This window comes from Xiphophorus maculatus, chromosome 6 (assembly GCF_002775205.1).
Source record: "Xiphophorus maculatus strain JP 163 A chromosome 6, X_maculatus-5.0-male, whole genome shotgun sequence".
Classification (NCBI taxonomy): Eukaryota; Metazoa; Chordata; class Actinopteri; order Cyprinodontiformes; family Poeciliidae; genus Xiphophorus; species Xiphophorus maculatus.
This window is the reverse complement of record NC_036448.1, coordinates 891,258-1,179,615: the sequence shown is the minus strand read 5'-3', so window position 1 is coordinate 1,179,615 and position 288,358 is coordinate 891,258. Positions and strand designations below refer to the sequence as shown.

The following is a 288,358-nucleotide window of genomic DNA, read 5'->3' as shown; positions in this document are numbered from 1 at the left end:
AGACTGAACAGTGTTCAGCATTTGAAGCTTCCATAACTGTCTGGTTCAAAGCCAACCAGGTGTCAAAACCTAAATACTTTATTAGTGCATCAAATGAGAATCAGAAATAATAGCTTTACTTTCTGGACCTCAGATTAATCCCAGCCTGTTCAGACATAATCCTGACATCAACATCTTCTGGTTGATGTTTATCTGAGTAATTTTGTTGCAACTTCATCCTCTTGATCAGAATTTGAACTAAAAATGTAACAAGAAAGACTGTTAATTCAAAAGTAAACTTCACTAACAACACACCATCACTCAGATGATTTGGTCCTGAAAGGTATAAAGCAGCTCTGACTTTAGTCATGATGTCACCCAGCCAACAACTCATCCATCAGCCTTCGGTGAGTGTCATTGTCTCATTTTCCTCTGAGATCAAAGTGTCTCCAGTATTTGTGGAAAGGTCTCCTGTTGGGTGGGAAGCAATCTGTTTCAAGAGGTTCTCAGATTGAAACAGTTCCTGGGTCCAAGCCTGACAGACTTCTTCTATTCCCAAACCCTCTCCTCCATACTCTGGAGGGAGAACATCTGGTGAGAAGAGGTCACTTAAAGTACGGTGAAAGTCTGTACCATGCATATGAACCTATGGCAGAAAAAATACCATAAACCTTAGAGTACATCCACAGTGGATATTTGTGTGTAAACCAGTAAGTAATAAAATGGTTATTGTCATCTCTGTGCTGTAGCAGATCATTGTGTGGAAGCGGGCAATGATGATGACTCTCACCCTCTGCTTGATCTTATCTGGTAGAAAGGGACGGATCATAGTGAAGACTGGACGGAAGAATATCGGCTCATTAACCAAATGAATTCCTCTCACTTTTAGTGGAAAAGAGTCCTGAACAAAGGATTATACAATCACATTATTTGGTGCTGGACACAATAACATACAAACAGTAGTTAGAGTTGAGTCTTGCGTGTCATTTTCATCCCATGCCATCTTCATACCGAAAGCACAGAGGATATCTTTCTGGCGAGGGAAGGGTTAATCTGCAGGGCATGGCCCAAACTCCACCCCTTCAGGTCAAATATCACCTTTAAACCTCGCCTCTGTGTCTCTGTCTCCCTGGAGATGATTTCTGATGTCATCAGGCTGACCCTGAACACCTGGAAGGCTGACCAATCTTTTGGGTTCCATTGCCCTGCAGAAATACATGTAGCATTAGGCTTTTGGATAAATGTAACTGCAAATAAGTGAGAGACAGAGTGCACCCTGGGCCAGTCCCCATTTCATCAAGACAACACAAAGGCCAAGACCATGCACACATACATGCACACTCTACTAATAGCATTAGTAGCACACTCTACTCTACTAATAGCATTGTAGAGCAGACAAAAACCTATCATACCTTATTATGAAATGTGAAAGGGAGAAACTCAGAGAACACATCTGACCTCCACACTGAATGGCCCAGATGAGATTTGAGTAACATCTGCTTCATTGTGCAGAATGAAACAAACATTGCTTAACTGGTCCAATGTCAACAAATAGTGTCTCCTCTAAAGCTTGACACAAACACTATTTGCTTTCTATTCTCTCCTGTATCAGGTTGGACCCCATATGTTGGATCAGAGTTTACATCCCAGAGCAGGAGACCTGAGGGGCCATAGAATAACCTCAACATGGCAAAAACAGCCTGTGGACAAAAGTTATCTTTGTCCACATCAAAGATGACATTTACATTACATGACAATAATGATGTCATGACATCATTACTGTCTTGCCAGTGTTAACTCCTGCATTACTGTCATGATGCCATGACAGTAATGCAGGAGTTAACACTGGCAAGATTTTTTGAGAATGTGTTGCAGCACATACACAGGCGTTTAGATTCAGATGATTTTCAGATATGCTCTGCTGGGGGTGCAGTTGCCACTAAATATATTATTTAATAACTTGAACTTTATGCATTTCAGCTAATCCCAGAGGATAATTAAATGTTGTTATAGTTCATTATTCAAGTGTCTTCAAGGACTTGCTGATGCTGATGCATCTCCAGTAGCAGTCTGCTTTACAATGAGTCAGGAGATAACAGTCTGATGAAGAGGATGCTCAGGGTTCTGCATGTTATGAAGAAGCTTCCTTTGTCCAGTCATCTTCAGAGGTTCCCCAGAACAGAACCCGCCTGTTTATGTCTCTCACTCTGATGACGCTATCCCAACAGATGATACGGAATCTGTTGGGATGCCGTATCATCCCAACATCAGCTACAGATGATTTGCAGCATCTTGCTGCAAACACTGAAGGATCTAAACTTGATTGTAAAATGGATGGCAAGCAAGGGTTTTAATTTCATGGGGAGGAACTAGATTCTTCAAGTTAAAAAAGTTTCAATGTCAAATTTATTTCTAAAGCACATTTAAAAGCTACAAAGTGCTTCACAAAGGGTTAAAGCAACATTAAAAACAATAATGAAATCAAAAAATAGGATAAACTTAACAACAGGACAGTGCAACCAAACAGGTCTGATTGAACTCAAACTGAAACCAAAGAAATGAGTTTGCAGGAGAGATTTTTAAAAAAACTGTACAGACTCTGCAGCACAAATATAAAGGAGTTTGTTCCAGAGTCGTGTTTCTGCAATGGCAAAGCCTCGATCTCTACTGGGTTTTAATCTGGTCATCAGCTGCACTAAGAGCATGACGGAGACTTTTTGGATTGTAAAAGTTAAGGAGAACAGTTAGATAATTAGATGCCAAACTTTTATGAGTAAGTAACAATAACATCAATACAAAAATGAATAGGCAGCAAATGTAAATCCTTTAAACTGGAGTGAGAAGGTCATGCCTTCTGGTACAGCGTTTTGGACTAACTCCAAGTGATGGATTGATGATTGATTGATTGATCGATTCCACAATATAAATCCTTGCAATAATCTAATCTGCAGGTAATAAATGCAAGAACAATAGTTGTCAGGCTTTTAGGAAGAATGTAGGATTTGGCAATTTGGTATAACTGATAAAACTAAGTCTTGACTACAGTGGACATTTGTTTCTCAAGTTTAACAGAACTGTCTAAAAACACTCGGAGATTCCTGCATTTCTTGTGCCTGTAGAGGCTTCGTGTGTCACAAACACACAGTTATACACACCAATCCTGTAGATGAGCACCCTGCTGCCAGCGTGGTCCCGCTGTGGGAGAACAGCATGGTATGATGTCTTGAGGAGACCAAAGACAGATGAAGGAGACAAGCATGTGCTGATCTCAGGACTCTCCCTCCTCCAGTGCAGGTAGTTCAGCAAGAGCTGGAAACACATGTGGAAGAACTCTTACAGCTTGCTCTTCTATACATGAGCTTTGCATTTGAGTAGACCAGGGGAGTCAAACTCCAGTCCTCAAGGGACCCTAACCCTGTCCTGCAACTTTTAGATGTGTCTCTGCTGCACCACCTGAACACAATAATTAGGTCATTAAGGCTCTGGAGAACTGATCTACACAAGGAGGAGGTAATGAAGCCATTTCATTCCAGTGTTTTGTAGCTGTGGCTCATCTAACACCTGCTGGACAGTGGCCCTCGAGGACTGGAGTTTGACACCTGTGGACTAGACAATCGAATTGATACACCGTAGACCCCCGCATATTCAATATTCACAGAAAGTTCTGTGGAATGTAAGATGCAAGTTATTTAACCGAAATCAGATTTTTATTCTTTGTAGAGCATATCCAAAATACTTGAAAGAAAGCAGTTGGAAAAGCTGAAATACTTTCATGCATTGATGGCTCACACATATTGGCTGGTGTCTGCTTATTGAGAACAAAACAGTTAGTGAGCACCATTGATTTTAATTGGCACAGATTTACTGAATCCACATTAGTGGATGTAAGGCATATAGTAGATGTTAGCTTCTGTGTAGAACTAAGAATTTCCACTGAGCACTTTAATGAATATTAACCAAAAATACGAATATATTTCTTTGGAACTTAATGGGAAAGACCAACACAATATGGTAAACAATTGTGGAGTAAAGTATACATATATACATGTATAGGGTGACCATATTTTAATTTGGGAAAACCAGGACAACGTTGTGGCGGGGGTGGGGGGGGGGTATATAAGCGGGGAAACTCCATACATTTGCGCTTTTTCTTGTTGGTGGCGTACTGAGAGTAACGCTATCCATCTTCTGATGAAGAACAGGGCTGCCCGCACTGACGCAGCTCACGGATTAGGTGACACGCAGCGCCGTGCGCAGGGCCCTAGTGCCTGTAAATTTAATGGTCCAATGAAGGAAATTTAAAAAAACAGGACATTTCCTCACTTTCTAAAAAAAACCCGGGACGCCCGGGACAGGACGTGAAATACGGACATGTCCCGGGAAATACGGACGTTTGGTCACCCTATACATGTATAAAGTCAAAGTTTAGCAGCTGTTTCTGTGGTAAGCTTATTTGCTGGTGTCCCAACTGCAGAGCTTTGCCCTGGTTGGCTGGGCTCACACTGCTTTCACTTGGTCTTGTTTGTCAGACATAAGTATTTTCCACTCATTCACATTGCAGGACAGTTTGTTTCTAAATCACTCAGAAATTGGTGCTCAAATAAGAACTATTAAATTCTCTAGATTTTAGAGCAAGAGTTAAACTAAAATGAGATTTCTTAATGTCCCGTCTTTTAGGGAATGTTGCTCAATCAACAGTAGTCAACAATGCTGTTTGTTTTGCCTTATGTGTGTTTACATGATCATATATATTGTTTGTAGCAACTCAACCTTTTTGCAAAGTATTAAACCAAATAATATTACTGAATACTTGAGATTATTTAGCACTGTTGTGTTGTTTAAGAACCAGCAACTTTGGCTGCAAGTCAATGGGTGAGTCAGGAAAAGTGGATTTTTTGCAGCAGACATGCTTCATTGGTTTACAGTTGTTCTCTGTTTTGAGGGAAAGTGAATATGTCTCAATATTGTCATCTGAAGTGCCTCAAAGTATGCTACCTCCTGTGAGCTTTATGTTGTCAAAAAGTGAGATTTGAAAATATGTGCTTCTTGTGCCTGAATTATTTATTGTTTAAATATTTATTTCTAGAATTTTTTTTTATTGAAAGTACCAAAGTTTGAATATTACTTTCTGTTTTGTTCACATAACTTTGACAAATTAAATCAGACGTTATGATTAGTTAACATGTATTTGAACATCTTTGTACCAAATATTTTTTTTATTCTTACTTGAGTCATTTTTAGAATGACAAATTCTAAAATATATTAAAGTAAAGCAGCTCTTATTGAGCACAAGTGCTGGTTACTCTGCTTACCTCTGCTCAAATCTGATACAGATGATCATCCAAGATACTAAATTTTCCAGAGAATGGTGGAAAAATCAAGATTTGCCACATGATTAAGAGCAATTTACCAATGCATGAATTTACTTTACACAGGTCAGGTACCATCCAGCTGTAGCAACTATAGGAACTACTGTATGACGCCAAATCCAGACATCGAGAGACATTTTTGTGTAGATGTATTTCCTGCACTGTGAAGAATATGGCTCTTCACTCTTTACATTTGAATATTGCCTCTTTTCATTGAGTTATTTCTCTCAGTAGATAGAGTTTAACTTTTAGCTGGACAATCATCCAGTTAGATTTTTGTAGTTCATCATTTTTTGGTGCTGTGAGGAGTAAAACTAGAGTTTAAAATACTTAACACATTATTTGCTAATTTTCTATTATAATATTGACTGAATAACTACAAAAAACACACAATTAAAACAAATGAAAATCATGAAAATAAAAACCTTATTCATCCAACTTCTTATTTAACCCTGCTTTTAACCAGATTCTTTTAATATACTTATATCTTAGAAGTTTTTAATTATGTGAATAATTCCTTTAATATTGTTATAATGTTTATGCTCTTTCTTTCTGAAACAATTCCTAATGTTCATGCATAGATGAGGCTATGTGATTACATTTAGCTAATGTAGGCAATTTATCCCTGGATCATAGTTAACTATAAATGAATGCAGCCTCAGCTGCTCTGAATGAATGAATGAATGAATGAATGAATGAATGAATGAATGAAACAAGATATAGGATATTTACAATTTATAAAACATGAATATCATAAAGTAAATAATAGTTTTGCTGTGGTAACAGGACTTAATAATGAGCCTCCAAATTAAATTCTACTCTGTGGTCCATGATATGATGGATGTTAAAGTCTGTATTGAATCTGTGAAGGCCTGTTGAGGACGTCAGGAAATCATTTTACAGGCTTTGTGACAACAGATGCCATCTGGAAGATATCCTAAATAAAATGTTTTTGTTTTAATACTATAGTAGGTCCATTGTCTGAGCTCTATTTTGTCTGTTTTGGTTTCAAATCTTCAAACCTTTGGCACGTAATGTATAAAACAAACAAAAAAAAACCCTTATTTTCTTTTCGACACAGAAAATTGAAAGTCTCTGTACTCGGTTGAAACTTTGTTGGTAAAAGCACAAGCCTTCCGGCTGGCTGGTCTCCCAGCCACTAACTGCTGAGTGTTTTCCAGCTGGGAAAGCGCAGGTTCTGTACCTTCAGAGAGAGCGTCAGGTCGAAGTCTCTGGCGCGGAGAAATCTGATGAGGAAGCCGTCGGAGAACGTTCCCACAGCGGGCAGATCGTAGGCCTGCAGGGCTGCCCGCCTCAGGCTCACCACATGCGGCCTCAGCTGCTCTGAGTCGTCAGGGAGCTCCGTGATCTGAGAACCGTTCATATCGCACTCAGGTCGGCTTTCTGCTGCTGGTCTCCTCCGGACGCTGCTAGCAACCGGACAGGAGGGGCCGGTCCGGCTTCCAGAGGGGAGGGATTGTGAGTCGGAATGCACTTGCAGTTTACTGTACAGTGGGGTGAAAGTGGGCTGTTTCGTCACCTCTGTTAGCACTTTGAATGTGTACATATCAATCAACTCATTGGGTTTGTCGCAATTTGTCCCGAAGTAAACGGCAAAGTAATCCTCAAAGTTGCGGACTGGCTATTGATTTGCTGATTGATTGCTATTGAATGCGCTGCAGTCATAGAGATTGTTAAAAGTTGTGCGTGGGGGATATGCACAATTGATGAATGCTTTCAGCCGCCCATAAACAGCTAAATAGTGATCGACAGTATTAAAACACAATGTTCGTATGAAGGTTTGTCATCATTACATCATAGGCTTAATGATTAAATCACAGATCAAGGCGTCAAGCTGGGTCCAAAACAGTAAATACTGTATGTGTTGTTTCTACACTGTGAAACCCAATGGTGCTTTTTACTAAAAACAAGATATTATTTGTAGTCATTTAAGCTAAATAAGTAGGTAATAGTAAGAGTAACTTTTATAAATTGAGTAGATCCAAAACTATCAGTTTGAGTTTCTAACTCATTTACAATAAGTACACACATGCTTATCATTTATTTTCAGTATTGTTGCTTTCTTTGAAATGTTTAAGTTGTGATCATCGACATGAATACGGTTGTGATCACTGACTCAGACCAAAGAAATAAAAGCCCTAGTCTTTCTGACGTCATCACTGAGCTTTGCACACGATGCTGAGATGTCGGCCATTAGAGGAAAGTTTCAACAAAGAATTTTAGCAACTCCAATGTGAAAATACATGGAAAGTGTTTTTCTGTTAAATGTTTATATAGAACTTGAAGAATTTATTTAACTATTTCTCTAATATGCAGAAAAATAGGCCATGCTAGCACATGGGTCTTGCTAGCCCAGCTGCCTCCTATATTGCTTAGGTTTAGTGGTTGAGGGCTTATTTGGGAAAATAGATAAGTTATAATTTTAAAGCTATGTAGCACACAACGTTATGGTAAAATAGACCATGACTAGTTAAAATGATAGTTAAAATGATGAATTAGTTAATCATTTTAACTAGTTTTTCTAGTCCAATCCAAATGTATACATGTATAAACAGCATGTGTGAAATTAGATGTTTTAAATTGGAACCTCTTGCATCTCCAGTCCACTGCAGCACCGACTCTGCAGTAAATATGCACCTTTTACAGTTAATGAGCATGTTTACTCTGCCTCCACATGGTGGCGCAGTGCATAGCACCTCTTTAATAGCTATGAACAAAATTAGAATGGAGCAAAACTTCTCTGCTCTCACACTTAGTCTATGCTTGGACTCTCTGCTCACTTTTGGAGACGCCTTTTCCATTCTGACTGGTAATTTCTCTGGATTACCAGAGATACCATACATACTGGGTTACAAGCAAGCAAGCGAGCCTGTCTGTCTGTCTGTGTCATAATTTGAGGCTAATCTTTTGACCCACATGCAGAATACACTTCAGGATACAGAGAATGTCAGTTAAATAAAGTTTATTGTAAAAAGAGTTTGAATGTATCTTCTTTGCCCGGGGTATGGGACAGCTGGAGATCTGGATTCTGAGGATGGGGTAGATGAGAGGTGAGTAAGTAGTACTGAAGGTGAAAAAGAGAATAATAGGAGACCTTACTAGTGAAATGGAACTGATCCACCAGGGGGAGGTATTCTGCTGGTGCTGGAACTTGGTTTCTAGGGTGAGTGCCGGGTCCAGGTGGGGTTGGAACTGAAGCCAGGAGATCCAGAGAGAATGGGCGGCGATGAGGGTTTGTTAGTTGTACTTCATTGGAGGGCGGACAGGTTGTAGCACAGACTTGAACAGCCAGAAGAACCAGTCGTAGGGATTTATGAACCAGGGGTTTCTTTATGAAGAATCTTGGAGGTGAAACGATAAAACTCATAAGGCACAAAGGTAACAGCCGCTGAGAACCTACAAGGAAAACACAAGGGAGGCTTGAGTAAAACACTTAGAAAACTCAGCGAGAGCACACACTGAGGGGCACAGAGTACCATGAACGGCAACACTCAGGCATCAAAGGACTGGTGACAGGCTTCTCTTAAACACTGGCTGATGACAGATAGGCTGCAGGTGTGATGGCTGAACACCTGAGACCGCCCTCTGGACAACACAGCTTCCTGGCTCCATCTAGTGGATAACTAGAGACAAGAAAAGCAGCCCCACAGAAACCAAAACTCCAGCTTCCCAACAGTCTGTCTGTCTGTCTGTCTGTATATATGTATGTATGATTGTATGATTCAATACATTTTTTAGATTTTTTGAAAGATTTTAGAGGTGACAAAGTGATTTTGGTGACATTTTGTGACCAAAAATGTCACCAAATTCGTGAGCATAATATCGTGTATCCTATTGTATGTATGAGATTAGTGTATCTCTACAGCCCTAATTAGAATTTTGCGGACAAGTAAAATAATAATAATACCAATGCATCACCTGTGATTTCTATGGCTCATAATGACAACTAAAATAATTTGCTTTAAAACTATTGTAATTATTCTGAATTATTCTTTTATACTAAATAAAAGGAGTTAACAAACAAATGTATTTATATTTGCTTTGGGTTCCTTAGACTCCAATCACGTAATAAAATAAACTAAAATAGTTTTAGTTACAAAACTTAAATCAATTTGTGCAATCAGTTTCCCCAAATAACTTGAGTTAACTTGTCTGGTTTTACAGTGTAGTTCTATAAATACTTCATTTGGGCCAGATGTGGCACATATATAGAATTCTTATTTCAGTTTTGGCAGATTTGATCCAGACACAGACGGCATCGGAGCCAAAGCTGGCTAAAATCAGCTTTGGCATAACAGTCTTTTGTCACCCAAAGACTGTTATGCCTTGGTGGATGGGAGCAATACATCCACCAACCCCTAGCCCCTCATGTTCCAGCGCTTATACTTATAGCTTAAATCATTTCAATTCAGTATTTATAGCACCAATTCATAACAAATGTCTGTAAGTGTGGCAAGCTCTCACTAGTCTGCAGTTTGACTCTTGGTGCTAAACTTTCTCAGATACTGAACTGAAATAAAATCTTTTTTCAAATGTGTAAAATGTCAGAGAAAAATATATAACAAAAATGAAAGAATAGAAACAATAGCCAAACATAAAAAACAAAGATATCCAGGTCGAAAAGGAGTAGGAAGAACCCAGCACCTACTAAATCCTACCCTCATTAGTGTCACAGAGTATACAATGAGCATTTCAGTCCAGAATGTAGAATCCAAGGACGCCCCACATGCTAAATATTTACACATTTAATTTTTCACATAGCACCATTTTTACACTTTCAAAATTATATCTGTATAAGACAATGTTGCTTCAGCAGCTCAAGTCTTCAGTTCTCATACTCAAACTCAGTCTGATAAATGAACAGGAACAACAAAATGACTGCAGACTTCAGGTTCCATTACTTTGTATCATCACTCTTCTGGTGCATCATGCCTACTGCAGTCTGTACATCAATCCACATTTTGAAATAACTTCCTTTGTAAGTGCGGAAACCTCTCACTAATCTAGCCCCTTAAGGCTCTTTCGTACGCGACACATTTCTTCTAAAAAATGAGGTTTTGAATCCGACGGTCATCTTTAAGTCTTTACTGGACTTAACAAAAGGAAATAAAAATAACAAACAGATTTAAAACAACAAGAAAATGACGGTCAAAAGACTGTGTTACTCTCAAGGTGCCAGACTTCTACAATGAGCAAGTACTTTCATCTTTCATAACCAATCAACCTATAACCAATCAAAAGGCACCACGTAATAAGCTGAAACACAATACCGTACAATTACAAATGCTTATCTTTTTCAAATAACAGTAACAAATGAAACTCACGTAAACACAAAGTAACATTTTGTATTTTTGAGAAAAATGCATATATGGCTCCTACATCCTTAATTTGTACATTTTTTATCAACATCCTCCTCTAGAGGCAAAACATTATGACCACTCATATCTGAAGTGAATGACCCTGGTTATCCCTCCATCATGTCAACTGTTATCGGGGGACAGTGGGGTATGTAGGCAGAACTTATTGGCAGAACTTATTGTGAGCATCTAATTGCTTCTGAGATAAATAATTTAACAACAGAAAAACTCACATATGAACATACAAATTCCACTTTCATAATGTTCAGTTTTATTCTTCCTCCTCCTGATCCATAAACCTGAAAAAGTTGAGTTTGGATTCATCACTCCACAGACAAAAATCAAAAATCTCTGGCTTTTTTCTATGGCTGTGAGGAAATTTGAGTTCTTGTTATTTGGGTTAGTAGTGGTGAACATGTTAGAGTGAGAGTATGGAGCCCACAGCTTTCCTGTCAAACCTCAGATGTTCTTTCTTCCACCTCAGTCATGGATTCTTCTGCTTCCACAAGTTTGTCTTCAACCAAATCAGGAGATGCTGCAGCTCCCTTTGACTCCACCTCCCACTTTTCTGTATCTAGAAGTGAAGAGGCAGCTGGGTTAGGAGGTAGGGATGGATGGATGGAGGGTAGGATGGATGGATGAATCAATGGATGGATGGATGGATCAATGGATGGATGGATGGTTGGATGGATGGATCAATGGATGGATGGATGAATGAATGGAAGGATCAATGGATGGATGGATAGTTGGATGGATGGATGGATGGATGGAGGGTAGGTTGGATGGATCAATGGATGGATGGATGAATGAATGGAAGGATCAATGGATGGATGGATGGATAGTTGGATGGATGGAGGGTAGGATGGATGGATGAATCAATGGATGGATGGATGGATCAATGGATGGTTGGATGGATGGATCAATGGATGGATGGATGGATGAATGGAAGGATCAATGGATGGATGGTTGGATGGATGGATGGATGGATGGATGGATGGAGGGTAGGATGGATGGATGAATCAATGGATGGATGGATGGATGAATGAATGGAAGGATCAATGGATGGATGGATAGTTGGTTGGATGGATGGATGGATGGATGGATGGATGGATGGATGGAGGGTAGGATGGATGGATGAATCAATGGATGGATGGATGGATCAATGGATGGATGGATGGATCAATGGATGGATGGATGGATGGTTGGATGGATGGATGAATCAATGGATGGATGGATGGATCAATGGATGGATGGAGGGTAGGATGGATGGATGAATCAATGGATGGATGGATGGATCAATGGATGGATGGATGGATCAATGGATGGTTGGATGGATGGATCAATGGATGGATGGATGAATGAATGGAAGGATCAATGGATGGATGGTTGGATGGATGGATGGATGGATGGAGGGTAGGATGGATGGATGAATCAATGGATGGATGGATGGATCAATGGATGGATGGATGGATGGTTGGAGGGATGGATGGATGGATGGTTGGATGGATGGAGGGATGGATGGATGGATGGTTGGTAGGTTGGATGGATGGATGGATGGATGGATGGATGGATGGATGGATGGTAGGTTGGATGGATGGATGGATGGATGGATGGTAGGTTGGATGGATGGATGGATGGATGGTTGGTAGGTTGGATGGATGGATGGATGGATGGATGGATGGATGGATGGATGGATGGATGGATGGATGGTCTATTTTACCACTCATAAAAAAAAGAACAAAAAATAAAATGTCACAAATACACTAATAAAGCAAATGAGTTACAACTTCACTTATTTTGCCTTTGGGATTAATTAAGTATTTTTAATTTAAATTTGAAATATCCTCTTTAGAGAGTGATTTTTTCCCAGACACATGTAGGCAACCCTTATTTCTGTCTGATTATTTGAAATGCCAAAGACTGGACATGTAAAGAAAGGAAAGGAAAGAAAAAAGAGGGCTTCAGTTTCCTTTGAAATAAAATGTTCAGACTTCACACATTCATTTTTTGTATTTTAGGGATGGCTGGGCCCAGGGACAAACATCAGTCCATAAAGAAGCACCGCTGACAGAAGCAAAAGGCGTAGACTCTTCTGAACCTTAGTTCAAGTTCTGATCCCTAGATGTTGCTCGTGTACTTTGGTACTTTGGGCCCCCATTCACGACCAGTTCAGCTTACTCTGACATCGCCCCCTTATTCACGCTCTAACTGCCTTTCTCTTCTCTTCTCATGCCCGGAGGTCATGGATTCTTTTTCCTTCATCTTACCGCTTCAGTGCTCTACATTCCTGGGCTTGTGTAGCTTGGTGTGTCTTGCTTTTGTAATAATATAGAATTAATTCCTCTACTCTAATATGATTAAGAATACCTACAGCAAACCGTTTTCTTCATGGGCATATTTATTTAAACAGCATAAGCTGCACACATTTTAAAAAGATTTAATTGATTATTGATTTTCTAATGCCAGTCTCACTATGTGTTGTGACTCATAGATATATTGTAATATATTCTTCATAAACTTAACCTGGTTTTAATTAAGCTCAGTATCCCAAAGAGACTTTGATATTGTGAGGCCGTTGTTATAACTCGTTCATCATTGTTTTTATCTTCAACATATTTTTGCTGTCTAAGCAAATTCAGATGAAAGAGGAAACCAGGGATCAGGAATTAGAAAATCTAAAGACATCGTCTTCATGGTGGAAGGATTTTTATTTTTTTACACTGAGCAGCTGGCCACATTTCTATCAACAGTAAAAACTGGTGTGTTTCCAACACTAACTGCTTAATAAACATGATTTCATTTAAAAATAATTGGACAGAATTTATTCCCCTTGTTAATCTACCATTTGTCTCTCATACATTTTATTCATTGTTAGCTTTCAGTGTCCAGGGTGAATTCTGCCTCTCATCTGATGACTGCTGGAGATGGGCTTTTAAGGTAGCTTTTAAGGTAGCTTTTAAGGTAGTTTTTCTCCCTTAATGGTGACACACAGTCACACAGTCAACACCAAACCTTCACCAGTAGTCAGAGCAGAGCAGACTTATTCCACTCCGTGTCCACAATGCAAATAAATCACACATTTCTAAATCTGAGTAACAATATCGATCACTTTAGCCTGAACAAATTACACTTTACAATCTGAATATTCTTTAGTATTTGTAATCCAAACTAACAAACAAACCACAGTACAGAATCTGAACATTAGCTATACAAAATTCATCAAAAAAAAAAGAAAAAGAGAAGCATAGAAATTATAGATAGGCATTATTCATTCAAAGCCCAGGCAATCCTTTTAAGTTAGCCTTTTGGGATCATTCAGTCTAATAAAAATTGTTTTGATGAGTTGTTTGAAAAAATCCATCCAACATGTTTATACCTTCCCGCCTCTCATCCTTTGTCAGCTGAAGATACGCACCAGCACCACCAATGGGATAAGGGTGTAAGAAAATGGATGGATGGATGTTTATACCTATTCCAAACAAAAACCAAAGGACTCCTGGACTGAAGCACATTTGTTAACATTAAAATTTAAAATAGTAGTAGAGTGAAAATGAAAATAGTATTTAACACTAAAAGAAAAAGTTATGAACACAGGTGGAAACGATTGCAGAAGTGAAGAGCAGCAGCCCAGTTTTCTTCTGTTCATCATGTAAGTGCAGAAAGGATACTCTCACAACCTTGGTTGTAATAATTGCTTTTGTGAGCTACTCTTAGCTTTCTCAAACCAGTCATTTCCAGTTAACAGAGAGTGAACATTGGCATCTTTTGTATTAGGGCCCTGCCCACATGGAGAGAAACCTGGTAAATTTTTGTAAAGACCAAAAATATTCGTCCACACGACAGAATGAAACATCACTAAAAATGCTAAAGAAGGTATGCCAAGCCACAGAATGATGCAAGAAAACACTGCAAACAACACAGAACAGCATCATGTTTGTTATTTGTGAGAGTGAGGTGCATGCAGGTTATAGAGAGAGATGGAGCTACAATGTCATCATGGACACACTGAAACATGAAACTCAGATTTTAAAATATATCCACTCTGGGATCTGGTTTCTGGAATAGTTTGTGGTCTCCCAAGATATCAAAACCACAGAAAAATCTTTGCAAAGATCCCTAAAATCTTCTCAGCGTGAACGGGGCTGAAATATGAAAAATACTGGACCAAGAAACAACAATGGTAAAGCCATGCCTTACTATACACGTCATTTTTTGTTACAAACGTGAACATGTATTAATATGACTGCAGTATGATCTGTTTGGTGCTTCCTAGCATATACAGATAGTCTCAGTCAATCCCTATAAGAGCTCCCTCTACAGGCTGTTCTTGGAATTCAAGGAATTAAACATCTGTTCATTGTATAAAAATTCAAAATTCAAATCTAGGAGACAAATCAAATGTAAAATGTGTCACAGTCACTGAATTCTAAGTAGAATCCCAAAACAATACCAAGCTCCACCAACATATATACGGGTTCCATCCATCCATCCATCCATCCATCTTCTTCCGCTTATCCGAGGTCGGGTCGCGGGGGTAGCAGCTTCAGAAGGGAGGCCCAGACTTCCCTCTCCCCAGCCACTTCTTCTAGCTCCTCCGGGGGAATCCCGAGGCGTTCCCAGGCCAGCCGAGAGACATAGTCCCTCCAGCGTGTCCTGGGTCTTCCCCGGGGCCTCCTCCTGGTGGGACGTGCCCGGAACACCTCACCAGGGAGGCGTCCAGGAGGCATCCTGACCAGATGCCCGAGCCACCTCAACTGGCTCCTCTCGATGTGAAGGAGCAGCGGCTCTACTCTGAGTCCCTCCCGGATGACTGAGCTTCTCACCCTATCTCTAAGGGAGAGCCCAGCCACCCTACGGAGAAAACCCATTTCGGCCGCTTGTATCCGCGATCTCGTTCTTTCGGTCATGACCCAAAGCTCATGACCATAGATGAGGGTGGGAACGTAGATCGACCGGTAAATCGAGAGCTTCGCTTTTTGGCTCAGCTCTCTCTTCACCACGACGGACCGGTACAGCGCCCGCTTGACAGCAGACGCTGCGCCAATCCGCCTGTCGATCTCCCGCTCCCTTCTTCCCCCATTCGTGAACAAGATCCCGAGATACTTAAACTCCTCCACTTGGGGCAGGACACCCCCCCTTATATACGGGTTGTACTTACATATATATTATAAGACATAAAACATAATTAGGGCCAAAAAGTGTCAAATAATAATAATTTTAAAAAGAATTAATGCATTTTTACTGAAAAAAGGTCAAAAGGGGAAAGAAAAGTGGCTGAGATGATTCATGGAGTAAGGCAATTCCTAGGCTGTTGTGAGGATAGAAACTGACAAAAGCAGACCCAATAGCAAACAGAGCTGAGTCAAGAGAGAGAAGGAGGGAGAGACTGTAAGATAACAAGCAAGCTCTCCCAGAGTAGCTCAGCCTCACGGAAGGACACAGCGGTGGCTGGAAAGCAGTGGTCCAGGACAGAATAATGCAAACTGACCACATGCTGCAAGCGACGTCTGAAGAGGACATGAAAAGGAAGGATGCCAAAAAAGCTAATTGCTTTTTGAACAGGAAATAACACAAGAATGGAGACCTACATCATTTTCAAAAGAATAATCTAATAATTAACTCTTCCAGCAAAGAAATCCAGCAATCATTACCAGCAAAGAAAAAAAATAAGAGAAAAAGGGGAGCAAAATCCTCAACATAATAACCAAACTGAGAAGGAAAACATTGAGCAACAAAACAGTAAGTAAGAAGAAAGCAAACTGGAGTATTTCACAAACGCTCTGCTCAGCTCAGGAAGAAAGATGTCCAAGTCTTCTTCCCGAGTTGATCGGCATGGATCAGCTGGTTGGAAGAGCCCTAGCTTGAGAAAGGAAGTGCATGGCAATCGTTCATGCATGTTAAGAATTGGAGAGAGACTGATGAGGGCTGGTAGTGAAGGGAACCTGCTCGACAAACCCATCAAAACACACAGCCAAATTTTCTCAGATGGGTCACAGCAAGGATCAAAAGGGCATGCACAACTGCCAGGCCTGCAGGACAAACCCAAGAGCACAGGAACTAACTTCAGCAAAGGTACATTCACTTTCTTTACATCCTAACTTAAACACAGCTGGTCTAACAGGGAGCAGAGAAACAACACGGTTCAAGGTGAAAAATGGTCAGTTGCCAATGTCTTGAGGAGACTGAATATCTCTTATTACAGGGAAGATAATGAGCATAAAACATGTTTTCTCATTAAACATGTCTACATTTAGAGGCTTATGATATAAAGCAAACTGATTTTGATGCCTATGTAATGTTAAGATAATCACATTTACTATGGCAACTAGCAGGCATGTTCGAGGCTAGAGGGGAGGGGCTTGAGCCCCTTCCCCTTTTATCCTTGTTTCTTTTTTTTGTGCTTTTTTTAATTTGGGGTGTCAGGAGGCCTGCTTGTGCCCCTCAACAGTAGTGTTTAGCTAAAAATGACAATTTAGCAAAAATAAATTAGTCTGACTGCCCTTGGTCTAAAAATGATTGTCAGTGCCTCTGACTCCATGTTGTAAAGACTTCAAATAACAACAACAATGATAATAAAATAATAGCAACAAATCACTCAAAGTAAGCATAGTGGGTACAAGCGCTACTGATCAGGACTTTATTTAAACCAGCCACTGTGGATCGAGAAACAGCGGTGAGTGTCGTCAGCATCAGGTCTGCAATGGGGGGTTTATTGACAATATTGCCGGCATTTATTTATTTATTTTTTTGGTGGGTCCACTAACTAAAACCTGTCATTTATTCCCAATTTATTTTGCTAAGTCTCATATGTTCAAAATAAGTGAATTTAGAGTTTTAAAAGAGTTTAAAAAGAAATGGAACGTCGCTCTTTCTAAGCTGGGTATTTGCCTATTGTATTTTTATTTTTTGGGTTATTTGAAGGTTAAAGAGAAAGCAAAAGGATAATACCTGTTTATTATTTCTGATTATTCAGCTTGTTGCTGACAATATTTGGGATGGTATATTCCGTAATTTCATATGTGGTCTACTTCAATTTTAAAGTTTGGTAAATAAATACTTCATAAAGTCTCATTATTGGTGGGTCTGATATTGCTAAGTTAACAAATGGTGGTTCATGGGAAATAAAATGAAACCAGGTTCTTTGGGTGCATTGGTAAATAAATAGAACCCAGAACTCTAAATTTAGCCTTAGATACTAAAAGTGCTACAATATTTCATAACCAGCAACCTTCTCTCCTATTGTCTGTGTAGAAACTACAGTCTCAGATCAATACACTGCTCCAGAGCAATCAGCTTGCCAAGATGGTAACAGCCATAATTGTCGAACTGTAATGGTGACATGGGTGATGGGAGTCATCCCTCCACCAGTCCATTAAAGTCCATCACATTTCTCTGTTTATAGACAAAACAAGCTGTGAAAACAGGAGTGGGAGTGAGAGAGTTAAGAACATCCTCATCCTGCATTATAATCCAAGTCAAAATTACATAAACCTGTTGTCAGAAAGGTGTTCAACAATAGACTAGGCTGACATACTGTCAGCCACTAATGTAATAAATATCTTACTTTATTTTGTTTGTGAGTCTCACAAGATGCCTGATTATAGTGATTTTTTTACTGGAATGTTTGACAGAAGACATGAGCCCAAAAGATCTGAGGAGTGCAAGAAAATCATTGTCCATGCATAGAAATTGTCCATGGGGGAGCTTTTCCAGTTGGAATGGGTGTCAGGCAATATTGCCACCAGAGGGCAGTTCTGAGTTAGTCTCCAAATTGTGAGGAAACTGTCAAACAGCAGCAAAAATGGTCAGAATGGAAACAGTCTTGATAATGTACATTCTCTCAAAGAGACAAAAAAAGGTAGGTGATATGTGAAGATATTAAAACGGACAGAAATCTCCATCCATATGTGTCTGCATATATAACATTCCATAAATGAGCCTTAAGGGAGAATAGGACTGAGAGGAAGAAATAAAAGGTTCCTCATGGTGAGCCGGTCTCAGGCAGGCTTGCCAGATCATTATACACATCATGGTTGACATGCTGCACTGGCTTCCTCAGTTTAATGAATTGTTCATTTGATAAAACAAAGTAAAGAAAAAAAAAAGACATTCTAAATTTCAAACTTGATGCTATGTTATAAATTCCTTTCTGAAAAAGAAAAATAGAACAAAAGCTACAATAATAGGACCATGAAATTCTGTATGGTCCATACCAAACATTCTTGCTTTTTCAACAAACACACAGTGTGTTAGACAACAATACCATCTCAGACATCCATAATTCTGGGGAGTATTTTTTATACCATGGAAGGCAAAGATTAAGACTAACATTTTTCTGTTTGACAAAGCTTGTAGTTATAAGTAGGTTGTTCCTTTCCACTGTCACCACATGCTTTCTCAGAAAGGCCTGTTTGCTTGCAAAGTACCTTAAGATTACATTTACTGTATAGATGTAATCTTTACAGTAGATGTAAAGGTTACCTTCACTGTAAAGTGGTGTGTGCGTGGTGTGTGTGTGTATAGATGGACTGAATTGAACAGACATGAATTAAAATAGTAACTAGGTGAATGAAATGTTTTTTTTTTTTTTTTACCAAATGTTGTTCTTTCCATGTTTCTTGTGATTTATAGATGATCCAAAGACATTTCTTAGAAATTCTAAAGGTTACCACATTGAATCTATTAGTTGTCATTACAAAGCCAAAAAATGAGTGTTTGTACAAAAACAACCCCACATTCCAACTCACATGTCATATTTTATTAATATGACAAATTAATAAAAATGTCATATTAATAAACATAATAAATATTTATATTTATTGTGTGCTGATTCCATTACCATTGTACTATATAACAAAATAGTGTTGCAACACAAGATGTGAGAAAGATACATTTATCATTAGAAGTAATTTATTTTATATATTACATCTTGTTTTGATTTCCCTCTTCTCTCTTTTTGGCTTCCAATGATGTGATTAAGGAGACAGGACTGATCTAGTTCACTGGAGGCCTGGAGGTAAATCTTTGTTATTCACTATGCTGAGCAACACTGTGAGAATATTTAGATACAATTGAGACACTTGGGCAGCTATTCAGTCAACTGATTAACAGTGTTGCTTAAACTTGTATATGCTAGTGAGATAAATGTGGTTTTTATCTTTGCTATTTCTTGAGACAGAAAATTGCTTTAGTGTTAAAATAAATGATTAAAAAAAGACTTGAAAATGGCAACATTTTATTTGATGTTTTGCACAGTTTACATATGAAGTGTTGAGAAACCCCAACCATGTATTGCTGCATTTAGCAACCAGTGAGCATTTTTGTTTTTTAGAATAAACTGAAGTACAGAAATCTGTGAATAGCTTAACAAGACAAAACAGCTGCAACAAATATCAGATGAAATATGATTCAAAACTGTATACATACAGCTATAGTTTTAAAAAACAAACATATTATGCATGTTACAAAACATTTCTAACAATAAGATGCGGTTCCCAGAAGACGATCAATGTGGTTTAGGAATATTCATAGTTAAGCTAAAGTTTTAGGTTAAATTCAGATGTAAGCTTTGTAGACACAAGGATTTGAAGATTGAATGAGTAGTTTTGAGAATTTCAATTCTGTTGCACCAAATACACCAAAGCGACTGAGAGAAACTGAATGGGTGTAACCTGATCGATAAAGTGTTATCAGTGATGTCAGTAAGAACCTGGACTGTTACTGATGTCAGACCACTTTTTTCAGTAGCAAGTAATCTAACGCATTGCTATTTCATATCCAGTAGTCAGACTACAGTTACTTATGAAAATCATTTTGTGTTACTGTGCGTTACTATTTTCTTTTGGAATTTAATTTTATTTCCTCTACAAGTCTTGTCGAATGACCGCTGTTTCTATGCAACAGTATCAGCAGCGACAGAAACATAAACAATGGAGGGAAGAGGGAGATGCGCATTTTGTTGCTGGAAAAACAGGAACTATTTTGAGTTTCTGTCGCCAAGTCTGATTATTATAAGCGGCTGTGGACTTTTTTTTTTTTTAAAGTCGCTAGCAAATTTAATGAGTCACGGGTTGCACTTTTTGGGCTCGTTTTTGAAACATGAACTTGCTCATTTGGGCTTGGAAATAAACAGACATAAACCCCAGAATGTGTCTGACATCCAGTTAGTTTTAGTCAGGCTCTCCATGTCCATCATTTCCCGGATGATCCGTCCCGCTGTGTCTTTGTTAATGTCAAGTTAATATATTACCTGTCAGTTACACCGAGCTATCCAGAACATTGGAAACATCAAGACTAATATGAACAGCGCAATAAACGTGAAAACAGCCACAAATGAACAAGTCTGTAAAGTTGTGCAACTAAAATGCAGGGCCGTAATGCACAACCTGGAGGCTTCCTTCTTAGAGTTTTCCAGACAATAGTGGACCACACAAAAACATGCACAAATTGCTAATGTGTTTTTTTTGTACTGTTGTAACCATTAAAAAATCTCCCCTTCAGTTCAACTTTATAAGTGGAGACACATTGTTGATGTTACCATTATAAAAAAAGCTTACAATTAAGTACTGGCAAAGATCAATGTAATTTTCACAACGTTGTTGTTAGCAGCTGCTGAACGTAACTAAAAAAGTTACTTTTAATGTAACTTAGTTACTTTCCAAATCAAGTAGTCAGTAATCTAACTGAGTTACTCTTTCAAGGAGTAATCAGTAATCTGATTAAAGTTACTTATTCAAAGTAACTATGCCATCACTGGTTGTAATGCACTTTATCATGAGTTTTAGCTGTCCCTATGAAGATCACCTAAAACATAATTTTTAATTTAGCCTTTTTAATGCACTAGAGCTATCTAGCTACTTCTGCAAATGTATGTCAGGAGGTCCACTATGCTGCTTAGACTCAAAATGATGCAAGATGAACAACACACAGAAAGGTCCCAAATAGAACAAGTTACAAAAAAGTTATGAAACAAAAGACTCTTAATTATTCCGCTCCAATTAATATCAAATAATATTAGTCAGCATGTATTATGTATAATAAAAATGTGTACATTTTTGAGTGTGTGTTGTTTCAAGTAGTGAAATGAAATGCCAACCTGCCCTATTACCAGCATCAGTAACAGCAGAAGTGCCTCTAAGCTGTTGTAAGAATAATCAGTGACATTTAAACAGTGCTTTAAGGAAGATTTGGTTGTACAGCAGAGAAGCAGCAAAAACTATGAGGATTTATTTGAAATTATATATAAATGTACCATAAACATACATAATGTTTGTTATGTATGTTTATGGTACATGCATACATAGTTAAATGACTTTTCAGAGAAGTCATCTAACTGACATGCAGAATTACACAATGATCAAAGATGAAAGTAATAAGTTTATTAACAACATGTACAAGGGTGATTCAGGAGATGTTGAATGGGAACTGGATTGGCAGCTTCTGGAATGGAGACAGGGTTAGATATCAGAAGTTCACAGGCAAGTTTTACTTGAATATTTTTGAATGATCGGTCTTAAATTTTGCTGAAGAAGGAGCCTTGGGAGGAGACAACAGGTTCTGCTGACAGATTGGTTTGACTGTTTGATGAGGTGAGACCAGCATGGGACTGTGGTGGTAATACAGGAATCAGCCAATCAGCAGAATGCAGTGCACATATTTAATAAATCTGTACACATATTAAACTATTTACTTCATTAACCCATTAATTCAAACGAGTTTCTAAGAAGCTCAATAAGAAATTCAAGCCTTCAGATTTTGTACTGGCAAAGATGGGTATAGAAGGCTCACTGCTGTCAAAACAACATGCTTCAGGGTTGTGTATGTAACCCTATTGTATATCTGTTACTGTGTTAGCAACCATCCTGATGACACCATCAACAAGTTTGCTGATGGCAACACCACGGTTGGGTTCATCTCTGGTGGTAATGAGACAACACACAGGGAAGAGTTCACCAAGCTGAAGGTGTGGTGTACTGATAACATCTTGGTCATTATTGCCTCTGAGACCAAAGAAGTGGTCGTTGACTTCAGGAGGAGGAATCTGATCTGCAGCCCTTCACCAGCCTGGTGAATGTGTTGGGAGGGTGACCACCTTTAAGTTCTTGGGTGTGCACATAGTTGCAGACCTGCTGTTGGCTGTAACACCACAGCAACACCTTCTGATGTTTCTCAGAAAACCCAACCTGAGCCAAGAACTGCTGACCATCTTCTACCACTGTCATGTTCCATGTTTTTCTGTGTGTTTATTTTGAGTTTCCTGTGTCTCTGAGTCTCTGTGTTGTCCTGTCTCCCTTTGATTACTCCCAGGTGTTTCTCGTTCCCTAATTACCTCCTGTGTATTTAGTCTCACCTGTGTCTTTTTGTCTTGTCGGGTCCTCGTCGTGTCGTGTTTGTCGAGTCTGCCTTTGTCACCCATTGTGAGCATCTGCCCTGCGCTCCTTTGTGCTGCCTGGTTTTTGGACTTTTATTTTCATTAAAAACTATCTAATTCATCTCGACCTGGGTCTGTTGCCTCTGCCTCACCACCGCACCTCATGACAACCACTGCTCCACTGAGTGTGCTGACTTACTGGATAGCTGTGTGGTTCATGAGCTGCACCACGGTGCACAAAAAGGCACTTCAGTGAGTTATCAATTCCACCCAGAAAACCATTGGTCACCCTTCTACCTTCCTGCATGACTTTTTCAGAACTTGCTGTCCAAAGAGGACACAGAGCCTGAAGGTTGAGCTCTTGCCCTCACATCACACTTTATTTTATTCTGTGCATGTTATATGTCAAAATATATAACAGGTACTACTTCACATTGCATGTTGGTACAATGCCATTGAAGACTTATCTTGTATTCCAGCTTTCAGTGGCAGATTCTGTTATGGGTGATGATAGGTATTTTCTCAACCTATATAAAAAGAACCACAGACAACATTACTTAGTTTTCAACCAAATTCGTGCAAAAATTGAGAAGGCACAGAGGATCAGCTCCTACAAGCTGATCTGCTTGCGTTCTGCCATTCTGAACATTCAGAACTTGTCTTTTTATTAGCAGGGAAAGCGAGTGAATGGAAAGTTGGAGAGTGATCTTAACAAAATGGGGTGGGGGGTACCCTGATAACAAGGAAGGGAAACAGAAACTAAATTCTACACACAATTAGAGACAACTAAGGAGTATCTCAGGAAGTTCTCCTAAAGAAGCACTTGGTATATTGCATGTGCTTTTTATTCGGAATGAATTCCCATTTTAAAGGCCTGGAGATTCTTTCATTTACCAATTTTTGCACAGAGTGTGTGTGGAAAATAGACTTACTCCACAATGTCCCCAAAAACTGAAGACCTTCCAACTTTTTAAGGATGACGCACAAATAGTTTTGCAGTGTGCTTAACGGAGCTGGAGTGTGTTGCTGGGCAGAGCCATGCAGAGACCTTTGGAGGGGCGGGGGCTCAAAGTTAAAAAAGGAGCACATTGAAGAAGATCTTAAAATGCAGTATAACATAGCATCAACCCATATTAATTAAGAATCTAATATTTAATAAGATCATACTCTATGCCACATGATGGCAATGCCCCACATTGCCATCATGTGGGGCAATGCAAAGCAAATAAAGTCTATTTTTTCACCAAAAGGTATAAAGTTGCTGTTTCTGCTGGCAGAGGTGAAGGGCTGTGTTGAGCTGAGACTGCAGCTGTTTGGGACCCATGGAAGGCAGTAAAGGGACTGCTGTTGTGTGGGCAGAAACACAGATGCTGCTGCAAATGAGTCTCCATCTGTGTACAAGTCCTTAGATTCCTGTCCATTTATTTCTTTCATCAGCTTGTTTTTACTTCTGCTTTTATCTCAGCTTTATTTTAAGCAGATCTTGAAGTAGAAAACCAAAAACAGAACAAAAAGGTTAAAAAAAATAAATGTAGTTGGCTAAATCACATTTGACGTCAATCAAACAGTGAATATCAGTGTGAATTAACAGCCCAGTCTAAATTACCTTTGTAGAACAAACTGGTTCTTACTGGTTGTTTAACTTAGGTAATCTATATAATTTCCTAAACAAAGTTTCAAAAAGAGTTAGACCTGGGGTAATTATAATTTTAATGTATAACTTTATAAAATTCCAACATTTTCTAGATCCACCACTTTTTCTCTATGCCTTTTACTGGTAGTAGAATTTTAAGTTTTATTCACAGTCATTTTAAATGGAAGTAAACCAAAACAAAAACCTAGATTAGAAAAATCATTAGAATCCCGCGTCTCGGACCCACCTGGGTGTCATTTTACTGTTTCATGAACCTTATGTTTCTCTCCACTAATCCAGCACTCTGAGGGTCAGCACAATGATGCTTTAAATCAGTACTATGTTTTTTTACAAGTTGGTTAACAAATGTACCCCATTATCACTATAAATTTGTTCAGGTATTCCATATCTGGGAGTTATCTCTTTGCAAAGTGCTTTAGCCACAGAGCATCTTTTAGTGGAGAACAACTATCCATTTAGAGTAAGCATCTATTATGACCAGACAATATTTTTCCCTTCACTTTGATTTAGTTCTATGAAATCCATATGAATCACTTGAAAAGAATTTTTAGGTTCTGGAAACTTTCTTCTTCTTGGCCTTATGTTTCCCTGTTTCCCTGTGGGTTATGTTTAGCTCAGATCAGACATGTTCTTAAAAAAAAATTATTTAAGAAATATAAGTTTCAGTGATCTAATTAAGTAATATAAAAGGTAAATCCATAACGTATGATCCCCCCTGATGATGCATTACATGCTAATGTATCACAATTTCTACTACTTTAACCCTTTCATGCATGAATTATGATCCTTTGCGTCAGAATTTTTTTTCCATTTAAAATTTTTTTTTTCTTAAGGCATAAAAAAAGGTAGGAAAATTTTTTTGTAAAAAAAAAAATATATATATATATATATTTTTTTTATGTCCAAATACAAAGTTGTTATTTAAAAATACATCAGTAGTATTGTTCCTTAGGGGTTATCTGATGTCACAATATTTTTTTACTTGCAAGAGTCGTCTACAGTAGAAGGAGGGACCGGGTCGGTTCTCATGCTTTTTTGTCTGTCGGCCATATTGTATTTAACAAAAATAATTTCTTGCATTTGCAGCTGATGGCCAGTAGTTGATGGTATATTTTATGATGCATTAGTGTCCACTTCAGTGGTCTGTGTGCATTTATAACGTAAAAATCCACAGGAAGCACAAGAAAATGGCTTTTAGATAGCTGTCCACTGTAGTGACCACTATGCATGAAAGGGTTAAATAGAGATTTCAATGAAACAGGTTTATTATTTTACCTGAAAAATTCTACCAGTATTCAATGCTGCCCTTTTAGTTATCCACAATCATTTTTCTACTTTAGGACTTCACTATTGCATATTTCTAGGTATCTTTTGTGCCTATTAGTTTGTTCCTCTATATCTAACACTTTTATTTCTGCTTCTGCTCTTTGTTATTTACCTAGATTAAAAGGTTCTAAACTTTAGTCTAGAAAATATTTCTTTAATTTATTTTCTCAATTTAGTTACATCTACTAATGCAGCTTAAAATATCAAAATTTCACTTAACTTTGCATTTCAGATCAACTGTCAATGTAATATTTGGATCAGTTGGATCAGTTACTCAGTACTTAAGTACAGTTTGTTTGTTGTTTTTTTCTCTTTTTTTTATTCTTTTTTTATAATCACTTACTCATTCACACCATGTTAAGCGACACAGACAAAACACAAAACAATTAGTCAGAATTGTAGTCAGTCAAAATTTCACCAGTCACAAATTTTCAGTCTGTCCTCATCATATTTCTTTACTCAAATTGTTGATCAAATTTTATTGAAGTTTCAAGAATTTTCCAACAACATTTTTAATGTTTTAATATTTAACTTCAGTCTTCATGATCCTGTTTTAAATAACATATGCATATTTAAAAGAGATATCTCAAACTTATGTTAGGATCTAGCAACAACTGATAATTTCCTGTTGTCTGGTACCAGTTTTTGAACTAGCGCTTGTTTCTAATTTACACACCACGTTTTTCCTTTGTTCTACTTTCAACACGCCATCTACACCATTCTTCTTTTTCCATTTAGTCAGGTACTTTAAGTTGCCTGGCTCTACCTGACAGTGTTGTATAGTAACGAAGTAAAAATACTTCACTACTTTACTTAAGTATATTTTGGAGTACTTCATACTTTCCTCGAGTATGAAAATTTTTGATGACTTTCACTTTTACTTCACTATATTTCCGAACTTAATTGCGTACTTTTACTCCGATACATTTTCAATGTGTGGTTTAGTTGCTCGTTACAAAAAAGCGAGAGAGAGAAACGAAGTGTTTTGACCCCACCTACTGATTAGCAAGTAGCAAGCAGGCTACCGAACAAAGTCCGTAGCCTACTTGCCTGGGCTTGTTCATCACCTCCAATAGCATACACCTGTTTCGCTTCTCCCATTAAACACAAAGCAAGTCTCGCAATCAGCAGCAGCCACATGGAGGAGGAGACGGAGACCACAACGACTGCAACTACGTCAGACACGGCTCCAGGGGAACCACCAGCTGGTGATGAGAGCCCATGGCCTTATATAAACACAATACACTCTTTCGTGGGTGTTAAAGATTCGTCGTACCGCATGCAGTGTATGTTATTCCTGCCCGAAGATGTGGAAATTCTATCTTACAAAAACTCCCCGTCCAACTTGAAGAAACACATCGAGGTAACGTCTTATGAAATGGTTATAATCCTCCTGTTTCAGTAACTATAGCTTGGTCACTAGACACTATTGTGAAATCTTGACCATAAATGAACTTTGTTTGGTATTGTTTCAGTTCCACACGTGGCGTATTTAGCTTAGGCTTAATGTTGACTGTAGCAGGCTACCTAGACTCCTCTGGTCAAGGGGGACAGAAGCCATAGCGATAGCAATTTAGACTAAATTTAACGAATATAGGAAAGGCATGCAAGTTCAAAACCAGGTTTATAGATGCCAATAAGCTGCATTTCCCTCCCAATTCTTTTTTTCTTTTGCATAATGACCAGTTGTGTGCACCACCTACTGACTGTAGGATTGACTGATTCACTGATTTGTGAAGTAGAGTAATCGTAACAGATCTTTTTCTTCATGTTGGCCGCAGTTTCTGTACTATTTATTTTTCTCATTTTCAGCACTGACCTTACTTGAAGGGAAAACTTAAGGCTTACAAAAACTTTGTATTTTCTGTCCTGGAGGGTTTACTAAGAAGCTGGTTCAGTTGTAAAGCAGGTTAAGTTAACCTTGTGCTATAGGTAAAGCACCTAATTGTCTTAACTAAATGGTGCCTGCAGGTATATCTATTAGCAGGTTTAATTTTGCCTGCACTTGGTTGGGTACATTATTTTAAGTGTATTTGACAAGTTTACCAAAATATAAAAAATGTCATTCAAACTGCATTTGCTTTGTTTTACTTTTTACTTGTACTTTTCATTACATTACTTGAGTACATCCATTTTTACAGTAATTTCCATACTTAAGTACAAGACGTTTCAGATACTTTAAGACTTTAACTCAAGTAACATTTCAGTCAGTGACTTCGACTTTTACCAAAGTCATATTTTGGAGAGGTACTTATAATTTTACTTGACTCTGAGATTTCAGTACTTTATACAACACTGCTACCTGATACATAAACTTTTCATCCCCTTTAAGACCTCCCTCCTTGCCTTGTGAAGAATCCATTTTTCAGTGTTTTAGCCACGTTCCTTTCACACCTAGGGTGGTCTCTACAGAACGGGAATATGGAGAGCAGGGTGGCGGTCAAGTTGTTATTGTGGTAATTCTCACGTCGACTCAATGGTTAATTGAGTGGAGAATTCTTGCTAGGCATCCACAACAAGCCGTCACTTACTTTCCCACTGCTTTTAAGCTTCACCCTTTTAAATCTTTCCCTTCGTAGCTTTTAATTCTTTCACTTTGTGGCTTTTAATTCTTTCCCTTTTCCTTAAACGGGGGACTCAAACCTCCTGTACCATTCACTTACTTGACTGATTCCTGCTCTGTCCCAGTTTGGATCCCGTCAATCTACCGTTGGCAGAAGGAGGTGACCTAAGATGCTGGCCCAGTGAGGAAATAACTTCCCGGGACTTTCTGCAGGTTCTCAGACTGACTGTTGACAGTTTTCAGCACGTCGTTCTCCTTCTGTCGGTGAACGGGTATGTTGAGATCCTGGACGAGCCCCCAAAATGTTGGGTCTATTTTGGCTCCCAACCTGCAAGGAATCAACCAAGAACTCAACTTGCTTTTCTTCAGAAGAGGGGAGAGAAGCCAGACACGGACGCCGTCAAACAACTGTCTGGGATCAACTCCGCCGGATCTCAATCCTCAACTACCTTTTATTGAAACAGAGTATGACCTAATCACATGAACATTGTAGCTCTAAACAGCTGCAATTTGGCCTAATTGATTACACAGCATTTAAATACAAGCTCTTTTCTTTAAGTCTGAGCGTGACTATTGACATGGCATTGTTTCCTGTGTTTCTCTGCGGATATCATCTCAGCGAGTCACAAGCATCTGGTCGCCACTGTCCCCATTTCCTGGAACAGTTAATAATGCACCACAGAAAGAAAAGGAACCTAGAAAAAAACACAAAAGAATAATATGAAAACATAACCTTTCAGATAAACTCATAATTTAAATGAACTTAGATAATAATTTTTCCAACAGTAGCTGTTAAACAGACCATAGGAGAGAAATTTGCTGGTTATGAAGCATGTTATTAAATAAGCAAATGTTATGCTATTTTACTAAATAAGCCCTACTACTTCTGTTTAATCTCTAGCAACTTGGCCACAGACTGCTTTAAAGATCAAAAAGGCTCAGACGGGTTAACTACATATTTTTTGATGTTAGCACAGATCTAAAATTCTAAGACTGCAGTATCAAGAGAAAGAAAACTCAGTAGCTGCTGGCAGGGCCCTTCCAGACATTCAGGGGCCCTCCAAACATTCAGGGGCCCTCCAGGCATTCACAGGCCCTCCAGGCATTCAGGGAACCTATAAATGGTTGAATTGTAACACAGACCATAGATCTAAACCTGTAGCATTCATTTATTGAAAATTACAGTGCTATTAAATTTTCTTTAATGCATTCAACAAAGAAAAAAATAGTACATTTGGGATTTGTTAGGAAGTTTACTTTGTAAAAGTTTAAAGAGTCATCTTGATAGATTGATTGTTGTGTTACTATGGCTACAATATGGTGTAATCTTTGTATTTCAGCTGGGTTTGTTCACAAATATGTCACAGCAAATAATAACCAATATTCAGTGATTGATTTTAAACTTGGCCAATTAATCTGGGCTCACTATCATAGACTTCACTAAATTAATATTTAAACACGGTTAGAGATGCTGAGGTTCTTAGAAGGATGGGGCCGAGGAGCTAAATCATGATTTTGTGTTAGGCATCATATTACCTTGGGCCGGTTTTCTGAATACCAGTGATACCTCATCAGATTTTCCTACAGTAGCACGTATAGATAGCTAAGTCTGTCAGTGCTACGTATCCAAAACTGCTATCGTCATGTTTACAAACAGAAAACCATAGTGGGTTGTGTTAATGTTAAATATATTGGATAACATTATTTGAGTGACGGTACTGAAGTAAGCTTTGGAGTTATGCTTAGCTTAGCATTTGAACAATTTGTATACATGACGAAACTACAAGAAGATTCCTTCATCTGAATATCCTACCCATTTAAAATGAAAAGCTATAGGTGAATGCACTAATCCTTTTACTAGAATATCCTCAGACAGGGAAAACAGTTTTTTATTAGAATTACGTAAATTAAACACAGACAACAGATCATAGCAACTCTTTTTTGCGCATTAATACGTTGTATGTCTGTTATCAGATGCAGCGCAGCCACAATGTGTCCACCGAACTGCGCAGGTCCCTGAATTGATAGAATATGATTAATATACACTAATATTGCATGATTATACAACTTAAATCCCACATAGTATTAATAGTATTTAGCAAAGTTTAATAATCAAAAAAGAGTAATTAATTAAGAGTAATTAAACTAAAATATTTTAAAATATAGGGACAAAATAGCCCAAAAAACAAAGTATTTTGTCCTGATTAACCTCCAAACAATGTAGTAACGACTTCACAGACAGCAAACTAAAGCCATTTACAAACTGCCTGTCATGTAAACTGAAAACATGAAGTAATACAGCAGCCTAATGAAAGCCATGTATAAAATAAATTAAATAAAGCTTACTGTAATCTTCGATGAAATAAAACACATGAAACAAAACTTCCACAGGTAGAACGTATTTATAAGAAATCTGCTGAGTAAGCAATATGTGACGTAGCATCGATGTACGCATGCACATTACCACAAGGTAGGACGGATTTACGGGTAGCACAGATAAACAGAACACCTGTTCTGCATGAAGAACGAGATGCTGCGCATCTCACAGCTGGAATCTACCTGGAATCCCCCTGTAGCCCCTGTGCCAGTTCTTCTTGCTTTTGGGACATTTTGGTTTATTTAATTGTGGAACCAGGTTTGGCTTTTGCTGCGGTTCAGATTATTGGCACAGTATTTTTGTTGATGTTTATGTGGGATCCAAGTGGTAGATTTGATAAATAAAAACTGCAGGGACTGTGGGCAGGGTTTTAAAAACGAGCCAATAAAAATTAACAATAATTTATTAGAAAAAGATGAGTCACTAAATAAAGAGATGTAGGACAATAATGAGCGGGAGAGTCAATGGATAAGTCTGTATAAGGAAGAATGGACTCTTAACTCGCCCAAAGGCGCCCGTGGTCCTCTCCGGCGCTCAGTCCCTCCCATCACTAGCCGACCGATCCTCCACGGCCACGGGTGAATCTCGGTGGCGATCCGGCCACTCGTGCTCCAACACCCGGTCGTCCGTTCCTCGATGGCGACCAGTTGGATGACTCTCCGTGGCAACCAGTCCTCCAGTCCTCCAGTCCATCAGTCCACCAGTGCACCAGTCCTCCAGTCCACCAGTCCAAAAGTGCACCAGTCCACCAGTCCACCAATGTACCAGTCCTCCAGTCCACCAGTCCACCAGTCCTCCAGTCCACCAGTCCAAAAGTGCACCAGTCCTCCAGTCCACCAGTCCACCAGTCCTCCAGTCCACCAGTCCCGCTGCTCTGCTGCTCCTACATTACAAAAACGAGGCCACATTACCACACCCCCTCACACTTTAACAAGGCCAGTACCGGCTGATATTTACTCTCTATAGCGAGAAGGACATTGTCCTCTCGTAGCACGTGTAGAGCGGCGCAGTACTCGTTCTGGTTCTTCATTAATTACAGGGTAATAGGCCATTAAAGGCAGTTCATGCGTTTCAACCAGAGGTTGTTCTCTCCCACAACTACAAATGGCTCTGGGTCCCACCAACTGTGTAGCTTCCCCTGTCCTTGTGTGTTCCTATCACGGACCCACACGCGTTCCCCAGGGAGAAGTGCACTGGCTTTGGCTTTCTTGTCCTTACACCGTTTTTTATTGTTTGCTGCACTAGTCATCTTATTCCGGGCTACCTCATAAGCATGAGACAATTTCTGATGGTGTTCTAAGACCCATCCCTGGGCGGGGTTGTGTGTCTAACACACCCAAACTCAAATCGACGGGGAGCCTAAGATGACAACCAAACATGAGGTAAGATGGGGCAAAACCAGTAGCACTGTGGATGACATTATTATAAGCATGCAACAACTCTGGTAAATGCTCTGGTCACCTACTCTGTTGGAATAATGTTTGGTTCATCCTTTCTACTCTCCCATTACCTGCTGGGTGATATGGGGTAGTACAACTTTTAGAAATGCCATACAAGCTACGTAGCTCTTTCATAAGTCCTGATTCAAAATTTGGTTCCTGGTCAGAATGAAAATGCGCTGGGCAGCCAAACAGTTAGATGACATGAGACCAAATTGCACGAACAGTAGTTTGAGCAGTTTGATCACGTGTAGGAACAGCCCATGAAAAACCGTTGAACATATGAGTCATTACTAAAATACTTTGATAAGTGTCACTTGGCCAATGCAAGGAGAGAAAGTCAAGAGCTACTACCTCTAAAGGGTCAGACACTGCTATTGACTTAAGAGGTGGTCGTGTCTTTTTGTAGACTACAGACAACACATCCATTCTGGAAACACTGTGCCCCCTTTTCCATGCTTGGCCAGAAGAAATGGTGCGTTAGGTGAGTGAAGGTCTTCTCCACTCTTACGTGGGCTGTAGCTTCTTGACATTTCCTCCATTGACATTTCCTCCAGACCTCCTGACACTTAGAATCTGGGCACACAATCTGGAAATGGGGCTCACATACATAAGAGTCAAACACACATCTGCAGAGGACCCTTTTGTGTATGCAGAGTCTCTTCCAATGTTTAAGCAGCTTTTTGGCCGGTTCACTTAGAACTGCCTGCTCAGTCTTATTTGGGGCTCTCCCCCTTTCCACATACACTCGTACCTGCTGTATGTCTGGATCCGCCCCCTGGAGGGTCTTCCAGTTCTCCCCCTGCTTAAGTGAAACCATGTCTTCTGCATCTGCATCCTTTACAGCTGCTACAGTGCAGTCAATGTTGGTTGTAGCCTTGGGGAATCTGAAAAATACATCTGCATTCACATACTCTTTTCCTGCTCTATACTTCACCTCAAAATCAAATTAGGCCAACTGAGCAACCCACCTTTGTTCTACAGGCCCCAGCTTGGCAGTTTGTAGATGAGCCACTGGATTATTGTCAGTAGACACTGTAAACTTGGCACCAGTTAGATAGTCCTTAAATTTTTCAGTGACTGCCCATTTCAGTGCCAAGAGCTCCAATTTAAATGAGCTGTAGTTTGCATCATTTCACTCTGCAGGATGTAAACTGTGACTGGCATAAGTGATTACCCGCTCTTCTCTTTCTTGGTTTTGTGCCAGTACTGCACCCAATCCATGATTGCTGGCATCAGTGTACAGGCTGAAAGGTTGGGTGTAATCTGCATAGGCCAGTATTGGTGCTTGAGTTAATGCCTCTTTTAGTTTGTCAAATGCAGTTTGACACTTTAATGTCCAGTCAATTAATTTGGTGCCATGCTTCTTATCAGTAGGAATGCCTGTTAACAGAGAATTAAGTGGCGTGCAATTTTTGAAAACCCCCGGATAAGACATCTGTAATAGCCAGCCAGGCCCAGAAACGTCCTCACTTCTTTAACGGACTTTGGGGCAGCTCACTCTGTAACTGCGGCCACCTTCTCTGGAGCAGGCGTAAACTGCAAATCCTTGTGAGTAACAGAGTTCAGTTTTCTATAGCCGACACAGAACCTCCAGCTCCCATCTTTTTTCTTGACCATAAAAATGGGTACAGCCCAGGTGCTTGACGGCATCCGTCTGACCAAAGTCCTCATCATGTTTAGAAAACACTTTCTCCCATTTTTGCAGTAGGATGGTCAGCTTACCGGCTTCGGCAGGTGTTACACCTGGTCGTTCCACTAGCCTCTGTAGGCTGAAGTCTTGGTTCTCCTCTAGGGAATCCACAGCTTCCACCAGCCTGACTTGTACCACGCCACTGTCATCAACAGCCAGGTCAACATCTCGACCCCCGTAGACATCTACATCGTTGACTTGGTAGAGGTGGCCAATCTTTTGGTAGTGCACTAGGGTAACTGGAAAATTATTAACATTTTTCTAATGAACAGGGAATCTACCATTTTTGACGACAGCAAGGGTGCAGCCAACTGAGACAGTGTTGAGCTCCTCCAGGGCTTCCACCAGGTCGCAGTAGTCTCTCCCTGCTGGTCCTGCTCGAGCTCGTCCCCAGATCACCACCTCACTTCTTGCTGGAATTTTGACCCCTCTTCGCTGAGCTGGACAGATGTATCCCATGAAGTCATCTCCGTGGCAACAACGGTCCTCTGGCAAAGGGAAAAAGCCTCCCGCCATGCCCGCTGGGACCTTGGATTTTGGCAGCAAAAGGACAAGGGCTTCCCAGGGTTACGGAAAACCACATCCCAGCAAGGTCTGATTATATTCATGCCAATAATGAAGGGATTTGTGGAGCATTCATCAATCACTACAAAAACACCTTTTTGGTTAATATCAACACCCTCAATCTTAAAGTCCATTAGGGCATAGCCTATGCAGGGGATCTTAAGGCCATTTGCCACCTTAAGCTGGATGTAAGTGGGAACATTATTAACATTGCAGTCAGGAAAGTGTTCGAGGAACAGGCTCTGCTGCATAAGTGTCACTTGTGACCCAGTATCCAAAAGTCCCTCCAAATTAATTCCTCCCACAGACACATATGGGCAATTCCCCACTAAGTTAGTAGAGGCCCTTTGGTCTTTTTGACCTGACCCCACCGCATGGGCCTCAATAGTAGGGTGTGCTAGTTTAAAGCTGGCTGATTTACAGAGGACTCTCTGCAAAATCTGGCTATATGACCCGGTTGTTTGCACACTCTACAAATGGGCCTACCGTCCTCGTCCCATTGGTAGCTGGTGTGACGGTCCTGGTGTTGTTTCCCCTGGAGATGTGGAGGGATGGTCCTGGGGCGTACAGATGTTTATGTGGGACCCGTTGATTTCTGGCCTTTGATTAACTCACGGCCAAGGTCCTTCGTCTGGCCCTTCACTTACTCCATGAGTTCCTTATTCAGCTCCTGTTTCCACATGTCACTCTGTTGGTGAGATCGAACAGCTTTAGGGTCCCTTACCGCAGCACGTCACTTCAGGCCATCTTGGACTATGTTCTTCCAATAGAAGAGCCTCTTGTTGAACAGCACAGGTTGCATCAGGATCCAGGTGCACAACCATCTTTAACAACTGAAGTATGGCACCATCCTCCAGGCCAAGCAGGAATTGGCCCCTAAAGTGGGTATCAGTGGGTGCTTCTGTTGCATCATGTTTCTGTAGTTTTTGGTACAGCTCTCTCAACCGGAGCTCATACACCTGGGCAGACTCGCCTGGTTTCTGCACACAACCAAAGAATTGTGACCATAAAGCAGAGTCAGGAACCTTCTTTGTATACAAGTCATCCAGAACTGAAAATACTTTTGCCACACTATCACGTTCATCATCACAGAGCACATTAATTTGGCGTCTGGGTAAGACAAGGCATCAATCAAGATCTTTACTTTATGTGATCAGGTAAGCCATTTGCTTCTAAAAGACCTTGTATTTGCTCCTTCCATTCATTATATTTGGTGTCATTTTGCCCTTCAAATTTAGGGATCCATGGAGCACCGGGATAAATAGGCATCATAATTTTTAAAAGGATAAACAATAGAAATGTCTGGGGTTTTTTTGGGGGGGGGTTTGCTTCTAAAAATAAATCTATTAAGAAAAGTAAATAACTACAAATACAAAATATAATAACAAGCAAATCCAAAAGAGCAATGTAATGTTTCCTGCTACTGCGAGGACAAATACGAAAAATAAATATCAACAGTTTTTCTAATGTCAACATCAGGCCTTTGTTTTTATTGAAAAAATATTCTTGCCCATAATTTGAGGGTGTGGATCTGCCCCCCTCCTCCTCACCATGGACCAGGTGTCTGGATAACATGGAGGCAGAAACTGAGAGTCATTATTAGACTGAGGGCAGCCAGACTAGTTTATTTTGCTAAATTATTATACTAAATGTTACTCTTCAGACACACAAATTAAAGAAAAATTGAGAAGAAAAAAAGCTCAAAAAGGGCACTAGGGGCATCAAGGATAAAAGGGGCAGAGGCTCAAGCCCCTTCTGCTCCCCCCTCCTCCTCCCTCTGCACGTGGCTGTTGCTGGGGAAAGCAATGTCTGAGTTTCCCTCCTGGACCTGTTACCCATCAACCTGATCTCAGATAAAACAAAATATAATGGATGGATTGGCTTTTATTTACTTGCTAATATCATGCTTGTAGCTGGTATCAAAGTCCAATGCACTTAAAGTGTAGATTATATAGATTTGGGTTTGGTAACTGTACATCCCCCTATCTTTCAGTGCATCCCTATTTTTTCCTTTCATCCTGTTTACTTATTTCTTTCCCTTTTCTCTATTTGACTTAGATTTTGGAACCTTGCCATCCAATCTCTCTCACTCCACAAATTTGACTGCCAGTAGCAGCGGCATAGAACATCTAACAAAGAAGAAGGAACGCACCGACAGCAATCTTTCCACAGTTGATCCAGTTCTATCCTCTTCAAATACTTTACCTAGAAATTTTACACTTGTTGGTGCCACCTGCAAAGATGAGCAGCAGGACAGTCACAAAATACCAAAACTGGATTTGGAAAAGAAAAAGGATGTGTTCCTGGAACACCTCAAACAAAAATATCCTCACCATGCTGCTGTCATCATTGGACATGGAGAGAGTATAAAGGTGAGTCATATACTGTCACATTCATAATCACTGAAGCATTGTCTGCGCTGATGTTAATTTAGTAACTTATGGTGGCTTGCAAAAGTATTCATACCACTTCAACCTCCCCGTATTTTGCCTTATTACAACCATAAATATAAATATATTTCTTTGGAATTTAACGTGTCAGACCAACACAAAATGGTAAACAATTGTGAATTAGAAAAAACATTATACATGATTCAAAAATTTTTTGCATATAAAAAACTGAAAAGTGTGGTGTGTAAAAGTATTCAGCTCTCTGCACCGTATTGACATAGTTTTGCCCATTCTTCTTTGCAAAACAGCTGAAGTTAAGTCAGATTAGATGGAGAACATTTGTGAACAGCAGGTTTCAGATCTTGATTGGGTTGAGGTCTGGACTTTGACTGGGCCATTCTAACACATGAATATGTTTTGCTTGAAACCATTCCATTGTAGCCTGTCTTTATGTTTAGGGTGGTTGTCCTGCTGGGAGGTGAAGCTCTGCCCCAGTCTCATGTCTGTTGCAGACTCCATTGTCCTGTATTTGACTCCATCCATCTTCATATCAACTCTGAGCATCTTCACCGTCCCTGCTGAAGAGAAGCAACCTCAGAGCATGATGCTGCCGCCACCATGTTTGACAGTGGGCACGGTGTGTTCAGAGTGATGCGCAGTGTTAGTTCTCCTAAAAGTGACCTAAAAGTTGAATTTTGTTCTGTCCTGACCAAAGTTTATTCTTCCACGTTTGTTGTGTCCAACATGACTCCTAGAAAACTGCAAATAGGACTTCTTATGGTTTTCTTCTTGCCGCTCTTCCAGAAAGATCACATTTGTGCAGTGGTGACTAATAGTTGTCCTGTGGACAGATTCCTCCTCTGAGCTGTGGATCTCTGCCTTTGGTCCAGAGTCACCATGGGCCTCTTGGCTGCATCTCTGATCAGAGCTCAGCTGGAAGTTTAGGTGGACGGCCTTGTCTTGTTGCCGTTGTTCCACATTCTTTCTATTTCCAGATGATAGAATAGAATAGAATAGAATAGAATTCAACGTTATTGTCATTGTACTGTCACAAGTACAAGCAATGAGATGTAGTTTGCATCTATCCAGAAGTGCTCTACGAGATATAAATATTTATTTACAGATGTATAAGACTATGTATGTATGGACTATAAGGGGTTGTAGCAAGAGATATAGATATTGTGTGTAAATATAAATATAAATATGGGAGCTGTATGCACAGATTATACACATTATACAGAATATACAGATTATACAAGAATGTTAGGGAATGGATTGAATATGTATATAATATGATACAAGATAAATAATAGCAGATAAAATTTACAGGTTGTATGTGTGTGTGAAGAAAACAGTCCGTGATGTGTGTGTGTGTGAGGATAGTCCATGTGTTATTGTTGTATGAGAGGATAGGGGAGTACAGTCCTTATAGTTTATGTTTTATGTCAGGAGGCGTTCAAAAGCGTGACAGCTGTGGGAAACAAGCTGTTCCGGTGCCTGGTGGTTCTGGTCCGTAGGCTTCTGTAACGCCTCCCAGAGGGCAGGAGGGAAAAGAGTGTGTGTGCTGGGTGAGTGGAGTCCTTTGTGATTTTCCTGGCCCTTTTCAAACACCGCTTCCTGTAGATGTCCTTGATGGCAGGGAGCGTTGCCCCGGCGATATACTGGGCAGTTTTCACCACCCTCTGCAGCGCCTGCCGGTCGGAGACAGAGCAGTTCCCGTACCAAGCTGTAATACAGTTGGTGAGGATGCTCTCAATGGACTGAACATAGCTCTGTGAGACGTTCAACAAAGCTTGGGAAATCTTTTTACAGTTTAAGTCTGCTTTTCTCCACAGCTTTCTGCTGTGTTCTTTGATTCTGTTTAGTCATTAGCAGCCATTAGAAAACCTCTGCAGCTAATTACTTGCAATCAGAGAAAAGGGGGTTGAATACTTTTATACACTGCAATTCCAGTTTTTATTTGCAAAACAGTCTTTGAATCATGTTTAATTTTCCTTCTACTTCACAATTATATACTTTGTGTTTCTGTCTCACATACAAATTAAATGAAATAGATTTATGTTTGTGGCTGTAATGTTGCAAAATACAGAAAAATTCAAGGGATCTGAGTAGTTTTGCAAGCTATTGTCTATTATTCAGCAAAGAGTTTTTAACTTATATATATATATATATATATATATATATAAATATATATAAATTATATCAATCAATCAAATTTTATTTGTATAGTACATTTCAGCAGCAAGGCATTTCAAAGTGCTTTACATCATATCAAACACAGAAACACAATGCAACATAGAATCAACAATCAAAACACGACATTAAGTCAAGTTACATCAATAAATTTGTAATTGATTACGTTTCAAATACAATTCTAAACAGGAGGGTTTTTAATCGAGTTTGCATCCATAAAAGGTTTACCTGTTACACATACATATCATTTATATATCATTCATATCATTTATATATCATTCATATCATTTATATATCATATAAATCATTTATATATTATATGTCATATAAAAATATATATTATTAAGAATAATTAAAAGTCTTTTGTTTCATAACTTTTTTGTAACTTGTTCTATTTGGGACCTTTCTGTGTGTTGTTCATCTTGCATCATTTTGAGTCTAAGCAGCATAGTGGACCTCCTGACATACATTTGCAGAAGTAGCTAGATAGCTCTAGTGAATTAAAAAGGCTAAATTAAAAATTATGTTTTTAGGTGATTTTTATAAGGACAGCTAAAACTCATGAGTAAAGTGTCTCTCTCTCTCTGTATATACGTATATACACTGCCTGGCCAAAAAAAAAAGTCGCCACCAAAAAATGGTCACTCTCTAATATTTTGTTGGACCGCCTTTAGCTTTGATTACAGCCCGCATTCGCTGTGGCATTGTTTCAATAAGCTTCTGCAGTGTCACAAGATTTATTTCCATCCAGTGTTGCATTAATCTTTCACCAAGATCTTGTATTGATGATGGGAGAGTCTGACCACTGCGCAAAGCCTTCTCCAGCACATCCCAAAGATTCTCAATGGGGTTAAGGTCTGGACTCTGTGGTGGCCAATCCATGTGTGAACAAGATGTCTCATGCTCCCTGAACCACTCTTTCACAATGTGAGCCCAATGAATCCTGGCATTGTCATCTTGGAATATGCCCGTTCCATTTGGGAAGACAAAATCCATTGATGGAATAACCTGGTCATTCAGTATATTCAGGTAGTCAGCTGACCTCATTCTTTGGGCACACAATGTTGCTGAACCTAGACCTGACCAACTGCAGCAACCCCAGATCATAGCACTGCCCCCACAGGCTTGTACAGTAGGCACTAGGCATGATGGGTGCATCACTTCACCTGCCTCTCTTCTTACCCTGATGCACCCATCACTCTGGAACAGGGTAAATCTGGACTCATCAGACCACATGACCCTCTTCCATTCCTCCAGAGTCCAATCTTTATGCTCCCTAGCAAACTGAAGCCTTGTTTTCTGGTTAGCCTTACTGATTAGAGGTTTTCTTACGGCTACACAGCTGTTCAATCCCAACCCCTTGAGTTCCCTTCGCATTGTGCGTGTGGAAATGCTTTTGCGTTCACAATTAAACATACTCCTGAGTTCTGCTGTTGTTTTTCTTCGATTTGATTTGACCAAACGTTTAAGTAATCGCCGATCACGATCATTCAGGATTTTTTTCCGACCACATTTCTTCCTGGAAGACGATGGTTCCCCACTATCCTTCCAGGTTTTAATGATGTGTTGGACAGTTCTTAACCCAATTCTAGTAGTTTCTGCAATCTCCTTAGATGTTTTCTCTGCTTGATGCATGCCAATGATTTGACCCTTCTTAAACAGACTAACGTCTTTTCCACGACCACAGGATGTGTCTTTTGCCATGGTTGTTTAAGAAATGAGGAGTTACTCATTGCATCAGCTGGGGTTAAATAACTTGTTGCCAGCTGAAAGATAATCGCCTATGCAGTACTTATCCAATAGGAGGCTTGTACCTATTTGCTTAGTTAAATCCAGGTGGCGACTTTTTGTTGGCCAGGCAGTATATATATATATATATATATATATAAATAAAAATAAAAATTCCCTTCTCACCCACCGCGGGTGGTTCTTATCCTCTGAGCTCGGGTCCTCTACCAGAGGCCTGGGAGCTTGAGGGTTCTGCGCAGTATCTTGGCTGTGCCAAGGACTGCACATTTTTGGACTGAGATGTCTGATGTTGTTCCTGGGATCTGTTGTAGCCATTGGTCCAGTTTGGGGGTGACTGCCTCGAGGGCCCCGATGACCACAGGCACCACTGTGGTCTTCACCTTCCAGGCCCTCTCCAGTTCCTCCCTGAGGCCCTGGTATTTCTCTAGTTTCTCGTGCTCCTTTTTCCTGATGTTGCAGTTGCTTGGTATTGCTACATCTACCACAACGGCTTTCCTCTGTTGTTTATCCACTACGACAATGTCTGGTTGGTTCGCCATTACCATTTTGTCTGTCTGGATCTGGAAGTCCCACAGGATCTTAGCTCTGGCATTCTCCGTCACCTTTGGGGGTGTTTCCCACTTTGATCTCGGGGTTTCCAGTCCATATTCTGCACAGATGTTTCTGTACGCTATGCCTGCAACTTGGTTATGTCGTTCCATGTACGCTTTCCCTGCCAGTATCTTGCACCCTGCTGTTATGTGCTGGACTGTCTCAGGGGCCTCCTTGCACAACCTGCACCTTGGGTCTTGTCTGGTGTGGTATATCTGGGCCTCTATTGCTCTGGTGTTTAGGGCCTGTTCCTGGGCGGCCAGGATGAGGGCCTCTGTGCTGTCCTTGAGTCCAGCTTTTTCCAGCCATTGGTAGGATTTACTGATATCAGTCACTTGGGTTATTTGCTGGTGGTACATCCCATGTAGGGGCTTGTCCTCCCATGATGGTATCTCTGGCACCTCAACCGCCGTTCCCTGTTGTCTGAGATATTCACTGAGCACATTGTCTGTTGAGGCTTTGTCCCTGATGTATTTATGGATCTTAGTTGTTTCGTCCTGGACTGTGGTTCTCACACTCACTAGTCCTCTGCCTCCTTCCTTGCGGCTCGTGTACAGTCTCAGGGTGCTGGATTTGGGATGGAACCCTCCATGCATTGTTAGTAGTTTTCTAGTCTTAATATCCGTGGCTTTTATCTCCTCCTTTGGCCAGCTAATTATTCCAGCAGGGTATCTGATTACTGGCAGGGCATAGCTGTTTATCGCACAGATTTTGTTCTTGCCATTGAGCTGGCTTCTCAGGACTTGCCTTATTCGTTGGAGGAAAGTAGTTGTGGCTCCTTTCCTTGTGACCTCATCGAGGTTGCCATTTGCTTGTGGTATACCTAGGTACTTGTAACTGTCCTCTATGTCTCCTTTTGTTCCTTCTGGGAGTGAGACCACTTCTGTGCGGATGACCTTCCCCCTCTTTGTGATCAGCCGACCACACTTCTCTAGTCCGAATGACATCCCAATGTCCGTGCTGTAGATCCTGGTGGTGTGGATCAGTGAGTCGATGTCTTGCTCACTCTTGGCATATAGCTTGATGTCATCCATGTAGAGAAGGTGACTGATGTTGGCCCCATTTTTGAGTCGGTATCCGTAGCCAGTCTTGTTGATAATTTGGCTGAGGGGGTTCAGGCCTATGCAGAACAGTAGCGGGGACAGAGCATCTCCTTGGTATATGCCACATTTGATGGACACTTGTGCAAGTGGTTTGCAGTTGGCTTCAAGGGTGGTTTTCCACAGCCTCATCGAGTTTGCAATGAAGGCTCTCAGAGTCCTGTTGATGTTATACATCTCTAAGCATTCAATGATCCAAGTATGCGGCATTGAGTCATAGGCTTTCTTGTAATCAATCCAATATATATATATATATATATATATATATATATAGAGAGAGAGAGAGAGAGAGAGAGGTTTATATATATGTATATATATGTTATATATATATATATATATATATATATATATATATATATATATATATATATATATATATATATATATATATATATATATATATATATATATATATATATATACCTACACCTGTGCAAGGGCCTCCTTGCACAGGTGTAGGTTGTGCAAGGAGGCCCCTGAGACAGTCCAGCACATAACAGCAGGGTGCAAGATACTGGCAGGGAAAGCGTACATGGAACGACATAACCAAGTTGCAGGCATAGTGTACAGAAACATCTGTGCAGAATATGGACTGGAAACCCCGGGATCAAAGTGGGAAACACCCCCAAAGGTGGCGGAGAACGCCAGAGCTAAGATCCTGTGGGACTTCCAGATCCAGACAGACAAAATGGTAATGGCAAACCAACCAGACATTGTCGTAGTGGATAAACAACAGAGGAAAGCCGTTGTGATAGATGTAGCAATACCAAGCGACTGCAACATCAGGAAAAAGGAGCACGAGAAACTAGAGAAATACCAGGGCCTCAGGGAGGAACTGGAGAGGGCCTGGAAGGTGAAGACCACAGTGGTGCCTGTGGTCATCGGGGCCCTCGGGGCAGTCACCCCCAAACTGGACCAATGGCTACAACAGATCCCAGGAACAACATCAGACATCTCAGTCCAGAAATGTGCAGTCCTTGGCACAGCCAAGATACTGCGCAGAACCCTCAAGCTCCCAGGCCTCTGGTAGAGGACCCGAGCTCAGAGGATAAGAACCACCCGCGGTGGGTGAGAAGGGAATTTTATATATATATATATATATATATATATATATATATATATATATATATATATATATATATATATATATATATATATAGTCTTCTGTGGGAGCCTCTCAGGACTGTATGACTCCAGCTTGCAGTGCCAAGGGGAAAGGTGGACATGTCTTCAGTTTGACTCCATGAGCAGAGGCATTTAAATGCCACTTTTCAACTGTGATTTTTGTGCAGTCTGTGTTGTGATAGTAATGAAAGAGAACTTCAGTGTGCTGACAGAGAACCTCTGATAGGAGATGTCCCAACTTGCTTAATGAGTCATTCTATAAAGTTGACAAGTTGGTCTTTATGTGCCTGTCAGACAGGTACAGCCAGCATTATTAGCTGAGGTGGAGCTGTGTGGAACAGCACTGTGGTGACAGAGAGCGGCTGAGCAGGAGAAACAGAGCTGGTCTCTGTCAGAGCTACACACACAGAACACAAGTTTCCACACGGATCAAGAAAACAGCAAAGATGGAATTTTACCCCTTAAAATGGATTATTAGCTCTTAGAACATGCTGCTGTCCTCCTTCCCAGCAGGTTAGTACCTACATTAGTACCTTAGCAGAGTCAATGAAGATTTAATGTCTGTCTTTTATTATCATCTAAAATCTAAAAAGTAGCAACTGCAGACAGCAGCTGTTGAATGCAAAGAATTAGAAAAGGCGTGCTCTCTCTGTGTGTATGCGCGTTCGTGTGCGGGAGTGTGTGTGTGCGTGTGTGTGTGTGTGTACAAAGGAGGTACAGGATTTCCTTCTATGCAGACCATCACTGTGTTCACCTGCGTGACAACAGACTGTTATGCTTAGGCAAGTGTCATGCTCTCATATAAGATTTTTTCCAACTGAAGTCACTTTGCACTTCGTTCCCCAATACTGGTGTTAAGTTCTACAGTAAACTTCATTTAGAATATATATATTTTGAAAACTTAGCCTTGTATAGTTCACTGGTGTGCTCAGAAAGCCTTCCATACAAACACAGCAACCAATGATTACATGAAACATATGTTAATAGACTGAGATGATTCAGAATGACCTGGCCAACCAGTTCTAATCTGCTGTAGTAGGATGACTGCAACGACATGACAGCAGATCACCTGATCAACCTGCTCATTTCCCCCAGGGCAGTTTAGGTGGAGCAAACAGAACATTGCTCACATTGCATACAACACATGAAGTCACATGAGAAACAATGATACACATTTGTTTTTCCTAAAAAGCCATTTTGCACAACATGATGGTGCATCAACTCAGGTATGCTTTGATGAGGAAACAACATTATAACATGATATAAAACAAAAAATGTAGATTTTACATAATACTACCCCTTTAACATTCAGAAGAAATGTAACTTTATGTCTATGTACACCCAATACTTCTTCAGATGAGATAGAATCGTCTAAATATGCTTAACTTATTTCATAATAGAACTGAATCCTCGGGGGGTGAGGTGTATTGTGATAATACCTCACAGTGACAGCCTAGGAAAGAACTGCCTAAGCAGTTTGTGTCCAGAATATGTGGGGTCTGCAGAGATTTTAGTTTCCCTTTTCCTTACTGGAGGCCTATTCAAGTTCTGGATGGAAGGTCAGCCCTCATGATTCTCTCTGCAGACCTGATCCTTTGTTGCAGTTTGGACCCATCCCGTCCTGTCCTAGGAACAGGAAGTGATCCATAGTTGACAGTGTTGTTGAGAATGGTGAGGGGGAGGACGTTTACCACACCAGCCAACCAGTCAATGTACCTCCTCTGTGCATGCATATTTGTCAGTGTCTTAGATCAGAACAATGACTGCGGGGCTATCTGCAAACGTCAGGAGTTTCACAGTCATTTAAGTTCAGAGAGAAGAGGAGTGGGGAGAGGACACACCTCCCCAGCCTTGCCTGCGGCTGCCAGTCAGTCAGAAGGGTGACACTGCCACTGACAGCTATGAGCTGGTGAGTTGCTGGTGGAGGATGTCTGAGCTCAAAGGATTTCATGGTTTTCCAATGCTCCGTTGTTACACTGATCCAAAGGTCTTACAGGTATGAAAACTTGCAAGCTATGTTTTGTGTTTCCCTTTCATTTCCAGACTGTGGACACATAACATATGTCTGTGGTTATGTTGTGAGGGAAATGACTTTAGAGAAAATGCAAATATACACAAATTAATGACCTTGCCAAAAGCATCGAATTCTCAAAGACCAGCACTGTCAGTGATACGCAGTTATAGGGAAATATTTAAAGGCTCTCAAAAGCAGGTGATGTTTTCATTCCACGACAAGGAACAGGAAATGAACAACCAGTTTCACCAAAAGAAGGCTGGAATGTCACAGAGCATAACATTCCTTTTTTCTTTTAGGGAACAGTGCCGAGTATTGTTGCTAGTTATGCATGTAGTTAACTAATAAATCCTCAAACAATGTTTGAACTTCTGTTGTTGCTGATTTATATTTAAAAGGCAAACTTCATGATTAGGAAACTGAAATCTTTAAATACATCATAAAATGTTCAACCCCTAATATAACTATCAGGGGTCGTTTAGGACAAAAACTATGTTTTGTCTCTCACACACTACTAAAGACTCATACACACACACAAAATACTAAAATTGCGCATATACACAACTAAAATATCACACACACACACACACGCCCACACAAAGCATACAGACATACTATTCTGAATGATAGGTCTAAAATGTATGGGGGCGTGTGTGTGTGTTGGTGAAGTAACACGAGGCTGAATGAATGGGAATGAGGCTTGTATTTGTCTGCGTGAGAGACTCATTTTTTGTATGTGTGAAAGTTGTCACAGAAGAGGCGGGGCATAATTTGGAGCTCAGATCGCGGATGCGTTGATATCATAGTGAAGTTAGCTTCTACTTGAATATTGGTGCTCCACGGTGTAAGCGGCATTTAATTCAAGGTTGATCCGATTTATGAACTCTAAATTCGGCCAGCCGTTCTCCACCTCTCCCTCCTCAAGCGCTCGGAGGTTCACTTACTTAGAGTGAATCAAAAAATGACATCTATTTTTCTCAATCAGGTCAGGTATTTATTCTAATTTGATTGAGCAAAATCTAATCTTCTGCCTAAACTGATTACATTTTTGTGACATTATCAGTCACAAAAACGTTAATATTAATATTTTTCATCCAAAAAAAAGGTCTTAGGACAAAAAAATGTTTTCTAAGAGAGTGTATTAAATAAATGTTACAAACTTGGATTTCTGTAAATTGAATAAAAAACACTAATAAGGGTAAGTGCATGTGAATTGAACATTACTTCTTCATTGTGTAAAATTCTCTGTCTCTTTTCTGTCCTGATGGAATCTCTCCACCTGCTCATCATTCATTGATCCAGATTCTCAGGAAACCGATCCACGTGTGAGAACAAGTCATGCATTTTGATGCTTATGTTGCTCCATAGTTCTGAAAGTTGACCTGATTGAGCAAAACCAATGTGTATTTGGTGTAATTATTGATATGAACTGATATGAAAGGCTTATATTGTGACACATTCTTCAGACTTATAGCCCAAACTGATTTTTCTGTTACTTTTCTCTCAATGCTTTCTGCTTTTTTTTCAATCCAGGCGAGGAACCTCCTATCTTCTAAAAGCCTCAACTGTTCATTTGTGGAGAGTTTGGTGAAAGAACAGGAGCCTTGGGTTTTAGAGACCATGTCTGATGGAGAGCTTCCCTCTACATCAGTCACCTTCACACGAGGCTGTAAAGCCAGAGCAAGTCTACCTGCAGCACGTTCCAGCTGTCAAACAAAAGACAAGCTACCAGGTAGATAGAAACAAACACGCACTCAACTGCACATTAAGGCAACACATATCATTAATGTAGGTGACAGCAGTTGATGTTCCTGAACATGGTGTTCATTTTCTCCCACTGAGCTTGTGCTTCTTCACACTGTCATACAGGATAGAAAACAATGACATTTCAAACTCCTTAAAAGGTTTATGAAATGATTGTACGTTTTCCTTATATAGTACAGAACATCTTCAAGGAAGGAAGAATTGTTTTTATACATTAAAAAGCAGAAAAGAAAGCCTGACATTTTCTGCATTTTGACCTGTTTTCCACCACTGGGGAACCTGATACCTGCTGTGAGCTGCATGGGTCAAGGTTTCTATAACATGTTTTTGCTGAATGTCTCTTCAAGTTGAAAGGACTGCTAAGCTTTGCAAACCTACAACAAGGATTCAGTTGCATATCAATTATGATACAGCCAGATACCACTGATTACAGAATGCCAGTTGATAAAAAGTTGAAGAAAGCAGCAGATTGTATCAAGTCTTTATTCTGATGCATTCACTCATCCTGAGCCAGCATGCTGTGGAGGAATCACTCTCTTAACGGGAAAAAAACAAGTTTAGGATGAGTCAACCTGGCCCAGAATAAGTGACCTAGATAAACCTTTGCCACCATAGAGTAACTTATGTATTACTAAATTAGAAGGAGATGGAGGGAGTGTTTTATCCTGCATTTGATGAAATGTATTTTGAACCTAAAATCACATTTTCAATTTTTTTCTGTTTATTTGTATATAGTTTATTCTTCTCTACACCAGGGTTTACAAGCCAATACTTCTCCTGCTGTGAAGTTCTGTTAAGTTCTGCCTGTGTGTGTCAGGTGTGCTTTTCCTGCAGTATGAGGGGGAGACAAAGCAGGTCATGATTTCAACTGAAGTCAGCAGCCATGACACCGTGCAGGCTCTGTTTGTCACTGCCTTTCCCCATCAGCTCACCATGAAGATGCTGCAGCCTCCAAACATGGCCATCTGCATCAAGGACACCAAGCGTAACATGTACTATGACCTGGAGGACCTCAGGTGAGGGGCTGTTGAAGCAGACCTTTGGTATATCTAAAAAAAATATTGGAAACACACGTCTTACCTGAACTAAGAAAAAAAGACTCAGACTGTTGCTCAGTAATCCAAAGTTCTCTTAACCTGTGGAAATCAAGGTCATTGGGTCTGGAGGAAGAGTGGAGAGGTACGGAGCCCTCTGAGGGACATGAGGAATGTTTTTTCTTTTGCATTCCCTTGCAATATTGTATTGATCTGTTCATGTGACATAACTAAATGCTATAAGCCTTTCTTACGGTGGCCACCATACTTTCTGCCTTAATATAAGGTTTTCGTAAGGTTTTTCCATGTATGTTAATATATTGTTGTGAAATATCTGAAGTTTCATATCTTTTTCTTGAAATATACCACACACCTATGATATAAATGGAAACTTTCCATAAGAAGGAAAGAAATAAAAACTACATCCAAACTATTTGGACTATTTCTGAGTTGTTGATTGTGTCTCTATTGTGTTGGTCTGAATGGTTTAAAGGTTTGTTAAACCATTCATTAAACTATGCAGTTCAATCTCAACCTTACACAAACAGACGTAAACATGCAGTGAATAAATTGATTTTCAATCAGTTTGTTTGGACCAAAGAGTTAAGAATAAACACGTTTTCACTTTAAATGTGTATATATTTGAAATTTTAATTAACATTTGTGACTGTGTACAAAATAGACCAGCAAATATTGCAGTAAGCATATTGCAAGGGAACGCAAAACTTATTGCGAGGGAACGCAAAACTTATTGCGAGGGAACGCAAAAGAAAAAAGTTTCCCCATGTCTCCTACAGAGCTCCATAGAGAGGAACTCCAGAGTGAAGTTTCCAGTCAGTGATGGTTTGTCATCTGCTGGTTCTGGTCCACTGGGTTTTCTGAAGTCCACAGTCGATGTAGAATCTACCAGGACATTCTAGAGCGCTTTATGCTTCCCTCTGAATGCAGATGGTGATTTTATTTTCCAGCAAAACTTGGCACCAGCCCACACTGATAGAGGTACCAGAAGCTGCTTCAGTGATTCTGGTGTTCCTGTTCTTCATTGACCAGCAAACTGGCCTGACCTTTAACCCCACAGACAATCTGTGGGGTGCAAAAAGAGCCATAACCAAGTACTGAGTGCAGAGAAATGAACAGATTTTTCAGCAGCCTGATATTTGTGTTCAAATTACACATTTTTGTTGATCATATGGAAGATTTTAATTTTCTAACAAATGTGAGGTTTCCAATATCTGCAAGCCATATTCATCAACATTACAAGAAATTAAAACTTGAAATATTTAATAATAAGTTTCACTTTTTCAAATGAGTGAAAACACATTAAACTTTTTTTAAATATTCTAATGTTTTGAGGTGCACCTGTACTATGCACTAACACAAATCTACATCTGTCTGTCTGCAAGAAAAAACACCAAATTATTTTGTTCAAAAGTTTTTAAAGTTTTGCATCTATTTACTTCATTCACTTCTGACCCCCCTTGCTCTTGCTTCCAGAGACATAACACCAAATTCCTGTCTGAAAGCGTATCATAAAGACCCTGTCCATGTGTTCTGCCCCTCTACCAGACCTGCCAACTCTGAAGGAATGGTAAGTCAAAGAATAACATTCCTGAAGAAATATAGAAGGAGTCTGCAGCCTGGTGTGTGCTTTTTGGACCAGAGCAAAGGTTCTGCCCAGTGGAATTCTCTGCCTCAATTAATTGTTGTGACTAGCTACAAATATTTATTTTTTATTTCTCCATAGTGTTAACTTTCAACTTCTGTAATCTTTTAGTAGATTTGGTTGATATGGCATAATATCCGATACTTTATTTAATTTCTTTTGTTTGCTGAGGGGGAACGTTGTACATTAATAAATGTTATTTGTGTATCTTCAACAACACAAATGTAAATTCAGCCGTCTTCAGTAAAATGAATAAAATCATTTGATAGCAATGATTTTAGCTGATTAACATTTCAAGGACTTAATTACTTTATGAAGAAGCTCATGATAAAATGACTTCTTACTACACTGTAAAAAGAAATTAGTTCAGCCAACTTAATCGAATTGTTTCAACTGGTAGCAAGCAATTAAATTAAGTTTATCCAGCCTAATTTATTAAGCTTAACCAACTCAAGATATGTCTATCCAACTAAATTTACCAATTTTTCAAGTTTTTGAGTTAATTAACTGATTAGGACATAAAGCAATATTTACCTTTTTCATGGTATCCAAATTTTCTGAGCGATTTTGGATTTCTCTCATTATTATTTCACTTTTCTGAAATGAGTGGCAAAAAATATTGGACTTTTTTTCTGATATTTAATTTCTGTTAGATGTACTTGTTGTACCCTATTTTAATTTTGCTCCTGTCTCACTCAAAGACTGAGAAGCTGAGCAGCTCTTTCCTGAAAAATCTGTTGGGACTTTATTTCACCTCATGTTGCAGAGATATAAGAGGAAAGACGGGTTCAACCAGAGCAAACAGCAAACTGTAGTCCAGTTGCCTGTGTGCCGAGTAGCACCAAATATGTCACCTTGCTATGAGTAATAATTCTTCTCAGGTTTAAAATTACAAGTAATGATTTCTTCCACTCTGAGTGTCAGAACATTCCTCTGTAGATCTGAAATCCCTACAGAATAAGAGACACTTAAAAACAGACATGCCATGCTATTAGCTTCCCATTCAAATTATGTTTTACTTCTCAGTTGCTACACCAGCTTAATTATTATAATGCTATTCTCATGCACACATCTTTCACTGACTTGTGAGGAATGTACAGTAAATTATTTGCCTAGTCGTTGCCTTCCTTTGCAATTCTGCTTGAAAAAAATTCTCGCGTACAGCACAGTCTGGGCTTTCTCCCATCTACTTGGATTCCTTCTACGGGGTCATTTTTCTGCTATAATCCAAGAGCGCAGATTTTCAGTCTGAAAACAGGATTCCATGTCTTTTGTTCTCAAAACTCGTAATGCTTGTACTCAAAACATCTCCTCAGACTTAGTCTCTGCTCGGACTCTCTGTTCTGCTTTCTTCGGTTGCCTGGAGTGAAAAAACATTCTGTGTGACTTATTTGCCTGTATAAGATAAAAGTAGACAAATAGTCAGCAATATCATAGAATCAGTTGATTCTGGCATTAACTATGAAGCTGTTTTAAGTGTTAACTTAAGGGAGACAAACTACCTAAAAATCTTTCCATACATGATCTGAACACACTGATCCTATGTAGTGAGGGGGGTTGGTGGTGCCCATCTCCAGCAGTCATCAGATGAGAGGCAGAGTTCACCCTGGACAGGTCACCAGTCCATCACAGAGCCCTGAAAGCTAACAATGAATAAAATGTATGAGAGACAAATGGTAGATTAACAAGGGGAATAAATTCTGTCCAATTATTTTTAAATGAAATCATGTTTATTAAGATGTACTTATGCAAATGTAAGTATGCTTGAAATTTACTAAAGTATTTTTTTTCACTAGGGAACAGTCTGGTTTTTACCAGGCTAGCAAATTCTTTGTCCTGTTGAAAAGTTTTTCTGGTCCAGGAATGATGTTAGGAAACATGTAGGATAATCCATGAGGTTTACAGTACTTTAATGTACCTCTTTAATGTTATTATTATGTTATTGTATGGTATGTGTGTTTGGTTTCCATCACACCTCCAGCAATTTTTCTATACAGTAAACTAAGCAATTCTGTGATTAGGTGTGAATGTATGAATTATAAATTGTAAAGTGCTTTTTTGAACTTTGATAATATCTGAAAGATTATGTTTCTAATCTAGATTTACTATTTGCAGCCTTTTATCCTTGATCAGATTATAATCGTAAATTGATCCAACAGAACTGTTGCCTGTGTGAGAAGTGCACCAGGTATGCTAGTTAATATTATTTTAAAAATCAAAAAACAAAATATCTGCGACAGACTGGCGACCTGTCCAGGGTGTGCCCCGCCTCTAGCCCGGAATGTCAGCTGGCACCAGAACCCCTCCTGACCCCTCTGAGGGACAAGGGTGTACAGAAAATGGATGGATGGAAAAAACAAAATATATTTATTCAAACGATGTTTTCTAATAGTCCTCAGTAATATCAAATATACTGTATATCTATGCCATTCTCTTAAGGATCATTTTACTTTTTTTCTAATTGAAAATGTGGTGAAAACTGAAAAAAGAGGCACTGGATACCACACTGAAAATATTAAAACCAATTTTTTGATGAAAAAGGAAGCCTAGTAATGTAAACAAGAGTTACAAACAAATTAGGCAATAAAAAACATTTTGAGTACTTTTATTTGTGTTGATTTTAAGCCTGGGATCAAAACCGACCTCAAACACCATGAATAGTATTAGAAAGCTAACACTACAGGAAGGCTAAGCATGTGCTCATCATCCTCAGTTAGAGGCTGACTTGGATTTGTTAGTTAGAGGTGACTGAGGATTTGCATGTGGAGTAAAAGCTAATGAGATTTGTCAAGGGTAATTAAGTTTGGAAGGAAAATTTGTAGTCATAGGGATTATGTCATTAGTGGTGGAACAGTAGCTTGATGGACAGCCTCCTGTCCTGTAGCTGGTCAGGACGTTCCACTGCAGGCTGCCTTTTCACACACCTGAGAGCTTATGAGTCCTGACACTTTGGCTCTGTGTATAGAAATCAATGCACTATGTCATAGTGCTGCACTTCAGTGTTTATAGAAACGCAAGGCATGAACTGCTGTACGTCATTAAAAAGTGAAAACCGAGTGCACTTAATATTAAACACAGATAAGTATGCACTATTTTAATGATTTATAATGATATTTTGTGTCTTATCTTTTAGTTGATTTTGCAGCAGTTTAAGCCTGTTGAGCAACAGATATATACAGTATTTGAACAGTTTTATTTTATGGCTCATATGGGATCAGGCCTGATCTCTAGTTTCCAACTGTAATAATTGAAGCTGTGTGTTGACTCTAGTTCGTTTCTCTTTAGCTCCACAGATAATAACTTCAGTTTTGTTATTATCCGTGCAGAAAGGTGTAACAGTTCTAAGTATCTGCTTGTGCTTAAATGGGCCAACTGTTAACATTGTTAAATAGAGATGGATATCATCCGTATGGTTATAATAACTACATTAAGTTATTATCTGAGCTAGCAGAAACTTGTAGATATTAAGTAAGAGGGCTACTAATCACACGGACTGCTAGAAAGCACATAATTACTTTTTATTAGTATTTTTCACTGTTTTCATGAAAACATGTTGACTCTTGAAGTTTTTACCATATTACCTTCATAGCTTTCCTAAACACACATGGATAAACATAACAAGTGTTTGTGTTTGTCCCTTCATATGGGTACTTCCCTTTCATCTGTGCAATTCTAAAATGTCTTTTGTGACGTACCGAGATTTTAAGTCTTCTGAAGCTCTTTGTTTGGAAAAACAAAAATGAATCTCATTGTTTGCTAATTTGAAACTTTTCTCTCTGTAGAACAGATATTAGTCTCTGGGTGTATAAGGATGTAATAGTGGTTCAGGTCAGGGGTCAGCAACAACTTTTAATGTCAACATACAATTTATATCACTGATTTAAATTCTGCTTATCATTCATTATCTGATTTTTTTTCACCTTGTAATTGGACAGTAACACATAGGAGAATTTGGTTTGCCTTCATATGATTATTACTGCTCTCAGTTCTGAATATTATTATTATTTGCTGATTTATTTTATTGTTTTTCAGCAGATATCTAAGGAGGTGTTGTACGGAAGTCACAGTCCGATCCACAGCAAGCATTCATCCGGCCGCAACACCCTGCACAGTTTGCAGGGATCAATGTCCCCTCCGATGGTCCGCTCCATGCCCTCCTCTCCTTCCAGACTGGCTTATGGTGGAGGTGACTTCCTTGGAAAAAAAGGAATGGCAGACCCAGGCAGTACCACAATACCACATGAATGTCAGCCTGGGCGAGTGCGGTCCCGCACCGTGTTCTCCAGCAGTAGTGCCATACTGGAGAGAAGAGATGTAAAGCCTGGTGAGAAGCTGGTGGTGTTTTTATTTCAGGATTATTGTAATGAGCCACCAGGGTGTGGAAGAGTTCTGAGGCTTGGCAAAAATAATGAACCAGATGCCTGCAACATTCAAGATAAACTAATAAAAGTATTTATTTAAAACTGTAGACAATATACAGTAAACAAACAAAATATACAGTATATGCATTTAATGAATATAATCAAATATGTGCCTTTATGACATAAGATTGTTGAGGATCCAAAATGCAGGAAGTTACTAAAATGATTGAACTGAATCACTGAATGAAGTGATTGAAAAAATATTAATATTTAAGAAGAAGAAATTATGCCATAGAAGTGATATACTGTAGAACATCTAAAGGTAAGAAATAAATAAGAACTTTTGTAAATATTATATGAATAAATAAACTGACCAGCAGCCCAAAACCAGCTAGAAGCCTACAGAGGTGTTACTCCTTCAATCTATTTTGAATAATCTTGGTATGATTTGCATTTGCAGCATCACTTAGCTTCTGTTGTCTTTGACAGTAACGCACTCTCCATCAGGTTTTACTAAAAAATCTGCAATTCAAGTTTGTTGAACCGGAGATCTGGTGTGTGAAACTCAAATTGAACCTTTTCTCTTTTTCAGTTCTTTCAGTCACATGACAATGGTGTAAATTTAAAATCCAAAGTGGTTGTCACATTAAAAGCAAAGCCTTTAAAAACAACAAACTCCACAGTTTAAATCTAAATGAAAGGGTGGGACTACAAAAGCAACAAAATAGGCAAGTACAGGTTAATACTTAATAGAGTAACAAAGGTGGACTAATCAACAGTTGGTTACTCATCTAAACATGGAGACAATGTGTGATAGGGCAGCACTGAACAGAAATAATGGAGACGATTGAGAAAGTCAAGACTCCGCAACAAAATGAAAGAAAATATTGAAAAGCCCAAAGATAACAATGAGCAGAGATTGAAATCAAATCAGGGAATCATTGACTGTCTTGGTTTGTGCCTATTTTCCAGTAACAGCCAAAATGATTTTTTAGACAGAAAAAAAGGTCTGGTGCAGTTTAACTCAGTTTGAAAGTAGAGTTGTAAACCTCTTCGTCATATTTCTAATAGGAAAATATTACCACCTGAAAATTAATCAATGCTTATGAAAATTTTTTCTGTTATTAGAACATTGTGGGGGTTTTTTCTCTATGAATTTAAGTTGTAGCAATTCTAGTGAGAATATGTTGCAAGGATCTTTAGGTAGAAATTTATACCTGCATGATTTCTAAAAGCTGAACTTTGTGCTTGTAATTATTACATAAAGCTCAGATCTGCATTTCTTTCTGCCTTAAAAACGTTTTCATGGGCCTCTGTGTGTTTATGTTTGTGTGTTAGAGGGAGACATGAGTAAAAGCACAGCCTTGGTGCTGCGTGGAGATGGAGGATCACATTACCCTGAGTACTACCGTTCAGCCTCAGTGGAAGTAGGAAGAGGTCACCACAGTGTTTCTTCCTATTGTAGCAGTCCTCCCATGCTCACTGGAGGAAAAGCGGAGGTAGGGGTGCTTGGGATCCCTGGTGGGCTGCAACAGTACCGAGCCTCCATCAAACCCCTGATGGTCCATGGGGAAAGCATTCAAAACCATGGCAACTCTCTTCGCAGGTAAACTGGCTTCCTTAACCATCATTATTTTAAACAGCTACATTGAAGCAGATGCGAAGCACATGCTGACTCTTTTAAAAAGTACATGTGAATACAGCGTCCTGATTAACCCTCCTCTCATCAACTGAATTATATTAGAGGAGTTTTACCAGTTTTCAGTCTCTCAGTAGTAGTATGTTTGGGGCAGGGGGTTAGCGCGCCCCACATTTGGAGGCCTTAGACCTGCGGACGTCGCAGGTTCGACTCCCAGTCCCGACGACCTTTGCTGCATGTCCTCCTTCAAAAATGGTGCCGGCTCAGCTGGCTGCCTGCAGACGCAGCTCCCATCCTGTGTGTGTTAATCTGTGTATAAAAAATTCTTGCTGTAACTGCGAAATAATTTCCCTGCTGGGATGAATAAAGTAATTCTTCTTCTTCTTCAAGGTTAACAATATTTTGCAGACTTCATTTTCAGAAGAACTTCATACATATATAGTGGCTTGCAAAAATATTCATACTTCTTGAACTTTTTCTTATTTTGTCACATTACAACCATAAATATTTCATTGGAATTTTATGTGAGAGACCAACAAAAAGTGGCCTACAATTGTGAAATGGCAAGAAAATTATATTTGACTCAAAACATTTTTTACAAATAAAAACTGAAAAGTGTGTTGTGCAAAAGTATTTACCCCCCTTTTCTCTGAATGCAACCAGTTTCCTTCAGGAGTTTCCTGATGTCTGCTAATGACTGAACAGAGTCCACCTGTGTGTAATCTAATCTCAGTAGAAATCCAGCTGCTCTGTGACGCCTCAGAGGTTCAGAGAATATTGGGGAGCAAACAGGATCACAAAGTCCAAGGAACACAGCAGACAGGTGAGGGAGAAAGCTGTGGAGAAGTTTAAAGCAGACTTAGGCTGTAAAAAGATTTCCTAGGTTGAACAAGGAGAGCTCTGATCAGAGATGCAGCCAAGAGGCCCATGGTGATTCTGGACCAAAGGCAGAGATCCACAGCTCAGAGGAGGAATCTGTCCACAGGACAACTATTAGTCATCACTGCACAAATGTGATCTTTCTGAAAGAGCGGCAAGAAGAAAACCATAAGAAGTCCTGTTATCCATCTAATCTGACTGAACTTGAGCTGTTTTGCAAAGAAGAATGGGCAAAAATTTCTGTCACAGATGAGCAAAGCTGGTAGAGACAAACCCTGAAGACTAGCAGCTGGAATTGCAGCAAAAGGTGGTTCCATAAAGTATTGACTCAGGGGGCTGAATATTTTTACACACCACACTTTTAAGTTTTTATTTGTAAAAAATGTTTTGAGTGTATAAATGGAATTAGAAGTAGAAAAGAGGTTGACAATTGATTACCACTTTGTTTTGGTCTGTTACATTCAATTCTAAAGAAATTTATTTATGTTTGTGGTTGGAAAGTGATAAAATATGGAAAATTCCAAAGGATATGAATACTTTTGCAAGGCACTGTATAACGCATACATTATACACACATGCACACATTCTTTACATTGATGATGCAATGTAGAGAATGAAATTAGCTAAGCAGACATTTTGAAAACCTCTTAATCCAGTGGTCTCTTCATTGTACTTGTACTTCACTGGCAGAGAAGGTTTAACCTTAATTATACCCAGTAAACCTTTGGGACTTTCTAGTTTTCATAGTTAACATTGCTATGAACCTGAAAATGACTTTTATGGGAACATTTCAGATGTAAGAGAAAAGAAACGCATGAAATTAATTAGCTGGATCTGTTAGAATTCCAGCTGGGGACGGTCCACTCTCTGGACATGAGGACAATGTTTGCACTGTGTGTGAATCGATGTAATATTTACTTCTTTGTCTGTTTGTTGTCCTGTTCTATCAGGCAGAAGAACAGGAAGTATGGAGACGGTCAGATTCATCCACTCGGAATCAAAAGTCCTCCGCCGTCCCCTCACAAAGGGAATGAAGTCAGGATGTTTAATGGACAGGTGATTGGAGGTACAAGCCAAGTATCTCCACAGAGTATGTCACCTATTCACCGCTCCCTAGAACGCAACAGTAGTGGGCTCACAGTGGATGTAATAAACAGAAGAGGCTCATCATCCTCTACCTCATCAGTATTTCTTGACAGTCCTCTGGGTCAACCTGAAATTCTTTATCCGGCTCATATTACTGCTTGTAACGTCCAAAGGTGAGCCTGTACCTAATGTTATCATATTCATATACAGAGTCTGAGCTGTCACCTCACTGCATTAGTTTGCATTAGTCTGTATAGATGAAGCCTTTAAGGCATTTTAACTGAGGTTTGAATTCAGGGTTTTCAACCAGCAGCTATCACAGGACATATGCACAAACACTAACGACCCCTCTTTTTTAAACAGTACTATATTTCTTAAAGTTACAATAATGACTTAAATCACTCATGTTACACTCAGTAAAATACCATTGACTACCAACAATTAATTAAACACATCAGATGATTTCCTAAATGGTTGGCAAAACTGAAAGAGGGAAGGCAGGAGTAGACCTGGTGGCTGGAGGCAGTTAAAGCAAGTATTGGTCCCAGGCAGTGAAGAGAAGAAAGAGATCACTGGATCTGCAAAACCAGACAGCTGAAGCCTAAGAGTAAGGGAGGAGTCAAAGGGCATCACTTCGTTGCTCAGTGGGAGCAGAATCCAAAGAGAGGTGTGAACATAGACCATTTTCTTGTGTCCATGTTGAAGGCAGTCCTTCAATAAATGTCCAAGTTTCATATTAAAGCAATCAGTCAGCTACAGGGCAGAGAGACACGTAGCTGTACATTCTTGCTCTCTCAGACACAGTATGTGCAATTTAAATGGATTAATTCATTTTGAGGTAATTTACCACATATAGATATCTTTGAACTGTGAGAGGAGGTCACATTGTCCAGGGAATGAATGAATGAATGAATGAATGAATGAATGAATGAATGAATGAATGAATGAATGAATGAATGAATGAATGAATGAAAATACTTTATTTATCCCAGAGTGAAATTCACATTTCATTACAACCCATCCAAAGAACACACAAACACCTCGAACATGATATGAGTAGACAGGCACCTGAGGCTGCAGCCCTGGAGGACCCCGCCCTTTAATAGATGAAAATGACATCATTAGATAACATGAGAGAAAAAAATCATTTCTCACACTGTGTCCAATCAGACACAGTGTGGGGTTGCAAAAAACCTCTGCACATAAAGCAACTTAGATAACATGAGTGTGGGGAGCCAGGGAAGACAGTGAGTTTAGGGTGTGTGTGTTTAGTTGCAGTGTGTATGTTTGCATGTGTAAAATAAGTCTTTAAGTCAGTCCTTAATCTCCCACTGATGATTGATAAAGCATCATCAGCGGCCTCAGTAGGGAAGGACAAGAGAGAGTTTGTTGTTTACATCACATCCAGGAGGATTTGATTTAGTCACCCTTCCAAGCCCAACTCTGATTCAGATAATAGCAATTGTTTTGGGTCAGGCCAACTCCATGAATTTTCACTTGACTTAGAGTCTTACTGGTGCAACTCAATGGTGAAATTCGAAACACCTGAAATGGTCAGTCTAGCCGAGCCAAGCGAGTAACTTCTCTAATGACGATTCCATCTCACCAGGGAGTTGGATGTGGCCCGTCACTCTCAGCAAGAATCACATCCAGTTTTTGGTTCTGGTCAGCCTCGTAAGGCAGCCTCTCAAAGGCCCGAACAGCTGCTGACATTTTACAAATTTCACAATGTGCCACGTAAACGCCATCTCCAAAACACAGAAATCCAATTATGTACACATCTTCAACATCCTGGACCGATGGGGTGGACAGACACACTGTCTTCCCCCAGGAATCCAGTGTATCCACCAGCATGTGTCCCATCAGGGCAAGAGGACTCTCCTTTGCCCAGTCTTCTTGTCAAGGAAATTTGATTCATTGCATTGAGAGACCAGCTGACCAGATCCATAATTTGCAAATTCAGAAAATATGCAAAGAGAGGCTCAAAAAAGAATAGCCAGACTGGACACAAGAGCAAAGAGTAGGGGCAGATGAGGGAGGATCGGAGAGAAGAAACAAGCATCCACTTTCACCGAGAGCAAGAAGAAAACATTTGAAGGAAGAAAGAAAAACAATGTATATATGAAAATGTTTTTCAAGGAAAGGGACATGTCAAGATTGGAAACAGCAGTCTGTGTGGTTATGGTGCTAAATATTATCTCATGTTGGTATTATATGCTTTCAACATGGTTTGTTTTGTTGAAACAAGAAAATTTCTTGAAAAAAATATCAACACATGGCCATGTACTTAATAAAAACCTTTAAATATGGTGCATCATCGCTGTGTGACAGTGACTCAGCCCTGTCATGTATTAATGCATCTCAATACTGTACCTGGTGCTGCCATTTGTTTTATTCGGTTTTCCTGATGATGTTCCTTTGATCTCAGACTAACAACTTTCTCACCTGAATTTAGCAGCACCATGATTGTAGGATTTTTAATAAACATAAATGCTCCAATGGGTTGGATATGAATTTGTTTTGTTGTTATTTTTACAGTGAGAGAATGAGAGCCATGGAGGAGCAGATAGCCAGTCTAGCAGGACTGGTGCACCACGCCCTGTCCATGAAGTCAGATGTTTTAGGACAAAAGGAGGCTATCAGGTTCGTCTGTCTACAGAAGGTGCAATTTGGCATAATATGACATTTAGTGGTGCAGCAATATTTTACATCAACCTGTTTTTAGATTTACTTCATGTTATCACATTATTCCCTCAATACCTTGAGTGTTGCTTTGATTCTTTCATCCATGTTTGAGAAATTCTTTAAGGCCATGGCCATTCATCTGTGCAAAACACCTGAGTGGATCTAGCGCTGTCTTTGAGACACAGCTCCTCCTCTCAGCTGCAGTTTCCAAGCATAATTTAAGATGTTAAATATGAAAGTCAAATTTCTTGTATGTCATATTTGATATATAGCCTATATATACTGTATGTAGCAATTTTATAACAACTGAAGATAATAGTTACTTGATTTTATTATGAAATGGCACGATGTGCCTGGAAAACACATAATACTGCCCCTTTGAAGTAAAAATACAGTTTTATTTATAAATGTGTATATCATATAGTACTCACTTTGAATAAGCTTCATTGTTTCTGAAAATAGTGTGAATTTGTGTTTTCTAGTCAGAGTCCTGAAGACAAACTCCTCAGCAATCGACTTGGTGAGAAGTTATTTTCAGGTACACCAGCTAACTAAGGAACACTTGTTTTCTTCAGAACATCCTGAAGATGAATAAATCTTCTTTCTTGGCTTCCAGAGGCATTATCTGACTCAAATGCCCCTGCTGCTCTGACTGAAAGCTTCAGCCCCACTCCTCTTGCCCTCGAGGTCTCCCCCTTTGATAGTGGACTGCGACACAACTTGATGTCTGTGAAGAGAAATATTTGTGAGCTGCGGCTGCAACTCAGCCAACTCAAGTGTTTACAGGTACTAAACTAAACATTTCAATACTTTATTGAGAGTTATCACAAGTATTTCTTTAAAATCCCAAGTGCTGTAATTTGTTATCCATTTTTCTTCTCCGAAGAGTTTCTTGCGGCGCTAGTGACTCATATTTTTTGCGACAGTAGGCAGACAGGAAAGAGGGTGAGGAGAGGGGGGGGGGACATGCGACGAAGGTTGGCTGGAGTCGAACCCGCGATGTCCGCGTCAAGGACTAAGGCCTCCAAATGTGGGGCGTGCTAACCACCTGCGCCACCACAGCACGCCCCTTTCTTCAATTTTTTACTTATTCTGTGCGTCACCACTAACATGTAGTGAGCCACCCAAGAGAGTAATGGGTTGCTATAACAGCTATAATTTGGGTTATTTAGCCTAATATAAGAGAAAAAAAATAGATAAAATTTTCAAAGAAAAAAAAAGTAGCTATGAGAAACCTAAAATATGTCTAAATTTACTTGCTATTAGGCTCTTGAATCGTTTATTTTTGGTTTTGTTATTTGTGTTCTTTAGTTTCTTATCTCTGTTAGATCTACCTTGTTTCTCACTAAGTCGCTAAGCTGGCAACATTTCCTTAACCTAATCACAACCACACTTAAACCCTCTGCTCATCTGCACATTTTGGCACACCCTTCAGTATTTCTTGGCCATGCCAACTTTAGTGGAAGAAAGAACATCTCATGTTTGACAGGAAAGCTGTGGGTCAGAGGAAGGTGGGATGTCTACCCTTCTTCTGTATACTCCTCAGTAACTCTCTGTCTCGTTCCTAAAGACTCTTTGTTTCTGGTTTAACAGTTCCTTTAGGTCACTGGTGATCCAGTGACTATTCTGGTGGGGATGGTTCTGATCACACAAAGGTTTATATAGTCAGTCACACACTCAGTCATGGCACTGATGTCATCTCCATGTGGCTGGCAGAGAGTAGTTCAATCAGTTGCTTCAACTGAGGACCTCTTCTGCGTTCTGTGACCATTTCGTAATAGTCATCCTAAAGGGTAACCTCTTCACTAGGAGTTTGTATTCAGAGCTGAGAAAAACAAGATTATGTTCCGATTTCCCCAGAGAAGGTCTTGGTTAGACCTTGGGTAGTCCTTGACATTAACGGAAAACAGATCCAAAATCTTGTTTTTGTGGATGGAGCAGCTGACAAACTGGTGAAACGTTGGCAGTGTAGGAGAGAGTGAGGCAGATATTACCACAAATATGCTCTTTAAATCTCTGTCAGCTCGTAAAGCCTGGCAGCGAGATGTTGGAGTCGGGGATGCAATCCTGCAGCCATGTCTCTGTAAAACACATTATGCTGCATTCCTTATACTCTTACTTAGTCCTTGTCAGGGTTTGAAGTTCATCCATCTTATTAGCTAACAACCTCACATTACCTGTTACGATGGACGGTAGAGATGGTTTGAACTTCCTCCTTCTCTCTCTCCTCTTTGGCATCCACGATGCCTCCTTTTCAACAACACTGGGATTTCTGGCTTCAGCTGTGGTACTATTTCAGCTTTTCAGATGTAGAACAGCTGCTCCCTGTTATAAACCACCCTCTAGCTATGGTTACACATCATAACAAAATGGCAAAAATAAAAATATAGCCAAAAATCAGTCCAACCACACAAAATGCAAAACAAGAAGGAATAGCTGTCCAAATAAGTTATTTTCCTCCAAAAAAAGCAGGAATGAATGTGTGAAAAAAAAATCTCAATGAAAACAGAGAGCTACTCCAACGTGCTGCCACCGTCAGCAGCTCAATTCTAGAATCAGCAATTCTAGACGTAAGCAGCTGATGTCAGGCAACCAAATTTTATGTTCCTTACTTCTACACTGAAGCGCTGAACTGCCAGACAGAGACATTTCCTGTGTCTTCCAGCTATCCAACATGGAGAGTGTGAGTTCAATGCTGCGTATGGCAGGTCCGGAGCTGGTGATGTTGATGTGTGAGAAGCTGGCCCAATTTGAGGATGCAGCATACAGACAGAGAGCTGAGATGGATGAGGACAGGATCCACTACCTCACCTCCGAGGAGAAAATCCTCACACAGCTTAGGTAAGTGTGAATTTTCAAGATTTCTTTAAGTTTAGTTATGTATTTAAACTCTTAAAGCTTCTGCCAGGTATTCCACAGGTGAACATTTTAATAACTACAGAACATTTACACCAGTAATAAAGCCATCCTGCTGGACCAGACCAAAGAAGTCATCAAATTATTGAGTTTCATTTTACTTCAGTTAATATGTTTAGGCTGGAAACCAATTATTTAGACATAAAATAATCAGTCACACACTCAGTCATGGCACTGATGTCATCTCCATATGGCTAATTGGTTTCAAATGCTGAAAATGCAAATGCTGAACAAGCACTTCAGCATTTGCAGCTTGATGCGAAAAGGTGGTTATTTCACCTGGTCACTGCCTTCCTATGCAATTCCACTTGATTCAAATCTCTTCACAGACAGTCCATATGTTTCTAACATTTATTTGATTTCCACCGTTAAATTTTCTACTGGGCCAATTAGTGAACAGAAGAAGTTGTGAATGATGAGGTTGATTTTCTGCAGTGGTTTAGAGTTGCAGTCTGTCTGCAGTTTTGGCAATTGCAGCATATTTGGAAGCATGTTGGTCACACTTCCAAATATGTAATTAATGTTAACAGTCACCTGGCTCAGCACGGTGCGCCTTGATTCACAGCAGAAGATGGTTGTTTACAGCAAAAGCAATTTGTGGTAAGCTTCATAGGGCCAAACTGGGGCCAAACGTTAGTGATGGGGTAAAATTTAAAACTTCAACAGAGGTCACGTTTCTCAGGAAGCCACCGTTTCTCAGTATCTCAGGGCCCAGACCTTGCGCATGAAGCAAAGTGTAGAATAAGACACTGGTTTTTACCAGGCCAGTGGTTACCCTGTCTCTCACTATGGCCACAGCTCTTTTCCTATACTGGCACTGCAGAAGATTTTAACATACCTTCCCTTCTCAAAGTCCTGTATTGTCTATTGTGTTGGAGCTTGAATGTGAAATGGAGAATACACTCTTTATCACAGCTCCATAGAATAATGTTGTTAGAAGGGATTTTGTTTTCATTTTCTCAAAACATTCAATCTCTGCCAAGCCATTTCAGCTTGATGCTTCTCCCTTTCTACAGCATGGTTCTTAATGCAGTGATGGGTATGCTAATGTCATGACTGTCATGAGCCAGTTATCCATCCATCCATCCATTTTCTAACACCTTTATCCCTAGTGGGGTCAGGAGAAGTGCTGGTGCCTATCTCCAGCTAACATTCTGGGCGAGAGGTGGGGTCACCTGGACAGGTTCCCAGTTTGTCACAGTGCAATGAGCCAGTTAGTGCCAGGGAAAATAAATGGCTGCTTAGCAAAAATCAATCAATAGTGTGTTAAGCATTATTGTGCCTAGGCATTTCAGCCTCCTAAGCTGCAATTTGTTTTGAATATTTTAGATCTGTTCTGCAAATAACATATACCAATGCACATTTGCTATCTTCATTTCATAATGGATAGGAAATGTGTAACGAAGAAAATGTCCATATTGCCTTTAGATTACAATGGATTCTTTAACAGACGTTCATTCTTTTAGCAGAGTTTAAGTCTAATTGATTTCAAACAATGCTTCAGTTTCATTTTAAAACTGTAGTTTTCACTGTGTGATACTCAGATACTGTCACAACAGATATTTACTGTGTGGTTACAAGAGCTTCTTCTACTCAAGCATCTATGACAGGTATTGATAAAGCTAGTCTAACCATAAATAGACATTATCTTGGTAACAATTACAAAAGATCTTAATTTAGTCATCAAAATATTGATGATTAATTGAAAATAACAGTGAACACTTATTTTCCAAAGCTTGCTTGGGATTTTAGTCCTAATCCTGTTTTTTCTGTTTTATTACATATTAAATATGTTCTCTCACTTGAGGTTCAGTGAACAGGAAGCAGCAAAACAGACCTATTTTGGGCATGATTTCAGAAGATTCTTTCGGCATTTGCATGCTTGTTTTGATGTCATGCTCAGTGGCGGAACTGCAGCTGAATTAAAATCATTGGTGACATGCAAGAAAGAAAAAAAAACATGAACAGCACAGTCATAACTGTAGGCATACAGAAACTGGGAGGACCCATATTGTTAAAAATAGAGGCGTAGGGTGGGAGGTGATTTGATCCAGTGTGACATGGTCTTCCAGAGATGTCAGAGCTCATTCTGATGTTAGCATGCTACACATTAAGTCCAGACCTCGGATGACTTCACTAGCAGAGGGCTGAGCTTTATTGAGGACCACAAGTGGGAGTCTTTGGATTAGTGTGATACAATCACCTCTCTAGACACTAAATCAGATCCAACATTATTAGGAGAAATACCAATGTGCCAAGCTAACTCTGGCTTCAGTCGTAAACTTTTCTACAGGAAATGATGGCTGAAGAAAATCTCAGTAAATATCAGTGTCAACTTGTCTGCATTAGTTAATAATCTAGTTTATTTACGGCTGAAAGTTGAGGCACTGCAAACCTTTCAGTAGACTTCACATCTCTGTGTGTGTTTTCATGATGCATCATTCTGCACTGTGTGTCCAGCCTACTACACTTTAACATTTCAAGGATCATCAGACTGAATTGGGTTTTATTCAGGTTGTGATGGCAATATGCCGAGTCTGTAGCCATTTATTTTTCAAATGAATGTTATACTAAAGGGGAAGAGCACTTTCTGCTAGTGGTTTAGGTTGCCTCAGACTACTTTATTTGTTCACACTGTAGCATGATATCTCAGTAGCATGATTTTAGTTGGATGTTTCAAGCTCATATTATTATATAGGCAGAAATAAATATTGATTGCTGAAGTATATTCATACATATGTGGCTGAATGTAGAATTAATAAGCCAAGTAGTATTGGTTTTTGTAACCACATACTCAAGCTTTATTTCTTTAAAGCTGCACTATGTAACTTTTTTAAAGAATATATTTTTTACATATTTGTTAAAACTGTCACCATGTTGTGGCAATTTGTTATGAGACAGATAATCTGTGAAAGGATCGATCTCATCCACCTCCTCCATAAGTTATTATTGTCCACTGAAGACAATAATAACTTGTTTTTGTTTTTCCCGACCAAAGACAACCAATGAGAGCCAGGGGGAGGGGCTTAATACTGTCCCTCAACCTCATTTACTTTCTGCTAAAAGTGCTAATGGCTAATGACAACTTACACTGCAGCAAGACCATTTATCTGCTGTTAACGGTGGCTATGCTAACGAGCCTGAGCATTCACAACAAGATGTACTGACAGGAAAAAGCTGTAGTGGGAGCAGAGAGCAAGGCAAGAGGGAGGAGCGCTAAGACCAGGCTCTGAGTGGATGTTTCTAGTTAGAACTCAAAGCACCAGGAGAAAACAGCAGAGTTTGATTTTTAGATAGATATTTTTTAATAAACAAATATAAAGTGTGACCTACATGTTCTTTGGATACGTTCTGATGGCAACCAGAGAACCTTCCTGCCCACAGTACCACCATCCACAATGATTCCTTGAAGATACTTGGATGATATGAATTATGATAACATTTAATTTTCCTTTGAAATGAACAAAGTATTTTTTAATTGAATTAAATAAAACATTGAGCACATTAAATAACTTATGGTTTTCAAAGACTGCTGGATACCCAGGGCCACTTTAATACAATTTCACCACCCAACCTACACAGGTTAAATCCTGCAACTTGTCCTACTTTTGGTCAGATGGTCAGAGGGTCTGAGCTCTCTGCGATTTAGCAATGACTACTAGCTCAAGGTTTAGAGTCTATTGACGTTTAAAATTTGACCAAATTGATAATAATTGCCCATATTTAATACTCATGTTCAAAGCTGTGAAGCTTAACGGTAAATTGCCTGCACTGTTAACAACCATCTTCCACATTAAGAGAGAAGTGCTGATCCAAACGAGGCTGTTAATGTGAAAGGTGTAGTATTATGTTTTCCCAGCAAAAAGTGCCATTTTGTAGCTTAATCACGTAACTATGTTACCTTCAGTTGTTATACAAGGCTACATACTGTATATCAAATATGACTTAAAAGAAATTTGCCTTACTGATTAAAATTGTGCCTCTGTCTCTTTAACAACTCCTGCTCTTTCTGAAACTCCACCTTCAGGAAGTCATCCCAACATGGCTCCTCTATTAACCCTTTAACAAAATTTTTACTGAGAAGAAGCTCCTATAATGAGCTCAACTGATGGGCAGTTCCTATAGGTGTCTGCTAATTGCTGCTGGCTAGTCTGAAGAAGCTGAGTGGGGGAGCTGCACCCAGGCATTTTGGACAGTTAACGGATTTCTCAAACATGCATAAAATACTCAAGGCAACACTCCAAGTATGTTTGTGATGAGGGAATAACATTACAACACAATGTAAAGGAGCAATGGTAAAAAAAAAAAACAAGAGTGACAGAGAAAGCAAGAGTTGAATAATCCTCCAGCTTGAAGTTCATACCAGCTTTCTTGTTGCACCATATAGAATTAAAATGTTTGTCAGAATTTAAGACAAAGTGTTACAGTGATTCCACCTCTATATTAAACCTTCATTAGAAGAACACCAAGAAAAACTGTGGAGGTCCCTAAGGCTTGTCTCTGCTACCATCTGCTGTCCAGAAAAACCCATCATATGCTGATTTCCCCACCTTAGCTGTCTTGTTCCTCCCACAGTGAACTGGAGGACTTTGTGGAGTGCTTGGAAAGCTCCTCTTCTGTCCATGGCCAGCTGTCCTTCACCCTCAGAGATGTGGAGGAGGGAGCAGTCAGCCTGCGAAGGCTTGGAGAGGCTCTGGCTGTCCTCAAAGGTTGATCAGTTCCACCGAACCCACACATCACTTCATTTGGCCAACAACTCAGAGTTTGAGTTTTCCATGTAAATTATGCCACTGCATTGACATATGTCATGTTACTTTTGGTGGTAAAATGGTACACACAGAGACACTTCAATTATTATTGATATAATTCTAAGCTAAAAAATACAGGTACAATATGTTTTGTTTTTCTTCTCTAGTCACATTTGATGTCTCATGAGTGTATGTTTCTGTATGTATGTTTGGTCTCTCTGCCAGGAGAATTCCCAGTGCTGCAGGCAAAAATGCGCTCAGTGCTCAGACTGGAAGTGGAGGCAGTGCGCTTCCTGAAAGAAGAACCTCACATGATGGACTCCATGTTGAAAAGGGTCAAAATGCTGACTGAATCTTTTAGCTCTCTCCGCAGGTATTCAGCAACATTTTCTGTGGTAAAGCTATTCTGTTCTGAAAAAAGTTGACTTTCCCTCTTTTGTCATTTGCTTTAAATAGACTTGTGTCCGATTCAGCACCCTCAGCAAGATCCGTTCAAGTGGAGCCTCTGAAAGTACACGACCAGGAAAAAGCTACGACTCAGAGCACACGCAGTTCACCTAAACCACAGCCTCGGCACTCAGTCAAAGGCCCCCCACCCAGGAGCCAGGCTGAGGCCAGTTCAGGAACCTCAGCATCCCCCAGCAGAATGAAGAGCACAGTCACCTCCAATCAGCACAACAGCTCTCCTCCGACAACCAGTCATGGACTAGATTTGATCAGTGTAGTCAAGGTATCATAGAAAATATGGGCTTCACTACAGATACTGCTGCTGGTCAAACATCCCTACAGTTTATGATCCTTTTAGTTTCCTGTTTAGATTTTGTTATTCTGCAAGTTTTATACCAAGAAGGGGTAGACAATGTTGCCAGAAAATGATACCACAATATACTTTTTTAAAAAGTCAATAACAATATCACACATGATATTCCTCATTTTCTGCTTCTTCTCTTTTGGGGGGATGGGCCGATCTTTTTGGGGGGGAGGGGTTAACTTACCTTTAAAAAATCACTACTTTAAAAATTATTCATATATAAATATATACAAAATCATACAATATGTTTAATACATCAAGGAAATACAAAACAGATCAATAGAAATGTAAACTAATCTGTCTGAAATCAGCTACCAAATGGAAATTAAAATACTTAAATACACAAATGAAACAAACTGTTGCTATTTAACCTAACATTAGTTTTACAAGATGTTAAAAAGTGTTCCCCACTCACAAACATTATGTGCGAAACTAAGAATCTTGTTTTAATACAAAAGGAAATCTTCTGTTTATGTGATGGTGGTGATGGTGCTAGGAGTTTGCCCTGGAACCGGTGGGTTGCTGGTTTGATCCTCGCTCTACCTCCCTCTGTTGTTGGGTTCTTGGACAAGACACTTTGTCCACCAGGTGGTGGTCAGAGAGCCGGTGGAGTCAGTGCATGGCAGCCTTGCCTCTGGCTGCTGTGGCTACTATCCAGTAGCTTACTGCCATCAGCTTGTGAATGGATGATGCATGTCCACAGTGTATCATTTTGCTTTGGAACCTGATAACACACTCACTTCATTTTTCTGTTCATCACCCAGAATTACCCTGTTCTCTCTCATCTACAGAATACACACAGACCAACTCCAGAGGGCAGTGTGTGTGTAGACATCAGGAGCGTAAACCAGTCCAGTACCAGCCACGACCCCCAGCAGGAGAGTAATGATCCCAGTCACAGCCAGTCAGTCCACCTTCAGGAGACACCAAACACTGATACAAAATCTATAGTGGATGTGCCAGAGTACACTGCCTCAGGATCGAAGTCTCCCTCCTCGTCACAGCAGAATACTCCTGTGGAGTTGATACATGGAGGTAGGCCTGTAGAATCAGTGTTAGTACAGTAGAACTGTACTTCATACTGCTCCCCTTCTTATAATGATTTTCTTCTGCTTTTTGGTTGCCTAAATGCTTGTTTTAATTTCAAAGGGATGGCCAGTTCAGGAGGCGGTGAAATGTATACTCAGGACAGGTTAAAGCAGACGGAGTTTTTCCCTCAGTCCATCTAAATAAGAAGGCTTAGAGCCACAAATATTACCTTGAAAAGCACATCTTAGAATTTTTACAGTCAATGCTGCAGGAAATCTGTTGTAATTTTTAAAGAGCAACCTTTTTTTCTCCATATTTTCAGATTTTTACATAAAGAAAAACATAAAACTTTTTCTAAAGGATTATGGCTACATTTTCTTATGTGGGATGTTGACATTTGCACATAGCTTCCCGCTTAACGACACCCAACAAGAGAAATGGATCTAAATAAAAGTGACTGGTAATTTTAGTGTCATTTTGTTGTGAGAATTAAACATAACAATTTCATGAGGAAATTGAAAAATTATCTCAAACCTGCATTTGTTATTATACGTTCTTTTAAAACTTCAGTTTTTTTTGTTTTTTTTATCAGTTTGAGTCAAAGTTATTAAGAGCCACTATGGAAAGTCCAAAGAGCCAGTTGTGGCTCCAGAGCCACAAGTTGCAGATATTTATGTGTATAATGACAAGTTTAAATATTAAAAAGTACCATACAATTTAATATTTATAGCCCAGGCCTATTTGCAGTGTCTGCTGATAGGGTTAGGGATTTAGCTATGTTTATAGCAGAGAGACTAAATTTAGTGATTTCCCCAAGCACATTTACTGTCACAAATTAAAATTAATATTTGTTTCATTTTCCAGAATATCTTTTTAGCTGGAAATATTTTTATAAGTATTAGTCAGCCTTTTAATAAACACTTACTTTATATGTTTGTTAATAACTCTGCAGATATTTCTGAAACCCAGAAGGACACATTTTTAAAGCAAAGTGTTGATGTGGAGTCCAGAGAGAGAAGAAGTTCAAACACAGGTAAAATTGTAAATAGTAAGATATATTTACCTTTTAAATATGTTATCATCTATTACTTAGCTATGTTTAATTTGTTCCATAAAGATGTTTTCATTGTCAATCGCTGTATTGTGCATTATTTGGTAACAAGGAAATAAACCTCATCATACTTACATCAGAGAAAGATGGAAACTGAGAGGTTCATGTGTCCCACCATTGTGCCAAAACTTTATGTTCCAGTAAACACAGGAGGATATGTGGATTTAAAATAGTAACTGTCAAAGCATTCTTAAAAATGAAATGCTTTAACATTTCTATTGCTTTGTAGACATTGCTGATCCACCTCCAGCTGTTTGTCCACAAGCAGAGAGCAGCAGGCGGCCGCAGGCGGAGAAACCCCGCCGCTCCACCGACAAGAGGCAGGCCAGCAAGTTCCCTCCTCCCCCACAGAGGTCAGTGGATTGACATGCATCGGAAGACGATCCTGACAAACAAAGAACTACCAGTCCTTTTTACGCATTTTATTCTGTCTGTTGTGGTTTTGATTTCCAGTGTCTTTTCTTCGTTTAGGTCAGGAGAACCAGTCACCATCACCTCAAGAGAGACTGATGGGATTCAGGTAGGGACAAAAACCAGGAAATGGAAGGTGAATGTTACAGTGAGTTTTATTTATGAAACACAAAACTAACACAGCAAAACAGTACATTAGAAATGATGAAGAAGAAAAGAACAAACAAGATTGGACAGTTTTTCAACAAAACAGTAAATCCACGTTTCTCTGCTCTGCTTGAATGAGTTCAGTGAGTCAAATTCTCTGGGTTTCTATATACAAAACTCTTTCTGTTTAGTTTTTCCTCAAAGATGCAAGATTTTAATATTATCTATAGATAGCATAATGTGGTCATTAACTAATACTACCGTATTTTCCGCACTATAAGGCGCATCTCATTATAAGGCGCACCTTCAATGAATGGCCTATTTTAAAACTTTTTTCATATATAAGGCGCACCGCATTATAAGGCGCATAGAATAGACGCTACAGTAGAGGCTGGGGTTATGTCATGCATCCATTAGATGGAACTGCGCTAAAGGGAATGTCGACAAAATAGTCAGATAGGTCAGTCAAACTTTATTAATAGATTACAAACCAGCGTTCTGAAAACTCCGTTCATTCCCAAAATGAACAGCTGTTGCTTCTTCCACTTCCGCACCATTGATTCGTTCATGTTAAATTCTCTCGCTGCTGCTCAATGGGCTCTTTGTACCTCAGCTTCCGCGTTCAGGGAAAAGCGGCTCAATCTTTTCCGATCTATTGAAAAAGGCTCTTTACACTGGGTGTTTGCAGGGCTTGTCCAAGGTAACAATTAATGATGAACATCGATCTGAAGCCCCGACCAGTGTTGTATAAAGTACTGAAATCTCAGAGTCAAGTAAAAGTACAAGTACCTCTCCAAAATACGACTTTGGTAAAAGTCCAAGTCACTGACTGAAATGTTACTTGAGTTAAAGTCTTAAAGTATCTGAAACTTCTTGTACTTAAGTATGGAAATTACTGTAAAAATGGATGTACTCAAGTAATGTAATGAAAAGTACAAGTAAAAAGTAAAACAAAGCAAATGCAGGTTGAATGACATTTTTTATATTTTGGTAAACTTGTCAAATACACTTAAAATAATGTACCCAACCAAGTGCAGGCAAAATTAAACCTGCTAATAGATATACCTGCAGGCATCATTTAGTTAAGACAATTAGGTGCTTTACCTATAGCACAAGGTTAACTTAACCTGCTTTACAACTGAACCAGCTTCTTAGTAAACCCTCCAGGACAGAAAATACAAAGTTTTTGTAAGCCTTAAGTTTTCCCTCCAAGTAAGGTCAGTGCTGAAAATGAGAAAAATAAATAGTACAGAAAAGGCGGCCAACATGAAGAGAAAGATCTGTTACGATTACTCTACTTCACAAATCAGTGAATCAGTCAATAGGTGGTGCACACAACTGGTCATTATGCAAAAGAAAAAAAACCCCAGAAAATTTGGAGCGGGGCGGGGGGGGGGGGGGGGGGGGGGGGGATGCTGCCCACTGACGCGGCTCAGGGATTACGTCACACGCAGCGCCGTGCGCAGTGCCCTACAATGCACTGTAAGCCGTGTAATGTGTTTTGAGGCAATTGACCAAAATCCCGGACAATTTTTAAATTCCCCCCGGACATCTTTTTAGGTCTGAAAAGTAGGACATGTCCGGGAAAAAGAGGACGTCTGGTCACCCTATCACCAGCTGGTGGTTCCCCTGGAGCCGTGTCCGACGTAGTTGCAGTCGTTGTGGTCTCCGTCTCCTCCTCCATGTGGCTGTTCCTGATTGCGAGACTTGCTTTGTGTTTAATGGGAGAAGCGAAACAGGTGTATCCTATTGGTGGTGATGAACAAGCCCAGGCAAGTAGGCTACGGACTTTGTTCGGTAGCCTACTTGCTACTTGCTAATCATCAAGTAGCAAGGGGTGGGGTCAAAACACTTCGTTTCTCTCTCTCGGTTTTTTGTAACGAGTAACTAAACCACACATTGAAAATGTATCGGAGTAAAAGTACGCAATTAAGTTCGGAAATGTAGTGAAGTAAAAGTGAAAGTCATCAAAAATTTTCATACTCGAGGAAAGTATGAAGTACTCCAAAATATACTTAAGTAAAGTAGTGAAGTATTTTTACTTCGTTACTATACAACACTGGCCCCGACAATAAGCTGGAGAAAGGTTTTAAGATGTTTGCCTCGTTATACACAGATACAAAGGTAAGTTTTACTTTCTTTAAACTTTGTGGCTAACATTAGCTTTAGCTTATGCTAGACATTTTTCTTGTAAAAATGTTCTATTTAAGTATCTAAACATTTTTCATCCATTCATTAACAGACAATGTTTTTACCTTATGTTCAAGTATATTACATGTGTTTATTGTCGTTAGTGTCAGAGACCAAGTAACGGGGATTTTACGGTTCAGGCTTTTTGCTTCTGAAGCCTGAGGAACAACAAGCCCATAGCTTAACAGTAGAGCAGCTCTGGTGTCAGAGTTCTAGTTCAGGTGACTGTTCAGGTTCAAAGTTGTTGCTTTTAGAAAAATATGGCCGTGTTCCTTATGGTGTCCGTGTTACTTTGCTTTATTAGTTTTGCATGCTTCTTGTGAAGCAGGACGGTGTTTACAGCAGTGTGTATCAGTAGCTTGGCTGTCAGGCTCTGGTCTGCTCTCTAGTTCCCATAAACTCTTTCAGGCTGAATGCAGAAGTGATTCCATGGAAATAACACAGGAGGCTCCTTTACCTTCTTCTTTAGGCTGAAGAAGTTGATCCGGAGTGAAGTGAAGGCTGTAAACTTTGCTGTGCGGCGTTAGCTTTAACTGGTAGCGTCAAATATTTACAAGCCACCGTCTTCTTAATTCAGGACCGCTTGGAAATCCATGAAAACTTAAAATCCCATTATATTAGGAAGACAGCAATGTTCATAGTATTGTTTTATTTGCGTCTGAAATAAGACTTTGTCTTTTCTAGCTGTCATGGTAACTGAAAGCGAAAAAAGAGAGCCGCATTTGCGCATGTGGTTGTGACGTCAGCGCTGCAGGTGCAAAGAGCCCATTCCCGTGTTCTACCGTGTGACTGATCGCCTTGAGCTTAAACTCTGCGTCATAAGCGTGTCTCTTAATAGGAGCCATTTTGGGGTCTATACACAAAACCCAGCGTGCACCGCTGGCTGCATCGGTGGCTGCTTTCCCCGTTTCTTCTTCTACGGGGAAAATGAAGTCAGCGGCTGCTTACCGTAGTTGCCAGACCTGTTGTGGCTCAATATTGGTCCACATATAAGGCGCACCGGATTATAAGGCGCACTCTCGGCTTTTGAGAAAATTGAAGGTTTTTAGGTGCGCCTTATAGTGCGGAAAATACGGTACTTACTAGGATACTGTGCAAATACATCAAGACTCAAATGACTCATAACCTTTTTCAAATCACACATAGTATCAAGTATTTTAGCATTGATAACCTACATTAAACCATGTTGTATAGACAAAAATTGTTCACCTTGGACCTTTTTCTGTGTTTTATTCAGAAAATAAAACAAGAATAGCATTTGTGACAAGTTATCAGTCTTATAACCTGTCACAAATGTAAGCAAGAATGTTTGGTGAATTTTTCATGGGTTAGGGTTATGGTTGGTAATAAATTTGATAAAATCCCAAATCATGAATTACTCTTTTTTAAATTCTGCCACAATCTCAAGAAAACTTGAGGCTTTTACCTGTGAAAATTTGGCCAAATCTACTGAAAGTTGCTACATTCTCATTCAGAAGATTAAAAATGGCATCTTTATTGTGGCAGGCAACAAGTTAAATGAATGCTAAAGGTCAGAGCTGATGCTTCATGTGCATCACAAAGTACTTTTATTTAGATTCTGTGATCTTTAATTACAATGTGTACATTTATTTTTAGATCTACTTGGCCAGAGTTGTTTTCAGTGTCTCAGATATTATTTGCTCTGTTTTTACTTATGCATTTGTTGATGCTCAATTCCAAATTTTTCTTGAAATCCTTTTTTTTTTGCATGGTTGTTTGTGCTACTAATTAAATGCAACCACAATCAGACTTCAGTGTGAATGGTTTATCCCCTCAAAGTGACCCGTATGCACAGAAGAAGAAGGTCACAAAGCAGCACTCTGTTTATGGAAGTATTATTCAGCAATGGGGACAAACATGAGTGTCACAAAATCATAACAAGGGGAAGGAAGATAATAAAAAGGAAGCACAACCAGTAGCAGTGGCGTTTAGTGGAGCATTAATTGCAGCTTCTTTAGAGAAGTCTGTTTGGATGTGGAGGTGGACCAGGATGTGGGATTGTGATGTGATGCGCTTTACTAAATAATCATTTATTATAATCAATAATAAATGATTATTGATATTATGTTGAATCTATTTACAGACCAAATGCTTTTTGTTTCAGTTCTTTATTTCAGTTACATTGTGACATTTAGTTAAACATTTCCTCATCCTTCCTTTACAGGGAGAATGTGGGGAAAATGTCATTTTGCTTCTGTTTTAGATTGCTTTAATTTTGTTTGCTAATTGTTTAAGTACTGACCTTTCTGAGCGTCTCCTCAGCAGAGTGGAGCAGCAAAGGCGCTTCTGAAAAACTCCATTACAATTAAGAGGGGTAATGCTCTGGGGAGTTATATTAAGTTACATTTATTCTTTGATTGACCTTAGATTAGTTTAGTTCTAATGATTTGCATGCATGTAAATATATATTGGTGCCATTTATTGTTTTAAGTTTGTGTAAATAATGTTAATTTCTTGTTTTGTTTTTTAACAACCCCTTTACCTGGTATGAGTGTTGGAATTGCCCAAAGTATAATAGCCAGCTTCTTTGTCTCACTTACGGAGTGGATGTCGTTTTCAATGTGACCTGCAGCTCCAAATAAATCTACCTCTGCTGCATTTTGTTGACTTGCCTCCTTTCTAAACGGAGAGCATCCACCGGTCAAAATGACACTGACTCAGACTGCTTTTATAAGTTCAAAACCTTCATAGTTATAAAATTCAGCTATTATTTTCATCCAGATTTACCATGTTTGGCTTCTAATAGAGCAGAATTATGTCTCACATCAATAAGATAAAAGTGGGATAAAATGTGGCAATGGTTATTCAGACTTCAGGTGCTTTGAAAACTGTCAGATTTGGTTCCACATGGAAGTGGCTCCAATCAGATTTTGGGGGGGTGAAAAGATTGGAGTTGGTCCGTTCAGATTGCTGTATGAGCATAGCCAGAAAGGCTTGATAGTCTTTGTGGATCAGACAATAGGGGGCCAGCCAGAGGGGCTGCAACAGGACCAACATTTCTGATAAAGCTTTTATGTAAGTTAATAAAACCCAAGAAGCACTGCAGCTGCTTCCTGTACTGTTCAAAACAACTCAGGCTCAGGATCTTCATTGGACCCACACCAGAAAGCATATCCAAGAAAGGTGGAAGTGGTAAGAAAGTCCCACTTTTCTGCCTTAACCAAAAGGCAGTTCTTCAAGAGCCTCTGGAATTTCTGCAGCAAAACATTTTCTAGTCATTTGCACAGTTTGAGTCCTGCAGGATCTTTGACTTTGCAGTTATGTGTCTAATGTAGGCCTAATGAGGTTTATACTTTTAACATCAAACAACGACTAGCTAAACTGTTAAGGCAATGCTGTTGTTTCCCACATGAGACATGTAAAGATTTTTTTATTTAGTTTATGTGTCAGCATAAATATACGTTTTGATTACATTAGACATTAATGTTTAACTGTCTCATTTGCTTGATATTCAGGAATTCAATGACACGATTCTTCACTTTGTCAAGTCAAATGGGATCTAATTCTAAGGAAAACAGACTCATGTCTTTATAACTTGAGGATGAAAACCAGATTAATGTCACTTTTTCTGATTTTAGGTTTCTAAAGAAATATCAAATAAAATTCATCTGCCAAGTGGAAATGGAAAGACACCTCCACCCGTTACCAAAATGTGCCCCTCTGACATGGCAAAATGTGGACAGAGGTTCACTCCTCAGTTTGAACATCCAAACGTCTCTTCTGTTAAAGCCCAGATTCCAGGTGTGGCGACAGCGCTTCACAGGGCTAAGACGACAACAGGTTTAGCCAAGATGGAGGTTCAGCAAGCGCCCTCATTAAACTGCACCTCGGTGGCAAAGGTGTGGTCAGGGGAGAGGGAGCTGCTTACACTTCCAGCGAAACAGACAGAAGATATTCTTGTTATGAACATGCCTGATCAGTGTGAGGACGAAGCAGTTGGACTTATACTCTCCTCAGCTGTGGCTGAAAAGGTTGTAATTCCTCTAAAAGAACAAAATCAAAGTCCTAAACAGACAAATGGATTTATCAAGAAACCTCTTGATGCGAAGGCGAATGAAATGTTGGTTTCATGTTTACAAAATGAAAATGTTCATGAGGAGCACCGGATCCAGCTGTCGCCAAGATTAGGGCCAAAGCAGCTCTGGAGTTCTGCTTACGAACATGAAAGTTCTCCTTCAGTCCCCAAACCTTTCTCCCGTTTGCCTGACGTCGCCTACAGGCCAAGCAGCATGCAGCAGGAACAAGACGCAGCTTTGCAAGGATCCAGGGATCAACCAGCATGGAGAGAAGGAGGAAGCCTGAGTTTCACAGCGACAGATGACAAAGCAGCTCCTCTTTCTCCACAGTCTCCTGAATGTATTCAAAGAATCCCAGATACACACATTAGTTCACAGTTTGGTAAGGAGGAGCCAGGTAATATGATGGCTTTTGAAGGCTCTTATATGGAATATAGTCACTGTGGTTTTCAAGATAATGATGTATCTGATGAAGACCCTGTGATAGTTTTCATAGAGGACACTGAGCCCTTTTATGTTCCTCTGTCTACCATCTTTGAGTGTGAGGAAGAGGATGAGGAGCTTCTGGCTCCCAACAGGACTCTGGAGGAAGAACCAGATCTGAAATTAAAATCTCATACTGGACCTGATTCTGACATCTTAGGAAATGTGAAGACTTCTCCTCAATCTGCATCATTTTGTGACTCTGTTTCTAAACTCCAAGGCCAGGATCAGACAAATATGAACATGAAAATGTGTTCCAAAAAAAAGTTTAGTATAAAGTTCCCCAAACACAAACTGGCCGCCCTAATGCGAACAGGAACAAACAAAAAAGGGAAAAAGGTTTCTAAAATAGTTGCACGTGACGAAGAGCAGAAAGCAGGAAACAGACCAATCACAGAAAGCAAACAGACCAATGAGGTGAGCATGAGCCAACAATTCCTCCCAGACAACTCCTCTGACAGAGACATCACTGCAGGTATCGGCCTGTCAAAGTCGTACCCTCGGGTGGAGGAGCTCCGCAAGAACACCTTAGATTCAATGAACAGTTTGGAGGAGTCCATCAAGCAGCTGGAACTGGAACTCTGTGTGGAAAGCATAAATCCCTCATCTGATGGAGCTCAACTTAAAGGAAGAGTGAAAGAAAACAACGGCAGATTTCCCTCCAAAAGAGCAGCCAGTCAGATCGTGAAGAGTCAGAGAGTCAGACCACAGCCTCTGCTCAGCTCAACCAGCCAACAGGTCTGACGTTGTTCTGCAGTCACAGTTTCCTTCCTTCAGTGGGTCAGCTGGTGTGGGCTCTTCACTCTTTATTTTCTGGCTTCAACTTTAGTATTGTAAATGTCTGCTAGAGGTTGTTGTTTAGTTTAAATATTTGTTCTCACTCTGAACTTCTTGCCATAGGATCTACAGTTATGTTTTAGTTTGCTCTTTAAAAAGCTAACTTGTTCAGTTCAGATCAAACATCTGGCATGCTGGGTTATGAAGCTACTCTCTTACACATCCTGATTCATTTCAGCAATATAAAAGAATTAATCTGCAAAAAATTTCTTCTGTGTATTGTTTGCACAATATGCATCTTCAAAACTACTCTGGCTATTTACTATTCATCTGATTATGGCTAAAATATGACAAATGTTTCTAAGCCTTACACGATGACATAATTAACCAATTCCTCCAGACACATATTAAACATCGTAGGGAAGTTTGGATCTTACTTTTAGAGCATACACAAACCAAGTCTCTACGTCCAATTTCCTATCATTTCTATTTCATCCTTGTAAATCCGACCACATTGATGTGACTTAATGTGTAGAAAACAGATGTGAGCTTGCTAGAGGTGATTACATGACAGTGACTCCTCAGCTGAGAGGAAGACGTTCTCACATTCAAGCAAAGAAACTTGCAGTTTTGTTTTTGTAGTTTTGTGCTTGTTTATTTTTAAACAAAAAATGTAACTTCTGTAATTACTTTTTACAAGCACAGATTTTTTATACACATGAATAAATTCACAATAAAGTCTCAGTTTACAGGGTGATACAAAGTATTGATAACAAAGCAGTGTGATTTACAAACACATTTATATGCCATGGATTTTTTACACACACCCCCACACACACACGTCTGCATGCATACAAACACAGTGCCATCTACACAAGCACAAAACAGAAATTCTCAGTCATTTTATTTGACAAAGTTACCAAACTCAATTCATAAATGATTTTTAGGGACAAAACACATATTACTGGAAGTTGTGTCCATAAAGTCCCCTCTAACCTTTATGTTTCAGTAATTGGCAGATGGCAGAAGCCTCTAACATTGTATTCTAGTACATGGCTTTGCAACCTGTGGCTAAGAGTAAATGCAGGAAATTATTACATGAAACCTTCATGACAGAAAGACACTAAATGTGTCGGTTATTTAGGTTATTTAGATTTATTTGTCCTGTTACTTGGCTGGAAACTGTGCAAATATCAACATTCCGTGTATGAAAGTGTAGGCATCACTTTATTGAAAAAGTTTTATATTCTTCATATTAATATCTGAAAGTAAGACTGAAATGTTTGCTCTTTAGCTCAAAATCTGTTTTATTTAACTGGACTCAGACCAAAAATTTATTTTTGGATTGTAAATGTTGCAGAACGCTGTTCTAGTAGAAAGTATATGCCAATACTTCATAGTCATTTTCTTACAAGAAGTAAATAACAGATATTTACAGAGTTAACAAACAGGCTGCTTGGATTTATTGAGAAGATGACCAAGTTTGGGAGAGTGGCAGCTGACTAAGATTTGTTTTCCTCTCTGTTTGCTAGAGCTCTAACACATCTACTGAGCGGCCCCACAACAAGCTACAGCACGCCCCCTGTGGGTCACCTGAGGGAAGGGCAGAAGTTCTGCAACAGCCCAACAAAAGCAGGTAAACAAGAAAAGAATCCTCTCAAAACGCTAAAGTAAAAGGAAGCAAACTATCCAAACTTGAAAGTAGCATCTTACAGTTTACTCCTTCAGTTTGGCTGGCAATAAGGAATCCAGCATTTATAGTTTCCTGCTGCTTCCCCTGATCTGGTAAACAATAAGAGGCCCACCCCAGTGCATTGTGGTCCCTTTACTTCTAGAAATGGCAGCCATAGTGCTTTCTGACTCATGTACAAAAGAAAAACAACAAAAACGAAGCAGAAAATTATTATGCATTAATATGCAAATAAATCTAAAAATATATAAATAAATACATAAAATATCTAAATACATAAAATTCAAAAGTAGTAAGATAAGAAAGAACAAATAGCTCAAACACACCCTCAATCCTTTGAAAAAATTCAAGGAGGAAAAAAGCTGCATAAAAGAAGTGTGTTTGAATGTTTTGCTGTTAACAAAGTTTATAATAGAGTCAAGGTAATATAATAAACTATTAAACATTCAATTGGACATCATTTTCCTGTGTGCAGCATTGGGCCCAGCCAAACAGAACAAACCGTACAGAGAGTCAATGTGATCAGTCATGTTCAAGGATTCAGCTTGAACATGAATCCTTAAACTCCTTGATAAAAAAACAAACTTAAATGGCTCTCATACACAGACATTAATATGATTCTGTACAGAAGTTTACGTACAATTATGGACATTAATGTTACATTCATGTTGAGTTTTTTATCGAAGCATTTGAACTGCTCTTTTTACAGAATGGAGAAACTATGAAGTATACAATTGCAATGGTTATTAAAGACTAGAACTGGAACTGCATACTGGAATGTATTGTGGATTTTCTCCACACACTGACAAACATTTGCATACACACTCAAATTATTTGCAACTGTGCAAAATCTAGGTGATTACCTTTATAATTATTTATATTTTCTGAAAGACAGTTATAAGAGAAACACCAGAATATGTTTTATTTGTGGTTTTGGTTATAAGTTTGTTTTTTTGTTTTTTTGCTTTTTATTTATGGTTTTTGGTTGTTTTATTGTCTTCCAGTTCCAACTGGAGTGTTCTGTACAAAATTATAGTTTATTAGTCTTTCCATCTGTTACTGATTGAGCAGATTTGATCTTTTTATATGATTTTTTGCACAGGGGCATCTTGTGAGTTCTTTCATTTTCTGTAGAGAAAGCATTTAGCCACAAGGAAAGTAAATGCTTTGGTTAAAATTCAAAAGCTTTTCAGTTTAAATGATAGTATTCTAACATAAACCTGTTATGATAGAAAATCTAACAGTCTTATCAATGGAAACCCCAGAGCTTTGTGCTGTTTACTATTTTATTTTAGGTAAAAAGATGTTGAATGTGTTGCTGTTTGTAGTTAATGTTTCTGTAAGTACAGTAAGCAGACATTAATAGCTCCAGATCTTTGTAGTATTGTTGAAACCACACATAGATATCAAATATAAGTGAAACATATATATGAAACAACACACAAGCAGTTTTGTTAGCAGGTCCTGCCTCTGCTGGAAGCCTGGCAGGTCTGAGCCCTGAGAGTTGGAGCTGCTGTGTGTGCTGCACAGGGCCGTGGTGGATTTCTAAACATTGTGCTGTTGCTTTATGCAAAGTTCTGGAAAACACCTGTTTACCTTTCACATCCTCACCGCTCAGAAATCCCTCCTATTCTGGTTCTTCTTCACATTTGTTTTTTCCACTTTTTGTAATGGGAATCCCCCCCTTCAGCCTCCTCCTTCTCCTCCACATGTCTCACACTCCTTCCTCTTCCCAGACATTCAGGAAGCTTTCTCTTTTCCTCATCATCTTCCTCATCAGTTTCTCCAGCAAACTTCCCACCTTGCTTCCTTAGATCTTTGTCTCCACAGAGTAATGATAAGCTGTCTGACTCTGCATCATGTCCTTCTAGCAACATGCTGTCTCATCCTCATGCTAACACTAGAAGAGGCCTCTAAGCAGCAAGAGCTATCACTGTCATCTCTACAGCTACCACTGCATTCTACTCATCAGCTCCTCCCTGCCCACCCGCCGCCTTCTTCTCCACCACATGATGAGGATGTTGTTAATGGACTCCTGAACTGACAGTGGGAGTACAGTTCAACCATCTGGACTCCAAGAATAAAACAAAACAACCAATGATCACACCATATTCCTGCAGCAATATTGTGTGTGTGTGTGTGTGTGTGGGGTGGGGGGGGGGCGTGAGAGAGAGTGACTGGACTGCACCTCGCCACTTCAAGCCAAAAATATGTATGCACGTATCTCTTAAAAATAAATGTTAATATTCGCATCCTGTCTTACCTGTGTAAGCTATATTTATTATCAAATATATTTTAGCAAAGTAATTATAGACGGTTGTAAGATAGTACTTATTAATAGATACTGTTGATTATGTACAATTGAATAATTTGCAGGTCATATGTGAAATAAACAGAATCATTGTAGAGTTCTTGCTTACATAGTTTTCTGTCTCTGTTGAGGTTTAGAACAGTTTGAAGTTTTAACTGTTTGACTCAGTAGAACGTGACTTAGAGGCTCCATGTGCAGACAGATGGCCGAAATGTTGAGGACAGATGAGATGAACAGATCATGCAGCTGCAGCAGAGACTGCTGGACGTCTTTGACATAAATATTGATCTAGTAAGTCTTCAGAGTCATGGAGGATGGTGATGCTGTGGGCAGGAAGCATCTCCTGTTGTGGTCAGTATTACAGTGGCTGTGAAGAAGCTTCTGACTGAAGATGCTGTTGGACACTTAGAGTTGTATAGATAGTTTTTTATTTGATGAAGAATCCTTCTTTGCATCACCATCATCAACATCATCATCATTTTGTCAAGTCCAAAGGGACTCTTGTATGAGCAACTTCCGGAGCCAGAAGTTGCTCATCCCTGATCTAACTCAAAATGTTGTAATTCTGCATTCCAAAATATGGGATGCAATTTTCTTTACTGTACCACAATAAGTCTATGGCCAGAATTCATCAGTCATTGCACCCTGGAACTTAAATGTCTTTTCCTTTTTTGTTCTTCTGGAACACCCAAACACATATGCGATACGAATACAATATTAGTATCTCACATTAAGACTAAGCTGCAGAATATTCTACATTTTAAAACCAGAAATATAATTCAGTTTAAGCTGTGAACTGCCAGATGTCCAGATTCAGGATAACATGAGCAATATCAGCTGGCTTAGGCTGACTGTAAAAACTATTTTCTCTACTTTTGGCATACTGAAATATTTTTCATGTGTAATATTAAGTCACAAACTTAATATTTCAATTGAGATATGAAATTCATAACTCAATTTTATGAGCTATGAAATTGAAGATAATTTCAAAGTTAATGGTTTCAGTTGGTTTGAAGAACAGGCACAGAGACAAAGAACATGGAAATACTCTAAATAAGAATCTAAAATGTCAACTAAAGGCATGTTTTTGCATGGAGAACTTGTACGTCATCTTCTTATTAGATCTGACTTGAGGTCAGTCTGTCTTTGTTTTGTAGAAGAGCAATGTCAACTCTTCCTCTGTTCTGTTTCTTATATAAAATATGAACATTTGAAAAACACATTGAGCAGAAAAGCTTGTATTTCCTGTATTTATTTGTGTGTATTGTTCATATAAAAATGTTACTCCTGACTTAGCTGTTTTTTAAGCCTTAAGAGTCTGTCTCTTGCAACTATTAAACGATTTCTTGCGTGGTAATCAAAATCTTCTCCTGTTGTGCTGAGATGTACCAGCAGAGGGCAGTAGAGGCTCGTCTTTCCTGACACAAGCAGACCCTCTATCAGTTTGTTTCTGTTTAAAGTTCTAAAATTCAATCCGGCTAATCTCAAGTACTCACCATAAATCCAACAAACAGGACTGTCAGTGTTTGAAAGTTGATCTGGAAAGACTTGTTGAAATTTAAACAGCCAGAGCTTTGTCTTTATATATATATATATATATATATATATATATATATATATAGACAGTTCTTCAGGCTAAAGCTTAGATCTGAGTTGAAGCTGCTTTGATATAGAAAATAATAATTATGTTTATTCATCATAAAAAGACAAATTACAGTGGAAACAATTTTGAAGACATTTGAAAAATCACAGCATCATATTAATAATGCCCTGCTTATAACCAGGGCTGGACTACGGTTGTATGGGGCCTGGAGCAGAATTAAACCTGGGGCCCCTCTGCCTCTAAGACCATTACCACAAAAGCAGCTTTCATTCCAGACTTGTGGAACCTGATAGAGGAAACCAAGTTCAATTGGTTAAGCTCAAAAGCAATCACTGATAATTGGTTATTATTGCTGACATACGGATCCATTCAATAAATGAGATTATTATTGAAACTGCCATTCATTTTAGGAACTTTATCACAAATTGAAATACATCATATAGATTAATAACACATGAATATTTGAAAACCTTTATTTCTGTTTATTATGATGTTTTTCCACTTACAGCTGATGAAAACTTCATATTTGAATGACTAAATCAGTCCAATAAAGTATGTTTAATGCCTGTTTGTTTGAAGGATATTTTTTCAAAAGGTACTTTTAATCTGACAAACAAAGCTCATTGGGACCTACTGTGTATCCTAATTTATTGAATATGACTATTAGAAGATATAATAATGACGTAATGAGCTCAAATACAAAGAAAAGACTCAACTCATTGGTTCAGATTGTAATATGGTAACATAACAACCAGAAAAAAGATTATTCTTTGCACTTTTACAAAGTAAATTTGCCAGTTGTATCAAATTTCAAACAATTTAATACCTAATGTATCTCTGCTGAAGCCATCAAATCAAATGTAATATGATTTTCATTCTCAAAAAACAAATACATAAAGGTAGACCTGTGGTCTGTGTTAAAATGTAAGTATTTGTGGGCACCTGACTGTGTGGTGGTTAGAGTAGCAGTGGCTTAGTTTGCTTGTTTCTTGGGCTGGCTCTGACTAAAACACACACTGAAAGGCAGAAAAGTTGAGCACTAACAATGGTCGGTAACGTGGGTGACCCAGTCCAGTCCTGGAGAGCCAGAGTCCTGCTCCAACACACCTGGATGATAACCTCAGTGGCCTGGGCTCTCTGAGCAACACACCTGGAGCTCAGCAGGACTTCCTGAAAGAAAAGTTCAGAAGCTTCACTTTCCTTATGATATAATCACTTTATTTTTCTCTTCTTTGTTATCTGGATAGAAACAATATGGTGTACTCCAATCATCCATGTTCCATGAGCGTAATGAGATGGCCCAGCCCTGTAATTGGTAAAATTATTAGTCATTATATCCATCGTATGCTAATTAGCTCATAAGTTAATTTGTTGGGCCAGATGAATCCCCGCACCCACTCTGTGTAATTAGTCTGTAATTCTTCTGCATTTTGTGGAACAGGGGACAGCAGCAGTCCTGAAGAGCAGCGGGAGGGACTGGGGACTAATTAGAAATATCTCACATTAAGCATTTCTATATTAATTACAACATTTTCCCTTCTCTGATATTTTTTTCTTTCTTCTCCTCATAATCAGGCTGCATCAGAGGAGGACAATATAAAACCAACAAGGAGCCTGTCTGCTGTTTAATCACAGACCAGGCTTTTTATTTGCATTTCTAATTGGAATTAATTAGGATTGCCTAAATACTGTACCACTGTGTGTGTATTCATGTGTGTGTGTGTTCACAGGACTGGTAGATATGATTGCTTACAGGGATTTCTTCATTTATCAGAAGATATCATCATCATCAGAAATGCTGAGCTGCTTTCTTTGGAGAGAGAAAAAACACAATACTGTAATGAACCAATGATTCCTTGTTTATTGTAACATTGCTGTTTCTATGCAGTTCCACAGATCTGGACATAGAGGCTCGAGCCTCTTACAAGTCTTTATGTTTTCATTTCTTGTTTCATTAGTTTTTCTGGATTCTTGTTTAACTGCAGTCTGTGAAACCCCTGAAGGTCACAGAGGACACAGTTGTTTTTCTGATTCAGGACGAAGATTGGTTTGTATAAGAACAGGATTCGGTTGGTTGATCCACTGGTGTGGTCAGAACCACCTGGAGCTAAACACTGTGGAGATGAGTGGACCTCCAGGGAACACCCTCCACACCCCTCACCATCCTCAGCTGTGGGTTACTTCTGGTTCCCAGGAACGGCTTTGTCTCAGGACCTGCCTGGTCCTCACTCCTCAGAGGCAACAGAGACTGAACTTCCTGCAGCAACTCCAAAAGTCCAACAAAGGAGCTGCTCAAAATCTTCATGGCTGTTTTTCAGAACAGGACGGGTCCAAACTGCAACAAATGTTCAGGTCTGCAGTGAACATCATTACGGCTGATCTTCCATCCAGGACTGCTGCAGGTTTAGGGTCAGGAAAATTGAAGTCAGCATCTCTGCAGACACACATCCTGGACACAAACTGTTTAGACTTTTACATTCAGATAAGCACAAATGTGCCGTCACAGAGACAAAGTTCACAGGGAAGAAATTCCCCCAGGCTAACAGGTTATAGTTTGCTTTTATAAAAAAAAAAAAAGCATGCATGTAGATATTGTTTCTTGGCCTTTAAAAGTTCAGTTATATTTAATGTCTGTTAAGTTCCTTGCATATGCACACTATCTCAAATAAATCTGATTCTGATACATAGGCATGTTTCTCCATCTAATGATGTGCACCATAAACTGACAATCCATTTTTCCCTCCAGGTTGCAGAGTGAGAAGCCGGTCACACCTACACAGGTCAGTCACACGGCAACAAATAAACCCGACAAGGAGTAGATGAGCAAACTGAGACACATATTTTTGTAGACTCAGCAGTTCATCTACATCTCAAAGCCTGAGTGGCTGAGAAGAGGGAAGTCTGCTACCACCTAACAGAGCATAACTCCCCCATTCAGCTCCTTCAGACTAGCCAGCAGCAATTAGCAAAAGCCTGATGAAACTGTGCATTTTGTGAACTCGTTATAAGCTACTTCTCAGTGCAGCAGTGGTAAAAAAAAAAACTGTTGTTAAAAGGTTAAGTCAGGAGATGTGTTGTGATGATTCACCTCCCATTCGTTAGCCAAGTTATTGAAAAAGCAGTGTTCAAAAAGCTAAATAGCTTCCTAACAATAACCAACCTCTTTGACTCCTTCCAGTCTGGTTTCCAGTCTCACCACAGCACAGAGACCGCCCTCGTAAAAGTGTTCAATGACATCCATATAAATACAGACTGTGGCAGAACCACAGTGCTGGTTCTGTTGGACCTCAGTGTTGACCATGACATATTACTGAATCGACTGGAGAGTTGGGTCAGACTCTCCGGTCCAGTGCTTAACTGGTTTGAGTCTTACATAAAGAACAGGGATTTCTTTGTTTCAACTGGAAACTTCTCATCAAAGAGGTCAGAGGTCACATGTGGGGTACCTCAAGGTTCAAAGGTGGGGTACCCCTTTTATTCAATATTTATATGCTCCCACTAGCTCAGGTTATAACAGGAAATAATATTAGCTACCATAACTATGCAGATGACACACAGCTCTACATTACAATGTGACCAGGTGACCTTTGACCCGATCCAATCACTGAACAGATGCTTAGAACAGATAAATGTGTGGATGTGCCAAAACCTTCTCCAGCTGAACAGAAACAAAACTGAAGTTATTATTTTTGGACCTAAAGAGGAACGATCTAGAGTTATAGATCTAGAGTTATAGATCTAGAGTTATAAATCTAGAGTTATAGATCTAGAGTCAATACAGAGCTTCAGTTATTACAACTAAACACCAGCGATCAGGCCGAAACCTGGGAGTAGTGATGGACTCTGTCCTGAATCTCCAGAGCCACATAAAGACAGTTACAAAGTCGACCTTCTATCACCTGAAGAACATTTCCAGGATTAAAGGACTAATGTCTCAGCCAGATCTAGAGAAACTCATCCATGCCTTCATCTTCAGTCGTATTGATTATTGCAACAGCGTCTTCACAGGTCTGTCAATCAATCCTCCAGCTGCAGCTGATCCAGAACGCTGCTGCTGGTGTTCTCACTAAAACCAGGAAGATAGAGCACATCACCCAGTTCTCCAGTCCCTCCACTGGCTCCCTGTAGCTCAAAGAACAGACTTTAAAATCCTGTTAGTTTATAAATCACTGAACAGCTTAGCACCACAATACATTAAAGATCTGCTGCTGTTGTATCAACCTTCCAGACCTCTCAGGTTCTGGTTCTGCTCTGCATACCCAGAACCAGAACCAAACATGGAGAAGCAGCATTCAGTTTCTATGCAATACAACAACAAACTTCCAGAAAACTGTAGAACAGCTGAAACACTGACTTCCTTTAAATCTAGACTAAAAACCCACCTGTTTAGAGTTGGATTAGAAACATAACCATGAAACATTAATCAATAACCTGATGTGCAAAATATGTCGTTGACTGTGTTCTATGACTTTGTAATTTTGTTTTTATGATGTAAAGCACTTTGAAATGCCTTATTGCTGAAAGGTGCTGTATAAGTCAAATTTGATTGATTGATTCCTGAAGGCAGTTTCAGAAAGGAGTTTATAAAAAAACAGAGGCCCAAGTTCAAATTGCTAAATTAGTCAATTTTCTAGGTCACATTTGATACATAGTTTTTAGAACTGAAGGAAACATACGACTTGGTTGTGCTATAAAATGGCACCATGTGCCTAGAAAACTCCCTTTAAAACCAAAGATAGAAGTGAAGGTTGGCATCAAGTGCATTTGCATGATTTGAAACAAAGTGAGACTCAAAATGAACTAAAAACTATCGTAAGCAACTGGAAGAGATAAAGTCCCAAATGTTCATGTAAATAAATATGAAACAAATGGAGAATATTCAGCTCATGACCTTGGCTCAGTCTGTCTCTCATTCAGTCAGAGGGAGTTTTTGAGGGCAGCGCCGCAGGCGGCTCCACAGTCCCACCCAGGCACCCTCCCCCAGATGACCCCTAGGCTATCTGTCTGACAGCCAACAATTGGAGCTTCACCAGTAACTACCCCAGACCCTCATTAACAGTTAATTAAATCACGTCTATCAGGAATTCCCCGCTCCATTCTGGAATACCTCTAGGAACAAAGTAATAGACTTTGTCCTCAAACATGGAGCTCTCACTGTGGGACCCAACACTAAAACATGTTGGGGTTTATTTACTTTCTTACACTCCAGTGATTACATCTAATAACATGAACACTATCCCAGGATCAAGAAGGCTACAAACAATTTACACAAATATTTTATTTTTCAAAAGCAGTGTGTACAAGCTGAAGCATTTATGTTTAACAAGGAAATAGATTAAAAGCCATAATTTTAACCAATTATTTCACAAAAATACAATTTAGTTTCTTTTAAAAGAAGTAACAAAAGCTAAAAACATGACAGGAGAGCTATGCACAGATGTCCAAGGAGATGTTGTTGAAGATCTTCATCAGGTGAACTTATATGTGTGAATGTTAAGGAAACATGATAGTGATCCCTGAGGTGGATGTAGGGCCAAAAACAACTACATTAAATAAACACATATCATGAAATAAACAGATTCACCATTAAATGTCTCACTAAATAATGGATTTATAGAATAAATTCATTTAAAAGTACACAATATTTCACTCTATATTTATTTTCAAATAAATAAAGGGAAGTATTGGTGCATTTTTTAGGGGGTCGCCAGCCTCTGTTGACTCTGGAGGAATCTCCTGCAGAGAAATGTAGTGACTTATTTTTACTGCCATAATTTTAGTTGACATGTTTTATTTTGAATTATGCACATTTTTGTTATTACGACTCTTATTTTGAAAAGTTAAAGTAGGAAGTCCAATCCAGCATATTGCTAGGGAACCAGAAAAGAAGATGCATGCGATATGAAAGCATAGCTTTAGCAAGTGACTGTAAAAGGGTCATTTAAGTTAAAGAATTTATTTAATAACCTCATTTCTACCTCGAAAGGAAGGGTCAGCCAGCGAGGTATGTTTATATGTAATTATATCATTTTATGTCGTTATCGTACTCATGACACCGTCTCACTTAAGTTTATGTTGTATTTTAGTTCGACGGTGGTGTTGGTGTCAGTGGGTCAAGTGAAATTGTAACAAGAGCAACTTTAAAGATTGACATTAAAGCATTTTCTCAAATGACTGGTCAAACTGGTGTATCCTCACATTATTTTGCATATTTTTTTTAAGTGAACTGTTTACAAAATAAATAATATTTGCAACCAAATTGGTTGCAGTCAAAAAGCTCTGATGTAAGCAGCAGCTGTTACTGGGAAAGGATATGACTCATAATCCAGTTTCTGGGTGAGAACTCCAGTCAAGATGAACTCTGCATTATGGACATCTGGGACAGAAAAGCAGAGGCAACATCAGACATATAGAGCAGGGATTTGGTGTGTGTGTGTGAAAGAGAGAGACCCACCAATGCTTTTCATGAAATATTCTCTGCACAAGTGGAGATCATTATCACAGGAAATTAAAATGATCTCTGGAAGGTTCTGGATGAGAAAGAAAATGCAGGAAAAACTCTTGGTTATGTCATGTTGTTTTTGCTCAGATAGACACAGCAATCTTTCATCCTGACTTCTTTTTAAAGAGGATATTAGGTGTGTGTGATGTGTGTGTGAGGCCACAGCATGTCTGCTGAAGTACCTTGTTCTGCTTGTGCTCCATGACCTTTCTGTAGGAGGGCTGTTTGGCCAGCAGTTTCCCTCCAGCGCTCTCCAGGATGGCCTTCATGGTGCTGAGGCTGGGGCAGATTCCCGGGGTCAGGTAGAAATACTTCCCCTTCAGCACCACAAACACAGAGACACATTGAACGTATATTTACATATTTGTGTAATGTGTGTTATTAAACATATTGTGTATTATTGTGTGCAATAATATACACAATATGTATATTGTGTCTGTGGGTAGTATTGTGGTCTACAATACTACCCAACTACTAATATTGTGGTCTATTAGTACACATTAAGGTGTATCTGGGGTCAAGTGTTCTTCTAGAGGGAATGTTAAATATTAGTGGATGGAACAACATGGACAAATCGTTCCTCTTCATGTCTGAATAACTGGAAGAAATCACAGATTAAACCTGATTAAGGATGAAAGAGCTGCTTTTAAGACGAGCTGAATGTTTTATCCATTGGATGGATAAAACTCTGAGGAGGATTTTGCTCTAAATACGTAGAACAATTGAACCTTAACTACCAAGGCTGTAGTGGTACACAAAAACAGTTTAGTACATTTTCTGCTGCTTCAATCAAGAGAAACAGAAAAACACAATAGGCCAGACAGCCAGTAAATGGTCAACACTGAATTCTAGGATCTCTTTCATTAAGGTTAAATTAGGATGTTTTGATATTTAGACAGTTCAGTGTACCAGATGTTCTTGAATGCATCATAAACTGGGTTTCCATTAGGGCACTAAATGATGGTGATGATGATGAAAAGCCGTCTGCTCTCGGGGACTGGTGCAGCGTTTTGGACTGGTTGAACGCCCCAGGCAGGTGGATTTGGACTTCAGCTGATTTTTCTTTGGTCTCAGTGATTTTTACATTGTTTCTGGTGAGTACTGTCACTAAATGCAGTGTGAGCTACAGTCCTACTGTTGTTAAAAGATGCAAACGCTGACAAAGAGAGAGCAGAGACAGCTGGGAGTCCTCTCTGTCTTGCTGTTCCTTCTTAAAGCTGAACTGATTCTCAATGGCTTTCCTCTCTCCCAGCTAATCTACCTAAATCCATCAGCAGCTCTGAAGAGAGACTGCTCATACTGTCTTGTTTCCTACATGGGGACGGGAGGCGGAGGGTCTACTTAGTTCCAACCTTAAAGAGAGGAGCAGTGTGGGCTCTCTTCAGAGACTCCTCCAGACTGAAGCTGAACAACACCTCTGCCTCTGCATCCCTCAGAGTGTAACTCTGCTCATCTGCAACACACACACCCACACACAGCAGAGATCAGGGAACAGAAGAACAAGCAGAACAACAGAACTGAGCAGCACACCATGGACTCACCCACAAACTTCTGGCTCCTCCAGCTCTCCTCCAGCCACTCTGGTGTGACGATGTGTTTGATCACAGACATGGCAGACAGGAACTTGACGGTGCGGGTCACCTTGCTGGCCAGCAGGTGTGTGGCCTTCTGACTGCTCTCTGCCACCTCCCCACCTAGAGCATGCAGCCGCTGCAGGACAGAGACAGCAGCATGGAGCAGCTGGAGCAGAGGCCAGCAGCTCTGGCTTCCTCAGTGCCAGCTTACATTACCTTGGTGTACTGCTGGACCTGCAGCGGCTCAAAGCCCGTCAACATGACCCGGGGAGTGGACTCTGGAGGAAGCTTCCTGTTGGGTGATTGGATCTCCTCCAGTCTGTTCAAACACACACATACACACACACGCGGAGTGTTTACCCAATGACCCAAGCAGGATGAGAGCAAGGCTGTACATTCAGTGGCAGACAGCAGGCTGCAGCAGACCTGGCCTTCTTGTTTGAAGGTGGGTTGGTAGAATCAGAGATCTTCTGCTTCTGGAGAAGCTGGAGGTTCTGCAACAGAATCAACAATATGAGCCAAAACAGGCAACACGTCCTGCTCCACTCTGCTGCCTGGAGCAATGCTTCCAAATGTTACAGACAGGGTTACAGCTCTCCGTTCGTAAGGAACGATGTTGGACATTTAGCGAGGCAAATTCTTAAAACAGTTTTAATAAAAAAATAAAACATTTTATCATTCACTTTTTAAACGTTGGGATGATTGAAAAAGATTTGATCCTGAATGTTGCTGATTTAGTGATTGTGCTGCCATACAGACAGACAACCAGCATCTGATCTTGATTGGTTCATTGAAACACAGACAAACTGAAAATCACATTATGATCTGAATCACTATTTTCCCCAGTGTTAACATGAAAAGACAGAGAGTGCAGCTGCATTACCAGCAATCATTAACAATGTGACCTGCCAATCCAAATTTTGGCCGATACCAATGTTTTTTGTCAGAAAAATCACTAAATATATTGACAAAGTTGCTACGTTGCCAGTGGGATGTCCAGCACGTGCAGCTGTGACCTGGTGGGCCGATCTGTCAATCAGTTTATCACTGCTGAGCAAAAGGGGACAGTGGCTGATTTTCAGTCCTTTGTGGAGGGAGAGAAGATTGGTGGATAAGATCAGCTTCACATGGAAGAATCAGCCTGATGACGAAAATCAGGGCTTATTTATCAGTGCATCCCTAGAAAAACCTTTATTGGCATTTATGACCCCGGATGCTTCCTGCAGTGGGTTGCCAGGTTTTTACGTGTCCAGTTCAATCCTCTGGGGCTCTTGGCTCCCACTCAGCAATTTGAAGCTTCACATTTTGTAGAAGAGAGTCTGACCCCAAGTGACATAAAAATCCCACCTTAATTGGTCAAATATTGTTTGTATAAATTTGAGGTTTGTCTGTGATAAACCTCAAAATGAGAGATCTCTGTTAGGGAACAAGCACGGCTCCAATGACAGCATCAACCTTTTTCTAAAATGCTAACATTCAAAATGCTAGCTCAGGCTAGCTTGTTTGTGTTGATGGTTAATCTGCAGAGTGTGGAGCTTACTTACCACCAGAGCTTCAGTAGTTACTTTGACTGGAGTTCTCCAAGCAGCTAAAACACAGAGCAAAACCGCAGTCAGCCCTCAGCTGGAGCTTAACTCAAATGCAAAAATACTTGATTAATCCCAAAGGGAAATTAAATGTTGTTGGAACTCATTTTATCCTTTCAGATTAACCCTTCTTCTGTTATCTACAACCTGACAGCTGAAACCAAAAGTGGTGGGGCTGCTGAAGCTGACCTGAAGATGACATGTTGAGATATAAAATCTTGAGTACTGTTGCTTTATTTACCTGTCAATGATCCTCATTTTAGAACTGTGCACACCATCACTAGACAGTGCTAACACCTGCGTGACTGTGTGATGAGTCACATAGTGTTTCGTTTCCATCATGGTGGATTAGGTTGAACACAAGCCTGTCACATTAACAAATTTTGCTGGGCAATCAATTGTCCCAGAAATGATTGTGATACACCAGGGGTGTCAAACTCCAGTCCTCAAGGGACCCTAACCCTGTCCTGCAACTTTAGATGTGTCTCTGCTGCACCACCTGAACACAATAATTAGGTCATTAAGGCTCTGGAGAACTGATCTACACAAGGAGGAGGTAATGAAGCCATTTCATTCCAGCATTTTGTACCTGTGGCTCATCTAACACCTGCAGGACAGTGACCCTCGATGCCTGGACTTTGAGACCCCTGTGATACACCCACCCTCACACACACATCTTGAGAGAATTTAGAGAGTCCAATCATGTTTTTTTTGGACTGTGGGAAGAAGCCGGAGTGCCCAGAGAGAACCCCTGCATTCTGGACTGGGAATCGAACCCAGGACCTTCTTGCTGCAAGGCAACAGTGCTACAAACTGCACCACTGTGCAGCCCTGGAAGACATTTGAAATATCCAAAATACATAAACAAACCACAAAGAAATAAAATGGATTATGAGGTGTCTGTAAACAAATATACCCTTGAAAGTATATTCATCATTGGGCTTATTATTATTATCACCCTCATTTTATTGATTGATTGCTTATTGCAACAGGCCTAGTTGGACATACCAAGCAGGTTCTGGACCAGCTGGGGGTTAGGCATCAGCGGCTCAGGCTGAGTGTACACCGAGTATCTGCTGTGCTGAATCTGCCGCAGTGCTTCAAAGTTGCCCAGCAGGATATCACACAGCCACTGAGCGTTGACACACGGGATCTTCCACTCCTTGGCCTTCTCGTATTTCATCCCACCAGGTCTGAGGAGAGATCAGAACAAAATGTAGCTTTGCTCACACAAGCTAGTCCATCTCACTCCATTATTGTCCAGGGGACAATAATGATCTGTCTTACTCTTTGCAGATGAGGACGGTGTTACCACGACACAGATAGCCTGTGTACCTGGCACCAGCCAGGTAGGCCATCAGCTTCAGGTCATCCCTGTCTGCATCCATGAAGCCCGTCACTGACAGGATCTGAAGGGAGGAGCAGACACTTAGAGAACATAGCCGTGCTGATGAGAGGAGTCTCAGACAAGCAACGTGAACTGACAGCTGGCCCGGTTCGCTGCAGAACCATCAGGGAGCTATGGACTCAGTGAAAACAGAGCAGCAGCTGATTTCTAGCTGGACTTACATGCTGAGAGCACGGCTTGGCACCAGGAGGGAAGGCGAAGGGCAGATGGAGAGTCCGATGAGGAGGAATCATTTTCTTCTTCTTCAGCACAGTGCTGAGCCAGTGAGCCGTCACACAGCGCTTCCCCTCTCGAAGGGCCTTTCAAAGGAAAATGTTTAACATTCTTTTTAGTAGCTGCATTTTCATTAACCAAAAATTGCACAAATGAAAATTCTGAAAATGAATTTGCTTAATAGAAACAGCAATTTCTATAAAACTTGTGCTTTTTGATAAAACGTTTTTGCATTGGGATGAGGTGCTTTTACAGCTGTACAGTGAACCCTCGCTGTAACGCGGTTCACTTTTCACGGCCTCGCGGAGTTTTTTTTTTTTCCCACAGTGCACTGTGTTCTGCGTCCTGATTGGCTAGACAGTCTCTACGCTTCTTCTCTCTACCTGTGTCTCAATAACGTTACGGTATTTAAATATACAGCTTGGCAAATTTTGGCTAATATTTTTGCCCAGAAGGAAAAAGAGCAACAACAACTATCGATAACTATGTTCTTCTCTCGAAAAAACACACCTGCACCACAGGCTTCAGAAGAAAAAGACACTAGAGAGCGGAGTCAGGCCGCAGCGTCACAGTCAGAGGAAGAGTGAAATACGCGAGTCACAATTTGTCTTACTGAATTTCGTATTGATGATTAAAGTGATTATTTTACTGTAGCTATTTGTAAGAAAGTGTTCTATTTGTTAAAAAAATGCTTAGGCCTGAAAAAAGGTTTTGTTCTTTGGTTTCAATATAGAGTATTTAATTTTGCTGTATAATAATTTTAAAAAATAATAAAATAAAGGTAACTAGTTCACGGATTTCGACTAACGCAGGTTCTTTTTGGAACGCAACCCCCGCGAAAAACGAGGGTTCACTGTATGTCGAAATACATGTATTTCACAGAACTGCAATAGAAAATGTTTTGCATCATGAGTCACATGATCAACAACCGGATGTTACTACTGAAGAAAACTAGGGATGCACAAAATGCAGTTTTCTGGCTGGTCACCGACTGACCCTTAAGAAGCCTGACCCGCTGAATGATGCCCAATACCATTTTCTTTGTCTGGAATGTTGCAAAATATAGCAGGAAAGTACCTCAGTTGGTAACAGTGGGACAACTATACTAAACTGCAAGCATGCAGGCATGATCTGGAGGGCCGGTCAGTCAGTCAAACCTCTCTCACTGCATAGCAGAAAGAATGGTGGTTGATTTTTACACCTTTGCTGAGGTAGATAAGACGGTGGATAAGATTGGCTTCATATGCAAGTATCAGCCGATCACCAATAAATCACTGTGCCCCTAGTGAAAATCACAAAGATGATGACAGGAAGTAGTAGGAGAAACCAAAAGTGGTCATAAGACATTATGTGTCATTTGAACATGTTGAATCCATAGCTCTTCTCTAAATTCACTGGCTACAATTTCCCAAAATGCCGCACACTTAGCGCTCCAACGCCTGAATGAGACGGCAACGCCTCCTCTGATGGATGATGACGAGCGCCAGAACTGAATTATGAATATATATCATGTAACTGTTTTTTAACTGATTAACTGATTTTTAATGACTCATCTCATGAACAAGCGTATTCACGTGTGATTTTAATTAAATTTATTATTTAAGCAATTGCAAAATTGTGTTTTTTTGGCATTCGTAAGAAATAGATGAAGATTTGCATATGTTTGTAATGGAAACAGCTAGAAACACACAGTGGCCCACCTCTCATCTCACAACCTTTCTACTTTGTCAACATAACACATTAGCAACTTAAACAGTAAGAACACTGATAAAAATGGCAAATTTGGTCACAATGTACAACCTTGTTTTACATCTGAGGACGTTAACCACCATGGTGGTGTTCTTCAAAAAAGGGCTGAATGTGGCTGAGTCCCATGATGCACCCTACCTGCACATACATGTTGCTGACTTGACTCTCACATAACAAGTGAGTGCAACGGCTGGTCAAAGTGGGGTCCACAACACCTCCACATGCCTGGATGACCTGAAACAGAAGGTCAGGTCAGGAGCTGAAGCCAACATGTTCTTTCTTAAGAGCTCTGGTTGATGTGAGTTCTACCCTCTTCCATGTGGCCAGCAACTGCTTGTCAGCCATCTGTTCAGGGTAGTCAGCGATGGCAAACACACAGCCCAGCAAGAAGCCATCCTGGGGAACTGGGACACATGCACAAGTCAGACTCTGATAGCTGCAGAGACACTGGTGATGTGACTGGGTTGTACTTACTGTCCTGACCCTGCTCATGTCCAAACAGCTGGCTGATGTGAGGCTGCTGCTGCTGCAGCTGAGGGGGCAGCGAAGTGGCCGTCTGCTGTTGATGATGCTGCTGCTGCAATGCCTGTTGGTTCTGATGCTGCAGCGCCTGCTGCTGCTGCAGGTGCTGTTTCTGCATCTGCTGCAAGTGCTGCTGCTGCAGGAAATGCTGCTGTTGCTGAAGATGCTGTTGGTGAAACTGTTGCTGATTCTGCTGCTGCTGCAGCATCTGCAGGCGCTGCTGCTGCTGAAACTGCTGTTGCAGCTGCTGGAGGCCTGGCCTCAGCAGCTGCTGAGGTCGCAGCTGCTGCTGGGAGAACATCTGTTGCTGGTGCATCTGCTGCTGCTGCAGAAACTGCTGCTGCTGCTGGGGGAAACCTTGCTGCTGTGCCACCTGTGATTGTTGCTGCTGCAGCTGCATCATCTGCTGCTGCTGCTGAAGGTGCATCATGGGATGTGTTGGTTGCTGTGGTAACTGCTGATGCTGCTGACCAGCCTGATGTGACTGCTGCTGCTGCAGTAGCTGCTGTTGTTGCTCTGCTGTGAGTGGCAGCCTAGGAAGTTTACTTTGACTAAACTGAGGAGGATTGTTGCTGTTCAGGATCTGAACATGGCTCTGATTGGTCTGCTCCACAGGCTTCGTCTGATTGGCTGCCAGGTTCTGGATGATCTGCAAAAAAGTTGAAGGTCAAAGTTTCAGATTCCCTCTTGAAATTTTATTTCTATTTTTGTATTGTGTTTTCTCAACTCCTCCTCAAAAAGATTTTGCTTTCATTTAATCTCCAATGACCAGTTGTTTTAGGGACAATCTAATTTGAATACAAATTTGTTTTGGTTTTTTAAAGTATTTTGTAGACATATTTAAACTTTGTTCAAATTCTGTCCCAGGTTTTCACAAAATAATTCAAAGGAAAAATTACATAAACATCATAAGGTCAGAAGTTTGACAATAATAACGAACCCGAGTAATAAGAAGTATCTGTGATTCTGGTCTTGTTATTTACTTAGTACTGGATCAATACTAAAATATGTATCATTGAAAATCTCTACATCTGCATCAGTTCATCTCAAACTAAATTTTAAAGAACCTCCATGAAGTTTAAGCACATGGAGTTTCAAGCTACATGTGGTCAGACACTGTTCATGAACAATGAAACAGCCCTTTGGTTTAAGCAGATGTTTGTCACAGTTTCTCAGCTGGGCTGCAGGGGGAGCTGAGCCTGACCCAGTCCAATATTCCTATTGGATGTTGTTGGATGGGATGCCAGGCTGAGGCCACACATAAAGATATCACTATTGGATGTTGCATGTTGTCATATTTTGACTTATTTACCTGTGAAAGTTTACAGTTTAAAACTTTCAATTCAATTTATTTATGTAGAGCTAATTAACAACAAATGTTGTCTCAATCTAGCTTACATGCAACTAGTGGGACGTGGAAAATGAGTCAGTGGGATTTCTTACATGTGCGACTGCGGGCCGGTTTGCTGGCTGCATGTCAGAGTTGTTGGTGATGTTGCGGAGCGTTCTCATAGTTGGGTTCCATCCCTCAGGACCCGAAACACCTGACAGACACATGAAACCTTTATTAGCAGGTCTACCAGTTAGAAACAAAAGTCATATCTTCGGTTGAGGCAGAATGCCGCAGGGTCCGGAATGTTACCGGGTCTGGCTTTACTGACCTTGCTGTGCAGCTCGGGCCTCTCCAGCTAGCGGACCTCCACTGCCAGGAACTGGGGCTGCGGTGGCACACAGGTTGATCAGCCCGCTGCCCGCAGAGGAACCCGGATCTTTGACACCAGCTGGCCCGACCCGCTGCCTCGCTATACCGGCAACGGTCGGTGTGACAACTTCAGCTGACGTCCAGTTCAGGTTGGTGCCCTCCTTTTCTGGGGACGAGTCATCATCTGAGTCGTCGAACATCCTCTCACTGCGGAGCTCGGGTTTTCGGGGAGAGGTGGGTGAGATGGAGTTGAGGCGTTTGGGTCCCGGCCGTCTGCGAGGGCTAGACTCCTCGCCGGAGGATCCACCGCTGGATGGCTGGGAGCGCCGGGGGCTGTAACTCCCGTTGGAATGACAGCGCGCGTCATACGACTCGGCTTCGCTCTCCTCCTCCGGCTCTATGTATGTGAGTCTGGGGTGATACAGACTCTCATCCTTCCTGCTTTTATCTGAAAAATAATAGAAAGACTTGAGCCATAAGAGCAAGAAGTGAATAATCTCTCTCTCTCTAATCACAGTGACTAAGGTGTGCAAACACTAAGCTGTTACCAATGTCAGCCTACAGAAAGCATCCTACTACTAGAATGATCAAAAAATGTGAAAAAACTTCACCTTTTACAGAATCTGTGATCCAGTCTGGAGTGACAATCTTGATGCCTGGGTGTTTCAGGGCACACTCAAACTTGGCCTGGAAACAGCAGAATGATGATGATAATGTGTGATAAACAGAGGTTGCCATAGACAACGCAGACCGTTTTAACTTCACCACTTTCTCTCACAACCACAAACCACTGTTTTTCTTTATCGGAATGGTATCAGTATCTGCCCATACCAAACCTCAACAGGGTTTTGCTCAGTACACTGTAAGCCTGGTGGGCTGCCAGAATTTACTTGCCCCCCTGCCAGGCTAAGCATTGCTTGTTTTTGAACAAAGAAGAAAATCAAGCCAGACTGCAAGCATCTCTTCTGCACTGAGCATTTAACTGGTAAGGCAGAATCTTTCTTTCCAATTTAAAATCTTTTAATTTTGTCTCATTTTTGTCTTAATTTTGTCTATGCTTTAATCATTAAATCAAATTTAACAGCATTGACAGTCTCAATAAACAAATGTTAAAATCCTATATCTGTGATATGTCAAAGTATTGTGTACATTTATGCAAACTTTCGCACCACATTCATTTTTATACTTCCAACTTGTGCGTAAAATATGGTGCTGCACATTTTTTGTGCGTAGGCACGCTTTATACATGAGGGCCCTGCTGTTCTAACATGGAACCTTCTCAGAACTGGTGGCTGACTGATCAGGTGCAGTTGCTGAAATATGCTTTTATTTCTGCTCCATTCATTCTAAACCAGAAGGTTTTGCCTGGAAACTTTGCCTAGAAGAAAAGCAGCATGCTCTCAGCAAGGTCATGCTCAAATGAGCATGACCTTGTGTTGAAACAGAAGGTCAACACAAGCTGCATGCCATCTGAAGGCCTTGGCTCAGTGCTGCAACTTAAGGTACAACTTAAGGTACAAAAACAGCATCCTGCAGTTCCTCCAGCAAAAATAAACTTGCCCTACTCTAGATCTTTTCCTTGTTATTGTTATTATTACTAAAATGTTCAGTTTTTAGTTAAGAGCAACACAATGTGAATGAGCAAATGAAAACTGGAAGCAGAGTATGCACTTACGCCTTTTGGCTCCTTCACCACCAGGTGGGTGACCTTCTTGTTTAGGTTCAGCTGACATTCACCACCATAAAAGGTAAGGAACGCCCACAGGGCATTGAGATCATCTGGAAGCTGTGCATGAACACACACACATTTTTAGGACTCATAAAAACATTCTACTTTATGGTGAAAAATAAAGGACAAACCATAGCAAAAAAAAAACATACTTACCCTAGGAAGACAAGCTGTCACGCCAAAAAATATCTGGCCTGATTCTGGAGAGAATCCAGTTACTCTGGAGTTCCACAGTCACAGAAAAACGACACAGGTCAAAATATAGGAATTAACTGATCATTTAAACCACCATGCTAAAGCAAGGCTTTTCTTCTAAAATGTGGACATTTTCCTATTTATATGATGTAACAACAGCATGAGGTCATGAGGACTTGGCAGTGAAAGGATACGGTAAGAGGTCTCCACATCGAACAGACAGAATCACCCAGGATGGCTGTAGAGCAACAAACAGACACTCATATTACCTTTAATACAGTTCACTCACTGTTAGTGCTCCTGAGGTCTGCTGGTCAGTGACATCACCATCGCTCAATCAGCAGGTCTGTTTAAGCCCAGACTGAAAGCACATCAGTTTCCCTGGCCTTCCACACCAGTGGAATTTAAAAAAAAAAGGACTACTGAACTAATCTGAGTTTTTGGGAAATTACTGCAAATTAAATTAAACTGAAATGAAGTATAGCTCAGTTTTTGTTGCTATTATTTCATTGTCAGTTTTTTTTTTTATCAAATCCTGCAACTTTGTGTAGAGATTGAAAAAGTCTTTACTTCATCCCAATTTAATCACATTTAATTGTGCAGATAATATGAACATGTAAATGGAAACCTAGATAAGCTATTCAGACAATTTATCCACAAAAAAGCTGATTTGGGAGGAAGGTTTGCCAAGTACTGCTTTGACATGTCTACAGGTTTCAGACGGACAGAAATTTAAAGCCATGATGTCCCATTCAATCTTTAAGCAGTAGGACACATATAATGATATTAGTGGAGCTAGCCTCTGATGCTGGGATACAGGAAGTCAGGGCCAAGCATACTTGGGCTGGGAAAACACATCTGTTACCTTGACCACAGGTAGATCGAACACCTCCCTTGATTCGCTCACTTCAGGGTTATCTCCATCCTCTGCAATGATGTGAGTGGCCAAAGCATTATAGGACACCTCCTTTCCTTTTCCTGCTTTCAGCAGCTGCACCACCTGGAAAAAAAAGCAGAAGACTCAGTGGACTCTGGGTCTCCTTCCAGGGACACAAGCCTGAAACCTCATCAGGGAAGGGATGCATTCAGGGAACCACATCAGCAACAAAAACCACAGACCCAATCCTAAGGCCACCAAAGCAGATTCCCTCAACACCATGGCTGTGCCTAGAAATTTTGTCCATCAAAGTAATGAACAGAATCTGTGACAGAGAGTCTGAGTCTCACTGGAAATTAGCCCAACTTACTGCCAGCAATGGAGACCAAGGTCTGGCACTGGTGATACAGAGAGCCAACAGCCTGTGTCAAAGAGCCTGTGTCTCCCCCAGGAACACAGTTGAACACCTTCACCCAAACCACAAAACCCACGTAGACTGGTTAGACTAACGCCGATGCACCCTCCAGGGTCAAGAGTTCTACGACCAGAAGCAAAACCACATTGATCTTCCTGAATCCGAGGTTCGACTATCCAATGGGCCCTCCTCTCCAGAACCCTTGACTAGACCTTACCAGGGAGGCTCAAGAGTGTGATGCCTTTGTAGCTGGAACGCACTCTGTCCTTAGGCTCCATGATGTTAGAAAATCTTGGGATGGCGATAACATTGGTAAATATTGGGATGACAATATTAGATGCGATATTTGCCTATTTTCCTCCGTCTAATCGGTACTTCCTGCTACATGTTATACCTTTAGCAGTTTTGGTAATGTCAACTGTGAGTAAATTTTGCTGCCAAAAGACTCTGTCCTACTGGTTAATCACATCAGCATGAAAAATACAACTTAAAAATTTGTAAGATGTATTAGCCAACAATTACTGCTCTCCTAATAGTCCTTAGCAATATGAATACTGCGCACATTGACATTGCAAAAACACTATAGTAGTGATATATTGTGCAGGCTTCCCCTCACCTCTGTTAGTGTGCCATGGGCAGTCTGACACTGGGCCCTCTGTCCACCACTAACAGGTAAGGAGGGTGAAGAGTCTTGCCCAAAGACACAACGACAGAGACAGCTGGACCAGCAAAATGCTAAATGCGGGATGAGCTCCTACCAAATGTTCACTTCTGGTTTACTGTTCGAATTCACTCTATAGTACTTCATTTGGTACTGAAGTTGTGCGTAAACACTTCTATGCCATTGCCAATTCTGGTTGTTGGTGACATTTCCTGAACTAGTCTAAAGGACAATAGTAAGAACAAACATAAGTGTGCTTTATGTTTAGATTTTGTTCCCCCTTCCTTTATTTAACATATAATTCAAACACACTCAATAAAGAAAATCTGCATGGACAGTTACAGGTGGGCTTGGTTTCAAATAATCAATGCCTTCCCAGAAAGCAGAAGGCTCGGATGCTGCATGGTCTTTAGTCCCGTCAGACACGCTGCAGCTGTTTCAGAGGAGTTGCATCGGCAGCGGCGGCTGAAGGAACGCGTGCGCGGTGAGCGGCGTCCATCTGGAGACGCTGACAGTAACAGGTTGATGTAAACAGACAGAGGAGACATTTGCTTTGTGTTGCTCTACCTTAGGAAAGCAATCTAACCGCACTTAGACAGACTAAACATGGATTTAAGAAGAATAAGGGTTACCATATGGCGGTATCCCTACAAGCTCAGATGTAAAGTCTACAGCTTGGAAGCTAACGGCTAACCTGAAAAACTCCTCTTGCAGTCTACAGGTTGAGCTGAGCTGCAGTTCTAAAGTAGATTCAACATAAAGTGAGACATCGGCTGGCATCACGGACAGCGTCTCACAGCCGCATTAGAAGGGAGACAGATGGAATCCTGATGTTTATCATATAGGATGTTGTCCTGTTAGCCTGCTAGTTAGCTTCCTGTGAACCGCCTCCTTCATTCTGAATGTGTTTGGTAGGATAGCATGTAAGCTTCATAGCTATCGACAAGCTAACATCCAGGTCCTTACCTTTGGCTCAATGTCCCCAACCACGTAGAATTTAACGTCTTTGAAAAGTGCATCAGGAACCTTGATTTCCTCCTCAGACATGACTGTCCATGAACGGTGGAAGATTGCAAACCTGTGTGAAATGTGGAAAAGGAAGTTTGTGTCTCACCGCTGCACACTAACAGGACAGTGAAGCGCCAAATCACTGAGCGGCGCGCGCCTTGGACCGCAGCACTGTGTCTGAAACCAGAGGGGGCAGAAAAATCACACGGGCTTAATATTCCTTTCCCTCGGGTTTCTCTCTCTCCCACGCACGCATTATCTTACATAATTTAGTTTTTAAGGAATGCAATTTAATAAAATTACTCGAAATCTACCTTGAAAAGTCTAGAAAAAAAGATTACACAGCCAAAACAACCCCATCAAATCTGACTTGGTATTTTTCTCCAACCTGCGCACAGCTACGGTCTACCAGTAGCTTTTTGATATTTGTAGGTAAGAAATATGCTATAAAATGTTTTGTAAACTGAATAACACTTTTATTCATTTAGAATTTTTTATATATGAATACAACTGAGCAGCAAATTTTATCACAAAGAATAAAGACTCGTTGTTTTTTTAAATAAATAGCAATAATATTTAATCCAATTTTAGTAATCTCAGGAAAAGCAATGGATTTGATTGCAGATTAAAAAAATATTGCAATCTCATTTGTTCAAAAAAGGTTTTGTTTACTCCACCCCTAGATTTCAGCTCTAGGATGTTTACACGTGTAACATAAAGAAATGTCTCATGTCACCAGATGATGAGTGTGAGCATTAATGTGGCTGTCACAGGGGAGTTTTCTTGTAGGTACAGCTTGTTTCAATTCAATGAGTTCAATATTTGGGCTTTCACCCAGGCTACAACTTTCCATTTGATGGATTTACTGGTATGATTTGGGACACTGTCCATTTGCACAATACTGCTTCAGCTGAGCTTCCACCCCACAGAGCGAACCTTCTTCTCCCTCTCTTCCTCGCAGGCCTAGAATGTCTATAAGATGTTATGGAGCTGAAGAGAAGCAAAGGCCTCACAATTTTACAATGATGGCTTGAAGATAAAAAATGTATTCTTCACTAAGAATAAGTGAAGGGATACAAGGATGGGGGAGATGTGTTTATCATCTTTCGGTTCAAGATAACCTACAGTATCTATATAATTGATGAACAAAATGAACATAGGTCTCTAATTTTCACCTTAGTGAAACAAAAATGTATGCAAGTTTGGCCAGATGAAGACAGAATATACCTGCAAAAGAAAGCAGCAAGAAAGAAAAAGCTACTCATTTAATAAGTGCATTAATCTTGTTACACGTGTAACCATAAAGAAATGTCTCATGTCACCAGGTGATGAGTCTGAGCATTAATGTAGCTGTCACACGGTTCATCTAATTAGTGCTGCCATGGCATGTTGTAAGATTTCTCAGAGGAGGGAGGAGGCAGGAAAGCAATGGGTGATGGGAATAAGAACCAAGACCAAAAGTGTGCAAAATAGCGAGAAGTGTGTGTAAAGTAACATCTACATTTTATAGAAACAGGGTCAACATGCAGTCATCTCCATCATTTTAATGTAGATGTCAAAAAAGCACCTCTATTTAATACCTTCACTCAATTGGTCAACTCTTTGCACCAATATATTGCTCTCCATGGTCAGTTAGCCATGGTTCACCATTAAATTGTGTTTTAACACCTGTGTGCGTGAGAGTGTATAGCCTGCTTGACATCTGGTAATTTATGAGGTAATTAAGCACTGTAGGAATGAACGATCAAAGAAATGAGATGAGAAACAACCTTCAGGATGAATAAGGAGGCTTTCAGTTGGTTGCTGTGACAAAATGTAACAGAATATAAAGGAGGTACCAATGACAGCATCTCTCTATAATATGGTCAGCTATAACATCACCAAGGGACACACACACACACACTGACCAAAAAAAGGTCACCACCAAATAAAAAAAACAAATAAAAAAGTTACACAATAATATTTCACTGGACCACCTTTAACTTAGAGTATAGCACTTACAGTACTTGCTGTGTAGTTGCTTCCATAAGTTTCTGCAATGACCCCAGATTTGTTGCCATCCAGTGTTGAATTAACTCTTGTATTGATGATGGGAGATTCTGACCAGCAGCAGCAACCTCAGATCTTAGGGCTGCCCCACAGAGTGCCTGAGTCATGATGGGAGCATCACTTCTTCTGCTTCTCTTCTTACCCTGATGCGCCCGTCACTCTGGAAAAGGGCAAATCTGGACTCATCAGACCTCATGAACTTCTTCCATCGCTCTAGAGTCCAATCTTTATGCTCCCTTTCAGATTAAAGGCATTTTTTCCAGTTTGCCACTGATCACTGATAAGTGGTTTTCTTATGGTTGCTGCTGTTCATTCTCAATCACTGGAGTTCTCTTCACATTGTGTGGAAATGCCAATACTTATCCCAGAGTTTTGCTGTTGTTTTCCTCGATTTCATGTCACCAAGAGTTTTGGTGATCACCAATTCTGATCATTCAGGATTTTTTTCTGACCACACTCTATCCAGCTACTCATCCATTGTTTTCCTCAGTGAGAAGGATCAGCATTGTATGGCCACCGTTTCAGTGGGAGTCAGCCAGAGATGATTGCTCCCAAGTGACCTTTGCTCCCTCAAGCTTAAACTAAGATTCTGACAAGATTGAAACACTTGCATCTTTTTAGTTGACCAGAATTTATTCCTGACTTTGACTAAAATTGCAATAAACAATTTACTTGTTTTATCTCAATCAATCTTGAAGTGGATTGTGATACTGCTGCATTTAGTTTTGCTCTGAAGTATTCCTCTTTTGTACGTTTGTAAATCTGAAAGCCTTTGATTGTTAAAAAGTGGTGGAATCCACCATTTTAAAGGGAGCACAGCAACATTTTTGTCCTTTTGGTTTGGACATAGAGAAATTCACTGTGCTGGACCAAGTTCACTCAAACACAATGATGGTAAAATTTGTTTTGAATCCAATATCATCAGAACATAATGGGATAACTTTACATTTGAGCAAAGTATATTAACTGAAAAAGCAATAATGACTTGAAATAGCCATAGTAAAGGGGATGAAGGCTGAAAATGCCTAATAGAAAACTTCCCCAGGGTTTAACAGACAATGGTAGTTACTGTCACTCAAATTCAATCAGCAGCATTCGATTAAAAAGATGAAACACCATGGTTTAATTAGGGCATTTAAAATTATAATATACAGCTAAAATTATAATAGCCTTTGCTCAATAGATGGTGGAGTGTGGAGAAAGAAAATGTGATGAAAAAAGGAAACGTAAGATCAAGGTCATGTTATGGATAAAACTTCATGCTACAACAAAAGTTACTTCTTTGTTTTGTTCTTTTAGGCTGAAGTTCATACATTCAGAGGCTTTCAAAAAAAAATGAAAATCACAATTATGGCAAAATAAATAATAATTTAGTCTGTAATTTTCTTATTCATTTGAGATTAAGCTCATGTTCTGGGCAGATATTATAAAACCAACAAATATCAGGAAATAACTTAAATGATTAAAGTATATTAATCTACTGTGCTTCAATTTGTGGAAGCCTGAACTTGATGATCTTCTTGAGCTGTTAAAATGTAACCGCATTTATTCATATTCATTGAAAAAAAATGGTGAAGCACCAAGTCAAGCGCAGAGTACCAGTGGTCTGATTTGGACCTAGTCTGGTACACAGTGATGGGTGTTCTGTTTATTCAGCAAAGATTATAAGAAGTGTCATGGATTTAGCAAAAGACTTGCAGTCAGTTGATGGAGCATTTCACAGTCAATTCAAACAGGAAGTGAAGGTCACTAGATACAGAGGATTCCTCTGAGTGGACAGCACACTCTTTGAGAAGGTACAAAACCAACAAATTTGGTTGTACTTATGTAACAATGTCTTGAGGTTGCCCACACTCATTGGATAAACTAAAGTTATGTTGAAGAGAGCAGGTGGTCCCTAACATTTCCATGCCATGGCCCAATGAGCAGTAGCTTCTGTGAATGGACCCCTTTTTTAAACCCACAAATAATGCTACAAAATATGGAAAGAAACACTGGCTATTACAATGTTGTTTTTTCTCTTCTCATTTTTATTCACTATTCAAATAATTGTTACATTTGTTGAGCATAAGTACTGCTTCATGTCTTCTGATTTTAATTGATTGTGAGTTTACAGGATGTTTTGCAGGAGTGTCCTCCACAGCAGGGCTGCTTCTGTCATCACCCCCAGGTCCCCTGCCCTCCTTAATATGGGCCCAGTGTCTTAACAACAGAGGCACTAAGAATCCTCCTTTTTAGACTGAGGGCAGCCATACAAACTTATTTTGCTAAATTATTATTTTAGATAAATACTATTGTTGAGGGGCACAAGCAGGACTCCTGACACGCAGATAAAAATTATGAAAAAAAAGAACCTCAAAAAAGGGCACTTGGGGCATCAGGGTAGGGGCTGAAGGCCCCTCCGCCGCCCTGTCCTCTGAACATGCCTTCTTTCTTCAAAATGGCGTCTTTCAGGCCACATAAGGTCCCTTCATAAAAAATTTAAATAACAATAATAATAAATTTTACAGGAAAAAAAATCTAAATTAAAAAAAGGAAATAAGAGAGTGTTGATTAATCCAAGTAGAAATGCTTGTTTCAGCAACAGAGTGTTCAGCTGGAATTTCAAAACAGACAGCGTGTCAGAGTGCTTTGCGGGGAAATGGGAATATGGAATTCCAAATAGAGGAATCGTGTTGAACCAGGCCGACGTGCCACTACATTTATTAGGCACTTTTGTGCATATAAGTTGCACATTTACAAAATGGAGATGCTTTCTGTTCATGATGGCGCATTCACAAAGCTGGCATACCTCAACTTCTCAGCAGCTCCACCTACAGCAGCACTATTGATGCACGGCTCCTTCTTTAAAAAAGAAAAAGTATGAAAAGACATTGGGTTTGATGCTCCTTGAGTTAAATAACACTGAATGGAGTAAAATATGGTGCCACACATGTTTTGTGCGTACCCACACTTCATATGTGAGGCCCCAGGAAACTTCAACATTACATAGAACATAAAACATAGTTTTCAAGTTTTACATATTATTGCTTTGCTTTTACTGCACTATTCTGCGTATCTGTTAAACACTGCATTTAGAGTATAAATGTCATGAAGCAACAATCAATAAAAGTCTTCTACAGACAAAATGGCAGTCTACTTAAACATCAGAGAACCTAAATTAATGCCTTGCAACTGATTGTCAGGATTGATTTACTCAGCCAGTGACGCCACATGACACCTTGAATTGATGCTTTTGGAGGTTTGCCCACTAGAGGAGACCCCTGTCACACATGCTTTAAAGCAGTCATGCTGTGAAAGTGACAGGAGAAGGGTGACATGAGCGGGGAAAATTTGTTGTTGAGGAGGGGGGAAACAACCCCCCTCCTCAACATAAATGTTTCTCTTTCTGATACAGCCATGATAAGACATGAAAGAAAGATTCCATTAAATGTCACCTGTGAAAACAAGTTAATAATGTTAGAAAAGCTCAATTTCCCTGTTGCTCCATGTCTACCTCCCCTTCCCATGTTTACTAACATGTCAGGTTGTGTTTTCTGTGTACATTTTTGGGTCATGAAACTGTCTCCATTAAGTCTTTTCTTGTGTGTTGCTCTCTATACTTTTGGTTAAGACCCTTACTTTGATGTTAATGTTTTCCCCCTTGGGTTTAAATCCCTTTATGTCTTGATAGCTGGGGATACAATACATCAGTTTTTTGTGCCAGATTTTTACCACCGATTAGTTTTCATGCTGATTTATATTTATGGGAGGCGACAAGGCGGTCGAAACGATGCTAGTAGCTGTGCTTTATTTCACCCAAATTAGAATGTGCAAAGGAAAAGTGCTCAGCCACATGCATATGTACGATATTATATATCTGAACTTTTTTGTACAATGCACTTTTCAAAATTTGTCTTGCCAACTTCTAGTGTGAAAGCTGCACAAATTCAGGCTGGGACCAAAGTTGTGGGCTGGGGAGGTGGAGTGTGTGTTGGTGTAATGATGTATTCATGTAACGTTTGTATTTCAAAAAAATTATAATTCTTATCTGTTGGTATCTAAAGGCTCCTCTGCGAGTGTTACTATTTTTTCAAGTGCTTGAGGTGCTCAATAGGCTGTGCCATCCTGGACAGAGAGAATAATCTCACCTGTTATAAAAACGGCCACTCAGGTATTGGCTGGAAGATATCACTTATGTCTAAACTGAAAACAAGGAACATGACAGCATGTGGCTTATTTTCCATAAGATGTCTTTTTTCCATACACTTGAGGACTGTCATCTGATAAGACTTAGACTCTATTTTTATAAGTCAGGGAATGGAAATTCAACACTTTCCAAAATAAAGCCCTATAGGAAAAAAATGTAAGTAGCAAAGCACCAAATATTATAAACAAAATGATCTGCAAAGAAAGTAGCACTAAAGATATTAAAAGCTTTGGTACTGTTCCTGTTTACTGAGAAAAAGAAAAACAGATCCTGAAATAAATAAATTATGAAAATAAACTAACATATCTCATTGATCAAACTCTGAAATATGATTGGATGCTCGGCTGAACGTGGCTTCTCTACAGTGTGGCACGTACGTAAATGCCAGAAGTCAATTAAGAATACATGCAATGAAATAAGAACGGAAGTGAGGTCAAAATAAAAGCCCACCTTGCATTTAAAATGAAAATACAACTCATGGGAGTACTGTAATGCAAATCTTCTCAAGTAACTACTATTGTTCTGTTGTGTATGCATGAAGAATATGTAGTGTCATTCCCGAAAGAGATAATTTAGGATAGAGAAACTTTACTTTGAAATACATCACCAGAACATTAAACGCTTTATGCTAGCGTGAGTTCTCCAGAGCCTAACGTGTCACTTAAGTTCATGGAAGCATGTACAGGAGGGCTGACAGTAGAAACTGAAACCCGGACCGTTTGTGTTGTGAGTCGGAGTTACAGCCCGACCCCTGGAAGCTGCTGGTTGGTTCTCTGGTCAGGTAAGAGCAGCCATATCTAATACTGCCGAGCTCCGCAAAGAAACCAGTTCATTTAGATGAATATTCTGTATCAGCAACGCTTCTTCCACCTACCACGCAATAGTACAATATTTTACAGTTTGAATTAAAGCAGCCCAGAGTTCGGCTCATACTTCACTTTTGAAGCAACCCGATTTCACCACAAGGAATCTCATTTTTAGTTCACTTCAGCTAAAGTTCCCAGCTTAAAACCTGTATCAGTCTCAAAATAAATAAATTTACAGAATGAACGTGTAAGAATAATTTAGTGTTTATTTGACAAAAAAACAAACAAACAACAACAACAACAAAACTGTTACAGTGCGTTGTGCGGAAATAATAAAAAGATTAAGTCTAGAAATGAGTCCAAGGAAACACCTGAGTGAGGAGACGCATTCCTTACCAATCAGCCGGGGGATAACCCGGGGAGAAGCACGACGAAGCGGAGTGGGAGGAATTTGTTTCCTAAACTGAGGAAACTATTGTTTTCCCCAAGGATAACGTTTTGAGATAAATAATCTGTCCTTTTCTTCATGAATAAAATGTTACTCCATATAATTTAATTAATAGTCTGTGATCTCGCATATTCAACAGATCTGCGGATGTTGTTTGTTGCTCAGGTTCATGTCTTTATCTTTCCACATAAACACTATTATGTTTATACCAGTCACATGTTGTAAAAACAGCCACCAAGGTAGTGGGTGATGGATAAATCAGCACACTCAGCTCCTTTAGACTAGGAGCAGCAATTAGCAAATACCTGGTGGAACTGTGCATCTGCTGAGCTCATTATACAAAATACTTAGTGAAATGCTGGAACAAACTTGTTGTGATGACATACTGAAGGTGCGTGTTGAAAGAGCAAGAGTTTCTTAAAGAGACAGAGACTGATTTCAAGGCGTTAAATTGCAAAGTTAAATTTCTTTTAAGTCATGTTTAAAATACAGCATTTTGTAAGAATAATGTTTGTTTGTGCTATAAAATGTAAACTATGTGCCTGGAATATTCTCAATTCTACCACTATAAATTGTGTACAGATTATACCCATCTGGTCTTAAAAAATAACTCCAATGTAATTTAATTAGCTTTTTACTGTTAAAGGTCTTGACATTATCATCTAAATGATATGAGTAATTTAAGTAGTTTTACTATTCATTGGTTTTGTTGAATATGAATATTTGACTAAGATTCCAGTTTATACATTTCCATACTTTGAAATACTACTACATAATGAAATCAAATTATTAACTAGAATTGTCAACATGATCTTCATCTAATTCTATGTTGAGGAAAATCCAAAATCTGTAATGACTCTTTGCATAGTATATTTAAGAGTTTTTGCCTGTCCACCTGTTGCCATACTGCGTTTTTGTGTTAAAAAATGTGAAGTTGACTGGAAATTTTCAAAATAAAATGACAACAAAGAAATACAACTAGTCTTTTAAACTAGTCTTTCTGTAGGTTCTGTATGTATAAATCAGATGCCATTATCTTTTTAAATAGATAACTGCCTGTTTACTTATGTTTTATCTCATAAAAACCTAGTTTAATCAGTCTTTGCTATCACTGTTGCAGCTGTATAAAAAAGCATTTTAAGTAAACAATGCTAAGCCTGGTGGGGAGGCAAGTAAAGCCTGGTGGCCCACCATGCCTATAATATGCTGGAGGAAACCCCCTAGTTAAATATTGCTGTCATTGGCATTGTTTTGCTTTTATTTTCCCTTCATATTCTTCATTACATGAATAAATAAATAACAAACTAATAAACTAACTCAGTGGTCCCCAACCCTGGTCCTCATGTTTTAGGTGTTCCCCTGCTGCTGCACACCTGGGTTAAATGATTAACTGGCTTCTATAGCAATTGCAGAAATGCAAAGGAGGTAAATATGAACCAGTTGTGCTGGAGACTGGACTCATCAAAAACATGCAGGACAGTGGTCCCTGAGGACCAGGGTTGGGGACCACTGAACAAACTGACAATTGAATATGATTTGTTGATTTCCTTCTTATGTTGAACATAATCTATTTCCTTCTTAGAGGAGATTGTAAAATTGTTGAAATGGTATAGACCAGGGGTGGGCAATCCTGGTCCTCAAGTGCTGGTGTCCTGCAACTCTTAGATGTCTCCCTGATCACACTTGAATCCAACAGCTGAATCACCTCCTAAGAACAGTCAGGTTCTCCAGAGTCCTGCTAACGACCTCATTATTTGACTCAGGTGTGTTGAAGTAGAGACACATCTAAAATTTGCAGGAGACTGACCCTCGAGGCCTGGAGTAGCCCACCCCTGGTATAGACCAAGTGCACATATGAAGACACAAAGTCTAGAGAAAATGTATCTAATGTATCACCAATCTTTGATGATTGACTGGATTTACTGTAAATTTTTCGCTTTAGGTATAAATGATACCAAGTGATCTGCCAAAATTTAAAAATGATCTGGCAATAAATTCACCTAATTTAGACATAAACATGCAAAATACTTGCAGGCAATATACAACAGCTATTCAGTCAAAAGAACAACTGAAAAATCTGCAGTCAGTAAAATCTTCTTGACAACAGAAGATTTTACTGCCTTACTTATTTAACAGTAAGGCTCTCAGTACCATAAATTATTAGTCAAATAAATCTCAACATTTATCATGAAACAAATATATCAAATAATGTCAAGTAGTAAAGGAAACATTTATTCAAAGTCAAACAGATTGCATCAAAATAAACAATCCTGAGTTAATAAATCAAAACTTCCAGAGAGCAGCTAGCTGATTAATGCTGGTTCTGATTGGTTGGTTCTGACTGAGCTGAGTAATTCTGCAGAACAAGAGGAGGCAGAGGAGGTCGATTGTTTCAAAGATTTTCTCTCTTATATTAGGACATCGAAAGTTTTAATACATATCTAAAATCGTTTTGTTTAAGTTACATGCTCCAGCATTAAGCAGCTGTTCGGTGTGAGAGTCCACTGCTGGGTGGAGGTTGCAACAGATATTTACACAAATATCTGTGTAAATAATACACAGATATTATTTATCTGTGTAAATAATATCTGTGTATTATTTACACAGATATTTCCGTCTGTGAAATATTACTGCTAGTAGCGAGTAGCTGCAGTTCAACAGCCAGAGCAGAACCAGCGTCTTGCACCGCTAGCTCGAAGACTTGAATTATTTTTTGGGTTATTTGTTTAGTTTTATAACAGTGATGCTAATCGGGGTGAGTGCTGGTAGTTGTGTGCTGCTTTACCGAGAAGCAGTAAAGGGGCGGGGACGGAACAGTCTTATTTTAAAATGGGATCATTGCACTCTGGAAGTGAAGGGGGCGCCATTTTCTATATTATCCGCGGCCTCCCATTTTTATTTTCTTTTGAAATCTCTGATATCTTCACCTTTAGAAAGGATTTTCACTCTCAGCATGTATTTGAACTTCTCTCTTTTATTTACTTCAGAACAGCTCACAGTTTTTAACAAATGGGCTCTTTGCACCTGCAGCGCTGACGTCACAACCGCATGCGCAAATGCGGCTCTCTTGTTTTCCGCTTTGAGTTACCATGACAGCTAGAAAAGACAAAGTCTTATTTCAGACTCAAATAAAACAATACTATGAACATTGTTGTCTTCCTAATATAATGGGCTTTTAAGTTTTCATAGAATAGAATATAGAATAGAATAGAATTACTTTATTCATCCCAGCAGGGAAATTATTTCGCAGTTACAGCATAGAGACAAGACACACAACAACCACCACTGAGTAGCAATTGTAGACAAGATAAAATAAAATATAACATGCTGTCAATATAAAAAGCAGCTTAGAGCAGTCCTTGCAAAGATTCATAAAAATGCAGATACAGTATGTATATGTAAATATATGTACAGCAAGTGTGCCACAGTGCAGTTGTGCAAAATTGGACTGATTAGTGCAGAACAATGATTTAGCTTTTATTGTACAGTGAGATGGCATGTGGCAGGAAGGATTTCCTGTATCTGTCCCTACGACAGTGGAGCTGGAGCAGCCTATGTGAGAAGGTGCTCCGCTGTCTGTCCACTATGTGGTGGAGAGGGTGCTGTTTATTGTCCATAATAGACAGAACCTTCTTCAGTGTCCTCCTCTCCACCACAGTTTCCAGGGACTCCAGCCTTAGTCCCAGTACAGAGCCAGCTTTCCTGATGATTTTGTCCAGTCTATTAGAGTCGCTGGCTCTGATGCTGCTTCCCCAACACACAGCAGCAAAGAAGATGGCACCGGCAACAACACTGTGATAAAAGGTCTCCAACATCTTGCTGCACACATTGAAGGATCTCATGGATTTCCAAGCGGTCCTGAATTAAGAAGACGGTGGCTTGTAAATATTTGACGCTACCAGTTAAAGCTAACGCCGCACAGCAAAGTTTACAGCCTTCACTTCACTCCGGATCAACTTCTTCAGCCTAAAGAAGAAGGTAAAGGAGCCTCCTGTGTTATTTCCATGGAATCACTTCTGCATTCAGCCTGAAAGAGTTTATGGGAACTAGAGAGCAGACCAGAGCCTGACAGCCAAGCTACTGATACACACTGCTGTAAACACCGTCCTGCTTCACAAGAAGCATGCAAAACTAATAAAGCGAAATAACACAGAGACCGTAAGGAACACGGCCATATTTTTCTAAAAGCAACAACTTTGAACCTGAACAGTCACCTGAACTAGAACTCTGACACCAGAGCTGCTCTACTGTTAAGCTATGGGCTTGTTGTTCCTCAGGCTTCAGAAGCAAAAAGCCTGAACCGTAAAATCCCCGTTACTTGGTCTCTGACACTAACGACAATAAACACATGTAATATACTTGAACATAAGGTAAAAACATTGTCTGTTAATGAATGGATGAAAAATGTTTAGATACTTAAATAGAACATTTTTACAAGAAAAATGTCTAGCATAAGCTAAAGCTAATGTTAGCCACAAAGTTTAAAGAAAGTAAAACTCACCTTCGTATCTGTGTATAACGAGGCGAACATCTTAAAACCTTTCTCCAGCTTATTGTCGGGGCTTCGGATCGATGTTCATCATTAATTGTTACCTTGGACAAGCCCTGCAAACACCCAGTGTAAAGAGCCTTTTTCAATAGATCGGAAAAGATTGAGCCGCTTTTCCCCGAACGCGGAAGCTGAGGTGCAAAGAGCCCATTCTGTAGCTTTCGGTGTACTTCTAAATCTGCTCCCATCTTTTCGGCCCTGCTACTGCCTCTAGTGGTGTGGGGGTGGTAACACAACTAATCTAATTATATTACTAAATCAGAATACCACAAAGTTTGTATTATTTACTACTAATTTTGGCATTTCTGGCACCGTAAAAGCTAAATTACCTTATAAAACACGATATTTTTTAATTTTCTCAAGGATGTAGAGCTAATTAAATGACATAAACAATACTTTTATACATGATAAATATCCATATGTCTCCATCAATTACAGGAGGAACTAATGAAATAAGGAGGCAACATGATCAACTATAATAAAAATTCAATTTGCAATGTATACATAAGAAATTTAATTGAGCAAAAGTCAATAACAAACAAATGAATTTGGTACAGAAGAATAACCCAGGTTGTTACAACCAGGGTTGTTAAACAGATACAAGCAAAAATTCACATTTTTGTTTTTATGGTGCCATGTATATTATTCTGTATATTAAGAAGTAGAGTCTTATATATATGAAAAAATAAGATAGAACTATTTAGTTTATCAATGTGGTAATTTTCCTTCAACCATAAAACAATAAATCATATTCATATCATCACATTATCAACAATTTGTGAATAGAGCAAAACACTTAGCAAGCTACAGGTAAATGTTATAATTTAGTTAAGAATAATCATTGCACTGTCAATAAATTACTTCTAATAAATATTCTTAGCTGCCAGAGGAACACAGTAACGCCTTCATGAGCTCAGAGGTTCAAACTGACAAAAAACAAGGATGGATGCTCTCTACTAAAATATTTCTTGCCGTCTTTCATGTTCTTTCAGCCAACAGTTGAGACAGAGCGGTTTTTGGTTTTACCACTATTTACCTGCTGTTTTACCTGCCATTGAAAGTTTTCTTAAAAGATTGTCAGTTAGTCTGCAGCTCATGTGAAAAAAAACAACTGAGGAGATAAAAAGTTAAAACTTGACTTAAGATGTTGTTTTAACTTGAGTTGAGTTAAAACTCTAGTTAGAATGTTAGGTTTTAACATTTTAACTCACCAACCTCTACCTAACTAGAGGTTGTTAAGTACAGGGTTACAAGATCACTAGATCATCTTAAAAGATAGAGTTTAAGGAATGACACAAGAAATTTAAAATTTGCCACGGTTTCAACAGGTTGGCCCTCAAGTGAAACTGGAATCACTTTCAGGTTTTGTTTATCTCATTTAATTTGCTCTACTTCCTTAAGGAAATGAAAAGGTATGTTTTTTGTGAGGGAATTAATATTTTATGGTTCCAGTAATGCCAGAATTAATAATAAATAATCAAGACTTTGTGGTTTTCTGATTTAGTAATGTAATTAGATTAGTTGTGTTACCACCCCCACGCCACTAGAGGCAGTAGCAGGGCCGAAAAGATGCGACTAAGGAACAGATGTAAGAGTACACAGAAAATAGGCATCATGGTTTAATTGGGATACAATGTAACATTTTAAAGTTTTAGTGCAATTATAGCAATGACTTGACAAACAGGTGTGTCTTGTGAGTTTGGCAGGCTAATTAAACAATAATTTGATGTCATGATGTCTACTATCTTCCAAAAGAGCCTTTGTGGGAAAAAGAACAGACCTGACACTGACTCAATCTGCTGGAACACTACCTCTCCTGACTCTCAAATCTTACGTTTTTAATAAGCCACATTTCAAGACAAGCAATGAAATTCAGTATAATGAATTCTTTAAGAATTATGGTTTATTATTTTAAACTATTATTTATGCAATACTGTATACAAAAAAACCACTCATGAAATGAAAAGTGCACAGATGGTCTCAATGGACTGACATATTACAAAGCAACATATAAGTATTTCACCTATTTGTTGAATTTCCTTTTGAGCATATCTATAATTTGCATCTCGCATCTTGAAAAGCTGAAATCAATTTTACTTGATACACCATCTGCTGGGGCACCACTCATTTTCCTTAATGCTGAATGGGTGTACCCTCAAGAGTGGAGATTAGGAAGATTGTAGATGTTAGCTTAGATGTGCTAAGGCTGTTTCCACTGTTCGTATTAATGAAAATTAATTTTCACCATTGTTTAAGGCCTGGTGGACAATATATGTAGTGTCTGAGTATGTTACAGGGCTAAGCGTTCTGTTTTTATTGTAGAGATCCCAAGTTCAAACAGAAGTATAAACGTTTTTAGGATTTTTTTCCCCAGGTTTTTGCTTGTTTTTTATTAATCTATTTAAATAGTTTACAGTTAGATTTTGTTCAAAACCAGTCTGGCACAATGATTGACTTAGAAGTATCAGTGCATCAATGAAGTATCAACGCATTTAATTAATAATAACTCATTAAATACTAAACAAATTTTCACACTTTTTTTGCTGGAAACTTTATTCAAACAGCTATCAAAGCTGCATGTACAAGGACATTTTTTAAAAAGTTTGATATGTGGTTGAGGATATTTAATATTATAAAAATATACTATTTTATTTTATTTCTAAACTAAAATGATATTTTAATAAAATATTTTATTTTAGAAATAAAAAGTTATTTTATTTCTAAGGTTAGCTCTCAGATAATCTAAATCAATGTTAGGAAATGATTCAAACTTTTTAACATTTATGAAATCTCAGTTACCCTTCATAGCGGGAGCTGAACCCCAGTATTACACCAAGCACATATAAAGTAAACTTTTTAACAATTCAAAAGACAGGCAGCAGTGCATATTTTAGCTAAAGCTGTTAGCTTACGTTCCAGTGTAGTCTGTTTCCTTCATACACAGTTGGAGAATGGTAATTTGATATTAGCCATGGTAACATTAATTAGCCATGGTAACTGTATTAGTTACCATGGCTAACTAACACGTAAATACTGTTATTATTAACCTTACTTTTTGCTGTATTCTAAAGATGAATGTCCATTATATTATATTATCATATTACTATTGTAACTTATGTATTGAAATGCATTATTTAAACTAGCACAGATTTTATTTTGAAACAGGAAATTGAACTGAGATATTCTGTTTTGAACATTAATTTGTCTCAGCAGTTTATTTTTGTCTTTTTTTTGCTATTTCTGTTGTTCCTCTGATCAGTTCCCTGCAGTGTCTGATTCAACTGTTACCACTAATTCAATGGTCAGAAACTAAGACCAGCATCTCGGCAATCATTTTGAAGCTCCAGTCCCTACACATGTCCTTTTCTCTAATCATGTTTTGTATTGCCAGGGCATCACTATGGCATCGTGGATATTTCATATGTATGTGATGGTGCTGTCTACCTTCATCAGCTGCAGCCAAAGCAAGAGGGACAAAGTCCTCTACTGTTCTGGTAAGAAGCAATAATGCGATGTGCCCCTCCCCCACTACTTTCTGTGAGATTTAACATGTTGGCAATTAAAACCTGCATCAGGTATTGGCATCAAAGAGGCAGGAGGTTATGACTGAGTGTGTGACTGACTATGTAAAGTTTTGTGCAAACAACACAATTTCCAACTCTATAGTAAGGTATTTTCCAAGAAACAAACTCTGGATTGCCAGTAATCTGAAGAAAAACCTTTTAAAAACAGCCTTGAGGGAAGGTTGCAATGAATTATTGAGGAGTATACAACAGCCTCCTATAGTCAAGATTAGAGACAGCAATTAAGCCTACAGGAAGAACCTGGATTATGCTCCAGCAGAAGATTAAAAGAGATGTGTGGTCATTAGTGACGTCCAGGGGCGACGTATAGGGGGGAAAAGTTATGACAATTCTAAAGGGCCCCTGAACGACAGGGGGCCCTCCACAGTTTATTTATTTTTTGTTCATAGGAAAAAAAAAATTGGTGCCCTGTCAAGTTACAAAATTAATCATATTGTGTTTTCGAAGATTGTTTTCAGCAGTAAAAATTTAATGTTCCCACTCCCAGACCAAAAAACACACATCCATATTTGCCCTGAACCCCCCTGGACCTACATGAAATGGTTCGCTCCTGCTTGGTGGGCTTGACGGTGTTCAGCAGCAGTCAGTAGAAGATACAAACGACTGTGGCAGTTACTACACCACTACAAAAAATTATAAAATCAGGTTTTCAAAATAAAAATAGGAATAGAGAGAAAGGCAAGAGTGGCAATTTATAACCCAGTTTTTCTCCAAGAGAGGTGGGTAGACTGTGTGAGATTATCAACCATTTAGCATAGTTAGCTTAGCTACAGACTGTTTGCCTCCATTTCACTAGCATTTAAAGAATTAAGGAAAAAAATTCCAATATATTCATATATTTAACGTGTCCCTGTACCTTTTACCACTTAACAGATGAGTCAGTCAGCAGCAGCTCTAACTCACGTCCCTCCTCACCAGCCTCTCCTAAGTGAAATTAAAGCTGTAGTATAACTTTTATTAAAATATATATATATATATATTTTCACATATTTGTTAAAACTGTCATTATGTTGTGACATTATGGAATGAGAGTTAATCTGTGAAAAATCTATTTCCTCTGCTTTCTCAAAGTGCTAGAAACAACCAGTCAGTGGCAGGAGAGTTTTAGTGCTGTCAATCACAATCTCATGTGGCTGCTCATCCTTCCTCCCCCTCACTCTGTGCTATGCTGCAGCTAGCATAGCCTGTTGTAAGTGCTCAATCTAGTTAGCATAGCCACCAATGACGGCAGATAAATGGTTTCCTGTAAAGAAATGTTGTTTCTCCACCATTAGCACATTTAGCAGTGAGTGAATGAGGTTGATTGACAGCACTAAGAACCTCCTCCTGGTTCTGATTGGTTGTTTTGGCTGGAATGTTGCAATACTTTAGCCAATAATAGTGATTCAGGGACGAGGTGGAGGAGATTGATTGTTTTCTCAGATTATCTGTCTCATAACAAACTGTCACGACATGGTGACAGCTTTAACAAATATGGAGAAAACATATTTTTTATTAAAGTTATGTACTGCCGCTTGAATAAAATGCAACTTCATAGCATTTTTTGAGAAGTCTGGATTGCTTTATGTGTATTTTCCATGTTGCTTTTGATTGTTGCTCGTGGAGAGAGACATTTCAGTAAGCTAAAACTAATAGAAAAAATGTAAGCAACCTACTTGCATACTGTATGCGGATTGTTGGATGTTAAATTCATGAGCAGTAAATATTGTGCTAGTTATCAGTATTGAAACAAAGAAAGCAAGGCAGTTGCAAGCCTTTAAAATTGTGATGCTTTTTATGGGTCAAAGAGACTCAAAAAATTGTAACAGCAGCTGCGTGGGGGGGACCCAAGATTCCTGGCAGCGCCCCTTGTGATGTCAGACCACTTTTTTCAGCAACAAGTAATCTAACGTGTTGCTATTTCAAATCCAGTAGTCAGACTACAGTTACTTATCAAAATCACTGTGCATTACTATTCTCTTTTGTAATTTAATTTTATTTCCTCTACACATCTTCGGGAGTGACCGCTGTTTCTATGCAACAGTATCACCAGCGACAGAAACATAAACAATGGAGGGAAGAGGGAGATGCGCATTTTGTTGCTGGAAAAATAGAAACTATTTTGAGTTTCGCTCGCCAAGTCTGATTATTATAAGCAGCTTTGGGCTTGTGTTTTTCTAAAGTCACAATATAGTCACTGCATCACTGTTGTATATACAGTAGATCTTCTACAACAGTGATGCCCAGTCTTAAAAAGCTGTTTTCCTTCCTGGAACTTTTAGATCAAGGCTGCCCAAGTCCAGTCCTTGATGGGGAACATCCTGCCACCTGTAGATGGATTCCTAACCCCAATGCACCTGAATTAACTGAATGTCTGAGGCAGGCCTCTGCAACATATGAGTCGAATGACTGCTGGTGAGAGAATTGCTTTCTTTGATTGATGTGCATTGTGATGCATCTAAAAGTTCCAGAAAGGTAACTCTCAAGGACTTCACCTGGGCAGCCCTGTTTCCAAGTGTTATTCTCCAACACACCTGGATTGAATGGCAGATTCTCTCACCAGCAGTCTTTTATAATTAATCAAAAAAAGCATGACCTAGCTCTGCATAAAATATTCGTAGAAATTTAAAACACGATATTGGTCCGAATAAGAGAGATTCTTTTTTTCATGTTAAATGCCGTTGGCTAAAACTATAATTCTGTCTTCTTGTTCTCTCCCCCACCCCCCATCCCCCACCCCCCCAGCTTGTAAGGCGATTGTGGATGAGCTGAACTACTCAATCAGTCAGGTGGACCCAAAGATGACCATTAATGTAGGGAGCTTTAGACTCAACCCTGATGGGACCATGAGAGACAAAAAGGTAGAGCGTTTGTTGAATACTGTACATTTAAACCTCTTTGTTGTAACAGTTATCTGACTTTTCATACACTTTTAACACATTTCACTGCTGTCAAGGCTTTGCTGAAGGTCCTGATTATGACTGGACATGAGGCTAAAATGATATTTTATCCTGCAATTGATGTTCTTGAGAGCTTCTAAATGTGGCAGTGTTTAGGATCTTGAAGTATTGAGATCAAGACTGCCATTTATACATCGAATTTCAAAGTACATTTTATTTGGGTGACTGAGAACTCAAGAAGATGTTTTATTAATTCTTGGCTAGTTATACCTTTTAAAAAGCGTTATATATTATTTGAATTAAGGCTGGGTGACATGGCTGAAAAATGTATCAGGACAGGTTTGATGTGCTAGTTGGGCGCCTAACTCCGTTACTTCTCTACCAAGGCAACCACTGCACACCTGTCAAACCTGCACAGAGAGTGGTAGTCACACTATGCGTCCTAGTGACTGATTGAGCTGACTGTCTGTTGCATAAAAAATAGATTGATGTGAACACAGTTTAGTGTCATGCAGTTTCCTGTGCAAGTCATCAAATCTACAGTCGTAAAAATGCACCTTTTTTGCGGACGTGTCTGGCAAACATTTGCTCTGAGTCCATGTGTTACAAACCTCAAGGTCTTGGGGTTCAGGGCTGGTGACATAAAGGTGTCCAGAGAAAGAAAGGTGGAATTTAAAATGGTTTCTAACAAAACATGCTTGCATGTTTGATGTAGGAAAACAATTTTGATAACCTTTGATCTTGAATGCTTCAAGACAGTGCTGAGTGATTGTGAAACCTGTATCTCAAAAGCTGTAGGAGGAGTTTGCTCAGATACAACATATGTAACGGAGACAAAAAGCCGACTTCCTATAGGAAGCTTGGCTGAAATATGTGGAATTTAGAGCTAAATGTATGGCAACGGCATGACCTCTGACTTTGCCACGTTGCTATGGCAATGACCACCAAAAAAACTCTTTGTGCTTTAAAGCAAATCAATCCAACTTGTTTTCTGTTTTCTGACAAAAGACAATCTTGATTAGCCCAAGAGGCCAGAGACTGAGTTTTCCAAGAAAAAAAAGTGACTTCCTCTTCTGAGGGGGCGGGGCTTGTAGGATGTCAGAATATGATGACATATCTCATACCAAGTTGGTCATTGTGTGTGAAAGTTGGAGCCTTTTGTTTGCTTTGACAAGTATGCTAAGTTTGCTACAAAATGCTCAAAACGTCACTTTCAGTCTTGCATCCATTAACTGCATACTGATCAAAAATGAACGCAATACTTCAAAATCCCTAGGAGTAGTTTGTTAAAGTTTGAGGTGTGTAAACATCAAAAATGGCCAAAGTTTGCCCTTCGACCCAAAATGGCCGCCTCCATGTACATTTTGTGGCATACCTATAAAAGACTTATTTTTCTTGTTTGGGGGTGTTCTTCCTACATATTGAGTTTCATTTCTCTATGACATATGATTGTTTGTCCTATCTCACACACACTTGCGATTCTATTAAAATCGTTTTGCGTGGGGGATAATTTTTGTATCACTTCGCCTAATGATTTAGAGCAGAGACTGGAAGTCAGTCCATCTTGCATCAGTGTTGAACCTCATAAATGCACTGGTTAAAAAATGTCATTAATGCATTTCAAAACTTTGTGAAAACCTCCACCAAAGAGCTAAAGTTGTTGTATAAAAAGTAAAAATGGAATTTCATGCCTTTTTATATGTTGGCAACTGGTGCTCCAAAACTTTGGGCAAAATAGTACCAACAATCCAAAGTGTTCCTTTAAATTATAAGACATTCCACCTTCATCGACTGGAATAATGACTGTTATGTGACCACATAAAACACTATGCATCTTAATTAATAAAAAATCTAGGATGCAGGATGACTTAATTTAGATTGCTCTAGAAATATTATAAGTTGCACCATCTGTCACTAAAGCTGCATCTTTAAGGCCTCCATGTCTCCAAAACTAAGTCTGTTAGTTTTCTGATGAGTTGCAGGGTTTCCCCCAGTGTATTATAGGCCTGGCGGCCCGTCATGCTGTACTAGCCCCACCGCCAGGCTAAGCCTTTCTTGTTTATGTTTTTAGGAAAATAATAATAAAATAATAATTTAAAAAAAACAAAACCTTTTTTTTTTTTTAAACCGGCGCCTCTGCTCGTTGCCTCACACGCTGCAGCAGCTGGATGTCTTAAGTTTACTTCAGCGCTAATCGCACGCGCCTCCTTTCACTCAAACTGGACACAGGCTGACCTGTATGGATATTTACATCAATCCCCTGTGAGGAATTCTGTTTCTTTCCAGAGTGTTTGATCAAGGTAAGAGTTTAAACCCCACCGCGTTAGCTCTGGTTGAGTCACACTTTCAGAGATGCGGGTTGAGGAGCAGTTAGTATGATTTATTTTTGTGAACAAAGAATTATATGCGGACTTTACAGATCAACACACTGCTCAGCGCCCGGCTCTGTGTGCGCTGATGAGGTGTATGTGGTCCTGGTTGGCAGGTGCGTTAGTGGTTAACGAATCAGCGCTAACCTCATCCTGCAGGTTCAGCCCGCTGAGGAGCTTTCGCGCTGGTTTTATATTATTTTATTATTATTATTGGTATTATTTTTCAGTTTACACAGTGCAACAAACCATATTAAATGCTTTGTCCATGTAGCCAGAGTTAATGTGCGAGGCTGCGCTGAGATTTGAGAAACGCGTTCCATAAACTCTACCAAACAAAATAGTTTCTGTGTCCCCTTGTTTAAAACTCAACAGACACGAAATGGAAGAGCTACTAAAGCCACATTAGCAGCATTGAATTAAATCTCCTGTTTGTTGCTCATCTCTGCGCAGTGCAGCGGATTTAACTCCTCATGAAGAGCCGGTCCAAGGCTGTATGAGGCCTGGAGCAGAATCTTACTTGGGGACCCCTCTTACTGCTTAAAACATCAGCACCTCTAACAGCTTCTGTGTTACATTTAATCTGGGGGAGGGAGACTAGTTTAATTGGCCAACCTAAAAAGCAGCAAGTTATAATTGCAGTTTATTAATTTGTATTTGTGAACAAACAGAGATTAAACTCATAGCATCAGATTGTTGCTATGGTAACAAAACAGTTTAACTATGAATATTGTTTACAAAGTAAACTTGCCAGCTCCTTAAAATCTTACATATAAATGTTAAACAATTTAAAATCTTTTAATTTATGTATGCTGAAACCATTAAATCATATTTAGCAGCATTGATAATCTCAAACAAATGTTACATTTATGTATGGTTTGTGTTAAAATATTAGCATTTATGGTCCCCTGAAGTCCTGGGGGCCTTATGAAGCTGCTGACTTAATTTGGATTAAAAAGAAGTGCAAATAATTGATATTCATTTTAATTGTATTTTTTAATTTATTGTTTTAAAGACTAGTTGTGGGTTTAAATAGCGTTTCACTGGCTCTGTTTTCCTGTAACATATAATTACCCAGTAATATTCTTACATCTCCTGTCAACTTAACATCTTTTAATACAAAAACATGGTGGATCGCTGGTGGACCGCCTCGGCGCCCCGACCACCGGGCTTAGCAAGTTTTCTGGGGGAAACCCTGAGTTGAAAAGGTCACTTCAAGCTATAATCCATCATTTCCATGTTCCAAATGGAAAGAATGTTAAAATATGTCTAGAAATTAGGTAGTAACTGCAGTTAAATATTCTCTCCTTCATTTGACCCAGACAGAGAAAATATGAGACGCAGCTGAAGCCAAGCATTGTGGAATGAATATAGTATCTTTTTAGAGAGAAGTTAATGTAATGTAAGAGGAGAGATTCTGTACTGTAATAGCTGTTGATGAAAGCATTTTGTGATCATTTAAACTTTATGCTCACCACAACTGTGGTTGACTCACTGCTATTTAGCCTAGCCATAGGACAAAACATTTTTGTATTTTTCCCCTACAACTTTGGATTGTTTTCCTGCTTGAATCTAAGATTCTAGTTGTTGTATGCCCCTGGTGTAAAAGATGTTTCTAAAATATTTTGGGATTTATTTTTAATATTAAGCTACTTTTATAACTGTTGCTCTCAAACAGTGACACATCTCTCATCTCATGAAGCTCAGGTCTTTTAACATCTGCAGTAAGATGCTGTTCATGTTCTATCAGTCATCAGTGGCTAGTTCTATCTTCAATGCAGTGCTGTGTTGGGAAGCTGCAATGAAGGTGAAAGACTCAAAATAACTCAACAAACTGACAAAAAAGGTTGAGTCAGTTGTAGGGATCAAGCTGGCTCCACTGGAAGAGATGACGAGAGACCGAATGCTGAAGAATTATCAACTATCTCATCTCCTCTACAGCATGGTGAACAGTCTAAGAAGCAGACATAGCCAAATATTACTGCAGTCCAGATGTGCTACAGAATGCCACAGCAAGTCCTTTCTTCCAGAAGCCATCAGACTTTATAATACATAGTCTCTAGAGCTGTGTGTTTTAAATGTTGAATATATATTTAGTATTATACTGAGCGATATGTGTGTGTTCTTAAGACTATCACTGCTCATTGTTATTTATTATTGTTATATGTTTATTCTTATTGCTTTATTTATTTATTTACTTTAATTTAAATTGTGTACTATGCTGGGATAAACAAAATTCCCCCCCTTAGGGGATCAATAAAGTCTTATCGTATTTTATTTTAACTGCAGATTTGGTCACTTTGAAGAGACGGTCAAAACTTAGACAATATCTTTACCATTTCAGATTTCTCCCTTTTACTCTTTGAATGTTGACAAGAGTAAACATTTCTCATGTTTTGGTGAAGCTTTACTATTCTATAGCAATAGTTTATACCAAACTTTTTTGAAAAGTTATCGGAATCTCTGGTAACTCCTTTAGCAGTTTGGAAGAAGTTGATTAGGGCTAGGGTCCAGATAGGTTTTTCCTTAGCCTTCAGCCGATGATGTCAAAGATGAGCTCCTCCTCAGCTCAGAGATGGCACTACCCTCCACCTGTTGCATTGTTTGACCATTCAAATGTCTCTTAGCCACAGAAACAGTCAAACCTTGATCCCATGCCCTCTGCTCTCCCTTCTTTTCAGCAGCTTTTGACCTAGAGTGAATTGGAGAGGATGGGATGTCACAGTGTAGATGCCTTCAGTGTGGAGGATTTTCAGGTTTTAAGTCTGCTCTTTGGCCTCCTCACAGTAGGACTTCCTGGGGGCATGGAGCCGCTCTGTGGCACAAAAGTAAAACCTGCCTTCCGTAACAATGGCACATTTAAGGCATCCAAAGACATTGAACTTAGATGGAGCAGTGAGTTGATCTCATAGTTACTAGTGGGAAGTCATGCATTGAGAATGAGAAAATGCACAATGGCAGGCTGAGGCAGTGACACATAATATTAGGGCCTAGAGAGCTGGAATTTGACATGCAGTGTTGCTATTTGTTATGTCTCTTCAAACGCAGGCTAATAATGTAACTTATTTTGTATTTTAACTTTTGTGTGCTATTTTGAAATGACCAGCTGTCCAATCAGCTTTCTTGCTAAGTTTTCCAAATTTTGGCCTGATATAAAGTAAAAGTGTCCTGATCCGATTGTGATGTTGGAAATCATTCATGACTAATAGTTGTCCTGTGGACAGATTCCTCCTCTGAGCTGTGGATCTCTGCCTTTGGTCCAGAATCACCATGGGCCTCTTGGCTGCATCTCTGATCAGAGCTCTCCTTGTTCAACCTAGGAAATCTTTTTACAGCCTAAGTCTGCTTTAAACTTCTCCACAGCTTTCTCCCTCACCTGTCTGCTGTGTTCCTTGGACTTTGTGATCCTGTTTGCTCCCCAATATTCTCTGAACCTCTGAGGCGTCACAGAGCAGCTGGATTTCTACTGAGATTAGATTACACACAGGTGGACTCTGTTCAGTCATTAGCAGACATCAGGAAACTCCTGAAGGAAACTGGTTGCATTCAGAGAAAAGGGGGATAAATACTTTTGCACACCACACTTTTCAGTTTTTATTTGTAAAAAATGTTTTGAGTCAAATATAATTTTCTTGCCATTTCACAATTGTAGGCCACTTTTTGTTGGTCTCTCACATAAAATTCCAAAGAAATATATTCATGTTTGTGGTTGTAATGTGACAAAATATGGAAAAGTTCAAGGAGTATGAATAATTTTGCAGGCCACTTTGTATGCCCATTGCCAATATTTTATGAAGTAATTTTCCACCAGTCTCATTAAAACCAGATGCTCATCTGTTTCTCATCCTCTGACTGCTATCACTGCGGTACGCTAGGCCACGATTTAATGCTCTTCTATAATACATAGTGCTGTGAAAGTCTTTGCCCCCTTAAAGATTTCTTCTGTTCTTGCTTTTTTTGGTTGCACTTAAAGCTCACAAATTTTATTTTTGACAAAAGATAACTTAAGTATTAAATTTGAATATGCTGAAAATCTACCTCTTTATTCTTCATCTCCAGACTAGCTTTCATGACATTATTATTATTATTATTATTATTATTATTATTAATTTATGGGTCTTCATTGGCCCATAAGAGCAGTAAGGACAATGAAACTGAAAGGTTCCTGCCCACAGTGGCTCAGTAATGGCTCCCTGTCCAATGGGAATTGAATGGAGGATGGCATCCCTGAGAAGCCTATTCTCTGGCCAAACCGGTCACGCCCTGCCCCATTCTTCAAACAACGCTGTGACTGACGGCTCCCTTTCACTGGGCTCTGGCTGCTGAGGAAGGGCTTTAATTCCAATCCATTTTGTAACATGGCTTGATAATGACTGAGACCTAAGCCCATGGGTTGAGATGGACATACATGCCTCTATTGTCCAGTGTAGGAAGAAGGGTCCTCTTTTGTCTTTGTGTCGCTTAGCTTGGATGAGCTTGTGGAAATGTTGACATTTCAAAAACCAAATGTGCAATAAGAAATGTCATGTGCCACGGCAGAAAAAAAATTACTAAAATAATTTAATGTTTATCTGTGTTAAATGATAAGAGATGTGAAGCTGTTTAATTGGACAGCGACTGTGTTGCCTATTATGTTACATTAATAATGCAGCTGTATAGATTTTAGAAATACTGAAGAGCAAGAAGTAGGCCGTCACCAAATATAGTAATAATCAACATATGAGGTAATATGGAATTCTTGAATGCAGAGATTCTTGGGCCCAGCCGAGGGGCTGGTTAGAATCTAACACAACCTCCACCTGGGCGCTGTGTAAGCAGGAATATGAAAGAAAAACATTTCACATTCAACAAGGTGAAATTTTATCAAGGACTACGTTTTAAAACATGACAATGTTGAACTGTTCTTAAAAAAAAATTAACTAGCTCCTAAAAGTCAGGTTGTGATCAAAGAAAATGCATATTGATCGTTTTATATTCCTGCTGTCAAGGGAGAAGTACACCATCCTAAACATACAATAACAACACAGTTGTAAAGTCTCATAGAAAAGAGATCCTCCAGTTTTCTTTTTGTTTTCTTTTACATAATTTGTAAATATGGCTCATATCCACATGAGCCGTATTTAATATAGATTTAAACAATACTCAGCGGTCCAGGTAGCCTAAATAAACAAAACACAAAGAAAGCATCTTTTGCAACTTTCTGTACAATGTATTAAAAAAAAAAGACATTTGAAACCCAGCAGGTATATTTCCTCTTAAAACAACTAAAATCACATATACACTCACATGTGGTGGGCATGAGGACAACAGTGTTATTCTGCAATTTAAGGGGATGTTTAAAGCTACAGTATGCACCTTTTACAAAAATGTGTTTTGTACATATTTGTTCAAATTGTCACCATGTCATCAGACAATCAGTGAAAAGACTGAGCTTCTCCACCTCCTCCCAGTGCTACTATTGCCATCTGTAGAAATGTACCACGACTGACCAAAGACAACCAATCAGAGCCAGGAGGAGCGGCTTACCGCTGTCAATCTTCCACATGTATATGCTGCTAAATGTAGTAATGCTAGAGAAACAACTTAGCATTCCTGGTAGACTGCTCCTGGTCTGCAGACTGTTTCATCTTAGACATGAGCTGGACTTCCTTCATCCCCGTCTCTGCTGATCTTTGCAGTCACTTATTGCTGAATGATTAGATGGTGTTATCTGGAGTCAGATGAAAGTCAGTGAAGACATCAGTGATTATGGTCTAAATCAGGGGTCTTCAACTTCAGGCCTCTGCGTCAACACACCTGAGTCAAATAATGAGGCCATCAGCTGGACTCTGGAGAAGTTGACTGCTAATTGAGGAGGTGATCCAGCTATTTAATTCAGGTGAGTTGAACCAGGGACATGACTAAAACATGCAGGACAGCGGCCCTGGAGGCCTGGAGTTGAAGCCCCCAAGTATAAATGTAATATTCAGAAAAGGAACAAAATAACTCACATTAGTTATTTATGAATATTGTTACAGAATGCAGAGACTGTTCTCATTTTAACTCCTTCCAACCATGCCCCCTCCATTTCACTCTACTTCACTCCCACCTCCACAACCTTCCTCCTTTAATCACCAGAGGATGGAAAGGGGGTGAAAAGACACAACAGAAGCAATGTGGGGGCTAAGGAAATGAGCTGTTTACGCTGCACTTGGCTACTGATGAGCTCTACCGCCTCCATCTTCTCCCCTTACCCCCACTTTATGTTTTTTAACCTGGTTGTAGGGGTAAAGAGCACTGACTCACCCCCTTTTCCTCTCCATTTTCTATGCCCCGTTCTTGCCCCCTCTCCTCCTGGGCATCACCCTTTCACCCTGTATACTTCCGGGGATGCTTAGATTGGACCACCTCACCTATATTGACCTGTCTAGACACCACTGCCTTGCCTTTTTGTTCCACGAGAGCAGCAGAGGAAGGGGAAGGTGGTGGAGAGGTGGGAAGGCAGGTTAAAAGTCAGAGTTGCCGGGTGACGTTTGTTACCATGCAACTAATAAAACAGAGCGGAAGCAAAGGGTCACACCGATGACCCTCCCAAAGCCCTGTGGTGTCACACTGCTGACTCTGGGTCAACTCAGACCCTAACGACAACCGTCAATATGGCTGCTTTTGTTCTTCAACATAAGCCAACACTTTGTAGTGTAGCTTGAGTCCATCCAAACACCATGTTTAGAAGTATAGTTATTTTGTCTCCCCAGTATATTTTCAATTTGGGTCATATCTTTCATACATTTAAGTAAGATCTGGAACAAGTAAAAATTTCAAACTGCATCTGTCATTGCAAAATCTCAGACTGCGGGGTGCTGAGTTGAGTTGATTTTGACTTTATTGAACATAGTGTAAAAGAAGAATATAAAAAGTTGTATACAAAAAAATTAAAATCAGTCTTGGATGCAGTTGTCCTGGGTTTGTTTTCCAGTCGGTGGCTTTTTTCTGTCTCTTCTCTGTCCTCCCTTCTGTCCACTTAATGTTAAATAAAGGTCATTAGAGCTAAAAGGAAGGGAAATAGTTTTGTGGGTTTTTTTAATGAAAATATTTGTAGGTTGAGTGTGGTTATTGCATTGTAAAATCGATTGAGTTTATATAGCACCAATTCACAACATGTTATTTCATAGTAACTTACAAAAAAGTCATTTCAGTTCAGTAACATACATTCAAATTTATCCTAGGTATCAACAAGTGCATTAAGTTCAGTTTATTGTTCAAATTTGTTCAAAATGAATGAAACCCAGCAGATTGCACAGAGTCATTATCAGTTCAACAGTTTGCACATCATTGACCTAATAGGAACGTAAATTTTACTGAACAAGGTCAGGCCTGGCTACAACACTGCATCCTGATGTCAGCCAGCTCATGAGTTCTCAGTGTAGTCCTCCATTTTTATTTGTTAATTTTGTTGCTAGGTCCCGTTCGTTCGCTCAGAAACGCACCTCAGTGAGCTCCTGGACGGGGTGTGCGACAGCATGAGTGACTATGCCCTCTACATTGACCCGAACACCCACCACAAGCAGTACAGGAGATTCGCTCCAAGAGTCAGTGGATCCTCAGAAGACTTCCCAGACTTTGAAAACTTCAAGTTTGATGGTCCGGAGGCATCCAATAACCTGAAATTTGCTGTAAGTTCACAACAGCATTGCCAAACTGTTGAACACACTATAGTTGTGACATACAGTACATGATTATTCTATTTGCATAGAATGGACTCACTGCTGACCAAATTCTGTTTCATGTGTTGACTAAATTATTTAAACAGCTGCAACATGTCTCAATTAAACTTGAAGGTGTTGATGGTTCTTTTAGAAGTTATACAAAGTTTTAAGCTGATGCTTAATATTAGAAAATCACCTTCTATACTTTTGTCTAGAAGATTTTGATTGATGTTTGCAGTCAAATTTGCTGTAAATGTACATAAATTTAAGATAGGGGACAGACTGTAGGTACCGTCCCCTACGTCCCCTGCTGTCCCTTACTGTTCCCTTACTGTTCCCTACTGTCGTCCAAATATTTCTCCATTTTTAGCAAGAATCTGGTCTGTTGTTCATGTTTCATATCTTTGTGGTTTTAATGATATATTTCCAGTTGAAAGTATCCAAAAGCATATCCTTATTTTTAATCTCCATAAAAGTTGCATCTTTAGAGAATGGAGCTGTCTGACAACATCAGTGTGTAAAATAAATAATTTCAATGAGCTCAACAGTCTCCTGACCCATTGGATAACATGCAAATGTTTTAGAGTTGAGGCGTTAACAAAGTGGTGCAAAGATTATTAGGATTGGAGTTTTTAACATTTCTAAATTTAATTATTTTTATTAACGTTGGCATCAAACACAGAAAAACTGAAAAATTAGGTCATCATGCCTTCTATTTACCATGGCAACCGTCTGTTTCGATTAGCCTAAAGGATTCTGTTGTAACCTAGAAAAAACGTTGAGCCAGATCCAGAACTGTGTTCACATGATCCTGGTAGCTGACCACTTCTTTACCAAATGCTAAAACTGCTGAACAGATTGGCAAACAGATGGGGAACATGGCCGCCACTCTGCGCTGTCATACTCTTCATTGTACATAAAGACATGTTAAACTGTGTGTGTGTGTTTGCATGGCTGAGCTAACTCAGCCCAGTGTCTCCCCCAGACTTAGACATATCTCCCCACTGTGTCTGTTTTTCTTGGCAGTGTGAGACGCTGGTGGAGGAACTGGAGGACGACATCATCTCTTTGCTCGGCCGGGATGAGGGAGATGTGCAGAAGAAGTTATGCAGCCGAGTCTCAGGTAGTTCATCTGTTCTTTATTCCTGCCACTGTTCTTCTCTTGCTCTTTAGGTGACGTGGAACCTGTTTGGAACAGCGTTGCAATGGTACATTTTTTGTTGGATTTAATGTCATGACAAACTAACACCAAGAGCGTCAGTATTTTCTTTGGGCTTTTCTTTAATGAAATGACAGCTTTTATGGATTTGTTTGTGCCTCTAAAAGTACAATGAATAAATAACAGAAAACAAACACGAAAACCAGAATCAACTCTACAAAAATGATCACTCCAAAAGTAAAATCTTTAAGTTGCTAAAAAACAACAACAAAAAAACAAACAACATTTTTTTTTCCCGATATTTGTACTTCTGAAGTCAGGCAAAGTGAACCAATCAGAAAAAGAACCGTTGTGGGTAGACGTTTTCAACAACTGGATATGAGGGCCTTTAAATGATCAGTTTGGACAAGTCCTTTCCAGGGTGGAATTATCACACAATTCCAGTATTTTTTTTCTTAGAGTGAGACTAACTAGTGATTGGCTGCTGCCTCTTTATTATGTTTCCATTGCAAATGTTTGAAAAATATTGTCGACCTTCTGCCAATGTCTAAAGAACACAATTTTGCAATTATGGTGTCTCCATGAAATAACAAATGCAATTAAAATCACATGGGAATAAGCTTGTTCAAATAACAAGTCATTGGTGTCTCATTCAGGCATTGGAGTGACTAGCCTCTTGTCCTTGAAGTGGTTACGTATGCAGCGTTTTGGGGAAATTGTAGTTGGAGACTTTACTCATCTTGTGTTAGTTTCCATTAAGCAAATTTATTTTCCGAATGCTAGTGTGAGCAGTTAGATGGTCAATGGAAATACAGTTAGTGAGAAGGACTAGGTCGGTGTATGGTTCAAACAAATTCAGTGCCAAGGTAATTCTTCTCGATAGAATGTGTATCATATGCTCAACAGGAAGAGCGGCAGACATTCACCTTAAAGGGCCTATGTAAGGACAGAATGTAATTGTTAAAGGAAACATTATTCCTTCAATTTGATTTATTTGAACATGTTGGCCTAAATATGTTGTAATTTTCCTATTAAATAAAAAAAAATTCAGTTTGTGATATGTAAAAACTATTAATTACCTCAAAACATGTATGTCTTTCATTATATTTTTCACCCCTGCAATGCATGCTGGGTTGATGATGCGGTCAGGTCTGTTCTGTACTGGAATCTACAGAGTAAACACAAGAAAGCTAATTTTACAGGAGTTGTTTTTTATCATATTGCGTTTGACTCGTGTAAATTTAGATAATGTCACACTGTGTCGCTGTTGGTTGTAATTGAAAAACATTGTGAGGCAAGTCTTCATCGGTTTCCACATGAAAAAAAGAAGAGCGCTGTGGGAAAGAGCCGAACACATCTTCTGACTCTCAACATTTCTGTCCAGAAGACTTTGAGTCATTTGTAGGAGCAAAACTGATGAAGGATCTTAACAGGTGGTCGTTATCCTGCAATCTAAAGCCAAATGCCATGCCGATAGTTTTTATCCACAATGCACTTAAACCCCACCGCTGGCTAGCGAGTGAAAGAGACTGGGAGAAACATCAGAGACAGGCAGCACTGGAAACTCTTTTGAATACTATCAGAGCAATTGCTGCTGGCACCGGTACCAGATGTAAAACCACAGCCTCGAGTCCAGACCTAAGACCAGACCCAAACAGGAATTACCAGATCGAAAACCAAACCTGACACAGAGAGCATCAACTACTTATGGGATCACACAGTCCAATCAGAGGTACATGTCCCTCAGTGTTTCATTCATGAAGCTGAAGGTGGAAGCAGCATCAAAACATCAGCTCCTACAGCCATCTCTGTCCTCTTCCTGGTGCTTCTCATCTTCATCACCTCTTGTGATTTCTACATTCCCATCAATTTCAGTGCACTCCGGTTCAAATTGAAAAGGCTTAATGGCGTTACTCATTGCACTTTTGGTTGGATGGAGTTAGCACAGTTGGGCCTAGCATACATCATTTACCCACAATACTTTGCAGTTGTGATGTTGAGTGACAGTATTTTATTAAAATTTATAAAAACCACAAAACCTACAGAATTTTTACTGTATTGTTTTTCTGTTTCTAAAATAAATATTTCTCAAATAAATATTTATTTGAGAAATAAATATTTGTTACTATACTATAATTGTTACTACAACTAATCATGGATCCCTTTAAGTACATCCCAGTGTAAGTAAAGTGACCTGCATGGTTGGACTGAAGTGCAGAAATTGGTTCCAATTGTCGCCGTTGTATTATGAAATTGTGTAATTTTGTTCTTAGCCTGATGCCATTCACCACCCTGGCAAACTTTTCACCCACCTCTGCATGCAAAACTATTTTGTGATTGGTCAGAATTTTGTGGGTGTCTTTGAAGCAGGATATCTGTGTTTGTTTTTTACAGGTTTTAGCAATTCACCTTGAGAAAGGAACTAGTTAATGAAGCCTGGTAAAGTAAAGGTACAAAGTGCAACACAGAACTGTACAGAAAATCATTTCTGCCTGTAATGTAAATCACATTTTTTTCTGCACTCATTTAAAGATTATTTATAGATTAACATATTGGCATGTGTAAGATAATTTATTTATTGATTATTTATTTATGTATATTCAGGCATATTGAGTTACTTATATCACTCTTAGGTATATTTATTTATAAACTCTATCTCTTATGGTTATATTTGGATTAATATTTAACACATTGCTCTCTGGGAATATGGAGTATCAGGCCCTTTGATATGGGCTGTTAGGTTCCTGTATGACCGGTGTCTGATCCTCATTGGTGGCAGTAAGTCGGGCTCGTTTCTGGTCAGTCTGTCGTGGTGAAGAGAGAGCTGAGTCAAAAAGCGAAGCTTTCGATTTATCTGTCGATCATCTATGGTCATGAGTTTTGGGTCATGACCAAAAGAACAAGGTCGGAATGGGTTTTCTTTGTAGGGTGTCTGGGCTCTCCCTTAGAGATGGGGTGAGAAGTTCGATCATCCGGGTAGAGCTGCTGCTCCTCCACACAAGAGAGAAGCCAGTTGAGGTGGCTCAGGCATTTTAGGGTTAGGACGCCTCCTGGACGCCTCCCTGGTGAGGCGTTCCGGGCACGTCCCACCGGGCGGAGGCCCGGGGAAGACACAGGACACACTGGAGGGACAATGTTTCTCGGCTGGCCTGGGAACGCCTTGGGATTCCCCTGGAGAAGCTGGAACAAGTGGCTGGGGAGAGGGAAGTCTGGGCCTCCCTTCTTAGGCTGCTGACCCCGTGACCCGATCCCGGAAGAAGGTTGATGGATTTAACACATTGGAAGGAGTAGCTTATCAACTAATAAGCAATTTTTGCTTGGGGATCAATAAAGTATATTCTGTTCTAAATTAATGACATTCATATCTATAATGAGTATTGGTAAACCACAACTAGATTTACTTTTGGAAGGATTTTTTGTGTAGTGCAGTTGGTTTATTAAGTTTGTTACAGTATTTTTACTATTGAATTTTAGTTTTTATTTAGATGTCAGTGTTTCTTGTCTGGGGCCACCTTGTCTTGTCAAACACTGTCCATTTGCAATTAGTTGGACTTTGTCCAACTGAATTGGCACTGGAGCAACCCTTTCTATGAAGAGGAGCTGCAGATTCAAGGCAAATTATAATAATGTAATTTTGGCCTACATGTGGCAGAAATGGTGTGTGCAGATCCCCGAGGAGATCTGGAAAAGGACACATCGGGGTTGCAGAGGATTAAACAAACAGCGGAGGAGAGCAAAAAGGAAGAAACAACAGAGGCTTTTGGAGAAGAGAAGTTATAAGCTGTTTCTCCCCTCTGTCACCATGGGCAACGTTAGATCAATGACTAACAAAATAGATGAATTAACATCGCTGTCCAGGAGCCAGAATGAATACCGGGAATGTAGTTTAATGTGTTTTATGGAGACATGGCTGCACCCGGACATTGCTGATTCCAATGTTACCATCAAGGGCTACCGGACTGTTCGGGCAGATAGGGATTGCACCGAGAGCGGTAAGCGGAAAGGAGGCGGGCTTGCTGATCTAGTCAACAACCGTTGGTGCAATCCTGCTCATATAACGGTAAAGGACAGAATCTGCTGCCCGGACGTTGAACTGTTGGTGGTTGGTCTTCGTCCGTTTTACCTTGTAACATAACCACTATGTTTGTTTTTTCCTAAATAAATACATTAAAAAGTAAATGTATCAACCTGTCGTGTAGAACAGTTGCTGTGATTTCATTGTTAAAAAAGTATTCAATTTTCCACTGTTTATAACTGATTTCGGGTAAATCCTGATATGTTCAGGTGTGTGTGAAACGAATGAGTAATTAAAAAAGGGGCGTGTGCGTCGGCGCAAGAGGCGCAAGCGGGGAGGAAGACGCTGACCGTGGGATCTGTGCAGCGGGAGTTTTGACTTATCTGATCGTTTAAAACTAGTAAAAATCAAAGGAAAGACATCAAAAACAGCTATCAAAGATCGCCCGTGCCACAGATGGTTTGTTAGGAACTGGATCGGAGTTTGCACCCAGGAAACCGCTCCCGGTGCAAGTGGACGCCGACAGTGCGAGAGGACGCCACCGAGGGGAAAGAGGAACGCTCCCGGTGAGATCTGGACTGTACTTTTCTTTTTGGGGATTTTTGGTGGTACCACTCTTTTTTCGTATCTTTTTGGGGAGGGGTTTGGACGCTAGGATTTTTCATTTTTGATCGGGACTTTGGGGAAATACTTCCAGGACTTTGTTTATTTTCGAGGATATGGAACTGCTTTATGGACAATAATCTCTTTGAAAAAAGGATTGGAAAAATTTGGACATTTACTTAATTAGGTCTTGTGCTGTTTTAAACCGAGTAACCATAATTATTTTTTTGAGGGAATGGGGTTATCGCTCTATCTATTAAGATAACCATTATTATTTTGTAGTTTGTAATTCTAGTTGAATAAATCATTGTTGCTAAGGATCAACTTATTTCTATTTGAGTGATTTGGGTATTTATTTATTTATTTTTCCAAATTAATGGTGTAGCATACCTTACCTGATATCTGGGACAGATCCCCCTTGTGTGTGTTTGTAAGTTCTGCTTTAAGCCGAATGTAACAAAATGGTGGCCAGTATGGGGACCAGGATAATATAATTTCAGGTTTCGTACTACATTAGATAACACAGTTAATGAGAATCCTATAGTAGATTTGAATGTATTTGTTTTGAGTGTTTGTTCTTTGCAAGATGGATGACATAACTTCTCAATCACAACATACTGAGGAAAGAGATGCTGATGAGAATGAGGAAGAATGTGGAGCAGGTCTTGTAGATCAGGAAGAGACATTTAGCAACAGAGAGGGAGACGCCTGGGTTACAAGGAGGAATCCTGTAGGTGAATTAACTTCTCTGATTAGCTCCCTTTATGTATCAGATAATGAAGTTGAAGAAAGAGAGGATGACGAGGAAAACTATCTCACTATGTCAGACATTAATGGTATTAGGAATGATTTAACCAACATGGGGGGTAGGATTACCTCATTGGAAGAAGATTTCCGGGCATCTGTAGACAGTGCTTTGAATAGGGAGCAAAACATCAGGACATATATAGATAGAAATATTGAGGCCCTGCAGCAATGCATGGACACTGCCTTTAAAGACTTTGAAGCTAAGGTTGTAGATTGTTTGCTGCGACGGGATGGGAAGTGGAAGGCTGAAATAGAGAGGCTGAAGCGCGCTAGACTCTCTACAGAAATTCATTCCCTTGATAGTGTCAGACCAAGTCTCCCCGTGCCTTCTGGTCATCTCTCTTCTACCATGAGGCATGTTTTCCCTGAAACATCATCTCCACCTTTAGCCCTACCTGTACAAGGAGTACCACAAGGAAGTCTTGGACTTTCACACCCCCAAAGATTGGACCAAACTACTGCCTACATCCCTCCAGGAATGGTTCCAGTCAGGCCATCAACAGACAGTGGGATAGTAGACCTCCCGGCATCAACCTCTCACCTGGCAGTTCCATCATCAAGCAGAACATCTGTGGTTTACTCCAAGCCCCCTGTGCACATGGAGTTTCCAACATTTGAGGGTGCAGGAGAAGTTTCTGATGTCTTAAATTTTATTGATCAGTGTGAGACATTTCTAACAGTAAGGCCTCTGGCTGATCCTGAATTATTGGGAGCTTTAACAGCTGTCTTAAAAGGGTCTGCTCGGTGTTGGTGGAGTGTGGCTAAAAATAAGATACACAACTGGCTTGAATTTAAAAATGCTTTTTGTGCTGCCTTTCTACCACCAGACTATCTTTCAGAAGTGGAAGAGACGTTAAGAGATATGGTCCAGTTGCCAGAGCAATGTCTAAGAGATTTTGCCTTTGAGTATCAAGCACTATGTCTAAGATGGAAGCCAGACATCAGTGAGACCGAGCTGGTGAGGAGGATTTTAAACAACTGCAATCCCAAGCTAGCTGGCTGTCTTCGTGGCACAGTCACCTCTATGGATCAATTAATAAAGGTGGGATCTCAGGTTGAAAAAGACTGTGCTGGTGTTAAAATTTACTGGGGGAAAGTGGATCAGCACAAAGCCAAAGGAAAATACCCAGCAAGATCTAAGGGAAATCCCAGAAAGCCAGCCGACTCTGTATCTGTTGTTCAGCGAGGCCCGGGTTCCTCCCTCCTTCATGTTCCCATAGAAGTGCGCGACAGGATGTACAATGCTGTGCTGGATACAGCATGCACCTATTCCCTGATGAGAAATAGTCAGTGGAAAATAATTGCTAGAGAAGGGGAGGTTTTGAAGCCAGCTGACAACCAGAAGTTTGCACTTGCCAATGGCAAAACCTACAGCGCTTTAGGGAAAGCCACAATCATTTATGGTTGGCATGGGATGATGTGGTCGTTGGAGACTTTTGTGGTGGAGGATAATAACCTCACCTTTCCCATTATCCTAGGTCTCGACTTCTTGTCCAAAACCTCTGCCATTATCAACCTGGGTGACCACACCTATGGGGTAAAAGGGCCAAAAGGTTATACCTTTTATCCTTTTTCATTTTCAGCTGCTGCCAGAACACCTGTGCATGATAGTCATTCTCCCCTAAATCTGATCTTGGCCCTGCCATTGGAAAAGGACAAAGTACCAAACACAGAGTCGTATCCCGTGAAGATAAAACATCCTCCAGAAGTCCAGAAGGTTTTGGAGGCCTGGCCATCTGTATGCTCGGATACATTGGGCAGAACATCTGTGGAAGAACACAGAATAATGACCACAGATGAAATACCCATCCGCTGCAGAGCTTACCGGGTGTCTCCTTTCAAGCGGCAAGTAATAAAAGAACAGATTGATGCTATGCTAAAGGATGACATTATAGAGCCATCACAGTCTTCATGGGGATCCCCCGTTGTCCTTGTTCCTAAGCCAGACAAATCTTTTCGTTTTTGTGTGGACTACCGAGCTTTGAACATCAAAACGCTTCAGGATGCTTATCCCATGCCCATCATCCATGAGCTGTTGGAGTCAATGACTGGAGCAAACATTTTCAGCACCCTGGATTTGAAATCTGGATATTGGCAGATGGCAGTGGCAGAAGAAAGCAAGGCAAAAACTGCTGTTATTACCCCATTTGGACTTTATCAATTTAAGCGCATGCCATTTGGATTAAAAAATGCAGGAGCGTCTGTAACGGTGACAAACAATCAAAAGAGATATTGAGATTGAGTCCGCAACATTTTAATTTAATAATTGTTACAAAGTAACTCCGTTAGCGGTCTCGTTCCTAACAGCCGTTAGAAAAAAAAGCACACTCGCCAACGTTCCACAACCGTCGTTACCTAGCAACGGCGGAGTGATATTGACCCCCTCCGCAACCACGTCAACCTGCGACACCACTAGTAAATAACACACAACGAAACACAAAACAGTATTAATAAACACAAAACAGTATTAATTTACCTCGACTATTCCATCAAAATGGCCTGTATGCCACACTCTCCCCCTCATTAAAAAAAAATGTCCTATGACATTTTAAAGCCCTTTTACTGGAAGTGATGTTATAAGTAAGGTACTTAACATGACATTCATTACATACATATATTACATATTATTGTAATAGTGTCCACCACTAACAGAGGATATTGTCACTTTAGATTACAAATGTCCAGTTACAAATACTTCTAAATATGTTCAGATCATCTCTCTAGTGTAACAGAACCTTAATTTCAGCCACAGTTTTTTTCTGATACCAGTCTTTTGTCTTGAAAGCACAGTCAATAAACTGTCTTTTGAGAATTCAAGTATAGTCTTTTTCTTTTAAATGTAGTTCTTAAACCTATATACAGTGTGTCTTTAACTCTGTACTTTAACACCTGGAACTACCCAGGGTCGCCAAAGTTCTTTACCGGTTGGGATCATACTCACAGGTAGTTCTTTAATGCCTAATTCCACCATGGTTGGCTCCCCCAAAGCATAATAGGTCAGCATCCTCGGACGGCGACGCTCTCTCTTTGGGTAGCTGAATGCAGGTGGTGGAACAGCTGCATCCTCTTCTTCCTCAGTAGCTGTTTCTGCAGATGGCTCAGGGCGATCCTGGTGTAGCTCCATGTCTTGGCCTCCATCTTCTTCTTCTGGTATGTTGTTCATCCAATTAGCCTGAGATTCATTCACTTTCGATGCGTTGTCTTGGTCAGGCTGGTCTGGTGTAAATGGTTCAGCATCTGGGTTTAAGCTGACAGCTCGGTGACCATTGTGCTGAGCAGGAGGAAACTGGCACACTAGCTCCATTTCCTCATCCATCTCACTGTCTGAAGATTCTTCTCGTTGACAAAGATGGCATGGAGATGTATTCGACTTAGTCTTTTTAGTCCTTTTTGTCATTTTTGAGTCTATTTCTGGGCTGTCGATTGGCAGACTGTCACAAGGGAGCAGGAGGTTCCTATGCAGCACACGTCTTTTGCCACCTCCTTCTGGTACTACTTCATATACTGGGCTGATATCACTTCTTCTCTTTGTGATGATGTGCACTTTATCTTCCCAAAAGGATCTGAGCTTACCAGGACCTCCTCTCTCTGATAAGTTGCGTACAAGCACACGCCCCCCAGGCTGCAGGTCAGCTCCATAAACTCTTTTGTCATATCCTTTTTTTCCTCTGTTCGATTCACGGGTGGCAGTTTTGGTTGCGATCTTGTAGGCTTGCTGCATCCTGCTTTGCCAATCTTTGACATACTCAGCATAGCTTTGCTGTGTTTCATTTGGCTGTATGTTAAACAGGAGATCTATCGGCAGACGTGGGGATCGCCCATAGAGTAGATAATATGGAGCAAAGCCGGTGGTGTCACTGCGGGTGCAGTTATATGCGTGCACCATCTTACATAACGACTTTTTCCAGTCAGACTTTTGCGCACTTGTGAGCGTACGGAGCATAGACAGCAGGGTTCTGTTAAATCGCTCCACTTGTCCGTTACCCTGTGGGTGGTAGCAGGTAGTGTGGGACCCTCGCACGTGACAACACCTCTGCAGTTGAGCCATCAACTGGTTTTCAAATTCCTTCCCCATGTCGTGGTGGATTTTCTCCGGAAAGCCAAAGCGAAGGGCAAAGTCATCAAATAGCTTTTCCACAACTGTTTTTGCGGATTTGTTTTTTGTGGGGTAGGCCTGTGCAAAGCGAGTGTAGTGATCCATTATAACCAGAATATACTCATAGCCTTGCTTACAGGCCTCTAGATGCAGGAAATCAATTGAAACCAGTTCGAATGGACGTGTTGTCACAATTGGCATCAGTGGTGCTCTGGCTGCTCTCTGTGGTCGTTTTGACTTTAGACACTCACACACTTGGGTCACAAAATGTTCTGTGTCCTGCTGCATTCTGACCCAATAAAACCTGTCTCGGATCAGATTCAGAGTCCTTTCGACCCCCAGATGACCCATCTCTTTGTGTAATTCTCGAAACACTAACGGATGATGTTCTTTTGGCAACACTAGCTGAGACGTATGTCCTGCTTTTCTGTATAAGATCCCATCATCGCTGATATATAGTTTTCGCCACTGCCTCAAGAGCACTCTAACATCTGCAGTCTCGGTTTTCACCACTCCTCTGGGGGGGAATTGATCTTGGCTTTTATAATGCATGACTCGCTTGATGAGAGGGTCTTTTTTTTGACTTTCTCTGATCTGTTCTGGTGTTAGTGGGGCAGGCAATGAAGGTGAAGAGGCATCCCTTACTAAGTCCAGTGTATTGATGTGAGCTGTGGTTATCCAGACAGATGGGGCATCTTGAAGCACAGTCACTCCCTGAATTGAAGCACTAATCACATCCTGAGTCACTTCTTCTGTACATTGCTGCAATAAGTCATTTATGTCCAGTGGCATGCGAGAGAGGCCATCTGCGTCTGTATTGTGTTTGCCTGGTCGATATTTAATGGTGAAATTGAAATCGGCAAGTTGGGCAACCCACCTGTGACCTGTGGCATTCAACTTGGCTGTGGTGAGAATGTAGGTCAGGGGGTTATTGTCTGTATATACAGTGAAATGAGGTGCATGGTACAAATAATCTCTAAACCTTTCACATATTGCCCACTTGAGTGCTAGAAATTCCAATTTTCCTGAATGCATGTGATAATTTTTCTCAGGTGGGGTCAGTGTTCTAGATCCATACCCGATGACAACCATTTTGTTATTCTGTCTCTGATACAGAACTGCTCCCAACCCTTCCTGGGAAGCATCAACATGCAGAATAAATGGTTGGGTGAGATCTGGATACCCAAGGATGGGAGGCTCAGTGAGTTTGTCAATAAGTGTGTTTATTGTCTCTTGATGGTTCTGTGTCCAGTGAATGGGAGTGTTTGATGGGAGGTTACCTTTATTTCTTGCAGTGTTGATGTTCCGTCTGTCTTTTTGCTTTCCTGATGGTGGATTTTCAGGTTGATTTTCCGGTGGACTAGCCAGAAGCTGGTAGAGGGGCTTAGCTATTCTGGAGAAGTTGGGTATATATGTTCGATAATAGGAGAGAAATCCCAGCATTTTTCTCAGATCTCCTACAGTTGTGGGGGTTCTCTCCTTCAAAGTTTGAACTGGTGCCACTTCTGCTGGATCCATCGTGTAGCCCTCACCAGAGACAAGACGTCCCAGAAATCTCACTCTTCTTTTGAACACCTCACACTTCTTTGGGCTCAGCTTCACTCCATGCTTCTGGTATCTTTGTAACACAGTTCTCATGTGGTTGAGATGATCCTCAAAACTTGGGCTGTGAACTAAATTGTCATCCAGATAGGGCTGGCATATCACATCTCTTAAACCAATCAGACATTCCTCCATGCTTCTTTGGAACTCTGCTGGGGCAGCACTCAAACCGAAGGGGATTCTGATCCACTGGTACAAACCCCATGGTGTTATGAAAGCAGTTAAGGGCTGACTTTTTTCATCCAGAAACCCTTGATGGTACGCCTTCCCCTGATCTAATACAGAGAACCAGGAGCTGCCAGTTAGAGAATCAAGCATGTCTTGGATTCGGGGAATAGGGTGGCGGTCAGGGACAGATTTTTTGTTTAATTCCCGGTAGTCACAGCACAACCTCAGACCCCCATCTTTCTTTCTCACACATACCACTGGTGATGCATATGGAGAACGTGACTGAGTTATCCAGCCTCTATTCAGTAGATCTTGAAGGTATTCTTTAACTTCCTGATGTAATGGCTTGGGAACTGACATATATGTTTTCTTCACTGGAGTAGTGTCATGCAGAGTGATTTGAAGTTTCAAAGAGGGAATTAAACCTATGTCACCTTCATCATAGGCGAATGCATGACACTCTTCTCTCAGTATCTGTCTCACCGTCTGTCTTTGGCTTTCCGTTAAGTGGCTGAGGTCAACTGGAGGATCCCACTGTGTTGGCTTCTGTTTTTCTGCTTTGCTGTTGATAATCAGGGACTGAGCTGCAGCTGGCTTTGTTCTGTGTGAAGGGTCATCTTGTTGTTCACCAACAGTGATGTTCAACTGTTGTGCATTTACAGTATAAGCTGTCTTTACTGCTTCTAGGTGCCCCAGGACTGCACGCTGATGTAGAGTAACATTATACTTATTGGTGTTGGAAATTGGGATTGATACGAATCCTGGGTTTTCTGTAGGAACTGTCATGAGACCCTCCTGAACACTGACACCTTCTGGCAGCACCGAGTCCTCCGAGGGAACAAAAAGAAGGTCCTCTCCTCTGAACTGAGTTCCAGTATTAACTTTAACATGGATGATGGTGATTTGTTCAGCTGCTAATTTGATTCGACTTCTCCCTGTGTGCACAAGACCCACATCAACCTGACTATCTGATGTCTGAATTAGTTTGACAATTGTCTGTGCAGTTTGGACAGTGACAGCAAAGGCTCCACACACATTTTGGATGACTTCCGGTTTCCTGTGTTTAAGTGTGTTGTCTCCTAGCACTTCCTCTATGACATTGTAGCCAATTATTGGTTGTTGTGCCACACTGGAGTCACTTGACACAAGTACTGGTACCAACAGGGGTTCTGCTGAGAGTGAATCTTTGCCCAGTCTAAATTCCACTTCCACCCAGCCCAGAAAAGGAATTTGTGTCTGATTTGCTGCAAGCCCAATAAGTGTATCCACCTCCAGTAGTTCATTCAGAGGTCTAACTCGCTGGTGTGGTAAGTGTAATTGTCTCCATTCTTCATTAATGAGACATGCCTGGGCACCAGTGTCCCATAATGCTTCTACTGGAGTGGCATCCATCCAACAATGAACAATGCATCTCTTACCTATGAGGTTCAGAAGTTTCTGTCTGCTCCGTGGATTCATGTAGTGAGCTGTTGGGGTAGATGAAAGTTCTGTATGGGAGCCTGGTTTGTTTGTGGTGGGACTGAGTGTTTTGTGTGGGGCTACTGAGGGTCCCGGCCCAGCAGCCCTGTCCAGTTTCCCTGCTGTCCCCTGTTCTGACGGCAGCCTCTGGCAAGGTGTCCTCCTTGACCACACTTATAACAGTGAGTGCACCTCTCCCCTGACTGTGCTTCTAGACAGGCTGGGCAACCTCTGGGTTTGCGGTAGCTGTGTGTGGTAGCTCTCTCTGTCTGATGTTTCTTAGTAATCTCCACTGTTTCCAACACCAGTTTCTTTAGTTCTAACATTTCAGCCTTCAGTCCTTCGATGAGTTTAGTTGTTCCTGCTTCCTGTTCTGTGTTTCGATTTTTCTTGGCCCCTCTCAGTACATCTTTGGTCATCACTGTGTCCCCTATCTCACTTGTGGTTGCAGCTTCTCCCATGGAAGGAGGTTGAAACTCATGTATGCCTCCTTCAGCTCTCAGTTCATTTATTTTCGGGAACCTACTCACTGCACTTTTTCTCAGTTTTTTTTGTCTTTCTTGCTCTAAGTTTGCAGCTTCACTCACCCGCTCAATTAGGACCTCATCTGATACTGCAGGATTAGTCAGGTAAGGTTTTAGTTGGAATTTTACTGCATCGCTTAGCAGTCCGGTGTCTATGGAACGCAGAAATTTCCTTTGTATCAGTTCTGGGCTGAATTGTTCGCTTTCATCCTCTTCTTTTGATTTCCAGAGCATTTTTTCTTTCAGTTCTATAGCTCTAAATAAGAAATTCTGTGCAGATTCTTTTGGATCTTGTGAGATGTTCATCAGCTGATGAAGGAGGTCAGAGGAAGAGTCCACTTTAAAATGGCTTTTTAGGATAATTTTCAGAGTGGACAGTGTCAGTCCTCTTTTGATTTCCAGCATCTCTCTCAGGTGAAGCCCTGGGCTTATGGCCCGTATGACTGCTTCCAGGATCTCAGTCTCTGAATATCCTTTCCTCTGCCCAGATTCAATTTGGTTGATCAGGCTTGTATAGGACAATTTATCCCTCTGACCAGCTTCTCCAATCTGCCCACAAATCCGAAACTCCCGCCTGAGGGTCACTTCTGGTATGTGAGGTGATGGAGCACAGTGTGGTTCAGTCTCCTCCATATGCATTGTCATGCTCAGTTTCTTCTCTAAAACCCCAATTTCCTCCTCTATGCGCTGTCGGGCTTTGCTATGTTCTTCCTGGAATTCCTTATACTTGACTTTTAGTGAGTTTAATTCACCTTCGTCAGCTTGTGTCTGTTCTGGTGTTCTGGGCTCATCCGACGTCCAGGATTCCATGAAGGTGATTAAATTCTGGAGAAACCGTTGAAACGATTCAGGTTCTTCCTCATTTCCGATATCGTCCAGTGTGGTCTCTGCTAGTCTGATGAGGGAACGCCGAGTTTGGCCAGTAAACCCTCCTGGAGGTTCATCACTCTTGAGGTGTTTACAAACTAAAATTAGCTCTGACTTCTCTAGCATCAGCAGCGTTCTGCTCACTTCGTCTTGAAGCTGCTCCATCGGTAGTTTCTCCTCCGTCTTCGGTTCGTCTCGTTTGGATTAGTTACTTTTAGCTGAAACTCCTCCTGGGGCTGGCTCGCCAAAAATGTAACGGTGACAAACAATCAAAAGAGATATTGAGATTGAGTCCGCAACATTTTAATTTAATAATTGTTACAAAGTAACTCCGTTAGCGGTCTCGTTCCTAACAGCCGTTAGAAAAAAAAGCACACTCGCCAACGTTCCACAACCGTCGTTACCTAGCAACGGCGGAGTGATATTGACCCCCTCCGCAACCACGTCAACCTGCGACACCACTAGTAAATAACACACAACGAAACACAAAACAGTATTAATAAACACAAAACAGTATTAATTTACCTCGACTATTCCATCAAAATGGCCTGTATGCCACACGTCCTTTCAACGTTTAATGGAGAAAGTTTTAGGAGAGCTACGGGGAAAGATCTGCTGTGTGTACATTGATGATGTGATTGTTTTCTCAACCTCAGCCGAGCAACACCTGAAAGACCTGGATACAGTATTTGCAAAGCTCCATAATGCCAATCTGTCCCTCAATCTTAAGAAATGCAACTTTTTCCAACGAGAACTCAAGTTCCTGGGACACATTGTCTCAGCGGAAGGCGTTCAAGTGGATCCGGAAAAAACCCACGCCATTATGGTTTATCCTACGCCAACTAACCAGAAAACACTTCAGAGATTCCTCGGAATGGTTGGTTGGTACCACAAGTTCATCTCACATTTGGCAGAAATAGCTTCACCTCTTTATCAACTGCTCAAAAAAGATGTTTGGTGGGAGTGGACAGTGGACTGCCAACGTGCCTTCATGACCCTGAAGAAAGCTTTGGTGGAATCACCCATACTGGGGCAGCCAGATTTCGAGTTACCTTTCGAAATACATACAGATGCCAGTAACGTTGGTCTGGGGGCCGTCCTTGTCCAACCAACTCCGGATGGAGAAAAGGTTATTGCGTTTGCTTCAAGATCATTGAAGGGAGCAGAGCTGAACTACTCCACCTCTGAAAAGGAATGCTTAGCAGTGGTTTGGGCAGTGGAAAAGTGGAGACACTTTGTAGAGGGTACAAAGTTTACCATTTACACTGACCATGCTGCACTAACCTGGGCATTTAATTGCCCCAGATCCAGTTCTAGGTTAACACGCTGGGTGCTGAGGTTGCAAGAGTTCAATTTTGAAGTACGATATAGAAAAGGAATGCACAATGTAGTGCCTGATGCGCTGTCCCGAGCAATGGTTTCTAATCCTGCTGGAACAGCCCAGGTAGCCCTGAATTCTGCTAAAACCTTGTTAGGTTTGCCCCTATCATTTACGGAAATCAAGGAAGCTCAGGAAAAGGACTCAGACCTAATGGAGAGGGTTCAGGATCCGAGATACCAGAGACCTGACAAGATCTCTTTCTACAAAGTTCATGATCTCTGGTACAGGAAGACCACACTGAAAGATGGAATCAAATATCAGCTGGTGATTCCCAAGTCTTTAGTTCCTCAATTTCTACAGTACTTCCATGATCGTCCACTGAGTGGACATTTGGGCAGGCTAAAGACACTCCTCCGGCTGTTAGAAGTAGCATGGTGGCCGTCAGTCCGTAAGGATGTGTGGCAACATGTAAAGAACTGTGCAGTTTGCCAGAAGTACAAACCAGATAATCAAGCTCCAGCTGGCTTTCTGCAGCCGACACCGCTGACTGAACCCTGGGCAAAACTTGGGGTGGACTTGATGGGACCTTTTCCACGTAGTAAAAAAGGAAATGTCTTCCTTTTTGTGGTGATCGACTACTTCACAAAGTGGGTGGAAATGTTTCCTGTAAGAGACAGCAAGACAAAGAAGCTCATCACTATCCTCCAGGAGGAGATATTTACTCGTTTTGGAGTTCCACAAAGTCTTGTGTCGGATCGTGGGCCCCAGTTTACCAGTCAAGAGATGGCCAGTTTTTGCTCTATGTGGGGGGTAAAGCACCATTTTACCACCAGCTATCATCCCCAATCTAACTTGACAGAACGAGCTAACAGAACTATCAAAACAATGATAGCCTCATTTGTTGGACAGCATCACAATCAGTGGGACCAACATATAAGGGAGTTCCGGTTTGCCATAAATAGTGCTCAACATGAAACCACAGGGAGAGCCCCTGCAGAGCTTATGCTGGGACGTCAACTTCAAGGGCCATTGGAGAGGATGATAGCCAAACCACCATCACCTCAGCAACCCACATACAAATTGTTGGAGCAACATAAGGAGATGAAAGAAGAAGTCAAACGGAAAGTTGGGATAAGTCAAGCCCGACAAGCCAGATACTACATGCCCGGAGGAGAGGTGCACAATTCCGGCCGGGAGATTTGGTCTGGGTAAAGTCTCACCCACTTTCCAAAGCAATAGACAATTTTTCCTCAAAGCTAGCGCCAAAGTGGTCAGGACCAGCTACAGTGAGGAAACAGTTAGGCCCAGTAAATTATCAGCTTCAGTGGAAAGGCCAGGACAAAGGAACAGACACGGTTAATGTGGTTAACTTAAAGCCTTATTTTGGAGTTCAACCTCCCTTGCCTCCGGCTGGGGGGGGGGGGGATTGTAACATAACCACTATGTTTGTTTTTTCCTAAATAAATACATTAAAAAGTAAATGTATCAACCTGTCGTGTAGAACAGTTGCTGTGATTTCATTGTTAAAAAAGTATTCAATTTTCCACTGTTTATAACTGATTTCGGGTAAATCCTGATATGTTCAGGTGTGTGTGAAACGAATGAGTAATTAAAAAAGGGGCGTGTGCGTCGGCGCAAGAGGCGCAAGCGGGGAGGAAGACGCTGACCGTGGGATCTGTGCAGCGGGAGTTTTGACTTATCTGATCGTTTAAAACGAGTAAAAATCAAAGGAAAGACATCAAAAACAGCTATCAAAGATCGCCCGTGCCACAGATGGTTTGTTAGGAACTGGATCGGAGTTTGCACCCAGGAAACCGCTCCCGGTGCAAGTGGACGCCGACAGTGCGAGAGGACGCCACCGAGGGGAAAGAGGAACGCTCCCGGTGAGATCTGGACTGTACTTTTCTTTTTGGGGATTTTTGGTGGTACCACTCTTTTTTCGTATCTTTTTGGGGAGGGGTTTGGACGCTAGGATTTTTCATTTTTGATCGGGACTTTGGGGAAATACTTCCAGGACTTTGTTTATTTTCGAGGATATGGAACTGCTTTATGGACAATAATCTCTTTGAAAAAAGGATTGGAAAAATTTGGACATTTACTTAATTAGGTCTTGTGCTGTTTTAAACCGAGTAACCATAATTATTTTTTGAGGGAATGGGGTTATCGCTCTATCTATTAAGATAACCATTATTATTTTGTAGTTTGTAATTCTAGTTGAATAAATCATTGTTGCTAAGGATCAACTTATTTCTATTTGAGTGATTTGGGTATTTATTTATTTATTTTTCCAAATTAATGGTGTAGCATACCTTACCTGATATCTGGGACAGATCCCCCTTGTGTGTGTTTGTAAGTTCTGCTTTGAGCCGAATGTAACAACCTGCCCCATGAATATTCCCATGTTGTCGTGGTGACTGTTTACTTTCCTCCCTTTGCTAGCCCCATGGTGACCTGTAACGTCATCCACTCTGTAGCTCGCTTGCAGACTGAACATCCAACTGCATTCATGGTTGTCTTGGGTGATTTTAATCATGTCACCATGGACAAAACCCTGCCCAGCTTCCCCCAGTATGTGAGCTGTCCCACCTGAGAGGACAGAACTCTGGACCTGCTGTATGCTAACGTAAAGGATGCATACAGTTCCTGTCCCCTCCCTCCACTCGGACCGTCCGATCATAACCTGGTGCACCTCAGCCCATGTTATATGCCTCTGGTGAAGAGACAGCCTGCAACAATGAGGACAGTGAGAAGGTGCTCAAAGGAGGTCACACTGACACCCCCATGGATGTTTTGAGGCCACTGACTGGCATGCACTCTGTGAGCCGAATATGGAGGACATCTATGAGCTCACTGAGTGCATAACACATTATATCAGCTTCTGTGTTGACTCCATCATCCCTACTGAGACAGTTTACTGTTACCCAAATAACAAGTCCAGGGTAACAAAGGAGATCAAGACAATCCTGAATAAGAAGCAGAGGGCGTTCAGAGATGGCAACAGGGATGATGTGAGAGTAATTCAGAGGTGCTTGAAGGTGAAGATCAGAAGAGCTAAGGAAGATTATAAGAGGAAGCTGGAGAGGAAACTCCAGCAGAAAAACATCAGAGAGGTCTGGAGAGGGATTAGGACTATCACTGGGTTCAGATCAGCAGGCTTTGGAGCGGTTGAGGGAACGTTGACAGAGCCAATGAACTCAACCTGTTTTTAAACAGATTTGATACTGCGACCCCTGTACCTTCTGCTCACACTCCCATCAATGCTGCTGCTGTCCAACAACTCTCCCCTCCCACTCCTCAGAGTCCTTCATCTCACCTTCACACCTCGTTCCCACCTCTTCTACTCGGTGACCTTTCCCCCACCCCTCAGCTGGCTACCTCTACAGGAAACGTCACCGCTGAAGATGTTAGAAGACAGGGAGAGAAGGGCGAGACTCCACCCTTGCAAGGCTGCAGGCCCTGATGGAGTCAGCCCGGGGGTACTCAAAGCTTGTGCTGTCCAGCTCTGTGGAGTCCTCCAGCATGTCTTCAACATGAGGCTGTGCCAACAGAGGGTCACTGTGATGTGGAAAACAACCTGCATTATTCTGGTACCAAAGACGCAGCGTCCCTGTGACTCCAAGGACTACAGGCCTGTGGTGCTGACCTCCCACATCATAAAGTCCCTGGAGAGACTCGTCCTGGAGCAGCTCCACACTCTGGTCCAACCACACTTGGACCCCTTGCAGTTTGCCTAACAGCCCAAGCTTGGACTTGAGGACACCATCATCTTCCTGCTTAACCACGTATACGCTCACCTGGACCAGCTGGTGAGCACTGTGAAAATTATGTTTTTTGACTTCTCGAGTGCATTCAACACCATCCATCCGTCTCTCCTGGGTTAGAAACTGATGGCAATGCAGTTGGATCTCCCCTTGTGTCCTGAATTGTGGACTATCTAAATGGCAGACCATAGTTTGTGCACCAGTGACACTATGTATCAGACAATGTTGTTAGCAACACAGGAGCTCCACAAGGGACTGTCCTCTCTCCCTTCCTCTTCATCCTCTATACAACTGTAGTTGCATTTTGTTCAAGCTGCAGTATATAACTAATAAAATATATGTTTTCTCCATGTCTGTTAAAGCTGTCACCATGTCGTGATAGTTTGCTATGAGACAGATAATCTGTGAAAAGATCAATCTCCTCCACAGTAATAAATATTGCTTTTCTTGTGCAATTGTAAAAAGAGCAGAGAGACAGGAAAAAGCCAAATAGACTTTCTGGAATGATGCTAACTAGCTTGTCATTGAACACAGTGTTGCTCACCTTTATCACTGGGAAAGGGGTGAGAGTTTATGCTGGTATTGGGGTTAGAGCTGCTGCTGACTGACTCATCTGTTGTTAAGTGTGGTAAAAGGTACAAGGGCATGTTATGAATATGTTGGTAGATTTTCCCCCCTCATTCATTAAAAGAAATGGAGGCAAACAGTAATCTGTAGCTAAGCCAACTATGCTAAATGGTCGATAATCTCAAACAGTCTACCAACCTCTGTTAGAGAAAACCTGACTTTACAATTTTCCTCAGCAGCAGAGTAACCGCCACAGTCGGTCTTGTCTTCCAATGAACCATTTCATGCAGATCCATAGGGGTGTTCAGGGCAAATATGAATGTGTGCTTTTTAGTGCGGAAGGGGTAATATTTCATTTTACTGCTAAACGCAATTTAAAAAACACAATATGATTAATTTTGTTAACAGAACCCTCATTTTTTTCTATTTCTATAAAGCCTTTGATACATCAATCATGACATCTTACTAAAAAAACTGGAAAGATATGGAATTGGAGGGTTAGCATCAAACTGGCTTAGAAGCTACGTTGAACAAAGGAAACAATTTGTAGAATTTGATAATCAGAAATCAGATTTACTAAACATAACTTGTGGGGTTCCCCAGGGATCAGTGTTGGGCCCCAAATTATTCAATTTGTACATATATGACATAGTTAAAGTATCAAACCTTATAAAATACATTATATTTGCAGATGATACAAGTATCTTCTGTACTGGAGAAAACATTCAACAACTCTCAGAGGTGGTCAATAAAGAAATGAAAAAACTACCATGTTGGTTCAAAAACAATAAATTATCACTAAATTTAGATAAAACTAAATTCATGATATTCGGAAATTGTAAAAAAAAATAAAATAAAATAATGCAATTAAAATAACTATCAACAGTGTTGATTTACAACAAGCCCATGAAATCAAATTTTTGGGGTGATATCAGATGATAAATTTAGCTGGAAACCAAAGATCTGCCAAGTAAAATCTAAACTAGCCAAAAGTGTTGCTGTTCTGAGGGGGATTAGATTTGTGCTGGACTACAAATCTTGTTTATTTAGTATAATAAATTGTACTACATTTAACATAAATGGACTGAACTTATATAGCGCTTTTCCAGTCATTTTTGACCACTCAAAGCGCTTTACACTAGAGTCACATTCACCCAGTCGCACTCACAAACACGCACACATTTATACACCGATACGCAGATCGGTAGGCATATTGTGTGGAAATTTGGGGGAATACATACAAAACAAATTTACAGCCATTATATGTCATACAAAAAAAAAATCAATCCGAATACTACTTAAAGGGGGATATTGGAAACACACAAACCTGTTATTTTTTAAATCAAATATACTGAAATTCTGGGACCTTGTAACATTTAAATCGGTACAATTCATGTTTAAAGTAAGAAATCATCAACTTTCACCCAATATACAAAACATGTTTTGTGACAGAGAGGGGGTTTATAATTCAAGAGGACAAAGAGATTTCAAAAACTATGTATTAGAACAACCAAAAAGAGATTTTGTTTATCGTTGTGTGGAGTAGATTTATGGAATGGATTGAATGAGGAGTTAAAAAAAATATAAGTATAAACCAGCTTAAAAAACGTTTAAAAAGGAGCTTATTGGGAAATATGTTCTATAAGATGAATGTTTTAAAGTCCATAAATGCTATTGATGATATAAAAAGTGTTTAAATACACCGTGTTCCAAATTATTATGCAAATTGGATTTAAGTGTCATAAACCACTCATCCAACGTGTGAAACCTACCGTGAGGACAGTAAAGGTGTGGCCAGAGGGCTCAGACGCTGTGCTCCAGGACCGGTTCAGGAATACAGATTGGACTATTTTCCACCATACAGACTTGGATCAGTACGCCTCATCTGTACTGAACCATATTTCCACCACCATAGAACGTGTCACCACCTACAAACGCATTACCATGTACCCCAACCAGAAACCCTGGATGAACCGAGACGTTCGTCTCCTGCTGAAGGCCCGCAACATCGCCTTCAGGTCAGGGGATGCACAGACTTACAGTGAAGCCAGGACTGAGCTGAAGAGGGGAATCAAGAAGGCCAAACACCACTACAAAAGGAAGGTGGAGGATCATTTTTCTAACTCCAACCCCCGACGTATGTGGCAAGGCCTTCAGATTCTCACAGACTACAAGAACCCCAATACCACCCCCGCTTCTACTGATGTCTCCTTCCTCAATGAACTTAACAACTTCTATGCTTGTTTTGAGAGAGGGAATACCACAACTGCAACCAAAGCAGCTACCACCCCAGGCCAACAGCCACTGACTTTCCTCCCCACTGATGTAGGAGCGGCTCTGAGCAGGATTAAATCCCACAAGGCTGCGGGTCCTGATGGCATACCTGGACGTGTCCTCAGAATGTGCTCTGGGGAGCTGGCAGGAGTGCTGACGGACATCTTCAACCTGTCCCTGGCCCGCGCTGTGGTACCGACCTGCTTCAAGTCTACCTCCATCGTCCCAATCCCCAAGAATCCCAACCCAACCAGACTCAATGACTACCGCCCGGTAGCCCTTACCCCCATCATTACCAAGTGCTTGGAGCGGTTGGTCCTAGCACACCTCAGATCCTGTCTCTCCCCCACACTAGACCCCCACCAATTTGCATACAGGCAGAACAGGAGCACAGAGGACGCAGTCTCTATAGCGCTGCACTCTGTCGTTTCTCACCTGGACAGTAAGAACACTTACGCCAGACTGCTGTTCTTAGATTTTAGTTCAGCATTCAACACTGTCATCCCATCACAACTCATTACCAAACTCACAGACCTCGGCATCAGTCCACTCATGTGTAACTGGTTGCTCGACCTCAACATGTCCGGCTGGACAACCACTTCTCATCCACCATCATCATAAACACCGGAGTGCCACAAGGCTGTGTGATGAGTCCCTTCCTCTACTCCCTCTTCACCTACGACTGCAGACCTGTCCATGGCTCTAACGCCATCAGCAAGTTTGCAGACGACACCACGGTGATCGGCCTCATCAGAGATAATGACGAGGCCGCTTACAGGGAGGAGGTAGACCGTCTGGCTGAGTGGTGCGACAAAAACAACCTGCAGCTGAACACCGAGAAGACCAAGGAACTTATCGTGGACTTCAGGAGGAACGCTGACCCACATCCACCCATCCACATTAAGGGGACAGTGGTGGAGCGTGTGGACACCTTTAAGTTCCTGGGAGTCCACATCTCCGAGGACCTGACTTGGACGACCAGCTGCTCCAAACTCATTAAGAAGGCGCATCAGCGCCTCTTCTTCATGAGGACCCTGAGGAAGAACCACCTGTCCTCAGAGATCCTCACAAACTTCTACCGCTGCACCATTGAGAGCATCCTCACCAACTGTATTACAGCTTGGTACGGGAACTGCTCTGTCTCCGACCGGCAGGCGCTGCAGAGGGTGGTGAAAACTGCCCAGTATATCGCCGGGGCAATGCTCCCTGCCATCAAGGACATCTACAGGAAGCGGTGTTTGAAAAGGGCCAGGAAAATCACAAAGGACTCCACTCACCCAGCACACACACTCTTTTCCCTCCTGCCCTCTGGGAGGCGTTACAGAAGCCTACGGACCAGAACCACCAGGCACCGGAACAGCTTGTTTCCCACAGCTGTCACGCTTTTGAACGCCTCCTGACATAAAACATAAACTATAAGGACTGTACTCCCCTATCCTCTCATACAACAATAACACATGGACTATCCTCACACACACACACACCGGACTGTTTTCTTCACACACACATACAGCCTGTAAATTTTATCTGTCATTATTTATCTTGTATTATATTATATACATACTGTATATAATCCATTCCCTAACATTCTTGTATATTCTATATAATCTGTATAATCTATGCATGTAGATCCCATATTTATATTTATATACAATATCTATATCTCTTTGCTATAACCCCTTATAGTCCATACATACATAGTCTTATACATCTGTAAATAAATATTTATATCTCGTAGAGCACTTCTGGATAGATGCAAACTACATCTCATTGCTTGTACTTGTGACAGTGCAATGACAATAAAGTTGAATTCTATTCTATTCTGAATCTAAAGATTAAATTTTTTGTGGTGCTATTAAATTTATAAATGGTATTGTGTGTCAGGGCTCTTTGAATCACCATAATTATTTTCAGAGAGCTGGTTGATTAGTTTGTCTGATGAGCTCAATTAAAGAAAATCTACTTAAGAAGGATGTTCCACATTATTAAGCAGGCCACAGGTTTCAAGCAATATGGGAAAGAGAAAGGATCTCTATGCTGATGAAAATCATCAGATAGTGTAGTGCTGTATGACAAGGTATGAAAACATTAGATATTTAATGAAAACTGAAGCGTTATCATACTGTGAAGAGATTTATGGCTGATTCAGAACAAAGATGGGTTTGTACAGATAAAGGTATAATGAGGAAGGTTTTTGTTAGACAAATTCATCGGATTAAGAGAGCAGCTGTTAAAATGCCCTTACAAAGCAGCAAACAGTTATTTGAAGCTGCTGGAGCCTCTGGAACCTCAAGGTGGAGGATCCTCCAGAGGCTTGCAGTGCATCAACCTACTATTGGGCCCCTAACCAGAGCTCACAAGCAGAACCGGTCTCAGTGGGCCCAGCCGTACATGAAGATTAATTTTCAAACAGACTTGTTCACTGATGATTGCTGTGCAACCCTGGATGGTCCAGATGGACGCAGTAGTGGATTGGTGGTGGATGGCCACCACATCCCAACAAGGCTGCTGTGACGTCAGCAAGGAGGTGGTGGAGTCAAGCTTTGGGCCAAAATCATGGGGAGAGAGAGAGCTGGTTGGCCCCTTCAGAGTCCTTGAAGGTGTGAAAATGACCTCAGCAAAGTATATGGAGTTTCTGACTGATCACTTTCTGTCATGGTTCAAAAAGAAGAGCCGTACCTTCAGTAGCAAAATCATCTTCATCATAACAATCCACCATCTCATGCTGCAAGAAATACCACTGTGTCATTGGCTACTATGGGCCTAAAAGGGGAGAAACTCATGGTGTGGTCACCATCCTCCTCTGACCTCAACCCTATTGAGAACCTTTGGAGTTTCCTCAAGCAGAAGATCTGAGTGTGGAACGCAGTTCGTATCAAACCAGCAGCTCTGGGAAGGTTTTCTGACATCCTGCAAAGAAATTCAAGCAGAAACTTTCCACAAACTCACAAGTTCAATGGATCAAGAATTGTGCTGTGATATCAAAGAAGGTCCAATGTTAACATGGAACTCGGTCTTTTAAGATGTTTTTGATTGAAATAGCTTTTGATTTTAATGCTGCACATTCAAAGAATGACCGTTTGCAGTTTTTTGTAAACCATAAAATGTTTAGAAAATCTGCTGTGCATAATAATATGGAACAGTTTGAGTTTTTTATTTTTGAAAAATAATACTGTTCTCATGGGGAGCTTTGTTCAGTAAAATTTGATTTATACTGTAATAGTTCATGACTTGAAAATTATAGTGACCATCATTTGCATCGGCCATTTAAGAAAATCTGAGAAAATATCACTTGCATAATAATTTGGAACACAGTGTAATTGTACATCTAAAGATGAGAATGTGAGATTTAAATATCATGTAAGGTGGAAATAATTTGTCTTTTTTGTTGTTTCAACATTTAATTGATTATAAGTTGACGAGTATGAAATGGGCAGGACATTATAAGATCTTGTATCTTCTACCTACTCCTTTTTAAACAAATAATATAAAATTGCAAGTCACTTGGGCATGATAATTTGTTTTAACTTTTAATTTCTTTTTCTTTCTTGATTTTACTTTTGTCTCTTCAAAATAAATAAACAAACAAGCAAACAAAAAAGAACTATTTTGTGTTTTGTTTTTTTTTCAGGGGTGGTCAGGGGCCCTTGGAATCATCCTAACTTTTCTCCCCACTGGCCCCATGATGGGGATTCCATATAAATCCTCATAGAAAGTAGTTTATGATTTGATTATTACCATTACAAATTTACTTTTTTTCCATTCTTTAATAATTAAAGCCTTCAAGGAATGCAGTGTGTACATGCAGTCCCTCTGACTTACAACCTTACTATAAATTTCAGTGCAGCTTTTTAAACTCAACGGTGGTCAATCTCAAGCTAAGTTGACCTTAGCTTAGTTTAGCGTAGCATAATGTAACATAGCGTAGCGTAATGTAGCATAGTGTACCATAACGTCACGTAGCATAGCTTAATGTAGTGTAGCTGTTAACCTAAACTGACATATATGCAAGGAGCAATATTAATCTGAGTAATAACCATGAGAGCCTCCTGAGGAGGAGCTGCAGACCTCTTCAGCTCTTGTGGCAGATTCTATTCAAAAGGCAAATTACTATTATATTTTTGGCCTACATGAGCTACTTATGGCAGAAAACTAACTGACAGGCTGACAGGTGTTTCTTTTTCCCTCTTTTTGTGCAGATTACTGTGAAGACGACAGTCAGCCAAATGACGAGCTGTAGTAATTGAAATCACTTCTGCCTTGGTCTTGGAGTGAGCAACTTTTTCAAAGATCATTTTGAAACTCAAAATTATTGTAACAGTTAACTTTTGTAAACAAATAAAAAATTAAGAGAGAACACACTATTTGTTCCATTTTGTCTCTCCTTGTGCACATAGTTCTGTGTATTTTAAGCTGTTTCCACTGTGGGAACCTTTTCAGGAACAAGAGTAGACCTCTAGATTTTTCTCGTTTCGTTTGCAGAAACGAGAAAACATAAAACACTTACAACATAAATTGTCAAGTTACAGGGAGAGAGGATTTTTGGATGGATAAGAATTTCTCTAAATATCCCCACTATTAGACTGACTTCACTGTTTTTTCATCTCATTCTGGACTCTTCTGTTGCTGTGGGTGGAGATCGGTTTCCCCAGACAAAAGCGGCGCAGTGCAGTGGAGAAGAACACACTCTGATTTAGGGACTGTCATCTACATACTTGGCTCATCTTTCAGATCCCACATTGGAAAAAACAGTCAGACTGGATGAAATGTTCCGGAACAAAAGTGGAAACGAACCTTTCAAGACATCTTAAAGATTGGTCCATTAAAAAAATCTGCCATGTAAGGAGAATGCTTCTCATTACTGCTCCCTTTTCACTGTATATTTGCATTATGTGTTTATTAAAGTGATGGAGGAGCAGATTTGAATTTTTTATTTCAAAATTAGATGTGTATTTTACCTTTTGAGTGTTTAGAAAACCTCATTGTGTTTCAAAGTTGGGTCATGTTATTAGTTAGACAACAATCTTGTGGAAGTAAAACCCGAGCAGCATATGGGTCACTGGTGAGCTGCTCCATTCATATGCTAAAGAAGTTGTGACCTGAGGACAAATTCTTTCTAGTGCAAACATTGATTTTAGTTATTGATTGTTCTATCAATTATTCTGACAATTTATCAATTAATCAGATGTTAAAAAAATGGCACCTTCCACAGATTTTTCATTAAAACACTAAAGCTTCTTTTTACAATATTAGAAATACATTAATAAATAAATAATTAAATTCCCTTTTTATATAAGAAAATAAACATTTTCTTTCCTAAAGTGCGGTAAGCAGCATTCTTTTAGTGAATGCTTGATCATTTGTAGTAAAGGATGGATCTGCAGCTAAAAAAATCCTTCTAACATGAAAAGCTGAGGTCTTTGTGCTCGGTACAGAGCAGAGCTGATCTGGTGACCATTTCTTCAAAAGTGCTTAATAGTAATTTTTTTATATTTTACAGAATGTGAACCAGATGAAGCTAAAACTACCACTTGAGCAGTTTTATTTAGTAGAGCAGCTTGAAAAACAGGTTTTTATTTTAAATACAAAATGTAAACAGTTCTTGTACAGTTTTGGATTAATTACTGAGTATGTTGTTTTTTCAGCAAATGGTCTTTATTACTACAATTAATTAATTACTAAATTAACTGGTTATTTCAATAATCGATTTATCATGATTAATCATTTCAACCCTAGATGTATCTCTTTGAAAACCAAATATTTTAAAGGAGGCCTAAGGATGTAAGAGAACTGTTTTATTTGGATGCTCACTTTCACCTGAGTTTACCAAAGTTATTACACAACTAAAAGATTCACTGAGTGTGAGCAAAGTTCAATGTTCCTTTCTTCACATTAACAATAAAAAGAGCTACTAGTTGTTGCATTTCCAGTTACAGTGTCCCTGAAACGTGCCTTCAAGTAACTTTTTGTTAACTCGACTGAAACAATGGCATTGTCCTCTGTCTAATTAATGTAACATTGTGAGTGAAAAGTGAAAGAAAAGGTGAAAACATCCATTGAGATGTCTAAATGTGATTTAAAGGTGGTTAAATAAGATATGCCAATATTTTTGTAAACATGCCATCATGTTCAGAAACCTTTCTGTTCCCTCTCACTGCTCTGGGTTAAGGTTAAAAACAACATGATGTCACGTCCCAGATGCACCAGGCTTTTGGTAGAGCACCGTTATGTTGTTACTGCATAAAGATAATTATATTCTGACCCTGAACATCAGCTTTGAAACAAAGTATTAAAGCAAAAATAGTCATGCATTGTTGAATTGCCACTGTTTTCTCATAAAGTTTAGTCATTGAACTTGAGTATTAAATTGTTTTCTAACAAGATTAAAAATATATTTGTCCTGGAGATTAGCATACATAAGTCTCCTCTTTTGGTGGTGGTAGGCGGGGGTGGGGGTGGATGGGGTGGGGGGCGCAGGCCAGCTGCAGCAGGCTTTGATCAGTGTATTGCAGCAACATCCAGGCTTGGCCTGGCCATCGAAGACCTGGGTGTGAAATTGCCCTGATGTCATCTCCCTTTCTTCACCGTCACCAGCTTTTAGTGGCTGTAATTATATTTCCGCCACAAAGCCCCTGTCCTCTTCATTCCATATTCCAAGTTTGACTAGGAAGCGTTTAGAGAACTATGGGCAAATCTCTCAGTGGGGGAGGGGGACTGGATGGGCAATCTTTTGTTTGGCTGAGACACAGGAGACATCAGTACTTTGTGATATGTACTTTTCTTTTCTCTACTCATCTGCCCTTTTCCTCTGCCTATTGGAGAGGTGAACTTTATGACAAGAGGATGTCTGAACTTTGGATAAATCAGTGTTATGTTTTTTAATTTGTATTTAACCAGGGAAAAGAGAAATGTGACTGAAATGTTCCCATACTCAGGAAATAAGACAAGTGTGCTTCTTTTAAGTATTACTAAATGAAACCTTGGATATATGTCAACAGACGAAGCGTCATGAATAAGCGGTGATTAACAAACCTCATTTCCATCTTTTCATAATTTTATAATGACTGCCTCAAAGGGTGGTTAAATCCTTTGGTAGTGAGAATGTTGGGTGTTTTTTTACCTTTTCATTCCATTTTTCTAATTTTGATGATAAAATGTTCAGTTATTCTATGTATTAAGTGTTTTATAGTTCTCTGAAATTAGGGTTTCTGTGAATTTAATGCAAGTAAAGGTGACAAAAATTCAAAGAAGAGACATTTAGGTGTAACAGCCACTGAATCTGGCAACAACTTTGTAACTTAGGATATTAAAGGACATCAGTGTTGCTTACAGAAAAATATGTAAAAAATAAAATCAAACTTTCAGTATAAAAGATGTCTTGTTTCATTGCTTAAACCTACCTATGCAAAATATATTATTTTATATTTCACTAAGCAATATTAATTCCATTAATTCCACACAGATGGATGCTTACACGCCTTTATTTCTATTATTTATGATATTCTGCTTACAGCTAATGAAAACAGTAGACATATATTATATTAGACCAAGAAAAAGTTTTTATATATAAATGTGAGTTTAATGAAAACTATGTTGAAACATATTTTCATCATATCTATTTATGAAAAGTACCTTAAAAGTATGTTAGCTGACCATGTGCCGCTGACAGGCTTTGCAAGAGTTTTAATACTTTGTAAACACATTTTGGGTGAAATTTTACTTGATAAATTAAGGTTACTTAAAATGGAAAATATTACATACTGTACAGAAGATTTGTTTTTTTAATAATTTACGTTCATTCTCCAAAAATCCAGCAGCTTTAGGGTGCTGTAGTGGCACAAGCCGTGTATGGAGGCCTTAGTCCTTGACGCGGATGTCACAGGTTCGATTCCCGGCCTGATGACCTTTGCTGCATGTCTTCCCCGTCTCTCATTACCTACTTTCCTGTACAACTTCTCTCAATTAAAAGCTGCCTAAGCCCCCCAAAAAAAGAAATCCACTAGTTTTTCACTCAAATGTTTAAATCGTTTCTAGGCTAAGAAGTTAGAGAGCAATTGATCCACATTCATGTATAAATAGCATTAATCTCTGTGTTTCTATGTTTTCTACAAAAATAGGATAACTTTAATTTTCAATAAAATACTAAATATTTAGTTTATGGCTGAGAAGGTAAAAATAGAGACATAATCAAAATAAAAATTGTTTTTGCATTTTTTTTGAAAATTATGATTTTGTTAGGCATGAAGACACTTTCAACTTGATGAATTTGGGCCACAAGGCAAAAAGTTTGGACTCCACAGCAGGAAGTCCTTACTTTGGGCTGGCTTCACTAAAGAACAACCAGTTTGAATAGATGCAACACACAGCGGCACTGAAAGTTGTTTTTTTTCCTTTTTTAACATATCCAGACTCTTATGGTCAGACCCTGCAATTTATCTCATATTAATTCTGCTTATTTTATGGCAACAATTCAAATAATCTTAGAAAGAAACATGGACATAACCTGCAAGTGTTCACACATTAGCATATAGTTAGATTCATGGTAGCTTATATCAGGCTCCTGTTTTGTTAATGCAGACCAACACATTTCTACTGTCCTCTCCAGGTTTATTATCATCAGACGCTAATTCCTCCCATCTTTTTGCTGAAGAAATTCTAAAAACTGATGCTGAAACCAAACAAAAAAATAAATAAATCCTCTTTTCTCCTCAAGAAATATGCTGTCGCTTACCTTAGAAAGTGGTTGGACATTAAAAAACTGCAAGCAGCAAACATTCGCTTCCAAATTATTTTAAAACTTAAATAAAAGCAGCAAAGTCTTCCAGTTTGCTTCTAGAACAGAGGCGTGAAGGAATAGAAAACAAGAAACTGCAAGAACAAGACTGACATGTTAAACATTGGAATGCTTTCTGACATCATTTTAAAAGCATGCTTCAAATGTAAACAGCAGCCTAGGCTTCATGTTTTTGCTGTATTATTCCTCCTGATTTATTAAAATTCCCAGTTGGAGCAGGATAGAGTAAAGATGTCAGATTTTGCCTGAGTGTCGTCATTTCCTGCTTTGCGTGGAAATATTTGGACCATCGTCCAGGTTCTGTGCCCCCATGCCCCAGCATACCCCAATATACCCCAGCATACCCCAACATACCCCAACATACCTCAATATACCCCAGCATACCCCAACATACCCCAACATACCCCTATATACCCCAACATACCTCAATATACCCCAGCATACCCCAACATACCCCAACATACCCCAACATACCCCAATATACCCCAACATACCTCAACATACCCCAACATACCCCAGCATACCCCAACATACCCCAACATACCCCAATATACCCCAGCATACCCCAATATACCCCAGCATACCCCAACATACCCCAATATACCCCAGCATACCCCAATATACCCCAACATACCCCAATATACCCCAGCATACCCCAACATACCCCAACATACCCCAGCATACCCCAACATACCCCAACATACCCCAATATACCCCAGCATACCCCAATATACCCCAACATACCCCAATATACCCCAGCATACCCCAACATACCCCAGCATACCCCAACATACCCCAACATACCCCAACATACCCCAATATACCCCAGCATACCCCAATATACCCCAACATACCCCAACATACCCCAGCATACCCCAACATACCCCAACATACCCCAGCATACCCAGCACCACCAACCCTTCAGCTGTCAGCCCCTGACAGTGCGTAGAAACTCGGCTCCCAGCCTTTTCTCCCAAGTCAAGAGCAGCTGAGTTCTTCAGTCAGCGACCGTTGGGCATTACTTCCACATACAAGCCAGCTAAGAAAGGAAATGCAGATGAGGGCCTCTGCAGCCATTCAGACCCCTGGCTGCTGCTGCTATCATTGCCAATAGAAAACACAGTGGATCTTCCTCTGGCCTTCATATTTCTGTCTGTGTCTCTTGTTTTCACTGCTCCCCTCCTCTGGCAGGTACATGTCACCCAGAAGTGAAGAGACAAGTGAAGTTAGGCATTTTCAGTGACTCTTTAGGAATAATTTAGCTGCTGGATTTGGCTTAGTAAGGAGGACATGTTGTTTTTGTTTAACTTCAACCAAACATGTCATCTGGTTCATCTTCAGGGTTGTTTCAATTTGCAAATATTTTTGTAATTCAACCAAGCCGAGATGACTGCCTCAAAAAGCAGAAGGAAAATCTGATATACGTGTTGCTAATATACATTTTTTTGTGTTATTTTCTATATCAGAAGTTAGATATGTCAGGTAAATGGATCATTTGAACCAGCAACTGATATAGGCCCTCATGACCTGTATGGATCCACACTTATTTGAAGAAAATCTGCTGTTATTTACATGATTGTTTGGGATTCAACACACATTTGGATTATTTACTGAAGAATATTTGTCAGCTGAATTTGACCACTGTGAAGCTCCATGATGTCTAATGGGCCAGATTTAAGAAAGGACTTATAGGGTCCTAGTAGCACAGGGCTGCAAAGTTGGGGGGCCCCAAAATTATTTTTTTGTGTACTGTGAATGTTTTACAAATATTTCACCTCATAATAAACTCATGGTCTCATTTTTCATGATGTATTTTTTAATGCTCTTGGATTTTTATTAATTCAAACATTCAGATATTCAAAAATCATGAAGTTACAGCACATGGATCAATCTGCCAGATGATTTTGATCGATTCTACTGACCTGTTTATCAGTGTAATTTGCAAAAGTAAAATATTTCCTGTCTTTCTTTTTCTTTGGATAGAGCAACAAAACTGACTCCAGTCCAGGAACCTTATTGTTCTGAATTGGTTCCTGCTCATACATTCTACTTACATGCCTTTGTTTCTATGATGCTTATTTAATAGATAATGCCTGCAAATTTTATAGGATTGTTTTTATTCTCTGATCTTCATTTTTGAAACAGCAGCAAGGATATGGTTCATTTGACCTGTGAAGACTTTTATGCTTGGAGCTTTTTACTCAATATTTTACCACTTATGGAAAATATTCATGTTCAGAGTAAAACATCAATTTAAGTTTTTATTCTACTTGCAAGAAATTGTATGAACTGAATGCGTATACGTATTGAATAAGTGAATCATTCAATCACTGAATTTTAAATTAGCACTTTAAACAAAGGAAATGCAAATGTACATATAGATATACTGTAGTTATTTCCATCTGAGGCAAATTTTCTGTGCATTTATAATTAAAGCTAAAACTGTTTGCAAAGTCAAGTCTGATGGACAGTTGCTTATTTTCATAAAATGTGTTCTGTATTTGGGCATAAAATAAAATATCTAAAAAGCCAGATCTGCATTGTTTATTTACACATCATCATGACATAAATTATTTACATGTTGTCTAAAAGGAGAATTTTATCAGAAATGGACAAAAACAACTGAAAACATAAAATCTTCATTAGGAAACAGAATCAATTTAAGGAAACAAAAATGTGGACTGCATTGTAAGGCTTACATTTGGTTTGGATTCATATTCATTGATCCGCCAAACGTTGCATTCAAAGACAGGTTTGTGTAGAAAAATAAATTATGTAAACATGTCAGAGCGTCTTTGCTCTGGATTCTGGCTGTGTTGGATATAAATAAGAGCGCATGATCCCACTTATTGACACCGATAGTTTGCTGGGAAATTGGGGGAACTGCGATAAGGCAGCACTGGAACCACAGATCCAAAGGCATTTCCGGTCAGGTCCATAAATGATTGAAAACCTAGAAAACTAGCAGCTCTGCAGGCGCCTGCTGCCAGATCAGCTCTACAATGAAACCTAGCTGAGCTTTGACTCACAAAGGAAAATGCAGCAACAGAACAGCTGGACAAACAGAAGGCCTACCATGAAGCAGCTGAGCTGTCTTTGGGTTCCAGCAGCCACGCTGTCAGCCGGTGGTTCTGGTCGGCCTGGAGCGCTCCGGGCCGGCCTTCTGCCTCAGCTGAGCCTTCAAGATGAAAGAACTCTACATCTAAAACATTTCAGGAGATTTGTCTGTGAGGCTGCAGCCCTGTCAGTCGTGCTTTAAACAGTCCAGCGCGCAGAACTGTGTGATGTCAGACAGCGGCGGTACCGGCCCAGGATGCTGGTGATGTGATGGCTTCAGTCGCTGTCGGAGTGGGCCTCCGCCTCCCGGCCGGCGGAGTGGTTGTACAGCCCCTGCGCCATCAGGTGCTCCGCCAGAGAGTTCTTCTTCCCGGAGGCCTTTTTAATCTTGGCCCGCTTGTTCTGGAACCAGATTTTGATCTGAGACTCGTTGAGGCTGAGCTCCAGGGCCAGGTTCTGCCTCCGCTGCTCGGTGAGGTACCGGTTCTTCTGGAACTCCGCTTTCAGCCGCTGCAGCTGCTCGGCACTGAAGGCCGTCCGGGGCCGCTTGTCCTCCTTGCTCGGGGTCGGGGCTTTCTTTGGTTTGCGGGATCTGGGCCCTTGTGTGGAAAAGAGAGAACAAAACACCAAAACATCCAGTTAACTCGTTTTCAAACTTTGTTGAAAGTTTTTGTGATTTAAACGGACAGAGAAAGGCGCTTTTCCCCAAGATGCGCGCTGAACTTCTTGACATGAACATCAGGGATTTTTCTTGTTCATTGGTTAATTATCTCAGGAACCAAACTTCAGAATGGAGGACGCGATTTATTCTGAGGCAATACCTCCTATTAAAGATGACTGCATCTTTAATAAGAAACTTTTAATATTTCCCCAAATCAGATTTGGATCACACGTTTTCTGTTTCCCCAAAATGTTTGGGGTTTATGATGAGGTTTGTTATTTCTGCTCCGTTGTCTGGACTGGTAGCAGACGGGCTGGGGGTCAAATGCCTGTCTGTTTTTATTATTCAGTATGACATAAAAGTTTAAAACTGGTTTTAAGAAAAAGAGAAAATCTAGAAAAAAAATCAACTGGATCAGACTGAATAAAAACAGAATGAAAACGACCGTCAGACATTTGATCAAACGGAGCAACAATAAATCCGAGCTGCAGATGAACTGTGGCCTTGTCTCGGCTCCTTTGGCCCGAACGTTTAAAGACTATTTTTCGTATTTTCGTGAACAAAATCAAACTACTTTTGCACCACTTGTACTTGTAGTTCTCCAAATGCTCAATGCATTCCGTTTTCATTGTTATTCCTCCTTTGGTTATTTTTAAAAAAATATGTAGAGGAAACACATCTTTGAATGCTGACAAAGAACACATGTGACGTGAAGCCAACTTTTCACTCAGACGAATTAAATGTAGCCGCAGATCAGCGGTCAGTTTTTCTTTCTTGCTTTCTAAAGGGAGATTTAAAATGTTTCAAGATTTTTGGTTTTCACGGCCCCTTCACTTTTTTACACCCCCCCCACTCCACCCCCAACTCTTTTGTTAGAAAAAAAAATGCAAATGGTAAAATAACAAAGAAGCGGGGGAACAATGACGTTAAACTTGGTTTTACTTCGGTATTTTATGTTTTTGACTGTGAAGCAATTTTTTCCCATTTCACTTTTATTTTAATAAAAAGCTTTGTGTCCACTTTGGTAGATTATTATGGTCAGAAAAATCAAAAGTCAAAAACCCAAGACCTGCAGAAAGCGTTCGTATCATGATGAATATGCTGCAAGAATCATAAATGATCTTCTTTCTATAAATGCTTCATGTTTTATTTTGATCACGGCTAAATAATTCTAATAATGTAATATTTATATGTTGGTGCAATAACGGCTAAGTCTTTGTTAAAAGTGCTCCGTTTTTTCTTTAAACTATTGTTTCTACTGTTCAGCTAATTTTAAAATATTCTCGATCATATTTCAAAGTTTAAATAAGATTTTATTTTCGTAGCCTTTCCCACAATTTCATCTGTTTTATTCATTTATTTTTATCGCAGATATAATATTACATTTTACAACTAAAATTCGCATTTTACTAAATGTATCTAAAATGATGTGATTGAGGGAACATTTTCCACCAACCTGATGAAGGCCGATCGGAGTACCTGGTACAATAAACCCAGGCCGGCCACAGCATCGGCTTGGCTGCTGGGGCCGCTGGAGCCGCCGGGGCCTCGCTGCTCTCGGGGCTGCGGCAGGAGATCCCTGAGTCGCAGGCTGTCAGCCCGGGGCCGCTCGCCTCTGACTCCGCAGGCTGGTGGTCGGACTTCCCCAAGCTGTCCTCCCGTCCTCCTGCCCTGCCGCGCTTTGAGTCCGTTTTGGAAGCTTTTCTCCCTGACGCCTCGCTCCTCTCCTCCAGCCCGTGTCCTCCCCGAACACATAATGTGCCTTTCTTTCTCTTTCGGCCAAAGTCCGGCCTTAAGATGTTGTCTATGTAGAAGTTGGTGACCCGGTCGGACTGCTGAATCCCGGGCTGCTGCAGCAGAGGCAGGATGGCCCGGTTGGACTCCTCTCCAGAGCTCTTTGGACGCTCAGGTTCTCCTTGAACATTTTCCTCCATAATGATGATGAGCTGAAGCTCCACAGAAAAAGATCCAAGTTTCTGATCAGTCTCTGTCTTCCTTCTAGCAATTAGCTGATGCCGTTGGAAAGAATGAAAAATAAAAATTCGACCAGAAGAGCAGGCAGTGTGTTTGCATCTGAGGTAAAAGTGTTCAGTTCTGAAAACGCGCCTGGGAATTTCGGCCCAGAACAATCCAGCTTTCTTTGTGATGAGAGCATCCCTCTCCTCTCTGCTCTCACTCCTTCACCCCACTGCAGCACAAACTACCTGTTACATTAAAATAAACGAACCAAAGTGTGAAAGCTGCAGACTCTTCCAGCTCAGTTACAGAAGCTTCCTGCTGCACTAAATCCTCTTGATGAAAATGCCGCTCAAATACTTCCACTAAACATTTTTGGGTCTGATTTCTGATTGGCTGCAGGACTCTGCGCTGACGTTGTATTACGGGCCTCACTAACACGTGTTTTTGACCAATAGATTCACAGAATATATATCATGTGGAATTCCCGGAATTCCCTTTTCTAATCAGTAGATTATGGCTGTGTTACATATACAGTCATATTCAATGAATATCGCTCGGATGACGCCTTTCTGCCGGGTTGCAGGTTTTCTCAGTTGCTTTGGTGGATTTCTCGAATCTTTTCCTACATTTACAAAACATTAAATGCATTTCTCAAAACAATTGGTATGAATCAAAACACCATGGATTACCTACAGAATCCAGTTTATTTCTCAAAATTCTTAGTTCATGTCTCAAAATGAAATATCTGTATAAATGAACATGTCAGAGATTCAGAATATGAAGTCCTCGTTTCATTGTGTTTGGATAAGACAGTCAGATTGATTAGTCATGTTGTCAGTGTTCTGCTAGACTTTTGATGACATGTATTGTAAATTGTAATTAGGCAGGTCAGAGACTGGACAAGATTCACATTTACACATTTAGAAATTGCTTTGGGTTTAAGTCAAATCTAATGGACATGTTACATATGTGCCCAAAAGAAAGAGAGAGAGGGAATGAAAGACTTAAGGTTGGAGGAGAAAGAAAGAGAGAAGACTTCTACACCTGCAGAAAGAGAAAAAAACATATTAATACACTGATCAATAACACAGAATTTTTATGAATGTATGAATGATAACAACAATTTTTTTTAGAATGTATTAAAGGTCGCAGGTGTTATTCACAATAGACAGATAGTTTTAATAAACCCCATGCAAAAGTCTAATTTAGAGCCTCATCACACAAAATGGTTTATAAATCTATAAACCACTGAGTCCAGTAGGGGGAGATATTGTTAATGTCCTAGTTAATTATCTGCAGAGTTGCGTAGTAACTAGTTACTTGAGTAACTTTTTTGGAAAAATGTACTTCTAGGAATATTTTTATAATGCTGTACTTTTTTGAGTACTTTTATTATGAAGTCGCTACTCTTACTTGAGTAACATTTCTGGATTCTCTGCCCACTGAGAGTAACTTCACTGAATGAACCAAAAATTCACCAGACACAGACACACCTGCAGTCTTCATTAAAGTTTCAGAAGTTTTTTTTTATTGATAGAAACTAGTTTGGAAAAAAATAATTATTTTACCTAATTTTATTATAATTTTGTTACTTATATGGATTATTTTAATTTTCATCATAAAGATACCAACATTTCCACTAAACTTTATTTTGGTTCATCTGATTGTATAATTTTTAAATATTAAATGAGTGTTAATTTAATCAGTTACTCAGTACTTGAGTAAATATTTTACCAAATACTTTATAGTAAAAAAGCAAGATGCTGCAGATCCTCTATCAGTCTCTTGTTGAGAACATCATCTCTTCAGCCATCATTTGTTGGGCAGCAGCATCAGAACCAAGGACTTGAAAAGGCTCAACAGGCTGATAAAGAATGCTGGTTCTGTTCTGGTTCTGTTCTGTTCTGGTTCAGTTCTGGTTCTGGTTCTGTTCTGGTTCTGTTCTGGGGATGACTGTGGAACCTCTGGAGATGATGATTCAAAGAAGGATTCTTCATAAAATCAATAAAATTATGGACAACCCTGACCATCCTCTTCAGGAGACTGGCTTGAGAAAACAGAGAATCTCCAGTCAGAGGTTTCTTCAGATTCGCTGTAATACAAACTGCTACAGGAGATCTTTCCTGCCAACAGCCATCAAGATCTACAATAACTCTTTGAAGAATCTGAATTCATGAGTTACAACATTTAGTTTTACTTTGAAATAAATAAAGTATTTTGAATTTGAATTTTTACTCTTACTTGGGTAATTTCTTGGAAGGCTGCTTTTTACTTTTACTTGAGTTAAGATATGTTGAAGAGTGCTACTGTGGCTTGGCTAAAATAGTTGGATACTTTGCCCACCTGAATATCTGGTTTCCAGGTATCACAATATTACATGAAATTGTTTATGGCTGAAAATGAGTGAAGGGGCTTAAGAAATCTTTCATGACAGTAAACATTAATGATGAGTAAAATAAAAGCACACAATGCTTTTACTTTGGCATCATTTAGTCAGGGCTGCGATTGGTTGAAAGGTCTTGCTTTGATGGTTTGGTTAGTTCTCCAGTATCATTTGAGCTGCCATGGTGACAAATTCAGGTAAGATCAGCTTCTATTTACAGAAAATGCCAAAATGACACTATGATGAGCCACTGTTCTCATCCCCTGAGCAGCTCAAAAAAGGAACCATTTTGTTTGCAAATCTCTGTGGTGCAAAGCAATGTAGTTCAACCAATATTTGCTTATGGGGTTTACTTCATTTATATTTAATGCTGCATCCTGTTACTGGATGACTGGATGTCTCACAGTGAAGGCAGACAATGAAAAATGAGAGCAATAAGTGTTCCTTGTTTGAACAGTGATTCTTTTCAGTTTTGTGGACTTTATGTGGAAGTCCTTTTATTAAATAATAATTCCATAGATAAAGCATTTCGAGACAGTGCAGTTGAAAGAGTACAGCTCTGTTAGCTGACATGCTGTTTGTTCTCACATGTGGTCTGAGTCAGCAGGCAAGCAGAGGTCATCTTCCTGCTGTCTGTACAAAACCTCTCAGAGGGGAAACTTCCTGTTCCTCTTAGTGTTCGCTCTACATTCAGGAGTCATGGAAATGAAGCCGAGGTGTAAATTCAACTGAGACTCTCTCCAGCCTACCTGCTCCATCTAATCACCACGATTGAACCAGTCATCCTTCATCAGATGACACAAGGTCCTGTTTCAGTAAACTAATGGAAGCTTATTAAAATAAATCAGTGTCTTCAGCAGGATTTGTTTTGTTCCTGTTATTTGAAGAGGCCCAGTCTACAGTCAGTCCACCTGCTCAGGATTTCTATCCTTGAGCAGGACAGGATCCTGTTTGCTGTCAGAAAAAATGTCTTAAGAAAAGTTGTTAGTTTTCAGATATTAGCTCACACAAGCTGCAACAGTTAGCATTTTTCACCAGCAAAAAAGCAGAAAATTATGAAATGTGTTTGAGAGCTAGGAGCTGGAGTATAATATAAATCTATGTGAAGCAAGGGTTCATTTTAATCTAAATCTGTGTTTACACAAAGTCAGAAAACTAGTCACTTCTTGCAGAACCCTCTTCTTGGTCCCGATCACACCATTCTGGTCGTGGCCCTTCACAGCAGGTAGAGAGGGCCTGGAGCTGGCTCATTGCTATCACTTACTGCTTTAATCCTTCTGCTCACTGTGCCGTGGATAAGCCCGGAGTGAAAGGGGCCCGCAGGGCCACACAGACTAACTTCACAGACTCCAGTGGAGCTTGGCTTCCCTGGCTGCTGGTCAGTCCTGCATGAGTACACAGGACTGCTTTCTGAATAAGGGAGGTTTCGCTCTGTCGCTTTTTTAATTTTAAAACTTATTCTTGTCTTTCTGCAGCTGCAGGACATTCTAATGTGTTTAGGAAATGCTGGGTGAACGATACACTGGATAACATGGACCTGATGCGTACTCTTACTCCATGAAGTGGGGTTATGATGAGAGGTTATTATCAGTCAGTATCTTCCCTGCTGCAACAAGGGTTTGAATTGAGCTTTCTTTCAATTAGTCAAACATTTGAACATTTTGATGTTTGCAACTGTTTTGCAACAATAATGTACTGGTTTGTCCTTGAATAACTCTTACTAAAAGACATGGACAATTATTGAAGTTAATGGTTTTAATCAAAATTTAAAAATGAATCACTACCTGATGATCAGATATTCATAGCCAAACAGTTCTTACTCTCACTTATAGTTTCATGATTACCTGCCTGGTGGAGTGTGATATTACAGAACAAAAAAAGGTGAATTTTCAAACTCTAAGCCCGATTTATAGAATAAGTTCTCTCCAAAATATAAAAATTGATCAGTGACATTCAAATGAACACAAAATAATAAGAACCTAATCAAGCTGACTAAAAAAGTAAAAAGGTGAACGAATAACAAATATGAACTATTAATAACAAAATAAATAAATAAACAATGAAAAACAACAGTTCAGCTTTGATATGTATTTTTCAAAATCCGATGTGTGTTATGAGGGAATTTAGTTCCCAGATCAGCTTCCCATCTGACAAGGATCACCAGCTGACATGTGTTCAAACTGCAGCTACAAAACTAAGCAGAAATATACTCCAAAAATATACAAAGGTTTAATGTGGGCAAAAAAGGGACATGTTTTGGCTACATGTCGTCTCAGCTTGTTACAGACAAGCAATGAAAGAACAGAGAGATTAAAGTTCCTCTAAGCCAATCAGAGACAAGCTGGACAATCAGGCCCCAAAAAAGAAACATCTGTGACAAATGAAAATAATATGCAACATTCAACACCAACTGATCATTATCAGTTGGTGTTGAATGTTGCATATTATTCTGCAACATTCATGTCTGTAAAGAGACATTAATCTGTCTGGTTTCCAAGGATCACCAGCTGACATGTGTTCAAACTGCAGCTACAAAACCCAGGAACCTTAAAGGTTTACTGTCTGTAAAGAGTGGATCTCTGATTGGCTTAGATGCCAAAGACCCCTCCCACCCCGGACACCACCATAAAAACACAATTTCTACCCAAGAGCTGTTTTTACCCTGAACACAGCTAATCCATCTATAAACTGATCATTTATTTATTTTTCTTAATGTCTCAGTTGTTCTGTATTTCTACAATATTTTTATTGACATATACTTATTATTCTATTCAATTATTCGACTTCCCTTTGAAAGGTGCTGTTTTATAATTTCATTGGTCTTTCTTCGTGCACAATGAGAATAAAAGGAATTCTGACTCTTACTGTGAACCATTCCAACGAACAGCTTCTAATTGTTCTAAGAAGGATGTGGTTAGAGTGAATCCAAAACTGTGTTTTTTTTTGACATAATGGATCAGAATGGATCCTACTGGACTGAGTCAAGGTATTCATCAAATAATGCTGGGTCCTCTTCTCTCCCTCTTCATACTGCTGCATTACTGTGCTACACCCAAAACCTCTACGCTTTCTTGTTCAGGTTTTCTTAATTAATCTCTGTTGCAATAAATCCTTTGGGTAAACATTGCATGTGGCAAATGAATCCATTCTGATCACACAAAGCCAGAAACAAAGAAACCGTCTTTAGCTACCAGAAGGATACGTGTGATAGACGGCAGAGTGAACATTTCATTGTCACCTAGACTTGAGTGATTTAAGATGTTTGTGTCCCAACCTGACTCTCCAAGGTTATTTTACTGTGATCAACACCTTTGGTTTATAGTTCACAAACTTCAATTCAATTTATTTATGTCATCACAAAAATATTAATTTGACATTTGATAAAGCAGATGTTATTCACATTGAAGTAAATCAAATGTCTTTGTTTTGTAAATATTTAATAATATCAGTTGCATGAGACAGGATTGCTGTTTCACTGGTGGGTTCCTTCAAAAAATGACCATCAGTAGCAGTAGTTCTTCTGCGCTTTAGGAACACATGATGATTCTCTGGAAATGTCCCATGTCTGGATTCTTCCCAGCTCCACAATTCACATTACTTCTGTGTTCTAACAGTTCCTGAAAGGTCAAGGTGAGGATCATAACGGTTACTAAACAGCTCTGATTGATTCCAGGCCTTTTTTAAGGGTCCTTTGATGTAATTTGAACATTTTATAACAACACAGTTTAGCCCTGCAGTGATTTGAAGTGTTTGTATTGTTCTGGGTAGCTGCTCTCAGAAGAAGGAAGGGCAGTTATTCCAGGGCACAGAGCCAGACAGCCGAGGTGAATGAACAAGAAGGAACAGAGAAGACAGCTTGGTGGGGCTGGGGATGGAGGGGGGAAGGCAGAGGATGCAGACTGCTGAGATGGGATGAGGACTGCCTGGACTCAAATGTTGCTTCAAGGACTTCTTCCATCATGTGTCAGAGTCCTGGAGAGAGAAACTTGCTGACAGCAGGAAAATCCACTCAGTCCGGTCAAATATCTCTTGCAGATTTTCTGCAGGTCGTGTCAGAGTCAGTGACTGACTGGAGAAGAATATCAGACTGTGTGACAAACTGGAACTAAGATCTCACAAGTTTGAACGAGTGAGGTGACGATCTACCATCACTGATGATGCCCCCACACACCTCCACCAGCACCACACCCCCCCACTGGGCTCCTTCTGGAGAAACAAGAGGTATTAGCCCAGCCTCTGTTTGAAGATTACAGTTAAATCAAAGTTTCTATAGTAAATAAAATACCTCCAAAAGGTTTAGTTCACTAATTCAACTCATAAAGTAAAACTCATATATTTTATCCATTAACTTCATAGTGATGCATTCAAAACATGTTTCTATACATCTTGAAGGCTAATATTATATATGAAAAAGATATTAACCTTGAATTGTGAACTTACTAAATGTGTATCCAGATACTGTACTGTATATGTACAGTACATGCACGTGGTCTGGGCTCCTTTTGCTTGAGTTACTGTATTAATGTGGTGTGGCATGGAGGGGGTCAGCCTGTGGTTCAGCTGACTCTCCTCTTTTCCTTCAGTCTTTGGTTTCTGACTGCGGCTGCAGTCAGCACCTTGTGAATCTCCCCAAACTCTCAAATGGTTTTTGCTTCACAATCCCATCGAGGCTGCAGTTATCACGGTTACTTGTGCCCCTTTTTCAACCACGCACTTTCCTTCCACTAAACCTTTCGTAGCAAGCTGTGGACAAAGAACTCTGTGAACTTCTTTAGCAATGACAGTTTGAGAGCTATGGTCATTGAGGATGGAGAGCCTCTGTTGGACTGTCATCAAATCAGAAGATTTCTCTTTGATTATGTAGACTAAGGTTCTCAGTTTATGATCAACTGAATTTATGGTTTTCATTAGCTGTCAGCCATAATCAGCAAAATGAACACAAAGACTTTACACTGTCAATTAACACTGACTATAAAAATAACTAATGAAATCTAATATTGATTATCTAGTGTTGAGCGTTTTATTATTGATATATTCTAGCACATTAAATGTTTCCCCCAGTCGTTTCCATAAATGGTCAACTTTCATTCAGATGAATGCTTTTAAAAACATTCATCTGAAGTTTTTCTCTCCACACCTGTGAGCTTCTACCGCCATCTGTTGGTTGTCATGACTCACAGCAAGTGTTTTCATGTGGCTGATCTGCTCTCCAGCCCAACTACACCAATGTAACATTTAAACTAAATTGTGTTTTTAAATCCTGTTAAATTAAAACAGGTTTAAATTAAAACAACTAATCTACAGTTGGCCTTTCAGGGAGGATTTTCTGATTTAGGGTACAGCAAACTTCACAGATTACTAAGTATTTGGCTTTGCATTAAAGTTTGGGTCTGCAACTTGCAATGGCTCCTAAGACCTTCCAGAATGGCTCTTGATAACGTACATGTAGAGGTGCTGGTCATAAAATTAGAATATCATGAAAAAGTTGAAATGTCAGCAATTCCAGTCAAAAAGTGAAACTTGTATTTTATATTAATTTGTTACACAAAGACTGATATATCTCAAATGTTTTTCTTTTAATCTTGATGGTTAAAATTGACAACTAATAAAAACCATAAATTCCTTATCTCATAAAATTAGAATATTACTTAAGACCAATACAAAAAAGGGATTTTTAGAAATGTTGGCCACCTGAAAACTGAGCATGTGCAGCACTCGGTACTTAGTTGGGGCTCCTTTTGCCCAGATTACTGCAGCAATGCGGCGTGACGTGGAGTCCAGCAGTCTGTGGCTCTGCTCAGGTGCTATGAGAGGCCAGGTTGCTCTGATAGTGACCTTCTGCTCTTCTGAATTGTTGGGTCTGATGTATCACATCATCTTCCTCTTCACAATACGCCAGAGATTTTCTATGGCATTAAGGTCAGGTGAGTTTGCTGGCCAGTTAAGAACAGGGATGCCACGGCCCTTAAACCAGGTCCTGGTAGCTTTGGCTCTGTGTGCAGGAGCTAACTCCTGTTGGAAAATGAAATCTGTATCTCAATAAGGTTGGTCAGCAGCAGGAAGCCTGAAGTGCTCTAAAACGTCCTGGTAGGCGGCTACGTTGACCTTTAACCTCAGAAAACACAGTGGACGGACACCGGCAGATGACATGGCAACCCAAACTGTCACTGACTGCGGAAACTTTGACTGGACCTCAAGCAACGTGGATTCTGTGCCTCTCCTCTCTTCCTCCTGACTCTGGCGCCTTGATTTCCAAAGGAAATGAAGAATTCACTTTCATCAGAGAGCATAACTTTGGACCACTCAGCAGCAGTCCAGTCCTTTTTGTCTTTAGTCCAGCTGAGATGCTTCTGATGCTGTTTCTTGTTCAAGAGTGGCTTGACAAAGGGAATGTGACAGCTGAACCCCAGGTCCTGGTATGTCTGTGTGTGGTGGTTCTTGAAGCTCTGACTCCAGCTGCAGTCCACTCTCTGTGAATCTTCCCCACATTTTTCAATGGGTTTTGTTTCACAATCCCCTCCAGGGTGCCGTTATCCTGATTGCTTGTCCATTTTTTTCTACCACATCTTTTCCTTCCCTTCATCTCTTTATGAATGTGCGTGAACATAGAGCTCTGTGCACAGCCAGATTCTTTAGCAATGACCTTTGTGTCTTACCCTCTTGTGAAAGGTGTCAAAGGTCATCTTTTGGACAACTGTCAAGTCAGCAGTCATCCCCATGATTGTGTAGCCTACAGAACTGGACTGAGACAATTTAAAAGCCTTTGCATGTGTTTTGAGCTAATTATCTGATTAGTGCGTAGCACCCGGGGTCTTCAATACTGAACCTTTTCACAATATTCAAATTGTCTGAGATACTGAATTTGGAGTTTTCATTAGTTGTAATAAACATTAAAGAAATAAACATTTGAAATGTATCCATCTCTATGTAATGAATGAATGTAATATACAAATTTCACTTTTTGAATGGGATTACTGATTCAAATAAACTTTTTCATGATATTCTAATTTTATGACCAGCATCTGTAAGTGCAGGTTTCATATTTTCACTGAATTTCATTGACAGAGTGACTCAAAAATATGTTTTTGATATATTTTCTTCAGGTAGAAACTATGTGGAGTTCTTTTTTCATTTGAAACAAACCTCACAGTGTGTATCCATCCTATTTTACCAAAAGTTCTGTTGCTTTTCTATTTTAAAATATAAGAGAAATAAAATGGGGCTTCTTTAAAAATTTCCTACAGTGAATATCTCTATAGAAAATAAGCTATCTGTAGTTAACAATGCTAAATGTGGAAGAGACTCCATAACAGTAATCTGATTACTGACAGAATTTGAGAACTAGAGAGAACAATACTTCATAAAAAATATACATACGTTTTCAGTTTACAAAATGAAAATTAAGTATAGTTTGTGAAACACACAAAACTATACTTTGTGTGTGTAGTTTGTACCAAATGGTACCAAATGGTATGCCTACACCAACATAATTATTTGGGGTATTAGAAATAGTTACATGGAAAAAACAAGACAAACATGTCCAGGTGTGTGTGAAGATCAGCAGGTGTGTGTTCAGCTTCAGTCAGGTTTTGTAGAATGGAGAGCTGTGCAGTACTGCAGCGGAACATCCAGACCCACAACAGGCCCCACCACGCTCAGCCATGACAGCACATAGTTCACTGGCCTGTTGGCATGGAAACATACAAGTCAATGAGTTAAAATGGTTTCAAACTGATGAAACCACATTATTATAAAGGAAACTGAAAGCTTTTATTCTTTGATCATTACTTGGCCTCATATTGAAATATTTCCTATAATAAGTCCCCAAAATAAATGTTCCTAAAACCAGTCAGTCTGAAAATCAGGGCCTTGTACAGGTCTGAAAACTCCCACTACACTTCATTAGTATTACATTTACTCACTTAGCAAAGGTGTTAGGACTTTTGTTTTAATAACAACAGCAACATATCTTATCCTGACTGAAGTTCCTGCAGGTCACCTTCAATATGCTGCAGTCCATCAAGAAAGCTCAAGCAACACTCTGACACCACATGCACTTAAACATATGCAGCTTTATGATCTGATTCAACATGAACAACTACAGGATTTATTAAAAACACATCTTGCATCACATTTTCTGTTTTATTATTGAAAGGTTTAAGGACGTTTGATGCAAACCAGGATTTCATCTCAGCTGAGCAGGAAGTGAGGGAGGAGGGTGGAAGTGAGGAGTTTGGTAAAGTGGACAGGAAGAACAGGGCATCATCAGCGTAATGTCATCATCTTAGTCGTTCTTAAGCAGTGGGTCTTTCTTGGATTGAGAACTAGGAACTAGGTCATACCTACCTGCCTTGATCTGGAGCAGCCTGCAGCACAGGTCCCATGAACTCCTCTGTTCTACATGGGTGAAAGAAAAAGAACGGCTGGCCCAGCAAGGGGTGCTCCTGTCACACACACCAAGAAAGAGGTTTCAGCAGAGCTTCACAGAGACCCCTGGGCACCAGGAGGAGGTTGGGAGTTCCTACCTGCTGACTTATTGCATTAAGAGGGCAGTTCTGAAGACACAGCCTGTAGTTTGGGTGGATGGTGCTCCACATCTCCTCTAATGCCAGGCTCCTCCCCTCTGAGACAAGAACAGCAAAAACGCATAAAGCACTAAATTAGACCCAAGGTGAAATGTAAATCCTCTGCAACACACATTATTTGCCATTCTCTGTTCACAAATAACTGCACCTCAGTAGGCCGGGAAGTCACACTCCTGAAGTGACCCCTCTGTCTCTGCTCTGATGCAGGACGGTGATGAGTCTGTGTACAGTCAGGAGCTGGACTGTGCTGCTTTCTGCCAGGCAGGCAGTCAGACAGAAACATTGTGCAGATTTACTTTTAGCTGGTTGGCTCCAGCTGAGGTAGAACAGAGTTCAGACAGATGGCGGCACAGACTAGCAGGAGAGCTAACAGCTAGCTGCTGGAGTCATGAAGGGTTCAAAGTCAGCAGAGGTACAGTTGTGAAGAGTGAAGTGGTTGATGATGCTCAAGAGAAAATCTAGAGCTCAGACTAGCTGGTCAGCTAAAACCAGCTAAATCACAAGCCTTGGATAACAGTCCAGTTACTGCAATGATTCAAGAACCTTTTGAAGACCCACAGAGTGTCTGTTAGCTTCTATCTACATTTCTATGGCAACCCTGTTGTCTCTGACAGAACCTGACTATTGATCTTCCTATGAAGTAGCTTATTTACACATGAACTGCATCACATGTAAATTCTTTGATCTGCCAGTTGCATAAACATAATAAAAAATATATATTGCAGATAAAGTAACAGAGCTACTCCAACAAGCTACCACTCTTGTGGCAGCTTGTTGTCACAAGAGTGGTAGTTCTGAGAGCTGCTCTTTAGGTTCTTATGACAGAATGGAGATCTGCTTTGTGCCTGTAGAAAATAAAATCTTGTGCCATTTTCAGTTTCTTTACATTTACATCCCAAACAGCAAGTTCAAAAATAATGTAATATGTTACATTCAAAGAAAGGGCTGAAAACTAAAATCATTACTGCCATCATTTCCTATGTCTTCATCATGCCTGCTTCTGTACTGCAGATGACTTTCCTCTGGCTACTCCAGTCAGCACAGACCGACCCGCTTCTGTGGGGAGCCTGATCTGATCCAGGATGGTGATGATTTGATTCAGCTGGTGTTCACATCAAACTGATGCTTTGATAGTGAATGGAGTTATTACAACAAGCTTTAATACTCTCCTTATAAATGACAAAAAATAATGTTTGACTTTCCCTTCAGAGGCTAGGGAGGGGGCTGTTTCTGGCAGGAATAACCAGGCACTCTTATAGAACCTTTAATTGTATGAAAACTCTAAACCTTTAATCAAAAAATGACTTTGCTTCCTAAAAATGTCAACTTAATGCTAAAAAGCAAAGTGAATGTAAGATGCTGCTTTCTGTGTGACTAACCCAAAGTGAACGCTCTGAAATACAGGACAGGAGCTCCGTAGCTGCAGGAGAACAGGATGTGATACTCGTACTGAAGCACCAGGCTGCTGCTGTTAGTCACTGTGTAGCTACCAGCATCTTCTTCTTCAGCTCTGAGGAAGTCAGAACCAGTGGAGGCAGCTGGGTCCTGCTGTGAAAGAGCAGACACAGTGGAGCTCAGTATGTCTGACTCTGTGATCGTTACATACTCCAAAGTAAAACAAGTATTTACTTCTTCCTTTTCATGTCCAGTAGAGTCACACAGGGTCTGTGGCTGTGGGTGGGAACTAAACCCCTTCTGGTCATGAAGTGGACCCCAGTCACTAGGAACTGACCTTAGTGCAGTCTTTCTGAGGTAGCCCTCTTCTGAGCCCTGCAGTCATATTAAGAAAATACCATAATACCTTTTAACTCTCCAGCTGTGTGCGCAGTGACAGAGGAAGTACACACCTCCTCACCTGAACCGCTTCCCAGCTCCAGCCATCCCCCAACTGGTCAGAGCGCTGAAGGAGCAGCTGGCAGGACAGACGGAACTGCTCCTCATCCAGGACACTGCAGCTCATCTCTGACAGGACGAGACATGGAGAGAATGAGGGACTACACACACACACACGTCCCCCCCCCCCTACACACACACACAGAAAACCACATTCAGACTAAAACCACAAAAGATATAGTTTGGAATGACAGTCCTGGCAAAACGGATTAAACAAAGCTGCAGTTACACTGGAGTTAGCGCAGTTATATGTTGTAAAAATATGTCGAAAAGTTCTGGTTTAAACTTTTGGACCATCTTCTCTACTAACAAACTAGATTCCAACATCTTGTTATACTTTCACAAAACGAGTACATACCTCGGATCCCGTGGAGTCGCTAGTTTGTTGACCAGCAGAGTGTCGGAGATTTAGCGCCGCTCCAGATCCTTCAGAGGCCGCGAGCAGAACAAGCAGCTTATTGCTACAGCTAACTAACTCTGACTACACTGAAGAACATTATAGAGTCTGGCTTAAAAGGAAGAGAAATCTCTACATTTTCAAGCAGGAATTTCTTTTTAGAGAGAAAGAGAGAGATAGAGATCTTCTTCTTCTTCTTGCCATTGTAGTAGATCGCAAACAACTTTCAGGTGTATACCGCCACCTACTGTACACGAGTGTGTAGCATTACTACTTTACATCTATGAAATTCCATTTTTAACTTCGTATTATGAAGAAAATAAATATAGCTTTCCTTAATCTATAAATATCCTCGAAGTTTCCTTCAGTTCCCAATAGTTCTTTAAGATCATATTCCTGTCCTGCCCTTACAATTTTTCTCAACAGTAAGGGTATGTAAAGGTAAACACACACATATGTATTTCTACACATACATAATTTGTGTGTGTGTGTGTTTACATACATACACACACACATATATATATTGCCATTGGTGACCTTTTACAGCCTAACCTTCTTGATAATGGTGTTAATGACTGCCTGCAGGACAACTTCTAACTGACCAGACTGTCCCATGATTTGTGTGGCCAAGACATATTTCATCATCCTACATTTTCATTATTCAACTCATGTAATATTTTCATCTTTTGAGAAGCAAAATTTTAAGTTTGCATTGGGTGTGTAATGCAAACTTAAAATTGCATTTTAAGTTTGTCTTTTCATCAAAATGATGAAAAGACAAGTCTTAACATACTAGAAATTCCTAAAACTGTGTCCCAGAATAACACAGCTGTGCCTTCACCTGTTGCTCAGGTAAAGGCATTTTTTAGTCTTTTCATCAAAATGAAAAGACTAAAAAATGCCTCTTGTATTGAATGCAACTTTCACTATTCAAACTGAATAAATGAACTTTGCATATTTACAGGTTTTGAGATGCAGTTGTATTTATTCAACAACAGCAGAGATGGATCCAAAAAATTTTACTTGGCAGGGCAAAAGGATTAACATGAGTTTTAGGTCAGGTGGCAATGCTGGATGTCCTCGTGAAGTAAAATAGCTCTCTCTCAAACAATCTCTTTTATTGATCATAACCCTGACCATACACTTTCTGACCATACAGCCAAACAGATTTAAAGAGGATCTGCAAAAGAAAATGAAGTAGATTGGCAGGATTTGGTTAGAACTGATGGTGTAATCCACGTTACTGGGGAATATCCTGCCTGCTGCCTGCTAATTAAGTCATTAGCATGTCAGGACAGTCATGAATGTTGGGTCAATGCAGGTGATAGTGGTTGGAGTTCGTCCCACAATTGTTTAGTTACTGGTTCGACCCCTGCTCCACCACCTCTGTCGTGTCCTTGGGCAACATTCCAGTAACATGACACTTCACCTACAAGAAGTGGTCAAAGGGCCCGGTGGCACAGGTGCTGGGCAGTCTCATCTCTGGAAACTGTGGCTCCTATCCATCATGACTGAATGTGGTGTGAAGCGCTTTACGGGCCTCTGGACTTGATAAAGTGCTGTGCAAGTCATTTACCATTTTGCAGCAATAACCTTCAGTCAGAAGCCTTTTAAAATAAGGCTGCTACTGGAGCTCATTCTTGCTGACGCAATCATCAATCCCAATTACTCTTTGAAGAGACTTAGATGACATGAGTTACAACAGTTTTCCCCCTTTGGCATGAATACAGTATGAATCAAATTCTGAACTCACCTCTCATTCCTCTGTACGAAGTCTTAATCAAAGTGACAACACGCAAATAGCTCTTGCCTGACTTTTAACAGAGACTCTTGGATTTCATACAGATGTTGAAAGTTAGCATCAATGGTGGAATGCAGGGCACACAGAGAATTTTCAGTCTGAAATCACTTTCTTACTGTTACTCAGCTGAAGAAGACCACATCATTCTATATTTATAGTGAACAAACTCTCATGTCTTACTTCATTCACAGGTTTTGGTAAAAAAAAAATACTCTGTGGGAAGTAATAATTATAAAATCTTCACACATTCGAATGATGCTTAGTCAGCTAAGTCAAGCAGAGATGGACACATGCAAATACCTCTGGTAGAATTGTAGGACAGCACAATATGTCATCGTTTTTACATGGAACTGGAACATAAAGGAGTTTTTGGTATACATACTGTTAGGGAAAAAATTTATTGGTACAATTAACAACTGCTTCTCCGGGCACCAATACAACCATCAATACTGATATCTGCTGTTTCCAGTTTGATGTTTCAGACTGAAGACCATTTCTAAGTGTGGAAAGTGTGGAACACTGACAGAAAGCTAAATTGGCCAAACAGATTGGGAATAAAGGGCTGCACTTTGTTGGAATGTCAGTCACACTAATGTATGATGGGCTGAAGTGTGCTGAACACTTCTGACAGAGTGGATCCATTCTCTACCTCACTGTATCATGCTTTTGGTTGTGGTCCAACTGAGATGTCAGTCAGGCTTTCTGAGAGAAACAGAAAATGACCGTCTTTATCGCTACATCTGTCCATGTTTGGTTTTGTTCACCTTCTTCAATATTTTGGAGTATTCTCTTCATACCTCTTGTTTGTTTGATATGAACTCTTAGACCACCTCTTCAGTCCTTCATTCTTAAAACTAAAATAATTTTCTTCTTCTTCAGCCTTTAAATCCGGCTAGAAATGACCTTACAAGTTTGGAGCCATAGGAGAGATTATCCATAGTCCACATGAATGGTTCACCTAATCTAAACATGGGAAACCTTTTGTGTTTCTCTTGCTTGTTTAATGCTATACAGCCATTTAATAACCCTTGCATTTCGCTCCACAGCTGAGATGCCATAGGGGACGCGCTCGCCGGCCTCTTCCTCTTCCTCCCCCTCATCCTCTTCTGATATTCCGTCATTGGAAGATCGCTGTGACTGGTCACAATCGGAGGAGATCATAGAAGCTGATCGAAAGTTCAGGCTGACAATGTCCGAGTTGGCCCGTGCAAAGTTCTCGGGACCCACTGCCTCCAACTCCTCAGGGTCAAGGCCGCAATAATTAAAAAAGCGTTCCACATCCGCTCCGGCCCGGGCATACCGATCCGACAGGTCCGATTTGGATCTGTGCAGCGACGAACGACGAGTCACGTTTGAACCCTGCTCCAGATCAATGTTCAACTCAGCTGATGCACTAACAGGGTCTCCAAAGTCACATGGCAAAGACTGTGGAGTTGTGTTGTCGCAGAGCGTAGGGGACATTGGCGGGCGCGCACGTGGCAGTGACAAGGATAGTGCAGGAGGGAGAGAGGTGGGCTTTGGTTTGGGAGGGCGGGGTGGAGCTGAAGAGCTGCTAGACTGAGTGGTGCGCAGCGGTTTACCGTTGCACAGTCGCAGGAGGTCAGATGATGAGTGGGAGGTCAGGAGAGGTGGCAGTGGGGAATGAGAACGCTGGACAACTCCTCCTTCACATCCTCTTTCATCTTGGACTCGTCTGCTAAGGTTCAGGTTTCCTGCTTGTTGTGGAGTGCGACGCCCCCCGCTGGCCACTGGGGGGACCTTTAAGGAGTGAGAGAAGGATCTGAGAGAATGCGAGGTGCTCGGACTGGGAGCTGAGTCTGAAGGTTGCTCATTAAGGGTCATGGTGGATCTGTATGTTAGTGGCATCCTAGAAGGAGAAACAGAGTATTAGAAAGCACCACAAACACAAGTGACCACAGAGGACCTACATGTGAGCATAATGTTATTATAGTAATCACTCTATCATTGAATTTGCTACTGGCTGTGCCTTTACCTGAGCAACAGGTGAAGGCACAGCTGTGTTATTCTGGGACACAGTTTTAGGAATTTCTAGTATGTTAAACACATCACGTTTGACTCCAACAAAGCCTGATTTAAATTTCCTGAAGAGATATATTGTTTAATTAATTACATAGATCTTACACATCAAGTATTTACAGTTACATTTGTTTTTTTTAAACATACATAAGTTCAGAGCACTGGCAACCTTGCACAAGGTTAAGATTCGATCCCAAATAACAATTGTTAAATTAACAATGTTTATTTTGGAAAAACATTGTAATTCAAATCTCTGAATATTCTCTGTTGCTGGAAAAAAGAATCATATTCTGCAATAACGAAAGTCACTGCATCTAGTGTGAAGTGCTTTGGGGTCCTCTGGACTTGATAAAGTGCTATATGAGTACATATCATTTACCATTTCCCCTTTCAGTTGAAATAAAATAACTGTTCTTCTAATTAGGACAACTAGATATAATAACTGACACACATTTGAATCATTAAAAAAGCAGTATATTTAAAGATCTTCCTGAATTTTTGTAGCATCTAAAACATTTTTTTTTTTTCAGAAATTCTGCTCATCAAATGCTGCAACAGTCTTCATTTTTAGCCTGTAGACATAGTTGTTTGTAAAGGTCAAAAATCCTGTTTTGACCTTCCATTGTTTTGAAAATATTACTAAGCCACCCCTTAATATGTCTCTGGGCAAATTGCCCTGGTTCTGGAAATTTATTTATGCATAACAATGTTAATGAAAATGTTGTAAAACTTGTGCATGTTTTGTAATTTAAGGTTACTATCCATGATTTCCTTTCGTATCATTTCCTAATTTTTAACCATCAACTGCCTTTCAAAGTTAATTTTTTAGACACCAAATTCTTTGGCAATTTCATTTCCATTCATTTGGTTCTTAATGTTTTAATTTCCACTGGATGAAATTCAATGTACTGTCAATACATAAAATTCCAGATATATACAGTGCCCTATGAAATGTATTCACACCCTTGGACGTTTTCCACTTTTTATTGCTTTTACAAATCAACCATGAACAATGGCTCTCATGACAAAATAAGTTACAAAAAAGTAGTAACTTTTTTATAGTAGCTAAAAAGTTACTACAAAATAATAGTAATAAAAATATGTAGCATAAATAAGTGATTTTTATTGTTGAGAATAATAGTCTCCAAATTGCACATAACATGAAAAAAACTATAGACATTTTAATAGTTAAGACTGTTACTTAAAGGTTTGAAAAAACTTGGAGAGTTCCTTGATAGGTTTATTTGTCATAACCTGCAAAGAATCAGCCAGAGACAGAGATTAGGTTTCTTTTAATTTCTTTTCTGCAGAATAGGAGAATTGAGAACAGACGCGACGAATCGCTGTCAAACACTGTCTGGACTCAATTCTGCCAGTTCTTTCTTTGCATTTCTCTTTATTGTATAGAAAAAGGAGGTTGGGCTTCTTCACACAGTCACACAGAGAATTGACCAACCGTCTTTACATTCTGGAGCCTCCTATGGACATGCCCTTACAAGGGCATGTGACTGACCACAACTAATCAGTTACATATGGAACTAATAACACATGAATGTTTAACGTTTTTAGCTTCCAAGCAAACATCCTAAACAAAGTTAATAATATACTATACTACAAAAGAAAGAGAAGTTAAGTAAATATAAAAAGAAGAATAATATGAGAGTAATAATATAAAAAGAATAATATGAAAACATAACTTGTAAAATAAACTCATGAGTAAATGAACAGGAGGATAATTTTTCTAACATTCCTAAATAATTGTTTTTTATGAAAAGGACTGTTAAAAACAGCCTTCTCAGGTGGTGCACAAAATAAAAAGACCTTAGAATAACTTGGTTTCCTCCAGATATCTACATAGTTTCTCCTATTAGAATTTCACAATCACATTTCCATCTTCTAATGATCAAATTCAGAATCATTTTATATCAGGCAAGAGTTTTTGCTGAGGTGTAAGCTCAAATTTAGAGAAAATACGTCTTTCAGCTTTTTGTTAGTGTTTGTTCAAATCTTAGCTTTAAAATCAGAGATAGAATTAGCAGAACTCGGTGTATTAGGCATTAGAAATACTCTAGACAATATGCAACCGTCAGCAGTGACTCACCCCAACGGTGTCCAGCTTCGGGCCATTCTGACTGATGACCTCATGAGAACGGCACTTTTAGCTCCACCTGACAGTCCTTCAGAACCTGCTGCTGAGGATGAAGATGAGTTCAGCAGATTTTTTAAGATCTCCAGATTTAAATTCTCCCGTTTGCCGCTGCCACAGCTGGACGCACATGTGTCTGACTTTGCGTTGTTATTGGATGCTTTGAAAGGGATCCCGGCTCCGTTCCCTCCTCCACCAATCCCAGGGCTTTTCTTTGGCAGGATGGAAGGGTCAACGGTGGGCTTGGCCAGGACAGGCGGTTTGACTGGTTCTTGCTTGGCGTTGATGACCTCCTGACTCTTGACATACTTTGCTTTGTCAGCTTCTAGTCTCTCAACTGCACTCAGGCGGTTTGGGTTTGGTTCCGCCTGAGAACACATTAAAAATGAATTATTCTATGTTTCAGGCATGGAAAAATAAACATTTCATCATAAAGCAGTATAATCCAATTACTGCATACTTCTGCAACAAACCAATCAGATCAATGAAATGTTCTAACCAAAGAACATTCTCAACAATGACCACAAATATGTTTGAGGAAGTCAAAGTGAAGATTTAAAGCCAAAGCATCTTTGCATCTGCATCTCAACTCGAGTCGAGCAAATCTCAATCTCGTAATCTGTTGATGACAATGACAAATAAATCTTATCTTATCTTATCAAAGGATATTGTAACAACTGTCAAGAATGATGGTAATAGCATCGCACAAACAATAGGTTTCTCCTTCACCTTTAGACCAACAGTGAGATGGCCAAACATTTTGAAAGGTGGATAACTGGGTGTTCCAACAGGAAAATGAATAACATCAAGTAACTGGAATAATGTTGGCCTACTGAAAACGACACGTATAGATGTTGGGTCTGTGCCAGTAGACCAATCTCTTTGAAAGATGCTTACCAACTCTGTGGCAAAGCTCTTACAGAGGTTACAAAAAGCAGTACCCAGCAAGTTGGAACTCGCCCAGAGACATTTAACTATATACAGGAGTGCACTTCCACTGCGGATCCTAAAGGTTTTTTCTCCAAAACTTAACTTTCCAAAGGCTTTTTATTCACCCAAGATGTTTTCTGTGAGTTTTGAATGGGGTCTTAAACCTGGGCAGTAAAATATGACTCCTGACACTGAGAAGGTTATCGTTCTGCAGCAGTGCCATGACAATAAGGGGGCACAGGTTTCCAGGTGGTGGTGCAGGTTGCCCCTCTTGTGTGGTGGAATGTGTGAGGGAGCTCGGCTACATTGTCGAGTGGTGGTCTCCTGGAGGGTGGTCTACGCCTCTTGGGGACATTTCGGACAGGCTGAGGGGTATTGAGCCCTGCTCCCTTGGACTTTCCGATTGGGGTGGGATCATAAAATCGGCCTGCTGAGCGCTGGAAGGCTTATGACCTTCTCAAACATATTACTTCCTCTTAATTCCAGATGACAAATTAGTACACACATGTTCATAAACACACACAATCACTGTTACATAATTCAAAAGGTCATACCAGCACAGGTTCAAATTACATAATACAACCTGTGTCACATGATATCATGGGCAACCATAATTTAATAAAGTCAATCACGCAATTAGGACACCATCCCCTGAAGTTACTACTGAATTATCATTAACCAAGGGTCCACACGCTGTGGACACAGCGTAGAACAAGGGGCTGGTTTTTATCAGGTGGGAGCATTCATCTTCTTCATATGAAGCTGGATGCCATATGAAGAGTCATCCAGCTTTTTTATATGGTTTGCATGGAATGCTAAAGTAAGACATGTGATTAAAAAAATCCAATTAGGATTACAAGTAGCCATCTACAAACATTATTCATGACAATTTACACACAGCTGTTAAGCTCTGAAACTGAATTTAAAAATCACTTTTAAATTAGAAGAAGTTCGAAAAAATAGATCTTTAAAAATAAAATCCTTCAACATATGTAGGGTCACATTGTAACGCATCATTGTTTCCATTTATCATGGTTTCTTTGACAAATTAGAATGGTTCAAAGAAATTATTAAAGGCCAAACTAATCTGACCTTCGACCTCAGCTGTAGGAGTCCTCATTAAGACCACAACAATGATATTCTCACCTGCCTTCTGAAGTACTCAGGGCCCTTGTTGAGGATGCGAAGAGGTACAGTGGAACTGAAGGGCGTGGTGGGGCCAGCAGACTTGCTACCTGGCAGGGGAGGAGCCAATGTCTCTGTCGGCATGGCAACAAGGCGATTGGGGTGGCCGGCCGTGGTGGCAATAGGTGCGGGGTGGTTGACAGAGGGTGGGGTCACTAAGGAACCCCCAAAACATGAAGACACAAGGTGGAGGCAAGAAAAAAAGTCTAAAAGCAGGCAAACCCCCTCACCCTGCACATCGCTTCTGAGAGAAGGCAAGAGTTACTGAAGAGGAGTGGTGGGAGAATACTATAGTCACATAAACGGATTGAAAGGATGATCTCTGTTCTCTAATCTCTGTTAGCTCTTTGGATAGAGCTTCAATCATTTAGGTTGGGCAACAGAACAATGGAAAGGAGGCAAAAGAATGCAGTGACAGTAAAGTGAAACTCAAGACGTGTGACAGCAGTGTGGTGTGGATAAGAGATCCCTTTCAGCCTGGGGACAACAGAGGCTGTTAGAAAATCAACAACCTACTGCCTCTCCACTGAGACCAGCTCTCCCTTCAGCCTGATAAGCATCTGAAAAGGGAAAAGAAAAAAACAGTCAATAGAGTAGTTGGACATCATTTACCTTGCAATATGGAACTGCAGTATTTCTGCAAGCAAACAAAGTAAATCATCCATTCATCTGAAGTCAGGCCATGACTGAGTTTTGTTGGTGCAATTTTTATGATGGTCAAATATCTTTTCTTTCTTGTTTTCTTTGCTTTTAAAAAATAAATAAATGTGAAAACAGATGAAACAACTAACAACAAACTGACATCTGTATATGATTTAGTGCCCACTAAATGAATATTCCTAGATCATAACTTTTAAGTAGCATACATGAAAAATAATCTTACCCTGGTCCAATCAAAAATAAAGGATTTTTGCATGACAGGCAAAAATCTTGTGCAAAGATGTTTGCATCTTTTCATATCTGCTCATTTGAATAGTTAAGTACAGTTTTTTGTTCCTTCTTTCTTAAAAACATATTTTACATCATAAATATCTTTACCCTGCAAACAATATTTACCAGTTTGGAGGCTTGCTTTGGCTCTGCTCATTGATTCTCTTAAACCCTCTGCTTTATTGCTGCCTGTGTATTTGGCCTCTAGGTGCTGCAGGTTGTCAGTGGGAGTCACAGTCACTGTCAGGTAAAAAACAACAGAACAGAGTAAAGCAGAGCAGCAGAAGTTCCTCATGTCAGCAGAACTTCACTTTCAGATCAATGAATGACCTTGAAGGTGATGTTGTTCTAAGCAGTAGATGGATAACAGCTCTATGAACCCTTTTCATACACAGGTGTGACTGTGGGGAACAGCTATTTAAAGCTGCTTTCTTGTATGTATGTGGCTAAGGAAGGTAGACTAGTGTGTCATTTTAATAAATAGCCATTCGCCACCTACTGGGCAGCCACTGTAAGTTCCCTGAGAATTTCTCCAAATCCACAAGAACAGAAATGTTGAACACCTTAGGAATATCTTGCCAATTATAAGGCAAACCTTTAGGTATAAAAACATGAGTAACAGCAAAGTGCTAACAGAAGAATGAACCAGTCTGCATCACTGGCTCTAGCCACATTATGGTCTGGACTCATAATGTGACTATATTGTTCTTTGGGGAGTGAGTGGGAATCGAACGTGCTTCAGTGGGAAGAGCAGCCATCTTGCAGTCAGATAATTTGAGGTCCAATTCCAGCTTTCTCCCAAGCCACATCAATGTGCAACTGGGCAATACACTCATCCAAAAATTGCCATCTGACAAGACCTGAAATTCACAGTGTTGCATATTATACAATCAATTTCTGCAAATCTAGTTTTTATAATTTAATTGAAATAAAATTTTTGTAAAGCGCCTTGAGATAACATTTGCTGTGAATTGATGGAATTTAAATACACTTAACTGAATAAATCCAGGAAATTCCCTCATAGAACTACAACAGAAATGTGTAATAATGTGGATGTTTGTTTTGGACCATGAATGATAAAAAAACATCAACACATCAGTTACACACTTGGGACGCTCACTCCTTCAAAGTAAAACATCCCTCAGCTGTGCCAGTGTGTCTCTTGCTAGCAGACCAACAGTCGTCGGATTCAACGGCTTTAACAGTAAACTAATCAAAACGTGGACTGCTGGTTAAAACATGCATTTAACTTAACATTAACAATTTTAACTAAAACATTTTTGTTGTTTTTGCGTGCAATATTTGCCACACTTCACTTTACTTTATCAATCCGTTTATTATTTCTATTTTTAATTGACAATTTTGACTGGATTAGTCCTCCACAGGAACAAAGGAGCAACTGAAAATGGACTAATCCAATTCTTGTGAAAAGACATGAAGAGGCAGAAGGAGAAAGAAGAGATGGAGGCTGGAGAGCAAGGCGAGGCACCAAGGATTAATGAGGCAACCAAAATAATTCAAAAGGGGCCATTGACACATTTTGCATAAATTCAACATAATACTCTAACCTTTTCCAAATAAACAGTTGCATCATGCATAATACTTAAAATCAATTAAACATTTACCAATACATTCCAACAACAACATTACTGGACTCATTAAATACCAAACACTGTATTCCCAAAACATATTTACAATAAGATCGACAGGCAAATGCAGTATTCTGGATGAAGAGTTGTGGATAAACTGGAGTAAAAAGTAAGAAAAACAAGTCATTTATACACAGGTCTGCAACAAAAGAATTTTTATCAGACCAATAACCGGGGCTCTCAGTAAGAGATGCTGGCATCCATTGAGCTAGAACAGTAAAAACACTTTATTGCTGCAGCATTGGCTGGATTAAATTAACGACAGCAGGAGAAACCAGGCCAGGTTACAGAACAATGTTCCAATGTTTTATAGTTTCCTGTCACTTTTGAAAGGCACTGTGGATATTTCTTCCAGTATACTTCAGAAAGGAATAATTTATTATTAAAATATTTATCAGTTAAAGCCAATACCAAATATTTGGATAGTTCTGGCCTCCCAAAATAAAGACATTTAATTTATTTGGACAAAAATGAGTCTGACCTCTGTGTTTCTTGACTGAATCTTCACTTTACTCAATTTAGAATAGAAATACCATATATTGTTCCACAGTGTGGAAATTCCAGTGCAACAGTAACAAAGTGACAAAGAATGTAGAGTCAAATAGAAAAAGAGTGTTGAACATTTTTTTTGATATTTTGTCTGTGAATTGTTGCTTTATTGGATGAAGTTTTTAGTAACAATTTCACAGCGAGTGAGTTCTGTATTCAAAGATAAAGACAATCCACGCAAGTAGTGTGTGACCTTTTTATGGTGGTTTTTGGTGGCGACTTTTATTGTTTTGGTCAGGCAGTGCAATTGGTTGCATTTGTTGAGGAGACACAGAATTCTCCCAAAAGCTTCATCGCCATGTTCTCCAAAATGATGCCAACGCTCTCCTTTATTTTTAGTGTCAACAAAAGAGACGTGCTTAATACCATTAATCTCATTGGAGAAGCCATCTGGAAGCCCCTCCCCTGCTGTCATGTCCACTACACTGTCTACACATGGCCCTTTTTCATTGTATTCATTGTAATGAATAAAAAGCGGGTAACTGATTTTGGGTAACAATCAGTTACCCATGATTTTATCTTCAGTTAGTTTAATGTACCTTTTAAATACAGATGACATAATTTGCAGTTTGGGATGTTTTGTGATCAGCAGAAATTACTGACCCACATTTGAAGCAATAATACCACTCAAATTAAATGACTAAATAGTGCAAACTTGTGAGATAGTGAAAAACAAAATCATTCAATTCAATTGAGTTTATTTATCCCGATAAGATAGATACAGGAATACATTTCCCATGTGGGAACATAAGCAGTAATTCTGCTCTCAACACAAAAAATTGGAGGGGAGTCAGGCTGACTATTGTCACCTTAAAGTTAATCATATTATGCAGCAGAATAATAATCTGAAGCACAGCAATGACTCAAGGGTTCAACCAAAAAAACTAAATTAAGGTTTTAGAGTGGCCTGGTCAAAGTTCAGCCTTAGATTAAATTGACCTAAAACATGATGTACATGCAGGAAAACCAGCCAGTACAGCTGGATTAAACATTTCTACAAAAGAGAAAAATGCACAAAAATTCCTCCACAGGGATGTGAAAGACCGACTGCCAGTTATTGCAAACATTTGACAGCAATTGCTACCATCAAAGCTTGAACAATCAGTTATTATATTCAGTGGAAAGTGGGTTTTTTAGTTTCACAACTGGCCTACCACTTGTTATGAAGCCAGAAGAAGAAAGGCTGATCATTTAACAACTTCAGATGAGGACAGTCACAATAAGCAATCAATGAATTGCATGATAAATTGACACAAACTCAAACATTTTCATTTGAATATTTTTTCTCTTTTCTCTCTACCAAAAACTGGATGACAAAAGTCTTCAGTCTGGTGCTTTGGTCTCAGCTAACCCTTTATTTGAAGAAAAATGTTGTTTACAGACACTTCAACAGTATTTTATTTGTTGATTTTGTTGTATTTTTGTTATTTAAAATATCGTCCAGTTCCAGTGTTAAATGTTCATCAGAATTTAAAGTTTCCTGAGAATGTGTTCTTGCATTATTATGCAATTATTACCATTATATAACTTGAAAATGTTCTCTAAACAACAACCATTTGACAGCTGACAGAACAGCTGTCAAATGGTTGTATATTTGCTTACAATTTCATGTGAATTTTAAGTGAACTTTTGAAATTTTGCAAAAGAGAAAAAAAAAAGTTAATTGCAATTCAAGGGAATTTCCATCTACTGCTTTGGAGCGAATCAACCTACACAAAGCGCAATTTAATCAGAGGTTGATGCTGCCTACAGCTGTACTGGAGCAGATGTAGAGGTTGGAAACCACATCTCAAAAAGCTGGAGGTTTGACCTTGGAAATTTTTTGTTTTGTTCCTCTAAAAAGCCACTGATGCACCAGTCGATGGGAATAGGCCTGTCAAGATAACAAATTTTGTTGAATGATAAATTATCCCATAAGTTATTGCGATAAACAATATTGTTGTTTTGAGACCATTTTCATCTAATGTAAAGGTGATGACATAAAAATGCAAGAACACATTCTCAAAGATCAAGATCAGAAGCCAAATTCAACAGCTATTTCATTCAAACTATTGTAAGAATGAAAATTGGAGTAATGAAAATGTATAATGTTTGAATTTTTTTCTGAAAGGTGATGTGTAATTGTGAAAGGTCCCCCGATGGGGGAGAAAAAAAGAAAAAAAAACAGTTGGGTGATGGCTTGCTGGAGAGCTTTAAAAATGAATACGTTAGATTAAAAAGTATTAATTTTTAATCTAAAACTATAAAGTACATGAATACTTCGTAGTTTGGGCCATTTTTCACTTTTCTTTCAGTCATGATTACTGGTGAGTGATATTTGTTTTTGCTCTTTTGAAGAATAAAGTCAACAGAAAGAATCTAAACAATCCTAATTAAAACTTTACATAAAGTGGAAGTTTTGACCTATAATAAGATAAACAAGTTGATTAAATGGAAACCATCCTAACCTATGATCCGTTTGCTTATAACTAGAAGTTGTTAGGGAAAAACATCTACTTGTTTGAAACTTAGTTCAGAATGTGCAAATATCCACTAGTGTTCTGTTCAGAACTGGTGGTAAAGAACATTTTAATGGACATTGTTATCTTAATTGTATTTACTTATTTATTCTCCTGTCTGTTGATTTCATAGGCTCTTCATTATTTGTTGCTCACATGGGGGTGGTGGTGCTTGTGAGCGGGGGCCGCTGAATACAGAAATAAAGCAATATAGCCGTTTAAAGATACACAATAAAATGCCCTGTATAGTTGAGTCATCAGACCAAAGCCGTTGCTATGGTAGTGCCACAAAGCAGCCTGCTTGCAGTACACCAAGAAATATAGAGACAAGCCTAAAACTTCTGGAAAAAAGTAATTATGAGTAATTAGACCAGATTTGAGCTGCATAAATGCAACCATCCTCACTACATCAAGACAGAGGGGAATGTTATAACACTGAGAAAACGTTTCATCAGAGGTTCTGCAGAGGACAATAATGAAAATATTCAAAAATACAAAGCCAAGCCAAACTAAAACACTGGTCTGTTTGTGAGGGATCCATTGATACAGGTGATTGTTGAGGCCTCTCTTCTGGAGCTTCTGACCGAACAGATCAGGCTGACTTGTGTTAAATGTTCTGGAGAAATCAAAGAACATGATCATCATAGCTATCTGCTTTGTCCAAATGACAGTGGGCTTGTTGATGCAGTCCTATGATGCCATTTAAACTTCAACTAAATACCAATAAATAAGTTGCAAGGATTCCTGATATGTTCTTGTTTGAATACTCAAGTGGCCCAACAGGAGTCTCTTCAGGACTTTGGGACAAGGCTAAATATCTTCTGCAGCCCTGGAACCTTCTCCTAGGTCAGATTAAAGTTGAAGAGATGCTGCAGAATCCCACAGAGCTACCGTACTCTGTAAAAGCCTTCAGGGTTTGGAAACTGACATCATCTGGAACTGGTAAAGTTTAGTCTCTCCCACTGCCTCCTCGCCTGACTTCTAAAGACAGATAGGTGGGAGGCGGAGGCAAAGGGAGCAGCAGCATCTCCTGATTTGGTTGAAGACAAACATTTAGAACCAGTAGGCTCTATGGCTGAGGTGGAAAACAGGATTTTGAGGTGTGACAGGAAAGCTGTTGCTCAAGCCATCTATTGGGACGTCTGCTTAGCTGAGAAAAGGATGATGCTGAACTTGTTCATGAACTGAACCTATTGAAGAATGTGTTCATTTCATTTGCTGTGTCCAGAGCTCCATCTATACGTTCCTCCTTCTGCTTGAGGTCTGTGGTTTTCTTTATACCAGACATTTCTGTTAGCATTAAGAATCAGAATGCCTTTATCGTCATTGTACAAAAGCACAGTGGAATTTCTGGAATTTGCTCTCTGGCTTAGTATGTTTTCTAGCTGTCTATAATCTTAATTATAAGTTACTATATAGTCCTAAATAATTCCAGTCTCCCTCCTTAAAGTTTCCTTTTTCTTGTTTAGCAATTTCTTTAGGTCACTGTTGATCCAGAGTTTGCTATTGGGAAAACATCTAGCTATTCTAGTAGGAATTGCACTGTCTGTAATTCATATACTGTACATTTAGTCGGTCCCATTTTCTGCCATGGCACTGATGTCCTTTCCATGTGGCTGACAGACTGGGGTCTGCAGCCTCAAAACAGCCCAAAACAGTCCTGCAGAAATTCTTCAGCCCCCTTTTGCTAATTTTTTTTATTACATTTGGCCTTTAAATGAAGGGTTTATATTTGGAGCAAAGAAAAGCAAGGTTGTCATCTGATTTTTCCAGAGAAGATCTTGCTTTAAAGATTGATAACTCTGACATTTGCATAAAACAAATCCAACACTGTTTTCTCTGGCGGCTGTCAAATGGTTGAAATGTTAGAAGTGCAGTAGAGAGTGAGGCATGAATAAAACTAACAAATATTGCCACAAACACATTGGAGTGGTGTGTCTGTAGTTAGCAACTGAACTGAAGGCATCAAATGCATGGTTTGCAACAGCTGACAGAGGGATGTAAACAGTTCACAAAATGACACAAGAGTAAATGATGTGGACAAAACTTACTAAGTTCAAATGACACTTCACAGTAACATGTCATGGATGACACAATCTGTTGTTCACGAGCACTGCTAAATCCACCTCCTTTGCTCTTTCTTCTCCTTTTTAAATCTCTGTCTGCTTGTGTGGTCAGACAGTTCAGCAGAGAGACACAGTTGATGATAAGATCCTGCAGCCATGTCTCACTAAAACACATAGTACTGCATTCCTGGTAATCTGTCTGGATCTTACAGTCCATCCAAACTGTTTGCCAAAAGTCTCACTTTGCCCTTTATGATCAATGGTTTGAATTTCCCTCTTTACTCTCATCACATCACGACAAATGTTCAAAAGTTAAAAGGTATCGCCAAAAATTCTTCCAGCTGCACTGCATCCAAAACCAGAGATTAGTTGTCCAAAAATGTACTGAATCATAAAAAGAAGATTGCTTAAATTTGGTTTTGAATTCAGGAATGATGAGCAATCAAATCCCTGGTCAGACAGCAACTCTGAGGCAAAGTTCATGACCTTTTCCAGCTGGGATAAACGGAGCCACTCAGGGCAGGATCTGAGAAAGTAACCACCTGGATGCACTCCTGGCCGCTGACACGACATGACTGTTTTCTAGCACCTAAACTCCAGGCCTCCCTCTTAAAATATTCACAACATTTTCCTAGTGTGTAAGTGTAATATTGTTTTCATGATGCATCCTTTTAATGCTATTTAAGATTACGGACAGAGACAATTTACACTTCAGATGTATTTTAAAGACTTGAGAGTTAAAGATTTATTTAAAGAGACCAATGTGATTTTTAATAAATACTGATGCCAGCAGAGGGTTTTGTGTAAACCACACAGAAAGCTTTTTATGGTGAATTTAAGGCACTGATATCAGATTATTTATTTTCAGATCTTTCTAAGAATTTTCAAGCTAATGTTTTAAAAACTTTGACATTTGTTCATTTGTTACCACTTCAGAAACAACACTGAAAGAAGTTGGAGTAAAACATTGTGAGCATTGAATTTGAAGACCATAAAACAAGAAATGTAATGAAGAACCTAATTTTACTGGGTGAAATTCAAAGGCTTTGATCAATAAAAGTACTGAAACAGAGGGCAGCTGTGGCTACAATCAGTAGCTTGACATTATCAGCATGTCACTGTGTGTGTGAATGGAAATGACTGATTTCATGTAAAGCATCTTTGCTTAAAACCAAGATTAAAATCAGCTGATTGGAAATTAATTACAGTCAAATAAAATATGGAGAATTGTGGTCAGAAAACTTAAGGAGCAGAATCCTAACCCTAGCAGACAGACAATATTAGTTTATCATATTCCCAGTGATAACCAGGGAGATGTTTTACATATTTATCATAAAGTTCATGTGTAAGAGAATCAAAATAAATTAATGTTTACTGATCCCATGGAAACACTGTAATGCCATGATGATATTTCTATCCAACGTTATACCAAACTTGACTTTTATTTCTACAATGTGACGGTATGACCATTGTGTTCCTAACTTCCTTTTTTTCAACCACTTATTAGTTATAGTCTTTATTATTATTGTTCGGCCAATTAATGTGAAAATCCTACAAGAAACTTTTTTCTGATTTTGTATTTTTGTAGCTTGCAGTGAGAACAAAGGATAAATTTAGTCAATTCTGTAAAGGTAATCTACAGTATTTCTCTTAATTAAAATGTAGTGAAAATGTACCAACCATGTTTTTTTTGTTTGTTTTTTGCAGCACTGCACTGCTAATGCATGCTTATGTTGGGGGAACCAACACCAATTTTAATCTGAACTATTATTAACCATTTCAGCTAAACAGGCTGTGTGAAGACACACAGGAGCTTTCTCAAAATCAGAGATGAAGAACCATCATTTGCAACCAGAACTACTACACTCAAAACGTCCAGCAGCAGCAAATGGGCTGCTACTAACACACACAAACCTCTGAGGAAGATGAGGGACAGAGTTCGCTTTGTTTTATAAAATTATATATATATATATATATATATATATATATATATATATATATATATATATATATACAGTATGTATGTATATAAAACAAATGTAATTCCTTCTGTAGAAAAAAACTATAAAATAAACACTGAAACATGAAATGTCCTGTGCCTATGTGATGTATGTGCATATATCAGTGTGTGGTTGTGTAGCTCATCCAGTAGTGATGGATCCAGGATTCAAACACTAGTTCTTCCTCTTCAGTTCAGCAGTTAGACATGAAGTTAATAAAAGGTTTACTTTATATTGATGCTGATTTTATGATGTTGTTTAATCCAGTGTTGTATAGTAACGAAGTAAAAATACTTCACTACTTTACTTAAGTATATTTTGGAGTACTTCATACTTTCCTCGAGTATGAACATTTTTGATGACTTTCACTTTTACTTCACTATATTTCCGAACTTAATTGCGTACTTTTACTCCGATACATTTTCAGTGTGTGGTTTAGTTACTCGTTACAAAAAAGCGAGAGAGAGAAACAAAGTGTTTTGACCCCACCTACTGATTAGCAAGTAGCAAGCAGGCTACCGAACAAAGTCCATAGCCTACTTGCCTGGGCTTGTTCATCACCACCAATAGGATATACCTGTTTCGCTTCTCCCATTAAACACAAAGCAAGTCTCGCAATCAGCAGCAGCCACATGGAGGAGGAGACGGAGACCACAACGACTGCAACTACGTCAGACACGGCTCCAGGGGAACCACCATCTGGTGATGAGAGCCCATGGCCTTATTTAAACACAATACACTCTTTCGTGGGTGTTAAAGATTCGTCGTACCGCATGCAGTTTATGTTATTCCTGCCCGAAGATGTGGAAATTCTATCTTACAAAAACTCCCCGTCCAACTTGAAGAAACACATCGAGGTAACGTCTTATGAAATGGTTATAATCCTCCTGTTTCAGTAACTATAGCTTGGTCACTAGACACTACTGTGAAATCTTGACCATAACGTTACCTGTATAAATGAACTTTGTTTGGCATTGTTTCAGTTCCACACGTGGTGTATTTAGCTTAGGCTTAATGTTGACTGTAGCAGGCTACCTAGACTCCTCTGTTCAAGGGGGACAGAAGCCATAGCGATAGCAATTTAGACTAAATTTAACGAATATAGGAAAGGCATGCAAGTTCAAAACCACAAACCATTAACATGTGCTACTCTTTAAAACTGGAACAATTTATTAGCAGATTTAATTTTGCCTGCACTTGGTTGTGTACATTATTTTAAGTGTATTTGACAAGTTTACCAAAATATAAAAAATGTCATTCAAACTGCATTCGCCTTGTTTTACTTTTTACTTGTACTTTTCATTACATTACTTGAGTACATCCATTTTTACAGTAATTTCCATACTTAAGTACAAGACGTTTCAGATACTTTAAGACTTTTACTCAAGTAACATTTCAGTCAGTGACTTGGACTTTTACCAAAGTCATATTTTGGAGAGGTACCTATACTTTTACTTGACTCTGAGATTTCAGTACTTTATACAACACTGGTTTAAACTGGGGTGCACTGATTGTAGTTTTCTGGCTGATCACTGAACTTTAAAAGATGCAGTTCTGATTTTTTGACTGAAATTGTGCTAAATATAGCAACAACTTTGCAAAGCTGGCAGACATGACCTGGTGGTCTGTCAGTCAGCCCTCTCTCACAGCAGAGCAAAAAGGGGCTGTGGCAGATTTTCAGATATTTCTGGAGGCAGATGAGATCAGTTTCTCATGCAAGTATTGGCTGACCTCCCAAAATGAAGGAACCCGGGTTGAATAGGTGGATTCCTGATTTAAATGTATCCGGGTCCTTCCTGCTTTCTTTCTTTTGCATTTGTTTATTTGATGACTCGGTTTCTAATCGTCAATTGAAAATGACATCAACACTTAGTCCAGTTTGGAACTTCTGAAGCCTGAGTGAGAAATGTAAAGAGCAGAAGAACTCAAGGATGCAGCAGGAGCAGATAGAAGCATCTAACTGTTGTTCCGCTCAGCTCGAGCGACCTAGGAGGCTGGAGCAGACGGGTGTGTCAGCAGAGGCACGTTAGCAGCTGACAGCCACTACACGAAGAGCGCGTGCTCGTGCGCGCGGTGCTGATGCTTCGCTATGCCAAACCCCACCGAGCAGAAAGGCACGGCACGGCACGGCACGACACGGAATGTGTTCCTGACTCTGCACAGCGGGCTTAAAAACCAAGCTGCTGTTCCCAAAGCACACAACCACAACATCAAACACTAACGGTGCCTGGCAAAGCTCCCCTCTGCTGCTGCCTGAATGACAATCTGCCGAACAATAGACCTGAGCGGATCGGCCGGAGGAGGGACGGCGAACCCCACGGGTGATGATGGAGCCAAACATGCAGATCAGATGGAGCAGAACTGTTTATGTGTCCTACCTCAGCTTCGGAGTGAGAAAACAAAGGATGCTGCTGCAATTTCTCTCCGTCAGATCGGTGCGTTTGTTCGGCCTGACAGCGTCCAGTCCTCCGCCAGCAGCAGTGAGCAGCAGCGGCACTTCCTTCCGCCCAGCCTCTTCACAATCAGGTCCTTTTCTGTTCGAGACTCCCAGCAGCCTTTCACCTAGAAATCTACGTTCACTCTGTAGACCAGGGTTTTTACTCAAAAAGCCACGCTAAAGATAAAGGCGACACAAAATTTGGTTTAAAATATATATATATATATATATATATATATATATATATATATATATATAACAAAATAGCCTTCTATTTGAAGCCACTCCGCAGTTCGTTTTTTGTCCGCAATAAAAATGTTTTAGTCCATTTATTTTGTATAAAACTACTTTGCTTTTCAAGTAGAAAGATGAAACAAATTAAGAATGAAAATCTTATTTGATCATTTACACTCTTAGAGAGAAAATGGAGCTGCAGCTAAGTGCAGTGCAAACCAAGAAGTTAACATAAATGCATAAAAAATATTTTTAATTTTGATTTTATTTTGGAACTGAGGATGACATTTTCCCGTTCGGTGTTGTGATTTTAGCAAACCTAACGGAGAGCGGCTCAGACCCTGCAATGAGACACATAAATCCAGATGAAGGGGAGAGGACCCCCCCCCACCCCCCTCTAGCCTCGTTCCTTTTTTACTCTAACTAAACCGTCCTGCTCTCACACACACTCTCTGCATGTTTGCCTTTTGGATATATTGGAGCAGCTCTATGCATAATATTAGATTTTCTTGGATGTCGCTGGCTTTCAAGCTGTTTCCCCTTCCCTCCTGAATGGAGCGGTCCGTCCGTTAAAGGGCCAGTGCTTGGATTGTCAGCTGCAGCGTCTCAGGTTGACTGCGACAGAAGGTGATCTGCTTTAACTGCTGACGTCTGATCAAGTTTGTTAAGGTTTTATTTGAAGGACTTATTTATACCCGAATAATAAGATAATATATTGAAAAATCCACTGTTTGCTAAAAAAAAAAAAGTCAGTAGGCTATATTAAAAATAAACGCATTATATAAACATTCTAAAATATTTGAACATGGGGGAGAAGCCCCTCCCCGTTTCTGATTAGTAACAGTCCAGCCCAGAACCAGGCTCTTTTACTGTCTGTTGAGTTTCTTTGGTGTCTGAGTTTGATGCTAATTGCAAATAAACTTATAATGAGGGGCAACATCTGCTATACAGTAAACAGCAGTCACATTCTTCACTGCCATGCTTGTTGCGTTTCTGTTCCGTTGACCGGCTTTTGGACCGGCCCACATGTGACGTAACGTTGGACGCAGAAAAACGTGAACCGTTACCATCTGGGTTTATTCTGCGGGGCCCGAGACGAAGCTGAAGTTGGTTATTACGGTGGCCGACAGGTGCAAATGCGCAGCAAAAGAGAAAACATGCAAACAAAAAAGAAGACACCCCCGAATGAAATGCAGCAAACAAAAAGAGAGACGCAAACACCCCCGAATGAAATGCAGCAAACAAAAAGAGAGACGCAAACACCCCCGAATGAAATGCAGCAAACAAAAAGAGAGACGCAAACACCCCCGAATGAAATGCAGCAAACAAAAAGAGAGACGCAAACACCCCCGAATGAAATGCAGCAAACAAAAGGTGTTGAAAACGGAAGTGCTCCAGACCACTAGGGGGAGTCAAAGAAAATAGTATTCATTTCTATGGGACCAGATGCAAAATTCTTCTTCTTCTTCTTGGTATTTATTGGCGGTTGGCAACAAACTTACAGTAGCATTACCGCCACTTACCAGTTTGGAGTGTGGTTCGAGATGGTCTATAAACTTTCACTTTCTACCTTTTCCCTCCATTAACTCCTGATTAAACATACCCCCACACATACACACCTGCTTATATTATCCAACTTGCTTATAACTTTATATACCCCTCTTTGATATTCTTTACACATTCACACCCAACTTGCTCTACTCATATCCTATGAAATAGCTTTGTTTTTTTAAGATACCGAATAATTATTTGAATATGTCTACTCCCGAAATCTCTCCTCAAAAATTCTATTAAATTAAACCTTTCTTTAATACCTACACACTCTCTCAGCATGCATCTTCTCTCTTCTTCATACTTACAACACTCTAAAATAACATGCTCTATTGTTTCAGACTTCTCACAATAATCACACTTTCCAGATGCAAGATTCAGAGAGATACCTTTACTTTCTTTCAAATTTCTTTCTCTGAATCTTGCATCTGGTCCCATAGAAATGAATACTATTTTCTTTGACTCCCCCTAGTGGTCTGGAGCACTTCCGTTTTCAACACTTTTTGTTTGCTGCATTTCATTCGGGGGTGTTTGCGTCTCTCTTTTTGTTTGCTGCATTTCATTCGGGGGTGTTTGCGTCTCTCTTTTTGTTTGCTGCATTTCATTCGGGGGTGTCTTCTTTTTTGTTTGCATGTTTTCTCTTTTGCTGCGCATTTGCACCTGTCGGCCACCGTAGGGTTTTCAATTCCAGCTTCCGATTCGGGGAATGGCTAAAGGGCGATTCCACCTAATTTTTCACTACCTTCCGCATCTTTAATCGACTCTAGTTTAAAAACTACAACACCTAGACTCTTCAAACCTGGACTGGATTATTCTGCTCTAATAGCAGAATATTTATTACAATGTTTGTGATTTATGAAACTTTTCTCTGATTTGTGAAACTGCAATAAAGGGCAATTTTCACCCTTTTTTCGGTCGCGGTCGCAAGAGATCTGCCGTAATTCCAAAACCACAACACCTAGACACTTCATACCTGGACTAGATTATTCTGCTCTAATAGCAGAATATTTTAATTCATGTTTGGGATTCGTGAAACCTTTATGAGATTTGTGAAACTTCACTAAAGTTTAGATTACTATTCACACTTGTTCCATGCAGTTTTTTTCTAATTCAAATTCAGTTCTAATTCAAAACCACTTTCTTAATCACAATGAGAAATTAAATGTTAGTGTAACTCATTAATTCTTCAAAGAGTTATTGTAGATGGTGATGGCTGTTGGAATTAAAGATCTTCAGCGATCTGTTAAGTGAAGTTTCACAAATCAGAAAAAAGTTTTACGAATTCCAAACATGGTTCTAAATATTCTGCTACTAATTTAGAATAATCTAGTCTATGTTTGAAGAGTCTAGGTGTTGTAGTTTTTAAACTAGAGTCGATTAAAGATGAGGAAAGTAGTGAAAAATTAAGTGGAATTGCCCTTTAACCAATTCCCGAATCGGAAGTTAGAATTGAAAACCAACTTAATCTTCATGCTGCACAGTTGAGCAGAGTTCCCGCTGTGGAAAAACTTTTTTTTTCTGTGGAAACACGCTTGAGAACCGGTGGTCTGACTATCTGTGCTACCTCATCAGATTTTCCTACGATAGCAAAGATAGCTCTCTATCTGTCGGTGTTACTCGTCTAAAACGTCTACCGTCATGTTTACAAACCGAAAACTATAGCGGGATGTGTTAATGTTAAATATTATCGTTGGATAACATTATTTGAGAGACAGAAGCTTAGCATTGGAGCAATTTCTACACGACAAAACCACAAAAATATCACCTTCATCAGAATATCCTATCCGTTTAAAATGAAGCTGAATGTGTGGTAAAGCCAAAGCCAGTGCGCTTCTCCCTGGGGAACGCTTGTGGGTCCGTGATAGGAACAGACAAGGACAGGGGAAACTACACAGTTGGTGGGACCCAGAGCCATTTGTAGTTGTGGGTGTTGTTGGGGACACAGGTCTGGTTTATCGTGTTAGACCAGAGAAGGGTGGGAAGGAACGAACCTTACGCAGAAATGCTCTTTAGACTTGTATCGCTCCTTCCACAGACATGTTGAGAGAACAACCTCCCGTTGAAACTCATGAAGTGCCTTTAATGCTCGAAGAACCAGAACAAGTATTGCGCCGCTCTGCACGTGCTAAAGGGGACAATGTCCTTCTCGCTATATAGTGACTATCGGCCGGGACTGGCCTTGTTAAAGTGTAGGGGGGTGTGGTAATGTGGCCTTGGTTTTCCTTTTTTGGTTTAAATTGATGTTTCTTATATTGCTGTTTTGGATTGCTTGTTATATTTTGAACTTATTTACTTTTCTTAGATTTAGCTGAGTTATATTTTTGGGGTGTTGTGTTGCATGTTTTTGATTGGTTGTTTTGAGGTCACGTGCCATGTACACCGGGAGACGCCCACCGCAGCGCACAGGTGTTCTGCATCTAATTAAGCAGCGTGCAGACCTGGAAGGATGACAAGCTATGACGGTGAGACAGCGAGGAGAAGCAGACGGAGCCGGGCTGGTTGTTGGTGTTGGTGTTGGAGGACTGCGCAGGCGGACCGGAGGACTGGAGACGGGCGGACTAGTCACCAAGGAGTACCACCCGTCTGATCGCTGTTGAGGGCAGCGAGTCGCCTGACTGGTCGCCGTCAAGGAGCGGGCGGCCGGGCTGTAGGAGCAGGAGTGGCTGGATCGTGGCTGAGGTTCGCCAGGAGCAGTAGAGGACCACCACCACCACCCCCCCCCATTTACGGACTTGTTTATTGACTTTGCCTTCAAGGACTGCCTGTGCCTCCTTTTTAATTATTCACCTTTTAAATAAATTATTGTAAATTTTATTGGTCTGTTTTGAAACTCTGTTCACAATCCTTGCAGTTATTTATTTGGGACACCACTCGGGTGCCACAAATGCACTAATCTTTTTATTAGAATATCCTACCTTTAAAAAAATATTTTAATTACAAAGGTGTTTGTAAGAATAAAACAGTGTCAGACAGGTGAAACAGGGTTTTATTGGAATTAAATTAAACACAGACATCTACAAATACAAATCCCTGCAAACTCTGTTTTGCGCATTAATACGTTGTATGTCTGTTATCAGATGCAGCGCAGCCGCAATGTGTCCACAGAACTGCGCAGGTCACTGTGTCCCTGAAATGATAGAATATGCTCAACATACACTAACATTACACAGCTTCAATATCTCACATAATATCTATCAACATGCTATATTTACCACAATAAGTAATGAATGTGGTTTTGCGGGTTTCTTTAACTGTTAACAGACAAGATATGAGGGCAACAAGGAGCATCTCCATTAATTAACAGCCGTTACAATGAATTCTCTTTGACCTGCTTCAAAATAAATATTTACAACCTGATACAAATAAATGATTCCACCTAAGCTCACTTAGCACACAAACAATTACAGCACGATTCTGTAAGTGCTGGTAGCTTACTCAAACTAACAAATAGTTGATTTATTTTTAAACATGTCTTTAAAAACAAGCAATCTGTAGGAGAGAAAAAAATCATGCATTCATAACCAAGAACAAAATAATTATCTTACCACTCATTTTCTGTTTGAAAGGGAGTGGAGAGAACACTTCTTTAATCCAATGACTTATCTCAATTTAATGACTTACTTACAATGACCTGATTATCAAAAATTTGTAATTAAAACCATGTTATAATATTCATGTTCCTGTTCAATATACTGTGCTAAAGAGCCAACAGATAAATTATATGACATAGACAAAACAGTTACAAACTAACTCAGAAGACAAAAAAAATCTACAGATACATAGCAATAATAATAACGACAATTTAAATAACAATCAAATATACAGTAACAGATTATTTACCAACTCTTTGCCAATGTACATCTATTAATTCTTAATCTGTATTTAACTATTATACTCTGGGATAAACGGCTAATTTTCCCTACATTATGGAGTTCTACAGTACATATGTCACTATAATTGAATTACTAATTTCAGAGTTGTAACGGAAAAAGGTAGAACTTTGTTACTGAAATTAGGTAGATTTTTTAAATTAGAAACACTTTAAGGTTCCAGGATTTGCAGCCTTAAATCAATAAATTGTGCAAAAATAAAGTTGCCCCCAATGTTTATCTTCAAAGTTGAACATTGTCCCCAATGTTGAGCTTTAGCCACTAATGGTTATTGTTCAGTCTGATGTTTTAGGCTTTTTGATCTCAAATCTCCCCCAGCAATGGCACCTCAGATGACACACCGGCGACCCGTTTGGGTCATTACTGACGGTACCGAAGTCTGATTCCATCAAGCTGCTGTGGGACACCTGATGAATCTCTCCCACTGCTCAGACACAAATAAAAAGGAGAAACAGGAACTCTGATACTATTATTTTCATCTACATTTATTATGTTGTGTGATAGAAAATAAAAATCCAACTGAGAAGAAAGAAGCTGCTGAGTCGAGGACACAGGGAAGAAGTCTTCTTCATTCTCAAACTTTAAATTCTAATGAACATTTAACACTGGAACTGGAAGACATTTATAATATCCTAAATAATAAACAGAACCTACAAATTAAAAGAAATTATCAAGTTTCCGGTCTCAACAAAACCTTTTTTTAAAAAAGAAAAAAAGAACAATTTTGTTTACAAAGCACCAGACTGAAGACTTTATTCATCCAGTTTTTGGTACAAACAGAAACAAATTTGCAAATGGAAATTGAGGATGGGAAGGCGACAAAAGGACAGGTGCAGGTTTCAAGTCAAACCTTTTAATGACTCAAGAATGAAAATACTTTCCAAAAACTCACTTTTAAAAGTAACTTAAATAGACAGAAAAATACCTGCAGCGTTCCCTAAAGAAGATTGCTAAGAAAGTTTCAAGTCAAAATGGAGAACAATCAGGAAGCGTCACCTGGGAACACTTCCAGGGTTTCCTCCAGAAAACCTGCTGAGCCCAGTGGAAGAGCCGCTGGGCTCGTCCATCTGCAGTCTGCTGCGTGTTACAAAATGTCAAGTTAATGAAAGTCGGAGATGCAGGATCAGGCATCGAAACTCAGAAATAACAGCCAGGAACAGTTAAAAACTGATATGGAGAGATGCCAGAAGGTGGCAATTTGTTATTTCTAACTAAAGAAGAAGCTTAGTTAGAAATTAAACCGTTTCTAACTAAAAGGTTTAGCTAGAAACTAAACTTTTTGTTTTTCTCAGTTATTTTTCTCTCCATAGAAGCTACACCTGGTCTGGTGTTCTGATTAGCTGTGTTGGCTTCCTGAAAAAGAGCATTGGCTGACATGATGCTGCCATCACCTAACTGTTCTCCATCTCCTTTTCACTTCCAGGAACATAGAAAGTTGACCTGGTCAGTTGACCTGTTGTTGTTGTTGTTGTCCTGCTAGTCTCTGCTCTGTCTTCTCTCACCTCCAGTCAGTCATGGCAGATGCTGGTACTGAGTCTGGTTCTGGTTCTGCTGTTGGTTTGCTCCTGTTAGAGGGGAGTGCTTCCTCTTCACTGTCACTTCATGCATGCTCTGTATGAGGGACTGCTGTAAAGTCAACCCAACACAAACAATTTACTGTCGCCCCCTGCTGGTCAAGAGGAGTGAATGCCATAAGTAATGACTCCATACCATCTGCTGCTATTTGGTACAAACTTTTTAAACTACTTTATAATTAACTGAACCTATTTATAGGTTCAGTTAATTGGGTTCAGTTAACCTAATTAACTGAACCTGAAATGACTTTTCATAAAATGCCTTGACAACAACATTGTTGTGAATTAACATTATATTTATAAGCTTTGAACCTTTTGATATCTACTTTTGGGGTTTTGAACTTTTTGTATTGGTTTTTGGGGGTTTTGTTTGGTATTTTATATTGTTTATTGGTGACGCTCATTTGTTAGTTTGAAAATTAAATTTTATATTTTGCCAATTCACAAGAAATGTTGTCTCTCAATGCACTTTGAAATAATTTCAGTTCAGTCACATGGACTTCACTTGCTAGTACAATAAGCTCAGTTGATTATTAAAGTAGTTTAAAAAGTTTGTACCAACCAAAAATACAGCTGATGATATTGAGCCATTCACTGCAGCTTGACGGAATCAATCCTCAGCTTGATTGTAGTATATCCATAATCGATGAAGTGCTAGCTCCAGATATATCTCATATGTTTCAGGGACGGCAGCAACCAAACAAACCGCCACTGACAGGCCATGGTCAGGTCTCTCCTTGTGTGCTGCTCTGTTTAGACACAAAAAAATGGTTTTACTAACGTCATCGGTGGAAAAAGACAAACAACTTAGAGTTAGGTTTCCAAAAAATAACTTACCGAATAACCAACGCAGTGATTTCAAACGTAGCACTCCTGCAGCCTGCTTGTCATCACTGCAGCCTACTGGTAGGTCAAGTACAAGGCGCCAAACTTGGCTTCGATGAACACTGACACGATTTCAATCGGATCCACAAAGGTTTCAGTCATAAGGTTTGGCATCCACTCGGATTCTGCATCTTGGGAGATTAGAAGATATCATTCTTAATGCAGGTCCCAAAGTTCATAAATATCAGACTGACAGTTTCGTGTCTCCGTGCGGACAGACACTGGCCGCTTCTTTTTTTAAACGCTCACATAGAAGCTGCGTCATATTTCTATCCAGCATGACATGCGTGTCATGCTCATTAATAACAAAAATTCGACACTGTTGCCAGATTTGACATTTTCCAGTCCAAACACAGGGTAAAATTAAACCTGTAAAGCCTGCCCAACTGCAAAGAAACAGTACGCATAGAAACCTCTAATAAAACTCATGTTAATAGCACTATGTGTTTTATTCACAATCTATTCCTAATATATTCCTAGAATAATTTAGAGAAACAGAAAAATGTTATAACAAAAACATAAAATGATTCCACCAAGTAAATAATTGTGCCTGTCTCTGCTGTTACTCTATGTTCAAGCCTTTTTTTTTCTGGCAGTTATGCCCTGATGTTGTTTGTAGGTAAAGTCTGACCATAAAGACTAACGTGTAGTAAAGTGATAGACTGGATGTTACTTACTGATGGCAGAAATAACATTTACACAGGAAAAACTTTGGAAAGAATAAATACTACTGTTTATTTAAATATATAACTATTAAAGTTATTTTACGGTTATATTTTTCACTAAAAATATGTTTCAGTATTATGGTAACTCAAATTCTACCTTTCCTTCCCACCCCCAGCTGTCATTGATCACATTCACAAACTCAGGTGAATCATCTTAAGTCTGCAAGCTACCTTGAACGGCTCTCGCTGGTCAAGCTGCTTCTTTGTAAAATATTTCAGTGTGCAGCCACAAGAGTGCAGCAATGTGTCAATTAAAACTCACACTACTGTAAGATTGTAATGTTAATGGAAACTCTAATTCGCTTAATTGATCCTTCAAACACATAAACTTGACCGATGTCCCATTTGTAACCCACAGGGTTAAATATTTGGTTGGCTCACCCTTTGTGGCCTTAACTTGTCTAGGAAGGTTTTCTTGAAGGTTAAGAAGTGTGTCCATTGCTCCACAAGAGCATTTCTCAGGTCAGATATTAGATGAGATGAGAATGTGAGGCTCATAGTCTCTGATTTAATTCATCCTAAAGGTGTTCTATCAGGTGGAAGTCAGGACATGTGCTGGCTGCAATTCTTCTGCATGAAACTCTCGGATTGCTGTCTTTATTAACCTTTCTTTGTTCACTGGTATGCAGTCATGTTGCAACAGGATGGGGTTATCTCCAAACTGTTCCCACAAAGTTGGGAGCTTTAATGTTTTGGTATGCTGAAGCATTAGGAGTTATTTACACACTGGAACTAAGGAATTGAACCCAATAAAAAGCTGGGCTGTCACTGTAATATCACATTCCCAGGATCCCTGGGAATGCAATCCTGGGTGAGTAGGTCCTCATGGAACACACCTACTCACAAATACTAGCTGAAATCTGAAAACACCCGAGACCTTCTTTAAAAATGTGTGTCACTGCCTATCTTAATAGTGTAAACATAGTTAATTATGAAAACAGAGGAACCTGTCTGTTGGCACTACAGTGACTGAATTACAAATGTCAAGTAGCATTGCACCAACATACTTCAGCTTCTCAAGCTGTGTGTTTTCTTAAAATATATCTCCAATATGCGCTATGAAAACAATCCACAACTTTTCCTCAAACAGGTGAATCTGTGAATATGTCTTATCATGGTACCTCTGGAATTAAACTGAGTTCCTGAGAATGACCAATTTGACGAAATGCTTATAACGGTAAAAATGTAAGCCATTATTTGTCTTCTGTCAGTTTGTGATTTAAAATAATTTTTTATTCAACCAAGAAGTTTGTTTCTGATTAATTTGACAACTTATCTCTTAGCTAAGGTGGATCTTCAGGTTGGAAGGTCTCCTTGCCTTCACCCTAAGATTCTATTTGGGACGCTGGCAGATTTTACTGCTTTAAACCTGTCAGAGTGGATGAGGGTGGAGGTGCCCAATTTAATACATCCATGTGATTGGAACTCCAAGTTAAGGATTTAAAGGAGTGATACAATGTTTTTGGCAATAAAGGGCATCATGTAATGGAATACATGAGTCCAAAAGCCCAAGGGATGCTAATTGGGTTCCCCACCCAGCTTACCCACATTTTTGTGATATAACAGAGACATGATGTTTTCATTTAGTCGAAATCAGTTTTCTTGTTTTTAAGTTGGAATGAAGTAATGTTTCTTTAGCCTTTGAAGAACTGTTAAAATAAGTTTTTATAGGACCTTATGTTGTGCAATTTTTCAATCCATGAATGAGAAAAGGGTCAAAACATGCAAATATCATTCTGGGTCAAATGTTAAAATAATAATTGTGTAATGAGAATAAACAGAAAACTCATCCAAATCCCACTGAGTAATGTGGGAGGTCAGAATGTTCACTGGGTACATAAAGTAGAATAGAACTAAATAAAGGGTTAGGTTTACGTCCAGTCTGAACATGAATGAGTCAGCTGTTGAATGAGATGCTTCTGACAACATAAGATGAATCAGATTTTATACTTCCCTTAAATCTTCTATGACAGCATGATGATTTTCGACTACGTTTCTAGGAAACTGATACTCTCAAAATAAGGACATTCCCACAAGATATCGGACTTTACTGAGCACAAATCTTGTGTTTCTTCTAACCAAAAAAGGAGCGTTAACCATCCCTGAGGCCTTAGTCAGCTCCTTCAGGAATGCACTCTGCTGAGCACAGCACAGATCAGATTACTGCTAATATTCTTGTTTACTCCATCTACATGCTACATGTTTATGAACTAATAAATCTGTGCTGGTAAAACTCATGATGTGTTGGTCAGGCATGCAAAGAGCAAAAACATCTGCTTGGTTACAACAACACTAGCAGATTCATCAGCTTTAAACTACAGCAATGTTTCACTCAACATTCTTATTAAATGACTTACACATGGTGCCAAAAGATTTCATGGCACCTTGGTTTTCTTGTCAAGCGTGAAAGAAACATACCAACCCACTGACCCGCCAGTGGGTAGGTATATAGCCCTACCCTACACTGTAAAATCCAACAGCTACCTTGACGTACAAAAGTTAACTAACCTTCTGCTCAGGTCAGCACACAGGATGGAGAACGGAGGGAAACCTGTTGGCTTCGGCTTTTGCGCTGTCCTGCTTCTTTTAAAGGATAATAATGTAAGTTATGAAGTGTGTCTGTTCATACACACTTGCAAAAACTGCTTAGGTTGCTAAGGAACCAAATAGGCATAACATTAGCTTGTTCAGGCCTTAGTTAATGCAAGGTTGGTCAAGTTTCCAACATAATCTTGGTGGTCTGATAAAATTCAAGTTATACATTTTACATTTTTTCATTCCCTTAAATTTAAAACTGTTGTTGAATTTTAAGGACTGCCTAATAGGGGAAATGTCAGGATCTGTGTTTTTCTGTCTGTTTATTTCAAGTTTCCTGTGTATCTGTGTCTCCGTGTTGTCCTGTCTCCCTTTGATTGTTCCCAGGTGTGTCTCGTTCTGTGATTACACTCTGTGTATTTAACCCCACTTGTGTTCCTTGTTTCTAGTCGGGTCCTTGTCTATTCTGTGTTGTTGTTGCACCAGTCTCTTTTGTCCTATCGTTTGACCTGTTGCTACCAGTGCTGAGCCCTAGCGTCCACTCTGCTGTGCTGCCAGGTTTGTGGACTGTTCGGATTGTGCATTGGACTGAGCCATTTTGGATATTTTCACCATTAAATCATCATTTCATCTCCTCTGGGTCTGCTGTGTTTCCCTCACCGCTTTCACCACACCATTTCATGACAGGAAAAAGGATTATTTAGAGAAATAGTATTAGAAAGCAAGAGCCCTAGGTTGAAGTTGAACTTTATGATTTTTGCTGTTTGTTGCAATAGGTTCACTAACAACTTGTAGGAGGATTTTGCGCTGCTACACACTATGCCTTATCAAGATCTTCAAGGCAAAGATTAATTATTGGATATATATAGACTCTATAGTGCCACTATGTGAACAGTTGAAATGAATTTGACTACGAGAGGGTTTGGGATGCTCCTGATTAGTCAGTTGAATATTTCTAACATCACTAGTTGGTTAAACTATTTATTAATATCCACCTTTAGAAACCAGATGTGACAGCGATTTGGACCACTGTACTTTGAGGTCTCCCAGTTCTACATAGTCATGGCCCCACTGACTTCTACATAATCTGCCTGTTAAGTTCTCATAGAAGTCTCATAGGCCAGTGGCTGTCTTCCAGATGCCAGCATTGCAACTTAGCATAACACAAATCATTTCAGTAAATATTTTTCCTTTAGCACACAAAACTGGAAAGCAATGTCGGCAGTACAAACAATTTGCAACATTTGCCTGTTTTAATGTTTCTGTTTGGTTTTATCACAGGATTGGGACACTGATGAAAGGGTGCCATATAGGAGGGGAAAGTTAAGACAATTCCAAGGGCCCCTGACCAACAGGGGGCCCTCCACAATTTTTTCTTTTCATAGAATTTTTTTAAAAAAATGGGGCCCTGTCAATTACAAAATTAATTATACTATGTTTTCTAAAATTGTTTTTAACAGTAAAAATTAAATGTTACCACCCCCAGACCAAAAAGCACACATTTGCACTGAACACCCCCCTGCATGAAATGGTTGTTCCTGCTTAGCGCACTTGACGGGGACGATGTTCAGCAGCAAACAGTGGAAGACAAGAACGACTGTGGCAGTTACTATGCTGCTAAGAAAAATAATAAAGTTAGGTTTTCAAAAAAATAGAGAGGGAGAGAGAAAAAGGTAAAAGTGTCAGTTTGTAACCCAGTTTTTCTCATAGAGAGGTGGGTAGACTGTGCGAGATTAGCTTAGCTACAGACTGTTTGCCTTCTTTTCACTAGCACTTAATGACTTAAGGAAAGAAATTACCAACATATTGATATATTGAACTTGTAAGTGTATCTTTTACCACTTAACAGATGAGTCAGTCACCAGCAGCGTCCCTCCTGACCTATCCTCTCCCAAGTGAAATTAAAGCTGCAGTATGTAACTTTTATAAATATATCCATCAATCCATCCATCCATCCATCCATCCATCCATTTTCTTACATCTTTGCCCGTAGTGGGGTTGGGAGGTACTGGTGCCTATCTCCAGTTAACGTTCCGGGCGAGAGGCGGGATTGTGGGAGAAAGCCGGAGTACCAGGAGAGAACCCACACATGCACAGGGAGAACATGCAAACTCCATGCATAAAGACTCCAGGCCGGGAATCGAACCCAGGACTGCATTCCTGGGTTGCAGTCCTGGGTTCGACTGCAACATAGTTAGAATGCAGCATAGTTAGTATGGCCATATCCAATGGCTAGTGTTGGGTAAGTTACTTTAAAAATGTAATCCGTTACAGTTACAAGTTACCTTGTTTAAAATGTAATTGTAGTGTAACTTTTTCGATTACTTTTAAAAAGTAATGTAACTAATTACTTTTGATTACTTTTTGATTACTTTGAGATTTTAATGAGTATTGACCCATGTTCAACATTTAATTTTTGAGAACTGAGTGGGAACCTTAAAAGAGCACTAAGCTGAGAGGGAATTGCTGACAGGCAATCACAGGAGGTCCACAAGAAGAGATGCCAGCACCAGGCATGTAAGATTTTCTCAGACTCCTCTCATCGGGCCATACTCTTTTCTGCTCTTCCCCCAGGCTCTAAATACTGCATGCTGTACAATCTGCACACGTTGCACTTGATTAGATGCCAAACTGCATTTCATTACTTCATACATGTGCAATGACAATGAAGTGCTCTAGTTTAGTAATAAATATGCAAAGTAAGACTTTTACATCACATTTTATTTTTCTTGATTTTTTCTTTGCACACCCTTGCTTGTAAAATTAAACACGGCACAATACAGTGCATCAAGAATTAAGATGCACGATGGGTAGTCAAGTTAGTCATTGAACATTTAACAGTCAATGGAATGTTGACAAAAATAGAAGTGTTTGCAACATATCATTCAAAATCAAAACGGGAAAAACAATAGTTTTCCAAAATCACTCAATCACTATGTTAGACAAGCAAAACAACTGTGGACACTACAACGTAGTGTCAAGAGTTGGGGTAGAACTGCCTGCCAGGTCATCTTCGCGAGTATCAGATGGACTAAACGTGCCTTTCAGAAGAACGCCTGGATGCTTCCTCTGAAAAGAGAGAGAGAAAAAAAGATAGAAGAAAAATATACTATAATTAATAATTATGTGTTCAAAGTAGCATTAATTGGGGCCTGCCCATAGCAATGCATAAGGAGAGTAGTGACTGACTTGCGAAGCAAGTTATAAAATTCCACAAGCTAGTGACTACTATTTAGCTAAGCTTAGCATTGATGCTAATTTTTAGCATCAGAACGCTGGGTCCAAACCGACGGGCACACTTTGGCAGGCCCCAGTTAAATTTCTTCAGGAATTTTCTAGTTTACTTTATGTTCATCATGAAAACCATAACACTAGCACATTGCATACAATGTCTCATGGGAAAGAATAGATTCCAACGTTTGTCATGCATCAACACCAAACAGTCAGATATTCGTAAAACAATACGCTTCGTCTATCAGTGAGTTGCAGTTACCTCTAAATGTTTCCTCAGGTTTGACATAGATTGCTTCGACGTGGACAAGTTCTTGATAGCCGGCAAACACTTCTTGCACTGCACGGTTAAATTTGAGCCATTTTCACATGTGTAAATGAAATGCTCGTTATATTTCCAGTGCTGGAAGGCTGTCATTTTTGATGCGCTGCTTGAGCTGAAATGGAACCGTCCGCAGCTTGCTGTTCCTCCAGGAGGCTCCACCAGCACAGGATGGACCATCAGTGGCATTGCGGCGGCAGATATGATAGAGACAAGGAGCCGTAGCGGGAAACGGCTATATAGGGCGCAAGGCAATAAAAATATCATTACATATTTCGCAAAGGTTTTTGTTCATATTTTTTTTAAAATGTAACTAAATTTGTAATTCTTAATATTTTCGGAAGTAACTGTAACTGAATTACATATTTTCTCATTGTAGCTGTAACGAATTACAGTTAGTCTTTTTTTGTAATTAAATTACGTAACATCGTTACATGTAATCCGTTACTACCCAACACTGCCAATGGCCATGCTAACTAGCCTGAGCATTGATGGAAGCCTCCAGTGACGTGCGGTGAGGTTCATAGCTGGTGAGGCACTGACGTCATCAGAATCAGATTTGCAAATAGATGCATAGATTGACAGCAGTTTACAGGTTATGTTTCACTTCTGCATCCTTACACATACAAACTGTAGCTCACAAAATCTATCGCTGCACTTGACTTGCTTCCCGAATCGTTTAGCCTAGCTCGCTGTCACTTACTCGGCAGTTGAGGAGTGAACAAGACGAACGTCTGGGATCTTGAGCGCCCCCTGCCTTGAGGCAAGAGAACTGCCTGCCTCACCTCGAACCTGTTCTCTGCCGTTTATAATCGCTCATTACACGAAACACGTTACACAAACACAGTTGGTGACAAAAAGCACTGTACATTATATACATAAGCTAAATTATTGGAAATAAGTTCACATATTAAATTTGTTTAAACCATTTTATTGACGCCGTACAGCAACATGCTCTCTCCGCTTAGCAGCCAGCGCAGAGCCAGGGGTTGCGCAATCCAAGGTGAGGCAGAGCTCGCTGCTGCCTCACCGGCATCGCTTCCAAGCATTTGAATGGGAAAATAAGAAAATTCAGCGATTTTGAACAAATAAAAATCGAAATTGGTGAAGCTACATGAAAATTAAATATTTTTTAGTACAAACCACCGGATGAATATAACAATTTAAATTACTTTATGATTGTTAAGAAAAATGATTATTTGTTGGCGTTTAATACAGCTAATATACGACATGTGTAATAGTTATATACAATACTCTTATTTGGAACAGGTCTCGTCTGAGATGCGGTAAGCAGACAGAGCAGGGCCCTTTTTTCCTCCCCCTTTTGACAGACACAGTAATAAAATTTACAATTCCGATAGAGCAGGAGACTCTTTGGCGCCAGGGATCTTCCGTATCAGGCAGAGATGACCACGGGGTAGTCCGCCCTTTGCTTAGATAAAAAACAGACGCCTTTGCTATAAATCAGGAAGTCCCAACTTTCTCTGGGGGCCTGAGGGAGTTCTAATTGGTCGAAGAGCAGAACGCCTACTTTGCATATATTAAATAGGGAAACGCCTCTTTGGTTAAAATTTCAGGTCAGCACCGGAGAGTCTGAGAGGTTTTTTCCATCTTTTCCTCCACATTTTGGGCGCCTTTGTCTGTCTTATGTGTTTTGTGTTCGTCTGTCTTCCCCCTTGTGTGTTTTTTATTTTTATGAGAAAATGCATATCTCTGTTCCTCTGCAGCTTTGTTGTCGATTGCTTTGTATGAGATTAAACTCTGTGATCTGTGACGTCAACACGCTTTGTTGTTGTTTCGTTTTACCAGCACGCGGTCGCTCCACGTCGCCCACTGAGAACGTCACTCGTCGAAGATCCCGGGCAAAATTTAAAGAGGAAGCAGGAGCCAAACGTTTTGTCCAAAGCTAGCATTAAATGATCCTCTTTTTTTAATATGATTATATCTTTTCTTTCTTTCCATGATGGCTGGTGAGGCACTGCCTCACCTGCCTCCCCTGACCGCACGTCACTGGAAGCCTCTGCTCTCAGGAAGAAGCTGCAGCATAGCACAAACCAAGCGCATACACAAGCCTTATTGACAGCACTAAGGCACTCCCAGGAGGCATTTCAGGCTTTGATTGGCTGTTTCTAGTTATTACTGGGAGTACTGGGAAATGACAACTTGATCTCACAGATTATCTGCCTCATACCAAACTGTCACGACATTGTGACAGTTTCAACAAATCTGTAGAAGCACTAATGCTTTTCATTTTCATTTGGTAACGCCTCTATTGGCTGAGAGGCATTGCCAAAAGCGAGCAGAGAGTCCGACCAGAGACTAAGTGTGAATGTGAGAAGTTTTGAGTACAAGCGTTACACGTTTTGAGAAGAAAGACATGAAATCCTGCTTTCAGACTGACAATGTGTGCTCTTGGATTATAGCAGAAAAATTCCCTCAGGATAGGAAGCTTGCATAGTTTTGTGAAAATGTCAATTCTGCTAAATGTATCAGAGGTAAGATCAAATTTCAAATGGTATAATCTCAATAACACATTTTTGAGGAACGCCTGGAAAATGAAATGATGACTTTTATTAAAAAGATATAGCAAAAGAACACTCACCGAATCACTTTTGACCCACTTATCTGTCTAAGAGCTAATGTGAACAAAATGAGCAAATTCTCTGGAACTAAAGTGGTTTATGGTGAGTCTGATCTGGGTCAGGCCACAAAGCTTCTCAGTTGTCAAGGCAACAAGAGCTCAAGCTGTTTGTTTCTTACAAAAGAACCACTGATGAGAAGAATAGCTTGTTTTAATTTCCAGACCACAAACCTTTTTCAGACTACATGCAATTCCAATGTGTTACTCACTGCTTTGTCCTCACTTAGTCCTCCTCAGAAATACAAATTACTGAAACTCAAGTTTCCCAATTTCCAAATGAATGTGTACAATTAGTCATAAGGCATTCATGCCCTTCAACATGGACTTTTAGGGAGGAATTCAGACTGAGCCCCATATGTGCAAACATGTGGAAAGAATCAGCACACAGCAGGCGGACCCTGAATGTTCCCCTAGCTCCACCTCACTGCAGCTCCCACGCTCTCTGCCCTGCTACATAAAAACAGTCTGAGCCGCTGAAAACCAGATGAGCTTCTTTTCAGCTCAGGTAGTTAGTGAAGTTACCACAGATTGCCTTGGAAAGTATTCTAGTGTGTTAACATGGCTTGTATAAAAACTCTGCTGTCTGTGGGAGCATGTATGACTGCTTGGAGCATGACCACAGGTAAGTCATGAGATCATTGTTTTCTTCTGTTCTGGTACAAGTCATCTGCACCAGCCTCTCTATGAAAACTCCACACAGTGCACTTGAAATGGTGCTGTCATGTTTATGGTTTACTTCTGTTGGATACCATGCCATTACTGAGTATAACTAGTCTATTGGTCTGTAAGAGAGAAGTTCAATCGTCTGCAAACAACCTAAGTAATTTAACAATGAGGTACATTTTATTTACATAGTTGGATGATATTAGGTTGGAAATTGTCTGAATGTTTACTGACTTGCCAGTGTATCCCTGTGAATAAACAGCCTTCTCAGAAACCCACCGGTCAGACCTTATATGATTTAGTTTATCTTCAGGAACTGTTTAACTTTTTCTCCTTTCTGGTGTTCCACCTCACATCGGATTCAGAGTAAAAAGTTCATGTTTATTCTGCCTGTTGAAGGAATACAGAGGAACATAACATTTTCAGCATGTGATACCCTGCTTTTTATTGAACCCTTTCATTGATTCACCTGCGGATTCAGATAAAAGCTTTACTTTTAGCAGAAATAAAACACTATGGTCAGCACTTATCAGTCTGTTTAACTGATCTGTAACAGATTATAATTCTGTGGGTGGAGATCTTGATAAATGGCTTGTACTTGTGCTGTATCAAGACCAGAGGACCCCACACTACATTCAGTCAGTCACTCATTCACACAAAGATTCATACACTCAGACTAACAGAGCCTGACAGACTGACTGAGGAGTGTAAGACTGATAGTGACACGTTTGGCCAAGGTCAGAATGACAGAAGTGGAAAGAGCGGAGATGGAACTGGCAACCTGTCGATTGCAGGACAAACTCTTACCACTGTCGCCACATCGCCTCATAGTAACGTTAGCACCAGTATTAAAGATGCAGTATAAAAAATATCTTTTATACATTTGCTAAAACTATCACCAGGTTGTGACAGTATAATATAACACAGATAATCTGTGAAAAAAATTAAGGTCCTCAGCCTTCTCCCTGTGGACCGGCCATAAAATACACAGCTCCATCAAAAACAACCAGTCAGAACCAGAAAGAGGGTTTTAGTGCTGTCAATTTACAGATAGTTCACCACAGCAGAGCCTGCCATGAATGCTAAAGCTAGTTTGTATGCCCAACAATGATGGCAGATTAACAGTTTTTCTGGAACACTAAGCTGTTTCTCTGCAATTAGCACAATGAGCAGCATGTAGATGAGGTTGATTGATAGCACTAAGACCCTCCTACTGGTTCTGATTGGTTGTTTGTGACCAGGGTGCATTTCTTTGGACGCAATTAATAGGGAGAAGGTGGAGAAGCTTGATCTTGTCTTATATTTTACTGTCATGGGCTGCACAGTGGCGCAGTTGGTAGCACTGTTGCCTTGCAGCAAGAAGGTCCTGGGTTCGATTCCCCGCCCGGGTTTTTCTGCATGGAGTTTGCATGTGTGCATGGTGAGTTCTCTCCAGGTACTCCCGCTTCCTCCCACAGTCTGAAAAAAAATCATGGTCTTTCATGGTTAATTGGTCTCTCTAAATTCTCCCTAGGTGTGTGTGTGTGTGTGCGTGTGTGTGTGTGTGTGTGTGTGTGTGTGTGTGTGTGTGTGTGTGTGTGTGTGTGTGTGTGCATGGTTGTTGCTCCTGTCTGTCTCTGTGTTGCCCTGTGACAGACTGGTGACCTGTCCAGAGAGACCCCACCTCTCACCCAACATTAGCTGGAGATAGGCACCAGCACCTCCTGACCTCACTAGGGACAAGGGTGTTAGAAAATGGATGGATGGATATTTTACTGTCAGGAGGACATGGTGACAGTTAAAAAAAACACATTTTTGTAAAGGTTGCATACTGCAGCTTTAAAGAATACAATTGTCTAAATTAACAATAACACTTTGAGACACCCAAAGAACGCAGAATCTCAGGTCCATTGGGTTGAAGGGTGTACATAGCAGCTGAAGTTTTCTATTGGTTGCCATGGTACAACTTGGTGGATGTCTACATCACAGCCCACCTTAATGTATAAAACCATCTCAACTCAGACATACACCCCCATGGTGAGGTGGGAGTTGGAATGGTGAGCATTGATCAGTAGTGTTTCTCAGCTTTGCACATGTGATTTCTTTGCAATGTGGACACAGAGAGGAATGGATCTCCTCTGCTCTGACTGCACAGCAGCTGTGTGAGACTGACTGCAGTGTTTAGGAAGTGGGAGGGGTTCATGGCAGCTATAACTGCTTGCTCAGTAAGGATAGTTACTGCAGAGTGATTGGTGATTTTTGTCCCCAGAGTCTCCAGTAACACAAAATAAAGCCTCTAGATTTGTTTCTCGCTGCGTTTTGAGATAAAGAAAGTTCCTACAGGGTTTTGAAAAGTCACCAAATGTGCAAGAGTGCTTCCCTTTTTCTGACCACAGCCCTGTGTGAACCCCTCCTACCGGGTAATGCCGGTCAGTGGTGGTTCTCAAATGAATGGCACCCTTGCGAAGCCCCTCCCTCTACTCAACCAATTAAAATGCAAGAAAGTATCTGAGAATTTTCTAATGTCACCCAAATAGCCTACATTAAAAACCACAAGTGGTGTCAAAGAAAGTTACAAATATTATACTATATGGATATCTATATGTAATTAGACAGAGATAGTGCAATTTATGGTATTTTTCCTTCACCTTTGATGACACTGCATCTTCATGGACACAAAATTGTTGAACAGCATCATCTGATTTCATTTGAACTTTTTTAGACTGCCAAGTCTTCTAGAGAACAGAACCTGTTTTTTTTAGCAAGAAAAGGCAAAACTTGGACCATTGTTCATTGAATGTTTTGTTCCATTACTGTACATTAAATTTAAAATGGTGGTGAATGTATGTTTAATGAAAGTGTATCAAGCATAATGTGTTGAGTATTTTACTCTCAAACAGAAGAAAATAAGGAAGGAAGATCATAGAATCACAAAACGTAAAGCCACATATCATAATGCTAAACTTTCAGTGAAAGGAGTAAAAAACGCTTCCATTCTAAAGAGACAAATATTTTCTGTTCATATTTCCAGGTGACACTTCTGTTCCCAAAGCACAGAATGTTCATTGGACATCTCTAGATTTTCAAACTATTCTCAAATGGACTGTTGAAGAGTCTGAGCATACATATACCGTCATGTACTCTGAAAAGTAAGTGAGGATACATTTTTTTTATCTTGCCTTTAATGATCAGTTGTTGCCTGTTAGACTTAGGCAGAGTCACATGACTTGGAATCTAGATTCCATGACTTAAGTCACAAAATTGTGACTTCAGACTTAACTTGATAAAACTTCAAAAGACTTAGGACTTGACTAAGTCCTAAGTCTTATACTTTCATACCAATGACTTAAGACTTCAATTGAATGTGAAACATTTTACTTGAAAAGACTTGAGATCTTAAAATAAGTAGAAAGTTTGTTTTCTGTCTGGTTTCATGGGTATGCCAGGCACGTAATAATTAAACTGCCCAGCGCATGGTCCTAACCATTTTCCAGCAATTCCACCTCCTGTGGACTGCTTCTACTGTTCCGTTTATCTGCTTTCATTCTGCATACTACAAAGAAAGCAAAGATGATGACGGTGCTGTCGATGTCTGTTCATCCAGAGCTATCCAAGAGGTTTGGGAAAAGTTGGGAAAGAAGAAAAGATGATTTGTGCACAGAGTCATCCAAATGTCCCATAGGTTACAGCAGCACCATTCTATACAATAGTGTTAATGCATTTTCAGTAAGACTTTAATTGCAGACCAGAATGTTCCTTCAGACCTGTTGGTAATTTCAAGCTGTTGACAGTTGAGACAACTGTCACCAGCGCAGCGTGAGTGCTGCCAGGTGGCGGCACTGTTTGGCTGGTCCATGTTAGCTCAGACTGTGGGGTGAACTTGATCTGGTGCAGAACAGTGCAGTGGCAGGACAATGTGTGTGGGACCATGGTTTTTTGCTCAGCTCCAGGATTCCAGTAAGGATGGGAAGTAGTGACAGGTGGTTAGCAACGTCGGCTCAGCAACTGAAATAGAGACAGCATCCTCTCTGCAGAGCTTTAATAGGCCAGGGTCAAGGCTGGAATAAAATCATCAACTGTATGTACTCTGGATCCAGGGATACTTCAAAGTTGCTGTGCCTCACTTCGCCAGCAAACACAGAGCTCTCACACGCTAATCTATGTCTCACCAATTCATTCCCCTTCCTTCAGAACGTCCATTAGAAAGATATAAACTGAAAGTAGGTAAATTCAATGCATTCTGGGATTAACAGTTTTTGTACCAGTCTCATTATTCCTTTTTCAAAGACTCAACATCATTCCGTCCTTCTTGCCTGGAGAGCCAAAAGTGTACATGGCAAGTCTCTGAGCTTTGGGTCTTAAGCTAAAGTGCATCTGAGCAGGTAGATGCTGCAGTAATCATTTCCATTAAAATCAACTCTACAACAAAGCCTGTTTTGATACAGATGAATAAATAATTAGATTTGTTAATTTAAGGATTTGATCTTTATCAAGTAATATTATAAATCAGGGATTTACTGTTGCAGTTGGTTGACATGGGGAATATTTGCAATGTCTATAGGAAATTGATTTATTTTGTCTTTTATTCTGGATAATATTTTTTTTCCTGTTTTGTGAGAGTTGAATTTTTTTTGGTAAATATTTCCAGAAAAAAGTAACATCACTAGTAATGTTCCAGCATTTTGAAGTTCAGCTTCTATCGCTGGTTGTTCAGACAATCAACAACACTTTTCAAAATTATTTTAACAATTCAAATGTTATGAATTATCACCCAGTAATTAATAAAAGTAATTGATCAAATGACTTGTTTAATACTTGAAATCAAAAGTCTAGGATTTTATCTTGACTTGGTGCTTGCATGCGTTTACTAGGGACTTCACTTGAAATTTGACTTGAGATTTACTTGTGACTTACAAAACAATGACTTCGTCTAACCTCTTCTTGTTTACAACATCTGCTGTTTGTTTCTTTGGTCTAAAATAATTGTCTTGTTCTGTTTGGAGGTTTTTCTTCTGCTAAAATGTAATTTTGTCATAAACCTTTCAGAGATCACAACTGGATGGATGTTGATAACTGCTTCAGCATGTCAGAGACTGAATGTGATTTGACTCAACAGCTTGAAGCATCGAACAAGTGAGACCTTATTGATGACATTTAAAACTTTTCACAGTTTATTTTATAAAATAAATATATTTTTCTCAGAGTTTTTTTTTTTTAATTGCCTTTTCTATCACCATTTTTTCATTATGATGAGTTAAAGTAACTTCTACCATCTCTTGTAAAACTATAGAGAGAGACAAAGGTACCTTTAATGAACACTTGAAGGGATTTAATTTGAAATTTGATACATGAGTGTAATATTCTTTTATGAAAGAAGTTGAAATGTTCTAGAAAAACTTTAGAAAGGGCAACATTTCTTAAAAATCAACATAAAACTTGGTAGTTCAGGAATATTCACCTTTAATTCTATAAGTCTACATTTATATGTGTTGCATCAGGTCTGAAGAAATGAAATTAGTAGCTATGACTATTATCTTCCTGCTGCTTCCTGTCTTTGTTAATTCAATGTTTTCTGCTCAGGGTGTTAGTTGCTTTGAAAAATATCCCCCCAAAATACCACAGACTTGTAACTGTCTTTGAGACAACATGTGCTATGAATTGACAACATAAATATAAAATTAATAGAATTAAACTGCCTGATCAAATTTCAGTGAAATATAGACAGGAACTGATGCGCTAAGGTTTGCTGCCTGCATCACAACCGTGATTGAGCGGCTTTAAAAGTCAGAGTAAATGCTGAAGTTAAACTCAGTCAGGCAAACTGTACGAGTTTGGATGGGGGTTGGCAGCTGCTCAGTACAGAACAAACAAACCCCAGAAAGAGAGAAAATTTAGGAAAGATTTTCTGTCTTCACAGGAACTATGAAGCTGATATCAGAGCAGACTCTGACCACCTTGCTGATGAGTTTGGCTTGGACTATGACTTTCCTCACACCTATGCCCCAATGTTTAACCCCTACAAAGAGAGTAGGTATCACATTACCAAACACCCACACACAGACATGTGAGCACTTGACAGCTTTTGCATTTTCTTCCATTTATGACTTTCTTGCTAATCCAAATTCCATTCTCATCCAATAACAGTTCATGACTAAAACTTCCCCCCCAGCTTCAATCCCTTTTCATCAAAGACCATAATCTGGCTCCACCTCTTTAGCATAGAGCTTTTCTCCTCATTATTTTACCCAAAATGTTAATTGAAACATGAAAGTCAAGAACAGACACTAAAAGTTATGTTCATCAACTTATCTTCTGTTCTCTCGATAATGTAGTGCATTTTATCACTCATTAGGTTTTCAATGTTCGCTGCTTCTGTTTCCTTTCCTCAAGATTTATTCACACATTTTCTAAACTGGGAAAGAACTGGGATGCAGTGGTCAACGCGCTCTGACCCTTTAATCCACAGGTGTCAAACTCCAGTCCTCGAGGGCCACAGACCTACAGTTTTTAGATGTGCCACAGGTACAAAACACTGGAATGAAATGGCTTCATTACCTCCTCCTTGTGTAGATCATTTCTCCAGAGCCTTAATGACCTAATTATTGTGTTCAGGTGGTGCAGCAGAGACACATCTAAAAGTTGCAGAACTGCGGCCCTTGAGAACTGGAGTTTGACACCCCTGCTTTAATCCTTTTATATTTAATCAAACGAAAATGAAAACTGGCAACTCCAAAAGCTTAAAAACAAAAAAATGTACACTTTTTCTGGCCAGTCCACTGACACTTATCAAATTATCACTTTCAGCCACCAACTTCTAATGTGAAATATCTAAGAGATTACACATAACCGTTACACAAAGTGCACAGGTAAACCACATTTCGGCACAAAATCTAATCTGTTCAATCTTTTTAAGTTCAAGATAAGTATACCAATCCACCCCATCCATCCATCATCTTACATGTTTACTCCTAGTAGGGTTGTTGGGGGTGCTGGTGGCCACCCAGCCCTGGACAGGTCACAGATGGTACATTTAGTTAAAAATAAATTCAGTTTATTTACGTAACACAAATTTACAGCACATCATCTCCAGCCATTTTACAAACATGATCAGTTCAAAGCAATCATGCAACAGATTCCAAATCAACGACATACATTGTAAATTGATTATCAATCCCTGAGGGATTGCTACATGCATTCTCAGTCGGAGGGATTGGCTTTACAGCAATCCCTCCGACTGAGAATGCATGTAGCAACAGTGGAGAGGTAAACTCCCCTTTAACAGGAAGGTACCTCCAACAAAACCAGAACCGGGCTCAGTGTGAGGTTCTATTTGATCAAGTGACAATTGAAGCTACTACTATGACTACTACTATATCTTTAAACAACTTTTAAATACTAACAAAACAAACATATCCTTAATAACCAGGACATGTTTTCCTAGCTGAATACTTTGAGTTACACAAAATGTTAGTATACATATTTAAAATTATTTTTATTGTGTTTTACATAGGAAAAAGATAATGGACATGGATACCAGGCATCATAAGTTAAAACACATCAAACTGATCATTATAATTTTTTGACTCAATCAACATTGTAAGCACTAAAAATATTTATTGTTGTGAGTGAGTGAGTGATATGTGGACTCACTTAGCTACTGTACCTGTGACGTGACTTTCCCTGATTCCTAATATGTTAAGCCAGACAAAACATCTCATTATCACTGCTGTCTCATCTCGGTAGGCAATATCAGCGCTTTGGAATTTTCCATCACGGATGTTGATGAGGGCACCGTCATCCTCAACATCACACATCCGCTGACCTCCATCACTGTGGGAGGAAAGCAGCAAACCATCAAGGACATTCTGAAAAATGATCTGAAGTATAAAATCATCTACTCCAAATCTGGAAGCACAGGAGAGGTATGCTGCTTATTTGAGAACAGTATCTATATCAGCGCTTTAGAAACTCTGTTTTATATCAACAGCTGTGAAATGATGGTCAACCCCTTCTTGTTTTGAAATGTTTTTAAAACCTCAGTTCAGTGAAACATATATCACACACACACGCCTACCCACGCACGCACACACACACGCATATATGTATATACATATACATATATGCATGTATGTGTGTGTGTGTGGGGGGGTGGGGTGTTTGTGTGTGTACAACAAATTACAAAAACATACATAATGAATGAATGAGGCTTAAAGCAAGCAAGAGAACAAAAGATAGAATTGGGAAAAGGAAAAATACAACAAAGTTGGGCAGATTACATGAAAAATTAAATTCAACTTCATAAAGTCTTTAAGGCTTTTGCATTGGTACAGTACTTTAAAGAAGACAAATATGAAGATACATAGGTAAAAACAGGCATTCAATTTGGGTTTTGACTTGAGAAAGTTACAGCAGTGGATATTAAATTTTGCTAAATTAACATTAAGTTTACAATAAAGATTTTATTTCTTGGAGTTTTCAAACAGAAGAAACCACCTGACATAGTTGTAAAGTTAAACAGTACATCTATTATCAAGTTTCTTTTTAGAAATAAAAAATATATTTCTAAAACATTTGAATAAGAGAGGTCCCAGAAAGGATGAATGATGGTTTCCTCAGAGTTGCTGTAAAATGAACTTTTGGCCGATATCTAAATATTGCAATATTATCATGATAACATCTATGCAGAATCCTTAGAGACACTTTTCGAATCTTATTAGCCATGAAGTATTTTTTTCATGGCAAACATCACTAAAAATATTGTCTCAGAAAAATGTAGAAGCTGAATTGCTTATACAGTATGGTCTCTTAATTTAGCGAGATCTAGATTTTGAACCTAAATGTGTGAGTTTATGAAAGACAAATTTAGAGCAGTAAGTTGTTTTAACTTTTTATTAATTTTGTTAAACCTTCAAGAGTTGGATAAACTAGTTTTTAGGCTAGCACATAAAGAAACTGAAAGAAGAAAACGACAGAAATGGGAAATATTTCCCAGTGTGCTTAGCAGCGTGTTTTTGTCTCCTGTGTGGCACCGTGAATGAGATGGAAGTGTGTTACATTGATCTAACCCTTGTGTGTCATTAAAGCAAATGTTGGTTTTATTGCTACTAACAGATTGTAAAGCTTGAGAATTCACACTAAATGTTTTGGAGCAGAATTCATTGTGATGTTTAATAAAATTTATTTATCAGATCAGAAATTTTGTTCATGTAACTTGAAACAAGGATTTAACGTATCCTAAAGTAAAATAGTAATATAACTTGCTATTGTGAGTAAAACTAATAGAGAAATGTGTGCTTTTTAACTAGGTGAAGGAAGTTTTTTTCTTGCATATTATGAAAAATATTTGGTTTAAATTAATTAATAAAGCCCAGGCGGAACACTGAAGGGAGATCAAAATCAAGCAGAATTGCGTAGCAAGGCAAAGGCTAGGATCATTTACCAGCAGAGTGATCTAAAAAGCTGTTGCAGCAGTTAAATAGCTTCCTGATGACCAACTGCTTTGATGTTTTTCAGTCTGGTTTCCATGCTCACCACAGTCCTGAGAATCAAAGTGTTCAGTGGCTTTCATATCAACAGACTGTGGAAGAACCACAGTGCTGGTTCTGTTGGACCTCAGTGTGGTGTTCAACACAATTGACCATAATTATTGAAACATCTAGAAAGCTGGATTGGACTCTCTGATGCAGTACTTAATGGGTTAGGTTAAGTACCAGTTAACTAACCTAACTGGTTAGATAAAGGTTACCAGCCTTTATCTGCTCTGCATCCCCAGAACTAGAACCAGACATGGAGAAGCAGCATTCAGCTTCTATGCACCACACATCTGGAACAAACTTCCAAAAACAACTGAAACACTGAGTTTCTTTAAATCTAAACTGAAATCATATTTTCACAACAATTAACAACTAAATTAAAGTTTAGTCTGTTTTTCAACCGGTCATTGTTTTCCCTTAAGTTTGCAACTGCAGTGTAAGGTTTATTGCTTGCTTTATTTCCTTCCAATCATGTAAATGACTTTGAATTTCTGAAAATGTGCTATGTACAGTAAATGATTGAATCTGGAGAGACTCACAAAGACAAAAGCAGCAATTAGAGAGTTTTATTTGACTTGAAAGTAGGTTCTTTGGCGGTTGGACCCCAGCAGAAGACTTGTATGCTGAGAATCACCACCAGCTTGAATTGACAGCTTAGGACGAGGATTAGGGTCTTCTTCTCCTGGAGCCAGACACTGGTGCTGGAGTAGAGACAGGAAAGGAGGGGAGCCTGGGAAGACGGGGTGGAGGTGGGCAGAAGCACGGCGGTGCAGGTGGATCCATGGATGATGAGCCTTTTAAAGGGATTCTTGATTGAGGATTGGCTGAGGCAGGGACAAAGTGATTGGATGATGCAGGTGAGGATGCATCATCCAATGCAGCCTCACCTGTATAATGGTCTTATGAAGCCACTCATTTGCACTAAAGGCTTCATAATGGCTTTTCCTCTCCACTGGCCTAAAGGAACACTAACATGATTGCAAGAAACCTCTGGCAGAACCAGAACCAGAACCTGAGCAGCTATCTGCCATGAGCTGGGGGTTTGAGAAGACAGAGCAGACAAACCCACAAAAGCTTTGATCTAGGTGTATTTAAAATGTTTAAGAAAAGATTGTTTGACTTTCATAAGTTATGAGAAATAAAATGTCAAAACGGTTTCTTGTTTAGCAGTTCTCTTGGTGTCAAAGCTGAGGATCTAAAATGGTTTAAAATATCTAGCGTTTACTCCACAAATAGTACATCAGGTTTAGTTTGAAGTTTATTTTTAGTGGAGTGGATCTTTGTGCTTTCAACGGTGTCAAAAATCTGATTTCTACCTTACAGAAATATAAGATTGCTGACTCCAGCTCAGCAGAAGTTTCAGGACTGGATGCTGGACAGAGCTACTGCTTCATGGTGGCAGCTTTCATTCCCTCCAGACCTAAAGCCACCCAACTTGGAGCCTGGAGCACACAGCAGTGTAGACGAGGAGACACACACTTCACACAAGGTGCTTGCACATGTAGACATAAAACAGAAGCTGAGAAGAGTTAAGTATTTTATCCATAATGTAGTGAAGCAGTAGAGCTATTGTAATTAGTTACTTTCTCTCAAATATCAGTCATTTATGTGTTGGTATATGTGGGTAAAATATGTTTATAAACATCTATTAGATTTCTGTGACCTCTGTTAAGATAAGCAAGATATTTGAGCTGTGAAAATTCACCCACATTAAGCTGCCAGGGAGATTTTACCATCTTGTTGAAGATGGGGTGAATTCAGCCTGGGTGTCTAATGTGTTTAAATACTAACTGCTGCATCTATAGAAAGAAAACAAATGAATGTGAAATTTGCATCTCAGTACCTTACTTTGATGTCTGGAAATTTTAAATTAATAATTTAAGCAGATCATATTCCTGAGCTCTTCCATCTTGGGTGTCTGCAGGCAGGACAGTCATTAAAATGTCCTTCTGTAATATGTAATAAGTATATCTGAAGCTGGGCTCCAGTGTATTAGGCCATGTTGCAAAATATGTATGAGTGAGTTGTAGAACATTAGATTTATGTGAGAAAATTCTCCTATGACTGCTTCAGTATCAATACAATTTTATAAACGAACATCTCGTGTCAGGCAGGGACCAGAGAAACACAGGTGTTCTCAAAGTGAGCAGGTTTCTTCATACAGCCTGGAATCCAGCCGCTCTGTGGAATCAGACAACCTGGAGTTTCCCCACAAACAGGTTTCCTACATGAAGTATTTTTCTAACTGAGACTCTTTCTGTTCCTGTAGATTTAAGCCTTGGAGCTTGGGTTGGCATCATCTTCATCCTAATCACAGTCATCATTGTCTTCATCACAACAACTATCCTCTGCTGCAGAAGAAATCACAAAAGGCACAAAAACATCCAAACAGCTGAGTCATCAGCTCCTATCTGAGGTGCACAGTATTTTCTGTCTGTCCTTTTTTTTTACATTTATCTGAACACATTTCATGCTTTCTGATAGGAGGATGATAGGAGTACATGATGAAGAAAATAAGGTTTTCAGTCACCAACTTCAGATTGGTCCTCCTGCTTTATTGTTTATCAATAATAAAGTTAAAACAAATGAATGAACATTCAATTCAGAGAGTCAGAACATTGGATTTCCATTAACAGAAAGTTGCCGGTATTACAGCCAAGGATATGTTAAGTACTTCAGCAGTGCTGTATAGTATTTAGGTCGGTTTTCTGTAAAGCAACAATGACAAATCAAATAAAAGTCCTTGAAAGTAGTTTTCTTTTAGTGTACCAACAATATAAAGAAAAAAGTTGATCTTGTTTATGTGGAATACTCTAATATTTTTTAGTTAAATTGTTTATAAATTCTGTTATGTTTTTTATACATTATGTTCCAATAAAAAATATAAAAAAAAGATTTCCTCCTTCCTTTGCATTGGACAGACTGAAATGACACTGTGTCGTATAGAGTCACTCCAAATGTGAATGCTGACGAGGCAGGAGGTTGATTATTAACTGTCTTTAGCTGGGTGAGAAAGCCAAGAGGCAGATTCAGGAAAGATGCATAATCAACCTGAGATGAACAGAGACTCAAGGAAACAACAAATCGCCTGGAAAACAGCAACACTGATCTAGGAGAACAAAATACAAATGCACAAAGAACACAAAGAATAAATTTAAAAAACTAAATACTAAGAAATAACCTATGGCAAGACTTTTTCAACAATAGCGGCGGTTTCTGATATGGGCAACTGCCCAGGGTGGCATCTTGTGGGGGAAGCATGAGCGCCTCCATCCTCCAAAACCCCGAGCCCCCTTCTCTTACAACAGAGAATGCAAATAGTAATAGTAATATTTTGTGTTTGTTCATTGTGTGGTTTTTATTATGTAAATCACATCAAAATTCTTATCGCTAAAATGTGCTATACAAATAAACTTGACTTGAATATCACAAGACTTCAGCCGTTATAAATGAACAAGGAAGATGGATCAAGTTCTTTAAGATAATATTTGACATGAATTGGTTCTAAAATACTGACTACGTTGAATTCATGGATTAATAGTGATGAATTCAGTGTTAACACCACAAATAAAATGAGGATCAAATATGTCTGTCAAACTGATGGTTTCACTAACAATACTGGACTTATTGGTAATGGAAAAACTGGGCAGATAAATGGTTGTTATGGTAACCAGTGCAGTTGTAACTGAAGGCAGGACCTGGTAAGTGGACAGCAAGCCAAGCTTGAATCAGATTGATTTATCAGCCATTGTGTGTTACAACTCCAAGGTCTTATAAAGACAGACCATGCATTCTATTTCACTTTCAAATATGCAAAATATCTTTAAGGTTTAATGTTTCTCCATGACCTCATCTGTCATTTCGTGCTCCTTATATTAAGACGATGTCTCATGTACAATTCAACTGGCTCTCTAAAGAAATAATCAGACTAGCTGTTGGACTGACAGTTTTATTCCTTGAATACTTCACAAAATGTACCATTTACACAAGAACAGTTTTTTCTATCTGACAGACAAACACATTATTATAGCAGGAAATTGTTCCTCCAACAGGTTCAAACACAATTTCGCTGACTGTCATGTGACTTAACATGGCTTTTAACAAACAAAAAGATCAATGAATAAATAGAGACAGCACTAAATGAGGACACAGATAAAGTGTCAACAACTCATCTGTATGGGTAACATCTTCTGGTTAAAATTGCATTTGCAATCTATAGCATACATAATAAAAAAGATGGTTTTAGACATTTCCTAAAACGTAACAAAAACCATGCATAGATAGAAAATTTTAATTTCATAACAAAACTATTTGTTCTGTTTATTTATGGGAACTCCCTGTCAGATAATGTAACTTGAAGCAGTTTAAGTCAGGTATATTGTCAGGATTCTAACTGCATCAGTTACTTTCACAATACAACTGGGTTATGCAAAAAATTATCTGCAAATTCATGAACACATTAACAAGAAATAGTTCATTAAAGGAAGATAAAGTATAAAATCTTTTATAACATGAAAAGAAGCTTCCACCTCATTGCAGCTCCTACAGTAGAGTTGATGTATTTGTGACTGTCATTGGTAATAGCATTAAACATTTAATTCCTATTGCACTCAATCAATTCTGGACCCCAGTGGCTACATCAGGCAGTGCATCAGCCTTCTTCTGTCCTTTCCAAGAAGCTCTTACGTTTTTCACACCAACAAAAAACATGATTTTTATGTTTAAATATCATGTCCCGTAATTAAAAATATTTTAATATTTCTTGCTTATATATGTAAAATTTGGTGAAAAACAGAAGCTAAAGCTGTCTTTTGTAGTATGACCAATAATTTGAGATTCATGTAGCAGCTTCAGTGTGCTTGAATGAGATATTGCATGTTTACTCTGCAATACACAGATGTTCTAAACTGGTATTGGTCTGGCCAACATCGTGTACATGATGCATATTTACTGTACATAACAGAGTAAATATGTTTTGCTTAAAAATATCTCATGCACAATAAAAGAGGAATCATCTGGTTGGCTTGTTCAACTATGTTCATCTGTTGAGTACAATGGAAGATTTTCACACAATGAACTAGAAGCAATAATGTTTCAGAACGACACCTTTTTGTTTTCCACACACATGATGGCTCACAGCCAAACTAAAGGTTAGATCACTTAGCATCCAGCAGAGAATATCTCACTGTTTACAGTTGGAACTTTTCATGTTTTGGTTGTTGTGTGTGAAGTTGCAAAGTTGCATGTTGTTCTGTAAAAAGATTTCATATTTGCTACCAATCATTTCACAGTGTTTTTATGTAGCCATGAGGTAGGCCAACAAAAGGTCTTTAGTGTGAGGATTTAGTTTTCTGTGTGTTTATTTAGTTCCTGTGTTGTCCAGTCTGCCTCTTGATTGTTCCCAGCTGTCCCTCGTCTCCCCTTATTACTTTCCCTGTGTATTCATACCCACTTGTGTCTCTTGTTCCTTGTCGGATCCTTGTCTATCATCAATTGTCAGAAGTCTTACATCAGTTGTCGAAAGTTTGTTCCAGTTGCTACCAGAGTCAAAACTATTACTCACCTGTGCTGCCTGGATTTTTGTGTATCAATTCGTCATTGAAAACCATCATTTCCCACTATACCTGGGTCCTGCCATGTCCATCCTCACGACTACAAACCGCACATCTTGACATGCAGTGGCTGAAAATATTTTTGCTCAAGTTCCTCTTGAGAGCAGTGTGAAGACATAATATCACAGGTGACACATACTGTACTTATCATACATAACAGTCTCCTGTAAAACATTCACCAAGGAATAACGAGGTTATTTCACACACCAACCCAAACATAGATTCCCATTTGAACAAACATATTTCAAAGCACTTCTCTTCCGTTTCTACCATTTTATGCCAGTCAGGCTTTTCCCTATCGCTAAAATCTGCCCCTGTAACCAATATGTTGGAAGTGTTTTCCATTTCTCAGTAAATAAATAAATGAATGATTAAATAAGACCCTACTCAGAATTACCGACATGCCAGAGTACCACACAAGAAATGTGAGGTTGACTTTAATGACTAAAAGCAAATCGGGGCACTTGGACTCTATTCTTAAAAAGGAGATCAACCACACAACCGCTTTATTATGTAAATTTGTTCAGTAGCTTGTTGGAAGGTATCAAATAAGCCCATCACATAACTGCAACTCAATGAAACAACTTGAAGCTCAAACCGACCCAGCATAGTCGGGCCGAAGTCCTGAATCGGCTCACATCACCACAGCTGCCTGATGAAAATCACATCATTTTGTTCTCAGCCTCATGCCGCCGCCTCTTCTTGTCACAATCTCCTTGGTGAACTTTTCACCCCTCTGAGCATGTAAACTATTGTGTGTTTAGTTTGATGGTTGTTTAAGAGGGAAAAGTGACAAGACACCAATGTTGACCTTTCATTTCATGTACTCAACTTCCCCAACATTTATTTTCCACATCTGTTCGACTGAAACACTGAACTCCCTGCTCCGTTCTGGTCTGAAAAAGTAAAATGAGATTTTTCAACTTGATGGTCATTATTTCCTGCTCCGAACTTGTGAACTCGTAGTAATTGTTCCTCTCTGTTGTGATCCCTGGATCTACTTTGCTGTTGTAAACCATGCATATGCCATACCACCATAATACATACTGCAGCAGGAGGACTGTCACAGGAGCTCAGCTTGCTGTATTTTCTGGATCTCTAAGAGTGTGCAAAAAACCAACACCCCACAACCATGTGACCGCACGTCAACAGTTTGACTTCAGGCAGATAATGCACTCAGAGAGCAATGTTGATATTTCTCTTCAAATATTCCAGTTCCACCATCTGATTTTTGTATCCATAGGAGATATGAATACTTTTGAGGAAAGTTTATGTGACACAGAAAGGAATTCTGTACATTTGTATGGTTCTTCACTACATAACTACTATAATAATAAGACTCTTGGGGGGAGGGAAATGGCATTGTCGTTGTCCATGGAGGAGGATGGCTGCAGAAAGCTGTGGGGCTCTCACTGTGCACATTTCATAAAGCCAAAATATAGGATTCAGGAAGGCAGTGGTAACCCTGTTGGTTAGAGGTGTAATGGATCCTAAAGTGGAAGGGGTGTCACTCAGGTGATCTGCACCTTTGCATTAAAGTTGTGTGTGAAAAGTCTGCAACCACATAACTGCACGTCAACTGTTCAGCTTTCGGGTAAGCATGTGGTAGACTAAAGTGTTTCAGAAACTGTGGATCTACTGTAAGAACTCTCACGTTTCCAGAGAACTCTCTGAAAAAGACCAAATATCCAGTGAGCAACAGTTGTGTTGACTGACATGCCTTGCTCATTTCACAAGTCAGAGATGGACAGACTGGTTCAGAATGGTAGAAATAGAACACATTCTTGTTCCAAAGTATGCAAAATGTCCTGAATGAATGCAAAGATGGAGGACCTAGAGGTGATTGAGAGACAGCAGCAGAAAAGCAGAAAAGCAAAATATCTATTCCAGCAAAGGACAAGAAACTGCACCTACAATTCATACAGGAGAAAGTGTCTGTTATTGTCAAAACTATAAATCTTGATTTTAGCTGTGTCATTCAGATGTCAGGGCCAAAATTTGGTGAAACAAGTTGAAAGCATAGATTCATCCAGCAAATAGTATTTTACCACCGCCAAAACTGAAACGGTTTACCATGCACTAACGGCCTCCACAGTCACCAGATATCAGTCCTATAGATCATCTTTGGGATGAGATGGAACAAGATATTCACATGAGCAATAGGAATTTCTCATGTGAATATCACTGTGCTGGAGACAAGCACACCTGCAGCAGCAGTGACTATGTTACCAGGGAAGTAGGCCTGAACCATCAAGGTATGAAGTACACAACAGAACTAAAGATCTCCAGCAGATCTTTTGAAATCCTTGAGTTTGTGGCTGGAAGGTGGGATTTATTTGGCCAGCATATCTGACTGATGATTAATTGGATGAGATCTGGAGAGTCTGGAGACAAATTGGCTCCAAATATTCGGTGTTGTGTTTATTTCAATGTACTTAAAAACTTGTGATGTCTGCAGCACATTATCCTGTTGAAAGGAGGCACCTGGTCAACATGTATGTACTGTAGGTCACTGATAGATTTTGCTCAAGCTGGATGGGTATACAAAGGCAACAAGCTCACAATGTTGTTTTGTGTGAGATTCAATTTGGTTGAGCAAATAAAATCCTATCTGTATTTTGGAAGAAGTGAAATAATATTTGCTACTTATACTATTTGACAGGTCTCAGCTGTGGATTTAGCCAATCTTTAAAATCGTTCGGCGCTTCTATATATAATTTGGGAAAACTTTTATTTTTTTCCACCAACTGCTTTCACTGTTTTACAATTTGTATTTATTTGAACCTTGTATTCAGGTCAACTCCCAGAAAGGATGACTGAAATGAAAGCAACATTTTCAAAATATTTTCTGTCATTTGCAATTTATTTTTAAAGAAAAAAAAAGCCAGAAAAAATTTATTAAAATTGTATTTTAAAAAAAATGGAGATTTTATTTTTAAGCCATATCGCCCAGCTCTAGAATAATGTAAAGAGCATATTAAGGAGCCAAAATGAAAATGTGAGGCATAGTTTAATCCAACTCAGATATCATGCCAAACATGTCAGTATTTTTTATGTCCTGTTACAAAAACAGCTTTTTATGCAATGCACAGTCAAACCTCCAGAATTTGTTCTCAGTCCAAAGAAATGGGTTAAGCCTCTCCCGTCCTTTATCTGAATCTGAACAGTTGATGAGAGGTCACATAGTTGTGGGCTGCATGTACCTGGGGCGTGTTGAAGCTGTTTATACAGTTCTACATGTGAAGAAATTAAGGAAATTTTGTTCAGTTATGTTTGCTAAGGATCAGTGATGTAATGATCCTTTTGAATAGTGAATACAAATTAAGACCTGGAATTCACAGAGTTCAGCAGAATCAGAAAGAGGTGCATTACTTTTGTCACATTTAAGGATTAAGTGATGATCTCGGAATCAAATTTAAATGATTAGTAAGTACCGTATTTTCCGCACTATAAGGCACACCACATTATAAGGCGCACCTTCAATGAATGGCCTATTTTAAAACTTTTTTCATATATAAGGCGCACCGCATTATAAGGCGCATAGAATAGCTGTTGCTTCCTCCACTTCCGCACCATTGATTCGTTCATGTTAAATTCTCTCACTGCTGCTCTGTTCCCGTGTTCTACTGTGTGACTGATCGCCTTGAGCTTAAACTCTGCGTCGTAAGCGTGTCTCTTAATAGGAGCCATTTTGGGGTCTTTACAAAAACCCAGCGTGTACCGCCGCTTCTTCTTCTACGGGGGAAAATGAAGTCGGCGGCTGGTTAGTTGCCAGACCTGTTGTGGCTCAATATTGGTCCATATATAAGGTGCACCGGATTATAAGGCGCACTCTCGGCTTTTGAGAAAATTGAAGTTTTTTAGGTGCGCCTTATAGTGCGGAAAATACGGTACCTTCAAGTGGTAAGATAATTATTTATTTAATTATATATTTATTTTAAATATGTCAAAGAGAACTTATGTTATTCATTCTCTTTTAACATAAATATCAGAAGTGAAATAGACAAATAGTGTACCCTAATGTCACCGTAATAGGCAAGAGGAAGGTGTACCCCGCCTCTTACCCATTAGAAGAACTAATTAAAAGTCTGGTAGGTAGTCTTTTGACTGCTCTTGACCTGTTGAGTGTTTTCAAAGAGAGAAACTATAGTTAACCTTATTTTTTGATATCCTTCCTTCTCATTTAAAGTCAGACTTAGACCTGTCTATGTGGTATGTGTTTCTAACTTCACCTCCTTGGCTCTGGCCCTGGTCCCTAACATATGCCTGGCACTCAGTGGTGACAGTGGAAGTGTTTTTGTTTTAACCTTTGACATTAGTCACAACTGGAGAATGCTCTGTTATCTCTCACTTTGAATTTTTCTTTAGAATAACATATCCCTTCATTTATAACTATAATATTTAAATGACCTCAGGTTTTTCATTAGATTTAGTATATTTTATTGCAGAGTCGAGTGAAGTGAAACTGACAATGTTCTCAGAGATGACCTTTCTTGTTATCAAATAATTTATCTTTATATTTTATGATGTAACTTTCATGTGCTAAGGCTTTAGAAGAAAAGCAAAAAAACTATGGGGGAATTTTTCTGCCATAATCCAAGAGCACACATTTTCAGTCTGAAAGCAGGATTTTATGTTTTTTGTTCTCAAACGTTTTAATATTTTTGCTTACATTTATATTTTGAAAGAAGACTTCATGTCTTTCTTCTCAAAACTTGTAACGCTTGTACTCAAAACGTCTCCTCCACACTTAGTCTCTCCTCTGACTCTGCTCGTTTATGAAACCTGTAACTGTCTTTTGGCACAGTTTCATTCTCAGCCAATAGAATGAAAGTGTTGTACTGGTTGCATTTGGTTCCTTCTAAGGGGTGTGCCTTTGTGGCTATTATTGATTGTAAGTCATGTGCTGTGTGAACTTGTTTCAACCGTTTTACAACACAAACTGGATTCATTGGCATTACCTTTCACTGCTAAGAATGAAAGAAAATAAAAACATAATTTTTAGAAGCAGAATTACTTGACTTTGCAGCCAGAAACTAGCTTCTAAACAACCGAGAAATATTTCCTATTTAGCTAAATTGGCCTGAAGTAACCACTGATTGTTATTTTCTTAGCCTAACATTTTCATACTGTGTTTTCTAATGAGAGAGAGCTGAGGAGAAACCGCTGTTAGAGGGGAAGTTCATTAAAGACCAGGGGATTTTGTGAGGTAAGGTCAGTCAGGATCACAGCTGGAGCTGCTGTTCTTCAGTCTCTGTTTCACAGCTCAGTTTCACAATGTAGGTATTTAACTATGCTATAAAGATTCTGCGAGTCAGAACCCAACATGCTGAAAATATCTTTTTTCTGAATTTGAAGGAATCAGATATGTACTTTCTATTACACTTTTGGATAATTTCTCTTTTATTATTGGCTTTAGCCTGTGTACCAGGACGCCTCAGAAATCATTGGACTTCTCCCAGTTTAACCAGCAGACTGAACTCCTGCCTGTGGGCAGTGTTCCCAGTATAATATGAATAAATAAATGTGTGTTTTATTGCACACTTTTATTCTTTCACTTTGTATATTTTTAATAGAAATATCTCAATCTGAAGTCTTAGTGTATTAAACAACTTATGTAATGAAATAAAAATTTACTCTGCTAGATTTTTTTTCCACTCTTTGTCTATGCTGTCCATAGCAGAGGTGACATATCATACTTTAATAAATATATTTTTTTCTGAAAAAAAGTAAGAAAAATATGTAGCTAATGTTTGATAATGACTGCTTTATCAAAGTTTATTGTCTTTACAATAAAATATCAAAAAGATAAAAGGAAATTAAAGCTGCAAGCAGCCTCGGGCGGCCCTCGCAGCAAGCGCCGCTCCGGCCTATTGGCCACCGCAGGGGTTCCGGCCACCGCAGAAGCTCTCGCACAATTTCCAGAGCCGCAGCCAACTCCCCACCGCAGAAGCTCCGCCGCAGTTTTCAGCACCGCCGCCCGCCAGCCACCGCAGAAGCTGTCGCGCATTTTCCCCGCCCGTCCACCAGGCGACACGCGTGAATGCGTTCGGCAGCGCTCCCCGACGACTGTCAAAAAATCTGGCGCAGATCGGTCGATGCGTCGAGGAGATACAACCCATGTATTAACTTAGGGGGCGCAGTGGAGCCAAATTACATTTCAAACCCGTTGGGCTCTTTAGAGGTGAACAAAGGTCATACAGATCCAGTTTGGCGCCAATCGGATGATCTATGCCTGAATAAGAGCCAAACGTATGCATATGGCGAGGGAATGATATTCGCCATTTGGCCACGCCCACACGGTTCAGCCAGCAGCGAGCATTGACAGAGTTTATCATCCGAATCATCTTGATTAGGTCAAGAGAGCCATAAACGGAGCTTTCCAAGTAAACAAACGGCACTTCCTGTTCTGAGGGGGCGGGGCTTATATGACGTCATAATATGATGACATAGGGTCGTCAAGGATCCCACCAGGGTCACTCGTGCAAAGTTTGGTGCAGAAGCTATCGACCGTTCACAGTAAAATACAAGACTTCCTGTTGTCAGAGGGCGTGGCCTACGTGATGTCATCATTTGACCATTGGATATTATTGGACACAAGATAATGATCAATAACTCAAACTTTGGTGTCTCTGTGAGTTTTTGTGTTAGAATTACAAATTATTTAATTTTTTCCTTTTCAATTCAACATTGAACTGTCATTCCGTAGGGCAATGCTGCCCTCTGGTGTCGAATTACTGAAATTACTGAAATAGTTTCATTATTTCAGTAATTCGACACCAGAGGGCAGCATTGCCTTACACATGACAAAATAATCCCCTTTGTAATTGACTGTGTAACATATTACACAGTCAATCACAGGGGATCTTTGAGCCCTGCTAATCCCCCTTCAACATGCTCCAAAACTCACCAATTTGATAACTTTAAATCAAACATGCCTTATGATCAGACTGACCGAGTTTGAAGTCGATCAATCGAAATCCCTAGGAGGAGTTCGATCAAATACGAAGGCTGTAAACGTCAAAATCGAGGTCAAATGAACTTCAATCTAAAATGGCCGACTTCCTGTTGGGTTTCGACCATGGCTCTAAGAGACTTTTTTGTACGTCCCGACAAGATACACATGTGTACCAAGTTTCGTAATTCTAGGTTTCAGCATGGCTTGGGGCTGTTCATTTAAAATACTCTAGGGGTCGCTATAGAGAAATTAGGCCACGCCCACCAAATTTTGTTATGAATTCCTGTCGGTGGGTGGATAATGATCCATCCTAGTGAGTTTGGAGCAGCTGGGCCCGAAATTGTGGAATTCAGAGCCAAACGTATGGCAACGGCATCACAGGTCACTTCGCCACGCCGCCACACCCACCTGCTATGTCAAAGCCGGTCAGGGCTTGAATCCACAACACACCAACATGTCTTCTGTCTCTGGACACAGTTTCATGTTGATTAGGTCAAAGGGCTAAGATAGCGACCGTTCACAGTAAAACATGACACTTCCTGTTCTCAGGGGGCGTGGCCTACTTAAAAAAATAATTTCACCACAGGGTATTTTAGAACACCTGATGACAATCAATCCCTGAACATTTGGTCCCTCTATGTGTTTTTATATAGGAAATGTAAGAGTTTCGTGTTTCATGGCGAGTAGGTGAACTTTGACCCCTGCTAACCCCCTTCAATATACTCCAAAACTCACCAATTTGATAACTTTAAATCAAACATGCCTTATGATCAGACTGACCAAGTTTGAAGCCGATCAATCGAAATCCCTAGGAGGAGTTCGATCAAATACGAAGGCTGTAAACGTCAAACTCGAGGTCCAAAATGGACCTTCAAGACAAAATGGCCGACTTCCTGTTGGGTTTCGACCATGGCTCTAAGAGACTTTTTTGTACGTCCTGACAAGATACACATGTGTACCAAGTTTCGTAATTCTAGGTTAAAGCATGGCTTAGGGCTGTTCATTTAAAATACTCTAGGGGTCGCTATAGAGAAATTAGGCCACGCCCACCAAATTTTGTTATGAATTCCTGTCGGTGGGTGGATAAGGATCCATCCTAGTGAGTTTGGAGCAGCTGGGCCCGAAATTGTGGAATTCAGAGCCAAACGTATGGCAACGGCGTTACAGGTCACTTCGCCACGCCGCCACGCCCACCTGCTATGTCAAAGCCGGTCGGGGTTGGAATCCACAACACACCAACATGTCTTCTGTCTCTGGACACAGTTTCATGTTGATTAGGTCAAAGGGCTAAGATAGCGACCGTTCACAGTAAAACATGACACTTTCTGTTCTCAGGGGGCGTGGCCTAAGTGATATCATCATTTCACCACAGGGTATTTTAGGACACCCGATGACGATCAATCACTGAAAGTTTGATACCTCTATGTGTTTTTGTATAGGAAATATAAGAGTTTCGTGTTTCATGGCGAGTAGGTGAACTTTGACCCCTGCTAACCCCCCTTCAACATGCTCCAAAACTCACCAATTTGATAACTTTAAATCAAACATGCCTTATGATCAGACTGACCGAGTTTGAAGTCGATCAATCGAAATCCCTAGGAGGAGTTCGATCAAATACGAAGGCTGTAAACGTCAAAATCGAGGTAAAAAATGGAGGTTCAATACAAAATGGCCGACTTCCTGTGATAGTTGGCTTATAACATTAAATGTAAGTTCTGAGTCTTTTGGTGAGCTCTACAAGTGTACCAAATTTCATGTCTCTACGCTGAAGTACGTTCATACCATTGTGTCAACAGAAAATTGCTAGTTGCCGCCGTTCAGCAATTTTTTTTGCGATTTTTGCGACAACCTTAAAATTCAAAATTTTTAAATTTTCTAGTCGCCACCGCCAAGTTTGGTGAGTTTTTGAATATGATAAAGCCCCCAAAAAGGCTCCTCTTTAGGGGGGCAGAATCGTAATAATAAGAAACAGTACAGATACAATAGGCCTTCGCAGCGCTTTGCTGCTCGGGCCTAATTACATGTCTTTCTTCATATCTTGAAACGTTAAATGTACATTAAATTATGGAATCATTTAATTTAAATATGTTCTTGAATAAAACACTGTAAACGTATGTGTCTGTTCATCAATGTCAATATAAAAACTATCAAATAATTCCTATCAAATAAAAGCATTGTGCTCTTTATTAAGAAATCCCCCAAAACAATTAAATAGCCACATCAAAAGCTGTCTTTAGTGGTTCATTTGATTACCAAATAAATTAGTGTGTGTGAGAGAATGTGAAAATGACAGGTATTAACTTAATATACTTTGTAGAACAGCACTTTGTGAAATTCGGTCCATTTACTTGTATTAGCTTACCAGCAGATAGGCCACATTCAATATGGCGGAAGCTGTGACGTATTGCAGCAACGGGCCAACCAGCTCAATGAGGTGTCTGTGTATTCATGTCCATGTATAGATATATATGTATCTATAGATTATATATAGAGAGATAGCTATATCTAGGTGTAGATATATCTATGTATCTAGATTTATCTATCTACATAGATAGATATCACTATATATGATTATATCTATTTATCTATACAGACAGACAGACAGATATCATGTCATGACTGTGCTGTCTTTGGCTGGGTGAACAAAGTCCTGCCTAAGATCAGTAGATGTTAGCGATCAGTAGCACACTGCTAGCGGATGTTTAGTGTACTATGGAGCAGAAAGCTGACGCCATTGTTTCTTCCTACATCCAGTGGGTGGCGCAGGTTGGTACAATCCATAGTAGCCACACAGGCACACCCACTAGAAGGAAACAAACACACCCAGTATAACACTTTTGTTCTATTGGGTGAGAGGTTGCCAGGTGACTGTGCCAAAAGGCAGTTACAGGTTCTTAAGTGAGCAGAGAGTCCGAGCAGAGACTAAGTGCGGAGGAGAAATTTTGAGTACAATCATTACAAGTTTTGAGAAGAATGACTTTAAGTCCTGCTTTCAAAATAAAAATGTATTTTGTTTTGAGACCAAAAAACATGAAATCCTACTTTCAGACTGAAAATGTCTGCTCTTGGATTATGGCAGAAAAATTTCCCCATAAAAAAAAACACTTAAACTTAAGCTCTGGAGCAACATGTATAGGGATATTGAGGTGTGTTTTAACAGCTGTGCGGTCCAGGATTTAATAGAGTAAATTTTCATGCAAAGCAATGACTGAGGCTGAATCAGGGTGAGGATCACATTTAAAACTACACAATATGGAGTGACTGGTCAATGGAGGCCCCTCCATGCTCTGACCACATTCTATGACTGTTTTAGCCTAATCTACAATTATTCTCCAAGTCACAATTTCAGAGTTAATTAATTCATCTAGTAATGTATATATATATATATATATATATATATATATATATACATCTCTGGTGTCTCTCTGGAATGGTATACATTTCCCACAAATAATGTATTCACAGTCAACTGGTCCAGTACTTTTACGTATTTTCCACCTGAATAACTCCGATTTCTGGATGACAAGTGGCATGGACACATGTAACTCCACAATAATGTATTTTTACTTTCTATATAATGCTAAATTTCTTTCATTAATATTTTCTGTTTGGCAACCTATTTTTAATTTAATCTCCAATCTGTTTTCTTTTACAGGAAAACAGAAATTTATTGCCTTTGTCAGAAGACAGTGCAGACATAGCAGAGATCACTTCAAGTCAATACCCTGGGATGTGGCCTTCTCCTTGTTCTGAAAAAACAAAAAAAAAAAAACATTTGTCATTAGAATAAGCATTTTTCAAGCTCAATTTAACCCAACTTCCCCACACCAAGGTTAGGCTGAAAACACCTGCATGGTCATTTAGCTATTTACCCTAGATCATAAAACATAAATTAATCTCTAAATATTACTTTTTCATGATTGCTGAGTGAGGATAAAATTTTTGAATAAATGTGGGATGAGTGGAGAACAGAAAAGCATGATTAAAATCCCCAGAGATTAGAAAACGGGCCTTGTGATGATGTGTTGGGAGTTTGCTGGTAGCAAATAGTTCAATGAGAACTATTGAAATGTGGAAGAGGAGTTAGTTGTGAACGATTACGTTTGAGAATAATTGTCTGGCAGTAGTTGTAGTTTGGAAATGGCAGCGAAGGAAGTGAACTAAGTTATTCAGTCCCTGTTGACCACACTTCCAAATATTGAGCAATTAAAATCGGAGCAAGAGTTTTAAACAATAAAATGCTTAGGGCATTTTATTGCTGGCAAAGATGTTCTTACGCTCTGCACTTCTCTCTTTGCAGTGATGAATGCTTATTTACTGCACAGGCAATCTACAGAAAGCTTCATAGTGTAGCTTCCTTCATGATGGAGCTGGTGCATTACATACGTAATGGCCAAATGTTAGTGACAGGGTAAAATCAGATCCAGACATTTCAATCTTCACCAGTCCACTCCTCCAGCACACAGTCATTTCTCAATAGCATGAGCTCCCGATTTCAAGATAACAACTGAATATTATGAATCTCAGGGAACAGTTTCTGTTAAAAAAAAGGTTAGTCGCCTTAAATGTCTTCAAGATTTCAAACTTACCTTGAGAGATGGTCTTGGAGGCCTTATAGGTCTTTGAGAGCGTACTGGATCTGGAGCTGATTTTGGTTTGTCTTGGCTTCTTTTCAGTGGTTCCAAATCATCAGCTACATCAGGACAACCAATATATCCTCCAGCACCAAATACTGATCCCAGATCAGCTCCAAAAATTTTTTGACTGTTTGGGGAATCGGAAATAGTTGAGTCATGTTTGGCTGAAATTCTGCTGATGGTCTTGTTAAGTGTGTCAGTTGTAGCAATATTGGCGGTGTTGGTAGAAGAGACATCTGTGCGGCCAAGTTCCAATCTTTGAATGTTGTTTGATTCTAGATCACTGTCTGAGCTGTTACTGGAAAAACTGAGATTGAGTTCTGGTTCAACAATGCCTTGATCTCCTTTTACGTTGGCTACTTTTTCATGACTGTACATGTCGGGTATCTCTTGGTTGTCATGGCTATGTAAATCTAGTAATTCCCGATTTTCAGTAATTGTGAGATTCTGGGGTTCCCTGTTATGTTGGCAATCTGAGACAAGTACTGCCTGATTTTCTGGGTCATAAAAAGTCAGAAGCTCTTGATTTTCGTGACTATCTAAATCCAAAATTTCCTGGTTTTCAGGATATGAAAATCCTTGTAGTTCCTGATTGCCACTGATGTCTCTTTCCAGCACCTCTTGATTATTGTAATTAAAAGGTTCAGGTAAATTGTCCTTGTTGATATTTGGACAGGTCTCCACCACCTCCTGATTTTCATGAGAACTGGTATCCACAAGTTCCCTTTTTTCATGGGTAACCAGCTGCTTGTTGAATGAACTAGGCGGCTCTAACACTTCCTGGTTTCCAGTACTTCTATAATTTATGACTTTCTGAAAATTGTAGTCACACTCTTCAAGGACCTCTCGATTTTCATATGTCTGAGCATTCAGTACTTCCTGGTTGGCATAGTTGAAGTTCTCCAATTCTTCATTGTTTTCATAAGTTACTTCCAGGTCATCATTGCCACAGAGGTCTAAAACCACCTGGTTCTCTTCATCAGGACTGAGTTTAAAGCCATAAGGGTCAGAGTCACACACAACTTGACAGGCAGAGATGTCAAACCCATAGGGATCAAAATTTTGCCCATAAGGTGAAGACGACGAGGGATCACCATCAAAGATAATATTTGCTGCATGTTCTGGGCTAAGCTCAGCTTCATCAGGATCTACTAGAGTGCGACTAGAGTTCTCTGGACTGAGTTTAAACCCATAAGGGTCGAAACAAGATGGACTGGCTGAATTATAGCTTAAATCTAAATCGGTTTGATGAGAGTCAGATTTAATAACATCTTGTTTCTGAGAGTCCATTGGATTGTGGGGGTATTCTGCCTTTCTGGGTTTCTCTGTAGTGTTTTCTACCCCTTCTGTTACCTCACTGGAAGGTAAATCTTGAGGATCAGTTTGCTTTATGTCACTTATCCATTTGGATTCGAACATCAATTTGCCACTGTGACGATGACAGACAGCCTGAGTTGAAACACAACTGGGACCTAGCAGAAAAAAAAGGCAAGATTACAATGAAGTGTAGAATCTTTGTTGGTAAATCAGATTGAAATGTGTATACAACCTAGAAGAAAAGCGTGCTCCTTGTGTTATAGAAAGGCAGAAAATTATAAAGTTTTTGATTTAAGTTAAATGCAAGTCACGGACTATAAAAAAGCTTATTTTTGCTCTCCATCATTGCCCCTTCATGGTAGTTTTGTCTCACCATAAATTTAAACCGTTTTAGAAGTCTCAGCAATACTTTTTGCATATATTGCAGTTTGTATGCAAGTAGTGTACTTGAGACACAATGGTTACAGCTTGTAACTCGTGCATCACCCCCCTGAACCAATTCTGCTAAACCACAAGAACAATTCCTGAATTACACTGAAATTGCAGCTCTGATCATATACTCAAATTTGGTTGAGTGTATATACTCAACCAAATTTGAGCAGGTATGTTGTACCATCCATCATCTGGACTTTCCAAAGTGAGAATGGGTAAGACATCTACTCTCTAGAAAACTGCAGTACCGCATATCAAAGCTGTACTCAACGAGTATAGTGCAGCATTGCCTGTGGACTGTTCTGTATGAAACATTACTAACATGTAAGCTGGAATGTCTTCAGTCTCCTTAACAGGAAAATGAAATCATGAATATGATCCTAGAAAATAATGTCACAACATTATGGCAAATGCAAAGGAAAATAATAGAAATTTCAAAATATTGATACACTCTAAAACATTTGAATGGGATTTAACTTGGAAATACAATTTAAGTCAACAAGAAAATTGTATTGGTTTTACCTCAGAAAATAAAGTTGATAAAGTTGATTTAACAAGAGACAAGTTTTCTATTTTTTTTTAGCTCTGGTACTTCATTAATCTTGAATTGTGAGTTTTAACTTAATGCTTCAATTTAAACCAATTAATTTTCCCTCACCGAGTTAAAAAGCACACATTTCTCTATTAGTTTTACTCACAAAAATTAAAGTAAAATGAAATTAAAAATTAAGTAGTTAAAATTACTACTTCTTTTTCTTTAGAATAATTTATATTCTTGCTTCAAGTTACATGAACAAAATTTCTGATCTGATAAATAAATTTTATTAAACATCACAATGAATTCTGCTCCAAAACATTTAGTGTGAATTCTCAAGCTTTACAATCTGTTAGTAGCAATAAAACCAACATTTGCTTTAATGACACACAAGGGTTAGATCAATGTAACACACTTCCATCTCATTCACGGTGCCACACAGGAGACAAAAACACGCTGCTAAGCACACTGGGAAATATTTCCCATTTCTGTCTTTTTCTTCTTTCAGTTTTTTTAAGTGCTAACCTAAAAACTCTAGTTTATCCAACTCTTGAAGGTTTAACAAAATAAATAAAAAATTAACACAGACTTCCGGTTATGGCAGCCACGTGAGAAGATGTACCGAACTTCGCCCTGCTGCTTGTTGATTTAATAAGGGGAAAATAACCGCTGTTCACAAAATATTTATGCAAAAAAAGGACAAACTGATGTATAATGCCTAGCTCGACTAAACAACACAAAGGGAAAAGCGAAGCATCCATGCAAATGAAGCTGTTCGACCATAACCTCTGTGGAGAAGCTCGCAAAGCTAACAAAAAGGGAAGGGACAAGCGAGTCTGAAAATAGTAAGTCAGATCAAATCCTAGCGGCATTGGAGTCATTAAGAAGCGAGTTTTCCGCGAAACTTGATGGAGTGATGGTGACACTACAAGATGTAAAACAAGAAATGAAAGATTACAATGAACGTATGTCGCGAGTAGAGGACCGGATTTCCACCGCGGAAGACGAAGTGGCTAAGCTACAAGCTAACGTGAACACCTTGCAGGCTAAAAATAAATCGATGGAGGACAAACTCATGGACTTGGAAACAGTCTGTCTCTCTTTTTATACACTGGTTCTGTAATTTTTGTAGGTTTTGTTCATAGTTTTTTATATTAAACATTCATCCTCAACTCGGCTTCTGGCACTCTTGCATTTGGATGCTACTTTAAAACCACACCGCATGACAAGGAAGAATCAAAGAATCGTGGTAAAACTATGTGCAAGTAAGTCCTATATAATCCCACAATTGATTAGAATTCAAAAATACTTTATTAATGCCAAAGGAAAATTACATTTTCTTGTAATTCATATTAATTCAAATTCTTCAGTTATTGTAGATAGTGATGGCAGTTGACAGAAAAAAAATCTCTTATAGCGGATGCTGAGAAATTGATACAGGTACAGTATTGTAACGACAGTTACAGTGTTCAGAGGAATCCTCTCAACAGTGTATATATTATATGTATTTCAGAAATGCAATCATAATTCACAACAGTGACCATTCCATGTCTATTTCTGATAGTCCTGTGTTTCAGAGTGTCCTTGAGCTAGAGTTGGTGGAGCTCTGTGGAGCACCAGTTCATCTTCATTGATGAGATTGTATTCAACTTCACAAAAAAACGGAAGTTACTCACCACCATGCTGCCCCTGGCCCGGGGCCCCTACAACGCTACCCATCTGATTACATTCCTGGACACCCTACACAACACACTCATTTCACCAGATCAGTCAGATGGCCCTGAGCAGCTCAAGTACGTACATTGTCATTTGGGACAACGCAAGTTTCCACCGGGCTGCTCTGGCTCATAACTGGTTCACTGTCCACCCACACTTTTCAGTTGTTTATTTCCCTCCATATTCTCCATTCCTCAATCCAGTAGAATATTTTTCTTCTACCTAGAGTTGGCAAATGTATGATCTAAATTCACAAATGCCTATACCCCTGCTGTAAGCTATGAAAGATGAATGTGGAGATATTGAAACTGATGACATTCTTGGCTGGACTGGCCATGTTGGATTCTTCTGCTGTCTGTGATGTGGATGAAGTGGTGTGGCCAGTCCGAACAGGGAATACAGCACTTTTTTAAAAACTCTATACAGCAATTTCTTTGTATGTAGATCAATGTCTGTAGAACTTTGTGTTGGTTGGGATGTACAGTGTGTACATGGCTTTTTTTGTGGAAAAATTCTAACATATTTGTTAGTGTCTGTGTTCTGAGTACAAAAACAATATTCTAAGATGTATTGCAACACTGTATTTACTGTGTGTAGTAAGTGTAACACTGAACAAAAGGCCTAAGTCATTATGATGGAGAGGTGTTTTCCATTCATCAGTTTTACATTGAGCCCATCAGTGTTCAACTGGTTTTTATGTCTCATCATATGATGGGTGTGTCTTCTGAATACAAAACACAATTTTAAGAGAATGTTGTTTTGAATGTGAAGTTCCACTTTGATGATTTGTGTGTAGATTTCTGAAAGTTTGAGGCATGCTTTCAGAAACTGCGTAAACAATAAAATTGTTATTGTAACATCAGTTCAGTTTTCACTAAGAGTTTTGAGGTGAAATCCATGCCAATTTCTGTACCAGAACAGTTCAGTGTTCCAATGTAAAATCTGGAATTAACCAACAGATTTTCTAAACCTATTTCATCTTGTGACATGAATTTTAAAAAAAGAGATTTTGTTGTTTTTTTCAAACTATAATCAAAAATAAGTTTCAGCTTCTGCACCATACTGTTAGGTAAATTGTATATATTATCAAATATTTGTTGTTTCATGTGCCTTTATAATGTTCTTGTCTTATATGCCTTTATTTGTTTCATCGTAGCATAAAGAAAGTTTCTGTGTTCTTGAATTACTTTGATTCCTTTCTCAGAAGGCCTCTGAGGAAGAGCAGAGACAACTGTTTTCAACAGGTTATCGGTCAGCAGAAACCTCTGCATCCTTGACCTGTTAGATATAAAACCATCGCTGTGAAGACGTACAACTTGCTCTGTGTTATCCTGTGTCTGGAACAGAATAATCTAGTGTGTAGATACCATGTGTTTTGTTAGTGACTAGCATTTGCGTTGCAATTATGTGATTGAAGTGTTTTCCCCACCCCTTTGAGACGCTCTCTGTAACAGGGATCCTAACAGCAATAAAAAGGGAGAACAGACACATATGTTTTCAGAACGGAAGATATGTGTGACTGAAAACACATCTCTGGCTGTTCTCCTCGCGAGTACAAAAGAATCTAACTCTCTTGTCTTTCTTGTGTTTGTTAAATCTGTCTCAATAGGTGTTTAAACCTGACACATACAAAGACCAAAAATTTACTTTACCAGATTAAAGTTTTCTTACCTTGTGGTCCTTCTGTGTCCTCAGTGGTAGCCTCCTCAGCTAGAAATTCATGGTGGTACTCTATTTTAGAGGGTGAAGAGACAGGACAGAGATCCAGCTCATACCCACTCGGGTCTGATTCTATGGAATGCTGACCTGGACACTTCCTCTCCAGGGTTGGTTCTGGCATGAACTCTTCTGATGAGCTCTGAATGGGTTTAAATCCACTGGAATCATCTACAACAGCAATGACATCCAAGTCTTCTCTGCTGTAGCTGATTTCTATGTCACTATCTTCATCTGGGAATTCAGATTCAAAGCACTGAGTTCCTGTTGAAGCTTTGTTTTCTGCACATGACAAACTGGTGTCTGCCTCATTTTCCAACTCGTCATTAGCACTGGGAAAGAAAATATCTTTTGCAAAAGGATCACTGCCTTTGAAAGGGTCTGAGGCAAAACCATCTGAAAAATAAGTAGAAAATATGAATAAATAACTGGTTTATTTAACAAATAATCATTTAAACTCATGACAGGTTAAAAACATCAGAAAAAAAGTCTTATATATGTAAAAGTATTTTCTGCAAACTGATTCAGATCAAAAATGCTGTTTAATTTAGTCCCAATGAGAAAGGTTATTTCAATTTTTAAGAAGGATGGTTCCTTACCAGATGAGTCTGTTTTAGGAAACAGGTCCTCATTGAAGAGATCATCTACAAGGCAAGAAAGAAATAGGAAAACATTTTTTTGCAAATGCAGTGCTTGTTATAAGCATTTGACTCCCTATTGAGTACGATCTTTATGCATCTAGCATCTGAACCAAGGCAACTACGTTGCAAAGCAGCCTCAATATTTGATGCTACTACCGTAGAGCTCTACAGTAGGGAAACTGTGCTGATTGCTTTACTTTGGTCAAATGACACTTGTTTTTCCAGCTTCCCGAGCCGTTTGAGTACCTCAGCTGCTCTTAAGCATCTTTTTCAATTTTCTTCTATGCCAGTTTGTCGACATGCTGGCAGGACACAGGAACACCTTCAGCTTGAGACTCATTTTGCCAAAGTGTACCACAGAGCCCCAAAGAAAATCATTTCTGCCTCTAGAATTAGGCTTTACAATGCCCACGTCTAAGCTAATGAATTATCATTTTCTTTGCACTCATTTATAGATTATTTATTGATCAATATATTTGCACGTGCATGCGTGTCATTTATTTATTTATATTTAGTCATATTGAACTATGTCATCACTCTTAGTTATATATATGTATATATCAGTGACGTGCGATCAGGGGAGGCATGTGAGACACCTGTCATCATGGAAAAATTATATGTAATGATAAAATCCTTTATATTGTTATTTTCACCCTGTGGTTTGAACTAAAAAGAACCTATTTTTCATTTAGCTTAACCAATTCTGATAATTTTTTCTTCAAAATTGCTGGATTTTCGCATTTTCCCATTCAAATGCTCAGAAGCGTTTGAATGGGAAAATTCAAACGCCTCAGTGTTTGAATTTCACTGCCTCACTGCTGCCTCAGTGAGCTGAGCTTCCCCTGGGATTGATCAACCTCTGGCTAACTTCTCTGGCTGCCATTCTGTGAGAGCATGTTCCTCCTGTCTGTACGTTGACAATAAAAAGGCTAAAAAACATTTAATGTATGAATTGATTTTCCATAATTTAGCTTATATAATACAATGTACAGTGTTTTTTGTTACCAACTGTGTGTGTAACGTGATTCATGTGCTGAGGAGCGATCAGAAACGGCAGAGAACAGATTCGAGGTGAGGCAGGCAGTTCTCTTGCCTCATGGCAGGGGGCGCTCATGATCCCAGACATTGTGGCTCCACAACTGCAGAGTAAGAGACAGTAACAGCGAGCTAGCCATACAGTACAGTCAAGTGCAGCGATATATTTATAGTTTTCTCCTCTTACCACAACAATCACTTATTAATAATCGCATTATTATACCGCAGCAGCGCAGCTATGGATGGCATGTAAAATAATAGTCTTTTTGCCCTCCAGCTTTGTCCGCATGCGCGAAATTTCTTTATGTAAACAATAACATGCAGGGGGTCTATATTTGTAAATCTGATTATGATGAAGTCAGTGCCTCACCAGCTATGAACCGCACCGCACGTCACTGATATATACTGTATGTATATTTTATGAAGTTTGTCTCATATGGTTATATTTGTATAATTGATATTTAATACCTCAGATGAAGTAGCTTGTCAAAGAATAAGCAATTTCCCCTTGGGGATCAATAAAGTATATTCTATTCTATTCTCTTTCAGGACCTTGGTAGTTAAGTTACTGACACTTTCCCATGTATTGGAGGGTGAAGGAAGTGCTGTCAATGAAATCTCTTTTAAGCATCTCATTCATACACATTCATGTCCATACACTGTGTGCATAATTATTAGGCAAGTTTTTGTTTTGACCATATCATCCTTTTTAGATATGTTTTCCAACTCCAAGCTGTATAAATTTGGATGCTTATTGAAAATAAACATATCAGCTCATTTGTATTTGCTTAATGGGGGAGGGTGGGTCCTAAGGAGATCAACACTCTTTAAATTAAGGTGTGCATAATTATTAGACACCTTCTTTTCCTCAGGCAAAATTGGTCAAAAAAGAGATTTAGGTGACTCTGAAAAGTACAAAATTGTAAAAAGTCTTTCAGAGGGAGGCAGCATTCTTGAAATTGCTAAGATAATGGGGCGTGATCACAGAACCATCAAATCATTTTGCTGCTAACAGTCAGCAGGGTCGCAAGAAACATGATCGTGCAGCCTTAAAATTTTGAACCAAAGACAATGATTTTGAGACAAAACAGCTGGTGCCCTAGGTTTCAAAAATGTCATTTTAGCATAACCTCTGACTTCTATTGTGGCTTTTGTTACGGAGCCCTCTAGGGGACATGGGGAATTTTTTTTCTTTTGCATTCCCTCGCAATACTTTTGCGTTACCTCGCAAAACCTTTTGCGTTCCCTCGCAAAACTTTTGCGTTACCTCGCAAAACCTTTTGCGTTCCCTCGCAAAACTTTTGCGTTCCCTCGCAAAACCTTTTGCGTTCCCTCGCAAATGTTTTGCGTTACCTCGCAATACTGTACTGGTCAGTTATGCAGCATAATTGAATACTGCAAGCCTTTCTTACGGTGGGCGCCGTACTTTATGCTTTAATATAAGGTTATGTGAGGTATTTCCATGAATTTTAATATCTTTTTGTGAAATATCTGAAGTTTTATATCTTTCTTTAGAAAGGCACCACAAACCTACGATATAAACAGAAACCTTCCGTAAGTAGGAAAAAAATAAAAATACATTATAATTTGGACTATTTCTGAGTTATTATCGCGGTTAATAAATCATCTTACAGTTTTGATTGTGTCTCTGTTGTGTTCTAGTCTGAATGGTTTAAAGAGCTGCTTTCAGTGCCGCTCCATCTTAGCCTTAACATACATAAACATGCAGTAATAAATGAATCGATTTTCAATCAGTGTTTTGCACCAAACAGTTAATAATAGTAAACAAGTTTTCACTGAGGCTCTGTAAGAGCCATATGAATGAAATAAGTAATTATTGATATGACAGGAGCAGCGGCTTTGACACTTAGGTGTGTCGAAGTGGGAGTGACGTCACCAGGTATGAATGGGAAGGATACTGGCTTTGTGTGTATTAGGAAGCGGTGAGCGGGGCGGTCAGTCCTGGCAAAGTTTGGAGCATGATCATCAAAATGGAATAAATCGATAATTGTGACAGAACAAAGAAAAGGTTTGGAGTTGATTGATACACAGACAGATGAGATTCCCCGAGTTAACCCAGTGCCTTTACCCTTTACCATCATTAGTTTGTCATGTTTTTAATAATAAAAACTTGTTAACAGTAAAAACTGCTTGGTGCAAAACACTGATTGAAAATCGATTTATTACTGCATGTTTATGTCTGTTAAGGCTAAGATGGAGCGGCACTGAAAGCAGCTCTTTAAACCATTCAGACTAGAACACAACAGAGACACAATCAAAACTGTCAGATGATTTATTAACCGCGATAATAACTCAGAAATAGTCCAAATTATAATGTGTTTTTATTTCTTTCCTACTTACGGAAAGTTTCTGTTTATATCGTAGGTTTGTGGTGCCTTTCTATCCTAAAGAAAGATATAAAACTTCAGATATTTCACAAAAAGATACTAAAATTCATGGAAATACCTCACATAACCTTATATTAAAGCATAAAGTACGGCGCCCACCGTAGGAAAGGCTTACAGTATTCAATTACGCTGCATAACTGACCAGTACAGTATTGCGAGGTAACGCAAAAGTTTTGCGAGGGAACGCAAAAGAAAAAAAAATCCCCATGTCCCCTAGAGGGCTCCGTATTTTGTTGTTCTGTGGTGGCTTTTGAATTTTTGTTGACCCTTCTGGGCCACACCCAAATAGCAAGAGATGTTAATTCAACATCGAATTATGGTCAAGAAGGTTGAATTTTGGTTATGGTCAACAATTGATTGTGGATCAATCATCAAACAATTTACTAATGTTGAAAAAATGTCATTGAATCAATGTTGTTTTACGGTCGATTTCTAATGATTGAAATGCCAACATCTAATCCAGTATTTTTCAACACTAGTCCTCAACGCACACTTCCTTTCTAGTTTTAGGTATTTCCCTGCTTCAGCACACATGATTTTAATTGATGGCTGATTATCAGGGCTTTGCTGAAATGCAATCATCTGAATGGGATGTGTTGTAGCAGGGGAACAGCTAAAACATTAGGGGTAGTTTGCCTAGAGGACCAGGCTTAGGAAAAACGTTAATGTTGAATCAATGTATGCTGTTTGTTGCACTAAGCCCTTGTCCTCCTCCTCTTTGAGCTCTTGGTGGGAGAATTCTATTACTGGGTGGGGGTTTATCATGTTTTAAATTAAGCACTATATGCTGAGGACAGCATATAGTCCTCATTCCTTTCTGTACATTTTCTTACTTGTCTGTAAATATTATTACTGACTGTGCATAATGTGTTGACACAAAATAATCTAGAAAGTCATTTCAAGCAGTGGAGCGGTCCGCCTCCCCCTTTTTACACTGGTGGCAAGTCCCAACCACACAGCCACTTTGCTGCTGGCTTGTTTGCAACCGACTTCTGAATTGAATTCTACTCTGAGCCCTATTGCAGTAAGTCTGGCGATATTACTTTTGTCTTAACTGTGTTTATTGAAAAATAACTGCAAGGTTTTGTGCTTATGATGCAGCTTATCCCCCACACCATTGCACCACCACCACCAGACTGAACCGTTGATACAAGGCAGGATGGATCCATGGCTTCATGATGTTGACACCAAATTCTGACCCTACCATCCGAATGTCGCAGCAGAAATTGAAACTCATCAGACCAAACAACGTTGTAGCTGCTGTCAAGGCAACTGCAACTGGTATATTGTTTTTTGTTGTTGTTTGGTTTAAGGTGGCAGTAGTTACATTTTATTTAATATAAAACATTAGGTTATAAATGTGTAACAGTTTTTAGTAGATTTGCGTTGATGCTCATTGGTTTTAGTTAAGGGTGCATTCGAATGTGGGGGTGGGGAGACTTTTGTTTCGTTCCATGGACCATGTGTTGCCCCGAGAAAAGATTGGCTGGCACACTTAGAGCCACATGAGGCATTCTAGCTGAAAATGCTGTTAGAAAAATTATCTAAGTTCATTTACTTATGAGTTTATTTGAAAGGCTATGTTTTCATATTATTATTCTGTTGTTTACTTGGCTCCTTTCTTTTGTGATACACTATTAACTGTTTTTAGGATATTTGCCTGGAGGCTAGAAACATTTACACATTCCTGTGTCATCAGCTGCTTTTGTCATTAGCTGCTTGTGTTATCAGCTGCCTGTGAAACTGATTTGTAATGGTCAGTTTTGTGCCCTTGTAAGGGCATGTCCACAGAAGGTCCCAGAACATCTTGTGATTAAGGTCTTTGATCAATTGTTTGTGTGACTGTGTGAAAAACCCCAACCTCTTTCCTTGTAATCATAATAAAAGGCAGTTGGGGACTGAGAGCCAGTGGAGTTGATCCCAGACAGTGTTTAACGGTGGTTCTCCGCGTCTGGCTCAAACTTCCCTCTTCTGCAGAAATGCAATTTGTGTTTTTGGTTGATTCCTTGCAGGTTAGGAACTAAAATAGACCCAACAAAAGCTGATTGTAAGAAGTTTACTCTTTATTCCTCTGAAATCAATGGGGTTAATGGGGCACGGTTTTGTTTTATTTGTATCTTTAATATATGTAAATACTAAAATTTTTTGTGAACTAATTTAGGTTTGTGTTACCTTTTTAGTTCTAACGACATTTTTGGGAACTTTATAAGAAGTGTTCACAATAAATGGGTAATGAAAACAAGAACTGTGTTAAGTCTTGATAAAACTCGAGAGGAGTAACAAACGTTTTTTCCAATCTTCTATTGTCCAATTTTGGTGACCTGTGTGAATTGTAGCCTCAGCTTCCTGTTCTGAGCTGACAGGTGTGGCAGAAGATGGTCTTCTGCTGCTGTAGCCCACCTCTGGGCTACAGCAGAGGTGTTTTTTAAAAACACTTGAGGCAGTGTGTTTTCAATAAACCTCAAGGTTCAAACTCAACAAGGTTCGACGTGTTGTGTGTTCAGAGATGCTTTGGTTGTAACAAGTGGTTATTTGAGTTACTGTTGCCGTTCTATCAGCTCAAACCAGTTTGGTCATTCTCCTCTGACCTCTGGCATCAACAAGGCATTTACGCCCACAGTACTGCTGCTCACTGGATATTTTCTCTTTTTTTAACCAGTCTCTGTAAACCCTAGAGATAGTTGTGCGTGAAAATCCCAGTAGATCAGCGGTTTCTGAAATACTCAGACCAACCCATCTGGCATCAACAACCATGCCACATTCAAAGTCACTTAAATCAAATTTCTTCCACATTCTGCATGAGCTGCTGCCATATGATTGGCTAATGCAACATTTGTGTTAATGAGCAATTGGAGAGGTATATCTAATAAAGTGGCTGGTGAGTGTAATTGTATATGTATATCTGCACAGTGTTTAGACTTTTGTATCAACTAAGTTGTCAGACGGCACTAAATTGTCAAGTGACAGTGGTGAACCAACAAATACCCAGGCTATCTATTTTGTATTACAAGAAGTTAAGAAAGATAAAACTGCTTTAGAAATACTGAGTCTTCCCATTTCTATCACCTAAGGCCAAGTTGTGAAACTACAATCTTTGTTGGCCAGTGGCCTGCAGCTTCGAGATGTGTCCCTCATCCAACAGACCTGAATGAAATGGCTGAATTAGCTTTACAGTGAGTCCTGCTAATGACCTATTTGATTCAAGTGTGCTGAAGCAGAGATGCATCTAAAAGTTGCAGGACAACGACCCTTTGGGATTGGAGTGTGACACGTGTGCCCTAAAGAATTTCGACCTGGCTACAACTGAGAGGGAAGGGATTTATCTGACTTGGATCGCAAATGTTTCTCTAGCTAAAAATGAAACATGCCTTTACAAATGTTGCAGGTCATTCTTGCCTTTTTGATCCAAGTAACAGATACAACTACTTTCCAGCCTAAAACCTGTCTGTCTTAATTTTTATATATTCAGAACGTAATCCACTCAGGATTTCTTAACACTCCTGCAGTCTTAGGAGTCAGGGTCATTTAGACCTCATTTACTAGGTCACACTGACCTAGTAAAAATCCTTGTGCGTATTTACAAGTATTTTCGTCTGGTTTTGGAAACTGATGGTACGACAGGACAACACCCTGGCTTTCCTTCTGTCCAACTGTGACATCTGCCACACTCCTCCTGAGCGTTGCGCAAAGATAACAGGAGGATTAAATGATGTACCTGCATATACAATGGCTGACTCGCTTCTCTAGGCTTGAAGTGACCTGACACAGCAGCCTCTTATCTTCATTAACTACTGTCTCTTCAGTCACCACACCTTAAACTATGTTTTTCAAGATTACTAAAATGCCTCAAATAAAAATTTTCCACCTTTAACTTCCCAAAGGCTGCACCTGCCAAATTTTCAAGGGTTTGGAGTTAAATCAAGAATATCTGTCTAGTTTAAAAAAGAGAAACACATTGACATAGAAACATTTAGCCAGTTTCAGTTCCATAGTTGACCATTTACAGGTCATGTTATGTTTGTTTGTTGGGTAGCCTTTCATTTTAGAAATGCCAATTGTAATACCAAAAGTCATCTCTCTGGAGGCTGTTGTGCAATAAAACCTGCATCCAAGCCAATTTAGGAGTTACTCTCCAGACCATAACATCTTGAAGAGATTCAGGACTGCCAGCCAGCTAGGCAACATCATGAGGGTTAGACTTGTCTCTCTGTCAGCATTCCTGTATTTTTTAGTTGCCTATTTTCACCTGTGCAACACCAGTTTGAGTTGTGTGCAAGATTGTTTCATACCAGAACATGTGAAAAATGTCTGTCAGCTTAGATTTCATGGTAACCCTGTCAAATTATTAATTCCCCTTTATCTTACCTTTATTAAATGCATTTAATTTCCTTTTGTGATAAATAAAGTATTTAGAATTTAATTTGTTTTTGAAATGAAACTGAGGCATTTTAGTAAATTCCATTAATGACCTTGCGCTTGTTGCTTTTGTGTCATATTCTTGTAGACTCAAGAAAAATAGCATCCAGGAGAAGAAATCCTGGAAGCTTTATTTGAGCTATGTGTTGGATACGTACTGTCTGTCTGACAGTAAGTAAACAGGTTGACTTGGTAGAAGTCCAGCTGATTTAGCGGGGTTGGGTTAAGAGTAGGAGCTTCTTCCATCTCATTATTCCTTTCATTGTGGCTCTTGTCATTGTCTGGATCTTCTTCCATGTCTGATCTATCCATTTCCTGTTGACATGTCACAACACTTCATCAAAATTTTAAACCAAACAAGACATTGAGTAAGAATGGTCATCATAGATGATACTGTGTGGCTGCTTTACATTAATGTAACACTGTGACATTACTGAAATTACAGTATATGCTACAGTATGGATTACTAGAATATGTTTATGATTTGAAATGTAAAAACTTATTTAAGTGGTATTTAAGTGTATAGCAAGTAATAATTGTTTTGCTAAACTTTGTGCAATTAGTATTCCAAGGTAATAAGCATCCCACCTTTGTAGAGCTGCTCCCACTTTCATCATCCTCTCTGGTACCTGCTAGATTATTACAGAAAGATAAATCGCCAGCCCCCTGGTAGAGTCAATCAGATACAAAAAACAGAAAGCAATTAGGAAATGTAAGACACAAGCAAGCAAATGTACATAAAATGGAAAAGTTACATTTATAGTTTTTTGTTTCAGAGGTTTGTTTTTTATGACTACTACATTTTTGTTCATGTCAGTCTGTAAAACTAACATGAACTACCTGTAGAATCCTATGGCTTACTCTGAAGTTTTTTGTGCACTGTGTAGTATACTGCAAAACTTTAATATTGCCTAAAAACTAAATTAAATGTATTAAATATGTAACATATACCAAAACAACTATTTACAGTGTAGTGATAGAGTGGTTTCTTTCTTCAGATGTTAGAAGATCAAGCAGCACCTATCGCATCTCTCTTTGGGTTTCACCTCTGAAATTGACCACAGCTTTAGAAAGAAGGCTTTACAGCAGACTCAGGGCCTCTGGATGAAAGCACAGCTAGTATGTGACTGCCTAATGGACTAAATAAAGGGTTGCAACAAATTAGCTTGTGTATTGCGCTTTTGCAGTCAAATCAGCCAGAGCACAGTAGCTCATCCTACTGTATTGAGTTGCTGCTCAGTTAACCAGTATTTGGTGTAGCTCCAGCATTTAGTGATTCTCTTGTCAGTGCATGTTCTCGTAGCTCACCAGGACGAATCTGATTTCAGATCTCAATGGTCTGAGTCCTTATTGATGACAGAACATAGTTGACGCAGATGTCTCATCTCCCAACTCATTCCAAAAACTCATGTCATTTTGAAGAAACCAGTTTGACAAGATTTGAGATGCGACATGGCACATCATCCAGATGGAAATAGCCATTAGAAAATCAGTACAGTGTGGTCATAAAAAGTTGGACATGGTGACCAAAAATGTTCAGGTTGGCGGTGATGTCACAGTCACGAGGACACTGGTGTTTCATGCAATGTCACACAGGATGAGCCCATGTGACATTGTAACCAATATAAGGAACCAGGCTCTGTGCCAACTCTGTGGCCAAGATCCTATTGAAAAAGATGATTATATTTTCCCACAGATTCATAACATTGTCACCCCATCCAATTAAAAGTCAATGATATTACTTTTTGAAAACAGTCATGTTGTTTTCTTAATGCAAAATAGAAGTGTTAAATATCCTGTTCAGGTGTCTTGGGTTTAGTTGCTAGCAGTGGCGATTCTAGTGATTCTAGACGTGAAGAGGAAGACTCACAGTCCAGGCTGAAAAATGTCAGGGAGGATGGATACTGTGTCGATGGACAAAAATATATTGGTCGTGACACCGTGTGCTGCTGTATGACAGACAGAATGGATCAGGAGAGGAACTGCAGACCCATTAGAACCTAAAGAACCAGATATCAGCCTCTCTTCATCCTCAATCATCTCCTAAGGCTGATATGGTACAGAACATTTGGCTACGATTGATTCAGTTTCTTATTGTAATTTTAGTAGACTATTTTGGTTTGATTATTTGCTTAGAACATTGAGTTCGGATGATACTTTATTTAATATGTAATAGTATGAGCCAAAATGAGTAGCCATTTAAAGAACAAATTATGCTAATAAATTAACAGTACATAAATATTTCCTACATTAAAAACGTTTGTTAGGACTTTCTGTGTGTTTTATTCAGAAATGTTGATATATTTTAAGAATTCGGGGTTCATTGGTCATTTAATGTATTATTTCACTATTATTTTATTAATGTGGTTTACCAGTTTGGATAATCTGACTTCCTATCAATGAAGAAAAAACATGCTAATCAAAACTGAACCAGATACAGACCTGCAGCCCAGAGGCGGTTCTAGACGGAGGCTACTGAGGAAATTATACGAAATAAATGTCTTTTTTAAATATTCAGTGGTGAATTTTTTTAACCTTCACAATTTTACTTTAACAATGAATTAAAAATTATAGTGCTGCCTTTTTAGCTGCGGTATGGAGATAGGATCATACTTTCTATCTGCTAGATGAGGATCTGCAACCTGAATCTCTGGAGACACAAGTGACTCTTTGGCTCACTTAATATATCAAATGATGAAATATATTACTCTGCTTTTTGTTTCATTTTGTTTTCATTCTTTTTTTGTTTCATTGTTTTTTAAGTGTCCCCATAAAAACACTGTCTGCACTGGCCCCGTGGTAAATTTGGTCTAGAACCAGCCTCCAAAGAAAACAGTAAACACCATAGATAGATAGATAGATAGATAGATAGATAGATAGATAGATAGATAGATAGATAGATAGATAGATAGATAGATAGATAGATAGATAGATAGATAGATAGATAGATAGATAGATAGATAGATAGATAGATAGATAGACAGACATACTGTATATATAGCTATATAGATTTTTTTTTACCAACTATAAGGGGCAAGACTTGTATCATCTTTATTCAGAAAATAATTTGCAATGCAAAATATTATGTTTAGTGATTTTATGCAATGAGCAATTTTAAATGATAATGCAGTACTTAGTAAATGTATAATTAGTTTTTGTGATATTCATTAATGGAAATTGTGTACAGTATTGGTTTTATTTATTTGAAGAGTATTTTGTAGTTGTTCAGTACAAAATGTTGTATGTGTGCAAAATATTTGGATAAATAATGGGTTAGCCTGATCCTGGTTCTTAGCCTTGTTAATTACTCTTGTTGGTCTTTTTTGAAGTTTGATTAGTGACTGTTTTGTTGTTTTGTAATTAATTTCTCAAATCTTTCTGGAGTCACTTAAATAAGGTCAAACTAAAGAACAGTACAGAATGTTAGGCTGTTTCTGTGTCTGTGAACAGAAAGGTGTTTGGTACTGAAACTATGATAGACCCACTTCATGATCTGTGAACTGAAATAGTAAAACCCTGATTCACAATGTTTACTTTTCCAAAGATGGACAATCATTGTTGTTTAAAGAAAAAAGGCCAACAGCCGCATAACGTTCAGATAAAAATAAGGGTAATACAATTTCTAAGTATAATTTTCAAATAAAGTTCAGGTTAATGACTCCTTTTCTCTAGTCATTATCCTGACCTACCTGGATAATAAACTGGTTTTAGGTTTATTAATCCTATGAATTTAGTAAAATGCTCTTCAAATGACTGAAAATGCATAGTTTTGAGTAGATTTTATTTTGATTTCTGGGGGAACAGACCCCACTAGGACTGTGTCACTCTACAGCTGCTTGTGTCTCATTAATATTAGTAGATGTTGGCAGGTATGATGTAGTCTTGAGATTCTGTTTCACATACAGGTCCTTCTCAAAATATTAGCATATTGTGATAAAGTTCATTATTTTCCATAATGTAATGATAAAAATTGAACATTGATATATTTTAGATTCATTGCACACTAACTGAAATATTTCAGGTCTTTTATTATCTTAATACGGATGATTTTGGCATACAGCTCATGAAAACCCCAAATTCCTATCTCACAAAATTAGCATATCATGAAAAGGGTCTCTAAACGAGCTTGAACCTAATCATCTGAAGCAACGAATGAACTCTAAATACCTGCAAAAGATTCCTGAGGCCTTTAAAACTCCCAGCCTGGTTCAGCGCTCAAACCCCAATCATGGGTAAGACTGCCGACCTGACTGCTGTCCAGAAGGCCATCATTGACACCCTCAAGCAAGAGGGTATGACAAAGAAAGATATTTCTGAACGAATAGGCTGTTCCCAGAGTGCTGTATCAAGGCACCTCAGTGGGAAGTCTGTGGGAAGGAAAAAGTGTGGCAGAAAACTCTGCACAACGAGAAGAGGTGACCGGACCCTGAGGAAGATTGTGGAGAAGGACCAATTCCAGACCTTGGGGGACCTGCGGAAGCAGTGGGCTGAGTCTGGAGTAGAAACATCCAGAGCCACCGTGCACAGGCGTGTGCAGGAAATGGGCTACAGGTGCCGCATTCCCCAGGTCAAGCCACTGACCTGGGCTACAGAGAAAGCAGCACTGGCCTGTTGCTAAGTGGTCCAAAGTACTTTTTTCGGATGAAAGCAAATTTTGCATGTCATTCGGAAATCAAGGTGCCAGAGTCTGGAGGAAGACTGGGGAGAAGGAAATGCTAGAAGTCCAGTGTCAAGTACCCACAGTCAGTGATGGTCTGGGCTGCCATGTCAGCTGCTGGTGTTGGTCCACTGTGTTTTATTAAGGGCAGGGTCAATGCAGCTGGCTATCAGGAGATTTAGGAGCATTTCATGCTTCCATCTGCTGAAAAGCTTTATGGAGATGATTTCATTTTTCAGCATGACCTGGCACCTGCTCACAGTGCTAAAACCACTGGTAAATGGCTTACTGACCATGGTATCACTGTGCTCAATTGGCCTGCCAACTCTCCTGACCTGAACCCCACAGAGAATCTGTGGGATATTGTGAAGAGAAAGTTGAGAGACCCAAGACCCAACACTCTGGATGAGCTAAAGGCCGCTATCGAAGCATCCTGGACCTCCATAACACCTCAGCAGTGCCACAGGCTGATTGCCTCCATGCCACGCCCCATTGAAGCAGTCATTTCTGCAAAAGGATTCCCGACCAAGTATTGAGTGCATAACTGTACATAATTATTTGAAGGTTAACTTTTTTTGTATTAAAAACACTTTTCTTTTATTGGTCGGATGAAATATGCTAATTTTGTGAGATAGGAATTTTGGGTTTTCATGAGCTGTATGCCAAAATCATCCGTATTAAGACAATAATATCCTGATAATGTGAATGTTCAATTTTTATCATTACATTATGGAAAATAATGAACTTTATCACAATATGCTAATATTTTGAGAAGGACCTGTATTTACAGCCCTGGAAAAAATGATCAGTCCTCTGATTGTACTCTTTATAGGCATATGTTTGAGTAAAATGAACATTGTTGAACTACTGACAACATGTCTCTGAAATTCCGAGCAAAAACTTAGTAGTTCAGAAAATGAGAATTGGTCAAAATAACAAAACTGATGCAGTGCTTTCAGACCTCAAACAATGCAAAGAAAACAAGTTTATATTCATTTAGAAACCATAAAACTAACGTTTTAACTCAGGAAGAGTTCAGAAATCAATATTTGGTGGAATAACCAGGAGGTTTCCAATAGGGTTCAGTGCAGTGGTCTCTTAATTTTTTCCAGAGCTATATGTAGTTGTTAACAGTTTTAGTTAGACAAAACTATTTAATTTTGTATGTGAATGTATGTAGATAAGCAGTGACGTTTAGAAAAATGCACCAACAAATATCTTCTCTTGGACCTTAGCCCTGCTGGGGGCTAAGCACCCCTAAAGGTCAGATCCTAGAATCGCCCTTGATTCCTACCCTTTGTTTTCCCCTCGTCTCACTCTGCCCATTTCTTGTCTGAAACTCTGGAAATGTTTGACAACTAAATGTCCAATAATCCAATAATCAAATGGATTGATTATTTTGTCAAATTAACATAATCAACTTGACAAAATTGATTGTTGGTAGATTAGCCGACTTCTGGCTAAAGTTAAACCCATTCTTGTTCATTTCCTAAATGATATATTTATTTGTTGTATTGCTCAGAAAGCAAACCTCGTCATACACAGTCTATACTAGCCTTTAAATTTGGAGTTCCAGCTTCTCTCCTCTGGGCAGAGGACGCTCTGACCACCACCAGCAGCCAAGGAGAGTGAAGTGTCTTACCCATGGAGACAGAATCCACAATGACAGAGGTGGGCAGAGAGGGGATCAAACTGGCAATCCACTTTGACCCCCATCCCCATTTCAGTTCAGAGTTAGATTAAAATCGTATACTTGCTTTTAGTACACAGTAGTACTTTGACACTTCTATGTTTCTGTCAATGTTGTTAAAATCCTTTGTCTTTATAGTCTGCATTTTTATTCTTATACTCATGAATAGCACGTTGGCTTAGTAGTGGCTGTTTGATTTGATCAATTGATTGCACTGTCTCACTCTACAGAATCTTTCTAACCACCTTTTTTAAATTACAGTTGAACCTGTGAAGTTATTGTGGTTTACCATTATTAGGTCAGCATAAGCAGGCAGTGATTGGCTTCTTCCCCACGGCTTCATAGGAAGAGGATCATCTTCAGTTGTGTCTGCAGGGGATGCAGATTCCTCAAGCTGGCTGTCAGGTGTCACTCCACCTCCTGACAAAGAACACAGAGTGTGCTCTTCCTACAACAAGACAAAAGTGAACAAGCTCCAGTAAATGACCCCAGTTTGGGTATCTGTACATTCATCAAACACATAGGGGGACTGTGGCTGTATGGTAGAGTAGTCATCTTGCGATCGGAAAGTTGTAGGTTCGATTCCAGCTTCCTCCTGCCATATGTCGATGTGCCTCTGGGCAAGGCACTTAACCCCAAATTGCCTACCGATCTGGGTATCGGTGTATAAATGTGTGTGTTTGTGAGTGTGAATGGGTGAATGTGACTCTAGTGTAAAGTGCTTTGAGTGGTCAAAATAACTGGAAAAGCGCTATATAAGTTCAGTCCATTTACCATTTTACCATAAACAAATATGTATGATGAAATAAAGTTCAACAGGTTTGAGATGAGCAATAAATATCTTAACCAATCAATCAGGTTTATTTGTATTGCACAGTTCAGCAAAAAGGCAGTTGTTGATGAAATGTGCAGTAATTGCCAAAAGGTTTTTGTGATTTTCTGCCTTACATCAGAAAAACACAAAAATCAACAACTGAAACATTATATTCTGCTAAGTGCCATCATTACACATGAAAATGTTGGTTAGTGTTTCATTTATTATAAGATAGATAAGATAAGATAAGATAAGATAAGATAAGATAAGATAAGATAAGATAAGATCATTCCCAGGCCAGACATTATGGTAGAAAGCAACTCTAAAGAGGTGGGTCTTATAGGAGATCACTTTCTTTGAGGTTGTTATTTTCAAAAGAAAACTTTCAATTGTCCAATCAGCCTCATAGGAAGAATATTCTAATTTATTGACATGACTGTATGTGTATAGGTATTAATTTTAGAGCTACATGTTGCTTTTGCTTGGATGAAAAGCAGGTGGTGATACAGCACCACCTGCTCCTAATGACCAGTCGGCTCCTTCTCCAATCCTTGTTAAGTTCTGGACCTGCTCGAGTGGACAAGCAGGTCCATTAGATTTGCAAAATTACATTAAATAACAAACATTACTTTTGGAATGATTTTGGAATGTCATTTGGAGCCTAAAGATAAAGGTTTGGTTATAATGCATGACATCATATTTGGAGAAACTAAAACACAGCAAACCAGCACAAAGTGATGGAGCGTTCATGATGTGGAATGTTGTTGCCATGTTTGCAGGTAGTTTATTGTTCATTTTGGAACATAGTTGCAGCTTATGCAAGTGTAATTTATAAACCTGACTGCAAAACTACTGCTGCTCCTCCTTCTTCACCATTGCGTTGTCAGAAGAATGTAAACACAGAGGAAGTTTACTCAACAATACTAAGTATATCTTCTAATGTCTGTCATTTTTTCAGTGTTGACATATGCAAAAGGATCACAGTGGCTTGTGGCTTGGCTTTGTACTTGTGTAGCGCTTCACACTACAGTCATTCATTCATTCACACACACACACACACACTGATTGTGGCAAGCTACTCAAGGTGTTTCTGTGTAAAGTTTGTATTATGTCTTTACATGCATAGATTTTCTCCAGGAATTCCAGGTTTTCACCACAGCTCAAAAACATTCATGTTTGTTTATATTACCATTCTAAATTGACTTGACCTTTTTTTTTAGTTTTACTCCGCCTATTATTGAATGTTTTTTGGGGTTTTTTCTAACAAACATATCAACACCCTGTCAGAGCCAAGGTCCATCAGTACTGGAGTTCGCTAAGGCTGTGTTACTTCTTCTGTCTTCTTCACTATTTACACAAACAATTGCATCAGCAGCAACAACTACTATTCTTGACTTGTTGTATGAAGACATGAACTCGTCAACATACACCATATTGCCAAAAGTATTCACTCACCTGCCTTGACTCACATATGAGCTTGAGTGACATCCCATTCTTAATCCATAGGGTTTAATATAATGTTAGTCCACCTTTGCAGCTAGAACAGTTTCAACTCTTCTGGGGAGGCTGTCCACAAGCTTTAGGAATGTGTTTATGGAGATTTTTGACCATTCTTAAATGCAACCACTTTGTCACTCCAGACACCACTGCATTCAAGGCTTAGCATTGCACTTGGTGATGCATGGCTTGGTTCCAGCTGCTATCACAGTTCCACGATGGAATTCACTGAGATCCTGGGAGCGAGCCATTCTTTCACAATCCATCCATCAATCCATTTTCTTCCGCTTATCAGGGGTCGGGTCGCGGGGGTAGCAGCTTCAGAAGGGAGGTCCAGACTTCCCTCTCCCCAGTCACTTGTTCCAGCTCCTCCGGGGGAATCTCAAGGCATTCCCAGGCCAGCCGAGAAACATAGTCCCTCCAGCGTGTCCTGGGTCTTCCCCTCCTCCTAGTGGGACGTGCCCGGAACACCTCACCTGAGAGGCGTCCAGGAAGCATCCTGATCAGATGCCCGAGCCACCTCAACTGGCTCCTCTCGATGTGAAGGAGCAGTGGCTATACTCTGAGTCCCTCCCAGATGACAGAGCTTCTCACCCTATCTCTAAGGGAGAGCCTAGACACCCTACGAAGAAAACCCATTTTGGCCGCTTGTATCCAGTCTACATGTGTTTTGTGGACTTGGAGAAGGCGTTCGACCGTGTCCCTCGGGGAGCCCTGTGGGGGGTTCTCCGGGAGTATGGGGTACCGGGCCCTTTGATACGGGCTGTCAGGTCCCTGTATGACCGGTGTCAGAGTCTGGTCCGCATTGCCGGCAGTAAGTCGGGCTCGTTTCCGGTGAGAGTTGGACTCCGCCAGGGCTGCCCTTTGTCACCGATTCTGTTCATTACTTTCATGGACAGAATTTCTAGGCGCAGCCAAGGTGTTGAGGGGATCCGATTTGGTGGCCTTAGGATCTCGTCTCTGCTTTTTGCAGACGATGTGGTCCTACTGGCCTCATCAGGTCATGATCTGCAGCTCTCGCTGGAGCGGTTCGCAGCCGAGTGTGAAGTGGCCGGGATGAGGATCAGTGCCTCCAAATCCGAGGCCATGGTCTTGAGCCGGAAAAGGGTAGAGTGCCTTCTCCGGGTCAAGGGGGGTGTCCTGCCCCAGGTGGAGGAGTTCAAGTATCTCGGGATCTTGTTCACGAATGAGGGAAGAAGGGAGCGGGAGATCGACAGGCGGATAGGCGCAGCGTCTGCTGTCAAGCGGGCGCTGTACCGGTCCGTCGTGGTGAAGAGAGAGCTGAGCCAAAAAGCGAGGCTCTCGATTTACCGGTCGATCTACGTTCACACCCTCATCTATGGTCATGAGCTTTGGGTCATGACCGAAAGAACGAGATCGCGGATACAAGCGGCCGAAATGGGTTTTCTCCGTAGGGTGGCTGGGCTCTTCCTTAGAGATAGGGTGAGAAGCTCAGTCATCCGGGAGGGACTCAGAGTAGAGCTGCTGCTCCTTCACATCGAGAGGAGCCAGTTGAGGTGGCTCGGGCATCTGGTCAGGATGCCTCCTGGACGCCTCCCTGGTGAGGTGTTTCGGGCACGTCCCACCGGGAGGAGGCCCCAGGGAAGACCCAGGACCCGCTGGAGGGACTATGTCTCTCGGCTGGCCTGGGAACGCCTCGGGATTCCCCCGGAAGAGCTAGAAGAAGTGGCTGGGGAGAGGGAAGTCTGGGCCTCCCTTCTGAAGCTGCTACCCCCGCAACCCGACCTCGGATAAGCGGAAGAAGATGGATGGATGGATGGATGGATAGATGTATCCGCGATCTCGTTCTTGCGGTCATGACCCAAAGCTCATGACCATAGATGAGGGTGGGAAAGTAGATCGACCGGTAAATCAAGAGCTTCGCTTTTTGACTCAGGTCTCTCTTCACCACGACAGACCGGTACCCAATGTTCATGCAATGTTGCAGAGTTGCGTCAGCCAACACAACCCTATAACATCCAGAGCTTTAAGGAACTCTGGGCGAATCTCATCCACCCCCTGGGGCCCTGGCACCGAGGAGCTTTTAATCACCTCGGCGACCTCGTCCCCAGAGATTGGAGAGCCCAACCCAGAGTCCCCAGGCTCAGCTTCCTCAATAAAAGACATGTTAGTGGGATTGAGGAGGTCTTCGAAGTATTCTGCCCACCAGCCCACAACATCCCGAGTTGAGGTCAGTAGCACACCACCCCCACTATAAACACTGTTGGTGCTGTACTGCTTCCCCCTCCTGAGACGCCAGATGGTGGACCAGAATCGCCTCGAAGCCGTGCAGAAGTCTTTCTCCATGGCCTCTCCAAACTCCTCCCACACCCGAGGTTTTGCCTCAGCAACCACCCGAGCCGCATGCTGCTTCGCCCGCCTGTACCCATCAGCTGCTTCCGGAGTCCCACTGGCCAAAAAGGCCCGATAGGACTCCTTCTTCAGCCTGACAGCATCCCTCACCGAAGGTGTCCACCAACGGGTTCGAGGGTTGCCGCCGCGACAGGCACTGACAACCTTGCGGCCACAGCTCCAATAAGCTGCCTCGACAGTAGAGGAACGGAACATGGTCCACTCAGACTCAATGTCCTCCGCTTCCCCCGGAACGTGTTCAAAGTTCTGCTGGAAATGGGAGTTAAAGCTCTGTCTCACAGGGGATTCTGCCAGACTTTCTCACCAGACCCTCACAACACGTTTGGGCCTGCCAGGTCTGACCGGCATCCTCTCCCACCATCGGGTAGTGGTCAGTGGACAGCTCTGCACCTCTCTTCACCTGAGTGTCCAAGACATACAGCCGCAGATCCGATGAAACGACGACAAAGTCGATCATCGAACTGGGGCCTTCTTTCACAAATGTTTGTAAAACAGTCTGCATCCCGAGGTGCTTCATTTTATACACCTGTGGGCATGGAAGTGATTGGAACACCATATTCTAATCATTTGGATGGGTGAGCAAATACTTTTGGCAATATAGTATATATTAACAAGGTCCAGTCATTTGTTCAGTGGTGTGATGACCACCACCTTGTTATCAGTGCCAGGAAATCCTGACTGAGTCCAGGTCTCTTGGTGACAATTTTTTATAGTCATGAAAAAAAACTAAACCAGGCCTGTTCTTCCAAATATCTGAGTGTTCAAAAAAATAATCTGTTAGAGGAAAAATCATTTTATTATGTTGTGCTCCTGCCTACAATGGGAGATTGTATTTTTTTAAAGAGACTCAGAGACTTAGAAGTTAACCTGACACCTGGCATGTTTTTTATTCTATCTATTGGAAAGCATCACCAGGTTTGGAATGTCAGCGTGGTATGGCAATCTATCCAACAGCTGTTAAATTTCCACCACCTATATTCAAATTCATTTCAATTCTATTCAAAAAATACTTTTATTGATCCCAAAAGGAAATTAAATAACAGAAGAAGCCATTAACATGCTGTTCCTTCTTACCTGTAGGATCTCTTCATAAGACTGTCTGATGGAGTCTTGGAGGGGAGTGTCTCTCTCTCGAGCCTCCTCCACCTTCCTTTTTGCTCTCTTCACCTCCTCTCTGAGCTTTTTCAGCCTCCACCGAGCTCGGGCAAGTTCTCTTTCATACTCCTCCACCTGGCTCTCATTTTGTGCTTCTTCTGCTTGCAAGGATAGTATCTATGAACAAACAAGCTTATTCAGTTTTAAAACATGTTTTTGCTTAGAATTAGGTTATAAGAAAAATTAATATTCACTTCAAATTTATCTGCAAATCAACATAAGCACCATTATTAATAAAGAGCAATAAAATCATGCCTTTGTGTATACAATGGCTTCAAAACTATTCATACCCCTTGAACTTTTCCATATTTCGCCACCTTGCAACCACAAACATTAATATATATAAATGGAATTGTATGTCTGCGATGGACTGGCGACCTGTCGAGGGTTTACCCCGCCTCTCGCCCAAAACGTTTGCTGGAGATAGGCACCAACACCCTCCTGACCCCACTAGGGACAAGGATGTACAGAAAAATATACAGAAAATGTATGTATGTATGTATGGATGGATGGATGGATGGATGGATGGATGGATGAATAGAATTTTATGTGAGAGACCAACAAAAGATGGTTTACAATTTACAATTTCCAAGGTTGAACAAAGAGAGCTCTGATCAGAGATGCAGCCAAGAGGCCCATGGTGACCCTGGACCAAAGGCAGAGATCCACAGCTCAGAGGAGGAATCTGTCTACAGGACAACTATTAGTCATCACTGCACAAATGTGTAAGAAGAAAGCAGTTAAGAGAAAAATATAAGATGTCATTTTTGCAGTTTTCCAGAAGCCATGTTGGACAAGGCAAACGTGGAAGAGGGAGTTTTGGTCAGACCAGAACAAAATTCATCTCATTGTATCCCTTTCCATATTAATTGGCAAATAATTCACCGTACACAAGTAAGTCTTTGTTACCTTTTGACTTTCTTCATAGCAGAGCTGTCTGGTTGCCTTTATCTGCTGGATCAATTTCTCTTTGTGTTTCTCAAATTTCACCATGGTCTCTTCTAAGTCCCTACAGTCTGATTGCTGCTCCTGAAGTTCCATGTTCTCCACTGCTAATGCATTTTCCAGCTCCTGTAAAAACACAAAACCAGACACAGACATCAACAATTTAGTTTAGCTGAAATAATTCTCAATATCAGGAACATGCTTTTTGATGTTTGAGATAAGAAGCACACATTTTAGGTGTTTATACATTGAAAATATACCAACGTATAAGATGTGTTGGTATATATATACTTTTTTTTGGCCTGGCCATATATATATATATATATATATATATATATATATATATATATACACTGCCTATATATAGTGCCACCAAAAAATGGTCACTCTCTAATATTTTGTTGGACCGCCTTTAGCTTTGATTACAGCCCGCATTCGCTGTGGCATTGTTTCAATAAGCTTCTGCAGTGTCACAAGATTTATTTCCATCCAGTGTTGCATTAATCTTTCACCAAGATCTTGTATTGATGATGGGAGAATCTGACCACTGCGCAAAGCCTTCTCCAGCACATCCCAAAGATTCTCAATGGGGTTAAGGTCTGGACTCTGTGGTGGCCAATCCATGTGTGAACAAGATGTCTCATGCTCCCTGAACCACTCTTTCACAATGTGAGCCCAATGAATCCTGGCATTGTCATCTTGGAATATGCCCGTTCCATTTGGGAAGACAAAATCCATTGATGGAATAACCTGGTCATTCAGTATATTCAGGTAGTCAGCTGATCTCATTCTTTGGGCACACAATGTTGCTGAACCTAGACCTGACCAACTGCAGCAACCCCAGATCATAGCACTGCCCCCACAGGCTTGTACAGTAGGCACTAGGCATGATGGGTGCATCACTTCACCTGCCTCTCTTCTTACCCTGATGCACCCATCACTCTGGAACAGGGTAAATCTGGACTCATCAGACCACATGACCCTCTTCCATTCCTCCAGAGTCCAATCTTTATGCTCCCTAGCAAACTGAAGCCTTTTTTTCTGGTTAGCCTTACTGATTAGAGGTTTTCTTACGGCTACACAGCTGTTCAATCCCAACCCCTTGAGTTCCCTTCGCATTGTGCGTGTGGAAATGCTTTTGCGTTCACAATTAAACATACTCCTGAGTTCTGCTGTTGTTTTTCTTCGATTTGATTTGACCAAACGTTTAAGTAATCGCCGATCACGATCATTCAGGATTTTTTTCCGACCACATTTCTTCCTGGAAGACGATGGTTCCCCACCATCCTTCCAGTTTTTAATGATGTGTTGGACAGTTCTTAACCCAATTCTAGTAGTTTCTGCAATCTCCTTAGATGTTTTCTCTGCTTGATGCATGCCAATGATTTGACCCTTCTTAAACAGACTAACGTCTTTTCCACGACCACAGGATGTGTCTTTTGCCATGGTTGTTTAAGAAATGAGGAGTTACTCATTGCATCAGGTGGGGTTAAATAACTTGTTGCCAGCTGAAAGATAATCGCCTATGCAGTACTTATCCAATAGGAGGCTTGTACCTATTTGCTTAGTTAAATCCAGGTGGCGACTTTTTTTTTGGCCAGGCAGTGTATATATATATATATATATATATATATATATATATATATATATATATATATATATATATATATATATATAAAGAGAGAGAGAGAGAGAGAGAGAGTCTGCCACATATTCAGTCATGTCATTTATGTCCTCACTTTGTGGCTGGTATAGTGGATCTCAGTCTGTTGAACCAAAACAACTAGTGTTGTAGTCAAGACCACAACAAAAAGTACACAAGCACAAGGTCTGGTTAGGTGGTCTTGACCACAATACCAGGTAGTACCATATAATGAAATACTTTCTTGGAATGTGTGAAAGACATACACATCATTGATGGATCCATGTAGGCAGTGCTTGCTAACCTGCTGTATAGATGTTGGTATCTGATATACATATATATATATATATATATATATATATATATATATATATATATATATATATATATTGTCAAGAAAACTGGCATAAGGGTATGAGATCTTTCCAGGCACACGCAGAAAAAGGTGCATAATGGCTTGGAAGAAATAAAGTAATCTTGTAGTCTGATTAAAAGTTAATTAAGTTGAATAAGTCTGAATAATAGGAGTATAAGTAATCACTCAATAACTTTCTGCATAGGATCTCTGATTAATGATCTGTAATGATTTAACTATGTAATGATTATGTTTAATGATTAATAATAAGAGAAAGATGTGATTTATTGTCAATGAATATGGAGTTGTAATCATTTGAAATCAATTCAAACAGGGTTAACAACAGGTTGAATGTGTTTACTGAGTTGTAATAGATAAAAGTGAGTTATAGAAAAGACGAGAATGCAGTACAGCCCTGAAAACAGGAAATGTCGCAAGCAGTTCTGAACAGATGGCCAGGGCGCACAGGATGGGTGGTGCGGTGAGTTTGGCTGAAGCAACAGGTTTGGGAAAGTACGGACAGGTTGGGAAACGTTGGGGACTTTTTCACGAAAAACAGCAGATGTTCAGGAAGTCACGTAGACAGAAGCTCCCCATACACATACATGGTGGAGAAGTGTATAAAAACGGGCTGCAAAGAGGAACCGACTGTTCCCAGTCCGGCGGCGCAGAGGAAGAGACAACCTGCAGGAGCAGATTGAGCTACGGACCGCACTTCAGAACTACGGGGGAGCTCGGACTTCACACCGCCAAGAAAGGACTGGGTCCCATCGCCCCATCTCTAGTTCTTCATTCGACCGTCGGTCTCGTCTCAACCCAGCAATTTCAACTCTGCAACAAGACTTGGAGGAAGGACAAAGGTCCCTCGGGGATGAGGAACTGGGTTTTGCAAAAGGATTCGGACCCGTTCTGCTTTGTTTCCTTTCTAAGGAGGATTTTTCCACACAAGGCAAAGACCTCAACCAAGGATGCTAGAAATTCCTGTTGCCAAAAGATCCACCATCGTCTGGGTATGAGTTGAATCTGCTCATTGAAATTCCATTTCAGAACGTGCGACTTAAAGTTAGGGAAAGGAGACAGGGTAGTATGATTGTACATGTAAATTTTATTACACTGTTTTTTAATTATATAAGATTGATTATTGATTTGTATGTCGCATATCCCTGCTTAAGCTTGCTTAATAAATTTATACTATAAAATTCTAATGAGGTTGGTGGACATTGGAATTAATAGAGTCATTTAATCTCTGTTCAGTTCTTTTAATTGAGGTAAAACTAATGTACATGATCCCAGTAAATAGGAGGCTTCATAATTTCCTTTGGTGAGAGTAAATAATGACCCTGGGACTTACATCTAAGTCACTAAACATAATCTAGCCGGTTCCAAGTGCAAGTTATGATTTAGAAAGTGGGCTACCGTTAACAGGAGTGGTTATTGGAATTATGCAGCTGTGAGGGCTACTCAGCTGATTGTTTCTTAACTGTAAAGGGTCATAACTTCTGGATTGGAGGTAGTTAGAGCTAGACGAATCACTTTCGCCACCAGTTTAAATAGATTATCTCTTATAGAGTACTTTTAGGGTAATACCCAGGTCTCAGAGATTTTCCGGACCTGTTAGACAGAGAACTGGTCAGTAGGCAGCCCTGGGAAGTAGTGAGGAGTGGGCGGGGCTGACTATTGCAGGATAACCTTCATATATATATAAATATATATATATATATATATATATATATATATATATATATATATATATATATATATATATATATATATATATATATATATATATATATATAAATCTGTGTGGTTAACACCACCCCAATAAGAAAAGTGAGATGCCAGTGACCTTAAGGAATTGCTAAACAAGAAAAAAAAAACTTCCAAGGAGGGACACGGGGGATTATTGAGAAGTATTCAACAACAAAAAAAGCTTAAGATTATACTAAGTTGGGGTCATACAAGAAGAAGCTGAAGAGCAAGTTGCAGTAGAACAATATCACAAATGTGTTGTCGGGGATTAAGAAGATCACAAGCTTCAAGCAGAAACCGGATCAGATCACAATATATTCTAAAATATTTTCATTTCAGGAACAAGCTCGTTATCATCCTCTCCTGTCCCCAGCCAAACAGACATCCCAACCTCCTTTCATTCTAGAATTGCAACTCTTTTGCAATGTGGCAGCACCTTGGAATAGCTCTGTACTTTCAATTATATTTTTTTCTCTTTTTCAAATTTTCATTCCTGTGTTTTTAGAGGAAAATCAAATTTCTTTGGACAACTCTTCCTTCTTGTTTGGATACTATGTAGTTGGGCTGATTTTGGGCAATATTTTTCACATGTTTGCTATTTTGTTATATTGTGTAAGCATAGGAACAGGGTAGTTTACAACAGGGAGCAGCTGATGAACATTGGAAAAACTGAAATAGTACCACAGCTGAAACCAGAAATCCCAGAGAAATTGAAAAGAAGGCCTCATGGATGCAGAGCAGGAGCAAAAGAGAGAGAGAAAAGGAGAAAGTTTAAACCATCGCTACCGTCCATCGTAATGAGCAACAAACTCTGACAAACCCCTTATTAAAAGGCTACCTGTTAGTGTGGAGAATTATCCATTCTCCATGCTGAGTTCTTGTGGTATGAGGTTGAAAAAGAGTCAGTGAGTTGAATTCACCATTCAACTCCATTCCATTTAATAACAAAATACAGCTGATCCATTTCACATGCTACATTCAGGAGCTAGCAAGACAAAATGGCAACTAAGAACAGTTTGTGATCTGCTTTGTTAGCCTCTATCTAAGCTACACACTAAAGAAGGCGTTCCCTAGTGTGTAATTTCCTTTAAGCCTAGCTCTCATTTGCATTTCCTAACATGTAATTTCCTTTAGGTTTAGTTTAGCAACTAGCTAAAAGAGATAGAACAAAAACACATAATTATTTATTCTCAACAATAGGAAGATGACTGTTGGGAAATGGTCACAGGACGCAGAAGAGGTCCTCCAGGCTTGTCTTGAAGCAACTGATTGAACTACTCTCTGCCAGCCAAATGGAAATGACATCAGTGCCATGAATGCATGTGTGACTGACTATATAAACTTCTGTGTGGACAGAACCATCCCCACCAGAATAGTGAGATGCTTCCCGAATAGCTGTTTCTTATTGCCCTGAAGTTGGGGTTAAAGACACCTGCTTCAAAACCCCTGGTCACCTGGATAGAACAGGGAGCATTGTGAGGATCATGCCCTTTAATCTCTGCCTGCACTGCATTTTACACAATTGAGCTTGACTTGCTTTGTCAGAAACTCCAGAACCACAGGTGGAGGCCTCAACAATCGCCTGGATCAATGACTGTCTGACAGTTTGAGAGTCCGGAGGGTCATGTGTTTAACCAGGTGGTCAGCACCACCTCTTCTTTTAACTAATGCCAGACTTTTGAGTCTTGTCAGAAACAAAGGAGATGATGTAGATTTCAGAATAAACAGTTTTTAGATCACAGCCTATATCCATCTTGGGAGAAGAAGTGGACATGGAGGATGAAAATAAATACCTTGGTGTTCACCTGGATAACAAACAGATCAAACAGTGAAGCTGTCTACAAGAAAGGGTTGAACCGCCTGCACTTCTTAAGAAAGCATAGGTTCTCAATTGCCTTCAGCAAAACGCTGAATATCTTCTATTGGTCTGTTGTGAAGAGTGCAATCTACTCCTGTATCATCTATTAGGGTAGGGTGAATAATTTATTAAGATAAGTCCTGTAGTTAAATCCTACTGCTCAGAGCTGAATGTATGACATCACATGGGAGCACTGTGGGAAATGCAGTGATGGAATGGCCTCAAACTGCAAACACTGTAAGTGCATGCTGTTATGCATCTGAACCATGTCATTTTAGCACTATTAAAACAAAGTCATGCAAAAACAAATGCTCACATAAGGTGCACAAAAAGCCAACAGAGAAAAAAAACACAGACAGGCGCACACACCAGAGGCAGGTGCTGCGGTCTTACTCTGATCTCGGCTGCCTTGGCCAGGACTCGGTCATCCATTTCTATGACATCTGTGTCTCCAGGAGATGACCAACATATAAAGCAAGAATGCTTAAGCAAATTCGAGAAAGAGCATTCATTTTTCCAATCTGCCTTTCTTCTATCCTCCCCCTGTTCCTGTGATTTCTCTATTTTTTCTTGCTGCACCGCTGGCTCCTCCATTGCTGCCCTCCCTGGCTGTCGCTTCACTGCAGAGGAGGCGGAGCTGCCTCTGCATGTGGGTGTGTGTATGTGTATATATGACATTGCGGATCAGTGTATTAAGGCAAATTGCACCACTTCAAAAACAGAAAAAACAAAATAAACATGAGTCAGTAAGGCTTGATAAGAGCAGAGCAGAAAGCTTTTCCCATTTATGGATTGCATTTGATTTGTATGCCTTCACATGATTAATTTTCACCCCCTCTTCCCTCCGACCGTTGGGCTGCTCTGCACTCTGTCTCACACCTCAATCCAGTTCTCCCTCCCCCACCATTCATCACTCTCACTGGCCTCTGCAGTATGCGTCAGTCTACACACAAAATGTGAGTCATTCATAAAAATCTAAATAATTATCTAGAATATCATGGATTTCTAGATGATATCTAGAAATCATCACAATATAAAACTGCACGTTTTATATTGTGCTCTCTACCACATACAATTGTGTTTTTTACTAATTGTATAAAATTCTTCCAATTTTTCTGTGAATAACTGAACAGAATAATGTGTAGGCAATAAGATAATAGCCAAACATGTGGGTATAAGCTAATTAGCTTATATTACTTGTCATTGGGCAACCAATGACACAGTTACTCACAGTTTTGCTTCAGACATAATACACTTAATGGAATCTCTGTGATTGACTTGTTTTTTATCATATCTTTACTCAGTTCTTGTGAGCATTCATAAATGCTATGAAATTAACTTCTACACTATTGCTCAGAAAAAAGTCTGAGGAAGTTAACATATTCATATTTCTGTTCATGAAATACAGGCACATTCAAATCTAAGTAATTTTCCTCACAACTGATTGTGATTAGAGCCTGCTAGTTGGCAGAATTTTTTTGAGAAACTTTGAATTTAAAATGACTCCCTGTAATCCTGAAGAAACTGCCAGGCTTGATATATTATTTCCTCTGAATCCACATTTCAGGTGAATTTCTAACCAAAATCTGAAGCACCCTTCGTAATAGACAGGGATGTTAGTACCATGTTTATTACTAAGTAACTACTAATCTGATAATCTTTATCAATAATGAGTAATCTTACTATTACTATTTCCAAACCAGTAATCAGATTAAAGTCACTGATCCAAGTCACTGTGAATTACTATACAAAGAAAACTATTATTTAGGGGTGATTTTGCCAGATGATGGTGGGTAAATGCGCACACACCAAGCAACCAGAAGCACAAAAGGGTCATTCTCTGAATTTGGTGCATTTTATCTCAAAGACTTTCATATAATGCAAACAAATTTTTTGAGAAAATCAGTAAATGGAAATGTCAATTTATTGCTGGATATTTCCATCTTGGTAATGTAACATGCAAATATATTTTAAAAATTATGTTTTGAAAAATTTTAGGGGTTGTTGAAGCATAGAGGTCAGCCAAATGAGCATGTCCCTACTGACCAATGTTAGTTTTTCAATGAATATAAAACAGATAAAAATACCCAGTAACTGCAAGTTATTTCTACTAATAAAAACATTTTTAGGTATACTTCAACCTAAATAGAAGAAATATGATAAAAATACATGAATTATTTATAAAACAGCACTTTTTAATCATGTCCCTCCTAGGGCTGGGTATTGTTAGGAACCTCACGATTTGATTCGATTTCGATTATTGCTGTTGCGATTTGATTCGATATTGATTTAAAGTTGTGAATACACACATGATTTAAGATAATGTTGACATTTTTAAAATATTTATTTTCATACAAACTTCTGCAACATCACATTTCTGAGCAAAGAAACAAACTTCTTTCTGCAATGTGCTTAAAGTAGAAAACTGTTCTTAATAAACAATAAAAAATAAAGTGCATGTAAAATAAAATTAGGCATAGCTTATCTCTTGAAAGTCTAATATAAATAAAAATGCATTTCAATAACATCTGTGCATATTAGTGCAGATTTAAACACAAATCATAGGGTTGTATTCAACTGAATTGCACTGAAAAAGTTTAGGGCTTGTAAACATTCTTAGCTTTTGAACATGTAGTGATTAACCTCTAATTTTTGAACATATCTTGAACCGAACTATAGTACTATAGTACTGAAGAACTATAATAAATGAAGAACTGTACTGTAACAGTACAGTTCTTCATTTCTGGTTACAGACTAAGTGGGCACGTGGAGATTCTTGTTCAGAAAAAGCAGCTGATCCACATGCTCAGGCTTCAATGCACTTCTCTGGGCTGTGACTATGTCACCTGCTGTGGAAAAGATCCTTTCAGCAGGTACACTACTGCCTGGGATGCAAAGGTACCTTTTAGCTTGGCATGACAACAAAGGGTATTCCCCCTCATGCTCTCTCCACCAGTTGAGTGGATTTGTGGAGAGTGGCAGTGGTTGTACCTCTTTGTAATGCACCACCTCATCCAATGCCTTGGTATCTGTGGTTCTGGACACTGCTACTGGAGTTGTATATGTGCTTCCAAAAAGATCAGCCAGAGCACAAGAGTCCCTTGCTTTCTTTGGTGATGGTCCAGAAGGGTCATCAACCGGCTCTCCCTGCTGTTCAATTGCCTCACGGTCTTCATCCATCAGCCCACTCTGTTGCTGCAAAAAAATAAGAAAATAATCGCATTGGTAAGAAGAGCTTTATCATTTCAAATAGCTCATTTAACATGCATTGTAGGGCTAAATCATTAAAATAAAAAGTATATTAATTTGCCAGTGTTCAAATAATTGCAGACCGATAGCATTCCATAAGACAACAAAACAAAACTATTCAGTGTGTATGTGACAGAATGCATTTTTTATTTATACTTTAGTACTTACTGAGCTTTTAACAGTGGCCAATTCTTTAGTGAGAGCTATAAGATGTGTGAACACTTCTTCTCGCTCATCATCATCTGACAGAAAAGGTAGGGCCTTAAACCTTGGGTCCAGGGCAGCAGCAATGGAGAGCTCATCCTTCAGACCCAGGTACCTTAAAAAAAAATTTTAAGTGACTTTGTGTACACCATAATCATTGTTTTTATAAATATTAATGACAAATTATTTCATTGTGTTGCAAAAAAGTTATATATATATATTAATACCTATTTTGGAGATCCCTGCACATAGCAATCTTCATTTCCTTCACCACTGCAGAGTCACTGGATGATGGTTGCATCTCCTCTAGAAGTCTTTCTTTTAGAGGTGCAATGACAGACAGAGTTGGGGTGCTTTCCTGAGACATCGCCAAGGTGGCTTTCTTTAATGGCTTCAGAGCCTGTGCAATATCCTCTGCTGCTGTAATATCTGTCTCTGTAAGGGAGCATAGATCTTTTTCCTGCTTTCGCACTTCAGGTGCAAGTAATGCAGCAGAGACAGCTGGTTGTTGTTCCAAAAATATCTCCAGCATATCTAAAAAGCTATTCCTTCTCGTAGAGACATCAGTCACTAACTTGTGTTGTGGGAGGTAAAACAACTTTTGATTCTTCTTGAGTGCATGACAGGCCAAAGTGCTTCGATGAAAAAAAGAAGATGCGCCTCACTCTGCCCAGAAGCCGTGTGACTGCAGGGGTTTTAAGAGCAGCCTGCGAAGCCAAGTTGAGCACATGGGCAAAGCAGCCAACATGCAATAGATCAGTGAGACCGACAGCAGCTAGCATGTTAGCCGCGTTGTCTGTAACAACAGCAGGCACTTTTCCGGTTATGCCCCACTCATTTATTGCCTCTGTCAACAAGTTTGCTATATTGCTACCTGTATGACTTCCATGAAGGGGCCTGGTCTGAAGCACATTTGACACCAATTCCCACTCGGTCGCTCTCGAGGTCCAGCCATCACACGTCAGAGCAACTCTTTCGGCCGACTTTAACGACTCCAAAACGGCTGTCTACACCTCTGTATACAGTGACGGCACAGCGACTTCTGTCATGTATTGACGTGTTGGTATTGCGTAGCGTGGTTCGAGTATCTTTAGCGTATTCTTAAAACCCTTGTTTTCAACAACACTGTACGGTCGTAGGTCCTTGCAAATAAACACAGCTACAGACTTTGTGATTTTTTGTGCGCGGGCAGAGCTTGGCGGAAGTTTAGAGATGAATGATTTGTCAATTTGTGTCTGTTTGGAGTCAACACGTTGTGCTTCGGGTTTTTGTAGCGCATCTGCGTGGTATCTGGTTAAGTGGTTGTGCAGGTTTGTCGTGTTACTGCAGTACTTTAATTCTCTCTGGCACAGCTTACATACCACCTTGCTTTTGTCGACTTCTTGAGTTCCAGATTTAGATGGGAAAGCAAAATGAGCCCAAACATCTGACTTAAAAGTTGACGGAGTTAGCTTTCTACAGCTGCTCGCCATGACTGTTGTTATGCGCTCAGGTGCTCAGCACAGTAACCAAACTCACAGCGCCCCCAACGTGTCAGGAGGTGAATTGATTCTGAGGAGCCACCTAATTGATTATGAATTTTGCGTGAAATTATTGCGATGCATCGATTCTTCAATTATTTTACCTACCCCTAGTCCCTCCAGTTTTGTTTAACTCCGTAACAGCATACCAATCCTGCTAGAGATTTTTTGGTATTATCATTTTATTCTTACTTTAGTTCACATTCAGCCTATAGATCATTGTGATTTTCTGTTTAAAGTGTTCTCTTCCTTACGTGTGTATGGAGGTCACTGCTGTCGGTTCAACTTTACGCACCTCCTAATTTAGTAACTACCTGTGAACAGTCGTATTTTGTTT

At 39.7% G+C, this 288,358-nt stretch overlaps 9 protein-coding genes and 1 long non-coding RNA gene across 18 annotated transcripts in view; 3 read left to right on the top strand and 7 right to left on the bottom strand.

The window, feature by feature from the left end:
- ttpa (alpha tocopherol transfer protein) overlaps positions 1-6,844 on the bottom strand; it is a 10,171-nt gene extending 3,327 nt beyond the window's left edge. The window contains exons 1-5 of the mRNA XM_023336088.1: positions 6,553-6,844; positions 3,135-3,288; positions 991-1,184; positions 770-880; positions 1-625 (exon numbers count right to left, since the gene is read on the bottom strand). The exon at positions 1-625 is cut by the window's left edge and continues 3,327 nt beyond it. Of these exons, the coding sequence (XP_023191856.1) occupies positions 377-625; positions 770-880; positions 991-1,184; positions 3,135-3,288; positions 6,553-6,732 (888 nt within the window). The 5' untranslated portion in view covers positions 6,733-6,844 and the 3' untranslated portion in view covers positions 1-376. The remainder of the gene's footprint in view (positions 626-769; positions 881-990; positions 1,185-3,134; positions 3,289-6,552) is intronic.
- A 1,522-nt stretch (positions 6,845-8,366) lies between these two features.
- Positions 8,367-8,869, bottom strand: LOC111608988. Its single transcript, XR_002752954.1, has 3 exons — positions 8,846-8,869; positions 8,469-8,765; positions 8,367-8,397 (listed from the first exon to the last, which is right to left on the bottom strand). It is a non-coding gene; the product is annotated as an uncharacterized LOC111608988 (long non-coding RNA).
- Positions 8,870-45,699: 36,830 nt separating this feature from the next.
- LOC111608956 (sickle tail protein homolog) lies at positions 45,700-85,009 on the top strand. The gene is made up of 21 exons (XM_023335715.1): positions 45,700-45,769; positions 47,408-47,606; positions 48,456-48,654; positions 50,167-50,260; positions 54,368-54,659; positions 56,035-56,302; positions 58,165-58,473; positions 60,839-60,943; positions 61,468-61,523; positions 61,602-61,771; positions 63,651-63,826; positions 68,477-68,610; positions 68,875-69,022; positions 69,106-69,379; positions 70,252-70,495; positions 71,442-71,522; positions 71,830-71,953; positions 72,072-72,147; positions 77,948-79,606; positions 81,178-81,281; positions 83,207-85,009. The coding sequence occupies exons 2-21, from the start codon at positions 47,495-47,497 to the stop codon at positions 83,250-83,252; spliced, it is 4,671 nt and encodes a 1,556-aa protein (XP_023191483.1). The 5' UTR covers positions 45,700-45,769; positions 47,408-47,494; the 3' UTR covers positions 83,253-85,009.
- A 5,513-nt stretch (positions 85,010-90,522) lies between these two features.
- On the bottom strand, positions 90,523-105,546 carry paxip1 (PAX interacting protein 1). The gene is made up of 23 exons (XM_014475131.2): positions 105,349-105,546; positions 103,295-103,429; positions 102,624-102,667; positions 102,391-102,454; positions 102,181-102,291; positions 101,117-101,192; positions 100,465-100,953; positions 100,247-100,347; positions 98,756-99,452; positions 98,591-98,685; positions 98,420-98,515; positions 96,481-96,618; positions 96,199-96,320; positions 95,920-96,104; positions 94,870-94,913; positions 93,752-93,819; positions 93,542-93,644; positions 93,293-93,461; positions 93,104-93,204; positions 91,934-92,068; positions 91,704-91,779; positions 91,565-91,625; positions 90,523-90,733 (listed from the first exon to the last, which is right to left on the bottom strand). The coding sequence occupies exons 1-23, from the start codon at positions 105,427-105,429 to the stop codon at positions 90,718-90,720; spliced, it is 3,207 nt and encodes a 1,068-aa protein (XP_014330617.2). The 5' UTR covers positions 105,430-105,546; the 3' UTR covers positions 90,523-90,717.
- A 6,736-nt stretch (positions 105,547-112,282) lies between these two features.
- LOC102219015 (protein canopy-1-like) lies at positions 112,283-162,088 on the top strand. Of its 3 annotated transcripts, XM_023335718.1 has the most exons (7): positions 112,283-112,409; positions 120,823-120,925; positions 123,740-123,855; positions 133,703-133,915; positions 134,975-135,071; positions 145,745-145,829; positions 148,427-149,768. In XM_023335718.1, exons 2-6 carry the CDS (start codon positions 120,832-120,834, stop codon positions 145,786-145,788), a joined length of 564 nt encoding a protein of 187 aa, XP_023191486.1. In that variant the 5' UTR covers positions 112,283-112,409; positions 120,823-120,831; the 3' UTR covers positions 145,789-145,829; positions 148,427-149,768. The 3 variants fall into 3 exon arrangements, with proteins under 3 accessions (XP_023191486.1, XP_023191485.1, XP_023191487.1); XM_023335717.1 differs by having other exon boundaries at positions 145,745-149,768; XM_023335719.1 differs by lacking the exons at positions 145,745-145,829; positions 148,427-149,768 and adding an exon at positions 161,370-162,088 and having other exon boundaries at positions 112,285-112,409.
- Positions 162,089-168,528: 6,440 nt separating this feature from the next.
- Positions 168,529-171,991, bottom strand: LOC102219537 (homeobox protein engrailed-2b-like). The gene is made up of 2 exons (XM_005814420.2): positions 171,139-171,991; positions 168,529-169,620 (listed from the first exon to the last, which is right to left on the bottom strand). The coding sequence occupies exons 1-2, from the start codon at positions 171,614-171,616 to the stop codon at positions 169,298-169,300; spliced, it is 801 nt and encodes a 266-aa protein (XP_005814477.1). The 5' UTR covers positions 171,617-171,991; the 3' UTR covers positions 168,529-169,297.
- Positions 171,992-176,231: 4,240 nt separating this feature from the next.
- atg10 (autophagy related 10) lies at positions 176,232-185,111 on the bottom strand. 3 transcript variants are annotated; one of them, XM_005814419.2, is made up of 7 exons: positions 184,861-185,111; positions 184,465-184,571; positions 184,239-184,379; positions 183,989-184,157; positions 182,550-182,647; positions 182,371-182,468; positions 176,232-181,708 (listed from the first exon to the last, which is right to left on the bottom strand). In XM_005814419.2, the coding sequence occupies exons 2-7, from the start codon at positions 184,567-184,569 to the stop codon at positions 181,603-181,605; spliced, it is 717 nt and encodes a 238-aa protein (XP_005814476.1). In that variant the 5' UTR covers positions 184,570-184,571; positions 184,861-185,111; the 3' UTR covers positions 176,232-181,602. The 3 variants fall into 3 exon arrangements, with proteins under 3 accessions (XP_005814476.1, XP_023191602.1, XP_023191603.1); XM_023335834.1 differs by having other exon boundaries at positions 181,628-181,708; positions 182,367-182,468; XM_023335835.1 differs by having other exon boundaries at positions 181,631-181,708; positions 182,375-182,468.
- Positions 185,112-187,082: 1,971 nt separating this feature from the next.
- Positions 187,083-205,281, bottom strand: fam110b (family with sequence similarity 110 member B). The gene is made up of 5 exons (XM_023336008.1): positions 205,069-205,281; positions 194,055-194,168; positions 192,960-193,558; positions 190,839-191,251; positions 187,083-188,567 (listed from the first exon to the last, which is right to left on the bottom strand). Exons 3-5 carry the CDS (start codon positions 193,080-193,082, stop codon positions 187,664-187,666), a joined length of 1,440 nt encoding a protein of 479 aa, XP_023191776.1. The 5' UTR covers positions 193,083-193,558; positions 194,055-194,168; positions 205,069-205,281; the 3' UTR covers positions 187,083-187,663.
- A 6,323-nt stretch (positions 205,282-211,604) lies between these two features.
- LOC102223355 (epidermal growth factor receptor substrate 15-like) lies at positions 211,605-283,657 on the bottom strand. Of its 4 annotated transcripts, XM_023334960.1 has the most exons (11): positions 283,418-283,657; positions 277,409-277,570; positions 276,419-276,616; positions 270,950-271,108; positions 264,902-264,979; positions 264,472-264,628; positions 256,413-256,457; positions 255,769-256,209; positions 213,214-213,392; positions 212,939-213,125; positions 211,605-212,428 (listed from the first exon to the last, which is right to left on the bottom strand). In XM_023334960.1, the coding sequence occupies exons 1-9, from the start codon at positions 283,640-283,642 to the stop codon at positions 213,277-213,279; spliced, it is 1,581 nt and encodes a 526-aa protein (XP_023190728.1). In that variant the 5' UTR covers positions 283,643-283,657; the 3' UTR covers positions 211,605-212,428; positions 212,939-213,125; positions 213,214-213,276. The 4 variants fall into 4 exon arrangements, with proteins under 4 accessions (XP_023190728.1, XP_023190725.1, XP_023190726.1 ...); XM_023334957.1 differs by lacking the exons at positions 211,605-212,428; positions 212,939-213,125; positions 213,214-213,392 and adding exons at positions 248,533-249,209; positions 250,050-251,569; XM_023334958.1 differs by lacking the exons at positions 211,605-212,428; positions 212,939-213,125; positions 213,214-213,392 and adding exons at positions 248,533-249,209; positions 250,050-251,569 and having other exon boundaries at positions 283,442-283,657.
- Positions 223,158-241,980, top strand: LOC102237230 (tissue factor-like). 2 transcript variants are annotated; one of them, XM_005815786.3, is made up of 7 exons: positions 223,158-223,337; positions 226,389-226,506; positions 228,404-228,490; positions 229,275-229,384; positions 231,101-231,279; positions 234,214-234,379; positions 235,160-241,980. In XM_005815786.3, exons 1-7 carry the CDS (start codon positions 223,274-223,276, stop codon positions 235,303-235,305), a joined length of 870 nt encoding a protein of 289 aa, XP_005815843.1. In that variant the 5' UTR covers positions 223,158-223,273; the 3' UTR covers positions 235,306-241,980. The 2 variants fall into 2 exon arrangements, with proteins under 2 accessions (XP_005815843.1, XP_023190729.1); XM_023334961.1 differs by lacking the exon at positions 226,389-226,506.
- Positions 283,658-288,358: the final 4,701 nt, after the last annotated feature.

What these genes read in the sequence shown, in the direction of transcription:
- LOC102223355 (XM_023334957.1), bottom strand. Translation starts at nt 283,642, where the DNA reads ATGGAGGAGCCAGCGGTGCAGCAAGAAAAAATAGAGAAATCACAGGAA. An exon ending in CTTATGCTGACCTAATAATG is followed by an intron (nt 264,980 to 270,949) that starts GTAAACCACAAT and finishes TGACTCTACCAG; the next exon opens with GGGGCTGGCGATTTATCTTT. An exon ending in GTGGGAGCAGCTCTACAAAG is followed by an intron (nt 264,629 to 264,901) that starts GTGGGATGCTTA and finishes ACATGTCAACAG; the next exon opens with GAAATGGATAGATCAGACAT.
- fam110b (XM_023336008.1), bottom strand. Translation starts at nt 193,082, where the DNA reads ATGCCGACAGAGACATTGGCTCCTCCCCTGCCAGGTAGCAAGTCTGCT. An exon ending in CTGAGTACTTCAGAAGGCAG is followed by an intron (nt 191,252 to 192,959) that starts GTGAGAATATCA and finishes ATGTGTTCTCAG; the next exon opens with GCGGAACCAAACCCAAACCG. An exon ending in CGAAGCTGGACACCGTTGGG is followed by an intron (nt 188,568 to 190,838) that starts GTGAGTCACTGC and finishes TTCTCCTTCTAG; the next exon opens with GATGCCACTAACATACAGAT.
- LOC111608956 (XM_023335715.1), top strand. Translation starts at nt 47,495, where the DNA reads ATGTCTGATGGAGAGCTTCCCTCTACATCAGTCACCTTCACACGAGGC. An exon ending in AACAAAAGACAAGCTACCAG is followed by an intron (nt 47,607 to 48,455) that starts GTAGATAGAAAC and finishes TGTGTGTGTCAG; the next exon opens with GTGTGCTTTTCCTGCAGTAT. An exon ending in TGTGGAGTTGATACATGGAG is followed by an intron (nt 70,496 to 71,441) that starts GTAGGCCTGTAG and finishes ATAACTCTGCAG; the next exon opens with ATATTTCTGAAACCCAGAAG.
- LOC102219537 (XM_005814420.2), bottom strand. Translation starts at nt 171,616, where the DNA reads ATGGAGGAAAATGTTCAAGGAGAACCTGAGCGTCCAAAGAGCTCTGGA. An exon ending in CTCCGATCGGCCTTCATCAG is followed by an intron (nt 169,621 to 171,138) that starts GTTGGTGGAAAA and finishes TTTCCACACAAG; the next exon opens with GGCCCAGATCCCGCAAACCA.
- paxip1 (XM_014475131.2), bottom strand. Translation starts at nt 105,429, where the DNA reads ATGTCTGAGGAGGAAATCAAGGTTCCTGATGCACTTTTCAAAGACGTT. An exon ending in ACCGTCCTCATCTGCAAAGA is followed by an intron (nt 96,105 to 96,198) that starts GTAAGACAGATC and finishes ATCTCTCCTCAG; the next exon opens with ACCTGGTGGGATGAAATACG. An exon ending in ACACTGCTCCTCTCTTTAAG is followed by an intron (nt 92,069 to 93,103) that starts GTTGGAACTAAG and finishes GTGGTGCTGAAG; the next exon opens with GGGAAGTATTTCTACCTGAC.
- LOC102237230 (XM_005815786.3), top strand. Translation starts at nt 223,274, where the DNA reads ATGGCTTGTATAAAAACTCTGCTGTCTGTGGGAGCATGTATGACTGCT. An exon ending in ACCGTCATGTACTCTGAAAA is followed by an intron (nt 226,507 to 228,403) that starts GTAAGTGAGGAT and finishes TAAACCTTTCAG; the next exon opens with AGATCACAACTGGATGGATG. An exon ending in AGACACACACTTCACACAAG is followed by an intron (nt 234,380 to 235,159) that starts GTGCTTGCACAT and finishes CTGTTCCTGTAG; the next exon opens with ATTTAAGCCTTGGAGCTTGG.
- LOC102219015 (XM_023335718.1), top strand. Translation starts at nt 120,832, where the DNA reads ATGGCATCGTGGATATTTCATATGTATGTGATGGTGCTGTCTACCTTC. An exon ending in CAAAGTCCTCTACTGTTCTG is followed by an intron (nt 120,926 to 123,739) that starts GTAAGAAGCAAT and finishes CCACCCCCCCAG; the next exon opens with CTTGTAAGGCGATTGTGGAT. An exon ending in GTTATGCAGCCGAGTCTCAG is followed by an intron (nt 135,072 to 145,744) that starts GTAGTTCATCTG and finishes TCTCTGATACAG; the next exon opens with AACTGCTCCCAACCCTTCCT.
- atg10 (XM_005814419.2), bottom strand. Translation starts at nt 184,569, where the DNA reads ATGAGCTGCAGTGTCCTGGATGAGGAGCAGTTCCGTCTGTCCTGCCAG. An exon ending in GGAGCTGGGAAGCGGTTCAG is followed by an intron (nt 184,380 to 184,464) that starts GTGAGGAGGTGT and finishes ATATGACTGCAG; the next exon opens with GGCTCAGAAGAGGGCTACCT. An exon ending in CTGGACATGAAAAGGAAGAA is followed by an intron (nt 184,158 to 184,238) that starts GTAAATACTTGT and finishes GCTCTTTCACAG; the next exon opens with CAGGACCCAGCTGCCTCCAC.